Source organism: Trachurus trachurus, assembly GCF_905171665.1.
Source record: "Trachurus trachurus genome assembly, chromosome: 5".
Taxonomy (NCBI): domain Eukaryota; kingdom Metazoa; phylum Chordata; class Actinopteri; order Carangiformes; family Carangidae; genus Trachurus; species Trachurus trachurus.
Window position 1 is genome coordinate 25141525 of NC_139896.1, and position 288358 is coordinate 25429882.

General features: G+C 41.2%; 14 protein-coding genes across 21 annotated transcripts; 8 read left to right on the plus strand and 6 right to left on the minus strand.

Moving 5' to 3' along the window:
* Positions 1-3394: 3394 nt before the first annotated feature.
* Positions 3395-3954, plus strand: LOC310986022 (transcription factor HES-4-like; the record flags this gene model as incomplete). The annotated part of the gene is made up of 2 exons (XM_083971721.1): positions 3395-3517; positions 3622-3954. 2 exons carry the CDS (start codon positions 3395-3397, stop codon positions 3952-3954), a joined length of 456 nt encoding a protein of 151 aa, XP_083827847.1.
* A 3659-nt stretch (positions 3955-7613) lies between these two features.
* Positions 7614-8176, plus strand: LOC310986531 (transcription factor HES-4-like; the record flags this gene model as incomplete). Its single annotated transcript, XM_083972469.1, has 2 exons — positions 7614-7736; positions 7844-8176. 2 exons carry the CDS (start codon positions 7614-7616, stop codon positions 8174-8176), a joined length of 456 nt encoding a protein of 151 aa, XP_083828595.1.
* Positions 8177-12444: 4268 nt separating this feature from the next.
* LOC310986719 (transcription factor HES-4-like) lies at positions 12445-13007 on the minus strand (the record flags this gene model as incomplete). Its single annotated transcript, XM_083972771.1, has 2 exons — positions 12445-12777; positions 12885-13007. The coding sequence occupies 2 exons, from the start codon at positions 13005-13007 to the stop codon at positions 12445-12447; spliced, it is 456 nt and encodes a 151-aa protein (XP_083828897.1).
* Positions 13008-16673: 3666 nt separating this feature from the next.
* On the minus strand, positions 16674-17236 carry LOC310985531 (transcription factor HES-4-like; the record flags this gene model as incomplete). The annotated part of the gene is made up of 2 exons (XM_083971144.1): positions 16674-17006; positions 17114-17236. The coding sequence occupies 2 exons, from the start codon at positions 17234-17236 to the stop codon at positions 16674-16676; spliced, it is 456 nt and encodes a 151-aa protein (XP_083827270.1).
* Positions 17237-21856: 4620 nt separating this feature from the next.
* On the minus strand, positions 21857-22419 carry LOC310985619 (transcription factor HES-4-like; the record flags this gene model as incomplete). The annotated part of the gene is made up of 2 exons (XM_083971238.1): positions 21857-22189; positions 22297-22419. 2 exons carry the CDS (start codon positions 22417-22419, stop codon positions 21857-21859), a joined length of 456 nt encoding a protein of 151 aa, XP_083827364.1.
* Positions 22420-25523: 3104 nt separating this feature from the next.
* LOC310985703 (transcription factor HES-4-like) lies at positions 25524-26086 on the plus strand (the record flags this gene model as incomplete). The annotated part of the gene is made up of 2 exons (XM_083971324.1): positions 25524-25646; positions 25754-26086. 2 exons carry the CDS (start codon positions 25524-25526, stop codon positions 26084-26086), a joined length of 456 nt encoding a protein of 151 aa, XP_083827450.1.
* Positions 26087-31376: 5290 nt separating this feature from the next.
* On the plus strand, positions 31377-31936 carry LOC310985704 (transcription factor HES-4-like; the record flags this gene model as incomplete). Its single annotated transcript, XM_083971325.1, has 2 exons — positions 31377-31499; positions 31604-31936. The coding sequence occupies 2 exons, from the start codon at positions 31377-31379 to the stop codon at positions 31934-31936; spliced, it is 456 nt and encodes a 151-aa protein (XP_083827451.1).
* A 2544-nt stretch (positions 31937-34480) lies between these two features.
* LOC310986046 (uncharacterized protein) lies at positions 34481-36248 on the plus strand (the record flags this gene model as incomplete). The annotated part of the gene is made up of 6 exons (XM_083971768.1): positions 34481-34636; positions 34773-34918; positions 35048-35118; positions 35383-35472; positions 35764-35862; positions 35971-36248. 6 exons carry the CDS (start codon positions 34481-34483, stop codon positions 36153-36155), a joined length of 747 nt encoding a protein of 248 aa, XP_083827894.1. The 3' UTR covers positions 36156-36248.
* A 2778-nt stretch (positions 36249-39026) lies between these two features.
* On the plus strand, positions 39027-206831 carry LOC310986035 (solute carrier family 12 member 5-like). Its single transcript, XM_083971740.1, has 25 exons — positions 39027-39319; positions 163974-164074; positions 164575-164712; positions 178133-178279; positions 187294-187348; positions 188019-188149; positions 191217-191464; positions 191893-192104; positions 193476-193643; positions 194092-194190; positions 195795-195852; positions 195948-196122; positions 196257-196375; positions 196688-196786; positions 196928-197047; positions 198302-198406; positions 198693-198861; positions 198974-199169; positions 199816-199985; positions 200075-200206; positions 200760-200867; positions 201403-201528; positions 202331-202524; positions 202937-203070; positions 206133-206831. Exons 1-25 carry the CDS (start codon positions 39160-39162, stop codon positions 206222-206224), a joined length of 3456 nt encoding a protein of 1151 aa, XP_083827866.1. The 5' UTR covers positions 39027-39159; the 3' UTR covers positions 206225-206831.
* A 6-nt stretch (positions 206832-206837) lies between these two features.
* Positions 206838-221747, minus strand: ncoa5 (nuclear receptor coactivator 5). 8 transcript variants are annotated; one of them, XM_083971741.1, is made up of 12 exons: positions 221635-221747; positions 220881-220932; positions 219122-219400; positions 218718-218825; positions 217745-217808; positions 215621-215917; positions 215414-215535; positions 214883-215015; positions 214537-214739; positions 214244-214448; positions 214002-214093; positions 206838-213435 (listed from the first exon to the last, which is right to left on the minus strand). In XM_083971741.1, exons 3-12 carry the CDS (start codon positions 219288-219290, stop codon positions 212873-212875), a joined length of 1956 nt encoding a protein of 651 aa, XP_083827867.1. In that variant the 5' UTR covers positions 219291-219400; positions 220881-220932; positions 221635-221747; the 3' UTR covers positions 206838-212872. The 8 variants fall into 8 exon arrangements, with proteins under 8 accessions (XP_083827867.1, XP_083827870.1, XP_083827871.1 ...); XM_083971744.1 differs by having other exon boundaries at positions 215414-215532; positions 219122-220932; XM_083971745.1 differs by having other exon boundaries at positions 214537-214736; positions 214883-215012; positions 219122-220932.
* A 3177-nt stretch (positions 221748-224924) lies between these two features.
* Positions 224925-229446, plus strand: LOC310985923 (F-actin-capping protein subunit alpha-1-like). Its single transcript, XM_083971602.1, has 10 exons — positions 224925-225036; positions 226551-226614; positions 226716-226767; positions 226861-226924; positions 227141-227347; positions 227438-227517; positions 227648-227726; positions 227837-227908; positions 228005-228067; positions 228481-229446. The coding sequence occupies exons 1-10, from the start codon at positions 224998-225000 to the stop codon at positions 228619-228621; spliced, it is 861 nt and encodes a 286-aa protein (XP_083827728.1). The 5' UTR covers positions 224925-224997; the 3' UTR covers positions 228622-229446.
* Positions 229447-230208: 762 nt separating this feature from the next.
* On the plus strand, positions 230209-241259 carry mov10a (Mov10 RNA helicase a). Its single transcript, XM_083972696.1, has 22 exons — positions 230209-230858; positions 230987-231092; positions 231239-231420; positions 232991-233232; positions 233324-233570; positions 233874-234014; positions 234120-234282; positions 234923-235074; positions 235173-235343; positions 235839-235986; positions 236818-236979; positions 237401-237504; positions 237601-237698; positions 238370-238468; positions 238562-238670; positions 238752-238869; positions 239408-239599; positions 239690-239761; positions 239857-239982; positions 240062-240150; positions 240368-240486; positions 240729-241259. The coding sequence occupies exons 1-22, from the start codon at positions 230734-230736 to the stop codon at positions 240791-240793; spliced, it is 3030 nt and encodes a 1009-aa protein (XP_083828822.1). The 5' UTR covers positions 230209-230733; the 3' UTR covers positions 240794-241259.
* Positions 241260-241339: 80 nt separating this feature from the next.
* On the minus strand, positions 241340-259403 carry LOC310986206 (rho-related GTP-binding protein RhoA-D). Its single transcript, XM_083972027.1, has 5 exons — positions 259208-259403; positions 249148-249305; positions 246976-247096; positions 246333-246463; positions 241340-244480 (listed from the first exon to the last, which is right to left on the minus strand). Exons 2-5 carry the CDS (start codon positions 249301-249303, stop codon positions 244307-244309), a joined length of 582 nt encoding a protein of 193 aa, XP_083828153.1. The 5' UTR covers positions 249304-249305; positions 259208-259403; the 3' UTR covers positions 241340-244306.
* Positions 259404-261652: 2249 nt separating this feature from the next.
* ppm1j (protein phosphatase, Mg2+/Mn2+ dependent, 1J) lies at positions 261653-278617 on the minus strand. Its single transcript, XM_083972656.1, has 10 exons — positions 278151-278617; positions 272302-272416; positions 269940-270269; positions 269050-269162; positions 268690-268774; positions 268121-268239; positions 267637-267700; positions 267170-267277; positions 264488-264639; positions 261653-263241 (listed from the first exon to the last, which is right to left on the minus strand). The coding sequence occupies exons 1-10, from the start codon at positions 278411-278413 to the stop codon at positions 263094-263096; spliced, it is 1497 nt and encodes a 498-aa protein (XP_083828782.1). The 5' UTR covers positions 278414-278617; the 3' UTR covers positions 261653-263093.
* Between the last annotated feature and the right edge of the window lie 9741 nt (positions 278618-288358).

Here is a 288358-nt window from a genome sequence, read left to right on the forward strand (position 1 = left end):
AGCAGATTTATAGTCAAATACACATTAAAGTAGTTTAATGTGTGTCACTGGATGACTGGTGGTAATATTATACTTCACCTACTTGATGTGTAATATAGCATTATTGATCATTGTGGTGAAATTTATGAATGGAAATGTTGTTTCTTCATTAAGATATTGTACTGTAGCCTAATTGTCAGCTTTCTCTCTGTAATTAGTAATATCTGATCTTTGGTAAGATCCAAAAGCTTTTATCGTTTTACAAAACATTTTAGAGGCAATATCACATTTTTTTTTTTTGCGATACCATGTGCTTCACTTAGGCATCACATGTTGGCACAGTGTAGTTCAATAGTAATACTTGTTATTTCTCAAGTAGTAATCACTTTGAAATAATATATTTACCGTCCTGTTGGGTATTTGACATGAGTCTTGTTTTCACTTCATGTAATTTTTATGAACCAATCTGTTTTAAGATCAACATGATTCATTTTTTCGGTATGAAAAGGTTTCTTTAATGTCACATTGTCACAGTTTTTCAGCAACATTATGAGGTTTTCTGTGTGTGATCATTTTTAAGTTAACCATTTCCCTCTCTGAAGAGCTCACACCCTGTCTAATGAGAGGTACAATAGGACACACTTCTATTGTTCCTCCAGTGAAAGGACAAAGTGTGGGAAACCAGAGGAAACTCTCTCACAGAGCCCTGTGGGACAATAGATCCAGACCTTTGACCTTAGGTGAAGAGGAAAAGGGGCACTGACTTGCAAAATGGGACATAATTTGTCATCATATTTAACATTTTTAACATTTCTTGAAAAAATAAATAAATAAATAAAAAACAGTCACATACATAGGTGACACAAGTTGAGTATACAGTAGGGGAGACTGGGGACAGTTGCAACAAGGGACGGTTGCAACAAGCCTTATTTCTCCAATCAGAAACATGCTAGAGTGATGACACTCACACTGCACATTCACAGTTAGACCCTCTACCCACCAATAATAGAAAAGACATATTCAGCATCTGCTCCTGCTTGTACTGAGACAAAGTTGTTTTAAGGGTATGAAAGTAGCTTTTTTCATGAGCTGTATTTTTGTCATACTGTCCTGACCTTTTGTATGAATTAATCCAAACCTACCTAGTTTGAATCACTGTTTTGTTGACTATCAAATGACATGGTTAGCATGTGCCAGTGTCATTGTGTCTAGCTAGTACATGATGTTTTGTCATGACTGACAGGGTGGGGACGGTTGCAACAACTGCCATTTGAATATGGAAGCACTATGCAAATGCAAATGTATAAAATGAAACATTTTTAGCTTAAAATAGGCACAATATATCTATTTTTTTCCCTCATGATGAACAGAACAGCCAATTATATTAAACCATGAGAGACTAAGATTTCAAAAATAATTCTCCAGATAACTTCCTATAATGAAATATACAATTTGTAGTTGTATCTTATTCTATGGGACAGACATAGCCACATATATTTTCCTTTGAAAATTAGAGAAAAGTAAATTTATTTGATGTCATACAGTGAATAAATCATCCAAAAGTAGAGTACATGTTTATAAAAGTTTCTTGTATTGCAAATAGTTTCATTCTTCTTGTCTCACACTGAGCTATTGAGTTTTATTACCACTGTTAACCTCTGCACATTGACTCTAGGCCTATGTTCTACACAAAACAAAACTCCAACTGTTCTCTGATAAATATTACTAAATAACGAAATAATACTATAGTATTATTGTAAGACAATGCATATTTTAGGAATACTTTGCTTATTGAGACAAAAATCAAAAGTTAATTAGTGAAATTTAATGTATGTTTAATATGTTGCAACCGTCCCTGATCCGTGTTGCAACTGTCCCCACGTTTGGGGTCAGTTGCAACGTCTGGATTTTTCCATTCAAATGAATATTGTGATTGATGTGTCATATGTAACCATCTTTAAATGGTATGACTAATTAGCTGACAAATGTATGTTTAATCTATAAAAGTTTGGTGAGCCTAGTCCAAATAGTCTCTGAGTAACTGAGAAAAATGTAAAAAGTGTTGCAACTGTCCCCAGTCTCCCCTAACTGTTTCCGATAGGAGTGCAGTCACTGAAAAATAAATCTGTCAATTAAGTGTAAAAATAAAATGTGCTGTGTTTCTTTGATTTAATTAATATTTCAGTTTCACACATTTGGCCATGGAAAACAACAACAACAACAACACTGGAAAAATTAATAATAATTGGTAAGGTAACTGTAAAAATACCCTCAAAATATTTAAGGGGGACCCTAAGAAAAGCCTATAGGAATTAGAAACAGTTTCATTCTTTAGATGCACAGAGTGTGGGAAAGCTCTGGAGAGAGGAGTTTGGACTGATTATTCTCCAAAGGGATTTGGCACACTTCAGGAAACAGCTGCCTCACCCTCATTTACAGAACTGATACGAGACCAGAGTTATGATTGGATGATCAATATGTGGCAGTGATTAAAAGTTCACTGAATAATCTGTAATCTGTGAACTATCAAATTTACTTTTAACAATAAAACTGTCTTCACACTTCTGAACTCTGCAAACTGTCAGAGACGACCAATGGTGTTCTTTTCCTCCAGATGGTTGGTGACGTCAGGCTCTGTTTCTACTTCGACACACGTCTATTATCAGTCACACAAGCTCATTTAAAGTCCCTTTGTGCTTCATTGACCACAGCACAGGGAGGCAGTGTCGGAAACTGAGAGAAACTGTCAACTCACACTGAGGACATGACACGAGTCTGAAGAGTGTGCCACATCTGGACATCAGGACGATCATTGGTGTAATATACAATCTAAATACTGCATGGGTGTTAAAGCCCTAATACACAATTACATTGACTTCCAAAATACAATACATACAATAACACTGTTCTTTTTTTTCAGAATGAAAATGTTACTTTGATATAATATTAAGACAGAATAAACAGCATTATTTGGACTTGCCAGATTGAAGTTTGGGTAGATATGTTTTCATGCTAAATTCTGCACTCAACAACATCTTTTATTCCGTCACATATCATTGATATGGTTTTGTAATCACAGATGTGATAAACTGTCCCACGTGTAAGAATGATCAGCATTTGCTCAGTCAAAGTCATTGATCCCAGCATCAGGCAGCAGGTCTGCTCTCTACAGGGTCAACACTTTCCCAGAGTTACACAGAGCTCTGTGAGTCTCTCTCCATCACCCCTCAGTGCTCCACCTGCTCCCCTGAGACCTAACCATTGTCCCCCAGGCAATGCAACACCATTCAGCATGTTGCTGCTCCACATGTCCTATTATCTCACCAAGCCCTCTGATTGGCTGAGAGTGTGAGAAACTCCAGCCAGACCAAGACCCACACATTCATATGGAGATGTGGGACTATAAATAGGAGGGATGAAGCCAGCAGAGATCAGACTCTCTCTACAGAGACCTCTACAGCACAGAGATCCAGCCATGGCTCCTACAATCACTGCAGCATTCACCAACTCTCACGAGCACCTGACTGTGACTCACAAGGTAAATTGTAGATTCAACTTAATCTTCATCCTTGACTTCTTGTCTTTGTTGATGCAACACTTTACTCCAGGACCAGTTTATTAACTTTGTTCTTCTCTCTACAGATCAGAAAGCCTCTGGTGGAGAAGTTACGCAGAGAGCGAATCAACAGCAGCATCGAGCAGCTCAAGTCTCTCCTGGGTCCAGAGTTCTTCAAACAGCAGCCAGACTCCAAGCTGGAGAAAGCAGACATCCTGGAGATGACAGTTTGCTTCCTGACACAGCTGCAGCAGCAGAATCAACAGCAGAGAAGACTGCTGAACCACGTCAACAAGCTGCAGTCTTCCTCTGATAAGAGCCTGATGGAGGCTGACTTCTCTCTCCTGAGCTCCACAGTCCACAGCAGCACCACCAAAGAGAAGAGTCCAGTCAACAGCGCCCTCTGGAGGCCGTGGTAGACACCTACAGACTGGACTTACTCCCTGACAAACTGAGACCACCATGTTGGTCAAAGATCACTACAACTGAATTCTATGAAATTTAAGGACTTGTTCTTCTGTATGAACAGAAACTTTTATTTTCCCTTGATGGATTTTTATTTTCCTATTGGAAACAACTGATACTATATCTTTCAATTTAAGAAGGAGAACAAATTGTCATGCATATTGCATGAATGAAATATGATTGCTTTAGCAATTACTATTATTATGCTTCACTGTACATCATGGTATCAGTGACAAATACTGCTATGGTAACATTTGTTATCTTTTGATTAGTATTGATTAAGGTGATAAATGTCCCTTTTTATGGACATATCGTCTTAATGGACTTTAAATCCATTTAATCTCTTTGATTATTAACAACTGATCTGTTGTAAGATCCTAGTGTTCACTGTTTGTTTTTAAGTTTTACTTAATTTTATTGATCATTTTGATCAAACATTTTAATTGTCCTGTTGATGGACATTTTGTCATAATTGACAATGTGATGAATGAAAATTGATCTGTTTTAAGATCAACATGTTTATCCATTTCTTTTTATAAAAGGTGTTGATGATGTCTCTTTGTCACAGTTTTCCAGTGACAATAAGTTTCTACATGATGAAAATGAACTGAATTTTACAGTTATCAAGAACGTGACCGGTTCTCTGGTCATTTTTTATTGTCACTTTTGTTCAACCACAAATGTTTGAATGAAGTTAGAAACAACTCTCAAAGCAGAGTGACTACAGTGTCAAAATGTTTGTCTTTTGTAAAGACAGTTGTCCCCTTACTCTCTCTGAGTACAGTGTGTCTTGTAGAAATCTACAAGTTGTTGTTGTGATGCATCATCACGTCTCACTGAAACTTTCATACTTGTTGTGTCTTGTTGAATAAACAAACACTGTCAGATCGAAATGTTGTGTTTCTGTGTCATTGTGATCCTCACCACAGTGAAGAAAGTTGGACATCTTGTTTTTCATTTGGACTCAATTGATAGAGGACTTGATCAGTGTTCCCACCATTCAACGACAAATCATAATTGTTTACAGCAAATACAAAATATATTCATGCATAGATAGATAAATAGATAGATACATTTTATCACAGACCATAGGTCCTGTTAAGAACAAATACAAAAAGACAGAGAAGGAAAAAACGAAACAAAAAAACAGTACGGGGTCGTCTAGCAACCCCTTATTAAAAGACATTCAATACCAGTGTTTCCAGAGCAGTGACATGTAACGCGTGGCACGAAATGCAATGTTCATCAGTTTCAAAACTATCTGATTTTCTGAGTTATTCAGATGGCAGATGAACTTAAACATGACGTTTCTTAAGACAGACTGGAGAGTGATGACTCGAGCAGGCACAAACATCTTGGTGGCGCTGGTCCATCTGGGCCTTTTTAACAAAATTCTCAGAGAGTCATTGTATGCCACTTGCAGTCGCTGAAGGCTCACTTTTTTTTATAATTTGACCACAGATGTGCAGTGTGTGCAATAAGCTTTAAACAGAATCAGCTTCACGTCATCAGAGCAACAGCCAAATTTCCGTATCAATACATTTGCTTGCACATATAATATGTGAGACCGATGCAGAATGTCCTCATCATCAGTGTGCATGTTCACTTTACATCTAAAGACACTGAGCCATAATAAATTAAAGTCAATTCAAGTTAGAGTTTTGATGAAAAGGATTAACAGCCCTATGTTATATTTAGAATAAGTCATCAAACCCAAAGATACAATGTGTCTGACACTTTTGCTGCACCATACTGTACATCACAACAACTGTGTATAATGTAAATTAAATAATAAAAAAAAATTCTTCAACTGAACCATTACTCTGTTAAAGAGCTCCCATAGTGTGTCTAATGAGAGGTACAATAGGACACACTTCTATTGTTCCTCCAGTGAAAAGGCAAAGTGTGGGAAACCAGAGGAAACTCACTCACAGAGCCCTACGGGACAATAGATCCAGACCTTTGACCTGAGGAGACAGAGATTTAAAGGGACACCGACTCATAAAATGGGAATTTCTTCTTCTGTTATTAAATCGCATCTCAAAATATAACCCAACATTAAACTAGGACTTTACTGAGAGTTTTAAAAGCATAATGTTTTCAAAGTAACTGTTGGTTCTGTTATATGGTCTTAGAATATTTGCTTATTTAATACAAGAAACTGTAAGAAAATATTTTTGAGTATTAAAATCTGGGAGGTCAGTGTTTTACTCAAAGCAAATGACTGGAACAAAGTATCAGAGGTTGACTTTAGTGTAAATTAGTTGTATTTTCTCAATAGATTTTGAAAACATGTCAGTATTGTAGGTGATGTTACCAGTAGATTCCACTGTGGCAGATAATGACTGCATATATTTTGGAAATTGAGACTTGATGGTTTTTTAATGATTAAATGAAAAAATGGCCTCATCATATAAAAATGATGAGAATTACAAATGCATTTAAGAAATAGGAAGGGCTTCATTCCTCTAAATGCACAGAGTGTGGGAAAGCTCTGGAGAGAGGAGTTTAGACTGATTAGCATCCTTGACTCCACCAGCAGCCGACTATTCTCCAAAGGGATTTGGCACACTTCAGGAAACAGCTGCCTCATCCTCCCACCCTCATGTACAGAACCTTGATCCAGTTGCTGATACAAGACCAGAGTTATGATTAAGTGATCAATATGTGTGACAGTTAAGTTTACTAAATCATCTAATACATCACTTGAACTCTCCTTGAAATAAAACTGTCTTCACACTTCTGAACTCTGCAAACTGTCAGAGACGACCAATGGTGGTCTTTCCCTCCAGATGGTCGGTGACGTCAGGCTCTGTTTCTACTTCGACACACGTCTATTATCAGTCACACAAGCTCATTTAAAGTCCCTTTGTGCTTCATTGACCACAGCACAGGGAGGCAGTGTGGGAAACTGAGAGAAACTGTCTACTCACACTCATGACAGGACACAAGTCTGAAGAGTGTGCCACATCTGGACATCAGGACGATCATTGGTGTAATGTACAGTACAATCTATATACTGCATGGGTGTTAAAGCCCTGTGTAATACACAATTACATTGACTTCCAATATACAGTAATACTGTTTTTGTTTTGCAGAAAAAAGAGGAAAAGTTCAGAATGAAAATGTTACTTTGATATAATATTAAGACAGAATAAACAGCATTAGTTGAACTTCCTAGATTGAACTTTGGGTAGATATGTTTTCATGCTAAATTCTGTACTCAACAACATCTTTTATTCCGTCACATATCATTGATATGGTTTTGTAATCACAGATGTGATAAACTGTCCCACGTGTAAGAATGATCAGCATTCTCTCAGTCAAAGTCATTGATCCCAGCATCAGGCAGCAGGTCTGCTCTCTACAGGGTCAACACTTTCCCAGAGTTACACAGAGCTCTGTGAGTCTCTCTCCATCACCCCTCAGTGCTCCACCTGCTCCCCTGAGACCTAACCATTGTCCCCCAGGCAATGCAACACCATTCAGCATGTTGCTGCTCCACATGTCCTATTATCTCACCAAGCCCTCTGATTGGCTGAGAGTGTGAGAAACTCCAGCCAGACCAAGACCCACACATTCATATGGAGATGTGGGACTATAAATAGGAGGGATGAAGCCAGCAGAGATCAGACTCTCTCTACAGAAACCTCTACAGCACAGAGATCCAGCCATGGCTCCTACAATCACTGCAGCATTCACCAACTCTCACGAGCATCTGACTCTGACTCACAAGGTAAATTGTAGATTCAACTTAATCTTCATCCTTGACTTCTTGTCTTTGTTGATGCAACACTTTACTCCAGGACCAGTTTATTAATGACTTTGTTCTTCTCTCTACAGATCAGAAAGCCTCTGGTGGAGAAGTTACGCAGAGAGCGAATCAACAGCAGCATCGAGCAGCTCAAGTCTCTCCTGGGTCCAGAGTTCTTCAAACAGCAGCCAGACTCCAAGCTGGAGAAAGCAGACATCCTGGAGATGACAGTTTGCTTCCTGACACAGCTGCAGCAGCAGAATCAACAGCAGAGAAGACTGCTGAACCACGTCAACAAGCTGCAGTCTTCCTCTGATAAGAGCCTGATGGAGGCTGACTTCTCTCTCCTGAGCTCCACAGTCCACAGCAGCACCACCAAAGAGAAGAGTCCAGTCAACAGCGCCCTCTGGAGGCCGTGGTAGACACCTACAGACTGGACTTACTCCCTGACAAACTGAGACCACCATGTTGGTCAAAGATCACTACAACTGAATTCTACGAAATTTAAGGACTTGTTCTTCTGTATGAACAGAAACTTTTATTTTCCCTTGATGGATTTTTATTTTCCTATTGGAAACAACTGATACTATATCTTTCAATCTAAGAAGGAGAACAAATTGTCATGCATATTGCATGAATGAAGTATGATTGCTTTAGCAATTACTATTATTATGCTTCACTGTACATCATGGTATCAGTGACAAATACTGCTATGGTAACATTTGTTATCTTTTGATTAGTATTGATTAAGGTGATAAATGTCCCTTTTTATGGACATATCGTCTTAATGGACTTTAAATCAATTTAATCTCTTTGATTATTAACAACTGATCTGTTGTAAGATCCTAGTGTTCACTGTTTGTTTTTAAGTTTTACTTAATTTTATTGATCATTTTGATCAAACATTTTAATCGTCCTGTTGATGGACATTTTGTCATAATTGACCTTTTCTTTATGTGATGAATGAAAATTGATCTGTTTTAAGATCAACATGTTTATCCTTTTCTTTTTATAAAAGGTGTTGATGATGTCTCTTTGTCACAGTTTTCCAGTGACAATAAGTTTCTACATGATGAAAATGAACTGAATTTTACAGTTATCAAGAATGTGACCTGTTGTCTGGTCATTTTTTATTGTCACTTTTGTTCAACCACAAATGTTTGAATGAAGTTAGAAACAACTCTCAAAGCAGAGTGACTACAGTGTCAAAATGTTTGTCTTTTGTAAAGACAGTTGTCCCCTACTCTCTCTGAGTACAGTGTGTCTTGTAGAAATCTACAAGTTGTTGTTGTGATGTATCATCACGTCTCACTGAAACTTTCATGCTTGTTGTGTCTCATTGTGTCTTGTGGAATAAACAAACACTGTCATATTGAAATGTTGTGTTTATGTGTCATTGTGATCCTCACCACAGTGAAGAAAGTTGGACATCTTGTTTTTCATTTGGACTCAATTGATAGAGGACTTGATCAGTGTCCCCACCTTTCAACGACAAAACATAATTAAATACAGCAAATACAAAATATATTCATTCATAATGTGCATTAGTTTAGTTTAAATCTGAGTCAATATAAAGTAAACTAAATTCAAGAGTTTAGATGAAGAAGACTAAGATATATTTAGAATAAGTCATTTAACCAATGTGTCTGACGCTTTAGCTGAAACATTGCAACAACTGTGTTTTATAATGTAAAACAATCTTCAACTGAAACATTACTAAATTAAAGAGCTCCCATAGTGTATCAAATGAGAGGTACAATAGGACACACTTCTTTTGTTCCTCCAGTGAAAAGACAAAGTGTGGGAAACCAGAGGAAACTCTCTCACAGAGCCCTACGGGACAATAGATCCAGACCTTTGACCTGAGGAGACAGAGATTAAAGGGACATAGACTCATAAAATGGGAAAATCTTCTTCTGTTATTAAATCGTATATCAAATTTAACCCTCAAAGTGTAAAATTGGGATTTTACTGAGATTTTCAAAACACAATGTTTTTTAATTAAACTACTCTCGTTCAGTTTAGTCTTATTTTGCTATGAAGCAAGACACTGGGGGAAAAAAAGTAATAAAAGCTGGGAGGTCAGTGTTTTATTCAAAGCAAATGACTGGAGCAAAGTATCAAATTTTGACTTTCGTATAAGTTAGTTGTATTTTCTCAATAGACTTTGAAATTATGTCAGTATTGTAGGTGATAATTATATTCCACAGTGGCAGATAATGACTGCATGTATTTCGAAATTGGGACTTGATGGCTTATTAATTATGACATGAAAACATGACCTCATCATATAAAATTATGAGCATTACAAACGCTTGACCACAATACTAACAACTTTGTTTATTTGTATACATTAATCTCAGTTATATACACGGTTGTGGACACCAATTCCAGCTGTTTTAAGCAGACTTTTGTCAGTGCTGTGAGGTAGTTGTGAACAACAGTGGATATATAGTGGTATTTTTCAGTTTAATTTGAGTCTAGCCAAAGTTTTCCTGGTGTCCAGATGTAGCAGGTGTTTCTTCTGCTTTGTGGCTAGTTGGTGTGAGTAGAAAGTTGGTCTCTGTTTCCCACACTGAGCCTTTGAATCGTGTGGTCAGTTTACTACAAAAGAAGTTTGAAAGGAGCTTTTGTGACGGATGCTGGATGTGTGCTGTAGGAGACACAGCCTGACGTAACCAGCCATCTGGAGGGAAAGAAGCTCATTGGCTGCCTCTGAGCTTTGATGTTTTTTAAAGATATAATTGAAAACGGATCAAATCTCTTCACTCATACTGAATTGGAGGGTTGGGGTAGAAAAACAGAAAAAAGATCCATACATAGAAACTTTTATTTTATTTTATATTTTATCATTAACCAGTTCAGAATGTCATCTTTACGTTAAGTAAGGAGTTGAGACAGCTGTTTTCTGAAGTGTGCTAAATCCATCTGGACAATAGTTGTTGGCTGCTGGCGTGGTTAAGGATGCTAATGGAAGTGCACTGACAGACTGGTTACCATGAGACATGTTCAGGCATGTTTTATCCTTTTTGAAAAAACATTATTTAACATTAAACAGAATATAATCATTTAAATTTTACATGAGCAACAGAAGATAAATTATAGCCTATTGATTAATCTTTCTTATTCTTTAAAAATGCAGTTAGTTGTCAAAAGTAAAGCACAGATTAAACAGTCTTACTGATGTGCAAATGGAGATTCAGTTTCCTTCATAATGTAACTAAGAACCTTCAGCATTTCACTTTCAGCTGTGTGTCAGCATTACGTCTGAAATCCATGACAAGCTCCTTGGTCTTGCTGGTGTTGACCAGCAGGTTATTCTCATCACCACATAGCACCACATGGTGCTGCAGTAAAGAACACACTTCACAAGCTGCAGGTTTTCACTGAGATCCCCCCTTACTCATTGACTTATGTAACTCCATTTTGTTACCAGATAAAGAAAAATGCTGAACAAGAGATTTAAAATTGTTCCCTGACGTTAACAGCATAAGGCACCAGATTAAATGATGGTAAAACAAAAAGTATAAAGATCACTTAGATTTCTTTATTGAAATAAACTCAGTGATGCATTTGATGAAGGCTCCTACTGGAAACATATTTATGTGATGATACATCACAACAATAATCTGGTAACATTTCCAAGGCACAGATCAAGGCCTGGACCTTAAACAAGATGTCCAACTTTCATCACTGTGGTGAGGATCACAATGACACAGAAACACAACATTTTGATCTGACAGTGTTTGTTTATTCAACAAGACACAATGAGACACAACAAGCATGAAAGATTCAGTGAGACGTGATGATACATCACAACAACAACTTGTAGATTTCTACAAGACACACTGTACTCAGAGAGAGTAAGGGGACAACTGTCTTTACAAAAGACAAACATTTTGACACTGTAGTCACTCTGCTTTGAGAGTTGTTTTTAACTTCATTCAAACATTTGTGGTTGAACAAAAGTGACAATAAAAAACGACCAGACAACAGGTCACATTCTTGATAACTGTAAAATTCAGTTCATTTTCATCATGTAGAAACTTATTGTCACTGGAAAACTGTGACAAAGAGACATCATCAACACCTTTTATAAAAAGAAAAGGATAAACATCTTAAAACAGATCAATTTTCATTCATCACATAAAGAAAAGGTCAATTATGACAAAATGTCCATCAACAGGACGATTAAAATGTTTGATCAAAATGATCAATAAAATTAAGTAAAACTTAAAAACAAACAGTGAACACTAGGATCTTACAACAGATCAGTTGTTAATAATCAAAGAGATTAAATGGATTTAAAGTCCATTAAGACGATATGTCCATAAAAAGAGACATTTATCACCTTAATCAATACTATGTATAAAAGATAACAAATGTTACCATAGCAGTATTTGTCACTGATAAATGACGTACAGTGAAGCATAATAATATTAATTGCTAAAGCAATCATCAATCATCAAAGTCATCCATGCAATATGCATGACAATTTGTTCTCCTTCTTAAATTGAAAGATATAGTATCAGTTGTTTCCAGTAGGAAAATAAAAATCCATCAAGGGAAAATAAAAGTTTCTGTTCATACAGAAGAACAAGTCCTTAAATTTCATAGAATTCAGTTGTAGTGATCTTTGACCAACATGGTGGTCTCAGTTTGTCAGGGAGTAAGTCCAGTCTGTAGGTGTCTACCACGGCCTCCAGAGGGCGCTGTTGACTGGACTCTTCTCTTTGGTGGTGCTGCTGTGGACTGTGGAGCTCAGGAGAGAGAAGTCAGCCTCCATCAGGCTCTTATCAGAGGAAGACTGCAGCTTGTTGACGTGGTTCAGCAGTCTTCTCTGCTGTTGATTCTGCTGCTGCAGCTGTGTCAGGAAGCAAACTGTCATCTCCAGGATGTCTGCTTTCTCCAGCTTGGAGTCTGGCTGCTGTTTGAACAACTCTGGACCCAGGAGAGACTTGAGCTGCTCGATGCTGCTGTTGATTCGCTCTCTGCGTAACTTCTCCACCAGAGGCTTTCTGATCTGTAGAGAGAAGAACAAAGTCATTAATAAACTGGTCCTGGAGTAAAGTGTTGCATCAACAAAGACAAGAAGTCAAGGATGAAGATTAAGTTGAATCTACAATTTACCTTGTGAGTCAGAGTCAGGTGCTCGTGAGAGTTGGTGAATGCTGCAGTGATTGTAGGAGCCATGGCTGGATCTCTGTGCTGTAGAGGTCTCTGTAGAGAGAGTCTGATCTCTGCTGGCTTCATCCCTCCTATTTATAGTCCCACATCTCCATATGAATGTGTGGGTCTTGGTCTGGCTGGAGTTTCTCACACTCTCAGCCAATCAGAGGGCTTGGTGAGATAATAGGACATGTGGAGCAGCAACATGCTGAATGGTGTTGCATTGCCTGGGGGACAATGGTTAGGTCTCAGGGGAGCAGGTGGAGCACTGAGGGGTGATGGAGAGAGACTCACAGAGCTCTGTGTAACTCTGGGAAAGTGTTGACCCTGTAGAGAGCAGACCTGCTGCCTGATGCTGGGATCAATGACTTTGACTGAGAGAATGCTGATCATTCTTACACGTGGGACAGTTTATCACATCTGTGATTACAAAACCATATCAATGATATGTGACGGAATAAAAGATGTTGTTGAGTACAGAATTTAGCATGAAAACATATCTACCCAAAGTTCAATCTAGGAAGTTCAACTAATGCTGTTTATTCTGTCTTAATAATATATCAAAGTAACATTTTCATTCTGAAAAAAAAGAACAGTATTATTGTATGTATTGTATTTTGGAAGTCAATGTAATTGTGTATTAGGGCTTTAACACCCATGCAGTATTTAGATTGTATATTACACCAATGATCATCCTGATGTCCAGATGTGGCACACTCTTCAGACTCGTGTCCTGTCCTCAGTGTGAGTAGACAGTTTCTCTCAGTTTCCCACACTGCCTCCCTGTGCTGTGGTCAATGAAGCACAAAGGGACTTTGAATGAGCTTGTGTGACTGATAATAGACGTGTGTCGAAGTAGAAACAGAGCCTGACGTCACCGACCATCTGGAGGGAAAGAACACCATTGGTCGTCTCTGACAGTTTGCAGAGTTCAGAAGTGTGAAGACAGTTTTATTTCAAGGAGAGTTCAAGTGATGTATTAGATGATTTAGTAAACTTAACTGTCACACATATTGATCACTTAATCATAACTCTGGTCTTGTATCAGCAACTGGATCAAGGTTCTGTACATGAGGGTGGGAGGATGAGGCAGCTGTTTCCTGAAGTGTGCCAAATCCCTTTGGAGAATAGTCGGCTGCTGGTGGAGTCAAGGATGCTAATCAGTCTAAACTCCTCTCTCCAGAGCTTTCCCACACTCTGTGCATTTAGAGGAATGAAGCCCTTCCTATTTCTTAAATGCATTTGTAATTCTCATCATTTTTATATGATGAGGCCATTTTTTCATTTAATCATTAAAAAGCCATCAAGTCTCAATTTCCAAAATATATGCAGTCATTATCTGCCACAGTGGAATCTACTGGTAACATCACCTACAATACTGACATGTTTTCAAAATCTATTGAGAAAATAAAACTAATTTACACTAAAGTCAACCTCTGATTCTTTGTTCCAGTCATTTGCTTTGAGTAAAACACTGACCTCCCAGATTTTATTACTCAAAAATATTTTCTTACAGTTTCTTGTATTAAATAAGCAAATATTCTAAGACCATATAACAGAACCAACAGTTACATTGAAAACATTATCCTTTTAAAACTCTCAGTAAAGTCCTAGTTTAATGTTGGGTTATATTTTGAGATGCGATTTAATAACAGAAGAAGAAATTCCCATTTTATGAGTCTATGTCCCTTTAAATCTCAGTCTCCTCAGGTCAAAGGTCTGGATCTATTGTCCCACAGGGCTCTGTGAGTGAGTTTCCTCTGGTTTCCCACACTTTGCCTTTTCACTGGAGGAACAATAGAAGTGTGTCCTATTGTACCTCTCATTAGACACACTATGGGAGCTCTTTAACAGAGTAATGGTTCAGTTGAAGAATTTTTTTTTATTATTTAATTTACATTATACACAGTTGTTGTGATGTACAGTATGGTGCAGCAAAAGTATCAGACACATTGTATCTTTGGGTTTGATGACTTATTCTAAATATAACATAGGGCTGTTAATCCTTTTCATCAAAACTCTAACTTGAACTGACTTTAATTTATTATGGCTCAGTGTCTTTAGATGTAAAGTGAACATGCACACTGATGATGAGGACATTCTGTATCGGTCTCACATATTATATGTGCAAGCAAATGTATTGATACGGAAATTTGGCTGTTGCTCTGATGACGTGAAGCTGATTCTGTTTAAAGCTTATTGCACACCACTGTACACTGCACATCTGTGGTCAAATTATTAAAAAAAAGTGAGCCTTCAGCGACTGCAAGTGGCATACAATGACTCTCTGAGAATTTTGTTAAAAAGGCCCAGATGGACCAGCGCCACCAAGATGTTTGTGCCTGCTCGAGTCATCACTCTCCAGTCTGTCTTAAGAAACGTCATGTTTAAGTTCATCTGCCATCTGAATAACTCAGAAAATCTGATAGTTTTGAAACGGATGAACATTGCATTTCGTGCCACGCGTTACATGTCACTGCTCTGGAAACACTGGTATTAAATGTCTTTTAATAAGGGGTTGCTAGACGACCCCGTACAGTTTTTTTGTTTCGTTTTTTCCTTCTCTGTCTTTTTGTATTTGTTCTTAACAGGACCTATGGTCTGTGATAAAATGTATCTATCTATTTATCTATCTATGCATGAATATATTTTGTATTTGCTGTAATCAATTATGATTTGTCGTTGAAAGGTGGGAACACTGATCAAGTCCTCTATCAATTGAGTCCAAATGAAAAACAAGATGTCCAACTTTCTTCACTGTGGTGAGGATCACAATGACACAGAAACACAACATTTCGATCTGACAGTGTTTGTTTATTCAACAAGACACAATGAGACACAACAAGTATGAAAGTTTCAGTGAGACGTGATGATACATCACAACAACAACTTGTAGATTTCTACAAGACACACTGTACTCAGAGAGAGTAAGGGGACAACTGTCTTTACAAAAGACAAACATTTTGACACTGTAGTCACTCTGCTTTGAGAGTTGTTTCTAACTTCATTCAAACATTTGTGGTTGAACAAAAGTGACAATAAAAAATGACCAGACAACAGGTCACGTTCTTGATAACTGTAAAATTCAGTTAATTTTCATCATGTAGAAACTTATTGTCACTGAAAACTGTGACAAAGAGACATCATCAACATCTTTTATAAAAAGAAAAGGATAAACATGTTGATCTTAAAACAGATCAATTTTCATTCATCACATAAAGAAAAGGTCAATTATGACAAAATGTCCATCAACAGGACAATTAAAATGTTTGATCAAAATGATCAATAAAATTAAGTAAAACTTAAAAACAAACAGTGAACACTAGGATCTTACAACAGATCAGTTGTTAATAATCAAAGAGATTAAATGGATTTAAAGTCCATTAAGATGATATGTCCATAAAAAGGGACATTTATCACCTTAATCAATACTATGTATAAAAGATAACAAATGTTACCATAGCAGTATTTGTCACTGATACATGACGTACAGTGAAGATTAATAATAGTAATTGCTAAAGCAATCATATTTCATTCATGCAATATGCATGACAATTTGTTCTCCTTCTTAAATTGAAAGATATAGTATCAGTTGTTTCCAGTAGGAAAATAAAAATCCATCAAGGGAAAATAAAAGTTTCTGTTCATACAGAAGAACAAGTCCCTAAATTTCATAGAATTCAGTTGTAGTGATCTTTGACCAACATGGTGGTCTCAGTTTGTCAGGGAGTAAGTCCAGTCTGTAGGTGTCTACCACGGCCTCCAGAGGGCGCTGTTGACTGGACTCTTCTCTTTGGTGGTGCTGCTGTGGACTGTGGAGCTCAGGAGAGAGAAGTCAGCCTCCATCAGGCACGTATCAGAGGAAGACTGCAGCTTGTTGACGTGGTTCAGCAGTCTTCTCTGCTGTTGATTCTGCTGCTGCAGCTGTGTCAGGAAGCAAACTGTCATCTCCAGGATGTCTGCTTTCTCCAGCTTGGAGTCTGGCTGCTGTTTGAACAACTCTGGACCCAGGAGAGACTTGAGCTGCTCGATGCTGCTGTTGATTCGCTCTCTGCGTAACTTCTCCACCAGAGGCTTTCTGATCTGTAAAGAGAAGAACAAAGTCATTAATAAACTGGTCCTGGAGTAAAGTGTTGCATCAACAAAGACAAGAAGTCAAGGATGAAGATTAAGTTGAATCTACAATTTACCTTGTGAGTCAGAGTCAGATGCTCGTGAGAGTTGGTGAATGCTGCAGTGATTGTAGGAGCCATGGCTGGATCTCTGTGCTGTAGAGGTCTCTGTAGAGAGAGTCTGATCTCTGCTGGCTTCATCCCTCCTATTTATAGTCCCACATCTCCATATGAATGTGTGGGTCTTGGTCTGGCTGGAGTTTCTCACACTCTCAGCCAATCAGAGGGCTTGGTGAGATAATAGGACATGTGGAGCAGCAACATGCTGAATGGTGTTGCATTGCCTGGGGGACAATGGTTAGGTCTCAGGGGAGCAGGTGGAGCACTGAGGGGTGATGGAGAGAGACTCACAGAGCTCTGTGTAACTCTGGGAAAGTGTTGACCCTGTAGAGAGCAGACCTGCTGCCTGATGCTGGGATCAATGACTTTGACTGAGAGAATGCTGATCATTCTTACACGTGGGACAGTTTATCACATCTGTGATTACAAAACCATATCAATGATATGTGACGGAATAAAAGATGTTGTTGAGTGCAGAATTTAGCATGAAAACATATCTACCCAAAGTTCAATCTGGCAAGTCCAAATAATGCTGTTTATTCTGTCTTAATAATATATCAAAGTAACATTTTCATTCTGAAAAAAAAGAACAGTATTATTGTATGTATTGTATTTTGGAAGTCAATGTAATTGTGTATTAGGGCTTTAACACCCATGCAGTATTTAGATTGTATATTACACCAATGATCGTCCTGATGTCCAGATGTGGCACACTCTTCAGACTTGTGTCCTGTCATCAGTGTGAGTAGACAGTTTCTCTCAGTTTCCCACACTGCCTCCCTGTGCTGTGGTCAATGAAGCACAAAGGGACTTTGAATGAGCTTGTGTGACTGATAATAGACGTGTGTCGAAGTAGAAACACAGCCTGACGTCACCGACCATCTGGAGGGAAAGAACACCATTGGTCGTCTCTGACAGTTTGCAGAGTTCAGAAGTGTGAAGACAGTTTTATTGTTAAAAGTCATTTTGATAGTTCACAGATTACAGATTATTCAGTGAACTTTTAATCACTGTCACATATTGATCATCCAATCACAACTCTGGTCTCGTATCAGTTCTGTAAATGAGGGTGAGGCAGCTGTTTCCTGAAGTGTGCCAAATCCCTTTGGAGAATAATCAGTCCAAACTCCTCTCTCCAGAGCTTTCCCACACTCTGTGCATCTAAAGAATAAAACTGTTTCTAATTCCTAAAGGCTTTTCTTAGGGTCCCCCTTAAATATTTTGAGGGTATTTTTACAGTTACCTTACCAATTATTATTAATTTTTCCAGTGTTGTTGTTGTTGTTGTTTTCCATGGCCAAATGTGTGAAACTGAAATATTAATTAAATCAAAGAAACACAGCACATTTTATTTTTACACTTAATTGACAGATTTATTTTTCAGTGACTGCACTCCTATCGGAAACAGTTACTGTATACTCAACTTGTGTCACCTATGTATGTGACTGTTTTTTATTTTATTTTATTTTATTAAGAAATGTTAAAAATTTAAAATATGATGACAAATTATGCCCCATTTTGCAAGTCAGTGTCCCTTTTCCTCTTCACCTAAGGTCAAAGGTCTGGATCTATTGTCCCACAGGGCTCTGTGAGAGAGTTTCCTCTGGTTTCCCACACCTTGTCCTTTCACTGGAGGAACAATAGAAGTGTGTCCTATTGTACCTCTCATTAGACAGGGTGTGAGCTCTTCAGAGAGGGAAATGGTTAACTTAAAAATGATCACACACAGAAAACCTCATTATGTTGCTGAAAAACTGTGACAATGTGACATTAAAGAAACCTTTTCATACCGAAAAAATGAATTATGTTGATCTTAAAACTGATTGGTTCATAAAAATTACATAAAGTGAAAACAAGACTTATGTCAAATACCCAACAGGACGGTAAATATATTATTTCAAAGTGATTACTACTTGAGAAATAACAAGTATTACTATTGAACTACACTGTGCCAACATGTGATGCCTAAGTGAAGCACATGGTATCGCAAAAAAAAAATGTGATATTGCCTCTAAAATGTTTTGTAAAAAGATAAAAGCTTTTGGATCTTACCAAAGATCAGATATTAATAATTACAGAGAGAAAGCTGACAATTAGGCTACAGTACGATATCTTAATGAAGAAACAACATTTCCATTCATAAATTTCACCACAATGATCAATAATGCTATATTACACATCAAGTACTGTAGGTGAAGTATAATATTACCACCAGTCATCCAGTGACACACATTAAACTACTTTAATGTGTATTTGACTATAAATCTGCTAATTCAACACTGAAATCCAGAAGTCAAAGAAGAATGGTTGACCACAAAACTAATTAACAACTTTAAAAAAAAGTTTTATACATTAATCTCAGTTATACAGTACACGGTTGTGGACACCAATTCTAGCGGTTTTGTTTCTAAGCAGACTTTTGTCAGTGCTGTGAGGTAGTTGTGAGCAACAGTGGATATTGGTATTTTTCAGTTTAATTTGAGTCTAGCCAAAGTTTTCCTGGTGTCCAGATGTAGCAGGTGTTTCTTCTGCTTTGTGGCTAGTTGGTGTGAGTAGAAAGTTGGTCTCTGTTTCCCACACTGAGCCTTTGAATCGTGTGGTCAGTTTACTACAAAAGAAGTTTGAAAGGAGCTTTTGTGACGGATGCTGGATGTGTGCTGTAGGAGACACAGCCTGACGTAACCAGCCATCTGGAGGGAAAGAAGCTCATTGGCTGCCTCTGAGCTTTGATGTTTTTTAAAGATATAATTGAAAACGGATCAAGTCTCTTCACTCATACTGAATTGGAAGTTTGGGGTAGAAAAACAGAAACAAGATCCATACATAGAAACTTTTATTTTATTTTATATTTTATCATTAACCAGTTCAAAATTTCAGCTTTACGTTAAGTAAGGAGTTGAGACAGCTGTTTTCTGAAGTGTGCTCAATCCATCTGGACAATAGTTGTTGGCTGCTGGCGTGGTTAAGGATGCTAATGGAAGTGAACTGACAGACTGGTTACCATGAGACATGTTCAGGCATGTTTTATCCTTTTTGAAAAAACATTATTTAACATTAAACAGAATATAATCATTTAAATTTTACATGAGCAACAGAAGATAAATTATAGCCTATTTGATTAGTCTTTATTATTCTTTAAAAATGCAGTTAGTTGTCAAAAGAAAAGCACAGATTAAACAGTCTTACTGATGTGCAAATGGAGATTCAGTTTCCTTCATAATGTAACTAAGAACCTTCAGCATTTCACTTTCAGCTGTGTGTCAGCATTACGTCTGAAATCCATGACAAGCTCCTTGGTCTTGCTGGTGTTGACCAGCAGGTTATTCTCATCACCACATAGCACCACATGGTGCTGCAGTAAAGAACACACTTCACAAGCTGCAGGTTTTCACTGAGATCCCCCCTTATTCATTGACTTATGTAACTCCATTTTGTTACCAGATAAAGAAAAATGCTAAACAAGAGATTTAAGATTGTTCCCTAACGTTAACAGCATAAGTAGGCACCAGATTAAATGATGGTAAACCAAAAAGTATAAAGATCACTTAGATTTCTTTATTGAAATAAAATCAGTGATGCATTTGATGAATTCTCCTACTGGAAACATATTTATTTATGTGATGATACATCACAACAATAATCTGGTATCATTTCCAAGGCACAGATCAAGGCCTGGACCTTAAACAAGATGTCCAACTTTCATCACTGTGGTGAGGATCACAATGACACGGAAACACAACATTTTGATCTGACAGTGTTTGTTTATTCAACAAGACACAATGAGACACAACAAGCATGAAAGTTTCAGTGAGACGTGATGATACATCACAACAACAACTTGTAGATTTCTACAAGACACACTGTACTCAGAGAGAGTAAGGGGACAACTGTCTTTACAAAAGACAAACATTTTGACACTGTAGTCACTCTGCTTTGAGAGTTGTTTCTAACTTCATTCAAACATTTGTGGTTGAACAAAAGTGACAATAAAAAATGACCAGACAACAGGTCACGTTCTTGATAACTGTAAAATTCAGTTCATTTTCATCATGTAGAAACTTATTGTCACTGGAAAACTGTGACAAAGAGACATCATCAACACCTTTTATAAAAAAGAAAAGGATAAACATGTTGATCTTAAAACAGATCAATTTTCATTCATCACATAAAGAAAAGGTCAATTATGACAAAATGTCCATCAACAGGACAATTAAAATGTTGATCAAAATGATCAATAAAATTAAGTAAAACTTAAAAACAAACAGTGAACACTAGGATCTTGCAACAGATCAGTTCTTAATAATCAAAGAGATTAAATGGATTTAAAGTCCATTAAGACGATATGTCCATAAAAAGGGACATTTATCACCTTAATCAATACTATATATATAAAAGATAACAAATGTTACCATAGCAGTATTTGTCACTGATACATGATGTACAGTGAAGCATAATAATAGTAATTGCTAAAGCAATCATATTTCATTCATGCAATATGCATGACAATTTGTTCTCCTTCTTAAATTGAAAGATATAGTATCAGTTGTTTCCAGTAGGAAAATAAAAATCCATCAAGGGAAAATAAAAGTTTCTGCTCATACAGAAGAACAAGTCCTTAGATTTCATAGAATTCAGTTGTAGTGATCTTTGACCAACATGGTGGTCTCAGTTTGTCAGGGAGTAAGTCCAGTCTGTAGGTGTCTACCACGGCCTCCAGAGGGCGCTGTTGACTGGACTCTTCTCTTTGGTGGTGCTGCTGTGGACTGTGGAGCTCAGGAGAGAGAAGTCAGCCTCCATCAGGCTCTTATCAGAGGAAGACTGCAGCTTGTTGACGTGGTTCAGCAGTCTTCTCTGCTGTTGATTCTGCTGCTGCAGCTGTGTCAGGAAGCAAACTGTCATCTCCAGGATGTCTGCTTTCTCCAGCTTGGAGTCTGGCTGCTGTTTGAACAACTCTGGACCCAGGAGAGACTTGAGCTGCTCGATGCTGCTGTTGATTCGCTCTCTGCGTAACTTCTCCACCAGAAGCTTTCTGATCTGTAGAGAGAAGAACAAAGTCATTAATAAACTGGTCCTGGAATAAAGTGTTGCATCAACAAAGACAAGAAGTCAAGGATGAAGATTAAGTTGAATCTACAATTTACCTTGTGAGTCACAGTCAGATGCTCGTGAGAGTTGGTGAATGCTGCAGTGATTGTAGGAGCCATGGCTGGATCTCTGTGCTGTAGAGGTCTCTGTAGAGAGAGTCTGATCTCTGCTGGCTTCATCCCTCCTATTTATAGTCCCACATCTCCATATGAATGTGTGGGTCTTGGTCTGGCTGGAGTTTCTCACACTCTCGGCCAATCAGAGAGGCTAAAAAAGTAAAAGGACTGCTGGGCTGCCACATGCTCGGTGGTCGTATTGCCTGGGGGACAATGGTTAGGTCTCAGGGGAGCAGGTGGAGCACTGAGGGGTGATGGAGAGAGACTCACAGAGCTCTGTGTAACTCTGGGAAAGTGTTGACCCTGTAGAGAGCAGACCTGCTGCCTGATGCTGGGATCAATGACTTTGACTGAGAGAATGCTGATCATTCTTACACGTGGGACAGTTTATCACATCTGTGATTACAAAACCATATCAATGATATGTGACGGAATAAAATATGTTGTTGAGTACAGAAATTAGCATGAAAACATATCTACCAGAAGTTAACTAATGCTGTTTATTCTGGTTTACAGTGATAATATATCAAAGTAACATTTTCATTCTGAATTCTTCCTCCTTTATCTGAAAAAACAATGACAACAGTGTTATTGTATGTATTGTATATTGGAAGTCAATGTAATTGTGTATTACACAGGGCTTTAACACCCATGCAGTATTTAGATTGTACTGTACATTACACCAATGATCGTCCTGATGTCCAGATGTGGCACACTCTTCAGACTCGTGTCCTGTCATCAGTGTGAGTAGACAGTTTCTCTCAGTTTCCCACACTGCCTCCCTGTGCTGTGGTCAATGAAGCACAAAGGGACTTTAAATGAGCTTGTGTGACTGATAATAGACGTGTGTCGAAGTAGAAACAGAGCCTGACGTCACCAACCATCTGGAGGGAAAGAACACCATTGGTCGTCTCTGACAGTTTGCAGAGTTCAGAAGTGTGAAGACAGTTTTATTGTGAAAAGTAAATTTGATAGTTCACATACTACTGATTATTGAGTGAGCTTTTAGTCACTGTCTTTTTCTTAAATGCATTTGTAATTCTCATCATTTTTATATGATGAGGCCATTTTTTCATTTCATAATTAAAAAACCACCAAGTTTCAATTTCCAAAATATATGCAGTCATTATCTGCCACAGTGGAATCTACTGGTAACATCACCTACAATACTGACATGTTTTCAAAATCTAAAGAGAAAATAAAACTAATTTACACTAAAGTCAACCTCTGATACTTTGCTCCAGTCATTTAATTTGAGAAAAACACTGACCTCCCAGATTTTATTACTCAAAAATATTTTTTCCCAGTTTCTTTCTAAAATAACCAAATATTCTAAAACCATAAAATCTAACCATTAGTTACATTAAACAACATTATGCTTTTAAAATTCTCAGTCAAATCTTAGTTTAATGTTTTGAGGGTTATAATTTGAGATGCAGTTTGTGCCCCTTTAAATTTCTGTCTCCTCAGGGCAAAGGTCTGGATCTATTGTCCCACAGGGCTCTGTGAGTGCGTTTCCTCTGGTTTCCCACACTTTGTCCTTTCACTAGAGGAACAATAGAAGTGTGTCCTATTGCACCTCTCATTAGACAGGGTGTGAGCTCTTCAGAGAGGGAAATGGACAACTTAAAAATGATCACACACAGAAAACCTCATAATGTTGCTGAAAAACTGTGACATTAACGAAACCTTTTCATACCAAAAAGTGAATCATGTTGATCTTAAAACAGATTGGTTCATAAAAATTACATAGAGTGAAAACAAGACTTATGTCAAATACCCAACAGGACGGTAAATATATTATTTCAAAGTGATTACTACTTGAGAAATAACAAGTATTACTATTGAACTACACTGTGCCAACATGTGATGCATAAGTGAAGGACAAAGGTATCACAACAAAATTGTGATATTGCCTCTAAAACATTTTGTAAAAAGATAAAAGCTTTTGGATCTTACCAAAGATCGGATATGAATAATTTCAGGGAGAAAGCTGACAATTAGGCTACAGTACAATATCTTACGAAATACGAAGGGCTTCATTCCTCTAAATGCACAGAGTGTGGGAAAGCTCTGGAGAGAGGAGTTTAGACTGATGAGCATCCTTGACTCCACCAGCAGCCGACTATTCTCCAAAGGGATTTGGCACACTTCAGGAAACAGCTGCCTCATCCTCCCACCCTCATGTACAAAACCTTGATCCAGTTGCTGATACAAGACCAGAGTTATGATTAAGTGATCAATATGTGTGACAAGTTTACTAAATCATCTAATACATCACATGAACTCTCCTTGAAATAAAACTGTCTTCACACTTCTGAACTCTGCAAACTGTCAGAGACGACCAATGGTGTTCTTTCCCTCCAGATGGTTGGTGACGTCAGGCTCTGTTTCTACTTCAACACACGTCTATTATCAGTCACACAAGCTCATTTAAAGTCCCTTTGTGCTTCATTGACCACAGCACAGGGAGGCAGTGTGGGAAACTGAGAGAAACTGTCTACTCACACTGAGGACAGGACACGAGTCTGAAGAGTGTGCCACATCTGGAGCAGGTTGATCATTGGTGTAATATACAGTACAATCTAAATACTGCATGGGTGTTAAAGCCCCATTACATTGACTTTCAATATACAGTAATACTGTTTTTGTTTTGCAGAAAAAGGACAAAAAGTTCAAAATGAAATGTTACTTTGATATATTAAGACAGAATAAACAGCATTTGTTGGACTTGCTAGATTGAACTTTGGGTAGATATGTTTTCATGCTAAATTCTGTACTCACCAACATCTTTTATTCCGTCACATATCATTGATATGGTTTTGTAATCACAGATGTGATAAACTGTCCCACGTGTAAGAATGATCAGCATTCTCTCAGTCAAAGTCATTGATCCCAGCATCAGGCAGCAAGTCTGCTCTCTACAGGGTCAACACTTTCCCAGAGTTACACAGAGCTCTGTGAGTCTCTCTCCATCACCCCTCAGTGCTCCACCTGCTCCCCTGAGACCTAACCATTGTCCCCCAGGCAATATGACCACCGAGCATGTGGCAGCCCAGCAGTCCTTTCACTTTTTTAGCATCTCTGATTGGCTGAGAGTGTGAGAAACTCCAGCCAGACCAAGACCCACACATTCATATGGAGATGTGGGACTATAAATAGGAGGGATGAAGCCAGCAGAGATCAGACTCTCTCTACAGAGACCTCTACAGCACAGAGATCCAGCCATGGCTCCTACAATCACTGCAGCACTCACCAACTCTCACGAGCACCTGACTGTGACTCACAAGGTAAATTGTAGATTCAACTTAATCTTCATCCTTGACTTCTTGTCTTTGTTGATCCAACACTTTACTCCAGGACCAGTTTATCAATGACTTTGTTCTTCTCTCTACAGATCAGAAAGCCTCTGGTGGAGAAGTTACGCAGAGAGCGAATCAACAGCAGCATCGAGCAGCTCAAGTCTCTCCTGGGTCCAGAGTTCTTCAAACAGCAGCCAGACTCCAAGCTGGAGAAAGCAGACATCCTGGAGATGACAGTTTGCTTCCTGACACAGCTGCAGCAGCAGAATCAACAGCAGAGAAGACTGCTGAACCACGTCAACAAGCTGCAGTCTTCCTCTGATAAGAGCCTGATGGAGGCTGACTTCTCTCTCCTGAGCTCCACAGTCCACAGCAGCACCACCAAAGAGAAGAGTCCAGTCAACAGCGCCCTCTGGAGGCCGTGGTAGACACCTACAGACTGGACTTACTCCCTGACAAACTGAGACCACCATGTTGGTCAAAGATCACTACAACTGAATTCTATGAAATTTAAGGACTTGTTCTTCTGTATGAACAGAAACTTTGATTTTCCCTTGATGGATTTTTATTTTCCTACTGGAAACAACTGATACTATATCTTTCAATTTAAGAAGGAGAACAAATTGTCATGCATATTGCATGAATCAAATATGATTGCTTTAGCAATTACTATTATTATACTTCACTGTACATCATGTATCAGTGACAAATACTGCTATGGTAACATTTGTTATCTTTTATATATAGTATTGATTAAGGTGATAAATGTCCCTTTTTATGGACATATCGTCTTAATGGACTTTAAATCCATTTAATCTCTTTGATTATTAACAATTGATCTGTTGTAAGATCCTAGTGTTCACTGTTTGTTTTTAAGTTTTACTTATTTTTATTGATCATTTTGATCAACATTTTAATCATCCTGTTGATGGACATTTTGTCATAATTGACCTTTTCTTTATGTGATGAATGAAAATTGATCTGTTTTAAGATCAACATGTTTATCCATTTCTTTTTATAAAAGGTGTTGATGACGTCTCTTTGTCACAGTTTTCCAGTGACAATAAGTTTCTACATGATGAAAATGAACTGAATTTTACAGTTATCAAGAACGTGACCTGTTGTCTGGTCGTTTTTTATTGTTACTTTTGTTCAACCACAAATGTTTGAATGAAGTTAGAAACAACTCTCAAAGCAGAGTGACTACAGTGTCAAAATGTTTGTCTTTTGTAAAGACAGTTGTCCCCTTACTCTCTCTGAGTACAGTGTGTCTTGTAGAAATCTACAAGTTGTTGTTGTGATGTATCATCACGTCTCACTGAAACTTTCATGCTTGTTGTGTCTCATTGTGTCTTGTTGAATAAACAAACACTGTCAGATCGAAATGTTGTGTTTCTGTGTCATTGTGATCCTCACCACAGTGATGAAAGTTGGACATCTTGTTTAAGGTCCAGGCCTTGATCTGTGCCTTGGAAATGATACCAGATTATTGTTGTGATGTATCATCACATAAATATGTTTCCAGTAGGAGAATTCATCAAATGCATCACTGAGTTTATTTCAGTAAAGAAATCTAAGTGGTCTTTATACTTTTTGTTTTACCATCATTTAATCTGGTGCCTACTTATGCTGTTAACATCAGGGAAGAATTTGTTCAGCATTTTTCTTTATCTGGTAACAAAATTAAGTTACATAACTCAATGAGTAAGGGGGGATCTCAGTGAAAACCTGCAGCTTGTGAAGTGTGTTCTTTACTGCAGCACCATGTGGTGCTATGTGGTGATGAGAATAACCTGCTGGTCAACACCAGCAAGACCAAGGAGCTTGTCATGGATTTCAGACGTAATGTTGACACACAGCTGAAAGTGAAATGCTGAAGGTTCTTAGTTACATTATGAAGGAAACTGAATTTCCGTTTACACATCACCTATTAGAGCAAGACTGTTTAACAGGAGCGAGTACTTTGGAAGATTATCTGAGAATTTCAGACCTGTTTTGCGTTTTTTTTAATCTGTGCTTTTCTTTTGACAACTAACTGCATTTTTAAAGAATAAGAACGATTAATAAAAAAAATGTATCCTCTGTTGCTTATGTAAAATTTAAATGATTATATTCTGTTTAATGTTAAATAATGTTTTTTCAAAAAGGATAAAACATGCCTGAACATGTCTCATAGTAACCAGTCTGTCAGTGCACTTCCATTAGCATCCTTAACCACGCCAGCAGCCAACAACTATTGTCCAGATGGATTTAGCACACTTCAGAAAACAGCTGTCTCAACTCCTTACTTCATGTAAAGCTGAAATTTTGAACTGGTTAATGATAAACAAAAAAAAAATGAAATGAAAGTTTCTATGTATGGATCTTGTTCTGTTTTTCTACCCCAAACTTCCAATTCAGTATGACTGAAGAGATTTGATCCGTTTTCAATTATATCTTTAAAAAACTTCAAAGCTCAGAGGCAGCCAATGAGCTTCTTTCCCTCCAGATGGCTGGTTACGTCAGGCTGTGTCTCCTACAGCACACATCCAGCATCCATCACAAAAGCTCCTTTCAAACTCCTTTTGTAGTAAACTGACCACACGATTCAAAGGCTCAGTGTGGGAAACAGAGACCAACTTTCTACTCACACCAACTAGCCACAAAGCAGAAGAAACACCTGCTACATCTGGACACTAGGAAAACTTTGGCTAGACTCAAATTAAACTGAAAAATACCACTATATATCCACTGTTGCTCACAACTACCTCACAGCACTGACAAAAGTGAAAAAAGTCTGCTTAGAAACAAAACAGCTGGAATTGGTGTTCACAACCGTGTAACTCAGATTAATGTATAAAATAAAAAAATTGTTAGTTAGTTTTGTGTTCAACCATTCTTCTTTCATTTCTGGATTTCAGTGTTGATTTAGCAGATTTTCAGTCAAATACACATTAAAGTAGTTTAATGTGTGTCACTGGATGACTGGTGGTAATATTATACTTCACCTACTTGATCTGTAATATAGCTTTATTGATTATTGTGGTGAAATTTATGAATGGAAACATTTCTCCATTAAAATATCATAATTGTCAGCTTTATCTCTGTAATTATTAATATCTGATCTTTGGTAAGATCCAAAAGCTTTTATCTTTACAAAATGTTTAGGCAATATCACAGTTTTTTACGATACCTTTAATTGTTCTTCGCTCACGCACCACGTGTTGGCACAGTGTACTGTAGTTCAATAGTAATTCCTGTTACTTCTAAAGTGGTAATCACTTTGAAATAATATATTTCCCATCCTGTTTATGGGTATTTGACATACAAGACTTGTTTTCACTCTATGTGATTTTTATAAACCAATCTGTTTTAAATTCAACATGATTAATGTTTTGGTATGAAAAGGTTTCCCTTAATGTTACACTGTCACAGTTTTTCAGCAACATTATGAGGTTTTCTGTGTTATCATTTTTAAGTTAACCATTTCCCTCTCTGAAGAGCTCACACACTGTTTGATGTGACGTATAATAGGACACACTTCTATTGTTCCTCCAGTGAAAGGACAAAGTGTGGGAAACCAGAGGAAACTCACTCACAGAGCCCTGTGGGACAATAGATCCAGACCTTTGACCTGAGGAGACAGAGATTTAAAAGGACACCAACTCATAAAATGGGAAATTCTTCTTCTGTTATTAAAGCGTATATCAAATTTTAACCTTTAAAGTGTAAGACGAAGATTTTACTGATGTTTTGTTTTTCTACTCTGGTCACGTTTATGGTCTTATTTGGCTATTATCTAAAGCAAGACACTGGAAAAAAAAATATTTTTGAGTAATAAAATCTGGGGTTTCAGTGTAGTAAGTATCAAAGGTAGACTTAAAGCAGAAGTGAGTGATATATTTGTGTTAATATAAGTCTTAAATAGTTATATCTTCCGACAGCAATCACTTACATAGAGTGTTTGGACTGAAACACGGGTCTGTCAGTCACTCTGCTCTGCTCTGAGCCGAAGAGAAAACATTTATTGTATCCTACAGTTTTTATCCAATGAGGAGAGAGAACGGCATGCAGGGCTGTGTGTGCAGCCAAGGAACGCCGTGAATGTGGTGACGTAGCGACGAGGACTGTTACGGTGCGTTCAAGGAAACTCGTATTTTTCCGATTGTGAAGTGGTACCAGTTCGATCTGGTACGAGTTCACCGGTCGGAAGTTACGAGTGGCCGTTATAGTGACTTTCACCGGTAAAACAGGTCAGAAAAACACGAGTGGGTTGCCTGGAACGCTACAAAGTCGTAAGTTGTGACTTGAAGCTGTAATTTACGATTTCAAAAGCCTGCCTGAGACGCAGCATTAGCGAAAACGACCGGATCACTCACTTCTGCTTTAAGTGTAAATTAGTTTTATTTTCTCAATAGATTTTGAAAACATGTCAGTATTAGGTGATGTTACCAGTAGATTCCTCTGTGGCAGATAATGACTGCATATATTTCAAAGCAAGACTTGATGTTTTTTTAAATAATGAAATGAAAAATTACCTCATCATATAAAATGATGAGAATTACAAATGCTTTTAAGAAATACGAAGGGCTTCACTCCTCTAAATGCACAGAGTGTGGGAAAGCTCTGGAGAGAGGAGTTTAGACTGATTAGCATCCTTGACTCCACCAGCAGCCGACTATTCTCCAAAGGGATTTGGCACACTTCAGGAAACAGCTGCCTCATCCTCCCACCCTCATGTACAGAACCTTGATCCAGTTGCTGATACAAGACCAGATTTGTGATTACGTGATCAATATGTGACAGTGAATAAAAGCTCACTCAATAGTCTGTAATCTGTGAACTATCAAATTAACTTTTCAGAATAAAACTGTCTTCACACTTCTGAACTCTGCAAACTGTCAGAGACGACCAATGGTGTTCTTTCCCTCCAGATGGTCGGTGACGTCAGGCTCTGTTTCTACTTCAACACACGTCTATTATCAGTCACACAAGCTCATTCAAAGTCCCTTTGTGCTTCATTGACCACAGCACAGGGAGGCAGTGTGGGAAACTGAGAGAAACTGTCTACTCACACTCATGACAGGACACAAGTCTGAACAGTGTGCCACATCTGGAGCAGGATGATCATTGGTGTAATACAATCTAAATACTGCATGGGTGTTAAAGTAATACACAATTACATTGACTTCCAATATACAGTAATACTGTTTTTGTTTTGCAGAAAAAGGAGGAAAAGTTCAGAATGAAAATGTTACTTTGATATAATATTAAGACAGAATAAACAGCATTAGCTGAACTTCCTAGATTGAACTTTGGGTAGATATGTTTTCATGCTAAATTCTGTACTCAACAACATCTTTTATTCCGTCACATATCATTGATATGGTTTTGTAATCACAGATGTGATAAACTGTCCCACGTGTAAGAATGATCAGCATTTGCTCAGTCAAAGTCATTGATCCCAGCATCAGGCAGCAGGTCTGCTCTCTACAGGGTCAACACTTTCCCAGAGTTACACAGAGCTCTGTGAGTCTCTCTCCATCACCCCTCAGTGCTCCACCTGCTCCCCTGGGACCTAACCATTGTCCCCCAGGCAATGCAACACCATTCAGCATGTTGCTGCTCCACATGTCCTATTATCTCACCAAGCCCTCTGATTGGCTGAGAGTGTGAGAAACTCCAGCCAGACCAAGACCCACACATTCATATGGAGATGTGGGACTATAAATAGGAGGGATGAAGCCAGCAGAGATCAGACTCTCTCTACAGAGACCTCTACAGCACAGAGATCCAGCCATGGCTCCTACAATCACTGCAGCATTCACCAACTCTCACGAGCACCTGACTGTGACTCACAAGGTAAATTGTAGATTCAACTTAATCTTCATCCTTGACTTCTTGACTTTGTTGATGCAACACTTTACTCCAGGACCAGTTTATTAACTTTATTCTTCTCTCTACAGATCAGAAAGCCTCTGGTGGAGAAGTTACGCAGAGAGCGAATCAACAGCAGCATCGAGCAGCTCAAGTCTCTCCTGGGTCCAGAGTTGTTCAAACAGCAGCCAGACTCCAAGCTGGAGAAAGCAGACATCCTGGAGATGACAGTTTGCTTCCTGACACAGCTGCAGCAGCAGAATCAACAGCAGAGAAGACTGCTGAACCACGTCAACAAGCTGCAGTCTTCCTCTGATAAGAGCCTGATGGAGGCTGACTTCTCTCTCCTGAGCTCCACAGTCCACAGCAGCACCACCAAAGAGAAGAGTCCAGTCAACAGCGCCCTCTGGAGGCCGTGGTAGACACCTACAGACTGGACTTACTCCCTGACAAACTGAGACCACCATGTTGGTCAAAGATCACTACAACTGAATTCTATGAAATTTAAGGACTTGTTCTTCTGTATGAACAGAAACTTTGATTTTCCCTTGATGGATTTTTATTTTCCTACTGGAAACAACTGATACTACATATATATCAAATATGATTGCTTTAGCAATTACTATTATTATGCTTCACTGTACGTCATGTATCAGTGACAAATACTGCTATGGTAACATTTGTTATCTTTTATACATAGTATTGATTAAGGTGATAAATGTCCCTTTTTATGGACATATCGTCTTAATGGACTTTAAATCCATTTAATCTCTTTGATTATTAACAATTGATCTGTTGTAAGATCCTAGTGTTCACTGTGTGTTTTTAAGTTTTACTTAATTTTATTGATCATTTTGATCAGACATTTTAATTGTCCTGTTGATGGACATTTTGTCATAATTGACCTTTTCTTTATGTGATGAATGAAAATTGATCTGTTTTAAGATCAACATGTTTATCCTTTTCTTTTTAAAAAAGATGTTAATGATGTCTCTTTGTCACAGTTTTCCAGTGACAACAAGTTTCTACATGATGAAAATGAACTGAATTTTACAGTTATCAAGAATGTGACCTGTTGTCTGGTCATTTTTTATTGTCACTTTTGTTCAACCACAAATGTTTGAATGAAGTTAGAAACAACTCTCAAAGCAGAGTGACTACAGTGTCAAAATGTTTGTCTTTTGTAAAGACAGTTGTCCCCTTACTCTCTCTGAGTACAGTGTGTCTTGTAGAAATCTACAAGTTGTTGTTGTGATGTATCATCACTTCTCACTGAAACTTTCATGCTTGTTGTGTCTCATTGTGTCTTGTTGAATAAACAAACACTGTCAGATCGAAATGTTGTGTTTCTGTGTCATTGTGATCCTCACCGTGATGAAAGTTGGACATCAAAACAAATGCACATGGCCATGACCGGACTTGCGTAATTCCTCTTTAAAGGTCGGCTGATTTCAACTCTGGGATTTCAGTGTAATTCTGGAGACATCCAGGATAGGGCCGGGCACCATTATTTATATAGAGGTGATTTTCCATAAAAACAGGTGGAGAATTGACCTGAAACACAGTTCAGTTAAGGTGCTGGCTTGGGGTTCCGAAAAACCATTGACTGCGAGTAAAAAAAAAAAACCAAACAAACAAACAAAAATCCATACAGCATGCTCAAGCTGAGGGTGATGAAATGTTCAAAGTTGCACAAGCTGCAGCAGTCAGGAAAGGTAAAAGTCCAACAGGATGCTGTTTAGCTCAGTGGACAGAGCAAGCGCCCCATGAGCAGAGGCTCGTCCTCCCTGCGGCAGCCCCCGACTCGAATCCCACATCGGTCGGCCCTTTGCTGCATGTAATTTCCCCCCTTCCTGCCTCCCCATTTCCTGTCTCTCACAACTAACCTGTCAATTAAAGGCAGAAAAGCCCCAAAAAGTATACTTACAAAAAAAGTCCACCGGCAGTTGTGCACAAGTTCCTGTGCATCACATTCATCACCATACTGCATTACTCTTTTTAATCAACTTGAAATATTGAGTACAAATGACTAGAAGTCAAAAACTTGCTTTCATCAGTCAGGCTACTGAAGTTATGGAGGGAAAATGAGTAACCTCACTAACCTCATAATCAATAGTGGCTATGTCTGCCCACCAACAGAGCTAATCCAGATTTAAGATTTTTATATTTCATTATCACTATCATGTTTGTGTAATAAATTACTCATTTTCTTTTTTTTTCTTTTGCAGCGAAAGGCATTTAATAGCTATAGCATTTTAGATTGCATTATTTTAAAATGAGTCAGCTGAGCCTGCGTTCGCTTAAACATTAGCCAACTTCAGTTGACAAAACTGATGGTTACTGGCTGACCACACGGTTATCTCATGAAAGGCATATCTGTCTGCACACTATTAATCCATTTGTGCCTTGCAGGAGCAGAAACCTTTGAGGCCAAAGGATTCAGTTACAGTGTAATCTGTTCACAGCACCTCTTTTAAAACCATGCTGGCTTATTCAGATATTACATTGCTGACTTCAGACACTGACTTTTTGAATGTGGTGCACCACCACATTGACTAGATTCTCCTTCACCCCTGTTGCAAGGCAGTTTGGTGAGTATCAGTCAACAAAGCATGTAGTTGGTCTACAACTGTAAATTGGATGAAAGATGCTTGCTTTGCTAAACCCTAAACCAGATGAGCAGTTGAGAATATCAAGAGAAATCTTAGGAGCTTTTAGTTCACTTCTGAGATATTTGTTTGAGTAATTTCTTGAGACAGACACAGGTATTTCAAAGTTGTATCAGGAAACAGACATTGGCTTCTAGATGCCCCTTTACCCCTGTTGCAGGACAGTTTGTTTGGTGAGTAAACACTACAGTAGGTTTTACTGGCATAACGCTCAATATTAGTATTTGGTGTCCTATAATCTGCGTACCATCCCGTCAGAGGGTGGGTCAATCAGGCCCAAAATAATTGGTCAGTGATATGGATATAAAGCCGACCTGTGAGAAACACAGAGGCATCAGAGTCATAATGAGGATCTTGTGTGTTGCTATTGTTGTGCTGAGTCTCACCTCAGTGAGTCAGTCTGCACCACTGACCTGTGAGCATCTCCTCAAGCCACTGGACCAAGGGCCGGATGTAAGTTTATTTCCACATTTATTCTTTTTGCAGCAGCTATCAGAAATAAGTTGAACTTATTCATGCAACACTTACCAAACAAAGAGTCAAAATAAATGAACTGAATAAATTAAATGTCCCTCTTCTATTATTTCAGTTCTCTGGGAGATGGTACTTTATAGCTCTGTCATCAAGTGGCTGTTTTATTCCAACTCTGTTTGATGCTCTTTGGCCAAGTCTTGCATTTGATATTACCTCAACTGGCAAACCAAACATCTATGGAGCCACCACTCACATTAAAACGTAAGAAGTCTTTTCACTGGTAAGAATCTTTAAAAGTTGCATCTGACTTTTAAAGATTCATACCTTGATGATACAGTATCATGACCCAAAGCATTTGTGTGGTACATATCATTATGAAATCCTCAACAGGTACGGATATTGTGACAACAGTACCAAGTCAGAATTCCATGGGAGCAACGTTGTATATGATGTTGATGATGGTGAGAAGTTTTTCAATATACTGAGTGCACTGATGTTTAACTGTGTGTTGCTTTAGATGTTTTGAACAATGCAGAGAATGCTAAAATGAGGAAACATTTAAGATTTAAAATCATTCAGTCTTGTTAAATTCTTATATTAGATGTGGCTAATGATTTTTGTGTTTTTAACAAATGTAGATGAAAGTGTCAATTTCTTTATGATATCGTGCCTGTAATGTCAAACATTTTATGTATCATTTCCATAAACACATTTCTTGTTTCAAGCATCTGACCAACTTCAGCTGCTGCAAAGTGGATGTCCTGATTGCGTTGTTATGAAGGGGGATACCTACATGTCTGCTCTTTTTCTTCTCAGTAAGGACAAGATTAAGATACTTTTTAGAATGATAAAGTGAAACAATGCAATTTTTTTTAATAGGCTTTAATGTTTTACTATTCTGTAAGTCGTATGTCAAATTATATTCTTAATTAATTGAGTTGTCACTGTTTATGTTCCTAAGAGGCCTTTAATATATAATATAAATATACTAAACATGGTGTGCGCGCGCAGTAGTGTGGGTTAAAGTGAATGCAGTGTATTGCAGACATTTCAAGACAGAATATCATTACAAAACCTTCATCTTAAATGTGTCACCTGTTTTATAGGCAGGAGACAGACGATCACTGCTGCTGAGATGAAGGAGTTTGAGACACAGATAAAGTGTCTGGGCTGGTCCAAAGTGGTGATCTTCAACACAGATCATGGTGAGACTTTGACAACAAAAAAATAATTGTTTGTGGACTAGAAAATGTCCTTTGTCCTTCCAGTCAACTGTGATGATGAACTGTGTATGTTTTTTGTTCCCTGCACAGTATATGAAAACTGCCCGTCGGAACCTGGACCCTCTGAAAAAGAGAATTCAGAACTAAATGACCGGATTATGGCAAGATTGGAAAAGGCAAAGTTTGTAGAGTGTGTTGAAGAGGCAGCTCGTTCTTTCTTCCAGGCTGCCGGTGACTGGATTAAGGAAACGTGGAATGACCTTTGGTCATGGTAACTGTAATCAACTGTACAGTACTCTAACCAACTGATAACAAATATACCATTTAATTTTTTATCAATGGAATAAAAGTCATAAGTGAAAATATAATTGGGTCGTTATTAAACATTTATGCGACTACTGTTATCTGGAATTCAGAATTGTTGACATGCAGGAGTAGCAGTGGAGTTGATAGGCCTATTAAGGTTCCTAATGAGGAGCAGTTACACAATACAACAATAATAATATTAACAATAATAATAAGACTGAGACTAAGAATACGAAATAAAAGCTTACAGTCATTTACAGATGTGATCTATTAATTAAGGTTAGATGTAAACAATTTTTTTTTTTTAAGTATATTTTTTGGCCTTTTTGCCTTTATTTGATAGCACAGTGAGATATAGACAGGAAAGGGGGAGGCAGAGAGAGGGGGAATGACATGCAGGAAATGTCTGCCCGACGTGGGATTTGAACCGGGAAGCCTGCGTTGAGGACTGTAGCCTCTACATGGGGCGGCTGCTCTAACCACTGCGCCACGCACCGCCCCGAGATGTAAACAATTGACGTTCAGCTTCAACAGGCTTCCTCTCCGCAACCTGGACCTACTAAAGCTCTGGCTAGTTGCGCTAAAAATGGACCTGAATGCCGAAGTGGAATCATATTATCAGAATGAGCCACACCATGCTCAGAGATGACATCATCCAGGTCAGAGGTTAGTAGGTCAACCTACAGACCCCGGATGTTGATAATAGCTAACCCTGGACTCAGAGGGGAATAGCACTAGCGTATGATAACAAAATACTGGTGATTTTATGCTAGAAATAAGGTCCAGATTATAAAAAACAGCAATTCCCCTTTAAGGTTTGCATCAGGGACTGTATCACTTCAACAATCAACAAAGCATGTAGTTGGTCCACAACTGTAAATTGGATTAAAGGTGCTTGCTTTGCTAAACCCTGAACCAGATGAACAGCTGAGAATATCAAGAGTAAACCTATGAGTTATTAGTTCACTTAACAAAGGACAACAGAGGACTGAGCTGAGACATTATACACTAGTATTTACATATTTAGATATAACTTATAACTATATAGACCTATGTACTTTTTTTTATTTTTTTTTTACAGATTTAAAGTTTTACTTAGGTGACACAGCAGTGCTTTGAACACTGCTACTGGTGTTCAGCAGGCTATTGTGTAATGTTCACCCAGGGTCAGGGTAATGGGTTAACCCTAACCCTAACCCTTAGAATTTACTCTTTACAAGTCTTTAGTATTGCTACATAACTTGATATAGGCCTACTTTATGAACCCCTGTGTCCTCACCATCTGACCTGCATTAACTGAAATATTTTGACCACTTGGGGGCAGTACAGACAAGCTGTGAACACAGCACTCATCAACTTGAAAGTGAGTAGCCTACAGCAAACATGCTATAAGATTAGCTACAGTAGACTCCCTCTTGACTCAGTTTAGGTTTCCACTAACTCCTCTGGGACAAAATCTGCCTCTTTAGCTAACAGCGCTATGAGAATGATCAGTGAATGACCAAGTATAAAAAGTTAGCAGAAAGTCATAAAGCTTGGCATCTTGGGGTTATCATTCATGAAGGACCATCACTGCAAGTGATGTGTTGACTAGCATGACGATGATCAACTACAGACAACATTTCTCCCAAAATTGAAAAAATAAAATATTGTCATTTAGAGCTTTTATTGGCTAATGACTAAACTAGTCTAAATGACAAAAATATCAAGTCTTTTCAGACCTTGAATAATAATAATAATAATAATAATGCAAAGGAAACATGTTCATATTTATTCCTAAACAACGCGGCAAGAATATTTTAACTCAGGAAGAGTTTATAAATCAGTTTTTGTGGGATAATGTCAATGTTTAATCCCAGCAGTGTTTTTTATAGGCTAATCTTCCTATAAAATCAGATGTGGTGGTGATCACCTCATCAGTGTCTCATTAAGTAGAGTGAGTTTACAAACTCATACCAACACTTAAAGAAAGAAAAGAAAAGAAAAGAATGACTGTCATAGGCCTACATGTAGAGATATATTATTCTTTTTTACTCCCAACAAATTCAACACCCCTTAAAATGCCTGCTCAATACCCCTTATCACAATCCCTCCCCCTCTTTGTTTTGTTCTGTCCTAGTTTGTTTGTTTATTCTTCTGCCCCATGGTGTTCTAACTTACTTGTCTAATTGTCCTGTATTGTGCAAAAATGTTCAGTGATCAATAAACCTCATTCCTACATTTTGCAGTTACAAATAGGCCTACGACGATTCATTCATTTATATTAATAATTAATATTAAACATTTATGCCACATTCAATGCACAAAAGGCCTTTAAACTGTTTTTTTTGTTTGTTTTTTTGGTGGTGGTGGTGGTACATTTACTTGGTAATTGAACCTTTTCATAACTTTCAGACATCCATATAATTTGAAAACGGTTACACCAAAAATAGCCACCTTAATTGCTAATAAACTGCAACTGGTTTAGCGACTGCACTGCTGCCAGTTGATGTTCAGCTTTTTCTGTGGTTGCCTAGCAACGCCAACTTGGAAATGTAGAGGGCTGCATTTTTGTAATGCCACAGTTAGATACACGAATGTCTATATAAACCGCTTCAATTCAGTAATTGATGAATTAATGAAGTATTTTTCGTGTGCTTTGAGCATGGTTTGGAGGTAAGCATTATTACGTGTTAACTGAGTGCGTTTACCTGGTTACTACATGCATTACAGCCACAGTGGGCTTTAGGACCCAGGTGCGCAGCAGCCAGCAGACACCGGTTGATGAGATGGTCCACTCGGCGTTACACATCTGATTACCCGCCAAAGAGCAGTTGGGCGCCCGGGTCAGAGTAGTCGGAGGCGAACTCACCAGGCGTCAAAGGTGGACCACCATAAAGAAGAAAAGCGACAGCGTGTTTCACTGCCTTTGTCCGTCCACGTCACCCCGCACCGTGGCAAGAAGACCAGTCGCCTGTCTCACCGGCGACAACCATGAGCCAGAGGTTCACCGTCTCCAAGAGCGACGGCGACCGGCGGCCGTCAGACATCCAGGGGGAGGTGAACCAGCTGTTTGAGGGAGACGAGCCCACGACCAGCGCCGGAGCGGAGGGGGAGGATGCTGTCGGCACCGAGGTCGAGGTGGTGCTGAAAGGTAGGGAGCCACTCATGCCGGTTGCTTTCACCCTAACGCTGTTTGTTAGCTATGGGCTATATGCTAGCAGTGCTGGTGTCTGACTGCTGTTTAGTGACACCACATTGTCTGTGGACAGGTGTGTGACTTGAATTTTGAATAGCCTCACCGAGGACGGTTTGGCCCGTCATTGTCATTGCAAAGCATACACAATTCCCCATTTCTATCTTTTGTACATTATTTGCATCATTACAGGTGCATTGCAACATACATTCACGTATTAAGCAAAATGTCTGTGTTTTGCCTTGTTTTCACATGGTCAGTTAGTGCTGAATGACTCAGACATGTTGCTCCTACTGTTGCATCTATTCAGACATATTGTTACTGCACAAGGGCATCAGTTTATTTCCTTATATGCTCTCAGCTGTCAGACAAGCTATAATCTATATGCTTTTCATCCCTCCATCTGGAAAACCTAACCCTAAACTTAACTTGTGACCTTATTCACAGGTTTCAAACGTTACTGTATTCAAACTGTAAGGATACTGTCTGTGTGCTTGGACATAACAGGGTGATATGTTCGCAGGGAAACTGTTTGGTTTCCTGGTAATAAAATAAGAATAAAAGGAAAAGGAAAATTCAATGTCAAGTATGTTTCAGCCTTGGGCTTGGCTTAGATAAGATTAGGCTAGATCTTATAAAATGATATCTACCGGTAATGATATTTTTGTATAGGTCTATATGAGTAGAGCAAACAACCATTCCAGAGCCTATTATAAGCATAGAATTGGATCAAACATAAACCCCCTTTTCAGCTGCACAGTTATGTTAGACCAATTTCCTCCAGTAGACCCTTTCTCCATCTCCTGGGAACCAGTGCCATTGTCATTCAATCCTTTCGCCAACTTGCCTGATTGAAATAATCAAGGTCCTTGTCAGTCATTGTCTGAGCTGAATGCAGCAGTGCAGACCAAGGGGTGGCTGAAATCCCCATTGGGCCAGGAATGGAAACCTTTACTATTAGCAAAGATTAGCTTTAGGAAAAGTGCTTTCATTCAGTGCCAGTTAAGTGCAAATAAAAATGAATCTGCTATTGAATCAATATTTTTCATTATGTGCTTATGAAGGCAGTATATTAATGACATTTCAGCTTAACTGCCCTACCTACTCCCTCGATCCCCATAAATGACTGCAATGTATTATGAGAATCGCTGCTTTCTTAGTTTATCTGCTTTGCAAAGTTGAATTATTTATTTCGCTGGATAGAGCTGAGACCAGACTTGTTGGATTGATAACAAAACAAGTTGTCATGATGTGTGCAGTTACCATGACAGACATTTTTTATTACCTTTAAATCTGTCTCTGAAGTTACATCACTCCCTTCAGCCCTTACATTTTACGGCAATACCCTTCTCACTGGATATCTTGCGTGTTGTGATGTCCTAATGTTTCTCCTGCTGCACAGAGGTTCAGTAGTGCTGAGTGATTTCTACTAAAGAACTAGCATCTTGGGTAAGGAATGAAAGCTTTTTAATTACCAGTCGAGCTCTCCCTGTCGCTGCCTCATATGACTACAGAACACCTTTGAGATTCCCAACATGCCAGCCTCTCTGTAGGCGATTTAACATATAAATGCTTCCTCAGCGTTTCTCCACTCATATGCCCCAGTGTGTATCAATCATTCATCTGGACAGAGAGATGGATGTGTGGGTCAGTAGGAACAAATCTAACCACATCCTTGTGTTCCCCTGGCGAGATGGGGAACAGCTTTATTGAGGGACTCGTGTGTGTGTGCTATGCTCTTACTAAACTGCAGCCTTGTGGAGACTGGTGTCTCTGCATCCACTCTGCTGGTTGCCATGGCGACGTGGTACATTTTCACCAGAGTTATCTTGTAAATGGTCTTGCAGTGAGGTGAAAACACTTCAGATCAAGCAGGTACTATTATGAAATCAATCTCTTACTGGGATGGTGTTATATTTTCACTCAACTGTTTTTAGTTTTGTGCGGCTTGAAAATGTGGACCACAGATGAACATCAGAATTTTACCGCATGGTGTCTGCGAAGATATTTTTCATTGCTTCTAGATGTGATTAAAATAGCATAAGGACTTCCACTATTAGTTGTTCTTTCATCAAACCACTGATTATGGAAAAAATCTGCACAATTTCATATGGCATATCCTTGTTTTATGGGAGAATAATCCAAATCAAGTGGACACTGACATGTTCTTCAGTTGTGTGTTTGTGTGTGTGAATCGATTAATCGGTAGGCTATAGGTTTGTGTAAATATAGCTTGTACTTGTGTCTGTGGAGAGGTCTGACTCTATCAATGTAATTATTCCTTTGTCTTCGTTTTCCTGCTGTGTAATAACCCTTCCAGTGTCGTACCAAAGTACGCTTCAGAACTGTTTTTATTTTAGCCGTTGGACAAGAGCAGTATCTGAATCCTTCCCCCTTGGCCCAGACTCGTGATTCTGTTTCTATTGATCCAGGGGGAGGTGTGAGCTCAGTCAGCCTAGCCAGCCACTGTACTGTAGTTGATGGCTGGCCACAGAAGATCCTCGTCTGGCTGCCAAGTGCCCTCTCTGCCCTTGACCTTGCAGTGGTAAGAGATCTATCTTCTCAGGGCTGCAGAGGGGCTCATGATTGGCTGGGTGTTGTGTACCCAGCTGTTGGCATAGGAGGGGAAGATTTCAAACTTGCATGGCATTCAGAAAGCTGAATATTGAACTTGACAACAATGATACATTTGGGTTTTTAAATAATGATGTAAAGTTAAGATTTTGTTGGCAAAATAAGGACATTCAGGAGACAATTTACAACAAACGTTAATGTGGAGTATTTTTTCTGTCCACCTGGGTGGAAGTTAGATACTAGCTCCTTTTGGTCTCCAAACCATCAAACAAACAAGGCTGATGATAACCAAAATGAGTTAAGGGAGTTTGAAAGATTCTGAGATGTAATGCAGAGATGAGAAATAATAATCTGTAGATTTATCACTTGGGGTGACATTTTTCATTACATCTGTTTAACATGTCCCTTGTTGGCCTTGTTCATCTTAAAGACAATCAAGGTGAAGGGATCTTCTCATATTCCTTCGCCTTGCTCTGTATAACTTCCTAAATCAAATATATCTAAATATGTCTGAACTATTTTTGGCAAATTTGGATGGTCTCTTTTATAACACAATCTATTATTAATACTCTCCCCGTCCTTGACTCTTGCAGATTTGTTCTCCCACTGAGCCATGATTGCTCAAACTAGTTTTAAATATGTCTTTAAGCCAAATGTTAATAACCATACCCCAATTTGTCGTCATTGTTTTGGTCCATGAGCAGAGAGGCCACTGGGCTGAGGTTTAATCTGTGTCAGGATGTCTTTTCCTTCGAGGCAAATGCAGTGCAGTACACAATGACACAGCACAGTGACAACAACAGCTATGGTCACAACAGCAACCCAAACCAATAACCTCCTGACAGCAGCAAAGATCAGATATTTGTATTTTTTCTCCTTGTCTATCTCCAAACAACACATTCAAGTTTATGTGTGTGTTTTTGCCACCCAGTATGTGTCGATCAATTTTAAAATGTCTTGTGAAGATGTAGAGCTGTCAGTGTGCATCAAGGAACAAATGGATTTGTAGCATGAGAGGAGTGCGCAATTTCCCATCCACTTCCTTTCTAATTTAAGCAGTGTAATACTCTGTGTTCAGCTTTTTGCCGTTTCATCTTGTTTTTGGTGGCCTTTGTCCATCCAACCCAGAGCAGAGCGAGGCATACAGTACGTGCTGTGCATCAGGATGAGGCTGGTGATACTCTCTATTTTTCTTGTTGTCAAACAATGTTTTAGCTCATCTCTAGCTCTTTTATTCCTGCTTGAAATGTAAATTTAAACGGGTCATAGATATATACACTTTTTTTGAGGGGAGGGGGTGTATTTTTGCTTTTAATTGACACTGGAGAGAGACAGGAAAGTGCAGGGAGAGAGACTTAGGGGATGACACACAGTACAGATCAGGTACACATTGGGAAATCAATCTGGCGATCACTGCATTGGGCATTTCCCACACGGGACATGCTCTTTACCACTCAACCACCGAGCACCCCATAAATATACTTTGATTTTTTAAAACAAAGGCTCACTATCACTGTTCTAGCATGGGCACTGTTCTGATGTATGTGTTACTGACTCAAGATAAACTTCAGGAAGACTAGCCATATGTTGTCAGCTAGTGGGGATCCTGAAAATAAACTTAAAAAAACAAACGGACAATAAACATTAAACCACAGTGTCCATTTTCTTACCGAGTTTGAAGCAACATGTTTTCAGTGTAATTGTCTGGCTTGATAAAATGTTGTTTGAATCTATAGTGAGAAGAATCAACTGTATTAGGTATACAGGTGATACTGATACTGTAAATACTCTGAAATTTGGTTTTGACCTTTTTGTGGAATCACTGATAATAACACTAACGTCTTAATAAGTTGCTATTATTACTCAAATTTGACTGCCATCCATTAGCTGCCAGGGATTATGCCTTCATGCTAATGAGCTGCTGTGTGACCAGTTGAAGGATTGTTTGTTTATTTATTCAGGCATCTCTGCCCCTGTACAGCGATGAATACCATGTAAATAATGGACAACCTCTTTGATGTAGCATTGCAGTCTGATTCTGAGCACAGATATTATGTTTCAAAGGCCTATTGTGGATGACTCCTATTGTAGATTAAATATAGCTCGTAGCGTGGCTGTTTGAGTCACTCCTGGGAAGAGAGTGAACTCCTGATTAGAGTTGTTATGGAATATTTATCAACCCTCCGTAAACCAGCTTATGGTGTTATCAAAGAGAAAATATCTCACTTGTGCATATTTAACTACACTTTTATTTAGTTTCTAAAAAAATAAATAGTGTTTGAGATGTGCAATTTTTTTGGACAATGGCTATATACTCTAAATGTATAGGGTAGAGTTGCACCGATCCAGTTTTTTCCGATCCAATCCGATACCGACACCTGGGCTGAGCGTATCGGCCGAAACCCGATACCGATCCGATACTACTGTTGAATGAATGAACTGTATACTTGCCATGTGAGTGAAGGCATCAGGCTTGATATAAACATTTAGCCTTGTTAAAAAAAGGTAACAAATGAACACAGATATAAATGTACTTAATATTATTTATTAACAAATAACAAAGTGTACATTAGCAGCAAAAATAAATTAATAACACTAGATCGCTGTAACTGCATTGCTGTGTATCTGATATTAATAAAAAAGAAATGACTGGATCGGAATGCTGGATCGGCGTCATTCATCCGATATCTGATCCAGCTAATTAGTCAATATCGGAGCCGATATCCGATCTGGATATCGGATCGGTGCATCTCTAGTATGGGGGCTGTAGAAATGATTATTTGATTGAGAAGGGACCTAATCTTCATGTTGCAAATGTCATGTAGCTCAGATGATCTAGCTGCTCTCAAGCTCTGTGAGTTGTACTGTGTTGTTTGAAATTACACATACTGTACCAAAGGCTGGTTTTACACTGACTTGGCAAAACATTAAGTCTAATATGAATCAACTTTGCAACACCAACTGTAGTGATTGTTATTGCAGAGTGAAAGTCATTTTCCAAGAAGTGTTAAAGGTATTTCATCTACCATTTGTTACTGAGAAACAAACACCTCTTGGTACACTAGATTAATTGATTGATTTGTTTATTTATTTAAGGACATTACTGTGCTCAGCCCATGGGCTTACAAGACACTGAACGATATGAATACATACACTCAAAGGTGGCTAACAAATGTACTCAGATGTCGATAGACTCAAGCAACAACATGCGTTAACAGACAGCTTTTCAAACTAACCAAAACAATAATAGTAAGTAGTCTTATGTAGTGTTATGTTGACATAATTATTGTTTAACTGTATGTTACACTGCAAATTATTACTAAAATATGATATAGAATAAGATCAACTGTTATGATTATAGGCTGCTATAAACAAAAAGGTAATCATTCAACATCTCAGGGTTCAAAGCAATGACATGAGTTTTTAATTATATTCATATGAAGATTGCTTTACCTTATGTAAACCACAAGAGTCAAAGGTGCTCTTCGTGCTCAGGAATGCTCTGCTTTAAATTCACCGTACCGTACTCTTGTCTCAAATCTTTCCCAGTGCCATTATCAAAGCTCGCCAGGGAATTTATAAGATAATCTTTTTTTTATGTTTTTGTGTGTGTCTGTGTATTGTTTCCATGTGGGAGTGGATGATATAGAGGCTAATGGTTTGTTTTCATAGCACCTGGTCCCTCTCTTTCATCAGGTATCGCAGCTGTGATATTGTTGTTGACTAACATCTGTGTCCCTTCCACCCATGTATTTACATGGCATTTTACAGTGTAGTGTGCATACTAAATACACACTGGGTTCTGTGGGGTTCTCCGGCTCCCTCCCACAGTCCAAAGACATGCACACTAATTAACTCTAAAGTTATAAGCAGTATAACTAATAGATGGATGGACATACTGGCTTCCAAATATGAAACCCGCTGGAAATCAAAGTTTGATCAACAGAGAAACCTTCCATTTTCCCTTGGTACAAAATGGTTGTTAATTGCCATGGTTTTCTTCTTCAGTAACTACAACAACAAAGAACAACCTATAAAGTCCACATTGTATTGTTTAGTGTGGACCACTGAGGCATTGTAAACCTTCCACTTACCTTACTTTGTCTTCTTGCCCATCTGTCCTGCTGCAACAGTAATGCCATTAAATGGCTGAAATTTTCTCCCTCAGTAGAGCCATTGATTTGTAATCTAGCTAGCCATTAAATGCCATAGCTTCTCTGCCATCATTCACCATTATTCCTTTTTCTGTTAAAGGGCGAACCATCAATACAGCTCAGATCAATACCCATACACCATTACCTATGTATGTCCAGTCCCCATTTAATTTTCAAAAGAGCTATTTAAATTGAATCAAATCATCAGTGGCTTCTTCAGGGGTTGGACACTGTGCTTTGACAGAGAGGTGTGGTGACTCTGAGCAAGCAGCAGAGGGCAGCCAATGTATTGTTTTTATGGTAGATGCAAGACTCAGCTGTGTGTGGTTGCTGAGTGCTTGAGGTATTTTTTGTCGAAGCCTAAACCTCTTTGAAAAAAAGAAATATGAATATGTAAATGTGCGTCAGTTGTCTCATGCATGCACCAAAAGTCTTTGGTAAATATTAGCTGAAAGGTTGAAGGTGAGAAATGAAATGTTCTGCAGTGGCCCAGATTTGTGTGTTTCTCTGCTTTGACAACAGGGGGCAGTTGTGTCCTTTTTCTTAATCAAGTCTGCTAGTACCTACTCTACTCCCTTGAGTCAGGATCATGTGGTCGAAAAACATGACATGAGAGGAGGGATCAAGAACCCAGCGAATTACACAACAGTCTGTGTTGTGTGTGACGGAAGGTGTGCGAGTGTATGGAAGGTGATGGGGAAGTGTGTGTAGATGGGAGAAGACGTAAGAGAGAGGGAGAAGACAGAGAAGGTAGCAGCACCAGAGGGGGAGTAAACCTCCCTTATAGCCTAGAAATCCTTGTGCCATTATGTAACTCTGTCTGCAAACAGGGGGAGGTGTTTGTGTGTGCATGTGTGTCTGTGTGCGCGCGTGCGTTTGTGCGCGTGAAGTGGGGGATTGGGACCAACTGATAGAAAGTGACAAAATCCTCCTCACATGCAGGCAAGCTGCAGGGCAGACCTCAGTGACATTAACACGGGACGAACGGGGGAGAGCAGAGGAGAGGAAACATCAGTGGGGAGAGGTAGAACATTTTCCTCTGCCACGCAACTCTGACTATGACACATCCATCACAGGTCCACAGATCAGGCACCCGCAGCTCATTCTGCGACTCGTGGGCTGCTTTGCAACCTTTACACTTGTTACTTTGCTCTCACAGTCATTTACTAATTCAGCACGTCAGACTTTGTTTGAACATGGCCACAAATGATCATTTGAGATGAATTTGAAAAGTCTGAATTGAAATGGCAAGAGTACAATTAGTGGAATTTGTTTAATTTTTCCCTGTCTACTTCCTGTGAAGGTGGTCTATCTCAGCCATCTCTCTTTACCACTTTTTCTTTGCCTCTCAGTGACTCGTCTTCATTGTATATTTGATTCTGATGTTGCATGTGTCACTGACAGCATATCTTGGTGTTGCAGTTAGTTTCATCATTCTGAATTTATTTATTTGTCCCGTGGGATCCGCCCTTCTCAACTCAACACCATCAGGATCTGTGGGCAGCTAAGTCTAAGTCCTTTTGGACTCCTCTGCTCACATCACAACAACAACAACTGAACACAGAGGTTATATAATAAAGTTTGTCATTCTTTTTTATTTATTATTTGTCGTAGCCTATAAAGATATATATATATATATGTGTGTGTGTGTGTATATATATATATATATATATATATATATATATATATATATATATATATATATATATATATATATATATATATACAGTGTATATATATATACAGTGTATATATATATATATATATATATATATATATATATATATAGAGAGAGAGAGAGAGAGAGAGAGAGAGAGAGAGAGAGAGAGAGAGAGAGAGAGAGGAATAACATAGAACGATAGAGAGATAGATATGCCTATACAATATACAGTATACTGTACACACACACACACACCACTGCGGCCAAAACGTACACACACACACCTACTGTCTCTCTCTCTCTCTGTGTTATTGTGGTCTGATTTGGAGAGCAGTACACACTTGAGCTTCTGAGGTTGTGGAGGCAGAGAGCAGTGGGCCAGAGATGCAGGTCATGGATTCCCATGGGGCAGGGCTGGTATTCGGGAATCATACCAGGCCTTCCTGTCCCCGAGGACTACTGCACTCTGTTCTCTCTCCCTCTCTGTCTTTCCCTGACTGTGAAAGGGTTTGGGGCTGAAGCTGGAATAGGGGCTTTGTTTAGGATCTGAAAAGGTGAACTGTAAATAAGATAGATGATGTAAGGGTTGTGCCACTGGCCAAATGAATTTTAATCATGCGCTCTGAATTTGGATTTTGCCTAGTGAATTTTAATAATGTTTTTTGGCTGGCTGTCTACTGGGCCAGTTGCCACAGTGCTGCAGCAGGCAAGAGGGAGAGAAGCCTCACTGGAGTTGTTCCACAGCCCACTTCTCTCCACAGTCCAAAGACTCTGTCAGCTTGTTGTGCTCGGTTGGAGGTGCATGCTCTCCATCACTATTACCATGCATGCCACTGCCACTGCACAATGTCAAGTGGGTGACTGCAGAGCAGGGCTGGGTCAAGCAGGATCTCAAAACACCTTTCACTGTCCAAGAGCATACAGATTGATTTTGTGACCAAAAGGGCACTAAAAGGACACCTTGGCAATTAAAAGTCTCATATTGCTTTTTTGACCTGTTGTTGCCTGAGAGGAGAGATGCAAAACTACACTAGGATTGTTCTCAGTATAACCACAAATACAGTAGTCTATATCATACGATTAATCAAAACTTTAAATAAAGCATGGGAGAAGTGTAAAATATGGGATAGTTTATGTTAAATGTTTAAAAATCTGTTATATGATTTTCTGATCACACAAATAAAGAAATTATTTAAAAAATGTTTGCTGTCACGCACTCACTTAAAAAAAAAATTAAGTATATTTTTTAGCCTTTAATCGATAGTGTAGTCGTAGAGAGCGGGGGGAATAACATGCAGCAAAGGGCCACCCGAGTCAGGATTCGATACGGAGCCCTGTGCCAAGGACTGTACTGTAGCCTCTGTCTATGGGGCGCCTGCTCTACCAAGTGAGCTAAACAACACCCCGTCACGCACTCACTCTAATATTAAAGAAGTAGGTGGATTGTGTTGTGTGTAGCATGATTTCAATAAGACTAATGAGTTTAGCAGCGCATTTACTGCTAATGTTATGCTTTTTACATTACTTTAATCACTTTAAGGTCTGAGTTTGATTTTTGTTATGTATTCAAGGAAGACATCATTACATTGTTTTTGTTATGATGAGCTTTTATTTATTCATGTATTCATTTTTTTTTTTTTTTCAAATTTTACTTCATGGACTTGCAGCAAGATACACATGGAAAACAGCACCAATGCACAGTCAAAACCCTCACTCAAAGCACTTGCACCAAATTATGCATGCACAAAAGAGGCATGCATAAACAATGGATACAACAAGATGTTTTTTTAAACATGGAACAGTTTGCATAAATTGTACAAGTCCAGTAGAAAATATTTATATAAGTATAGTGGGTGGTTTTCCTCTGATAGTGCAGCAATTGCATGCACTGTATTGTTGCTTTGTTTGTCTGTTGCCGTATTTGTAAAATATCAATGTAATAATAATAATAATGTATTTGGTGATAATGAACGATAATGATCACTTTATGATGGGTGGAAGGGATGGCTACAGTGTGATGTGATGAAACTGTCCACTGTTGCAGGCCGACTCTACCAAGACAAGTTTGCTGTACCCTATGTTCAAGAATTTTTGTCATATTTGACACTATTATTTTGTTTATAGATTTTTTCCGCCCAGTTTATTCACAGACATGTCAGCAAACAGCTGTTCACATCTCCTGTCCAGCCATAGCCTCACTGTGTTGTGCATTGATAAAACCACTGGGCGCTGTCCATGGTGCTGAAGTCACAGTAAAAGTTACACTTCTCGAACTTCTCATCTGGTATTGAATTGTCTTTAAGGAAATGTTAGGCTCTATTAGGACATTTTAAGAGTAATGTTATAACAAGCTCTATAGTAGCACCACATCATGAAGCACCACATTATGTGCTGTAGCAGCTGTTTTAAATAGCGAAAGCAAACATGCTTTAACTTAGGAATAAATCATGGCAGTGAAACAATGTAGCAACAAACTGATCTGAATCTGAAGCAAGAATGCAGTGTATAAATAAAAAAAAGCATCCATAATAATTAATCATATTTAGCTGTTGGTATGGCTTCTGGCCATTTCCAACCTATAAATGTCATACATGTCATATCTCAGCAGCTAAGACGTCTCTGACCTCCCTAACTTTGCTGGGTTGTTCATGTGAGTTCAGCTTGTAATTACGAGTCATAATACTTAAGCCAGTACCTTATCTGGACAAAAACATCTAATTGGATGATGTTAACTTAAATTAAAGACCCAGTGTGTAACTTATTTGGGTTTTTATTAGCAAAAATCAAATATTGCTTTCCGAAATACGTATTTCACTGAAGTCGAATCACACCCGCATACAAATGAAAGCTTTCTCGTACCTTAGAATGAGTTGTTACAAGTCGTTACAAACATAAATGGGCGATGCACCGAGGCTGCCATGTTGCATCGCCATTTTTTACGTTTAGTGGCAGCGTGACCGTAGGTAACCACAGAAACTCACCGGAGCTGTCGGTTCGGGGAGAAGGTTTTCGAGATAGCGCCTGTTAAAACTGTCACCACTGTGTAGTGTGAGGAAGGACGGAGGCACTGATGTTGCATTCAGGTGCAGTCAGGCAGACGGCCGTCGGCAAACCAACCGGATGTAATTTTACTCGACGAGAGAAAGACGGTAAAACGTGGGTCAGGTAAACAATACCACATCACCATGACAACATATTGTCATGCCTGTATTGTTTTGCCTCGTGCTGGCGGACCACTTGTTTACATAGACGCTTGTTTATCCTGTTACATGCAGCGTCTATTGTCTGTCTGACGTCTGCCCGATTTCACGTGAATGCAACATCAAGAATACGTTCCGATATGAAACCGCACCGCTAGATGGGGGTAATTCCTACACATTATACCTTTAATAAATTGTGATGAGACGTTTGCCTGTTTTTTATTTTTTCATTTTGCTGGCCCAAAAATTATTGAATAGATCAAGAAAATAATAGTGAAAATATATGGTTATAGTTCCAATAAACTTCTCAGACATTTTTGTGATGAAACAATTTTGTCATATCTGTGTGAGGACAAATTGTGGCAAACTTTATGAAAGGTCCTCCTTGTCCCCTGCTGTGTCCATTTCTACAAGTGCACCAAGTCTATTTAGACACATGGCCACTATCCATTTTAGGAATCAGCCCTCCGGTCGCTCTAAGGGTGGATTGAGTCATGACAACCCATTAATCCTCTCCCTTTCTTTCCCTCTCTTGGTGTTTGCTGTCTTTCTCACCTTCCCTTTTCATGTTCTTGTGACCTTCCCTTTATCTTCCTGCCAAAAGCCCATTGCTTCTGGAGTTACTTTAATGATGAGTATGTGAGGAATGCACGTTATGATCCTCTCCCTCCGCAGTCATTTGTTTTCCCTCCATGTGCTTGTTGTCAGCCCAGGTAAACTGCAGACATTACATCTCTGCTGCACAGATGATCTGTCTTTACCTAACTCTCGCTCTTCATCTTTTTTAAGTATGATTTCACACGCAGCACTTTTCACCTGCGTCTGTGCTCTCTGTCTTTTCTAACCAGTGACTCTCTCTCTTTTCTCTCTCTCTCTCTCTCTCTCTCTCTCTCTCTCTCTCTCTCTCTCTCTCTCTCTCTCTCTCTCTCTCTCTCTCTCTCTCTCTCTCTCTCTCTCTCTCTCTCTCTCTCTCTCTCTCTCTCTCTCTCTCTCTCTCTCCCTCCCTCCCTGTGTTGTGTTGTGTTCATTCAGCTTGGGGGCCACTTGTCTGGCCCGCTGAATGAATAGGAAAAAACACCAGCATGCGAATAGGTTTTTGGTTGGCTTGCTTTGTTAATGGTGTGTAGAGGATGATGGGTAGGCTGAGGATGAGCCGTCTGTGTTTTGTGTGTGCAGCAGGTAAAGAGCGTGCAGATGGGTTTCGCTTGTAGCAGCAGGGACCAGGAACATGTCTCTGTTAATAAGAAGGTGAATGGAAAAGTGAAATACTGACATCTTGGATTCTACACCAACCCGCCCCTCCCTTCCCAGCCTCTACCCCCCTCCATCCAATTGTCAGCAATGAGAGCTAAAGCTAGATGGATGGCAAATAGGTTTATTGTGCCTCCCTCTCTTTCTCAGTCACACACACATGCCCTGTCACACTGCGTGTTTTCTGGCATCCTCTCCATTCGTCTGTGCGATCCCTATTGCTCCCAGTCTCCATCTTCATAACATCCCTTTTTTGCCACTGCTGTTACCCCCTCTCTGTATTTTTGACTCCCTTTCTCAGTTCTTTGCTTCTCTCTCTCTCTCTCTCTCTCTCTCTCTCTCTCTCTCTCTCTCTCTCTCTCTCTCTCCCTCTCTCTCTCTCTCTCTCCACCCACCCCCTCACTCTTACACCCTCTCCCCTTGGTTTTGGTGCAATGCAGTGGCTCCACCACCACATTGGAGACACAACAGCCTTGGCAAACAAGGTCTCTCTCTCTCTCTCTCTCTCTCTCTCTCTCTCTCTCTCTCTCTCTCTCTCTCTCTCTCTCTCTCTCTCTCTCTCTCTCTCTCTCTCTCTCTCTCTTTCGCTCTCTCTCTTTCGCTCTCTCTCACACACACAGACACACACACACACACACACTTTTTCCCTCTCATTGTCTCTCTCATTCACACAAGCACAAACACACACACATACTTTGTACTTTCCATCCTTTTATTTTAGCCCCAATTTCCCATCTCTTTCACTTTGTTACATTCTCAAGGCTTATCAAGAGCAAGAGACAAAGCCTTGAGAATGAGCTGAGCAGTAACCTCAGCCATTTCCATATCAAAAAGCTGCACAATATTTGAAATAAAAGGCACAAACACAATCCTTTGCCCTCATTCTCGCAAAGAAGTCTTGCAGATTTCCACATGCACACACACCACAGCCTTCTGAAAGCCCTGCACTTTTCAAATGGTTGCAAAGGAACCTCCTCAATTTCCATGATGGATTGCATTTTGATTTCTGGAGAGTAGAGACATTTCATAGATCATGGGAAGGAGACAACTTTTGAGTGAGATTTGCTGTTTGTTTGTGCCATCTATCACACCTGAATAGACTACCAGACGAGTCACTGTAGGAGGTGACTGGCATGCTGTCGTAGCATCAATCCAGCTCAGTCCTCAGTCATTTTGGATCTGCCAGCACTCATTAAAATACATTTGATGAGAGGTTCTTCGCCAGTCTCATGTATTTTCAGCAACACACTAACACCGGGATTTCAGCAATCAACATCTCTGTATTGTTTCGTAACGTTTTAAGGTTTCACTGACCAGAGATTTAAAAGAAAAACAAAAAACTGCATGGTGGGTATATTATACAATGTGTTTTTTTTTAATCAGATAATTGTATATATTTGCACAAAGTTTACACAACACAAACAAAAACATGTGTCTCCACTATTTTAAGACTGACTCTACTGTTATGTAATTGGCAGTAATTTTACCCCATATTCTCTGGGGCTATTTTTCCTCAACCGGCTATGACTAAAGGGATGATTTACATGTCCTTGTTTACACATTTGTCTCTTCTGCTCTTCTGCTAAGTGTCACATGGAAATCCAGTGTCTGTTCCTTTTGCAGGCAGTAACCTAGTGATTAAAGCTGGAAACATTTGGGGGGACATTCAGACTTACGCTGGATCCATGCTAGTTAGATTTATTTCAGGCACGATGATTGACCTGTAATTGGGCCAATATTTAATTATCTATATGAGAAACAGCAAGCACTACTACATCAACTGCTCAGCAATTGTAAGACCACACTCTCAGGGAGTACAGATCCAAAATGGTGGGAGTTGCTCTTTGAACCACAACCCCCTGCAGAAACGATTTTCTGCCTGAAAAAGTTCTGGAAAGTAACAATTCCTTATCTTGAGTTAATTTTCAATATATTTTCAATTTACTTTATATACTTTTTTATCAGCTGTGTTGGGTTGCCATTGTGCGTTTAAGTTGTGGTGTGCTGTGAGATTCAACCAGTTGTTGTTTATTTTATTATTATTATTTTTTTTTTTCTCTCTCTCTCTCTCTGACAATTAGAAACAGTCTATTTAAAGCCCCTGTACAGACTTTTCATTTAGTGTTGATTTTGGCGGCCTCTGTGCACGAAAGCGGCGGAATGAAGACTGCATTTCCCACTGTCATGAAGACTTTTGTCTGGCCGGCGCGTGTAGATTTGTTTTGTAAACGTCGGAAAGAAGACGGGACTGTTTTTTTTTTGTTTTTTTTAGCATTGTAATTTATCTATTCATATCGTTTAGTCAGTGGTCCGACCCGACCATGCCTTCCAGAGGTATCCACCCTTTTCCGAACGTCAAAAACGTAGCCTGTTTTGCCGGTTTTGCTCTTCCGGTGGAATTTTATGTTTACGTTTCCATGGTTTCAGTAGTCGCGGTAAATGCATGGATTTTTTTTTTTTTTTTTTCAATGAAAATCTGTAAAACGCATGGATCATCACACCAGCTTTTAACAGTGGATATCACACAAATTGACATCCGTGTTAAAAGCCAGCGTTAATAGATCCATGCGTTTACCGCAACTATGACAACGACTGAAAACCATGGAAACATAACCGTAAAATTCCACCAAACCGGCAAAACCGGCTTCCGGGTTTGCCCATAGATGACGTTTGGAAACTTGTGGATAGAATTAGACTACTTAGAAATAGCGTATCTTCACACTGATGGGCTCATTTGCTGTTGTAGGTAACGGAGACACATCAGCAGAAACCAGAGACTTTTGCGTATCCAGTTAAAAGCTCCGTACAGGGGCTTTAATGGTATTTATTTCTCAAAAACAACTTAATCACAATAACATTGTGGAACCAACTTAAAAATTATGATGAACTTTTACCACATGTTTTATTTATAATTTCAATTTTTTGCGACAGTGGAGGAGATTGTATACATTGAGGGAGATCTCTGCATAGGCGTCATTATTGTCATCATTGTCATCATTGTCATTGGTTTTGCATCATCAGACAGATGACCTCTAATTGTCATTGCTTGGAAATTGCTTATCATAACAATAGGTCACTCTTTGTTTTGATTTTGTTGAAATGGTGGATGCCTACTTAAGTCAGTCAATTACAAAAAAGATTTGACTAACATGACCCCCTACTTTCAATCGGTCTTGGTTTCAATTACTAACTTAATACAGAGCATTGTTGTTTACTCCTAGACAATTTAACACCTGTCCTTGTTGGTCAGTTTTCTTATCGCATGGATTACCTTTTGCACTGGTCACTGTGTTGCTTGTCAGTTTTGCCAGGCTAGGACTTAACATTTTCGACCTACTGCCCCACCTGAAAATGAGACTTTGATTTGCACTGCAAACTCTCATTTAATTTGGACAAAAGCTTAATGAATGTAGTATCGATCATCACAAAAACAAAAAACACCCTAGGTAAAAAAACATTTGGGAAGAGAGATTCTGAAAGTTACGGCTTTAGTAGCCTACAGTTCAAAATTCATAACAAGCATGCAAGCATATAATAAAAGTGATAAAAAATGTTTCCACTCAAGGAGTACAGAGGGAAGGACAGAAATGAAGTTTGATGCTTTGTTCAACGTTTGCTGTAGTCTGGTACATAAACAGCTGTTAATGCCAATGCTAAAGGCTAGTACTAGACATATCAATAGCTGCGGAGTATTGACAAACCATTCAGGATAGAATGCAAATGTAATGTAAATGATTAAAAGTGCAAGGTGTGTCTGAAATAATTTCTACATAATATACTGTGATAAATGAGACTGAAACTGGATATCAGGAATTCATATCTAAAATTCTGCAGATTTAGCTTGTTTTTAGTTTTTACTACTGCGGCCACCTAATGTTAACTTGATGGAAAAATATAACTTGGAACGCCATTTAACGCCAAAAAGATGCCACTGCAAGGGGTGAAGTGGCATTACTTTGAAGACGTCAGTAATGTCTGCTTTTCTCAGCCATGCCCTGGCCCCTGCCGCCTTGATCATCTGCACAGCATGGTCGTAGAATAAGGAGAATGGCTTTTGAGGGATCAAGAGCAGCCTATTTGAGGATTAAATAGCGCATCCCGTTTTGAACCAGTACAGGACGGGTTTGACCCGTGTTTCTGAGCTGTATCCCACTCGATCGCATTCTGTGAAGAGCTGCCCCACTCTTCCCGTGATCGGATAAAACTCGCTGGAGTTTTATTTAATAGACGAGAGTGGGGAAATCTGACATCGGTGCCAGTGACTATCAGATGAGTTGTTGTAAACTGTGTCCGCGGACAGTGGTGTGTCAGATGTACGGCAGACTCAGGAGGACCAAGTTCTCCATTCACAAAAAGCCTGTGATGAAGGTTGAAGTATAGCATATGGCTAAATTGCATCCTTCAATAGATAGTATTCGATTACATCATTCGAGGGGAGTGTCCGTCATCTTGTACGGATAAACCCTGAAAAACCGTATGAACTTGTGTTGAAAACTGAGGTGGACAGGGGAAAAAGTCATCAACATGACAACAAAAAACAACATGAAATACATCGACACCTTGGACAAGTTAACACGGAGGCACTATGAAGACATAATTAGCCTGGTCTGGAGGTTTTTGCTCAAAAATAAATGCTAGACTTATAAAAAGATAATAAGATATAAGAAATCCATATTAATCATCACCTATGGGCTTCTAGTCCTGTGTGGTGGTGACTGTGTATGCCTTGACTGTTATTGGACCAACTGATTAATCCAGGTGTGTCTGACCATTATTGTGAGGTCAGACACACCTGGATTAATTAGTTGGTCCAATAATGTAAGACAGGAAATAAAGGAGCTGGCTTATTTCAGGAAGTACTTGGAGCTGTGCATAAAGCCCATTAAAGCAGAAGTGAGTGATATATTTGTGTTAATATACGTCTTAAATAGTTATATCTTCCGACAGCAATCACTTACATAGAGTGTTTGGACTGAAACACGGGTCTCTCAGTCCCTCTGCTCTGCTCTGAGCCGAAGAGAAAACATTTATCGTATCCTACAGTTTTTATCCAATGAGGAGAGAGAACGGCATGCAGGGCTGTGTGTGCAGCCAAGGGACGCCGTGAATGTGGTGACGTAGCGACGAGGACTGTTATGGTGCGTTCAAGGAAACTCGTATTTTTCCGACCGTGAAGTGGTACCAGTTCGATCTGGTACAAGTTCACCGGTCGGAAGTTACGAGTGGCCGTTATAGTGACTTTCACCGGTAAAACAGGTCGGAAAAACACGAGTGGGTTGCCTGGAACGCTACAAAGTCGTAAGTTGTGACTTGAAGCTGTAATTTACGATTTCAAAAGCCTGCCTGGAACGCAGCATTAGCGAAAACGACCGGATCACTCACTTCTGCTTTAACTAAATTAGTCGGCCCAAACCAACCCGACTTTTCAGGCTTACTCGGGTCGGGCTCGAGCTTGGGTTGAAATTGAGAACTCTACTGCTGTGTTATAGACAGGCAAAGAGGACTATGGGTAACTCACCCATCTTAAATAGACCGCCAAATTGGGAGGGTGTGTATGATTGCGTGAGATATGTCATGTGAGTGACGCAGCGCAGCTCGAGTTGGCTTCCTGAAATAGCTCGCAGGCTTTGGTTCATTAGTGGCCCCACTTCAAAAAAGCTGAACTATCACTTTAATATTGAAAACAACACACCGTATTAGATTAATTATGTTCATTTTGTCTTCTCAAATATATTAGTTATATTTTTCTTGTGTTCAGACAATGAAATCAAGAGTGATGTTACCTGCTTGACAGTTTCGACTGTGACTCCAGTCTTCCTCAAAAGCGTCATCCGACGAGCTGCTGACGTGTCATTTATCAGCTGGCCGGGTCCGCCGAACCGACCGCGCCCCCTCCACCCTGGGTGGTCTCTGGAGCACGGAATCCCAGGTGTGCGAGACACACCGTATGTCGCCGGAAGTTTAAAAATGCAATAAGCCTGGGGATATTCTCATTTGTCCAGGTCATAGTTATCTTAAAGAAATTTTAAATCGAAAGCAACTGGACTTGGTTATTTGTCTAGGAAGACGTTTCACCTCTCATCCAAGAGGCTTCATCATGTTCGCATCTGACCAGGCTGCGACTGGAGGTGAAACGTCTTCAATAAGTCCAGTTGCTTTTGATTTAAAATTTCTTTGAGAGCGTTTAAAAATGCAGTAAATTTTGAAACGCGACATGTTACCATGTCACTTAGCGGACCACTAGGGGTTGCTCACAGACCACCAGTGGTCCCGGACCCGGACTGGTCTAGTGTAAAGTCAGTTTGTTTCTCACTTTCTGAGGGCAGTTAGCAGCACATTAGCCCACCCCTGCCACTAAAGCATGCAGGACGAGATGAGGCAAACCCAGTGTGAAGCGTCCCTCGTTATAATCTGAGCTATTTAAGGCCAACACTCCCACTTGTTAAAACCCAAAGCCGAGCCTATGATTTAGAATTCCATGTGTTACGTAATGCTTTTGTCTTTCATGCTTGAACTCCTCTCCAGGCACAGGCATAGTTTATTAATGAAAGGGATTGCATGATTGGGGGGTGGTTGTCTGTCTGTGTGTGTGTATTTGCATGAGTGAACATATCGGTGTGTGTGTATCGTGTGTGCAGTGAGTGTACTATATATGTGTGCCTGTATCTGCTAGTGTGTGTTAGTGTGTGGGCGGGGATGGTGGGGATTCCTGTGCACTTGACATGAGGAGCTTGACAACATGGCCACCCAAGACCATGAAAGGTCAGGGCTTGTCTTCCCTGGAGATCTGCACAATGCCCTGTCACAGCTTGCACGTATTACCCACTTATGCCAGATGACATACTGTATGTGACATGTCATGTGCACTGACTGAAAGGCCCACAAATTGTAGCCAAGTAGGCATTGGCAACCACGAGTTGTTATTCACTAGATGACAAAGTAGAGGTTTGCTGGTGTACACTAAGTGTTGCTGTCCTGTGTCCTCCTCTGAATTATTCACACACACACGCACACACTCTCGTTGAAGTTGAAAATTCAGCAAGTAAAATCCAAAAGTAAAATATGACATCACTTGTCTTTCTGGTCTAACAGTAATCTGAGTACATTTTTTGCACGCTTAGATGATGTGCATAATTTACTCGTCTGATTTGTACATGAATTAGTAGCTATAGTATAGGCTTGAATCGGTTATGGCCTCCATCCAATTATGCCGTCTATTCTGCTTAAAATCTACTTCAAAAGAAACTTCAAGTTCAGACTGAGATATGTCAAGAAATGCAGCAATGTGCACTTGTACATAGGGATGGGGGAAATTTCCAATTCTTAGATGCATCGTGATTCGGACGTGGACGATTCTGAATCGATTCACAAACATCCAAATTTTGATTATTTAAATCTGTTAAAGTAATACCAAATACTAATACGCGGAACTATTAAGCACGGTACGTGCGCCATCTCCGGGAGCTGACACGCTGCACAGAGTAAACAAACATGGCTGACCGCAGCTACTCACCTCGCCTTGAGATCCGACTAACTCCTTCTGATTTAAAAGCAGACGTGTGGAAACACTTCAGCTTCTACAGCGTAGACAGCGGAAGCGAACTGCAATCAACAATGTTTTTTTTGTGTTTTTTTTTCTTGACGTTACACATGCACTGCAACAGCTGATCAGCACCACATCCATTGTGCTCTGCCTCAGCTGATCATTCTCAGATGGAGGTTAGATCGTCCAATGTTGAACCAGGCAGATTGAGGCTCTTTCGACAGCTCCTCAGGTGGCGCACATCTTTGTCCGTGTAGGCTACATTATTGTATGACCTTCCTTCACGGGGACTGCGCTACATAACACACCCCCATGAGTTGATGACATAAGGAGCTAATAAATAAAAAAATTAACCGATAGTATTAATCGGTCAAAGTTCTTGTTATCGGTTGAATGGTTAATCACGTGCATCCCTAAAATACACATAAATTGAAGATGCGTCAATAATTGTTTTATTATCGAATCGTGGGGTGCCCAAAGATTCCCATCCCTACTTGTACAACACTTGTCAGCAGACAGTTCTGGGCAGTGGTAGCATATATAAATGTGTGTGTTTTGTGGGCTGCAAATGAAATTAGCAAATTTTGGGCTACACGCTGGAGTCTGACATTTCTATCAGACTACTTGAAGTTGGAATATAATCAGAGAGCGTATGTGGGCATACTGTAGCACCAACTCACAGGGACATGCATGCATGCAGATATTTAGCTGGTAAAATCAGTTTTTTACAACAGTTATTCTATTTATTTTTTGACAAATTTGTTTATTTTTAATTTTTGTTTAGTTGTGAAGTGATGCTGCCTTCTCTTGGACTGTTGAATTGTTTTCTTGAAATATATTTTGTTTGTCTTAAACCAAAGAATTATCTAGAAAAAACTTCCTATGAGATCTGTCATCAGGCAGGCCAACTGGCCAACTGTTTCTCTTTGTGCCCCCCCCCCCCCCCCCCCCCCCCATCCTCGAGACCAAATTTTGGCTAAAAATCTGATCAAGGCAGAAAACAAACAACACATGCATTGTTGTGAACCTCATGTTAGACCTTATGGAATCTAGTGTGCATTTAGTATTTCGAAAAATTATGTGATTAAAAAAATGAATTTATGCAAAACTGAAAAGGGCACCCATGAGGAAATTGATTATGTAAGCTTTGATCAATGGATCGTTGAGGCTTTTATCACATCGAGCAGGTCCAAGTGCTCATCTGCTCCTAACATCTGGGTCAAATTAATACATGCCCCCCGTGCTTGTCAGCAGCTTATGTTGAAGCTGTCACTCGCTATCTCCCCCTGTCTCTCAGAAGTGAGGGCCTGCCTTGGCCGGTGTTGGGTTTTAATTGAAATTGATTTTTGTCTCCAGTGAAGGAAACTGCTGTTAAAGATAGGCAATGTCGCATAGCTGCCTGCAAATCTTCCATTGTTTCCTAATGGTTTTCCGAAGCTGTACGCGTCAAGAATTATACAAAACAATGCATCTGTTGTTAACCTGTTCTCATGGCAGAAGTGTATAGGCTGGGAAATACAGACAGAGGAATGTGAGAGCACCAGATACATTCTTCATGAAGTTTCTACAATTGCATTATTCTTGTTTCCATCATTTGTTCGCCTCACTTGCTGTGCAAACGTCTAATGAAGCCATTACTTTAGATTTGACTGTTCACTCCTCATTTTATTCTCTCTCTTTCTCCACATCCCTCACCCTCTCTTTTTTGTGTGAGTATTTGCCATCTGTGTAGGTGTGTGTCAGTAAAAAAAATTGCTTTTTTTTCCGCTTTAAGTGGGAAAGTAGTGACGAGGCGTTGAAGTGCTTGAAGAAGGCTTGTCCTTCGGTATTAGGCTCACATTGACCAAGTGCAATTGTCCGCGCTGTTTGTGTACACCTCTAATTGAATTGAACCAGACCAATTGAACCCCCCAAACTGCTTTCTATTGAGTCAGATGTGGAGGTGAGTGTATTTATCACTTTTCCAGCCGTGCTGAAAAGAACACTGCTTGGTCTTCCTCATACCCAGAATAATGCCCCTGAGGCTGTTTGACACAGCAAATATCAATGGTATTGGTGCCACCCCTGGAGCCGTGTCCCCATTGATACCTCCCGCCCTGATGCCTCAGCAAGCTCAACACGGAACCGCTCTTTCTTCACGGCTAAAGGTCTTGTCGGCGCTAATCTCCTACACCGTCCTGTGCTATGGATTGGACTGTTGAATCCCTTTAGACGTTATAGTGGTACAGAAAGGCTGACAATTTCTTCCTCTCTGTTTTTCTCTGCCATTATTCAGGGAAGGAAACCGGCATCAACGTCACAGTGTTCTATTAATGGATATGCCTAGGATGCCGTGTAGTCAAGGAAACCATTTAAAATAGATTTTTTTTCTACTGAGGAAGGTTTCTGCACTCTAAGCGGGACTGAGTTTAGTGATGCATGTAAAAGCTCAATCTGATAAATGTTGTCGTTTTGATGTTTAAAACCAGACTTGACAACAGCTCCTGAAGATTTCATTAATGCTTGATGGCTTAAGAGTGTTCAGTGGAGTTCCTTAGCTTTTTGACTTTCACTGGTGTGATTTGGCTTCTCCTTGGCAGCGATTGCGATGTGGGAGAATTACAGAGTGATTCATCTCACTACTGTGGTATCTGGCTCAGTCATAGATCAGCAGTACAAGATCTAGCCTACTCTTATCCTGTGTGTAGGATCCCGGCTCCAAACGTCACACTCTGAGAGGAGCACCTTCAACAGATGAGAGATATTTACCTCTGTGGACTATTACAATTGATAATCCAGTTTCAGTGTTTTTTAATGTATTGATGTGCAATAAGATAATGTATTATCCCTATTTTTTATACAGAATGGTCTTTACTATTTCAAGATTTAAAAAAAACAGCAAAACTGAATCTAATCTAATCCTGCCATGTCTACACGTCTACTGCTGATAATTTCATGCCCGCGGCTACATTTCTAGAATATTGCATTTTGCAATTAAGTGGTGCATACAACTGAGAGCGGGTTGTTTCTGTGCCGCATCTGTACAGTAAATTTCATACCTCAGACCTTATACCGGCTCCTCCACGGGCTGTGTTTATCACCCATGAACAAACACAAGTTAATTATTGAAAGAATAATAAGCCACAGTAATTAGTGAGCTGTTAAAATCTCTTGAAAGTGCATTCGTCTCACTCGGACACTCAGTCTTCACACCTCTTAATAATTTGGTATGTGTTTTTCCCATGTGGATCCATAAGAGGATTATGCGTTCGCCAAACATTGATTTCATATTCTCCACTGACACGTGCACGCTGTGATGGTCATGCTTGTAATCCTGTTGGCTAAATATGCTTAGCTGTGAAAGCAGATTAAGACATGGCTGTGTTTTCTTGGCCAGATATTCCCAGTGGCCGGGGTGATCTAAGCAAGAGCTTTGAAACATCTGTCCAGTGTTGTTATGTGTAAGCATGACCTAAGGCTGATGTTCAATCAGTGTAGCATGCAGGTTCCGACAGTATGAGAAACAGAAGGACTACTTAACTTGAGCAACATTTTCATATTGTGTTATAATGCACAATAATAAGCAGTCTATAATACATTTACTGGAGGAAAATCTTTAACATATCTGCCCTTTTCTGAACGTCAAAAATGTACGCCGGTTTTGCTCTTCCGGTGGAATTTCATGTTTACGTTTCCATGGTTTCAATAAATGGTTTCGGTAAATGCATGGATTTTTTTTTTCAATGAAAATCTGTAAAACACATGGATCATCACACCAGCTTTTAACAATGGATATCACACAAATTGACATCTGTGTTAAAAGACACCGACTGAAACCATGGAAACGTAAACGTACAATTCCACCAGAAGTGCAAAACTGGCTTCCGGTTTAGATGATGTTCGGAAGAAGGTGGATACTATTTGTAGTTACTGTTAACTCATTGAGTGCCAACCACGTAATTTCTCGTTTTTCATTCCCATGCGTTGAGTGCCAAAAACGAGATTTTAAGTTTTTTGCTTTTTTTTTAAATTATGAAAATAGACACTTTAATACACATTATATGTAAATTTGGGGACTCTACGACAAGCATAACTGAAATAGATGACGATCAAAAACTCATGACAGCTCATGATCTGGAAGTTTTTATCATAACTCGGCTTTTGCAAACGGAGTTCTGCATGTGGATGCAGCAGCTGCTCTGCTCTCACCCGCGAGGCTGCAGCAGCTCGGAGCCGAAACAGGAAGCTCTCAGCCGACAGTCCCGCCCGGTCTTCATCAGGAGCAACACCGTGTCCTCCCCAAGGTCCTCCCGCGGTAAAATGTGATGGTCTCTGGGCCAAAGCAGACCGGCATCACCGACCCGTACCACAGACGGACCGCGACCACCGGCGGGACCGGTGTTCCCGAGCCGCTGTGGCCGACAGACCCTCACGTTCCGCGGCGAGAGGCTGTGACACGGCACGGTGCGTCTGTGTTATTGTTGTTTAGTGCCGCCCCCCCCGCCCCCGATGGTGGTTTTGTGAATAGAACAACAATTGTTGTATATATTTATCTTATACGAGCCCTTTGATCCAGAAATGCGAGTGTCAGAAGAGCGACAGGCACAAACAGAGCACCTTTCAGAAAAGACGCTCTATCTCCTTTTCTAGAAAAAAAGGAGGGATTTTGGTGAAACCCAGCCATGTTTAGCTTGACTTTTCTCAGGAACAGAGGCACATAGAAACAAACGGTTTGTGGCCATTTGAAGCATAAAGTTTGACCTTTCAATTGAGCTACAGTATGTGTTGGTGGCAATAATATAGAATACACTATGGCTCTACATAAAAAGTCAAAAATGGTCTAAATTGCCGGTACACTTGACTAAAACTTTGGAAAGGAGCGCGGCACTCAATGAGTTAAAGGCAAAATGCCCCCTCAAAAAACACACAAACAAAAAAATAACAACAAAACCTAACTAAAGTTGAAGTAAGGGATTCTGTGGAGTATGTCAGTGTTACTGTATGCTGCTTCCTGTAGCAGTTTCATTTCATACACTGGCCTTAATTTTGCCTTCAGTATAAATCAATCCCATCCCAAACCCCATACAGTCTGGTTGCAAGGGAAGGGCAGACCGTTTCCTCTCCTTCCCCTGTAATCCTTAAATTGACACTGTCTGTTAGCATTCACCTGATATACCATCACCTTGCTACCAAAGCACAAATGTCCCACTGAATGGCTGGAATAGTGTTGTGTTACTTGATCTGAGCCACAGCAGGGCAGGTCCTTAAAAAAAACAAAAAAACAACGTTAACCTTTAATGCTGAACTTTGTTCTTTGTACTTAATGTTGCTCATGCTTGCATACCATTTATCCATTTATTCTGACCTGTTTGCTTCCGTCTTTGTAAATAATTTGACGCTGTCATCACAGTGGCCTGTAGTTTCTTCATTATAGGACACTGCCAAGTGAAAAGCTTGGAGCCTGGCAAGACACACTGACGACACATTTCATATACATACTGTAAATTATCTGATCTTGCAGCGCAATATCCGCTGGGAGTGACAGCAGCATTATTAAACATTTTGTTGTTTATGTTTAGACACCCACAGCACACATTAAAACATCATGATCTGGTTTGATATACAAAAACAAAGATGTGCTGTGGCTCGAAATGCAGTATGTTAAGTGACATTTAACCAAGACTACAATATTTCCTTAACCACAGACAGGACTGAACCCTGATCACAGGAGTCAGCTCTGAGCTTTGTCTGTATGCCCTCCTTTCTCCTGGTACAGCCTATAAATAAACAAAATCACCATAATCACCACTGTGTCACCACAATGTAATTGTTAAAATGGTGTATTAGATATATTATCTAGGAGACAGGATTATATTCAGGTATGAATAGATAATGAGCTGTGAACAGATGCAAATGGATTTGAACTTTTAAGCTCATACTTCCCAGGGCTCCAACTTTTTTTGACCACTGTCCTAATCGTACCCAAATACAATTTGAACCGTCCCAAAATGAACATAATTATGTCATTCCAAAAAACTGTATGTCACGATTTCTTTATCCGGCTTTATCAGGCCTAATTATTGCCATAAAAACGCCTACTCAGAGGATTAGAAAATTGATAATTGTATTTTTATTACATTTAATACAATTTATTTTGAACAGCATATAAGAAAAAAACTCAAAAACAAACAATCAAAAAAGTGTGTGTGTGTATGAGCAAGAGACAGAGAGAGATCTCAGAAGTCCGGCTGGCCCAAACAAACCGACCAGCGGGTTCGGGTCAAAATCATATTCCAATAGAACAGGAATGAAGCAGCTTAGAAATGTGTGTCATATCCCCCAGCAGTTTTTCTTTTCAAAAACCGAAGCATGTTTATGAAGGGCAGCGCGATGCAGCGCTGTGCTCCTGTGGTAACTTCCATTTCTGTGCATTGTTGATTCCGCGGGTCTATTGTCTGTCTCGTGTAACAGTCTGTGCAGGAGTCTCGTGCTGCACAAAGTTGCGCACCGTTTATGTAAAACAACAACGAAACAAAATTGACTTATTACCTGATGGACACAACTTTCCTCATCGATCAAGCTGTAACACATAGAGGTCACACTTATTTCAGCTGAAGGCATTCCAATCCACACTTAAGAATAAACATGCAAATTGCTACAGACTCAATCATAAATCATCAGCTAAAAGTTAATGCTTGTCCTGGAAATGCCTCTGGATGCCTCTGAAATGCCACATTTGTCCCAGATTTATACAGTAGATATACTTCGGAACTTGCAACCAACAAATGAACAATTGCTGCTAAGCAGTTAAATCATTAAGTTGACCACTAGAGACCTGGGGCCGTATTCCTAAAGATTCTTAGTGCAAAGAGTTGCTCCTAGTGGCCAAATTCTAAGAAAATTCTTAGAATCATGATGTTTTCTTAGAATTTCTCCTAAAAGTTAAGAGTAGATCCTAGTAAAGATAAAAGCTATTCCTAAAGAATCCTAGCTCTTAAGAGAGCTCCTAAGGTGGGATCTGTTAAGAGTAAGGAAGAGGACTTTTAAGTGGCTTAGGAGTTCCCTAAGCAGAGGACAAAATGGTGGAAGGAAGAGGCAGGAGAGATATTCTCCAAACACTGGATGACAGTGAATTAATGAAACGCTACAGATTGTTCCTGTTCCTCTGTCCAGTTGGATTTCCTTGTTCTTTTCTTCTCAATTGCTGTTCACTGGTTTGTGGTAGATTTCAATGCCAACCAACACTGCTTCTTATAGGTCGGTCAGCAATCACAGACACTGATGAAAGCTGAGCCATTTTACCCTCGTTAATACCAAATTGAGTTGAAATGTTGAAAGTGCAAAAATTACCAGCATGGTAATTAATATAAGCAAATAAATCTAAGTTTCACTATGTGAATACTGTGCAAGTTTTCACACATTTTGTAGGATAATTTTAAAGTATAGCTTACTATTCATTTAACAGATATTTTCTTTTATGTGAAATAATTTTTACAATTACACAGTCTTCATAAGATTGGATTTTATGGTTAAATTCATCGATTTGAGGGTCCATCCTTTGCCCATTATCACCAAAAGTATATTTTTTATCTAGCTTTTTTTTAAAGTATATTTTTGGGGCATTTTGGTCTTTAATTGACAGAACAGTTGAGAGAGAGACAGGAAATGGGAGGCAGAAAGACATGCAGGATAGGACTGCTCCACTAGGGATTCGAACTGGGGCCACCTGCGAGGACTACTGTATAGCCTCAACACATGGGGCGGGTGCTCTTTATCTAACTTTTAGGATCAACCAATCACAGCGTTTGAAATGATGACTCATACCTAGCAACGGGGGTCAACCACACCTCCTCACTAAGATAGGAGTTTCTGTCCACTCCTTGCTCAGAGTTCTCTGAGAGTGTTGTGGAATCACTCCTAAGCTAAGACTCCTTGCTAGGAATTTTTAGGTTAAGTTAGGAGCTCTCTGAGAGGATTCTTAGAATCTTTAGGAATACGGGCCCTGATTGTCAGGCAGGCAAGGTGAGAGAAGTGTACCTGGTGTAGGCAGCATGAAGTGGAGGAGGGGCAGCAAACAGTAAGAGGGCAAAGCTCTGGCAGGGGGCAACACAGCCTGGCAGAAGAGCTGCCAGGCAGCCAAGTGGAAAGGGGCAGTCTGGTGAATCTAAGACTGGCCAACGAAGTATGGTGGATTCAAAAAAGGCATTGGCACAGTAGGGGGGGACAAAGAGGAAATGCTGTACTGTAAATGCAGAAAGGATTGCTCTGTGCTACATCATCACACAGTTGTTGTTAACATCGATGTTGCAGTTGGAGCTTGTTTGGTTAATGGTCCATTTAAATTGAATGACTTATCAGTAACCATGTTTTTTTGGTTTTTTTTTTTTTTTTACCAAAAGTGAAATTTCCGCTGAACCCAATAGCTCCTCAGACGAAAAGTGGATCATACTCAGTGTGAGGACTGTCAATAGATATCTGATACTATCAAATGTAACCTCACAAATTGGGATTGAAAGTAAATAGGTCATCTTGTCGGCTCACATCAAACACTGAAAAACAAAACCCTCAACCCCTACTTACAGTGCATTAAAGGCACGCTTCATAATATGGACTATCAGCAGGCTCCAGTCATACCACAGCCACAAGAATGAAAAGAAAACAAACATTGCAGGAAATACATGCTGTGGTGTTTACACATGGTACACAAAGATTAAACAGCGAAGAAGAAGAGAGAGCAAAAGAAGGGAGAAAGAGAGAAACAGTGAGACTGGCAGACCTACTGCTCGCAATATTGGACAGGAGTGCCGTTGCCATGGCAACCAGCAGCCCTCGGTTGGTATTTGGAGCAGCATGTGGAATTACTGCAGAGGATTTGATGTTCAGTACACATCTGGGGTCAGCTAATATGGTGCTACAATCACCTACTCCTTTGCTTGCTCCTCGCTGCTCTCGCAATCTCTTGTTTTTTTGTTTCTTTCTGTTTTGGAAACGGCGGCTGGCACCCGAGCCACTGGCGATAAAAATCTCACTGAGTGACAGATTAACCGACAATTCTGCTCATCCTGACAGATGTTTGTGCTGCTGCGTACCATGTTGGCTTGGCAGATGTGAACGGGAGCATGTGCTCTGCTGGTTAAGATAGGTCCCTTCATTGGCTTTGTGAAAATGTGCGTTTTTCTCACCGTCCAACCCTGTTTAAAGCTGCAGAGTTCAAGGTCAGAGCCAACAATATAAGAGGCACTGTCAAGACAATACATATTTATCAATAAACTGATTTTCCAGAGTTTAAAGATGGGGTATGTAATTTTCTTACCATCTACAAAGACCCCAAATCAACAATGGCTGCTAGGCTCTACGTACCCTTTAATCTCTGCCATATTACTCTATTGATTCAGATGTTCCTTTCATTACCACAAACATGGCCATTAGAGTTTATTTTGACCCAGTCTCACATAAACCATCCAGCTGCTTTAAATACTCACTAGAGCACCAAATCTATATTAATCTGTGGCTGAAAATAGTCCTGAATAATAATGATACTCCTCTTTAAGTAATGTTTATTAAAGCATCAGATTCCAGCTGTCAGTGGAAATGACTTTAAATACGTTTTTGGAGATTATCTTGAAGATTAAAGTAGATAATGACTTGTTTATTATCCTCTGTTTGGGGATACGAACAACAGATTATTGAGAGAGTAACACATTGTTGGTGTTGGTCTTATGGTCATTTTATACATTATTATTATAAAAATATTGTTAGCCTTATTCTTAAACACTTGGAAATATAGAAAAACTCATTTGACGAAACCCTCCTAAATGGGCATCTTTATTCTTTGTGCTGTCTGAGTAGGTCTCCCTTCCCTGCATGCCTCTCTGAATGATTACATATCAGACTGAAAGATCAGATTGAAAACAGCTCTTTCATGGTGAGGGTACAGAATGTCAGTCTAGTCAAGTCGCAAATAAAGCCAAATATCCGTTCTGATGTGTTTTGAAACCACACACTTCCCACTGTGCACTCTGCCCACAAAGGCGACAGCAGGGCGGCTGCTAGCATCATCTTGTAGTTTCTTTTGGTTTGTATAAACAAGCTTCATATATTTGTGTAATGATGTTTTTCTTTGCAGTGCATGCTTCACTAAACAGCTTTTCACATTTCAAAGCAGAAACTCTTCTATCACGCTCTACCCGCCATTCAGTCACCGGTTTAAACTTTTCACTTTGGCTTCCTCTAGTCTTTCTACTTGAGTTGGTAAATCTGCTAAAAGGGTTCAATGTCACACCAGCATTGTCATCTAAATATTTGAATGTTGGTTTCACTTAAAGTCCATTTTTATCCTCTGGTTGTAGACCCGCACACTTTAACATCCACGGCCATACACTTTCCTTCCCCCCTGATACACACACTAACATGTGAATACTACATACACACACACACACACACACACACACACACACACACACACACACACACACACACACACACACACACACACACATACAGAAATGTTTTTTTGAAGTCTATAGAAACTACGAAATGTTCCAGAGTATAATTAAGAATAAGGTTCTTCAGATTTAGCAATGACCCAGCATGGATTAACGCAGTCACCTCAACCATAAGTGAATTCAGTCCATCTTCAAATGCTCCATAATCTCAGTCAAGACGCTGTATTCAAAGCCATTCACTCAAGAACGCCATAAGAGACCCACATGCATTCAGCCTGTTTAATAGACAATGGTTTTATTAAAGATTTACCGTGCACCACTTACAGAGACATCATGGCTGTAAAAGCTCTCCACTACGCAGAACTGAACTGGCAATTAGCAAGGCATTATGGTCAATCTGTGTGATTGTCAGTCAAACAGCGGACAGCGTGATACGTCTACCTTTTTCACTGAGACTGAGACAAAATCATCATTGTTTTGTTGTGTTATCAGGAGACAGGGTGATTAGTTTAGAACTGAGTGGCTGCAACATCTCCCCCATCATTTTTGTAAACTGAACAGGGTAAACAAACTCATTCAGCAACATAATGCTCGTGGCAATCAATTTTCCACAAGTAAAGCTCAAACAATGCGCCGATGCTGCTAGCATTCAGTGAGCAACAGTGGCTGAAACACACTGTCATTGTTGAATTTGACATGGATTAGTTTTCCCATTTTTCTTTTTTTCTGAAGTTATATTTTCTACTGTGCCATGGAAGTAGAGTGTGACCACAGATGTATTAATTGATGACAAGTAATAAGAAGTTAAAACCTGAGTTTGCTGGAGGAAGTGATTAAAAAAAACAAGGAGAAAAATAACATGAAATGTTTTTTGTAAATTAAATATTACATTTATTATTAACCACAATAAAAGTGATAATTTATCAGACATCTTAATATGTGTAGCCCCTATCAGAAAAAGAAGCAAATCCTCTGTCTAGCCTGAACATTTCACCTAATACACACCCATTATACAGCAGTCTCAAAAAATGATCATGGTCATTGAACAGTGTGATCAATCAAAAAAAAAAGATAAGATAAGATAGAAAAATGGGTTAGGGCAATACATCAATAGACAGGCTTGTGTCTACATTTTACAGTTTAAATTGAGTCTCTAGGTGAAAGTATGCCCGAGTAGTAGATGTTTGAAAAAGTCAAAAAATGTGTTTGTTTTTTGACCACCTTTCATTTTTTCTCTGTGGGAATTTTCTTTTGCAGTTTTTCAGAAGAAGCTGTCAACCTGTCTGTGTTATGTGTGATTAGACACACAAACCAACATGCAGAAGCCACACAAGGGTTACAGTATTTGTAACGCTGGTTATTTCATTTTATATTGTTTGTATTTACCACTCATCAAATTATAGATTTTGAAAATAAGGGAGCTAAGGGATCCTTTTTAGCTCAAATTTGTGGCGTACACCAGGCACACACCAGAGTTCAACTGAACCGAGACTGTCCTGAAGGTCTAGGCACAGCGGTTTTGGTGTGACTGTTGTGTTCACACTTATGCTACGTTCACATGGAGTCCGGCAAACGGCAGACGGTAAACGGCAAATGCCACTGGACGGAACGGTAAAAACAAACTGTCGGACGGCATGGTACAACGGCAAGACGCGTCACCATGTTGCTATGGCAACGTCAACATACTCATACTCACACGTCACTTTCGGTTGAGGATACCGTTGCGTCAGATGGCAAGTAAAAATATTTGAACTTGGGACGGCATTGCCGTTTGCCGTTGCTGTCCACGGTATTTTTTGCCGTGCTCACTCAAGTTTTACCGTCGTTCTCTCGTCCACTAACATGGAGTCCGGCATGCCGTTTACCGGACTCCATGTGAACGCAGCATTACCCACCCGCACCGCACTTGGGCCGGAGATTTAACTGGGTCTACCTAAACACTGCCTACACTTCCTTGGCACTAATAATAATAAGAAAAAATTCACAGGATAACAACGATATATCGGGGTCCCGTGGCAATATTAACATAATTTCCCTACCTCAAATGCAGTCTTTATTTACTTGTCTCTCACTGTGCTATTGTTATTTAGCTAATCTCTTACTGTAGCTAGTCCCCTACTCTCTCTTAATTTAAAGTCCATCCTTGTCTGGATTCTAATTGTCTGCTATTATAAGCTAATGCACACAGAAGCGCTGAGAGCTTTTCATTGACAAATAAAATTTATAAGGACGCCGCCTGTTGAATTTATGGAACAAAGTGTACCTGTATTGATGCTTGGTACAGAGTGTCTTAGACAGATCTGTGTTACACAATGCATTTCTCCCCTGTGTGAATATTTGATAGAAGGAAAGAGCTTACTGCACATCCCCGTGTCTCTGTGGATATAGTGGGGATAAAAGCCCCACATTTCTCCTCTCACTTCTCTAAGACCCAAATGGTTTTGTAACGCTCAGTTCTGTGGTCTCACATGAGTTATGGTATGTTTTGACTTATCTGCAACCTTCAAATATTGACATTTTTTTAATATAAACAACGACTTGGCATCATTTGTCATTGTCATCATGGAGACTAGATGTATAATGAGAAGGCAGAATTCCTGTAATTAATTATATTATTATCCAAGAGAACCAGTGCTCCCCCTCTCCACACTCCTTTCCACACGCCTCCTCCTCCTCTTCCCTCCACCCCCTCTGTGTATTATTCATCATAGAGGACTCCTGCCCTGCTTCCCCAGGCTATTTTTACCCAGCATGCCCGTCACATTAACTGAGAGCCCCAATCCCCTGCTGCTCCCAACAGCAAGCCTCACTCCATCTGGATCATGGATTACATCCCTCGTTTTCTACCCTTTCTCCCACTCTTGGTACCTCTGAGGCCCCCCTCCACTACTTTTTTTATCCCCACTTCTGTTTCTTCATCACTCCACTTACCATCCCACCCTCCATTCCTGTCCTCTTCCTCGTGTCTTTCAATCATTCATATTAGTGTTCCCATGCAGTCTCCTGGCGATACTCACTACACATCTCCTCAGAGCCCAGTTGTCACCCGCTGAGCTGGTATAGCAGCGTGGCTGACGTAACCTGCTGCACATCACTCACTATCTGAGCCACACACTTTTGTTATGTTTGCTAAAATCCTGCGACATTGATGTCAAGCTTTAAATTATACACATGGTCTCTTCTCTCTTCATTGCTAAAGTGTAAATCAGCGCACAAACCCGATAGAGATCCAGAGACAGCTGTTCAGCTTAGGGCTACTTTTCTTTTGCAGAGCATCCCATAAAGAGGTAGCTGACTTAATAGACTGTAATTTGGAATGGTAAACAAGCTAAGCTGTTCATTTATCTTCCAGCTGAGTAGGCTACATGTTTTTGACGCAAGTCTATCATCAGTGAAAATAAAAGTTAGTATTTAATGAAAAACTAAATACATCATTGTTGTTGTAATTGTTTTTTACGTTTAAATTTTTTTTTTTTTTTATTAAAACGTATCCAAGGTGATAGACTGTAGCGTGTTGTGTGATAGTGGTGCATGGTTTTATAGTTGTACAGTTTTAGCAGCAACATTACCTTGCAGGAACTGTGTCTCTGTTCAAGGTTGGATTACCAACCTGGCCTAAAAAATGCATACTACTTTACATACTCTGATTAAAGGTACAGTATTCAGCAAAGAAAATTGTTTGTAAAATTTGTGTAATCACTCATCTATCAGACGATGTAGCCCAAACTTTGTGCAAAATTCTATTTTCGAGTAAATCCGTGGTGAAAGTGGGGTAGTTTTTTTTATGCGTCACGTTGCTCACGATTCATCAGCCAGTGATATTGAATCTGTCATCCGTCAATCAAACGTCTGAGAAAAACGAGGGTACGATGGAGGGGACTCGTCCACCACCACCAACACAAACTCTCTTCCGTCCCTACTCCACTCTCCTCCTCCGGATCCCTGCAGTCCATCACTTAGCCTCGCTAGCTATATTAGCAAGCTATAATGTAGCAAGTCTACAAGCTAACAGTTGACTACGTTATCTTAACACACTCGCACACACACACATACACACATACACACACTGAGCTCGGTCCCGCCCCAAACATTGAATATCCCGCCCGCTCAATAATGACCAATCAAATTTGTTTTCCTTACTCGGGTAAACTCGTGTGGCAACTCGTGGAAGGAGGCGCGACAAACAGGACAAATGGCCATTTCTGAACACCTTTAAACACTACCTCTGAGGCATGATCTGTCCTCCATCTTTTTCCCCTCGTTTTATTATAGAAAACTGTGTCAATATATCTATTTTCATGAATGACAATAAGAGGAGTTGGATAAATTGATGCACCATTTGATAAAAGCAAAGATGGTTTTCCATTTTGTAATGGCTATAGAGCCTATATTGATATTGTGTCAACAGAACATGCTGTGCTCCCAGCCAGAACGTCATGTTGATTATTTAACAATACTTTTTAAAACGAATTTTCAAGAGCAAAAATCAGGTTTATAACAGAATTGTAAAACGTCCCTTTTGCACCTGAGTCCTAAAGAAGGAAAATGCCTTTATTTTGGGTAATGGGCTTATTTACAGTGCTGCATCCACAGTCAAATGAGAAGATTAATACCATAACAACAGTAAGGCAGTAAAAGCACCCTGGACTTGTCCAGTTTCAAGAAGGTAGCAAAGTGACTGAAACTAGTGTCACAAGCTTACCTCACCTGTGCATTAAAGCCGCTTCACTGAGCCGCTGCTGTGGCTTACTCATGTGTGTCCACACCACAGGTGCTGTGGCTTGAATAATCAATAGAAATAACCATCCATTGTTTATGATCAGTCTGAAAAGATAAGAGCTGTAACCACAAAGCAGTCGATTTACTTTTGTTTACCCATGAAGAGAGTGAGAAGTAGAGAGAGAGAGAGAGAGAAATGTAATAGTTAATCATCAGTTAATAGCTTTATTATGAACATTCAGTTTAATAGTAGATTAAAGAAAAGCTGCAAAATGTTCATAGTATCGGCCAAAATTTTAATCACTTGCTCGGACTTTTTGGAGTTGACCAAAACAACAGCAATTTGCATTTCACATGACATAACGTAGAAAAAGAATCAGAGTAGCTTTCGTTGCCAAATAGTTTTTATACAATTAGAACAACTTGTACTTGTACTGTAAGTCTTAAATAGTTATATCTTCAGACAGCAGTCACTTATATAGAATGTTTGGTCCGAAAACACGGGTCTGTCAGTCACTCTGCTCTGCTGTAAGCCGAGGAGAAAACTTTCCTTGTATCTTACAACCTTTATCCAATGAGGAGAGAGAACGGCATGAAGGTGCAGTCCTCTCTGTGTGTGCAGCCAAGGGATGCGTGTGAATGTGGTGACATAGGGATGCAGTGTTTCCCCCAGAAAATGTGTTAGTTAAGGTGGTGTCTGTCCTGTTGGCGGGGGGGGGGGGATCGATCGAGCGTCGGGGCGGATCGATCGAGCGTCGGGGGCTGCGCACGGGGGCAGCGCACGCGCGCTGCTGTTATGCATGCGCGCTTCTCTGTCGTGTGTATGTGTGTGAGATGATGCGGAGATGAATGAAGGCGATGGGGGGGGGGGGGGGGCGGCGAATATCGCTACATTTTAATTTTTTTAAGACGTTAGTTTAGGCGGCAGCTCTTTGTTGTTAAGGCGCCCGCCTTAACAGGAAAGCGCTGCGGGAAACCCTGGGATGGGGGCGGGGACTGCTAACTCCATCGGCTGACAGGAAGTTAGCCAAAACGACTGGATCGCTTACTTCTGCTTTAAATCCATTTAACACAACTAATTACCCCTCACGTATTCAACACTGTCACTGTCATCTTGTTACCAACTTTACTACCTCCAACACAGCAGCTCACTGTCTGATCAATGTCTGATCAATGTCTGATCACTGTCCTTGATTTCGTTGTCTTTGTAGTTTGTGTCCCTTGTCAAACAAGACAAGGTGGTGAGACTATGTAAAAAGAGATGGTGAGACGGTGGTGAGAGCAAAGATGCTTCTATTGTTTAAACCGTCTTTGGTGAGAGACACAGGTTGTTTACATTGTTGTCATGGCGTTGTGACATGGGGGCTGTGACGTACCTCCTTTTCTAGCTACATAGTTGTTTAATGTGTTTATTCGCCAGGCAAAAGCTCAGAAAAATCGACCTTGCTGCGGAAAAAATGATGTCGCATTTTTGCGTAACATTTGCGGCCGGTGTGAAAGGACTGTTGATGAAAAATATTGACGCGTGAATTATTCACACGAAAAATCCCCGGTGTGAAAGGACCTGAAGGCATTTAGTTTCCAATCAGTTCTCAAATCAAATAAACAGGATCACCTCCGAGCCAGGGCCCGCTTATTAGGGATGGTTATGTTTCAGTCTCCAAAAACACTTAAAAGAGACAATGAGGTGCTTCTTCTGCAGAGTCCCCGGCTCCACCAACACTTTTGTTTATTTCCCATTCAAACCCATTTCCCCTCAAGGTGGCAAAATTAATATTTTATAAGACCCATGAGGTGACATCATTTCACTGTCCATAGGGCTCAAAATAGCCTCTTGCTATTTCTTAGTCTCCGCAGGAGTTTTTCCCTCCACTTTGTGATTGTACTAAGATACTACGTGCATTGCAGTGCAGTAGCCTACTTAATATTAATTGGTATATGATAATATTGTGTACATGCTGGTGAGTAGCTGTGATAACTAAAAAGAAAATAGGCTTTTATTGAGTGGCGGCATCTCTCAGATGTAAAGGCTTGTCGGTGGAACGTGAACAAATGTTACCTTAATCTTTATTGATCTTGAGATTCAGTGTATAGTCTCATGAGAACAACTGAACCTCAACCTTAACAAGAAGTTGACATGACCCTTAATCTATTGTGCCTCCAACCAAATAACATTGACAAAAATGTCAATCGATTTAAACACCCCAGCCCCGCCCCCCTCCTTCTGTGCTGCCTAGTTTTGTATTATTTACTCTTTACAAGATTCATAACATTTCTAGATGTAACAACACATATCCATGCTGCATCATAGGCTATTGCCACAGTGATGGTTCCTCCCCAGGCTGTGTAAACTCCACTAATCACATGCTTCAGATTGTGGGTTAGCGAGGAATTTAACACGCTCATTTTTCAGTTCAGTTGTGGCGGGTCGCCACGACTAAATGCATACGTAGCGGAAACCCTGTACCAACAACATGACATTTTTTTGAAGAGACTTCAACAGATCCAGCTGTGATGGTATCCTGACCCGTCTCTTCTGTGATATCAATGGAGGGAGGCTCTGTTTTTCCATCTGAACAACAGGTACCTTGAGGGTGGAATTATGTCCAGATGAGGTAGTCTGAAGCACCTGGGCCTGATATTTATGCCCTATAGGAGGTCACCCTTTCAGGCCACTTGTCTCTCACTCACTCCCTCATTCTCTCTCTTTTGAGACTCCTTGGCATATTTTACTTTTGTCTTCATGCAGCCAACAAATCACACTTAATATCCCACTTGTGCACACTTGTGTACTCACACACTTTTGGCATGTTATAAGTTCTCCGTCTCAAAAAGGAATTGAGTTACTCACAAATGAAAAATGATGTATTTTCACAACAAACCTGAAGGGTTCACAATTGTGTGGGCTAGTGGGGTGTCAGTCATAAACTAAATAATCCTTTGAACCCTGTGGTTATTTTCATACAATAATTAGAATTTATCCGAACGAATAATGGGTCATTTGATATTCGTTTGAACATAATTTTTCCAAAAAGTGACAGCCCTAGCATATGGTGGTAGGTGTTTTAACTCAAATCAATATTCAATTCTCATATCATGTATTTCTGATAAAAGTCTGACCAACCATACGGTGGACGAGCAACCTGAGCATGCTTATGTACTGTAACAGCTTGCGCACTCCTCTCAACCCCGACCAGGAAGAACACGTCATTCCCCCTTTTCCTGTCTCTCTCAACTGTCCTATCGATTACAGGCCACTAAACAACAATAACACAGACGCACCGTGCCGTGTCACAGCCTCTAGCCGCGGAACGTGAGGGTCTGTCGGCCACCGCGGCTCGGGAAGACCGGTCCCGCCGGTGGTCGCGGTCCTTCTGTGGTTCGGGTCGGTGATGCCGGTCTGCTTTGGCCCAGAGACCATCAGATTTTACCGCGGGAGGACTTTGGGGAGGACACGGTGTTGCTCCAGATGAAGACCGGGCGGGACAGTCGGCTGAGAGCTTCCTGGTTCAGCTCCGAGCAGCTGCAGCCTCGCGGGTGAGAGCAGAGCAGCAGCGCAGGTGAGAGCAGAGCAGCTGCGCTGCATCTGCGCTGCATCTGCATGCAGAACTCGTTTGCAGAAGCCCAGTTATGATAAAAAACTTCCAGATCATGAGCTGTCATGTGACTTTGATCGTCATCTATTTCAGTTCTCCTCGTCGTAGAGTCCCCAAATTTACATATAATGTGTATTAAAGTGTCTATTTTCATAATTTAAAAAAAAAGCAAAAAACGAAAAATCTCGTTTTTGGCACTCAACGCATGGGAACGAAAAACGAGAAATTACGTGGTTGGCACTCAATGAGTTAAGGTCAGTTACAGGTAGGATCAACTGACCAAGAAAAACACTGCTGCTCAGCCTGTGAGGGTCTGGGAAGGTGAAACTCAGGGGTCATGATGCCTGGAGCTTAATTTGGGCTAAGAAAAATAGCATCAAAGGTGTGAACTTGGTGTGTTTTTAATTACATCTCACCCTCCTAATACGTGACAGACACTAACACAACAAGGTAAAGACTCTTGGGACAGATGTGTTTTTCCTCTTAACACTTATTGCATTACATCATCTTCACTTCTTTCACACTGATTTCTTTTATCCTCTGCACACCTTCTTTCACCCTTTCCTGTCCAACTTACTTGGCAGTTACTTCTGTGTTACATGCCTCATTTAGACGTCCCTCCTCCCCACTGCCTCTCTGATGTCCTTTCTAACACACTTCACATTAGCTTACCTTCTCTTCATTTAGTTCCGTCACTTGTTCTGTCACCTCGGCCCACTCCCTAAACCCACCCCCCCCTCCCCCGCTGACTCAGCAGCCGGTTTCGGAGGTTGTACCAGTCTGTGTGTCAGGTGGGAACAGGTGACGCCGCGGGGTGCAGGCAGGCTGACCTCGCTGTGTCACTTTCACTCCAACTCACATCAGTTTTGTTTGAGATGCCACAGCTCTCCTTGAGGCTCATTTCAAGCTGCATGGAAAATGGAGAGAGCTTGCTAGAGGCAGCAAATACTGGCACTCAGGTTCACACTATTGTAGGGCATGCTTCATAGTTTTCGGTTCAGTCTTTTCGATGGCAGGCAACGTTTAACATCTTCCTAATATTGCAGATTTCTTTATTGTTTAATTTTATCTTAACAACAACCAAGACATATAAGAATAGAAATAACACAATGTCAGAAAAAGCAATAACAAACAAACCTGAACCCAATCAGACAACATTTGGCTGAAAGGTTTCCAAAATGTCTCCAAAGACACCACAATTGTTTGGACTTGCTGTGCTCAGTGCTGCTCAGCATCCTGTTGTTTGATCTGAACAGACATAAATGTAGAGCACTATAACTGACCTTATTCACAGTCTACATGAATGCTGTTGTTTTAAAATCTAAATGTAAGAAGCCAGCAAATGTGTAACGTTATACACTAAGCTGCAGACACAAATAGACTCCGGAGCAGTGATATAGACAAAAATGTTCTTAACAGCTTAGTTCACAATTCCTCACCTGAGAGGATGTGAGACTTCTGGAAGCTGTAGAAATGTCTTTTTTGACTCCTTTGTTCTCTCTGTCTTGACCTCTCCCTTTTACCTGCTCAACAATCTGAGATGTAGCAGCTGATAGTGCTATTCACAGTGCTATTTTGACACACAATGAAAATAGACACAAACACAGATAATGCAGCATGGCAGAGTAAGTGCTAACAAGCAAAGAAAGGCAGGGAGTGTTACATTTTTCCCCAGAGTATCAGAGTCAAGTGTAAAACAGAGTGCCATAACGTCCACATTAGCGTTACACTATATCCACCTCCTCATAAAACATTCACCCTCTCTAAATATTGCATATGTTGTGAAATTTTGTTGATACTTCAACCTCCTATGAATAATGAATCCATCCTTAACACAACCACAAGGTGAGGACTCGATATGCACGAGTCACGACTAAGTCACAGATGAGAGGCAGGGTCTTTGATGCAAAAAGGGTCGCTACACAGGAATCAATCAGGTCAGGCAAACAAAAAGGGATGAGACTGTATACTAAATGAGTGGAAACCCACATCCAACCCCATAACAATCCACTGGCTTAATAATATGTTCAAAGTTCAAATAAAGCAATTGCTGGATCTATGCCTTGAACACTATTTGCAACAGAAACAAATGTATCCAAACATGTCTGAGACCCACTGCTAACAGACGGTAGAAGCTGGAAGTAAAAGCTGCAGTGTAAATGCTAACCTCTTTGGTAGTGCTTACTGATCAACAGTAAAGCGAAGCTTCTGAGTACCTCTTGATATCTTGAAGCCCTGCTTGGATGCAGTGGGGAGCCCATTAGTACACACAGCATCAGGGAATCTGAAGCATCACCATGGGAGCACTGATGAAACCCTCACTTTATTTTCACTAGGCGCTGGCTGTACTTTCACTCTGCCTCATGTCACCGCTCTGAAAAAAAAGTCCCAGCTGAAGAGGGCGGCCAGGTCAAGCTTTTTTGACACACCACTCTATGTAAAGCCTGTAGTTTGTCTGTTTCCTGGGGCTCTGAAACATTCTTGTTCATCATTCATCAAGAATTAACACATTTTCTTTTTATCTGGAAACAAAATAATATATTTTTTTAAACATAATTGTTTTCTGACGTAATCAGTAGGAATATTTTGTCAGCTGCCTACTTCTAAAGTTGTAGATACTTTGGTCCAAGTTATTGATTAATCTGCCAACTTAAACCTACCTCACAGCTACGGTGTTTGTTTTTCTACTTCCATCAGTTTAATGACACTGATCGATTAGTACTCATAGAATTTAGGTGAGAGTGTTCTCCAATGAGAGTTCTCCAATGAATTATCCCAAGGGGCTATCCCTCAATAAATTTCAATAATACTTTATTTTTGAATTCAATACTTGGAAACGCAGCCCCAGTGCTGATTCAAGTCAATTTGTATTTTATTTTACTGTAAATTATATGGGAGATATTGCTGTATGCAATTCGTCATTTTCACTTCAAAGAAAAAATTGATAGATAATTTGAGTTTTGTTGGTCTTGTACCAAAAAAACACGTCCCTCTATGTTTTGCAATATATCACATTTCCCTGAGCTAAAGTGGCTTAATACAACCCTTTTCACCTATTTAGTTATAGTAGTCCCTTCAACTGATCCCCTAAAATTGGATCTTTCTTTTGTCATAGATTACACCCAAGATTAATAAATGGTCATTGTAGAACTAATAGAGATTAATCTCCTTAAATTCCCAGCTCTTATGCCAGCTGCTGTGAAACAAAGATTGAGTGTGAGACATGGTCCAGAAACAATAGGTGTGTGTTAGCCAGCCAGCCAAGCAACCTTTTTAGGCAGATGTTAGCTCCCCAAGATACAGCACTATTTTCCTCTCTGTTTTTTGCCTTGAAATCTTCACTCTAAATTACAAAGTCAGAGGAGTAGAACCAGAGAGATTCTTTCTCCTCAGTTCTGGATGTCCAATAACTCTCAGGCATGTTGGAGGTGGGCTGTGTGTGTGTGTGTGTGTGTGTGTGTGCGCAGTGTGCACGCTCGCGAGGCTCTTCCAAAGATGCCAGAGCCAATCGCCAGAAGGGAATTTAGAGTCTCTCTGCTTCCTGCTCCAGTGGGCAGATAAGATTATAGCATTTAGATTCAGAAGCAGACATTCTCTCACTTGGAGCAGACGAGCTTTACGCTGCGCCTGTGAAAACTTCAGCAGCACTACATCAACAACGTGCTGCTCCCTTTTCACTCTCATTTGTGGATGCAATAAATCAGATTGGCTGTACAACACATATTACCTTGCTGTCTGAGGTCCCAGTTTATTGTGTGTGTGTGTGTTGTACAGTACCTACATGGAAACTGTATTGACTGGTCCCAGGAAAAAGACAAAAAACAAAAGAACCCCACTGTGGATACAGTAGTAGAGGTGAGTTGGAGCCTCATCCCTGCACTGTAAATACATTTACTAGCATTATTTTGTTGGACAGGTTTTAACTCATTTTTACCATTTTTTACTATGATCCAGATGAAGTCAGCAAACTTAGACTTTTAATACAGTGTGCCTATATAGCTCTTTTTACGCATTATAAAATGATAGCAATGAAACATTTGCTTACTATTTCACTCACATCTATTTATTAAGGCTTCACTGTTGATGAATTTGAAAATGATGCTGTGTGGGGCGGTGTTTAGCTCAGGTGGTAGAGCAGCCGCCCCATGTGTTGAGGCTACAGTCCTCACTGTAGGCGGCCCCGGTTTGAATCCTGCATCAAGCGGCCCTTTCCTGCATGTTCAGTGTTTCCCCCAGAAAATGTGTTAGTTAAGGTGGTGTCTCACCTGTCGGGGGGGGGGGGGGGGTAGCGCGGATCTGTTGACGGGGGGGGGATCGATCGTCGCGGGGGCGCACCGCGCAGTGCCGTATTAAGTTTCGCTTTCAACACGCGCTGCTGTTATGCTGCATGCGCGCTTCTCTGTGGTGTGTATGTGTGTGAGAGGATGCGGCCATCGTCCGACGGGGGGAGGGGGGGGACGGCGGCGGCGGCGAATATCGCTACAATTTTTTTTTTTTAAGACGTTAGTTTAGGCGGCAGCTCTTTGTTGTTAAGGCGGCCGCCTTAACAGGAAAGCGCTGCGGGAAACCTGGCCCTCTCCTGCCTCCCCATTTCCTGTCTCTCTCTCGACTGTCCTTTGAGAACCAACCTAAATGTCATAAAACAATCCAGATTAGTAGTTAAATGTTTACTTCAGTCTACTTCCATTCAATAAATTAGATAAACAATAATAAGAAAGATAAATTGTTGTTGTTGACATAATCTTTGCATGTCCCCAAACTTTTTGAAACAACTCTTGATGTAATCCTTCCAAAAGGTATACAAAAATAGTTCCTGTTGCAATTATGCAGTGTGGTACTGATGATTGATTGAAATTCTACAGTGACATTACTAAAACCCTTCATACAATAAACAGATACGTTATCTAAGATCTGTTGAATCATACTGACACAAAGTCGCTACCATGTCCAGTACTTTCAAGGTTAGGTGACACTCAGCTTTGCATTAGTGTCAGTGACTCTTTCTACAGTTGAATCCAGTGGCATGCTCCAACCTGAAATGATCTTCCTTCTTGATATAGTTGTAATTCTATCAGCCACTGGCCGAGCTGTAATCTTATTATCTGTTGTTAACAGAGTTGGGTTTGGGTGGGGGCTCAGCGGCGATGGGGATCTCTACAGGGCAGATTACCTCTGCATTATCCACTCAGAATAGGACATTATCACCTATCACAAGCCAGAGATGTCAATTGATCCAATCCGATTGCCCCCCTAGTGTTGTGGGCCACTCCCATCTCCAGTTAATTATATAGAAGATGAGACACTTTACTTGAGTGGGTAGAGCTGGTTGCAGCCTGTTGGTGGTTGGGGGTACTGCGTGTTGCTCCACAGTGGAATGGCGTGCTTTGACCCCTGTAAAGGTCAGGAGTCATTTCACTGAGCTTGGTCGGACTCGAAAAGAAAATTGCAGCTGCTATTGATAGGACTTTCATGGTCAATTTTAATTAGTGTATTTGAAGCTCAGGCTTGTTCAGAAATCTTATACTTTTTTTTAATGAATTAACCAAAGCTAACCTATTCAAGTCTGTTGGATGTCTGGTTTTGGGTCTGTCTTATCCATTTGAGTAGTGGTTTTCAATGTGGTGGCTCAGCTGCAGTGGGACACTAGCGAGTCCTTAGCAAATTGGAGGAAAATGAGGCTAAATTAGAATTTTAAAAATTCATTATGCATTATATTTTAAATTATATGTGAGTGATATGTAAAAAAACAACAACATAATATTGCAATTATATGAGGAGATATTGATCACCTGCAAACTTGCACTTGCACAACAATGTGATGGCACATTTGAACTTTTATCCCATTACTGTAAATTTGATGTTGCATTTAGCCATAGTGATTTTTTTATTTTGGTGGAACTGGAATCTGAATGTGTTTGATATCATGTGTCTGATATGACTTGTACAGCATTTTAGTCAACAACGGTTGTTTTTAAACGTGCTATATAAATAAACTTGAACTTGAACTAATCTGCTTATTATGGTATCCAATTGTCATTGGATTTGTAAAGAATCAGTTACAGTTAGCAAGAATCATCTGAAATGTTATAGTTTATTGACAGTTATGTCAGCACAAACTGTTCACCTCATCCTCTCTTTCCAGCCACTGTCTGTGCTGTGTGATGATTAAACCATGACGCTGTCTGTGGTGCTGAAGTAACAGGATTTATTTCCAACTCCTCATAGTATTTGATTGTCTCTCAGGACATTTTAAGAGACCTATTGTAGCCATGGGAAGTTGCTGCTGTCTGAGTTAAATGGTGTTGCAGCCATCACTTCACCTGTCGGTGCTTGAAGTCTCTATTAACCCAGATTTTGAGCATCTACTTTTTATACAAAATGTTCTGCGCTCTTGATGCTAACTTTGCACCTCAGTAAATGCAACAATGTTTGCCATGAAAGACAGCACTAGCCTCCTAGTCAAAATATGCTTATATTTTATTGTTTAAAAGGGTTACAATTACCCATCAGTCAAAATTCTATAAATACAATTCAGTTTGAATTATTATATTTATTTATACTTATTTACCGAGGGACTGGTTTGATGGAGAGGCCACCACAGGACAAACAACAGTGAACAGAGCCAACAAAGTGTTGTTGTGTTGTGAGCCCCAAATACTATTTAGGATCCCTTTGTTATTGATCAGCCGTGTCTTGCCCACTTGGCTTCCCATCCCTTTCTGTGACCACAAAAACAAAGTACAATCCATTATTGATTCTCATTTTGCCCACTGATGGAATAAATGACAAAATATCCATGTGAATTTGATGTTGGATTTTCTGTCATGCTGTGATATATTGTCCAAGTGGGAATACGCAGGAAGCACAAACAAAACAGCCATGCTTAGTATCCTTAACTGCTTTGGTTGCTTTTTTTTGCACCAGATTGTACTGTAGTAGCTGAAAACTGTGGAGCAAAACAACCAAAAATAGAAAAAAGCCACAAACAAAGCAGTCATGTACAGACACATTCTTTTTATGCGAGCTTTTGTCAGATAATTTACTTTGGCATCACAAAAAGAAAACAAAAGAAAATGCAAAACAGCAGGAAGTACTCTATGTCCTCAGTGGTCATCTTGAGTACACAAACTTGCTGTTTCTATATGAATCCCTATTAAGAGAGGAATGAATGTTGGATAACAAATAACAGCTCAAAAGACAGGAGTGATAGTTAGATTTGGATTTTCCTAAAAAACTAAATAGAGACTTATACAAAATAAATCCTGCTTAATCATCACCAATAGGCTTCTACTCATGTGTGGTGGTGACTGTGTCTGCAGACCTCCGCCCCCTCCTGCCTGTATTTGGATGTTTTGATGTAGTCGGCTAAACGCCATCAAGCCGGGAGAAATGGCAGATACACAGCGAAGAAAAGGAAATACAGTCCGGGTGAGGCGTGGGTGCACCGTGGCATGGCGGCATGGCGACTTGACTAGCCTCGCTAGCTTGACAGTGTCCAGTCTCTATCTCGGTAGCAGGAGCAAAAAAGGGCATTTCCAGTCGTAATCAATATTTACCTCAGATATCAGGTCACCTATGATCAGTTCATTTATACCATCCATACTCCGCAAGTAACATCCTTTTGACCATCATTTAAATTTAAAAATTTGCTTTACAATTAAATTAAAGCAAAATTTGGACTTACCGCGGCTTCTGCATTCTTTCCAGGTCAGAGAACACACTGCAGCCGCTGAATTTGAGACACAGTGTCTGAGGCATTTGCCCGGAGCCCATTAATGAACTTTGAAAAAATGATAGGTTCTTGAACAAAAACTAATATAAACGTCCACACGCTGCAGTTGGGAGTATGGATGGTATGAAATGAACTGATCATACTGTGTGTGACCTGAGGTAAACACTGATTACGACTGGAAATGCCCTTTAATACAGGGTTCCATGTGAACAACAGTGGAACATGGAAATTTCACATGAAACTGCTTTGAAAGACCATTTATGACCGCCTCATGCCATATGACTTAAGAGTTGTTGGGTGCTTAACTGTTTAACTATTTGCACTCAGACAGTGCTGCTCACAGTGTTGAGCCTTTCACCATCACGTTCAGCAGAACAGTTTTCTGTACAGCTGCTGAGTAGTACGTGTCAAACAATCAGCATCATGCAGCTCCGTGGCCATGCTGTTTTAGGGGGCTATGTGACAAAATGCAAAACGCAGTTCAATCTACTAACAACCAGCTCAATGTCTGAGCGTCCCCCCACCCTAGCCACCACCCCTCCCCCACCACTCAACTGAGGATTCGTATTTATGGTGGAAAAATCAGCGTAGTCCCGGCAAGCACATAGGTTCACTGTAGCAGAGCAGACAGAAATAGAAACAGAGGTTGATGTGGCATAAAATTGACATAAGATTGCATAATGTAGGAACAGTAATGAGGTGACCTTTGGTGAGAATCGTGTATCCTGTGAGCTGAGGTTTTAAGCACAGAGGAAAAAAAAAAATTCCTCAGACATGTCAGAAACAAAGTCAGACATTTTATAACAGGAAGTTGACACCGTTTCACCTTTTAAATTATTTTAGGTGCATACATTTTAGTTTTTCATTGATATTACTCTAACATGTTATTTCTTTTTCTTACTTGTTTCTTTTAGTCATGGTCTCTAAACATTTCTCTCATAATCATTGACCTGTTTGTGCATGGTTCATACTGCTGTACAGCTGCAGAGCAGATAAACCGTGGCCTTTTTAAAGCCCACTAGGTCTGGACCTCATATCCTGTGGCTCTTTATGAGAAATAGTGCGTTACAAAGCAGACTGAGATCACACCTGGCTGCTGAATGTATGCGCTTGGGTACCTTTATACATATATGCTCTGCTTTTAGTGCTATTTTTGAGGTTGTATTCAAAGACCTGTTCGACAACATTCTGCTAATGGTTTGATAGAGACACACCATGTTCAGTGTTCAGTAGTGATAATTACCTCCTCCCATACCAGCCACTCAGCGTTACCTTACCGACCTGCCCCAAAAATTTCCAATCCATGAATTACGTTGGTATCGGAACCCAATACCGATACTGGATCGGATCGGCCCCATCCCTAGTTCCCACTATGTGGTACTGTCTCAACTCGACTCTGCCTTTTTTGCGATTTCATTACATAAAGTACCTGGAATCTGGTACCCGGTACAATCTTTTTAGTACCTGCTCAGCCGAGGTTCCAAAACGGGTGAAGATGTGACATGTAAACACTGCAGACCACTGATTGGTCAGAGAGTCGTCACCAGCGGTTGCACGGGCCATCTCAGAGGCAGCAGTCTCCTGTTTTTTTTTGTGTTTTTTTTAACAGCCGGTCTCCTGAGATGATCAGGGAGAAGGCGATCTGATGAAGTTACCTGCAGCTCTCTGGAGATTTACCGCTGGCTGATATAATTCCTACTATGGGCAGGTAAATGTTAGTTTTCTACAACTGTATCAGCCACATTAGTTTGTAAAGTGAAGCTTCAGATGTGAACAACTTGACAGAAGATCAGCGCTGCCTTGGGGCTCTGTATGTACAGATGTCACCACATTTCAATAAATACATGTTTTAAAAATGAACATATAAGTCTATATTAAATTTAATTTTACTTTAATAAGCACTGTCACCATGACGACCGGCTAAAAAGTGGCACTATCCTGTATTTGAAATGCTCTCCTAGAATAGTACCTGATACCATAGTCGAGTTGAGCCGGTACCACGTAGTGGAAACACGGCTTTAACCGCTTGAACCGCATTACTTTAAACAGATTTAAATAATCTAAATTTGGACGTTTGTGAATCGATCCATGTCCGAATCACGATGCATCTAAGAATCGGAAATTTCCCTCACTCCTACAGTCAAGTGTCTCCTCTCTGATGTAAACAGATGTTTTACATTTCAAAGCAGCTTACAGGAGCAGCCTACAAAAAAACCTTTAATATGTTGCTCCAAGGAAGGAATTGCCCACAGTACCTTGGTATTCTGGACACGATGTACTACTTCATTGATTCACTGTTTGAGTGGTTCTTACTATAAAACTATCATTGGACTGTTTAATTGGGCATACATAGGCGTGTTTGTACATTGGTGTGTTCCAGCTAACATGACGAATCTGGTGTGTAAACAGTTTTCAGAGGAGAGATTATCTCGATGTTCTGGTTTGACCAAACTGGGCCAGTGATCATTGCAGATCGGCCAGAAGATGTAGAGCCATGCATGGAAATGAGCCCTCATTAGCTTCTCTACTCCTCCTCCTCCTCCTCTTTTCTTCTTTTTTCCCTCTCTCCATTTTCTTTCTCTGTTGCTCCATCTCTTTACTTTGGAGGAAAATAAAACTGGGTCACATCCTCTTTCCTACTCTTCCCCCTCCTCCTCCTCCTTCTCCTCAGTGGCTTAAATGGAATAAGTAGAAAAAAGAGGGAGAATTAATGCAGTGCTGGTGGATGTACAGGGACATGGGATGGCAGTATAGACATGGTCTCCACACACACACGCACGCACGCGCGCGCGCGCGCGCGCGCACGCACACACACACACACACACACACACACACACACACACACACACACACACACACACACACACACACACACACACACACACACACAGAGCTGCACACAGAGCTGCTTTGAGTGCATACTCTCCTACATTACAACAGCTGTAACACTCAGCCCAGAAGCATTTGAAACATATCTCTCCTCTCTCAGTGCATCTTATCCACCATTGTGTGCCTTTTTTTCTCCTGTACAAGGTGCATCTCAACGCTTTTCTTCCCCGCTACGTCTTTATCTAACATTTCAGGGGTTTTCGGCATGGACTGCCTGCCGCCACAGCTCAATAGTTCTGTCAGGTTCACCTTTTTAATGTGGGAAGATGTCAGCGTCTCCTTCCCCTCTCTCACACACAGATAAGCTACACACATATGCTACAAAATCTTCAACAGCACAAGGATCACAGGAAAACTGCTCATTCAATACTGTAGCAATTGACAACATAGATGATACTGCACCTTATTGAGAGTCTTTCTTTAAAGAGACCCCGAGCAGTTTGCTTTTGGTTATAAAAGAGTCTAATATTAATGTGGTTGAATCTACGTTACCCACACTTGTTAATGGGTCAATTTTTGATAAATATATCGTTTTGTCTTTAGTTATTATTATTTAGTGGTCAGCTCGACGGTATCTGATCGTCTTCGAACCTCCGACTTTCATTCTTGATCAATGAAAACATTCTTTGCTAATGTTTTCGCTTTCGTCCGTCTTGCACCGGTCTAAGAATTTCACAGTGCGCGGGGAGGCTCATGGAAAATGTAGTGTGAAAACTCTTTGCTTTCCCAAACTCCTCGTAGTCCCTTTCATACTTTTAATTCTTCTAGAAGATGAGCTGCCTGACAAATGAATTTCCCTTTTGGGATGAAAAAAGTTATTCCTGTTCCTATTTGTAACACCAGTTTCAGTACAGTAAACATATTTTTATTGTAAAATAAAAAGATTTTTTAAAATAATCATAAACAATCTTTGCGCCGGTCCAAGAATTTCACCGTGCGCGCAGAGGCTCATGGGAAATGTAGTGTGAGAACACTTCGCTTTCCAAAACTCCTCGTAGTCCCTTTAAGCTGAAAGGAAATTATAACGTGCTCAGTAGAAAAATAAACCTACCTTTATGATCTGACGCACAAACCACATAATAGCGACAGAAAAGAGAAATTGTTTTATTTTAACTCATTGAGTGCCGCGCTCCTTTCCAAAGTTTTAGTCAAGTGTACCGGCAATTTAGACCATTTTTGACGATTTTTGTAGAGCCACAGTGTATTCTATATTATTGCCACCAACACATACTGTGGCTGAATTGAAAGGTTTAACTTAATGCTTCAAGTGGCCACAAACCGTTTGTTTCTACGTGCCTCCGTTCCTGAGAAAAGTCAAGCTAAACATGGCTGGGTTTCACCAAAATCCCTCCTTTTTTTCTAGAAAAGGAGATAGAGCGTCTTTTATGAAAGGTGCGCTGTTTGTGTCTGTCGCTCTTCTCACACTCGCATTTCTGGATCAAAGGGCTCGTATAAGATAAATATATACAACAATTGTTGTTCTATTCACAAAACCACCATCGGGGGCGGGGGGGGGGGGGGCGCCACTAAACAACAATAACACAGACGCACCGTGCCGTGTCACAGCTTCTCCCCGCGGAACGTGAGGGTCAGTCGGCCACCGCGGCTCGGGAAGACCGGTCCCGCCGGTGGTCGCGGTCCTTCTGTGGTTCGGGTCGGTGACGGCGGTCTGCTTTGGCCCAGAGACCATCAGATTTTACCGCGGGAGGACTTTGGGGAGGACACGGTGTTGCTCCAGATGAAGTCCGGGCGGACTGTCGGCTGAGAGCTTCCTGTTTCTGCTCCGAGCAGCTGGAGCAGCTGGAGCAGCAGCGCAGGTGAGAGCAGAGCAGCTGCGCTGCATCTGCATGCAGAACTCGTTTGCAGAAGCCGAGTTATGATAAAAACTTCCAGATCATGAGCTGTCATGTGACTTTGATCGTCATCTATTTCAGTTCTCCTCGTCGTAGAGTCCCCAAATTTACATATAATGTGTATTAAAGTGTCTATTTTCATAATTTTAAAAAAAAAGCAAAAAACGTAAAATTACGTTTTTGGCACTCAACGCATGGGAACGAAAAACGAGAAATTACGTGGTTGGCACTCAATGAGTTAAAATGTAATTTAATTGTATTTTTTTATGAAGTAACACAAATATTGAAGTTAGAACATTCTTGCATGAGAAAAAGATAAATGTGACACAGCTCATTGGAAACAGCCCTGGTAAATTGATTGTTAGATAAGACACGAAAAACAAGAAAAATCTTTCATTTGTGTCATCTTGTTGAGTCCTCTTTTTGGATGGATGGATTAACAGCACACAACTGGAAAATTAGCACCACCAGATATTTTTATTTTACTTCAAAGACAGGTGTGTGGTTTAAAGGAGAGTGATTCATCAAAAAAATTGGCTTTAGCCTAGGGGTTGTGCTAGCCTGGTCGCGCCCACACTAGTGACGTCACGCCTCGCAAAAGCGCTGCTGACTTCTAGTCTGGCCAACCGTGCTATTAACTGGATTTCTGTCTCCCGAATTTTCGGGAACTCCACCCTCTTTTTCGAGAGCCAATCAACGTCGAGCCTCTCCAACGGCTCTGGGTAGAGGCGTGTTGCAGTAGAGCAGCGACCGGAACCTCATTGTAAACAGCAGCATGGAGCAGCGGACAAGAGCGGTGTGATTGGTTTAAGCTTCGACACCGCCTATTCTGGCTTCGACCAATAGCAGACTGAGGCATTTGAGGGGGGCGGGTAAACCAGGTTTGAAGGATGCGCTTTGAGAAATGGATTCTCTTAACGTCTTGGCCAGACCCAATGCTGAGTATCAACATTGGAAAGTCGTGCCAACCAGGCTAGGGTTGTGCTGCATGTCTGTAGATAACTTTTGCACCGCTTCTGTTTATGTTTACACTGCATACAGTACTCTATCTTTAACACACTCAGCATGTAAAAGAGAGTTGATGACCTCAGTATTGAGATCCAGCAGCTGCTGTGGAAGGATTAGACGATTAGAAAGACAGGGCTCTGAGATTGGCCAGCAAGCTTCATCAGATAAAACATGTTTAGAGCAAACAAAAGCCCAGCTCTGCTGTGTCGGAGCATCGCCGGACCACTTTGATCTCCTCACTCTCGGTGTCGAGGCTACAAGAATCTCCCTCACATCTTATGTCTGTCTTGCAGTCAAAGCCCTGTCAGATGTGGGGTCTCGTTTCTTAGGACTTGCCCGGCTACTCTCAGATTAATTACCTGACAACCCCTCAGAGGGCCGAGAGGTTCTGCCAGCCCTGCAGGTTTCAGCATTTAACAAATCTCTGACACTTCACACATGTAGGAGACTCTCCACTTCACTGAACAATATAATAAATAGCCAAGGTATGCAACAATATCTTATTAGCTGAGCTAACAAGAACCCCCGGAACAAATTTAAGATTTCAAAAGTTTTACACATACATACTAAATTTATTTTTTGCTTTACTCTTTCCCTCTGTCGCACCTTCATGTTTCCTAATGACGTAGAGAGAGTAGTGGTTTTCAGTGTGTAAAATCAGCCTTTCACAAGGGACAAAGCAATGATCAGATTTGTTTGTGAAGGACAAATTTCCAAAAAGCATGTTGATTCGATAAGGAGAATTTACACACCGGGTGTAAACCTGTTATTCAATTATGCAGCACCAGGTAAAGTAATGGACAGCAGTAAGATGGAATCCACCCAGCCTCGCCTGAGTAGCATCCATTATCATCCCCAGCCCACTGCGAATTACCCCTCAGGAGACCAAGGCTGAATTCAAACAATCACTGTGTCGTTTTCTTGAGTCCCTCCTATCATAGCTTCATGCAGATTGCACACTGCACACTGATAGCCGCATCCTGTTGTCTCAGTGTGTGTGAGCACTGTCTGTTTGTGTTTGTCGAAGGAGGACATCAGGCAGATCTGATCAGATTTACAGTCGGGTGAGAGAATAAGACACATGGGAAATCTAATCGAGCTGAACTCATCAACACAAGTGCTTGAGCATTGCGCTAACAATCGGCATTCTCAAATTGTTTCACTGCTCTGCAATAACACCGTGCACATCAGCCTCAAATTATGTTTATGGAAGTCATTTTAAGGTTTGCATATTTCATTCCCAAAATGGCTCAGTCAGAAGACCAGAATGCATTATTTATCACAATGCAGCTTCAATTAGAGTTATTCCAGCCATCGCAAAGATTTGATATTTGAAGGCTATTTTCTGCACCAATGCTGCTCGTAAAACCTGATTGTAATGTTGTCAAAATTAACACAAAGCATTGTTTTTTGTAAGGCAAACTCAAACCTGTGGTGGACGTCAGACAGGTGGATCAGACCGATCTAGCACAAATGCTGACTGAGTCTTTTCTGATGAGATCTTTGACACATCAAGAAAGCCTGCATTAAAAGCACAAATGCCTTCCCACACTCTATACCGATTATGTTTCATTTCAAAAGTTATGATGCCTCCTCTAGTTGCACCCTTGCATATTGAGTAGCAAGGAGGCAGCTCAAGCTTCCCCACAATATATGTGTCTTGGGTGTTTTTTTTTTTTTTGTCTTTGTGTCTTTTGTTGCTGTACACTCAGTGGAAGTTAACTCTGTGTCCAGGGTTTTTGTCTTTTTGGCTGCTGGATGCTGTAAAAAGCTGCATGCCCTTGTCAACGTTTGGAGGTGCTCAGACAGACCATAATGATCTGGCAGGAGTCCAAGACAACACCACATGTGAGGAGACGAGGCTCTACTACTGATACTGTAGGTTGGAGGTGGTTCGGCCCTCACTTTATCTCATCTTATAACAACCCAAGTCCCTGGAGGCGCTCACCATTGTGCAGTGAGAATCTGTGCTGCAGTTTCACCTCTGAATGTCCTTAGATGTGTGATATATTGCTATCAGATTGAGAAACATAAAAACCTTTATGGTTTGTCACAAGGCAATTTAAATTTGCCTCTGACGCTGCTTCCTCTGCTGAAATGGTGAAAAAATGTACACATTATGTTTTTTTGTTTTTTTAAAACTCTTGATGAAAAGGTTTGTCACAGGTTTGGACTCTTTTACACTTTTGGTATATAACAATTTGCTGAGCTTTATATCAGAATGACTCTCATGAAAATGTCCAGAGTTTTTCAAAAGGGAGTTATTGGTGATCACAGAGGAAGAGAGAGGCCTTGTTGATCTGTGCACCAGACAAGCTGACTGGTTGATTCAGTTCCTGTTTTCTGATTTGGGATGGAAACAAACATTAAGGTGATACATATATAAGTATAAAAGAAACACGCAATCTACTTGCACACACCTCCACAAGTAAAGCTGTTCCAATACCATTGTTTTCTTCCCAATACTGATTTCAGTACCTGAACTATCGGCCAATATGGAGCACTGATCCAGTACCAGTGCATTTTCAAAGACCTACAGGTATAATGTATTATTGTTATAAAGCCTGGTTCAAGTTAAACTCTTGAATGACATGGAACATCTTTTATAATTTGACAGCCATCCTAACAAAAAAAGCATACAGAAATAAACAATTACTTTCTTTGAATAGCTGTTCAAGTGCAGCCACAGTGTATAAAAATAAAGACCTTTAAAGTTTTAAACAGTAGAGCATTACAGTAATCAACTGTGACAGTAACATCAAGCCTAAATTAATCCAGGAATAAATAAACAATGCCTTTAAAAAATGGTTAAAGTGCGGCCACAGTTTAGAAAGTTTACAAATTTGTGCAACAGCAACTTCCTAATCTGTTATTTCCGGAGTGACTGATTATTTCCGATGCTGTTATCAGAACATGTCTTTCTATCCACAAGTTTCCGAATGTCAAAAACGGAAGCCAGTTTTGCTCTTCCGGTGGAATTGTATGTTTACGTCACATTTACGTCTTATCATAGAATTTGAAATTTCAGGCTTTGGTGTCTCTTCTTGCTGAAGTAACATACTGATAAACAGCCCTAGAATTTGTCAAGAAGCACAATAAGCAAGGTCCTTAGGGCCACGGGGCAAATGCACCGAGGCACTATTGTTACTGTATACTAGTGTTGTCACGATACCAACATTTTGGTACCGGTATCGGTACCAACATGTTTTTCGATACTTTTCGATACTTTTCGGTACTTTTCCACATAAAAAGAGAACACAAAAAATGTCATTATTGGCTTTATTTTAATAGAAAAATTTTGGACCATAAAACAGGAAATCAGTAAACAGTTACTGCTGCTGCAGGATTAACATTCCATCTATATTAATCTGAACTCTTCCTAAATTAAAAAATGTCTGTTTAAAAATGAATATCAACTTGTTTTCTTTGCATTATTTGAGGTCTGAAAACACTGCATCTTTTTTTGTTATTTTGACCAGTTGTAATTTTTGGGAGAAATTGTTATCAGTAGTTTATAGAATGAAACACAAATGTTCATGTTACTCAAACATACACCTATTGTTTCCCATATGTAGACCAAATTGATTCTGTTCCCCCCACCCCCATCAACGCAATATCGTTCCGTTAATTCATCTCTGCGTAGCGCCGCTTCGCCGTGCTCACTCACTCACAGAGAGAGAGAGAGAGAGAGACAGAGAGAGAGAGACAGAGAGAGAGAGAGAGAGACAGAGAGAGAGAGACAGAGAGAGAGAGAGAGAGAGAGAGAGACAGAGAGAGCATGCAGCCAGTGGTGATCCGCGGTAAAAACAAAACTTATTAACGAGGCTGTGGCGGCCGTCTCTCTCTCGCGCGCGGCGCACACACACAGACACACACACAAACACAGGCACATGGACAGGTGGCGCTGTAACGGTAATGATAAAAAGCACCTTGCTTCGTTTGTGACTCGCTCTCTCGCTCCTCGCGGCTCAAATTACAATGCGGCGACTTCACGCGGCGACGTCACCGCTGCTGGCGGCGCAGAATGAAAGTACCGGTCCCATCTAAGCGCAGTATGGTACCGTTTTAAATGCGTTAGTACCCCGGTACCAATCTAGTACCGGTATACCGTGCAACCCTACTGTATACTGTGAATTTCTTTATCCTATTCCTCTTCCGTGCCAAATTTTCGATTTCGATTCAAATTTAGATTGTGAGCCTCTCAGTGCGGCCACGTCTCTGTCTGCTCCTCATTCACTCTAAAATACAGAGATTTTCTGAGAGAAGCAGAAGGGACCCCTGTTTAAAACTCACAAGTGTTTCCAAAATATTTACTGTAGAAACACCAAAATCATATCAAAGTGTTCAGGAAGTCCTTTTGACAACCGTGGTCTGCTTCTTTTTCTGATAGGAGCTACCATTTTGTCAGAATAAGCCCAAAAGTGAGACTAGCGCAGAGGCAGGAAATCGCCCTTTATCTTGACGTTTCTGTCTGCCTCAGCCTAGGGTGCCTCTATTGTCGTGGCAACCACCTCAAGTTGCTGTGCCAACCTCTGAGCCTCAGGCCAGAGCACAGCTGAGACCAATTCATTAATCAGGGACTCCTCTGATATCTTTGCTGTTCATCTACTGCTGACCCCTGTCTCCCATACCTTTATATCAAATCTCTGTCAAACACAACCACACACACCAACACACATGCACGCACGTATGCGTGCAATGTGTGCTGTGCTTGCTTCCATGGTATGGTAATGTGTTGAATGGTACAGGCTAGTTTATCTCTGATGCACTGGGGCCATGCACCATCACTCACTAATTGCCTGACTGAAGTTGATTAGAGAACTAACTGTTTTTGCCAAAAAATGTACGTGAGGCCTTTCTTCCTCTTTTTAAGAGTCAGCTCATATCCATTTACGGCTTTTATCTCTTAGAGGCCATCACCCTCCTCCTTACCTCCCTCTCTCTCCCGCTCCTTTTGATGACACAAGGTCAGCAGAGGTCAGTAAGCCCTGCTCAGCTACATAATTGAATTTTTTTTGACCATGGTCTGTCATCATTAGAGATATTCAGAGTGTGAGTTCCCCTTCTTCATTAGTAGCCACTTGTGTAGTGTACCAAGTCAATATCACCAAGGCTTCATGCAGTAAAACATTACTCAGCAAAGGTTGTTCAGTCCCAGCTTCTGTTGGAGGTGGAGCCGGAGGCCGGCAGCCCAAAGTTCATGATATTTCAATGTGCTTGTAATTGAACCCTCGAAAATATAAATTTAGCCTCTTTGAAAACAAGTTCTCTCCAAAGTGATTAATAGAAGTGAGCACTCACGCAGAAAACGAGATGAGGCAAGTATGTTCACACATGAATGCTGGCATGTAACACACACATGTAATCAGGCACAAATAACAAGGAAAATATACCGACTTCTCTTGGTATATTTTTCCACACACGCCACTGCCAAACACACAATCTTGTAGTAGACAGATTTTTTTCTCCCAATACTCTCTGCCTGTTGACTACAAGGCCCCAAGGCTTGTGTGCATGTATTTTTACACTCTCGCACATACAAACAACACTCGGAGGAAGGGTCCCATTTTTAGTATCGCTGCAGCGTTCAATGCATGTAACCATTGGCTTTGTTTTTTTCACTGCTCTCTACCTCCCGTACTGTAGCCAAGGAGTTGCTTTTGGCAGTGTCTGATTGTTGTAAGGGTTTTGGGCTAATCCAATAACGGGCCCCTGTTTGTAGACAAGACACTGTTAAGTTGTCAGCAAGCCATGCAGCTTAAGAAATAAGAAAGCCTTCAGATGCCTGAATGAGTCAGCAGTACATGCACAGAATAGTGTCCACAGAAAATTGAATTGCATTAATTAGATTTACTGATAGCCTGAATGGAAAATAATTAAGGAAAAAATAAAGAGGTGAAGTGAATTGCAAAATTTGAATGATCTCTAGAGACACTAGCTATACAAATCGGAAGAGAAATGAAGCGCCGTTCCTGCATTGTATGAGTAGAAGACAGGAGAAGAGCGCCCTTTTACCACTCACTTGACCAATGAACCTCCTTTTTTTGATAATGAAGTTAAATTTGATTTGGCTTTATTTGAAACATTATTTAAACCAATTATGTTCACTTCACATCCACTTGATTCAATCTGTGCTGTCTGAAAATCCCTGGATGGAAAACGTGGTGTTAAAGAAACCTTTCAACAACTTTGTGACATTATTCTGTTTTCAGCTTTCATAACAGGTTTCCCTGTCCTGACTTGATCTGGTGTTATCAGGAATAATATGTGGCGTTTAAATGAAGCTGTAAGACATAGAATTGATAATACAATTTTGTTTAGACACCACATAAGGACATAGCTCATTTTATAGCTTAGGCATTGTGACGACCCCTCCCGACTCCTCCTATTGTGTCTCACTCTGCTCTTTTCGGGGGCCTGTTGTTCGAAAGTAGAATAAACATATCCAGGATAAGTGGGAAAGCCAGGTTGGACAAAGTCTCATAAGTCCATCCTGGTTTAGTTGGTTGTTGGAACGCCGAGCCAGGCTGAGGAGGAGCGGCTTTGTCAAGCCAGGTGTAACTAATTCTCTCGTCAGTAGACCACAGACATTGATCACAGATTCACTGATGAGAGGACAGGTGTGGCCACTTTCCTCCAATCAACAGCGGATCTTAATGCTGATGTCAGGTGACACACCTCTTTCAAAAAAAAAAAAAAAAAAAGCACCGTCGCTGTCGTAAAGCTCAGAGAGAGCGCAGCGGACAACTGCGGACTAATTTAATAATCCAAATTCCTTTCACAAATTAACAGTTGGTGCACTTTGCCTTAATGATGAGCAGTGGAGGTTGATTCATTGCACAAATCTAAAGTACAGTTTACAGCACATGGCCAAAAGTGCAAAAGGTGAAAATTAATTAAATATTAGAACATTATGCTGTTTGGTGCTTCAATAAATTGCCGATAACAAAGATGAGGCCTATAAATTATTTGGAAGGTGCTCACACTCACTCAATTTTATTCTTATTTTCTTACCTCAACCAATATTTAGACATATCTATTTTGTAACATATTTTATGAAAATAATTTTGAAGGCCTAATTATGAAAAAAGAGCCTAATAAATATTGTAAATGTTTCGTGTTTTTTGAATATTGTAAATGTATTTTATTTATTTATATATCAGGCCAATATGTACATAAGAACATGGAATAACTGTATGAAACACGTTGATTTCTGATCAGAGTGACTGCTGACTTCACAGATAAAGACAACAGAATCAACTAAGCCTGGCTGTTAGCCTGGTCTGGAGCAGGCTAGCTGCAGAGAATAAATCACCATAGTAACTTGACCAGGATAAAGGTATCCAGCTTTCAAACAACTGACTTGAGGCTAAATTAGGCCAGGATAACCAACATATCCCGGCTTAATCCCTTATCTAGGTTTCGAACAACAGGCCCCTGCACTCACCACTATAGCCTTTGTCTTTTGTTTGGTTTGCTGCTCACCATCCAACACATACCACACACACGTCCAAGCATCCATGCTCTGCATACACTACTGATCCTCCTCTTACTTCCACACTACATACATTCACAAGTATTTCAGTTGCTTTTTGTTAAATAATTGGTCATGTCAGGGCCTAAAGTTGTGTGTTGCTTCCCTTCGCGTTGTCTGCCTTGAGCCGGGTCGAAACACATATATTTCTTTGTGATGGTGACTGGCAGATTAATGCAATGGTTCACTCCCTCAAACACACTTCCTCAGGTAAACACTTTTCTCTTCCATCATCTGCCGGACATGTACATGCTCTCACCTGTCCCTTGTTTCATTAGATGCTTTATCGACCCTCCCAACCCCCTTCCTCTTCTCTTCCCTCCTCTTCCTACTCAAACCTCAGCATTCCCTTCCTCAGTCAGTAACTATCTACTTTCTTTTTTTGTCTGGCTGAAAACAAAACACAACCACCCCAGGAAAGTGATGCAGACAACAGAGAAACTGAAGTTTTCAGAGTGAGGCAACTGTTTCGAAAACAGCCATGTAGCCTATAGAGATTTTACGCTGTTATTGCACTAAATATAAATAAATTGTACTTGCATTACTTGATGACACAAGACATGAGTCAGCAGTGAAAATATTGAGTTACATGGGTGACATGCACAGATTTGTTTTGTGTTTAATTTTGATCTGCTAATTTGGAACATGCATATCATTGACAAAGCACCACTTCAAGGTCTGGGTTGTCAAACAAGACGCTACATTGCTCAACAATGTAAAACAACAAATGACTCGAATTTACAGTTGGCTCTCTGCCTGCCTGGATTCTGTCTTAATCAAAAATATTGCAGAGATTTGGCAGTCTGTTAGCTTGTATCAGCTGCTTTAGTTAATATATCAATATGTGAGTTCAAACTGCAGTTGATATTTGGTCTGTGCTGCACAAAGAGAATTTACAGTTACGCCACACACCACCTCTCTTTGGTGGGAAATTTGAGTCTGCAGGAGAATGTGGGACAATGAAATGCACATGTAGCTGCAGTGATGATACCGTGCTGTGGTTCACCTCAGGCAGATCAGTGATCAGTGCACTGAGTGTTGTGAGCTTGAATAGATCACTAGATTTACAAGGATGTTTTCTGTTAATGTTTAAGTGTGTGACATCATGTGAGAGTGGCAGCCGCACTTGTGCTCGCTGTCTGGACAGTGGACAGGCTTGTTGGTTTTGCTGAGTTTCCAGTCGGGCTGCCCCGAAACAGTCCACCAGGTTGTTCATCATGTATGCATCAGGTCAGTGGCACCATGTTTTCTGGAATATGGATGATTCTGCTTTAAACAACACAACATTGCTTTTTAAATTGATATAGCAATGTGTTGGGTGCGTTGATTTCAACAGGCAACCAACTGTATTTTGGTAAACAGTACAGTGATTATTGTGCATAAATAAATTTGCAAGCCTGAATAATTTTATTTGTCACAGCGGCCAACCATGTGGGACAGTTCATACCACCAGTGGAAAACAGGGTCCATACTTAATTGTGAAGAAACAGCAGTGTGCATATCAATCCATTGTCCCTCATTTGTTAAATCTCTATTTTATATAAATATCACAGCTGACATAATACATTCATTAAATAATTGATCAATAGAAAAACAATCATTACATCGAGAAACATTACCAAATATTTAGATTTCAGATTTTTGGTAGATCATTTGTATTGGCAGACTATATTATGCATAATCGTTAGTTTCGGCCCTATCGCATAACATTGACAATATATCCCACAAATTATAGCTATAGTCATTGATTCTACAGTATAATTACAAAATATCTGATTAGATTTGCCCTTGTTGTAGCTTCATGGAGGTTTGGTATCAACAGGCAACAAAATTAGATTAACTGTTTACTAGTCTTTCATGCAAATGACGGCAGTAATGGCCAGTCAGTGACTCTTGGTCATTGACAGTAGATGTTTACTATGGATCAGGATACATTTATACAGGAAGGATTTAGACGAGTTAGTGTTACTGGTGTTTGCTTACATTTTAAATGAATAGAACTGAATTGTTTAAGTTAACCCATTTGTTACCTATTAGAACAGTGAATCTTTTTTTTTTTTTGCAAATTCAATAACAATTTTAAATTGAAAATGTAACATTTACAAAAGTGTTATTGACCCTTTAGTTGTTGTCAGACTCTGATGCATCTTGTAGATGTGTCTAGAGTCCACCAATAGCAAAATAAATTGAATGGACAAAGAAACACACAACTGTGCTTATAAGGTCACACAATTCATATTGCACATGGTCCAAGGAACTCTCTGCAGACCTGTGATAAAAAAATTGTGGCCAGGCACTCAGTCTAGAGTATAAAACTTGTGCATCTGAAGAACAGACAAAGCTCACACCATCCCTGTGGTAACCATGGTGGTAGCAGCATTGTGCTGTTGGGGTGCCTCCAGATGGCAAAGGCAAGGAGACTGGAGTGGGTTGTCTTTAACGATTTGGCTGCATTCATGTTTGCCTTAATTTTGACCAGAGTGCATGTGACCTGAGACTGGGGCATTGTGTCACATTTCATCACAACAATGACCTGAAGCATACAGCCAAGATGACGCAGGAGTGGCGGTGGCAGTGAAGGGCTGAAGGCCAGACTTTAACGTTGTAGACCAACTATGGGGAAACCTGAAGATAAAGCTTCTCAGAGGTGTCCCATCCAATCTGACACAGCCTGAGAGGATCTGGCGAGAAGAATGGGATAAACTGGCCAAATCCAGGTGTGCAAAGCTTGTAGAGACTTATCCAAGAAGACTCAGAGCTGTAATTGCCACCAGAGGGGCTTCGACAAAGTATTGAATCAAGGGCCTGACAGCTTTTATAAATTAGATTTCAATTCATTTTGTTTGCAATATTTTGCAAACATTTGTAAAATATGTTTTTTATTGTGTGTAGATTGTTGGCAAAAAATATATTATCCAATTTATGTGTTGTTTCCTCACACATAGACTCGTGTTGGAATAGCCATCCAAATGTATTTGCTCATTATATTATGTTGCTTAATGTTTATTTTATTTTAATCATTCTGTGCTTGCTCTGTTAAAGCAGAAGTAAGCGATCCGGTCGTTTTCCCTAACTTCCTGTCAGCGGATGGAGTTAGCAGTCCCCTCCCTCGTCCATACGTCACCACATTCAGAGTCACTGACAGACCCGTGTTTCGGACCAAACACTCTATATAAGTGATTGCTGTCGGAAGATATAACTATTTAAGACTTATATTAACACAAACATTCCGCTTACTTCTGCTTTAACATTTGCAAGAGAGATCTGTCTCTATCTTAGAAAAGTCTCTGCCTTTCTGTTGGTTGCAAGAGCTGTTGTTGGCATGTCATGATGTTGCTATGTTAGCCTCAACAGGATACTGTTAGCCTGTGTAAAAGTTGTTGGCAGAGCACTGCTACTACTAGGGCTGCATAATAGGTAAAACATGACTCATGATTTTTATATAGTTTTTCTTTTTGATAGGTCACAACTGATTCTTGACATCCTCCTCTTCTTTATTAGTATAACTGCATTATACGTTTTATAAGAAGATGGGAAAACAAATGATCATTTCTGAATTATGAGACTCATGGAAGCATAGCCAGGGTATGCATTTCTCACAATGAGGCACAAAAGTAAACAAAACATTATATACAATATATTATGCTGTATGATTTAACTTGGCAATGCAGACCAAGGACATTGTAAGCATCGATCACAGTCTTTTTTCAGTGACCAGCTGTCTAATAACTCAACCCTTAGAAACTTCAGACAGGAGCAGAGGCATTTTTATTTCTTCCTCCCTCAAACTACATACTGTGCTGTAACCGACGACATGCAGGTGACAGTAACTCACAAGACAAACTGTTTATAAGTTAAATGAGGCAGCAGCAGAAGATGATCATAATTCATGACTCTTTTTGCTTTTTACCATGACACACTGTTTTCAAGTCTTGTATGTCTTCCTGTGCACAGAAACGTGGTGCCAAACAGTTCTGTCATTCGTTGTGAAGACTTAGGGAGGAAAGGAAGTGTTTGGTTTGACGCAAAGCTTCTCCCTGCAAACATGGCAGAATAGTTGTCATATAAAAAATGAGATTGAAGAGGAGAGTGACTTGCAGTCAGCTGTTGACAACAAGCGCAACATTTCAGCACATTAAAGGGATAGTAGCATTTTTTTAAGGTGGGGTTGTATGATCTACAAATAGCCCCAAAGTACTTTAATTGCAGTAGAAGACTCTCTGCACTCCTCCCGTTAGCAACGCCAGCCCATAGCTCTGCCCAGAGATTTACAACATACAGTGTTGTGAACAGACCCAAAGAAACGGCCTATTTTCGCGGCCTAAAAGAGGTTTTACCTGAAAAAAAAACCACAGTTCCATTGTTCGCTATAATAGAATTTTTTCCAGGTCCAGGTGTTTTTCCTGCACTTTGAAGGGCTGGAAAAAATTATATTATAGCGAAGAATGGAACTGTGTATTTTTTTTTCAGGTAAAACCTCTTTTAGGCCGCGAAAATAGGCCGTTTCTTTGGGTCTGTTCACAACACTTGTTGTAAATCTCTGGGCAGGGCTATGGGCTGGCGTTGCTAACGGGAGGAGTGCAGAGAGTCTTCTACTGCAATTAAAGTAGCTACTTAGGGGCTACAGTATTTGGAGATCATACAACCCCACTTTTAAAAAAAATGCTACTATCCCTTTAACATTGTAACATGGCGTCCAGATATTTGCATTCATCTTTACGTTCAAATTATGTCTTGGATGCATCAACTGTTAATTAATTCCTGAAATAAGCTTTGTTATATTACATAGCTTTTTAATGCCTTGTTTTAAAGTTTTTAATGCGTTGTTTTAAAGTTTTTAATGCGTTGTTTTAAAGTAAGTGTGGAGTCTAAGTAAGGCTGGGCGGTATGACCTAAAATTCATATCACGGTATAAATCAAATCCCTTCACGGTAACGATATCACGGTATACATTTTAGTGTAAAAAATTATAATGGACGTGTTTCTGAATGGGTTTTGTAGTCCCTTAGCAAAGCTAAATTGATTTTCTTTTTTAAGAAAAAAGCAATAATGTAATTTTTAGAGTATTTATTGTGCAGAAAGCAGATCTCAAAACTCGGCTCTTTATGGTGCAAATAGTGCAAACGAACACAAATAACAATGCCATAAATGGTAAAATAAATTGCTTATGTTGCCTTTGTTTGCTGTCACTGTCACTCAACACATCTTGCAAATTATCTTTTTCTACTCAACATCCGACACACACACACACACACACACACACACACACACACACACACACACACACACACACACACACACACACACACACACACACACACACACACAAGAAGAGTGTGTTTCATGATGAGAAGTGAGATCGTTTTGGAGTCTCCGGTTGCTATGGATATGGACCGTCTTCTCTCTCCGTCGCGGACTTTACTTTCACTTTCGTCAACTTACCAACTGTAGTTTTACAGCCGTTTTTTTTAACAAGCTCTCCTGCTCCGCTGTCTCTGAGGCAGGTGCGATGGCGTCATCTCTACCGTGGGCCAAATTTTCTACCGTCTACCGCGTATACCACTCTTTAAACTCATCAACATTTTGTTCTTTTTTGTGTTTATTCACAAAGAACATGGCTACTGTTTTTTGTTTGTGTATTAAAAGTAAGACATGGGTTGCTTAACCACATGTTAACTCTTTGCGTTGTTAATGTCAGTTGGTAGCAACCTGTTCAGGATCATTACTGTGTATGTGATAAGACCGTATCATCAGCATACATCAAGATTTCCACACTGCTACACACAGATGGGAGATAATTTATGTAGGTGCTAAATAAGAGTGGTCCCAAGATAAAACCTTGTGGAACCCCCATGGAACACGCTCTTAAGGATGATGTTTTGTCTTGTATGCTAACATAGGGTTGGGGTTGACTGACGAAATTTAGCCAGCTTTGAGAGGAGTCCTGGGTGGTTGACTTGTGTCAAATGGCTTTCGCAGGTCTAAAAATACAGCATCCACTACCCCTCCCTTGTCAAGATTAGCCTTGATGTGTTTAAGGAAGTAGCAACATGCTGTATCAGTTGAGTGGTTTACTCTAAAACCGAATTGCATAGGATGCAGTATAGGTTTTCTCACTGTTTTTTCAATCAGTTTGGATGCCCTTGTCAATCCCAGGAGAATCAAATTTACAGTACCAATAACGTCTATGTTAAATGTGTCGCATACGACTTGTAGATAATCAAGTACTGGATACATTTTCAGAGTTTTAGTACCGAAATATTGGCTTTGTTCACAGTACTGTAGTAGTACCCAGTGAAATTTGATTTGATGCCAGGCTCTGCACATCAAAGCAACAGATTGCTTGCTTGAACCTACGCCTATTATCTCTGTATAACAATGTTGAGTAGGTCATTCAGGACAAACCACCTGAATGTTTTAGCTCTGTAATTGCAAAAGCTCTTCTCCAATGGATGTTATAATTTTTGTTGTTTTGCTGGTTATGGTGTGAGTGCTAATGAACATATCTGTACACACAGCTCAGTGAAGACATTTATCGCCAGGCTTCAAGGTATTGGTTCTTTGTCAAGGTAATTGTACCTTGACAAAACCAGTTTTGTTTGAGACATTGGTAATAAATGTATCCACTGGAGCTGAGCATGTAGTTATATTTTGCTCCTTCTCTTTTTGTTAAAATCTATTCTGTGCATCAGCACTACCATGACTAAAACCAAGATTAATTGCTTTCATATCTCTGGTGTGGGTTCACAACCGCTGGGACACACACACACATCCACACCGGCAGAGTGTCTTCATGCTACGCACATTTTTGCTCACGGTACACAGTGTACCAGATCAAAACAAATCTGCATGGATCAAAATGAGACCGATCTAATTGACAGTGAGGCTTTAACCCTATGCTGCCACCATCCAGCATGCCGGTCCTCTCAGCTGGAACCAAACACCGCATGTTAAAGGGTGGATTAAAAGAGACGATGTCAAAGATGAAGAAGAATATGCACAGAGCAGAGAGAGGCAATTGTTCATCTACAAAACCAAACACTTACTGTTGCACCCTAGTGCACTGCTGAGACGGAGCATTGTTCCATGTGCTTGTGAATCTGAGTACATGGCTGTCCATGTTTATCATAACTGCATGCAGATGATGCTGATAGGGCTTGTTCACCCCTTGAAGGAAACAGCGGCTCTATTTGCATCTGACATTAAAGTAGGGAGTGAGCGGCGCAGCGGCGTATTACAAAGCCGACAGGAGGAGAAGCCGATGCATAATGCACCTCTGTGGACAGAACACATCAGAGCGGTGAGGCTACTGCCCGCTCACTCCTCCAACAGCATCAATTCTGCTTCCCCAATCACCTCTCTGTCTGACAGCTGCGATGAGAGGAGAGAAGCAGGGAGGGAGGGAGAGAGGGAGTGGATAGATACAGAAGAAATCACACTACTGTTTGAATGTGCAATCAGTTTGGCAGCTACAATGACTGAGCATCATCATCTGAGCAGCAGAGAGTGTGTTTTTTCTCAGTGAGTGGGTGAGATCAAGATCAGGTGTGAGAAAGGCATAAAAAGAGACGGAAAGAGGGAAGGAGGGAGAGAGCAAGTGTGCCGCTTTGAGGCATTCCATCATCCACCAAACTCCTGCAGCTTCCCTCTTCCCTCCTCCTCCTCCTCCTCCTCCCCTCCCCTCCCTGAGAGAGAGAGAGAGAGCAACAGAAAGAGCAAGTACAAGGAAGAGAGAGAGAGAGAGAGTCACGCTTACAAGCCAGCGGAGAAGAGACGTCAAGAGGAGGATCTACAAAGGGAAAAAAAAAATCCTTCTCTCTCTTCTGCTGCCTCTCTTCGTGCGTCCTACGGGCAGCGAGGAGTGAGGAGGATCCGGCTGGCTGGCAATTTTTTTTTTTCCTCTACGCCGCTTCCCCTGCGATTTCTGTGGCTGTATCACAGTGCGTGGAGCGCAGGGAGAGCTGCCGTGAGCTCGATCGGTGACATCGCTCCGCAGCAGCAGAAGAGGAGGACCGTAGAAGAGCCGGGATGCTTAACAACCTGACCGACACGGAGGAGGGGGACGGGGGAGCGCAGAGCCAGGGTGAGTGATGGGTTGTGTCATGCAGTCACACACATACGAACACACACACACACACACATACAGGCAAATAAACATGAACATAAACGTTCACATGGCAATGCAAGAGACACAGATACTGTACATCTGCCCACACATGAACATACTTGGGGGGGGCGAAGGGGGGTGGGGGACAGTAAATACATGCATCAGAGAAATAGCTCGTAAAGCACAGCATGCATAACTAAGGTTTGCACACACATAACCTGATGACAGTGAGCGGTCATTGGAAGAGTTAGTGTGCGCGGGGGTGTGTCGGTGTGTGTGTGTGTGTGAGTGTTACAGCATCGTACGGTGGTCGGCCTGCTTGCCTCCTCTGCTGCTGCTCTTACTGCAAGGCTGTTGTGACAGGAATAGTAATGGGCTCACTCCATACGATGGATGGTGAGCATAAGGGCATTACAGCTTTGTCTATGCACACGCTTGCAGTAATACACACTCACACACACATCTTTACATTCACACACTCACATGCACACAACAATTTGGAACATTTTTTCTGGTGCAGCCGTCCTGTGGTTCATCTATTCTTCATGGCAACGTAAATACTCCCCCACATATGGCACTCTGTGGCCGGGCGGTATGGGTATGTGTACACATGAATGCAGTAATACACACACATACACACACACAGCCACTCATAATTACAGATACCAACCCAGTATTGCTGCTAATCCCATCGCCCCCAGCTGGCAAAATCAGCCCTCCATCCAATCCCCAGCGCTCGCCCCAGTCCTCAGTCTCTGCAGGCTTTCTGGAGAGAACCTGTAGGTCGCTGGTTTGTGCAGAGCTGCGATGCGAGCGCTCTTATACCAGCTGTTCAGCAGGGAGCATGTACCCTCTCTGGCAATGGTGGAAATTTAACCTCTACCTCTAAGAACCAGTGACAAGTGATGCATATTTTAGAGCCGTATTAAGTCATGATAATGCAGTTAAAGTCCTGGTAACTTTAATTTCCGTCAACCGTTTCATACCATTTGAACTGAGGATTCTTCACTTTCGCTTGTGCAGAAGCAGCACACTGGCGGCGTTTCGTTTTCCTCTCCGCCATATGTTATGGATTGTTGTAGCTCTGCACACATCTCTCTCTATCTCAAGACCCAGCTCTTTCCATCACTGCCCTCTTTATTGTGACAATTTCCTCTATACAGCTGTGTTTCCTACTTTTTCACATCTCACATTCTGTGTTATGCTCAAACCCCCCACCCCCCCACCCATTGTCGTCAGCTCTGGGCTCTCAGGGATGCATTGGAGAGACAGGTTGCGGATGAGAGAACAGTCACTATGCTGCTTCTCCTACCTGTGAGGGCTTAATGATAAAAATAGACCAGCGCTGGGAACATGAATATTTAACTTAATGCGGGCATCTCTTTTTTTGTGTGTGAGTGAGTTTTTTTTTTTTTTTTTTTTAAGGGGGGGTTGGGCGGGGGGATTACAATGGTGCACTAAGAGCATGGACAGCAGTTGTAAGAGGTTAGCGGCAGGTTTGAAGCCTGACCCCATTTATAAGTGCGACGAATTGGAGCCATCAAGGGCAGGTTACCAAGCGTGACATAAAGCCACAAAACTGCGCATGCAGAAGTGTCAGGCTAATATGATTACTTGAGCGTTGCTGTCTCCGTGAGTGCTCCCACCTTTTAGCACGATCAAATTCACTGTCTGATGTACATGTGTGCGTACGCATCCGTGTGTGCAGAACAGCGTTTTAAAGTTCGCTCACATGTTCACACTGAGCTCATGTTAACGCGCTGTAAACTGTACGTAGCTGTAACTCACTACCTCTACAGCTATATATAGATGTCAGACCGTTTCGTTTGCCAGGTCGTCCCTTTTTTCCGTTCTGGGGTAATGCATACAGATAACCTATGCATGTAATGTGCACAGAGCCATGTTGGGACCCTCAGAGGGGTTGATAACTAGCACCCCCACCCACCCCACCAACTCATCCCTCTCATAGGCTCTCAGTGTTTCTCTCCCTGTGTCACTCTCTCCTATCTCTGTCTTTTTGTCACTCTGCAGTAGCAGCATATATCAGGATAGGACCTCACTTAGGCACACACACACATACACACACAGCCCTTTTCATCTGAATCACAGCTCTGCTAAGCTAGCTGTGCAACAACCTGAATAACTCTGTTTAGTCATCAGTACTATGCAGGGCAGCTCCAGATAGCAGGGAGGGGGGCTGGGGCTTTTCACCTCTTTACAGTAGGAATGTCAGAGGCTGTCACTGTCCACTCACCCCTGGTGCTGAAAGCCCAGGCCCCCCCCCCTACCCTGCCTGACTCCAGTAGTATGTATATCCAGGAGCTTAGTGCTGCCTAGTGCTGTCCAAGGTGCTGATTTATAGCCTTCATTACACGGCTGGGTTACAGCCCAGGAGAGGACAGCACAGCGAGTTGCATACAGCATCAGGGTGGAGGGGCAGGTGTGTGTTTGTTTGTTTGTTTTTTGTAGGGGTGTATGTATTATTACACTGCGCACTTTATGAGCATGCAAAGATGAAAGCCATTATTCTCAAGGAAATTAAAAAAAAAAAAAAAAGGGTTGTAAGGCAACTAAAAGGAGCGGATGCGATGCATGTTGAATCACGGTCAGATTTGCATATTCATAAGTTGTCATGCTGCTCTTCCACCATATTGTTAATTATCTGCAGTGGAGAGGTGGAGTGTCAGTGGCATGAAGAGGATGCAATCATCAGAAGTTGAAGGGAAGGTGAAGCTTTAGTGATGCCTCTGCAGCACTGAGAGGGTTTAAAGACAGAGCATGTCTTGTTTTTGAAGCACAAGAGGGGATATGCTACTGTCTGAAAGATGAAGTGATGCAGAGAGATGGATGGCAAAGGGAGTAGGAGAGGGTTGAAGAGTTGTTCATTTCCTTCCTGGCAGGTGTAGACTGATGCTATGCTGTGCTGAGTTCTTAAAGCTCACATTGAGGTTAGAGTCGTGGTTTGTTTCCTGCTCTCTGGGGTTTAAATGTATAGAGCACCATTTCAGCCCCCTCTCAGTATTGTTACAAACATGCTGCATCAACTGAATCGTGTAAAGCTTAGATGCTGTCATCATTATGACAAGCTGCGATGAAAATGATGTTTGCTCGGACAGTCGGAGTGCTCATTGTTTATGGAGCGCTATTAGGAGGAGCTGCCAGCGTTTGGCAGCCTGGCTTCTTGTTAGCAAGCAAAAGCAATTTCATGCTACATCTCCAAATGTTTGTTACTGTCTGCAATTTTTCATTTATGTTTTCAGTCGCTCATTAATGCGTCTGCTCAGTTTATTCGCTCCAGTTAATGAGTGAGTGGTTTTCGTTACATGTCCATAATTGAATGTTGCTCATAAGTTCTGCCTGGACATAGTGTTAGAGCTGCAGTTCACACATCCTAAACAGATGCATGGTATCGGTACAGCCTGTTGGCTAACTTCCTCAGATTGACAATATACATTTGTTTGGCTGCAAAGTAAACAAATGCGCCAGGAAGATTCTAGTAATAATCCAAGTACATTTATAGGTGTGAGTGTTGTTAAATCGGACTAGATATGGAAATAGCAAGCAAAAGGGTTTTGAGACCAGTGCAATCACAAATAATTGTGGAGACTAGGGCTGCAACGAGTGGCATACAGTATTTTACTATCCGAATGTATTTTCAAAAACTCAGATGTCGCCCAAACAAAGTGAGTAGCTGGATATCGGCTACAGCCCTAGTGGACACTGGACAGGCATTGAAGTTGTGATAAAAACTGTTGTAATCCCGGATTTTGTTTGAGCACCTGTTTACACTGCAGCCTAACAAATGTATTTCATCATAATAAGGAGGTTAGCCAACAATAGTTGTGCCTGATTTCATATGACTCAAGTAGGAAATATTGGGTTTGCATCAGCAGTAACTTAACTTAGATCTGATGAGTCAAAAACTATGCGCCTGATGCGATAAAAATGAAATTACAACAGTAACAATGGATTCCATACACGCATCGTTTTCTGTGTGATGGATGCTGACTGGGGCTCTGCTACTAGCAGCAATAGTAATAGCTCGTATAGAGAAGTTAAAACAGAATGCAAATGGATTGGATGGATAATCAAGAAAGAAAATCCTAACCCAAAGAAAATTGAAGATCATAAAGAAAATCAAAAACATGCATGATACACAACCTAATTGAATTTGAATGTATTGATGTGTGTTCTATGAAACCATGGTAATAGCAACATCTTCAATGATTACTCCATGAATTGATTAGTCAGTTGACAGAAAATTAATCTGCAACTATGTCAGCAATCAATCAGTTCTTTCAGCCATTTTTCAAGTCAAAATGCCAAACTGGTTGTGAAGAATTTGTGCTCTCGTTGAACATCTTTGGACTGTTGGTCAGATTAGCAAAAAACCAGATTGAACAAGTCAGGGATATTATGACTGAGATTTTTAATCAATTTGTTATAATATATTAATATAAAAATAACTTATTACTTATCAGCCCTCCATCCAGCCATCCCTCCATCTATCCCCTCTCTGCGTCCACTCCGTGCTCTTGGTCAGCGCTTTGAATAGGGTTGTAATGATGTTTTAGTTATGGCTGACTGCATAATACTGCAAAATGCTCCCCAGGGCCCTCTCTCCTAGGGAGGCAGTTGTTGTGCATGCTCAACGTCGTTATTCTCTGTCTTACTCGCTTCGCAACTTATCTACTGTGAATGGAGAGAGAGAGAGGGAGCGAGGGCAGAAATGCACAGTAAGTGAGAGAGATTGCTGGCTAATACAGAACCAGAGGCACTTGTTACTTGGAAAGGTAGCTCTCTGGCTGCACACATGAAATGCATTTTCAGAAGCTTAGCCCTTAAGTGTATCATCTCCACTTGAGTAGACGGACACATAGGCCTATTGTGATGTGTGTTATGGAGGTTAAATTCAGTATAATTGCCATGCCACCCTGGTAAATTTTGTAGCATGACGGTAATGTACAATGTCATCTTCATCAGAGCATGGTTTGAGAAAAGGTAAAAACTCCATATTGTACATCACGCTGTCCCACTTCAGCACTGCAGTGAGTTGGAGCCTTATCTCTCTCCAGACGCTCTTTACATTTATTTTACTCCTCACCTACAACCACACTCATTACCTGCTCAATAGTCTATGTGCTATTTTTCAGCAGTGTAGCCATCGCCATACAAGTCCAAATATAGATTGTAATTATGTATCACTTAATTGAATTTAATAAAGGTTGGTGTTAATGAAACATAGATTCAATGACTTACACAAGGATGGGGCAGATGAATGGAGTTTCTCACTAATTAGAGTATCAGTTGTGGGTGTCCAGAAATAATGGATGGGCATTCATTCATTGGTTTGTCGAGCGATGAAGGGCTCTGCCTCCCCAAAGCTTCCTGTTGACTCATACTGCTCTGATGAAAAGCTTAGTCAAAAGCAAATACACACACACATGCGTCACACACGCGCGCGCACACACATACACATACCTTTAAGGGTGCGGTATTTTACTTCACATGTACAACTGGAAAAAAAAAAAAAAACATGACTTATAATCACTAAATGAACAAAATGTTTGCGTTAGAGCAGCACAGTAGAGGAAAATAACAGACACCAAGGTTTCCTGAGGTGACAGATTTGAAATGGATGAATGGTCTTAAAGAAAAAGATGGACGGTTTTATGGAGGGAAAGAGAAGGTCAGTGGAAGTGAAGGAAAAAGATGAATCATGTCAAAAGAAGCTCAACCAAGCAGGAACACACACAGGAACCTTCGCCCTCTTTCTCTCCAACCGGCTTTCATAAAAGACCTACAGAAAATTGTTTCATTTGTGGTTGTCAACAAAACATGCAAGCCCAGTCTTTACAATACTGTTTTTATTGTAGCAAATTATGATTATGAAGACGGCTAATAGCACAAAGACATGGCATTCGTACATGCTTCAGGTTTAATTGATAATATTACTGGTTAGTTTCAGCCTCAGGTTTGGTTCAGTATAATCCTGCAGTGGGCTTCTGTAGGGTATCTGTTGAGAAGAAAGAAAGAAAGAAAGAAAGAAAGAAAATCAGCATTTAGAAGCTGTTTGTTTGGGAGTGGTTTACTGTCTCTTTGTGGTGATACATTTAAGGTTCAATGCTCTTGCCTGTCACATCTTTGTTGAATGTTTTTTCCTTGAATGATGTGAGGGTAATAGAACTGTGTGTGTTGTGTACTGTGCAAATTAAGGTGAATTATTGATTTGTGAGTTTGGCTGTTCAAGTCAAAGTTGTACAGTAAATGATCTTCTTGTATTACCAACATGCTTCACACTAATTAATTTGCAATTTACAATGGACTAGCTCTATTACAGTATAGTCAATCTTGATTGTTTCTCATTGCAGGAAAAGAAATAAGGCAATGTTATCTTTAAAACATTATTTTCCCTGCCTATTTAAATGATAGGTGCAGGTTTCTTAATCTTCTTTTCTATCTTTATACATTACTCTCAAGCCCAAATGTAAGTTGAACGTTCACCAAGTTTAAAGTCCTATTAATACAAAGACTAAAAGACATCTGCAGTGTTCATGATCATGGTTTAACTGCCAGATGTACAATTGATGATCGTTCAAGTCTGGATTGTTATTTGGCAATTTACCCTTCAGTTTTCCAATCTCTTTTTTTGTCAGCTGGTGGCGTGTCGCTCCCCCTCCCCTTTATTGAATAAGTGTCCAACAACACATGAGTAATCATGTTGTGCTATAGTGGGGTGTAGCTATAATAGTGTTAAACAGTGGACTTTTGGCACCAAGCTTTGCCAAAGGTTTTTTTCCCCCCAATGTCATTAATTTGACTTTTGCCTGTGTTATCATTGGAAATTAATCAAAGATTGAAACATTGAACGAGGGGCGTTCGTTTTTCTTGGGTGGAACAACTGCTTATCACGATCACACTATATCACTATCTCGCCAGCTATACTTAATGAAGGTGCTATATTTAGACACACTGTGATGGGTCTGAGAAAAAGGCATGCTGGGAAATGTAGGAAATTATTGGAAGAAGATGAAATGGGACAGATTGAGGCTAGGGGTGGGAGAAAAAATCAATTCACATAAATATCGCAATATCTTTTTTGACGATTTTTAAATCGATTTTTTTTTTTCAGAAATCAATTTTTTTTTTCTAATTTTTTTTTTTTTTTTTTATATTGTACAATGTGCATTTGTTAGCCTTTTTTACATACAGAGAGTCCAGGTTTTGAAAAGGCTTTACGTTCACTTTATAATGGAGTATGTTAATTTATAGGCTCCTACAATATTTGTGTGCAGATAAATGTTAAAAATGCAGACTAAAAATCGAGAGAATTGGCAATATCGTAGAATCGCAATTTGAATCGAATCGCCATCCAAAAAATTGTAGAAGAATCGAATCGGGAGAAAAGCAAATTGTCCCAGCCCTAATTGAGGCGGACCAAAACAAAACAACTCTTCGTTCCATATAATCATTCGATGACTTGTAATGCTTTACCTGCAGAAGCGCGGTTTCTTCTAGTGGTCTTCAAGATGGGAGGTTTTCCGTTTTCTCATCAAAAGGAATCTGGTTGGTTCAGGTGCACCACCACTGTGTGCAAATCTGCACACAGGAGATAAAGTAAATCAAAAGCTGACAGCGCACGTTCCACATCGGTGGGGTAGTGACATATCCTCGCCTTCCTCCGGCTCGTTATTGAAGAGACCCTAGTCCTTGATGAGTCTCTCAATTTCCACCCTATCTGACATTACTGTGAACTGACCTGTGCCAGGAGATGGAACCGTAATGAAAAGCCATGTATTGATTTGCTCTCACTCGTATATCTATTTGCAGTGATTTAGTTGCGATGTGGTTGTGACTGGCCTCGGAACCATGATACCCGCTTGGCCCGAAAGCACAACAATCAGTCGGTGCATCGACTCTGTACACAAAGACTTCTGTCTGTTCTGTCACTTGAGACAAAACAAAGGCCAGATAAACCCCTGTTACTACATCTCTCTCTCTCTCTCTCTCTCTCTCTCTCTCTCTCTGTGTGTGTGTGCGTGTAAGTCAGAGCCTGGCCTCATCCCATTTCATCAAGCTGTTTTCATTGGCTCCAGAGAGAAAAATAACCAAGTAGGTAATGTGGATTGCCATGGTTACAGTCTGGGCTGTTGGAAATGATCCATATATTTGCTAAATATGAAACCTTTACACTGAGGTTAAACATGACAAACACAATACAGTACAAATTGCCTCACTCCCTAACATTCATAGGTTTCTACCAGTAAGCTGCAACTGTGGTACGTTCATATAAGTACATAGAGAACATACAGTGTTCCTGTTGAGGAATTTCCCTGGTGGTTAAATCATTAGCATTTCACAAAGCACAGAGAGAAGTCACGTTTCTCTCTTTTCAAGCTTGCACGTTACCCCCGCGTCACGGCACACTCGTCTTTCTTTCTCTCTTCATCTCGGAGGAAGGCCAAGCAATTCTCTAAGCTTCATCTTTAATTGTCTCTAGGTAACCACCAGCCAGCTGAAAAACTGTTTTTGTTTCTTTTATCTTCAAGAGAAGCTGTTGTATACTGTATGGTCCTGCCATCATGTGTGTACTTTGCTCCAAGCACATGTTTCTATAGTGATATAGTTCTATAGTGCACATATGTGTGTGTTAGGTCTTTTAATGTATATGTGCATGTTCATATTGGCAAAACAAATAAACCAGCATCTGGGATGAAACTAACCACTGAAACCAAGGCAGAAAGATGTGCATATGTTATATTTTTCAGGTTTATGCATCTCTGATCTCGTTCCATAAATATCAGCCTCGAGCCTGTTGCACATTTAGGACTACCGTTTGACATAAATGGGCGTAGAAATACCTTTTTAACATCCCTGTTGATGCTTATGATTCCATCATTTAGATCACATAACCCATACCAGTAATTTATTGCATGTCTTTCAGGTATAGGGTGATCACGTATTCATTTCTAGCACTCATTTTGAAGCTGACTTCATAAAGGCTACTTGAGAGATCAGGAAAAAGTTCAAAGAACACTCTCAGAGGAAGAAGACAATCAAGGAAAAAAAAAACGCAAAACAAATTAATGTTTTGCCATATACACGTGATTTTATGTTTACTCTATGTATTTAGTTTCACTTGCAGCTGCAAAGTCTGCGGTGCACACATTTGGTCTCACTCAGGAACAGTTCTTGAGATGAAAATGGCTTCTTAAAACCCGCTTACAAAGTTTTAAGAAGATTTTGACATGGGATTTTTTCTGAAGTAAGAACAAAATTTGTATTTGAATTAGAGCAATTTTCTTATCATTTATTATATATGTACAGTATATATATATATATATTTTTTTTTTACAAAGCATTGCAGTCTCACCATAGACACTTAATTCACTTCTTTGGGAACCAAGCCATCCAATAGCCATTAAGTGGCTGATGATGTTTATGACAGCACATCTGAGAGTGTGGTCTCTTATAATGATCCTGAGGCACTGGTCCAGCTCAGATAAGTCTGGACAAGCCTGTCCCCTCCCAGTGCTCTGCTTCTTAAGAACAACTTGAGAAAGAATTCAGGAAAATACTTAAGAAGACGTTGGTAAATGAGGCCCATTGTTTTTATAAGCACCATTTACTGTATATGTGTGAATAGTATACTATACATAAAGGCTTTGTACATGCCCAGCCTTTACACTGGTAAAGTCAACCGGCAGCAGTGGACAAACTCATTATTGTGTGTGTGAGGAGTGACGGGTGGAGCGATGTGGATGTACAGTTTCAGTTGTGGAAACCCCTCTGTATGCATGTGTGCGTGCGTGGGAGGATCTGTTGTACAGCATTGCATTGTGGGATAGCTGTATCTTTTAACTACAAAGCAGCTTAATTGGTGGGTATGAGCAGAGGGACTGCGAGGCGACTGCATGAGGCCAGCGGTGGACGCTTCTGTAAAACCAAGAAACAGTGGCTGACTGCCTTGGACAAAAATCAAACACACAGCCTTGTAATTGGACAGGGGAGGGAGGGGGGGGGGGGGGGAGGGAGGGGCACAGAGGGGGATCAGTCCCTCACAGTCTGCTTCATTGCCAGGGCTCTCGCTTTGGCCAGCAGTAAACCAGTGGACTCTCTAAACACACACACACACACACACACAGCACATAATGTTGGGGCTAACTGGAATTGCTAATGAGGCAGATGGGCTCGGCTCCACCATCATGTGTTTGCATAAGAACTTCAATGCACAGATTGAAGTTCAGATCATGCAAATGATAAAGCTTAGATGATGAGAAAAGTTCTCAATGATTAATTACTGATACAGTGCAGTGAACAAGTAAGTAATGAGCTGACTTCAAGAGGCAGAGGGAGACCCTGGAGGAGAAATAAAAACTAATTCAAATAATTCTGTCTTCACTTCCTCAGATTCAACTCCATTTCAAACTCCCCAGCAGCCATTCATTTTCTCCACTTCAAAATAGATAGTAATGTGTTTCTTTGTTTGACACCAACAGACTCAGGTACCAAACAGGAGCAGGAGGTATACCATCTAATAGTATCAGCAAAAATAAAATCAAATAAATAAAATTGTCTTCAGATGTCCTGTTTTATCTAATCAACCACCATAGCTAAAAAATGAGAGTAAACACAAATATATTATGACCACAATATACTGTATATCAGTATTATTTTATTTCACTGAACTGTATAATCTCATGTGAACAGTGTATAACTGTATAAGTGAAACAGGGACATTGTCACTTGTTGGGATACAATCAATGGATTACATCATATTAAGGGTTATCTTTAAAAAAAAAATCATTGCTATGACAAAATGTAGTTGGTTGTATTGGTGGCACATGTGCAGCTTATTACTAAAAGCCTGCTAATGGACTATGACTCTGTTTCAGGTTTCTGTCCGTAAATCACTGCTATCCGCTTGCTGTCCAGATGCCACTGTCCTATAAAGACCAGCAATAATTATAGATCTCCCCCATTTGTGTGATTGACCACACTGAAGCCCAATGGTCTGTTTGTAATTTTACCTTTAACGGTGAAATTGCACACAACTGGTGAGGGAGTGTGAGCTTTTGCTGTCTCTCCGATTCACCTGTTAGTTCATGGCCATTAGAATGCCCACAACTTCAGAGGATATTATGGGTGTTTTTTTTTTTGTTTTGTTTTTTTGTGAAAATGGTTTGGCAGAGGTTTGGGGTAAAATGTGGGTGGAAGCATAATGAAATGTTTTTTCCTCGGCTTATAATGCAGAGAGCAGCAGGGAGTCTCAGCAGCACTTTTATCATCAGCCTCACTTGCATTGTTTTTTTTTGTGTGTGTGTGTGTGTTTTAATTTTAAACATCCATGGAGTGATTCAAGGCTCACTTTTTGAATGCTTTATTCCCGTTTCAAGTTGCATATGTTTATGAACAGGTATACCATCCCCATATTAATCAATATTTAGACTCAGATAAACTGTTGTGGTAGTTAATAACACACCGCTTTATGCTGTCTCCCCTTTACACGTTGCTTGAAGTGACGGATAAATGTACATGGACATTACTGGATTAGGGCCATTATGACCGGGACACAAAGAGCAACACTGTAATTTGAACATTTTCAGTGGCAGGGCTATCAGGGAAGCTGTTTGGGAAAATAGTCATTCATTGAAGAAAGAAGGCCCCCTTTCTCCCTTTGACCAGAACAAACTGTAGCCGACTAATTCCATGAATACACACGAACACAGACACACAAAACAGCCCAATTACTTGTCATCAACTAAATGGACCAATTTGCTAGGTGCGGTATATGTCCATAAGGCTGTTTGATGTCTTCACAGCTGTAGCATGTTGCCACCGAGTCTTTCATGCCACGGTGTCATTTGATGACAGTGTCTTTTGTATCAAACAGACGCGACAGAGAAGAAAGAGAAGGACGGAGACACATGCAGAGGTAGACAGATTGTGACTGAAACCTGTGTTATTGGCTAATAGCCTCTGTGATTGTTGCCTAAACTTCACACACACGCACTCACACACACATACTGTATTGCTCTCCTGTATGTCTTTTCATTGGGATGGTTGCACAGATAATGAAGTGTGGTGCATATGATTTAACTTCACTTAATAATTGACGATTCCTATAACCACTTACATTCATATTTTAGGTGCATTTCTGAACATTTTTACATAGCTGTAACTCACGGTCTCACAGGAGGCCATCAGTTGCCCTCACCACTCACCCACCCTGAAGCAGCCACCTTACTCACTCATTGCCTTTCAGGCCACCAGCTAAGTGGACATATAGATGTAAAGTATAATCTCACAATCAAATATTTATGTCTCTGGGTATGAATTTCATGCGCTATTCCCCAGAGTATAGTGTTGCCTTTGGCTAGGCCGACCACTTAGCTTGCAGTGCTACAACACCTCTATATGACACACTGTCTCTCTCTTCCTCTCCGTCTCCCTCTCTATCTGTCTCTGTTTCTCTTCGATGGCGGCTTGGTTGACATGTCTGCATAACTCAGTCAGACGAGTGTCTGGTGCTGATATGAGTGTATGAATAGTATTTCCCGTTTTGCCATGGCGCAGAGAGCCTATCAGCGTCCTCAGCAAATGGAAATAAACCATCTGTCAGTCCGGCTCTTCCACAAGCATAGGAGACGTGGCACTTGCCCCGTGTCCCATCTCGGCACTCAATAGGAGCCTATTTAGCTATTGTCACATAGGAAATGGAGCAACTTAAGTGGAGAGCTCTGGGATTGGTGTTGTGTGTGTGTGCTGCAGCGTAAATACAGAGGATTTCTCCAGGGTTTGATCTGTTGTGTTTACGAGATACTGTTCTGGCGGATTCACAATTTACAGAAGTTTTATTAATTTACGGTTCTATGACAAAATTACATTTTACCATTTGACTGTTTTACCCCTTTGAACCTTTTTATTTGTTTGTATTTTAAAGATGCACTAATGGATGTTTAAGTCAAATAGCTCAGTATAAAATATATTAACCCCTTCATTATCTTTTAGCTCATTGTAGGTGTTAAGTTGATTTCATATTTCCTTCTGATGTTGGTGGAGACCAAACCTGAGGAAAAAGAAGGTAAATGTTGGAGTTCTGATAGGTGGACATACATGGGAATCTAAATGAGCATTAACATTGCTCCATATCTGCTGGTCGTGTACCTTTAAATCAGAGCAGCTTTAGAAACTGATAAAATGTTAAAGTTTACAGCTTGTTCTTTTTGCATGCTGCCCCCCAAAGTTGCCAGAGAAAATTGAGTGTGAGAAACTGATTGTGGATGTTGTCTCTGTGAAGTTTGTTAATCCAAACAAATAACAACCCTGAGTGCAGGAATTTATTGAAACATTTGTTTGAGATGTTACCAGCAGTAGGAACCGTAGACACAATCAGATGTTTATTGGATAATTGTGCTGTCAGTTAGATGTTTGATGAAATTTAGAGCTAAATAGATTTGGTGAGAATAACAATGTAACACAATTTGCCTCTCTGCACAAAGAAGTTTTGAAATGTTAGAAATAAAACTTGTATTCTGTCAGACTGATAAAGATTTGCAGCTTATTTTAACTCCAGTGAAATATTACCATAGATCTGTCAGTTGAAAGTGTTGCAGTGCTATTCTCATCTGTTCACCAAGACTGATTTGAATAAATGCTGTCTCTCCTTGCTGCACTATTCATATGACAGTAGTGACACTTTCCACCATCTTAACTCCCTGAATAAATGCATTTATTCTGGTCTTATGGCCTTTATGTTCTTTATTAGTCAATAATGCATCTCAAGACTTCTGTTAAGGGACATAAAAGCTCCCAGGTTCTTAAAATAGAAGCCCTTATGTTCTCATATTTTGCCTTATAATTCATGATCCATCAGCCAAAGTTTTTCACATATAATGCTGTGAATGCTTAAAACAGAAAGCCCTCACTGGTGGAGCTTCACAGTTGAGTTTTTTTTTTTTTTTTTTTTCATTTTTTAAAGGCTGTCAAGTCGAGTCTTTGTGCACAGAGATCAGTCCATGTGCACATTGGGTTCTAAGTGAGAGATTTCTACATGTATGCTTGAATCTGTGAGAGTGAGAGCTCTCCGTGACCTCCATCCAGTAATCCCTGGACCTCTACTTACACACTGCTGATCCCTCCCCATTTGCTATCTTTCGTTTCCTTCCTTTCCCACCGTGTCATCTTCGTCCACGATGTCTAGATTATTAAACCCAACACGTCCTAATCCCCTCATCCTCCTATTCTGCAGCTGCCTCCCAGATTGGTCATCAGACCGCTAGTTTTTTAGCTTAGCGCAGCTCAGGACCTTGGCTCAGCAGCTCTTTATAACAGCTGGGCCTAGCCTCAAGACCTGTGTGCTGCCCACTCAACTAAGAATAATCGTAGTTTCAGTTTTGAGTTGCTAATTATTATGCTGTGGTAACATGCTCAGCCTTGTGAGATTGGATTGTGCTTCATTTACGCTAAAGCAATGAACAAAGTCTTTGATTTTGAAATAATGCTCCCCTCGTCCCTTTGTAATGCTTGCTCTGATCATCTTCTCTCTTTCTCCACCTTCTCTTCCCCGTGTCACAGCCGTGGTTCGGACTCCTCTTGGACGTGATCGCTGGAGTTTGTCACACATTCACATAATTTCATTATAGTTAGTGGTGCAGGGGGAGAGAGTGAAGGAGCCTTTGATATTTGGGAAGCACAATGTGCAGGGAGGAAGAAACAGAGGGGCTCATGGGATGGGGGGGGGCTGCCATCACTGCTCAGGCACATCAAAGGATTCCTCAGCAGATGTCTCTAAACAAGATGGCTGCCAGGCCAGCTTAGTCAATTACCTGAGTAATAAGGCCAGGTTGGTGTTCATGCGGCATGTTCACTCTGTGGGTTTTTATTCAGCGGGCACTTATTTTTTCCAATCTTTGAAATGGTCCTGAGCTATTTTAAATCAGAGTGAGGCATTTTATTTGCATGGGTCGAAGTATCTTTTGATTACACGGAGAGACATGAAGAGATGAGTATTTGATGTGATGGGCCAGTGAATTAGTGACTGCCCCCTGCTTCTACTAGTCAGACAGACAGAGAGAAAAGGAGAGTTAAAAACATGCGTATGTCTTTGTTGTTCTGCCTCGATGGAAGTTGTCATCCTCTGTTCCAGAGGAGGAAGCAACAGGGAATAATAATCTGTGTTTGGTATGTTTGGGGCCTGAAGGCCTGACAGGCCTAATGGTACATGGGTGGCCAAACCGTGTCTGACTGAATGAGGCCATCAGATTCATATTTGGGTTTTAGTGCAGGAGGCTATACATTAACACTTTCATGTTGAGGTGACAATGAGGACTCTGTGGACATGTATTTGTTCATTAAGGAGCCCACTGCCTCGGTCATTACTGCAGCCTCACTGCTGCTTATGCGGCTGCTTCCCTTTCAACTCATAAATACGGACACAGATGGCATCAAACAAAATGTTACGCAAACATCTCTGCAGCCTCCAGGGTTACTAAATCTACATGTTTGACTTCTTGCAGGCTCCCAAATCCATCAGTAATAATAGTTTATTCTGGAAATAAAACAAACACTGAGTATATCTATTGGTTTTAGTGTAAGTAGGTATCATCTGTGCTACAGGTCTATCTTGCCGCAGTGAGAATTTTTTTTTTCTGAGCTTCACTGCTGCTCTAGCAACCAGCACTCTTCCTGGCTCCATTATTCAATAACACAGGCAGTTGCCTCTAGACACGATATAGGCAGCAACGTTGTGTCATGCATACAAATGGGACGGTTAGCATGTGATCTATCCTGGAATTGACCGCGCTCTCTTGCTCCGACAACAAGGGGGAAAAAAAAACATTGTTGCAGGATTAAAGTGCTCCCCCGCGCCGTCATGAGTAAATGTGAGGTGACACAGTTAGATGGACAATATATTTGATGTGTTATCTGTTCACCCAGAGCATAAGGAAGCTGCTCAGATGGTCAAGCAGCGGCTCTGCCCATATTTCTGGAAGGAGAGCGGGAGGGAGAGATAGAGAAAGGGACTGCATGCAACTACAGCCTTTATCCTCGGCTGCATGGCTAGTTGCTATAGCAACATGACTTCGCATTCCTTTTCACCTGCCGTTTTTGATCAATTCTCACTCTCTCCGCTCCCTCGCCAACCTTCCTTTGTCCCGAAATGCCTCGCCACTGCGGCTGGCTTGTTTGGAAGGACTGCCATCACATTTGCTCCAATAAAACCTCTAATATGAGTTTCACTAATGGCAATTAATGCAGAGGTCTGTTCTCCCTTCTCATGCTCACACATCCCAGTGTCGGCTGTTAAGGTGCACCACAGTGTGGGAGTGTCCCAACTCCAAACCCCTTTGGTAAAATAAGACCCACATTGCGCTACACCGTAATTATCTCTCCACTAATGCTGACTAAAACGCTTCTTTTAATTTAGAGAGTGCTCTGTGTGTGGTAACACAAGTCTTAGTACAGAGCCAATCACACCCCAAGCTAATGATTCACCAGCAGCCAAGAGACTCCATGTGTCTACGGACTACCTCAGATACATTATGGTTCAGTCCCTACAGATATATTACAGAGGTGTTTGACCAGACCTTTATCAGAATCTTAGGGCGTCCTTAGTCTCCGTTAGAGATTGAGAAAGCATAAAGAAATTGTGCAGAGGTTAGATGCAGCCAATTATGTACCACATGCACGCCCTTTGTCATGTATTTGAACTATGCGTATGTGTCACAGCTTCCATCAACCGAGCGCTGTTTTCCTGGAATGGTATCGTGCTAATTAGCCTGTTTTAATCAGGCAAGTGAAAAGAAGAGCTCTGTGCGAACTCCTGCATAATGGCTGTATAGATGGATAGTGACAGTCAGTCCTGCGTGAGGAAACCAGGCATGCACAGAGTAAAGCCTGAGCTGGAGGCACTGAGGCACGATAACTCTGCTCTCACTTAAAAAGTGCATTTCTACGTAGTGATATCTGCTTATAGTTCAGTTCAGATACAGCCTACTGTATATAGGGAATATATGCACAGTGACTAAGGTTCAGTCACTGGCACCTATAGGCATAGTGGAGCAGTGTGCTCTCATTTGATAAAGAATAATATACATAAAACTGACTGTAGTCTTCTCTCTTTCTCCTTCACTGGCACAGACACACATGCAAATTTGTGAGATGAAATATGTCTCTTCCCATCTTCCTCCACCCTGCTCCTTGCGTGCAGTGCAATCATGTGAGTGCCTCTAATGCACATATGAATTTCCGCAGAACGCATCATTAGGATGAGGCATTATGAAGGAATGATCTGCAGTTGTTTTCATAAAATGTCTCTGATCACTTGGCTCTTTTGACGGATAGTTGGATCCCCTTGCTGAACATGTTGTTTTGTTCTACTAAATTGCACTGCACAGAACTGTGCATGGAGGTGGGTGATTTCACTAGGCAGTTGTAGAGGTACAGAATGCAGGCGTCAGGAAATGAGTGAATGTCATCCCTAAAGTTTCAAAGACGGTTGAAATAAACATTTGATGTGATTACAGGGAGTACACAAATACAAAAAAGAGCTATGCTGCTCTAAGTTAATGAACATGGTTTGACAAGGTGGAACTATTGTCCCAAATCATTAACACAACGTCTAGAGTAGGTTGCACAATGCTCCCAGAAAGCAAACAGAGGAAGTGACAGGAAAATGCACTCCAGCCTATCACAAGGGAGTCGTATTTGTCACCACGCATATAAGTATGCATGCACAGTCTTACACAATCATGTAGACTCACACATGCATGAGTACAAACGGTAGTGTGTTTGCACACGACAGTGCAAACACACTACCCTGTGAAATTACACTCTCTGCAGTTTCCTTTGAAACAAATGGGACTGAGCCTCGGTTGCTATTGCATGTACGACTATGGAGTACAGCTCAGCAGCTTCTTATGTGTCATTCCCACAGCTCCTAGGTTTCCCCACAATATGTTAGGTAAGGATGCAGTGTGTTTGTGTTTATAGTCAAGGGTTATTCATTATTCCCCCTGTGGCTTTAAGTGGTGTTTTTGTAGAGGCAGCTTTTGTTCAGCTCCTCGGACCGAGACATTTGGAAAGAAATGGATAAATACAAGGAAAAACAAAAGAGTGGAGTATTATTTATTTCCTTTCACTGATGAGCCTTCAGTGTGACCAGATAGTTTTTGGTTTTAACAATTTGGTGTCTCTAGGGACAAAAGGATAAATGAAGGAGAAAGTTCCTGGAGAGTTTCAAAAAGTCTTTTCTAAATACTGGGCCACTGTGGTGAACAACTTGCTCAGTTCTGACTGGACTGTCATTATTGACCTGGTTCTTCAAGTTGACCAGAGGAATAATGAAGGGTCTCACCATAGTCATAAATCTATGATAAAATCTTAATTTTTTCCCCACAAACTGGACTGAACAACCACCAAAATTGCCAACACAAATTGTCATCACTTGTGGGCAGTCTTGAACCCAGTGTTTCCACTATATTCATTAATTACTGCCACCTCTGCAATGCCATTAAATTGAAATAAAATGACTGCAGAGAGTGTTTAATTTGAAGAAAAAAGGAAAGGAGAAGAAAAAAGGCTACTGACAGGGAAGATGAGCACTTGAACACATGAACCAGGCAAGGTGGGAATGAGAGAGAGATTAAGTGGCTTACGTTGAAATTTATATTCACTGTGACCAACAGCATATGTGTGCACCTCCAGGTACAAAACCCCTTGCAGGCAGACTGCTTCTCAGATAATACTCGGTTAAATCCCAGCATCCATGTGGAAAACGGAAGCAGAAGTTTTCTACAGGGATGTACTATGTCTTCAGTAGCAAAGGCAAAAGTTTGTCTGCACCATAGGTTTATTTGGTATAAAGAAAGGACATTCAATAAGAATGAATAGTTACTATCATAGTCATAGTCAGTGGGATGGAACAGATGATGAGGATATCTACAGATGAACGTAGAAGTGGGTCTGCCATTTTCAATCCAAAGCATCTGACAAAATGCAGACCTAAATGAAACGATCTGATTTCAGTAAATTACTTGGATTATTAGGAAACTGAGGAACAAGTAATGACTGCAACTCATTTCCACAATAGTCTAAAAGATTCAAATGCAGCTTTGATAAATCATCAGTGTTACAGACCATTTATTGCGTCATTTGTCACATATTAACATCCAAAATGGTGGATGCATCATATTTTCTGCCAGAGATTTTTCACCGGGTCAGGAAACACACAGATGCAGGGTGAGCGCCTTCCTGTGTTTCTCAGTGCTCGACGAGTTTCTGTTGGCAGTGGCCAACATGGGAACCTCCCTGGTGCCTACATCACTATGCCAACTCTCAACCATGCCAGTCAGCAGCAGCAGCAGCAGCAGCAGCAGCAGCAGTACTGCTAAGTAGGTCACACTGCAGTCACACTAGCTCGTGAGCAAGAGAAAGATGGGAGGGATAGACAGGGAGAGAAAGATGAAAGATACAAAAGAGAGATGGAGAGGAAGGCAAAATTGAGTTTAAGAGAGAGGACGATACAGAAGATAAAGGAACGAGATGAGCAGAGAAAGATGAGGGAGGAGCCAGGAGATCGGGAGCGAGAACTGATAGCACTGACTGAGGAGAGATGGCAGCTAACCGGAAACGAGGCGGGAGAGCGACAAAAGGAGAGAGGCTGATTAATAGATGAGGATTTTTAGAAGAGAAATGATAATTCAAGATTGCTGCACAAATTGCCGTACGGGGGGAAGGAAAGCTGGGAGGAAATAAGCCAGCGCACCTAGAGGGTGATGGCAAGGCAGATGAAATGCACACCCAATCTGCATCGACACATCGCGCTCATGCCCCCCCCCCAATCCAAATAAAGGCTGTATTGTTATGCCGCTTCGATTTATTCAGCAAAACAGTGTGCAATCTTACGATCGTGTTCTATGTGCAATTGAGCCACTGAATGAGAACAGACAGCCAATATACCATGCTGGGAAAAAAAATCCAAAAAACATCAACATCACCAAGGCTCCAAAGTGAAAACATATAATATGGGACTGTGCACTAATGTTCACAAACCAAGTGATGCCGACTTTTTTCTTGTTCACGTTGGTTTATTTCAGTGTCACTCACAAATAAGCTTCATAAAGTAATTGTGGGCACAAGGATTACAGTGATTTCCTCATGTCAGCTCAGACTGTGTCAAAAGCACACAGCACAAGGCACACTCATCTGTGCTAATTCTGTGGCTTCACTTAGTGACGCACGCTGTCATTCGCCACAACCTGTGCACTCATTTCCTGGCACTAATGATTTACAAAATTAACACCATTTTAAGTTTGGAATTTAACTGCCAATACATTACATTGTAAATTATTTTCAGTGCCATGATTACTAGATTAATGGTTTGTGCTAAAACTTTGCTCTGTTCGACCAACAGTCAGAAACCCCAGTGATGCTCATTTTATTATTAAAGGAGGCAAAGAAAACCAGGAAGAAGCTGTCTGTTTTTTTTTTCTTGTTGTTTTTTCGCCTAACAAGCTTGAACCTGAAGATAATACACCCAAAACAAAATGGCTACTGTTCTGTCAACATTTCTGACCCAGATTCTTCAGTTTTGTTTAGTTTGAACTGTTGCAGCACCGGTATGATGCTGTTATGTTATCATTTGCGGATATTTTCTGAAGCTAAATACAATGAGGCCTTTGAAGCTTTCTTTACTTGTCATAAAGCAACATGTTTGTCGATTATTAAACACAAAATATCCCTTTGAAGTACATTTTGAAAAAATAAAAAAAAATCTTGATTAATCGTGATTGTCAGCTCTAGTTTACTAACTTTTTTAAATTTAATTTGAACTTTTTAACGTTTACTGTCAGTACAGTACAGGTAGGATTGTGAGGATGTGGGCTGTCAAACTTGTCAATCAACCAGATGCATCCAAAAACAGTAACAAACACACTTCTCTGCCTACAGTATACAGGCTGTTTGTCAATTGATTGTCAAAATTGTTGTTTATTGGTGTTCATGTCAATCGACTCACCATCTTATCTCTCGCAGTGATGTTGCTATGCAGTAAAAATGTCACTGAATATGTGATTATCAGCTGAAGTGATGTCAAATGACTGACATTGTTGAATAAACCTGTTTCTCTTATCCTACACAGACACTGAAATATATATAATTAAAATATTTCAACTCAAAAACTAATATTCAGCTTGGCATTTACGTATGTGCAACCTCTGGGTGGTGGCACATCAGAAAGCGTGTTATGTGCGCTTTGATACACTGTGCTGCAGTGTTGCTTTATATTTCAATGTGTTTGGGGCTTTTGATAGATGAAGAACATCATGTGGCTTAAACGAAAGAATACAAAAATGTGAGTTTTTTAAGAGGCTGTTGAAAGTGAAAATGAATGAGGGAGGTATAGACATGTCAGCTGAGATAACAAATGATGTACTTTTCTGACTCTGGATAAGCGTTGCCTTGCCAAGGGCACCAAAGAGGAGAAAATGGTGTGGAGATTGATTGTCAGACTACCGGCTTTCGGCCGTCGGCACAACACACATATATCAGTAACAGTGACCTTACTGTAGCTCCACTAACACAGCTCTAAGATGTTTCTCTTTTTTGGTGGATGTCGTCTACCCTCCATTAAAACCAACATCAGTTCTCTCTCTTTACTTTGTCTATGATACATATGACCAGTCTTCCACAGAGAAGACCTTTCAACACACACACACACAGTGTTAACCAAGCACACTGTGACAGTTTAACACCCTCATTATGTCATTAATACCTGTGGCCGTGTCAATAGCCTGTAATGCCAGTGTCAACGCCCTCTAATGGAATCACTTACATCAGAGCTACGTGTCCCCTCCTCCTTCTCCTTGAACTGTTTGCCATGCAGAGGCCGTGCGGCCCTGCAGCCCCCCCACCCCCGCCCCCGCTCAGCTGACAGCAGGGGCAGGATGAGGCGGGAACGCCGAGGGCAGAGGGAGAGTAGAGAGGCAAACATGCATTAGAGACGTGATACGGGCTGCATAGATTTTTGTCCTTTTCAAAGATGCTGTCCAACCAAGGGGGAAGTTGTGGGTTCTACAAGTGAAGACCACTTCCGCGTTCAAAAAGCTGCAGTTCCCGTCCGGCCTCTGGGGGCTGGTACCGGAAGTGAGCAACTCTCCATTGACCGCCATGTTAAAATAGCCGACTTTACAGCTTAAAAAAACATGGTATTTACAGCCTGGTACCTTTTATCTTTTTGGTCTCTACCGATAGTTTCCACCTCTGTGAACACTGGGGGGGGGGGGGGGGGGGGATTTTGTAAAACAACCGTTTTAGTGTTGTTTAGGCTTCGTAATTGGGGGGGTGGTTACGTTGAGTGACAGGTTCGCAGACAGTTACTGGCCGTTAATTGGTTGCTTCGAGTTCAGTGGGCGGGTTGTCGGACAGCAAACCGCCGCACTTCTCCAAATATGGAAAGTAGACTCCAAGTAGAATCTAGGGGCGTTTTCACACCTGCAGTTGTTCCGATTCAGCAACTAAACCGATACAACTGTTGCGTTCTTTTTTCTGGGCCGTTTGTGTTCACATTGCATGATTCTAAAGCGGTACAGCGCTTTGCGCTGTGGAACAGCGCCGTAGCAACGGCCCTAACAACACCCCATCAGCTGATCAGCAACAATGGCAACAATGAACCGCGGGCTGACTTGCAGTAGTGAGGAGGTTCAATTTCTTATTAATATTTGGGCAGACGAGTATTTAGTTGAAGTTCAATTAAAAAAAATGCCCAAGCTGATTGGTTTATGGCTGGGGCGAGACCTTGAAGTGTGCCTATAACGTGCTATAGCTACAAATGTAGTCTAATAGGCTACATTATTATTTATTATTATTATTATTATTATTAGCCTATGTGTGACCAAGCGTGCTGTCCGCTGTCTCAGTGCTGACACGTGAATGAATGACAGAGCGTGTTACTGCCCGTGAGAGAGAGACAGAGAGAGAGAGAGACAGGGGGGTGGTCAGGTTGTGTTGGTCAAGCTGTGTTTTCAGTTTCAGGTGTCATAGTTATGTCAGATGAATTGTCCTCTATCACAGCCATTCTCAACCTTGGGGTCCCTCCCGACCCCAGTTGATGTGGCTGGAGGGGACGAATGAACGACATGTTTCTTGGCATGCATTGCTGACCTGGGCATTGTTTCTTAATAAATTAGAAAAACTTTTCTTGTCATTCCCCTTTTCCGTGCATGGTTGAAGGAGATTGGCTTGCATCCACGCTCCACTCGCTCCTGCGCCGACAGGTCCTCGCATGTCACATAAACCAGCCCGGGTGTGTGGACACCGCATCAACTCGCCACCCGCATCTATTTAAACTCCGTCACTTTGTTTTGTTCTTTTGCCCTGATGAAAACCTCCAGGTCGGAATATTGGCCATGGAGACAAAACTACAGCAGCCAATTATTTTTTTCAGTGCAGGGATCAAGAACTAAAAAGGCAAAAAAAAAAACCACCGCGGACAGCGCTGCGCTTTATTCATCATGCGTTCACACCGGCGTGTGTGTGTTTGTGTGTTGGGGCGGGGGGTCGCGGACAGCAGTGCATGTGAAATTGGGGGTCGCGACTCAAAAAGGTTGAGAACCACTGCTCTAACACACCCTACAGTTTGACTCTTTTTTTCTTCTAGTAAACGGGCACCGTAGCATGACTAGTTATAGGGGTTGTTTGCGGAGCTCTGCCCGGTGCTGATCGCCGCGGGTCAGCTTGGAAAGGCTGGTGGACTCATGGCTTGAGTTTGCGTCTTTCTTTTCTTTTGGCCACCGGCTTTCCTGTTTTGTGTACATTATGAAAAGGCCAAGACGACACGCTGCTGATGCTCCATTATGTTTTTGGGGCAGTTGCCCGTGGTCCTCCTCCTCCGGTTGCCAGGTAACCAGTCAATTTGTTCCGATACATGTGTCGGTTGCGTTCTCACTACAAACGAACCGCTCCAGGGCTCGGATGGAAACGAGCCGAGACCGCCTCTCCCAAGCGATCTCGGCCCGCTTGTTTTGTTCCGCATCGAGCGCGATTGCTGTGTTCACATCTGACCAAACGAACCGATATATGACGTAAACGCTCCCTGTTTCGGAACAAATGGTCAGGTGTGAAAGCCCCCTAGGATGGCGCAGTTCAAATGCCACAAAACAGACTCCCCCAAACCAATGGGTGACATCACGGGTGCTACGTCCATTCTTTTTACAGTCTATGTGTCCAACACTAAGGAATCTCTTATCCTGCGTCTCACCAGCTCCTCCCCTCTGCAAGTACTGTATCAGCTACTGCAGCAGAAGTAAGAGGGCGCACAGGTAAACTCTCCTAATCAGTGATCTATCAATGGATTGAGAATGTCATGGCAACAGCTGCTCCGTTCTCCGCACTTCCCCTTCCTCTTCTGTCCGTCGTTGATTTGATTAATCTCTGGCCTTGAGCCTGTTGAATCTCTGCCAAAGATGATGACGAGTGAAGGACTATCGATGGAGCAGTGTAACACCTTTTCTCTTCAGGACACTTATTAACACCATCTCTGTGAAACCACAGAGATCAGCAGCCACACAGATGTTTTCTTGTTTTTTGGCCTTTTCATGGGATTTAAGAAGTTGACTTGGCTTAGTCCAGACCTTTAAGATGAGGATCAGGATTCTACCCCGTGCCCTATCCATCTGGATTACTGGCCACCTGATAAGGCCTGAGTAGTCCAGAAGTCAGAGGTCAGCTAAGACCATCCTTAGTTTCCTGTCTCATCATCTCATGTACAGTACCGGCTTCACTGTGTGTTAGAAATTCAGGCAACTATGTAACCTCTTGTGGACCACATGGCCTCGCCAACTGGCCACTATATTCTTTTCTTATCACATTAAATAAATAAAGAAGTTACGTGTTGAGCTGTTCTCCATGTTTGCTCTGACTGACAGAGTGAAACTGAGGGACAGAGAGAAGGAATTTGCTCTGCTTGAACTGGCTCTGGCTCTGTCCTGGTCAGAGGCAGCAGACTGTGAAGGAGCTTGTAGACCCGGATGAGCAGCACATTGTGAAAATAAATACAATGCTCCAAGTTTCTTAACATAGCAGGCCAGGCCTCCTGCTGGTGTTGCCCCCCTGCCTGCAGCCTGTTCTCACACAAGAAACTTTTGGAGTCACCTTTTCCAGTTTGGAGATGTAAGTAGAGAAGACATGTTGATGCATTTCTTTTTAATTAGAGAGCGTTCATTGACTCAGGTATTAAAAAATGTAAAATGATTAAAGATTCATTCAGGCCTCTGTTAAGGACAGAGTGTCTCTGCTGGATGGGACCAAGCTTAGAGATGAAACTAGAAATGATGTCTCATCATCTCAGCATCGCTTATTGCTTCAGTCACAGACAACAAACCAGGACAAGACTCAGCCAAAAATAGCAGTAGTCACAGCTACTTCACTTTTTAAAATCACAGCAATCTTGTGTCTTTTTTTGGTGATGGACATGTCATTTGTGCAGCCACTGTGTGTGCGTCTGTGATCACACCGACATGTGTTTTCTGGCTTTTTCTTAAACGATTACAGACAATAAACTGTCAGAAGCCAACTGGAGCAATTATTCTTTCTTCGGCACTGATTGATGAAACGGCGAGCTCGATCTAATGTTGAGAGTCTCCTGTACCACTTGCCCTCTTGCTATGCGGTCGACACACATACACACACACATGCACACATACACACACCTTTTTGTCAAGAGCAATGAAAATGCATTCAGCAGAAACTTGTTGGAACTGGGCATACAAGGGTGATACATCAAAATCTCCCTCAAATGCAAACACTTGCAAAGCCGACACCTTTCATAAATCACCTGCAGAGGCAGAGTAGGTGTGTGTGTGTGTGTGTGTGTGTGTGTGTGTGTGTGTGTGTATGTTGGTTTCCTGCCCGTGAATCTTCCTGTTATCCTCCTTCAGGAAGTGACCTCTATTTACCTGTCATACATCGTTACCTCCCCCAACACACACACACAAACACATGGTTGCTGCAGTGTGATGCAGCATCAACTTATGGCTATTCATTCCACTTGTACAAACATCACCAGCCGAGAAGCAGAGGGATTGGTCCAACACTGCAACTAAGACAATGTTCTTGAACCAGATTGACGAGGGAACAAGAAAAGACCTTAAAGAAGGCAAAACAATACAGCAGGAATTTTTTCAAAGTGCAGTGGATGAGGCATTGCTTTGAAAAGGACACTACGTACAGACGGGCAGAGAGAGGGAGAGTGTGGAGAGAGTGTGGCTTTCAAATCTGCAGCATCATGGACACTAAAGTGTCTTCCAATATACGGCCACTGAGGACAAGAGCCACTCATTTTACGAGGCTAACAAAAGCATATGTGCACAAGGCCCCGAACACAGACACACTGACACCCACACACTCTAGAAGAGAGAGAGGGGGGGGGTTGTGTAACGCATGTACTGAAAGCGGGCAAAGAGGGTGTCTCCGCTGAGGCATTGGCCTTCGGTAGTTGAAGAGACTCGGAGCGGAACAGATTCAGCTCCGCACTTTGAGGCTCGGCTGCGCCTAGACCAGCCTTTGAACTGTGCACGCGGCCTCGTGGCCCGGGGTAATTAGCATTTCACCGGCATCCTTCTTCAAAGGCGGCAGGGAAAGCAAGGGGCATCACACACATTCGCATTCACACATTCGAATTAAAAGGGGCCCCTATGCTCCGCGGTGAGGTCTAATGTCACAGTTTAGAAAGCTGCTGCAGTTAAACGTTGAACGTACTCAGGTTGATTCACAGGCCCCTGAAAACAACACATAGCAAGGACAATGTGACCAAGCAAGATAACACTTCATTCATTAATTATACATAATACAACTGGAACAACCAATCAGTCAATAGTGGAGTAAATAGTAAAATATTTACTTTTCAACTTGGCTTTTACAGGCAAAATACAGACATTTAATTACTGGTTTGTAATCTAATTGTGAAACTGTTTTAAGGATGTTTAAGTGTTTATTAATGTGCATTAGCAGCTGTAACCTCTCATATGATCACAACTGTGTTTTTCTATATTGCGGCAGGAGAAGGCAAGGTAGTTACAGTTGTAAAACAAATAGGCTACATTAATAGATGCTTATATCTCCTAAAACTTTATTACAACACCAACCACGACATATGTCATGTCTACATATTGCTAGTACTAAACATTCATAAAATATACAAATATTAAGAACAACTGTATATTTTGCTGGGTTTGGGCTGTCAGCAAAACCATTTGAAGGCGGATCGTTGAGATTTAAGAAGTCTCATTACTGCTACATTTTAAAGACCAAACAATTGATCTTTTACTTGACAGCATAATCAGACGAATAATCAATATTGCCAATAGTCTTTAGTCACAGTGCTAATATATACAGTAGGGTCACTATATCATTTTGCTCTATATAAAGATTAATGAATCCATCCAGTCCAATTAGTAATCATTAGTGTGCTTTATGAAACAAAGCTGCTTTCCTCCCACAGTATACAGTAGGCTACGAGGAACACGTTCCTTGTTCCACACACCTCTGAGTGCTTCACCAAATGTGTGTATTAATCCACTGCGGAAAATAGTCACCAGCAATTGCACCAATTGCCTCAGCTTGATTGCAATTTACTGAAAACAGCAGTGTCCATTTGTTTCAGGAAAATGTATTTGAACGAAACAGTTGTTTCATTGCAGGATTTTTTACACTGTGGTCTCAGGAGAAACGATTATCAGTCATTTGTGAAGTGACGAGGACCTTGAGCAGCAGTGTTTACTGTGACCTTTCTCTGACAGAAACACCATGACTTTGTTAAAGAAGCTGTTTTAGAGTCCAGACAGGGAGAAGAAAGCGACTTTGACATGCAAGACTCTCCTGGACGTTTGCTACCGACAGTCAACGCTTGTTTCTTTTACCCATGAGCTAAGAATCAGAAGGTTGGATGTGTCTCTCACCTTACCAAGGTGTCCTTAAACCCAGCCTAACCTTACAGTAAGTGTTTTGGAGTATTTGTTGGAAAAAAAAAAGCATCCATGTGGGATTTGTTGACAATAAAAAAATATGGAAAATGCGAAATTTCATTGAGCTAATATGAAATAATCCCCCACCCTCAAGTCTTTTAAATAATCTGATAACAAGTCGTTTAATTATACTCATCGGCTTTTTAATTCAAAGGGAAAGGGCTTGATTGCTTGATTAAAGTTTTCACTATACTGCTCATTTTAGTGAAGAAGCCAGACTGATCTGGTGTCAGTGCCCCTGCAGTAATCAGTTGGCCCGGTCAATGTGCACTTTCAAGGCTTCTGTCAGATGTGTACTTGAGTGAAGCCGAAGCATACTTAGGAGGAGTGTACTTATCTGAGCCTCGGCAGATGTGCCGCCGGTGTTAAGAGCCAGCGTCTCATCAGTGGGAATCCACCGACGGAAGGGGCCAACAGGAGACCACCAGCTGCTTATGAAAGGCGGGGAATGAGGGAAGGGCGATGATGGGAAGGGAACGTGAGAAAACATTGCATAGGAAAATAGGCCAGGGGGGCGATGACACGAGGAGGCGGCAGGAGAATTAAAGAAGAGGATTGGGTCAGAGGGAAGGAGGAGATTAGACTCAGAAAACATATTGGCGAGATGATGTCTCATGGATGTGGCAAGGTTAAGCTGAGTGAGGCAGACAGACAGAACACTGCGTACCATACGTTAGTCATAAATAACTCAGCTGTGCGTGATGTTTACCAATGTGCCACATGGAGGAGATTGTCCATGTCTATTAAAGGGTTTACTCTTTTTTTTTTGTTTTTTTCGTTTAGCTGCATATGTATTTCTCCTCCCTGAGGCAATGTGGCTGCAGAAAGAATTGAATTAAATGAGGTTTGATGTTCTGCACAAACCTATAGGCCTATACAGTTCTCTGTGATTCACCATTGCTTTCTCTTTGAGGATATACACGTGTAATTACATATGTTCAGGCTGTCACAAACTAATGATTGAATCATAGTTGTCTGTATTGTTATTATTGAAGTAATGTCACAACCTAACGTTGAAAAAAGGCTGCCTCTTATAAAATGAAAACCAAAACCATCTGAGTAAAACAAATACAACCATTAACTATGTAACACGTACTGTATAACTAACTTGCACTGGGTAATTTTGTGACATGCAAATACAGTATGATGTTACAGTATATTAAAGCCCCTATACGGAGCTTTTAACTGGATACGCAAAAGTCTCTGGTTTCTGCTGATGTGTCTCCGTTACCTACAACAGCAAATGAGCCCATCACTGTGAAGATACGCTTTTTCTAAGTAGTCTAATTCTATACCTCTGGAAGGCATGGTCGGGTCGGACCACTGACGAAACAATTCGAATAGATACATTACGCTGCTAAAAAAAAGAAGAAGCAAGTCCCGTCTTCTTTCCGACGTTTCCAAAACAAATCTACACACGCCGGCCAGACAAACGTCTTCATGACAGTGGGAAATGCAGTCTTCATTCCGCCGCTTTCATCCACAGGGGCCGCCAAAATCAACACTAAATGAAAAGTCTGTACAGGGGCTTTAAGTGGTGACTGAACGGAAAATAAGAATAACTGTGAAATAACACTGAAGACACACCATCAGCTCTGCGAGACAGTAACTTCAACATCGCTCATAGTTTCTACGCTATTGTTTAGCAAGTACAATATTTACCACACTTTTTTTGTTGTTGCAGAAATTAACATGAATGATTTTGATTAATTTTTCAATATAAACTTCTAGAGGAGGAGTAATTTTCTCATGCACATCTGTCATGTCATCCAGCGGAGGCTTGTGTCTGCTGACAGTGTGTCTGAACTCATGTTTTATTCAGCTGCAGAGTGTCTCCGTCCCGTCACTCACACAGCCCACAGCCAAGATAGCCAAGCATGGACATGCCATCAGTCACCACCTAACTTAATCCGCATGCATGCGCATGCACACCAATTTAAACCCAAGGACACACACAAAGTCTCTCTCAACACACACACTGACATAAAGTGCAACACTAAGTATTCAGTAGAGGAACAGACGCCAGCACACACACACAGTTGGATGCTCAGTATTCATAAGGCACACAGCAGAGGGACGTGAAAGAACTCAGCAGTTACGACAAACCACTGACAAGGTAGATTCATCACAGCCCCTCCACTCCACACATGGGAAAGAATGAGGCGAAATGGGAAGATGACTGACACCAAAACACAATTATCACATCTAAGGTTACCTCATTAAACACCATGATTGTTCAGAGTGTTTGACACAGTTCAACCTCTCTGTCAGCCCCGTAGCAGGAGAGCCTCAATTTCTCACCTACAGCTGCTCGGCATTTCAAACAGAGAAGCATGCAGGGATACTTCGCACCGTGCTCTAAACTCCCACTGTGAGTATAGAGGACAAAACATTCCCAACTCTGTCCCTTACGACGGGCATCGGCAAATCAAACATTCAAAGAAGCAGAAGCTAACTCCAGTAAAACAGGTCTGTGTTTTTACCACTGTGGTCCCACCAGCGGTAAAGTGGTTACGAAACAAAAACAAGCACACAACACAGAGACAACAAGGACTACCCAAAATGGCGGCTTGGTTAACTGCCTCTTGGTTGGAGTCCATTAAATCTCGCCGAGGGAGGCTCATAGGTGGCTCTGCCAGTCCTGTGGCTGCAGGCTAGAGACTGGCAGAGGTGACTTGTCAAACATTCAACAATACACACAAGCAGGGAGGACAGGGAGAGATCTGCAGCCCGCTGGCTGGATTGTATTGAATGGAGGAACATCACACAGATTTGCAGCCAACAAGGAAGGACTCTGACCATCGTCTGGTTTTCAATTTATAAGAGAGGAGCAAATTCTGTGAGGTTTCCTCTTGTGAAAACACGTGAGGTGTCGCAGTCGATAGTCCTTTTACTTTACTTACCTTACCAGGGGTCGACAATATAAATGGCCCGGTGGCCCGGACGTACTTTTCAAACCGTCAGGGCCACCAGAATGCTCCAAACACTGGCCCGGTGGGGCCAGTGAAAATAATGCCTTGAAAAAAATATAACAAGTAAATAAATAGATCTAATTTCACATTAAATCCCTGTGGTTTGAAATGATAACTAACTGTCAAATCGTCTCGGTAATTAGTGCTAAGAGATCCCGACCCGATCAACGACAGAGACATCTACTTTCTGTGCGCAGCCAGCGCTGTGCCCTGGCACGTCAGCACCACCTGCAAGCAGCTGCAGTTGCAGCTCCAGCTCACTCACTGCTGCTGATAGAAGGTCGTCACAAGAACCGATAAAAACCTTTTTCTTAACCATGAAACTTCCCTCCTCCTCAGCGCGTCGGGTCGAGTCCTGTCGGGACCGACGCGAACGTTACACACGGGCCAGAGCTCGCGCTGGGGCGCCAGCTGTTCGGTGTGCGCCACAGCGGTGGCACGTCACGTGACATTTAGACCATAATAACAACAACAAAAAAACGTGTGTAAACGCAAAACTGAGCTGAAAATGAAACAATGAGTCAGTTTTGCACCAATCTGTGGAAACAGCCTAAACGTGAATGAATGAGAACAACAGTTATATCACTGAACTACTTGGAGGATAAAAGTAATGACTACATAACTTCATGTTTGTGTTGAGGCATATTTACCATTTTAACTCTGTTTTTACTTCATTGTTAAACCACAGTGGAGGCTAAATATGTGAAACAGTTATTTATTTATTAAATAAAGTAGCCTGATGAATTTAAAAGCACTTTTTTTGACCTTCTTTAATGAAATTGAATGAAAAATATCTGATACAGGATATAAATCCTTTACATCAGACTCAAATAAATAACAACATACAAAAATTAAACACAAATATACCAACTCATACATAATCACTAAAATACATATAACAAAATAATCCCCCAAAATCTCAAGAAACTACAAGATCGTGGTATTGAATAAGTATCAAGAATGTTGGAAATTGACTAGTAATGGTATCAGAAAGTTCCAGCCTCGATGGCGAGACCGCAGGAATTGGCTGGGATATGTTGTTTTTCGTTAATATGGGGATCGATACCTATTGTCCTGGGCCAGTGCTAGAATGGTGGGGCCAGTGATCCGGGCCAGTGGCAAATTTCCCTTATTGTCTACCCCTGCTTACCTCTTGTGTTGTAGGAGGGGAGATTAGGCCTACCTCTTTTTATCAAGCAGTCATGTGCAAAGTTTCTTTCATTATTTCAAGCTGAGCTCATTCAGAGTGTTTTTTAAAAGGGACAAGCTCAGAATTCATGTCTTTTGACATTAAGAAGTTATGTTTGATACATGAGTGTGGATTGCAATGCTGGACTTCTAGAGGTACAGTGTACATGGGCCCAATCCGACAGGTAGCAGGAAGGCAAATGGGGCATCAATTCAATTCAAGGTCAACTTCCTCTCCTTTCCTACTGCAACCAAGCCAACCAATCAGATAAAACTAGAGATTGTTTTGTTTATGTAGTATTTACAAGATCAGGACTGAACTTTTTATGTTCCATAGTTGATGTGAACACCAGAGTATCCACAGGAGGAGATTCTGCCTTTACTCGCTGTTTCATCACTCGGGGGGTTAGACCTTGTGGAGGATGTGTAAGAGCAACCAAAGGAGAGTTGAAGAGACAATGTGATGAGTAAAAAAGACAAGAAAACAGACAGCACGACTCAAATGATGTGAGAAAGTGAGTAAATGTACAAATACAGATATATAAAGGCTCATCACACACTTATCGAACTGTCAAGCTGTGCAGTTTTTAAGTAGAGAGATGGTGCAGCTAACCCATAAACCTTCGGTATCTGTTAAATCGCATTTGCAATAGCATTTACAATCGCATTTACAATCGCATTCACACCACAAACTGTCTTTACAAGAGACAGTGCTGCAGCTACAGATGGTCTGCCTCTGTGAGCTAGGAAGGTTCAAACAAAGGACAAACAAAAGTTACGTAACGTTTCACCCTCACAGGATGCATCTTGTCTTGTCTCCATGCTCAGGCCACATTTCTGGTTTCTGCAACAGTGCAAAGTTTGCGTTGTTCCAGCGGGGAGTGTTGACTCTGCAGAGGGACAGCATTTTAATGCCGCATGCTCTCTGAGCTCATTGAATGTCTTCTGCCTCACTGCTAATGAGAACCACATATGTGGCCCCCGCTTGTGCTTCATATATTTCAGTCTGCGTGTTTGTAAATACCGAGAAATACTGTTTTTTTTTTAATGGTTTCTTTATTTTGTTTCCCCTGCCATATGGTAAGTTGAGCTTAACGACCAATTTTACGTCGTCTCCAAGGAACATTTAAGTTTGATAGAGAACAAAGAACATAAATCGAGGGTGGTTTTTTACAATGTGAGCAGAAGTTGTGCCAAAACAAAGTTGCTTATCTTACCTTGTTCTGTCTCCTGTCGAGAATAGAAAAACTGAACCATGGGGGCCGAGGAGAGGGAGAACAGGTGTGGGGAGGATGTAACCTATAAGAGTGGAGGAGGCTTGACATTGTGCGTGCTGTCTGTCCCCCCCGCTGGGCTGCAGGGAGACATCGCAGCTCTGTATCTTAAAGACTGTATCATTCATCCGGTGTAAATGTGGCGTGTGCTGGAGAGGCTGCTGCATTGTGTCTGAGATGGATGGATCTCGATAGCAGCACAATGTCAGAGTGAAACCAGCGTCTGGTCTGAATGGATTCCCTTTGTTGATCTCTTCTTCAATTTCTATCTCTGTTCAGCCTTTCCTCATATCCCACCCCACATCTCTCTCTCTCTCTCTCTCTCTCTCTCTCTCTCTCTCTCTCTCTCTCTCTTTCTACTGCAGCCATTTTTCTTCCACAGCTGAAACAACACCGCAGTCACCCTTTCAACCTTTCCCTCTCTCTTTTTTTCTTTTACTCGATTATTCTCTCCCCCCTTTTTCGTATTTCTTTCTGAATATCCCGCCATCGGCCGGAGATGCTGCAGAAAAGGAAGAGAGAGGGGGGAAAAAAAGAGAGAGAGAGAGAAAAGACAGCTGCCTTGATGCATCACCTGGTAGCCTGTCAGTAAGAGCTATGGCTGTGCTGCGTCTCAGCAGCTACAGTACAAACCACTGCATATTTCAAAACACCCAACCGTCCCCCATTTGTCTATATGCACCGCAGACACACTGTCTTGAGGGATTTCCTCAGCCGTGAATGAGGGGATGCTCCTCCACTCTCCCTGACGTCCTGTTCAGCAGCAGAGGCCTGACGCAGGAGAGAGGACACAGGCGTGATGGATGGATGTGCTGATATAACTGCAACAGCAGAAGGTCACTTTATGAAAAGTTACGATCAGCACAGTGCTGTGCCCAAATGTTGCATTTGGGCCAAAGTTACAAGTTTACACTTGGATGGTCGTACAGTAGCTCTCGTGATCCAAGAGAAACAGGGGTTAAACAAACTCTGAAAAAAGCAACAGTCTGTCAGTCTCACACCAAGTTGGTGCTGTGGTCGACCAGCCGAGCAGAGAGAAGAGCAATGGATCAAATGTTTCTCTCTAGCTCTCTTTTTTTTGTTACCAAGCTATGACTGCACTGAGGAGGTTGATCATTGAGTGGTGGACTGACAAGCTCTGTGTGCTGTGTTAAAACCCAGCAGGCAGCAGTATTTTTTAATTTTTTTTATTTAACCTTTATTTAACCAGGTAAAACCTGTTGAGATCGTGGTCTCATTTTTGAGGGTGACCTGGCCAAGAAAGCGGCAGCACACAAATATTCATAAAATACAAATACATTACAATACAGTACCTACAGTAGTGGTTCAACTGGTGGACTGGGTTTGAGTCCGACCCGTTGCATTTTTGCATCTGTGGAGGACATAAAAGGTGACAACCCTCCCTGCAGCTTATGTTGGCTATTATTAGCACTAGGGCTGTAGCCAATATCTGAGTACTCGCTCGGCTTCCGAGTGCCATTTCACTACTCGGTCAGGGCATCTCGGTCTCGGTCTTTTAGGTGTTCTAACACGCCACCTCTCTTCGACTCACAGCATGAAGGCTAAAGTTAGTACTCGAGGACTCCTCAATAGTCAGGGGGCTTAGCAGAATTACCGTTACGGAGCGGATAAAAGCGTAAAAATGTGTATGATGTTTCTTTATAGTCTAACAAATAATTTTAGCCTAGGAGCCCTGAAAGATTTTTCTGTAAAATATCATATTACAAAATCATCATTATCAATGAAATATTTCCAAAACACCTGCTATTTTTAAGCCTCTAAGCATCATAAAATGATTTTAAAAAAATCTAAGAATACTCACACAAAATGTGGGTACATTACATATGTGTGTGTGTGCTGCATATGTGTGTTTATTACATACAGTATATGTGTGTATATTGCATAGTTTTAGCTTTATATTAAAAGCGAGAAAGAAAATAAAATCTTTTTTTCCCCCTCATCAATCTACACCCAGTACCACTTAATGACAGCACAAACCCAGAATTTTAGAAATGTTTGCAATTTAATAAAAATAGAAAAAATTAAAAATATCACCTGAACATATAGACCCTTTGCTGCGATGCTCGTGTATGCCATTCAGGAGCTGTCAACTTATTTTATTCATCTTTGAGCCTAACTGTGTTGAAATAAATAGTTTGGACATGATTTGAAAGACACACCTCAATAAGATACAGCTAATACAGCTCATCTGCATATCTGAGCAAAGTGAGATCCATGAGGTCAAAGGAACTGCCCCAAGAGCTCAATTGTAGCAAGACATAGATCTGGACAAGGCTACAAAAAGAAATTTGATAATCCTTCAATTTTCAGGCTGCTAATTATGGGTGGCATGGTGGTGCAGTGGTTAGCACTGTCGCCTCACAGCAAGGGGGTTCTGGGTTGGAACCCACCGGCTGGGGCCCTCCTCTCGTTAGTGAAGTGAGAGGCTCCAGCTCACCCCTGACCCTAGTGCAGGATAAGCAGTGGTCAGTGAATGACATATGAAAGGTTTGAATTTGCAAACAACCACCTAAAGGTTGTGAGTAACTCTACACAGCCTTTCATGTGTGTAACACTGTAGAGTGAGCTTTCATTGGTCCACTCTGCTGTATAGCCCAGATTGGTGGAGGCTGCAGCAATGGCTCATCTTCTGAGCCATCTTCTGTAACTTTCTCCCCTCACCCAAAAGGATCTCTGGAGCTCAGCTTTTTTGTTTGTTTTTGGGGTTCTTTGTTACCTTTCTAACCAACTCTAACCAACTCCGCCAACTGCTCAGTTTGGCTGGATGGCCAGCTCTACGAAGAGTCCTGGTTGACCCAAACCTTTGATGGAGGCCACTGTGCTCTTAGAAACAATAAGTGCAGCAGGTCTTCTTTTGTAGCCTTGTCCAGATCTGTGTCCTGCTACAATTATGTTTCTGTTTTTACCGCAGTTTCATCTGTGCAGTTGCAACTGTCAAGAGTTACAAGATCTTTGAAATCATCCAACAAAGGATTGCCCATTCTACTAATAGATTATCAATTTACGACATTCATTAACTTAATTTAATTTATAATAATTTATAATAACTTTGGAATGATACAGTAAGTCTCCAGTGCTTCTCTACCCCTTCCAGATGCTTTTGCATCTTTGCACAATTAATCCATAATGATACTGTAATGCATGTTTTATACACATCATTTGAAAGGTTACTGGTCAGTGCACAAATTAAAAGCAGATTCAGGTTATACAACAATGGCCTATAATTAGCAAATTAGCTACCATCAATTTCTTCTTAAGACTTCAGAAAAATGACATTTTTCATCATATAATTTGATCAAGAGAATATGGTTCTTTTTATGGATATTTCAAAAAAAATTCTGGTGGGCTCCTAGGCTAAAATCATATAGTAGGTACTGACGTAGCCTCGTGCCAAATTTCACGCTTTTATCTGCTCCGTATCGGTAAGCCCAAAAAAGGGTGCTAAGCCCCCTGACTACAAGTAGTGACCCCAAACATTTGGATAATAACATGTATGCCACTCGTTGCAGCCCTAATTAACACACCTTTGCTCATGTAGTTTACTTTTTATATGTTTTATACCTGTGCTACTGTTGTGCTGCATCTTTGCGTTTTCCATCATCCTCTAGTTACCACCAGTCACCATGGTGACCAATGTCCAGCAACAAAAATGACATAATATTTCTTTATAGCTCAGGTTTTTCCAAGACTGTGCGTTGTCATGAGCTGCAGATACTGCACACCTTAAACCTTAAACCTGCCAGTGTCAGAAAAAGAACATAGCATCTCTCTGTCTCATGAAGCCATTTTGTTCAAAAACAGTGTAGGATATGAATTGTTTCATATGATATCCTACACTGTTTATGGGTTTTGTTGACAATATGTTGTCAGTTTACCTTGTTAAAGTGAAGGTTGATTCAACAGTGCTGCAATACACCACGATTTTCAAAATAATCAACACCTCAATTTTAGTAAAACTGTAAAAAAAAAAAAAAAAAAAAAGCAGATGCTGTGACTGTTTGAATTTGTTAGGTGTTCCTAATGAATGGGTAACTGTATAGTGTGTATGTTTTTTTCTATTTTAGGTATAGGAGTCTCTGAGAGAGTCTGCGAAGGGCGAAGCAGTATCAGTCACTGTCACTAAACACTGCAGTGTCTGGCTTGGTTCCACACACACACACACACACACACACACACACACACACACACACACACAGAGACATGCTCAAAGACACATGGACACAAACAGTGAGGTGCAGGATGCATAATTCATAGGCGTAATCAAAGGCAGACAAAAGCCACAGTCTTTGAGTCTGTGGGCCCACCAGGACTCAGTCTGACACGCACACACACAAAGCAACTCTCTTTCTATTGGAGTGAGCAGTGGGTCCTAGCAGTCTGCCGAGCCTAACGGAGAGAGAAGAGGAGGTGAATAAGAGGAGTAGATGTGGAGAGAGAACAGATAATTTTTCAAACAGCCCCTTCACTTCCCTCCTCTGCCTAGAGGCCCTCTCTTACAACTTCCTCTTCCTTCGTATTTAAAAAGAGAGTTCTGTCTAGACCAAAAGAGACAGAGGAGTGGAGATAAACTCCCCGTGCTTGCTGGCTATAACTTCCTGTTTCATTAGCCCCTCTCTTTCCTCCGTATGTTTTTCTCTAGAGTGCATCCACAGAGAGGAGGGCTTTTGTGGGAGCTTGTGTTAAAGATCTAAAGTTGAAAAAAAAAAAATGTTTTTGGGCTGCATAATGCATGAATGTTTTATGAAATGCAGATGACTAGCACCCATAAGAATTTAATAGGCCATATTTGGTGTAGACATTATACAATGATGATGTAACAATGATCCAAGGTGTGCTGCAACATGCACTTTAAAGAGATGGACATGGTTGTGTATGTTTGCATGGTGCCACTTAGTCCATGAGCCAAGACCCCAAAATTGGCCTCCCGCAATCGAACGGGTGGGCAATTTCTAGTTTGTTTTTTTGACTTGGTAGACATCTCTAGTGAACAGTTTGGCATGATAACCATTGCAAACAGGTAGCTTAGTGGTGGTTATCATGTGTTGAATAGGTGGACTGGTAGAGTGGAAACTTGAAAACTGTGTATAGCGCTTGTTCGGTATTATGCTGTTTGTTGACCACTCAGTGCCTAAATCACTTCAAGGATGTTTTTCCCTTTTATCAAGACCCTACTGTAATAATAATAGACTCAGCTCAGGAATATGTGAATGAAAATGTGATAAAAAAAATTAGAACATACACATGAAATAGCCAACGTCTTTAGAGTGTTTTACTTTTCATGCAATAACAAGAACAAACAAATATTTTTTTACACAATTAAAATCAACTAAAGAGCTTGCTCCTTCTGTCACAAATAATGTGGAGCATACTGCCAGTACAGTATTTCAAGTGTCCCTCTGTCAACGACCTATGCCTGGCCAACAGCCTGAACGAGTTCTACTGCTGCTTTGAAAGACAATGGGACAGACCTGATATCCCCCACACCTCCGACCACCAGCCATCGATCAGCAACAGCTCCTCCACACCTGGATCACCTACACAGCCCCACACCCAAGTGCCACCCTCCCCCACACCTCTCACACCTCTCTCCATCATAGAAATCAAATCAAATCAAAGAAGGAGAGGTGAAGAGACTGTTTAAACGACTGAACCCGTGCAAAGCTGCAGGCCCAAACTCTAGCCGTTTTCAGCGGGTCGACACAGGTTTTTTAAATGCAGGTCGACCCGCAAACAATCGGCATTTGGCTCCTTTCCCATTAACCAAAATGAGCCGGGTCTGTCTGTCTAACCCCCGCATAAACCAGTCGCCCCGCTTTCATTCGCAGTGCGAGAAACACCGTGTCATGCCCCAGCCACCCGCCACGGAGGACAGCGAGTCTGCCGCGGCCGCCTTATGATGGACGTCCGCGGCACAACATGTCAGTTAAACAGACTGTCGCTTCTTTTCTTTCAATCTTTTTTGGTCAGTCTTTGATCTTCAAATCCCAGTCTTGAATGCAAGCAGAGCTTTGTTTTGGTAGCCTACGTGAGACACGACTTGATTTGATGATTTGGCATCACGTAAATTAGCGGGTTGAGCCGGGTCTGGTGGTCCCACTGCAAGCCAATCATAGCCGAGTCGATTGAAGGCGATTTTAACCCGCGTCGCTTGCCGAGTCATTTGACGCGGGTCGACAGGGGGGCATACATCAGTCCGACTGAAAAGTCCGACGGCTCATTTCTCCGACTACCCATTCTACAGTGTTAAGGTTAGGTTTAGGGTAAGGTTGAGGGTTAGGGCTACTTAAGTCGGAGAAATGGGAGGTCGGACTAATGGACGCAAAAATAAAGAAATGTATGGTCGGAGAAATGGATAGTCAGACAGACGTCCCGGGTTGACGCGGGTCGGTGCGTTTGTGGGTTTAAACAGGTTTTTTGGCCAGTGGGAAAGGGGTATAAGCCCCCCCTCCACCCTGAAGCACTGAGCCAATCAGCTGTCTCCGGTGTTCACACACATTTTTAACACCTCACTGGCGACCTGTCATGTGCCAGCTTGCTTCAAGGCCTCAGCCATTGTTCCAGTTCCCAAAAAGACAAGGCTCACAGGCCTTAATGACTACAGACCCGTTGCTCTGACTTCTGTGGTCATGAAGACTTTTGAGTGCCTCGTCTTGACCCACCTTAAGGACATTACAGTTCACCTACAGAGCCAACAGATCTGTAGATGATGCTGTAAACATGGCCCTCCACTAGCACCTGGACTCCCCAGGATCCTACGCCAGGATACAGTTTGTGGACTTCAGCTCTGCCTTCAATACGATCATCCCAGCTCTGCTCCGTGACAAGCTCTCCCAGCTTAATGTGCCTGACTCCATGTGCAGGTGGATTACGGACTTCCTGACTGACAGACGGTAGTTCGTGAGGCTGGGGAAGCATGTCCCTGACACCCGGACCATCAGCACTGGATCCCCCCAAGGTTGCGTCCTTTCTCCTCTGCTGTTCTCCCTGTACACCATCAGCTGCACATCTGGACACCAGTCTGTCAAGCTCCTGAAATTTGCTGACACCACCCTCATCGGCCTACAGCAGCGAGACGGACCTTCTGGTGTCATGGTGCAGCATGAACAATCTGGAGCTGAACGCTCTGAAGACAGTGGAGATGATAGTGGACTTCAGAAAGGACCCACCTGCCCTCCCCCCTGTTATCCTCTGTGACTCTACAGCGACCCTGGTTGAGTCCTTCTTCTTCCTGGGCACCACCATCTCCCAGGAGCTCAAATGGGAGCAGAACATCAGCTCCCTCACCAAGAAGCCTCAGCAGAGGATAGGCTATACTTCCTGCTGCAGCTGAAGAAGTTTCACCTCCCTGTGAAGATGCTGGTGAACTTATACACTGCCACCACTGAATCCATCCTCACATCCTCCATGTCAGTCTGGTGTGCTGCAGCTACAGCCAGAGACAAGGCCAAACTGCAGCGTGTCATTCACTCTGCCCAGAGGGTGATCGGCTGCAGCCTCCCATCTCTTCAAGAGCTGTACATCTCCAGGACCCGGAGACCAGAGCCAGAATAGCTGCTGACCCCTCTTACCCTGGACACAAACTCTTCCAGCCCCTCCCCTCTGGCAAAAGGCTCCGGTCCATCCGGACCAGGACCTCACGCCACAAGAACAGTTTCTTCCTCTCTGCAGTCAGCCTAATGAACAATGCCCCAGTTCCCCCTAAATACCCCTAAACCTATGGATGTAATATGCTATAATGTTAATGTCATCTTTACTCACTACATCTTAGCCTTCTTAACCTTGGATGTATATATAAACCATTAAAAATGTTCCCTGTATAATGTGATTTCACAAAAGTCCTCTGCTACTTCCTGCTAACAGCAGTATTAAAGCCGATTTTCCCCCTCGCTCCCTCATGCACCCAGTGGAATTAGCGCCAACTAGTGGTGCAAACAAATATTATCTGCAGGGCCTTTCTGCAACTGCAAAGGCGCTCTAAATCATCAGTAGTGGCACACAAACTATGAAATGTGCAACATCGGAGAATGGCCATAATTGGTGTATATGGCATTTTTATGGTCAAAATAGTGAATGCATGATAAATATTGTTAAGCTACTCTTGTGCGAAGGTTATCATACCAATTAATAATCTGGACATATATAGGAATAATAAAATAGCAACAAGAATTTGCCCACCCTTTCGATTGCGATTGGTGGTCTGGCTCATGGACTAACTCTCTCTTTCTCTCCCTCTCCGTCTCTGTCTCCCAGGACACAGCTGTAAAAAGCTCAGCTCTTAAAGCTTTCATCTCTGTCTAAATCAAACCAGTGTTCCATTATTTATTTATCTGCCAGAGACTAGAAATATCCGCTAACATCTGCCCGTCTTTGACAAGATGAGCCTCGGCCTTGCGGTGGGTCTCTGGGCAGAGCGGTCACACACAAATAAACACACACACACACACACACACACACACACACACACACACACACACACACACACACACACACACACACACACACACACACACACACACACACACACACACACACACACACACACACACACACACACACACTCCCAAATAAATGGGTAGATGCAGCACACGAGTGTTAGAAACTGAGATTAATACACAAACACACACTGAGGCACATATACTGTACGCACGCTATCAGTAAATGACTGTGACTGCGCTCAGTCGTCCAGGTAATGCACCTGTACTGAGGCACCTGATAAATCCCTGAATGCTGTGGTCTTATCTGCCTGGGCCAGATTGAAGAACAAGGCTCCAGTCTTTTTGTGTGCGGCTCCGTCTGTCTGTCTGTCTGTCCGTCCGTCCGTCCCTGGCTGTTTGTCAGTCTCTCTGTCTGCTTGCTGCAGTGCTCAAGTCTGCAGTCTGTCTCCCCCCGACCCCATTACTTCTCCCATTGAAGTTGATAGGCTATAAAATCTCCTCATTATGTATGATCTCTCACTCCCTCTTGCTCCCTCGCCTGCTTTTTTATTTCCCTGGAAATGTCAGGTCTCCGAGTTGGTGCAGGACGACTCGCCTCTCCAGTTATAGCTGAACTTAAAGATGCACTAGTGAGTATTTTTTTTTTATATTAATAATAGGTCAGATGATGATGACAGGGGTCACTTGACTCTAAAGTTCCCCTTAGCTTTAACGCCTCTCAGCTCATTGTCTTGATTTTATATCCACCTCCTTAACTGCCTCAGATGACTCTCACCACTCGTGTCAACTGTTTTCCAGCTGTTTTCCATTAAAGGCCTGGAACACACCTGGCTCCTGGCGCTGTGTGTACATCAGTTTTCATTTTGGCATGCATGTTTTTGGACATCGCTGGCTGCGTGACACACACATCTCTCGCCCCACGATTATTCAATTCAATTCAATTCAATTGATTTTATTTGATGGAGAGGGACAATGTACATTGATACACATTTTAAAATAAAATGTAAATGTACCCAATTCTAGCTACCAAGCTAATTTCCATTGCCAGTCCCCCTATACTAAAATAGAAACAAGCTGGTTAAGAAAAGGAAACCATAAGTACAAGTACACCCACATGATTTAGAGATTTTTCACCTTTGATGCACTTCCAACAAATCATATATAACTTCATCATGTTGAGATCATACCAGCAATAACATTACATAAAACTGACACACTAGAGTGGTTAGTGTATAGGCTTAATGATTATGGCATATATATGAGATATATTTTTACTGTTTTAGCAGCTGCATGGCAAATCAGAAACTGATTCATAATATCAATAAATCAACATTCAATTAAACTGAAACCTCAACAAAAACATGTGGAGACTAGAGTTTAAAGGAACGTCAATATGTGACTCGATATTCAAAATGTTGCAGAATGTGTAAACAAGTAACTGTTTACTAGTATGTTAGTCATTGATTTGATAAGCGATACTATAATAACCCTTTAAATCTTGTTGCGCTGCCGACCACCACCAGCCAAAAGCTTCAATCATTGATTAATGCTGTTGAAATGATTTATTTTAGGACCATATATGCTACATAGTATGGTGGTCCTGCAACCTGGACTTTCCAGTGATGTTGTTTGGGAAACTCACTCGATGGCAGGCAAATCATCTCAGTGACTAAGTGAATGTAAAACACTTTAAGACATCTGCTTAACAACCAGGACGGTGACACCTCGCGTGCCAGTCGTGGAGCAGGACATGATGAAGCTGCTGTTCATCTCCAACCTGGACAGCCTAGTGGTTTTGGTCGCAGGACTTTTATGACCCTCTCTGCTCGTTGCTTTGCAAATCAGCTGAATTTATGCTGTTAGTTCTTTGCAAATTAGTTTGATGTAGATTTATCCCCCTCAGCCTGACGCCCCACCACGGCAGCAGCTAGCCTTGACTTTCAGAGAGGATGGTGGAGAGCTTCACTGATGCTATTTTAGGCCACGTTACATAATAAGTCTATCTATCTGTCTCTTCTCATGAAGTGGTATGATACTGCACAGTTGGCAGGCCAGTCAGCACTGAAATGCTTTTGTATCACAGAAATATTTTAGGATGTTGCAGCTCCAACCAGCAGCTGTCAGTCAGCCAGTCGTAAGAAAACTAGAATAGTTTTGCTGTAGCAATTTGCTATTGAGCAGCTGGAACATGTCATACACTGTAAATAAAGGTGGACGTAGCCTCAGTGATGTCACACACAGGTACCTATAGAGCGGGCTACTTTGCTGTCACCATCTTGGCGGCGTCGGACTCTGCTGAACTCTCAGCTAATACAAACATGGGCAAAGAGACGAGGCACATGTGGAGCTGAGACTTTGTTGTATATTGGCTATCGGTGAACATATGCTTATCCACCTGTTGCTCAATGTGGCCACGTCATCAGTTCATACACATTTAGCCGTAATTTGAATGAGTGTGTTCTATAAAATCTCACCCCCTTGTACAGTTGCCATGAAGGAGGAAATGACCCATATAGACCAACAACGTTTTTGAACCAGGCTGTCGGCATGTTTACTGTAGAAGAAGTGCAGTTTTTGTTTCCTTCGGCTTGACTTCATTTTCCGGCCTTGGAGGTTACTGCTTGGACAGTCTGAGCTTCTCTGGGCAGACAGACCATCTGCTGTTGTGGAAGTTTTCCCAGTTGTCAAGTCGACCTGTGAACCAGGACCAGGAGTGGGTTCAGTAAACACATAAAGCCTAAAGCTGTTTGGTGGACTTACAATTAGATCAGCTTGACCTCACCTAATAAATATGATATAAAACAGATAGTCTGGGACTCCTTCAACCCCCCCAAGTTGTATTATTGATTGATCTGCCAGTCATTATCTTAATCAAGAGAAACTGGCAAAAAGCCAAAAGCACAAGGTGACATCCTTATGTTGATTGTTTTGTCCAAACGATACTCATGTTACTATTGCATCATGAGCTCACAGAGAATCAAGGGCATCAATAGTTATTCTGTCACTCATCTAATTGATTAATTCGTCAGTCATTTTAGTTTTAAATGAAATTGATATTGTTGTTACATTTTTAATGGCTTTGCATCACTCATATTTACAGTAAACTCCCTGCTCCAACTAGTGTGGCTCTAATTATAATCTTTTTAGTTTATTAGTCACCTCCAGAAAGTCAGATATGCCAGAATCTAATCACATTTGAGTCACAATGCCTGCAGATTAACATTAACCTGATTGTTTATTCATCTGTCACTATCTAAGTCCCTTTTTCTTCCATTAATCTCCTTTTAGCTCTCACCACTCGTTTCATTTTTTTGTTTTCATGTCCACACAGCCCTGCTTCTTGACTTTGTTATTATTCCAGGAGGAGTTTACAGTAGGAAGAGAGGATCTGAGAGGTGGGAAAAGAAAAGGGCAGAAAGGGAGGAGGTGAGAAAGACAAAGTGAGGAGAAGTGTGGGAGGAGAGAGACCACCACACCTCCTGAGAGTGAGGTGAGCAGAGATTGAAATAAATGAGGAAAGATGCTGCAGAGTGGGGAGAGGAGGACGTGCTCTCCTCCTCCCAGCCGTCCTCTGGGCTCTGGCTAGATTGCTTTCTCTCTGAATTGGAAGTAGAGGTGGGGAAGGAAGGAGAACATGGTCACAGCTGGGTGGGTTGTTGGTCAGCAGAGAAGACGCTCGGGTGTTAATTTGCACCTCCATTCACACCTCCAGCATTCCTTCAGAGCCAGAGAGCTGCAGACCTGGCACCTGAGATGATGGCCCTGTCGCCTTTGATCAGACCCAGGGATCGCATAAACCATCTTCCATCTATAAGACTCTGCTGCTGGCAATTGGATCCCCTCCTCCCCTCTCCTTCTCTCTCTCTCTCTCTCTCTCTCTCTCTCTCATGTTCTGACTCAGCCAAGATACCTCTCTCATCCTGTCACAGGCTACTGAACCCTCTTATAGGAGCCCCTTGTCCCAAAATGTGCCAAATGTAATAAAAGTGTGATAGCGCTTGGCTCCACGTCTGGACCTGGCACCGGAGCACCAAGAAGGAAATTATGTTTCCGAGTTAAATTGGTTTCCTGGCATGTGATAAGTTGGGGTGAATTTTTAATCCATGACCTCATGAAAAAATGTCAGTCTCCCAGCTGCTATCATTTCTCCCATCCTGTCCCCATTGCCCCCCTCCCCTCCCTGTCTTCCTTGTGTTGACGCTGTTCCTAAAAAAAAAAGGAAAAGATGGCAGGTGTGGGACACCTTTGCTATCATTATCTGTTATGTTGATAATAGTTTGACATTTTGCTTGAGAAATCACTCAAATTCTTAAACATGTACCTGTTGCATCATTCCAATGTAAGGATTTGCTACTTTTTTCTGATTTACACCATTTTTATGTTGAAAATCTTTTGGACTGTGGCTCAGACTAAACAGCACCATATGCCACTCAGCTGAGCATATTAACGTTTAACCATTGGAGTTTTCCTCTAATGGCAGCAGGACGGTGACAGAATAGACACATTTTAGACAATGACATAAACTGAACTCTCTGCAGTGTAGATTACAGCCTCGATGCAACAGACTGCGTTTATCTAAAGGGCAACTTTTAAGGGCAGAAATCTGCTCTATCCTGATCCAACATCCTTTTTTTTTTTTTTTTTTTTTTTTTACAAACGCAGCAGCCATTGCCTACATGGCTGCCAGCTCTCTATTTCTTCTTATCTGATGTATAGAAATCCAAGACACTTTAGCAAGGCTACGGAAACATTTTGTAATCTGTGTTTTCATGTCAATTGGAAGAAGATTGTTATCGTCCAAATATTAGCTCTAGAGATTATTGAACAGCACACTGTGATAATGTGAAAACAGAAGCAAAGGAATAAATTGAATTCTGCCATAAAACGATAAGAGTTTTATGAATAAAAGTATTGTGAAAATCAGTAAATAAAATTCTCAATCGGCCTTTCCTCTGCATCCTTTCAAGGTTGTGTCTGGCAGTTGTCACCTTCAAGCAACATCTGCGTATCTTCCTCTCTCAAGATATTCCTCCATGCAGCCGGTTGTCGCAGAGATTAACAAATAAAGGGGGATGGCTTAGTTTTATTTGCCTGTCAGTCTCCTCCTGTGTACAATCACCTTCTATGCCTGATGTCAGATAGAGAGGGTGCTGCTGGGAAGCCGTTGCAGGGGCCTGCCATTAAACAAAAATGAATCCTGACGTGCACAGCTAGAGGCAAGGCAGTGGCAGCGAGGGGAAATTGGACCAAACCTTCCCGTCCATTATCAGGCAGCCATCACACATTGACAACTGTGGAAGCCCGGTCAACATGCTAAGAACTGCTATACCTTCTCATTTACAAGCACGGGCATCCTCCTGTGTCCCCGCCGCTCTCAGCCAATCAGCTGCAGTCAGCTCTCTAGCCAATCAGGAGCAAGGACCTGTGTCGGAGGGACAGTGTCAAAGTCGTACCCTGTGAGACAGCGCTGCATTAAAATTCATACCGAAGCTGAAGCTCCAGTCTGAATACAGATCAGGGCGCAGGTTCCATCCTCCAGCACAGTGAGGGAAAGGGCATTTTTGCACAAAATAATTAACCACACTTGTTTACTCTATGTAAACATATCTATTAAAAAACACACAATGGATGAGCAGCAGCAGCAGCAGGCTGAGAGGAAGGGAAGAAAGAGAGCTAGAGGAGAGTAGGAGCGTGAGATCCCGTTATACAAGGCTGTTGTGTCTCTGATGTGGAGCTGGAGCCGTGATAGGAGGGAAGAAAGTGAGAGAGGATCTATTTATGACAGTATGTGTGGGCAGATGTGGGCATGTAACTACATGCTGTTGCTATTTTTTCCCCTCTGCACATGATGTGTGTGAAAACGTGTGGATCTCCTTTAAATTTAGAATAAAATAAAAAAAATACCATAGTTACATTCTCACGAGAACACTCAATATTATCCCATAACTTGGCACACATGATATTTGCAAATAGATGTTTGATGGCAGACTTTGTGTTGGAGAAGGCAGAACATCTCATTCAAATCTATTTGAAAGGTTAAGCCAATTTATAGGCCAATGGCTGGTTATTGGAAAACATGGCTGGTATATTATTATTTATCTTCTTTTGAATCAAATTAGGATGACAGGATCACATCTCGTCATCATTTCAAATTAGTTATTCAATGAACTTTTAATTAATAACTCACAAAATTAGGTTATTTATATATTTTATATGTTGGATTTAGTTTAAGAAAAACGTGGGGAATAATCTGCATCTGTATTTTAACAGTTGAGTCATTCATATTTGCTGTTTTTAGCTTCACATATTTGAACTTTTGCTTTTTTGTCATTCTGTAGAAAATTGTGTTTGGACAAAAAAAAGACATTTAAAGATGTGGCCATGGGTGAGAAAGGAGTACAGTAATTTTTCACTGTATTCTGACATTTTTGAAATATTAGCTAAAAAAAATTTGGGGAAAAAATCAAATAAGGAAAATATTGGTCAAACATCATTGAGCCTATGCAACGGAAATCGAATCACAGCAGAAATCGGTTATCTAAAGAAAAGAAAACAACTGGAATATGGTGAACACTTGCATCACTTTATACAAATGCAGCATAAACAAGTCAAAAAATACGAAAAAGATTCAACAACAGAGTTCATGTACAGTAAATGAATAAAAGCGTGAGCGGATGAGGAGGGTTTATCATATTTGGTATTTTGTGGCTGGAAGAATTTTCTTGTTAACGGATCTCAGCCAACCAGCTCTACACAGGATTTAGGTCTGATGTTTATTTTAATGCTCTGATCTCAAGTTGAACTCTGTGCCCTGCTGCTGTGATTTGTGTAATATTATGCTGCTGGGACCTGGAAGCTCTCAGATTTAGGCCAGTTTCAGGCAAACTCTTCATTTCCTGAACATGGATATGTTTGGGTACATGTTAATACACTGTCAGTCCAGATTTGAATGGAATTTAGATTAAAGTGACCTTAATCCTTCACCTGACTCCACCCAATATTCCCCTGCCATGTCAGCGAGTCAAGAGCGAGAGAGGGAGAGCAAGATGGACAATGAGAGAGGGAGAGAGAGAGAGAGCCACCTATACAGTAGCACTGATTGAAGATTATGAGTCACTGTGTGTGGCGATGCTCAGGAGAGACAGAGTCAGCGACTGCACTCGTGACCTGCTCGGATTCGGCGAAGCACCAAGGAACAGTGGTGGAGGAACACAGCCAGAAAATCCAACTTTGTCTCTTTTTAATTGTTTGTTTCCATCCCACTGACTCCATTTAAAGTTCTCACTCTTCCAACAAGTCAGGCATTTCACTACGGATGAATATTAAATGTGTCAGCACAGCACATGTATTTATACTGCAGTTTGAGTCTGACTAACAGCTAAAAGGCCTGTCTATACATATATGTATATAATTTTAATGAGGTAGCTGTGAATACATTTTGGGCATGTGTCACAGCAGCGCAGGTGTGTAGTTATCATATTTGCTGTTTTAAATAAAATGGTTGGAATCCAGCCATCTCTGCCCAGACTAAGATTAAATGGCTGCAGATGTTTTTTTCCGCTGGTCTACAACACGATTAGAGAACTCTGAAACTCTGAACCAAACATATGCATGATAATTATACATACATATATGTGTGTGTGTGTGCGTCTACACAACTTTGCAGTCACACACCAAATCAACAAGTGGTCTCTTCTGAGCCTCCGTTGAGTCAGCTCATCAAGAATCAACATGTAGCACGGCTTGAAGTCAGTCCTCAGAGAGAAAGAGCAGTATGGCAGCATGACACAGAGCAGGGGAGGGAGGGAGAGAGCGAGCACCACAGGCAATAAGGGTAAAAAGAGAGAGAGAGAGGGGGAGAGAGAGAGAGAGCAGTAACTGTGACTGTCGCCACCTCAACACCGCACAAGGAGGATCAATAAAACAAAGTCAAATATTTCTCAACAAGTAATCCTCCGTGGCTTCTCTGTTCAAAGATCTGTTGGAAAACTGTGAATTGCCCGAGTTAGAGCAGTGGACCGGCCTCCAGTCCTTTATAGTAAAAGCTATATTTACACTTAAACAGGGGAAGTGTCCTGGCTGCCGGTGCAGCTCGCAGCTCATACTCAGAGACACCCAGTTTATAAAGTGAGACTCAGTGACGGTGCAGCAGGTCTGGATCGTTTCAGGTTGATCACGTACAGTAAACTCTCTGAATTTTGTCTGACTCTTAACATAAACTTTACAATTTGAAGATTTTACTGACATTTTACACTGTAGCCTAAACCATCAATCGATATTATTAATAATAATCTGCAATTAAATCCATTATGAAAATGAATCATCAGCCTGACTAATTCTTAAAATATTGTATTGAACAACAGTTAAAAGTTATACAGTTAAAAAAAATAAAAAAAAATCAGGATTATCTTTTAGAGACCATGTGACATTTTCAAATATTTTATTTTATTTTTCGGTACAGAAGCTGGAGTAGAAAAAAATTTGTCTTGATAAATAACATACCTGGTTATGAAAATTGTTTGCGATTTCTGTAGGCCAAATAATTGTTTCAGCTCTGGTGTAATTATCATGAGCAGGTTACCGTGGTAGCTGATACATTTGGCGTAAAGACCCATTCACTTGAAACTTTTGCAGCTCAGAGTGACAGTCGTGCTTTACAGTACATTGAATGTCCTTGCTCTGCCCCATGAGGCTGTGCTAATGCAATAATGTATGTGTACCATGCTACAGAAAAGACACAATCATTCAATGATCAATAGTTTAATTATAGTTAAACACCAAGTCATTGTCGTGCATGGCCAGTAACTAGGCTGAAAACTAGAGGGTACTTAATAAGTATGTTGCCAGTGAACCGCTGCTTCTGTAAAATGTCAACTACATGAAAATGAGAGATGAGTGTGGATTCAGTGTTTTTGTTTTGTAGAGGATTTAGAAGATGATCACATGCTCAGTGAGCAGTAAAGCTCTGGATTTTGACCATAGATAGCGAGAGGCTTTGATAGTGAGAGCCATTGTTGGCGGGATCCCACCAGATTGAAGGAGGATAAGCTGCTTGGGGGACGCATGCGGTTGGAGCGAAAACTCTTATGGGCACTGTCATTTCTCCAGAAAGCGGGGTATCCATCATTGCTTTGATGATGGAGTTTTAATTATCAGACGATGAGGAGAAATGGACTGTGGAAAGATCCGTGATGGGGAAGGGAGAAGTCGTCTCTGGGGCGTTAGACGTGCGGCTGCCGTGACGTGTGATCCTGAGATTTAGCCTTGCGCCATTTTTCATGCATGGAGCCTACAGGTCCCAGCAGAAATAGACCTGTTGATAACACATTCACATCATAGAAGCAACTTTAGTTGTCTATGTCCAGGCTGAATATCTGAAAGATACCCAAAAAATTTTGGCAGCTGTGTGCGAAGACAGTGCAATATTTATTTCTAATGACAAAAAAATCCAACAGTGGAGAAACCTGAAAATGTGAACACAGGTGCTTCTCTGCTGCAGCTCAGCAACGTCAGCCGCCATCTATACAGTACGCAATGCATTGTGTGCGTCTATTTGTGTGCATTATAGATAACCTGTCCCTTTGATGCTCTGATTGAGTGCACATGTGCATACTGTACAGTAGTGCGTCTGCAGTGAGAGGTAACATAAGCCTCGTCACCGACAGGTGCAGCGTTGCATAATGCAAACTGTTAGTTCAGGTCGAGAACTTAAGTCACACATGCATTAGCTGATTGTCATCAGTTTCATTCATGCTTCAGCACCACAGGCTCATTCATTTCATGTTTGGCAACCAGCTGACTAGCAGCACCCTGTTGTACTCTGTTGTATTACAGCAAAGTTATTAGAGCCTGAATAACACAGTTTCTTCACATCCTCAGCCTCCATTTACTGTTGAGAATTAGTTTCCCTTCTTAATCCTCATTGCTGCTTGAATTCTTTAAGAGGCTGTAACTCTCTAACTGTATTTTACTCATTTATGGTTTATGCAATCAGGAAGTGAGTGAGATCAAAGCGTACTTCACAGAACAGACTTAAAACATGCCCGAAATAAACAAATAAATAAAACAAAATTACACATACAAGATCACATCAAGCTGATTCAGTCATTCAAAAAAGATCACCACACACAACAAATGTATATAAATACATACTGTATATCAGTAAGTAACCTTAACATTCTTCACAGGGATTCATGTAACTGATTCCTGTTGAGGTATGTTCGCAATATTATAAGTATTCGTATAAGTTTTACAGGGGGGGGGGGACTTCCGACGTGTGCTTGCAATTTTTTTTTTTTTTTTTTGTCATTTTATGTAGTTCTGTGTACGTTTTGACAAAGCAAAAAAAATCACGCATCTCATCCGCCATCAACATCATCAACAACTCACTATGAAGTCTTTTCCATTTACTCCAAAGAAAACAAGAACCCGTCCATGACAAATAATATTTGTATCCTTCCAACATGGCGACGCGATGTTAACAAAGCGTGACGTCACTTCTCGATCTCTATTCTCCCGCTAGTCTGGTTTCACAGAGGCGTACTGTATCATCCTCACATGGTCTGAAGAGGCAACTAAATAATCCACGTGTTTTGAAAACCCTCTGTAGCCCGCTCTCGCCTCGCTTTTAAACCGCCGTGTGTTTTAACCTGCAGGTCAAAGTGAGCTCAACCTTAAGTGCAGCTGAAGCTTTTTACATTTTGCAGCCGGAGAGACGTGAGTGTGTCTCTCTCTCTTCCCTCTCTCTCTCTCTCTCTCCCTCTGCAGGTTCCCATTTCAGATCTGGCTGCCTCATCTTGGTCTGTCTGATCCTATACCTCACCTGCTGTCACTACTCACTCTCGCCTCATCTCTCTCTGCGGCTCCCTCCATCTTCTCGTCCGCACCCTCATTCCCTCGCTCTCCATCTCTTTCCATTCACCTCCCCTCTGCCTGTTTCTCCTCTCTCTCTCCCTCCGTGCTCTTTTTCTTCTTTCCTGTGCCGAATCTTCATGCTCGGCCTCTTTTCTCAGTGTCCCTGTCTGAGTGGCCCCTATTGCTCTGTCTCTGTAGAAGAGTGTGCCGGCTGTTAGCGGTGCCCCGACGTCATGGCACATGGCTGCAGCATCCTGGCTATAAATAACTCGGTCTCACGGTGCTCAGTCCAAGACAGGACCGAGAGCCAGAGGGAGAGCAATCTGCTGTCTCCCCTCAAGAGATGCTCGAAGGAGGAGGCGCAAATAAGACGGCGTCGCCCTCACCGCCAAGACCTTCACTGCACTTGGCAGAATAAAGTGAATCTGAATAATTGTTACCACTTTTTGACAAGGGTAAACGTCTGGCCAGGAATCAGCACATACACTAAGGCGAAGGTTAAAGCTCTAAATGGTGAGATGTAAAATAAATAATTATAGATAACATTCTTCCCCAAGTGGCTTCAACCTCTGTGATCCGCTGCGGCAAATCAAGTTAGGCTCGTATGTTTTTGGTTTATTACTGCTTTCATCCTTTCGGTTTGTCCTTTATTTATATTCTAGACGACGTGTGTCAGAATGTGAGCGGCTGTTTATTGACTCGTCTCGCAGTGTTGGTCACTTTCGAAGGCTTGATCGATTGGCACTGATCCGATCTCTTCAGTGTTGCATTGTTGACGGTCCTGTATTGGATACAGGTCACTTTCACACCGGCACATCGGTTCATGTCTGCAGGTGCACAATAAAATAAAAAAAATACACATTCTTTTTCTAGTTGTGATCCATTTGTAGATGACGTGGGCTCACAACACGTCATCACTCTGATAGTCTGATACTAGTCTACTTGCCAACAATGAGTACCCGGAAATGTTGAGTACCCCAAAGTTTTATGTTAGAAATAGATAGTATGGGTCCCCAGTATTCAGAAACTGCCGGATGCTAACTTATTGGGCAATTAGCATAATTGACATAATTAGCACAAATTAGCATAATTGCCTATATGGGCAATATTTCAACAAAATTGACTTGGCTGATCTGGGCAATATTAGTGTGGTTCAAAATGGCTGTCTAAACCGGAAGTGACCAGATTTTAACCGCCAGTGGGCCGATTTTGATGGATTTCAAAATCTGGTCATCGGTTTAGACAGCCATTTTGAATTTTGAAAATGTCAGAAATGGATTCAGCATCATCAATAACCCCTAAAACCACTCCAATATTGCCCAGATCAACCAAGTCAATTTTGTTGAAATATTGCCCATATAGGCAATTATGCTAATGTATGCTAATTATGTCAATTATGCTAATTGTCCAATATATATAAGTTAGCATCCGGCAGTTTCTGAATACTGGGGACCCATACTATCTATTTCTAACATAAAACTTTGGGGTACTCAACATTTCCGGGTTCACAATGGGGCCCTATGGGCTGGCAAGTAGACTATACTGTAATTTGGATGTTTTAAAAATACACATTTGTTATTTCTTTTAACATGAATACATGAAGAAGGGGACATTTTGCTGTTGAATTATCAACCTCTTAGATGAGGACTGGAGTATGCTGTTCATACCCAGTGAGCTACTGTACCTCAAACCTAATGCAGCATTTCTATACTGCAGTTTCTTGCCACTCATTGGCTGCCATATACTCTGATAGAAGCACATATAAATAAGATAACCTTGGCCGTTATATCAGAAGATGTCTCTTTTAAGATCACAATATCTTGTGGTTGGTCTGTTTTAACCTTTACACTAGAAATTGCACTAGAGTTCACTGGTACGCAGGCTAAGCCCCTCCTTCTCTCCGTATTTCATTGACAGCTTGAACTCCCTAAACAATCCAAAAATAATGGATGTGAAAGATGATTTGTGTTGTGCTTTTCTGTTGTTTGTTTATTTTTTTTTAGATAATTCTGCTAAAGGTAATCATGTTTACATTCTTTCATTCCATTCACAGTGCGGATTAGATTTGCTCTGGCAAGTGTTTTGCTGGATTACACTATGAAAAGTCAAAGTCATTCACACAGGAGAAACAAGAATGAAGAACAACATCGCTGAGCCTTTCTTCAATCTGCTCCCTATGAGATTCCTGCCCGTAAACAAACATACAGTATCGACAGTAGTGATATAAGTGGGAACAGATGACGCAGCCCAATGTGACCCAGTGCACTTTTTCTTCTTATCTTCCATGTCATGTGCAGTCGCAGCTCTCCCATTTGTGATAACATTGCTGAAGGGTACGATCTATTATAACTTCTTGATTCTCCACATACCCTCAGAGCTTTCTCAAGTATCTATTTTAGGAGCACAATTCAGCTTTACAGGCATAGGTATGTCTTACACCAATCATGTGTTTTTCAGTGGTTTTAATCTTACCAGAGGCAAAATCTTGTTAAAAATGTGTTTAGAAGTCCAAGACTGCTTTTTAATCTCAACTAAGGAAACTGGTTCAACTTGTGACAACTGCTCAAGACTTCTTGCATCTACTTCACAGGAAACAAGTCTGCTTGCTGGGGGGCTTTAACTTAAAAAACAAAAACACAAAAGTGCATCAAAAAGCTTTTCATTATAAGCTTGTTAACATCCAAGGTCGCTCATTTTCTCTTTTCTCTCTCTTGTCTCCCAGTGTCTCTTTTGTTTTGTTAACCCTTTGGGCTCTAAGTGATTTTAAAGTTAAAAACAAAAACAACCCCCCCAAAAAAACACAAAAACTGTATCGATGATCTTGACGATGATCTTGTAGAACGTCTGATCAGTTACTCTCGCAACAGTTGAATGCCGTTCTCCAGGACTAGTTTGTTTTGGAGATTTGCCCTGTGTCTTCGACTGTGAAGTTGTGGGCAGATGCTCCTTGACGGAGGCGTGCCGCCTACAGCGAGCTGTCACCTAAATAACATCACGTTGTTTCCACTGTTGTGTGTTTGAAACATTTATTATTTGTCTGTGTTGTGGCTCAAACTTGTGATGTGGTCTGTCAGTGCAACGACCGACTGATTGAGATGTTCCAGTTCTGCTATCTTCCTGTGGCCATATGGAATATATAGCACTGCACATATTGTGAATGCACACTCCATTAGCTATGGTTCTGTTCCTCTGTATTTTGACTCTGGGCGCTTTATGGAGATTACAAGCCTCCCCCTCCTTTTCTGGCACTCGTCCTCTTGTTCAGCCACTGTGTGTGTGTGTGTGTGTGTGTGTGTGTGTGTGTGTGTGTGTGTGTGTGTGTGTGTGTGTGTGTGTGTGTGTGTGTGTGTGTGTGTGTGTGTGTGTGTGTGTGTGTGTGTGTGTGTGTGTGTGTGTGTGTGTGTCTCTACTTAAACAATAAATAAAGAAACATTCATTCCAAAAGTTGCTCCGTTCTTTAAATTGGTTGTTAGCCCATTCAAGGCTTCGTCTGACACAAAGAAGCTCTTGTCTGGCTCATGCATTTTCCTTCCCGCTGCGTGCTCTTTGTTTCAGTGCAGTCTAAAAATGAAGTTGTCTGTGTGTGTGTGTGTTTCTTCCAGGTGACAGTAACCCCAAGGAGAGCAGCCCTTTCATCAACAGCAGTGATGCTGCCGCAGAAAAGAGCCAGCAGTATGACGGCAAGAACATGGCCTTGTTTGAGGTACAGCCCGATATCCTGCACACACATACACACACACACACTCACGTGGTGATTGGATATGATAGTAAGAAACTGGATACACACATTCTCACATTTCAGTGATTGAATTGGGGCTCCGACACTGATTAATGAGGATAATTACTGTGTGAAGGGCATGTGGGGAGCACAGGTTAATGCAAGCAAATCTCACACTGCTACAGGAGAGAACTTCAAGCAATCTGCCACAGACCTGCACTAGTGTGTTTACATTCTGTCCTCAGTGGGATTTTCCAGAACAAACAAGAAAAAAATACACAAAATCAGTCAGTGAGCGTTTGATTGTACAGTTACTTTGTTTTTGCTCTCATCTAGGTGGGTTGGAATTGAGTCAAACAGCACCTGATACATTTACTGAACCCAAGTGATCTAATGAAACACTCCTCAAGTACATTAACAACGTGAAACGACACTGATGGAATACACTGACTCCGGCCTTCCTGTCTGTAATTGTCTCTGTGCAGGAGGAGATGGACACCAGCCCCATGGTGTCGTCTCTTCTCAGCAGCCTGGCCAACTACTCCAACCTGCCCCAGGGCAGCAAGGAGCATGAGGAGGCCGAGAACAACGAGGCCGAGTCGTCGCGCAAGAAACCCGTCAAGGTATTTCAAACGTCACAGCACATACATCTCTGCATTCATTGCTGCATTTTAGGAATACCTTACAAAGATGACACAATTGAACTTGCAGAATTTAGATTTAAGTGAATCACTCTCATACTGTATGTTGATTTTTGGATTATGTTGATAGCTGAGATTTCTGAGAATCTATTTGTGGCGGAAATAATTTATTCATGGTGCACCGTCACAGATAAATGAATGTATGGGAAACACCGAGGAGCAAGTTGGTGAAATAAAAACAGTACAAGTAAAGTACAAGTGCAATTTCATCATGTCGAGGAAAGCGCAGCTTGGAGCCAAAAACTGAGGCAATTAATCTTCTCAACATAAAAGCAAAAGCTTCTAATTATACGTAACAGTGTACCTGCAGCATAAACACTTAGTTTGCTGTTTGCGCCCACTGTGACACATGATTAGCGACATATTAATGCTGTCTCCCATGTCACAGTGATCCGTCTCTTCTATAGCAGTAAACACAACAAATCCTTGTAACATGAGGATGTAGGCTACTGTACAGTCAGGGTCAAAATCATACAACGCTGACCAAGTTTAGATTTCAACTGAAAACCTGTTAATGTGTGTCACTGAGTAAACACACAAAAGCATTAACACAGGGTGTCTGGAGTCACTGTGTATACAGTAATAAGCTAAAAAAGGGAAGTGTTCTCCATGATGCATTGTAATGTGTGCAGCTGTGTAAGTTGTTAATCGCATATTTGTAAAAACATTTGAATAATCTTAACAGTAAGCTGCTTTTAAGCAGGTTTAATCGGATGTGTGCGATGCTGCAGTTTCCATGTTGCCGCAGTCCCACTTTGACACCGTTCGGAGTAATGACGTTAGTGGCTACAGCATAAAAGATAATGATGAAATGATAGTTTAAGCCATTTACAGGATAAAAGAGGAGGTTTTTGGTTATAAAAAACGATTCCTTCTTATATAAATTATTAAAAATTGACGCTGTTGCATGGATGAATCACTACCGCTGCTGTAATCGTGTTTATGGTGTGCTCTGGACAACTTATTCACCTGAGGAAGGTTATGTTTGTTGCCAAGCGATGATCATTAAGTGTTACCAAATATAGATTTGTAGATTTCCATTAGATTACATCACAAATCCCTCCCCTGCATTTTTTTTTATTTTATTGTCTTTAACGCACTCACTGGAGAGACAGAAAAACTCCAGCGGTTTAGAACTTGTCAGTCATTCTTTGTTGATATTATAAATCCCCTGCTCGTGTTGCTGGATTGCATCTTAAATGCCACTCACTAATGACTTCCTTCCACATCATCCCCTGGTATTTTCTGCTGTTCGGTGTTGAGATGCCAGCAGGAAGGAGTTTACTGTTCAGCCGTTCAGCACTTGATCGACAGAGAGGCAGCGACATTATTAATCCTGTGGGAAATGGCAGTTTTAGCTGCACGGCGAGATGTGATATCGCAAAGCAGAAATGAGTATTGACGCTGATGATGATGCAAATAATGAATGACGTTATGTCTTTCATTATTTGTATCATTTTGGGGCACATTGTCATATTTCACCCTCACTTTTCCACTTCTTTTTTTTCTTCTTGTGCAGTTTTACTTTCACTTAGGTTTTCCTCTACACTCACCTTGAAGCAAATCACTGATGATGACCTTGGATTTCAGTGTATCTACTGTATCTGATATACTGTCCCCTTTATCCACTGTGAATCCAGATGAGTCCTGTAGATAAACTGTGGATCCCCCAGGAAAAAAAAAATGTAACTGACAGTGGCGATAAGGTTTATAGGTATAATTGACCTCATGACCGTAGTGGTTTCTGCGTTTGTACTTCTCCTACGCAAAACGTGAATACAATTAGAAGACTCTCTTTTTGTTTTTTCTGTAGGTTTCAGCTACTGTACGTCTTGTACTCACTAAAAGCTGCGTGCAGAAGTAAAAAGCAACGCTAATGTTGCCTCTTTTCTCCATCACGTCTTTTAGATTTCTGAAACTAAAAAGACGTGCAAACCAGCTAGCCCATGTCTGTCGACTCATTGTAGCCTCCACTCTGCCCTGAAGACCCAACGCTGCTCAGAGGGCGTGTGTAATCTTTTGTATTGACAGCAATGGCTCAAGCTGTTATCACCACAACCTGCTCCTGGCAAGAAACCACATTCAGCAGCAGAGAAAATGTATAAATATGCCCTACATACACATTACAGTAAAATTTTGATTACAATGTTAGCTTTTCCAAATTACCATTGTAATGTGTATTTTTTAATGTTTCTGTCTGAGATCTGGACATGCAGAGAGAAACCTCTACTAGAGATAACCCACAGACCTCAGTATGAACAGTTTTCACTGGGACTATGAAAACCCCCCATGACAACATGGATCAAATGTAATTTGGTGACTTAACCTTTCAAAGTGTTTTTTAAAGCTTCTTTCTAATGTGGCCTGGTCGTACAACAAATGCAGGTTGCAGCTGGAGCCACAGCTGTGTCTGTGGGAATTAATCAGATCAACTGTTCACTATAGTTGCACAGTCCCACATAATCCCAGTACTCCCAGTCGCCCCAGACACCAGGTGTATTTGTCTGGTTGGGTCCCCAGCTCAGCTAACCCTGGGAGCAGGTCTAATCTCCTCCCGTCACCTCAACCCCTTCGATACGTTAATTAGTCTGCACGCTACACCAAGCTGCTGCTTCTCCAATCAGCAGCACATTCCACAGGCAATCTCTCCATCGCCATGAGAGGCTTTTCATTAAGGCAGCCTGTGGCGTTTTATCGCTCACACAACGACCCCCTCTCCCTCTTCCCTATCGCCCTCCTTCTATTTCTCACTCCGCTCCCTCCACCTCACTCTCCATCTCCTTCATCATCGCTCCCCTGGGTGAGGGAGTAAGTGAGTTGTGAGAGAGGGAGAGCAAAGCACCAGGCTTTCTTTGTCGCAGTGTGAAAGCCAAGATTAGAGATTTGGTTGGCGAGTGACATGAGGGAGCAGTCTGGAGGTTGCACAGGTCAAGATAGAAACCAGTCGCAGCTAATCTGCCGGCGATTTTCTCTTCTTTGACTGTATTTCTTTAACACAAGAAGGCGAGGCACCTCTTAAACTCAGAGGTGATTCCAAGTTCTTACAAAGTAAATGCATAAGAACCACATCTTAATATGTAACTTTTCCACATTAAATGTCTAAATATGAACCCATTTTACAGATTCTGTCAATTTGTGCAGTCATTTTCAAATTCATAGAAATCCCTTATTTTATTATGGTTACACATTGGGTCTTGGGTTGCCTGTCAACCCATTACATCTTCTGTGAACATTGTTTCAGTCAAGTGAGATTTATTTCCAGCAGCTGTGATGGTGAAGACACCAACTCCCATGATCCCACATTGTTTCACAACGTCATCAAAACATGTGTTTTCCTGTTGTTAGGATGCGTCACTTTTTTTTTAGTTGGCAACTAACTGGTGAGCATAGTGGAGCATTTATCAACTAAAAAAAAACAGGTGTTTCCATCAGGAGAGTAATATTAAATTGAACATTTGTAAAGCAGACAGACAACATAACTCCAAATGAATGATTCTGTTGCTTTGTAGTCGATTTCAAAATAAAAGGAAAGAGGTTTGAAGTACAAAAAAGTGAGGCACAAGAAATAGAGTTTTAGTGCAGTAATTAATTGTCTCAAATGTAATAGAAAGAATAAAATTGCAACAGAGAAATTACAGGGTTTTCAATTTAAGATTGGAAAGTGGCTCACACGTAAGATAATCAAAAACTGTGTTGTTATTCCATCTGTTTGAGCCATTGTAGCTCAATGCACCCACTCCATGTCTGGAGTTGAGGGCTCTGCCATGTTTATAGTCCTCATTATCAGAAATGTGTTTTGGCCCTGTGTCTTCTTGTTTTTAAAAAAAATTGTTACATAACTTAATTAAAGCCAATGTAAAGGTTTGAAAACAGGACTCGTGTTGTCCTTGCTGAAGTTGGCAGGATGAACTCCTTTGGATCTCTAACTCTAACTGCCATTTGTTTAAGATGAAAAGTTGACTTGGTTTTTGGCTTCAGACGGCTGCCAAACCTAAAATCTGTGTCTGTGCAAATGCCAAGATGTCGAATTCTTACTACAGAAATCAAGCTTCTTGTTGCCAAATGCAGTAATTAATGTCTTAATCTGCTGAATTCATTATGTAACTGCATCTAATGGTGCAAAATGCAGTCAGTTAGTTTGTCTAATAAAATTCAGCATAACATATGGTGTATATGCTCTTGAATGCTCTGTGAATCAACCAAACAAACAAAATGCAAACTATGAATCTCTTTACTTTTTATTCAAGTAATTTTCTAGATGACTGCTCTTGAACATGATTCCATACGCTCGCTGCCTCTGCTTTTCGGAGGGCAATGTTCCCTCACATAAACGCTGTTTCCTTTCTGGGTGTTTTATGATCCCTGCTCTCAGCGCTGCCCTCGGCCCTCATCTCTCCCTTTCCCTCCCCCTCTCATTAAACCTGAGCATGGGATCAGTGTTCTCATCAGCGGCCGTCTGAAGGATGTATCCTGATTAACGTCAGTTTGCGTTATATATCACAGCAGCATGCATGTGAGTTCATTGTGGTGCTAAGCAGAAATTTCACAGCTTATAGTCACTTAGCAAAGACACTAGGCTAACAGGCTTAGTGGGGAGTGGGGGGCTCCATTTGACTGCACGGTGATGCATGATGATTTTCTTTAAATGTTCGGCTAAACATTAAAAGAAAAACATTAAATTTGAGACACTTGAGCAAGCAATTGTTTGGCATTTCCATTTGAAAAATGACTATTCAGAAAAAATCCTGATTCCTTTTCTGTCAATCAACTAATCATTAGTCAATAAATCATTAGTTTCGGCTTCACTCTGAAAATGAACAGTTCAGGAAAGTCATATCTTAACTCTTATATAATTGATATCATTATAATTATCCTAAGTATCAATGGTACAGTTTATTATTGTATATCATATCACCTTACCTTACATGCACACTTATGTCATTCAGATAGTGTTTTGTTGAGGCCATATTATATAAGGAAATTGAATCATTTTTCTTGATTCTCTTTCTGCTCAAATTCCTAATCAGATAAAACACTGTTGCTCTTGTGCATTGTGGGCGAGTTTGTGCAGCAGGAACGTTTTCAGCTCACCTGTCCTCCACTGCTGACCTGGATTCAGGTATAGCAGCGATTCAGCGCAGCTACTGTTCATCAGAACATGTCCATTAGTGGATAAGGGGAATTTTAGCCTTGAATCTGCGGCTAAATCAAGGTCTAACAACTGGTGGTAACACACGAGGCCTTGCGGAGTCTTTTAACCTAGAATATTCTAGTAACACATGTAGACGCTATTTGGAGGTGGTGAGCCTTCAGCACCACAGAGCAGTCAGTGTTTTACAGATTACCAGTGAATAACGCTTTTACACACACATGTACACACATAGGTGTGCACACACAGGGTGTTGACCGCTGAGTGACTGGTTCATCCACAGCTGGTCAGGGAGGCTGATGTTTGCTGGCCTCTCCTCTCCCTGTCTGTTTAATAATTCAGCACACCTGAGTAGAAACACATTTCCCCTATCAGCTCCTGTTTGGCCAGCGGAGCGTGGAGATGGCGCTACAAGCTCCCAGTCTACCTCCCCCGCTGTCGTTAGCCTCCCCCCTCCCTCCTCCGCCTCACCCACTCTTCCCACTTTACGTCTCTCTCTGTCTCCACAGTGATGAAATAGCAGAGGTCCATCCTCCTCTCCTCTCCTCTCCTCTCCTCTCCTCTCCTCTCCTTTCCTCTCCTCTCCTCTCCTCTCCTCTCCTCTCCTCTCCTCTCCTCTCCTCTCCTCTCCTCTCCTCTCCTCTCCTCTCCTCTCCTCTCCTCTCCTCTCGTGTTCCTTTGATGTGTTAACTTATTGATGAATTAATCATCATATCCGCTGATTGATGGCAGCCCTCTGATCTCATGGTCGTGATGTTGGATTCGACTGTGTGATCTGTGTCCGTGTGACTATCAGCTGAGGCATTTGAAGGCAGGTGAGGCTACAACAGGGGATTAATAGAAAATTTGACTCCACATGAACTGGGGATGTCACTGTGCAGGATGCTGGTCGTGCTGCTGAACATAAAGCCTGGAAGAAGTAATTTAAAGATGACACTGGTTTTGTCAGCCTAAGCAGGATGACGGGGTGTCCCAGAGCTTGGGGGCCTGGACATTTCCTTTCCTCTCTCCCGTAATGTTAGATGTACACGTATATGTAGTTTCCCCACATTCCTCCCCCTGCTCCTCTGCCCTCTTTCCCTTTCATTGTCCTCCCCCTCCAGCTAGCCAAGGATATGGAGTTCCTTTCACTTCCCTTTTTTAATTCCCCTCATCTTAATAAAGCTCTAATGTCTAACAGAGAGAGAAAACCACCTCTGCTAACCTCAGCAGTTCAGGAGATTTCCCTAGCACCGTTGAGATAAGACTGTGGGGGTGGAGGAGAAAGAAAAGGAAAGTGCAAATCGATTCTCTCTATGGTGAATAAGATGATGTATGAAATTACAGTTTTATGAAGAAGGTATGAAGGGATCAATGAACGAGGTTATCATATTTAAAAGACAGCAACGCTCCAAAGTGAGTATTTTCTGATCTGGTCTTATTCAGACTTTGACTGTGGCTTTGATAATTAATTAATTGATTAATTCATTCATTCATTTTATCAGTATCTGGAAATGAAGAATCCAGCAGCTACAAGAAAGTGTGAAGACTGTATCAATGGGGAAACTTTTTTGTTGTCGAGTGCTACTGCTCACAGCAGGTTTCATTGATTGTTAGTTACCATGGTAACATTGGACTTAGGCCAGAGTTAGCTTGGGATCAGAGTGTCTAATGCTTTTGGCTATCGTCTTTATTTTAGTGGAGCAATCTTGCTTGTGACTAATATAATATAAAGTGACGACCTAAGTTAACTCTACAAACCACTCTAAAATACCACCCACCACTTGAGCTCCATCCCATCCCGTAATTAGTAGGTCCATTTGGACAAAATTACCACTACACAATACAGTACTTCCCTAATTTTACTGAAGTCACCACATACCCCACCAAAATGGTCTCATCCCACAGTCGGCCCTTTCTGTGCTGTCTGAACCTACTAATGTGCTGTATTTCTGATTAAATAAATGGCCCATAATTTGTTACTGGTATAGTAGTAGCAACTACTGGGTCTATGACAGGGTTCTGGTTTCCCATGTCACAGTTTGTTGACTGAGTTGTCCACCTGAACCTTTTTCCTAAAAGGTTTTTGCACTTCAACAAGTTCCCACCACTTCTGCATCTAAATAATGGAACAAATACCTCAGTGCAGTTATTTTTACAGTGAAGACAGTCTGGGGACTAACAAAGAAATGGAGGAAATACTGATTTTTTTTTTTTAATGCATCGCCATGTTTGGATGTCGCCTCAGTGAGCTTTGGAGCTCAGTGGATCGTGTGAATGAAGTGCACCTGATGGAAATAGAAGGTGGGAGAGAGAGAGACAGAGAGAGAGACAGAGTGAGAGAGGTTCAGTGTGGTGAGCAGCTTGTGGTAAGTGGTAGGGCAGCAGGAGGCAGTGAATGTGAAGTAGGTGCTGGGACAGATGCACTGAATGCTCCTGTTGAGTGTCTAGCACACCTGAGCCATCCATCCAGTGGGGTGACTGCAGCTCCCAGGGGGTCGGCGGGCAGCTGTTCCATCCAAGTCCAGTGGTGCTATAGTCGGCCCTACCTGTGGCTCTGCAGCAGTCAGCCTTCCCTCTCCTCACGGTGGCTCGCTCTCCAGGGAAATCATCATCACACCACTGGCTCCCAGCCCATTAACCAGACACTTGCTGTATGTGTGGGTGTGCGTGTGTGTGAGAGAGAGAGAGAGAGAGAGAGAGAGAGAGAGAGAGAGAGACTATGTGCATCTGTCAGAGCGGACACTGGTCGGGACTGCAATCTCTGTTTACAAATGAAACGCCAATTGAATGAAAATAGAAAAGCAGCATTTTCAATAAACGTTAGCCCCCCCCCCAGCAGGGTCACTGATTCGATGCAAACACAGGCGCTCTATCACTCTCAGGCAGTTCCTCAGTGTAAAGTCATTAGAAGCCTCCATTAGTTCACCAGATGTTTTTTGTTTTTGAGGCTGTTTGAAGCTACAGAGGTGTTTCATTGCATTTAGGTCCTCAGACTCGATGTAAACGCTCTTAGTATCTATTATCTATGTTTGTACATCTTATGTAACACGCAGGATTTCTAGCAGACAAACAGTTTTTTTTTTGTTTTCAAAGCCTGTTATTGAATGTGGATTATAATTTATCACTCAGCTGTGAGCTGCCGCAGACACTCGTACAGCGGGCCAACATACAAGGTCTGCCTGATTGTGGTTCTCCATTGTGTTGGGGAGCAGGCGAGGAAAATGACATTTTGTTGTCTGGAGAGGGTTGTTGCCTACTTTGCTGACGTTACTCTCCTGTGGAGTGTTGTGTGGCATAAACACCTTTTTGTTATGACACTGAATCGTATTATTTACACACCTTTTAGCGCAGATTTGTATAATCTGTAATTATTACTTTCAGCCCCGCTGTGCTTTAAAACCTGCCTTCACTGAGTCTACAGTATGAAAACAGGGTTTGAAAAAAAAACAACCTTTGCACACTCTGTGTTTTACAGTTGCAACTTTCAGCTTTTCTGACAAAGTATTCTGCTGAGATGTTATCTGCTTCGGATCCCACAGTCTAACCTTAATGTGCCGTTTGAATTTATGAAGCCATACTTTATTCTTATCTATTTTTGATAAAAATCAACAATCTGGGGAGTTTTTTTTTTTCCTTTTAACTACTTTGATGTGTTTGAAGTGGAAAGTGCAAAAAAGATTTGTCCAAATGAAAGAGGCTGTGAAATGTGTGTGTGTGTGTGTGTGTGTGTGTGTGTGTGTGTGTGTGTGTGTGTGTGTGTGTGTGTGTGTGTGTGTGTGTGTGTGTGTGTGTGTGTGTTCACCTTTCTGACTTCAAAAGCCACAAAACAAAGCCAGTGAAGTTTTAGAAATGCTTCTAATTAGACTGACTCTCCTTGAAAGGACTGACAAAAGTGTTCATCCTGTTGAAGGTGTGAGGTCTGTTGTTGTACACTTAAGTATGTAAATGCACACAGGTTTTCCTTTAATAACTTGCCTGTTACAAACTGACCTCAGTCCACTTTGTGCAGCGGCAGCAGTTTTGGGTCGAACAACAAAGTGCTGATGGCAGAGGAACCTTTCTGCCTGCAACACCTGACTGCTAATGTATATTACACACAAGCCCCTGCAGGGCCTGCCAATGGAAACTCAGTCTTTTTAATTACAGCATTGCTACTGGGGGAAAAGGTGGGAAAAGCAACTGTAGGTAAAGAGTAAAAGGAACTGAATGTGTCATGTGTCTTTTCATTTTAACAGCTTGATTTTTTTATTCCTTTAATTATTCACTGTAACTGTCAGTTAACTTTAGACTCACCTATCTAAATTAATGTGATAATAATACATGAATGCAGAATAATTTTAACACCACAATTTTTTTTAAATGTTTGACACAAGATTGAGATTGATGCATGTTCTATTATTCGCCTTTGACACAACCCGTAGTTTGAATCAGTCACCAGAAATGAATCAGCTGCAGTTGCAGGCTAACCTGTCTCTGCTAACAGTTACCACTCAGATGGCACCGTCATGTTGTTATTTGAGCACATTATTTGATGCCAGATGCAGTGAGGCCTTTGAGGGTTTCTGTCATTTTTGTTTAATGTATGATACTGTCACAGTTGCATGAAGCAGCACCACCATTCACTCCAAAGTATGATTCATTTGTGATTAATGGTCATTAACTTTGGACATTCATGTGACGTATCGCAATTAAATATTTTAATGGATTGACAGTGGAATAAGGAAATACAACCAGGCAGTGACACTGAACCACCTGTCTAACACTGAATAGGTATTCTACTAAATGTAAACTTTGCTTAGATAATACTACCGTGGTTTTATAGGTGAGTTTTAATATTTATAACAACAAACATTGTTAAGACCTTTGACAAGCAGTTGATGAAAAATCCTCTCTGCTACACACTAAAGGGCACAGTCACACTGAGTCACAATCTGGTTTGCATAGCTTAGACGACATCAGAAACTCTACAAGTGTGTGTCATATAGTGGAGAGGAGGGGGTTGGAGGGTGTGTTCAGTGCTGCTCCATCCAGCAACCTGTGGATCTCTGATTAAAGCTCAGTGAGGCTGAAGGTTCAGAGACTCCCCCCTGTGAAGATTAAGTTGTAAAAGTGGGAAAATTGTGGGTTACATTACATGTCAGCTCAGTGGACGACCAACTGTGCACACAAAGACACGCAAATAATGACAAATGCATTGTGACAAAAAGAGAAAAGGATGGTTGTGAATGTCACAATGATATGATATGATATGATATGATATGATATGATATGATATGATATGATATGATATATGTATGGGCGATTTGCTGCTGTTCTCAGCTGGATCAGTGACAACCTCACTAATTACAGTTTGGAGTGTGAGCTCTTGCACTGTTGTTTATCCAAAGGAAATTAGATGATAATTATGTTTGTGAGACCTGTTTGGACTCGCTCTGTCTCCTTTCCTCTCCTCCTCCTCTGCGCAAACCCTACATTATTAACGCTGGAAAGTAAGCCTCTTCAAACAAATCACATACTGTAGTTTCAGAGCCGATGTTATTCATTTGATGTCAGCCACTTGTCAGGATGATGTGATTATAAGTCTGGTTTATGAATTCAGCATCTGCTGTCAGTTCATGCGGCAGAGCTGCTTTTTTTAAATCCTCCATCTTGTGCACTGTCCGTCCTGTTACAATTAATAACACAGTCACTGGTGGAGGAGATGTGCAGTGCAGTGATAACCAGGACGTGCGTTCAAGGTTCCCTCAGAAGCACATCGTTGTTCCTCGATGCAGATACCAGCAGCTCCACTGAAACTGATATTCATGTATTGCAGCCTGTTTATTAAAGAAAAGCGAGGGGCATGTCGCAGCTGCTAGAATAAACTTAGCATTTTTCTCTGCAATGTTTTCAATGGACTGACACGTATTTTGGCATCTCTGTTGTGCTTTGATTATCTGCCAACATGGATATTAGGAATACAGTGTCAAATAAAATGTGTCATATTTAAACGTTTATTAATGGCTGCTGTGATAAGTGTTTCTTATCACATTAGCCATCACCGAATTGCCTCAATGAGCGAAACTCTGACATTGTGCAGGTTTTAAATGCAAAACAGCAGAAAATAAAAAAAAAATCTTATCTTAAAGACAACAGCAGCCTCACGTCTGAATGGTAAAACTGAAAAAAGACAGAAAAAGCTAGCCTCACTACGCACCAGCACCTCTGAAGCTAACTGATTATTAACATCTAGTTTGTTTAATCTGAGCAAAAAGCAGAACAGCTGCTTCAAGTCTTTATGCCATGATATAAACTAAGCTAAAATACTACAGACAGCTGTAGACTGTTAAGACATTCGGGTTGCATCAGTTTCTTCATTTAACTCAAGTTAGGTATATTATCCAAAATGTCAAGCTATTCCTTAACTTGCTGACCATGCAGTGCTTCTTGAGGATGATATCAGCTTGTCTTTTTTCTGGATGTTCTGCATCAATAATTGGTTCTTTGATTGGGTGTCTGAGTTTCTGACTTGTTCTATTTTTCGATGCAACAACAACAAAAATCTCAACATGCTGCTTCACTAGTTTAACAATATATTTAATACCATCCATAAAAAGATTAGTATTTGGTTGACAGAACTAAAGTCATCCAACAAGCAGCTCCAATAAACAACATTGATTTCGTAAGCTCTCAAGTGTGCAGAGCCTGGTGGAGCTTGTAATCCCCATTTTACTGAAATTACTCATGTGAGAAGGTTTCTTATCGCATAGCTACATTTAGTTTTTGATTAGTGAACTATAAACCTTTTTAGGACAAATCCTCATGCTTAATAATGTCTTCACTGACATAAACCACGGGTAATCAGCCCTCTATTCATCCTGTTTGTTAAAGCTGCAGCAGAGAGGCTTCTTCCTGCGTTCCCCATGAACGGTGACAGTTGAGGTCTGTGCTCGCACTTGGTAAAATGGGTCATGGCTGGATATCGACATAATTACCCTTCATTGGCCCAAGCCGTCCTTGAGCGGGAAATGAATATTTCTCTATTATGTACAGGGTCAGCTGATGTGTCCTTCAGATTTAATACATGCCATCACGATGGTGCACGCACACACACATTAAGAACATCCCAAAACCCATCAGGAGAAGAAACTTCCTATACGTCTTCCTCAGTCAGTAATTGCCTTGAAAGTGATTTGGTTCTGTGAGAGGATGTAGTGCAGCTTTCTCTTTCTCTTTTTCCACTGACCCACACCAGGGACAGACAGCACTGCAGTAAAACCAACTAGAACAAATCCACCACACAAAAAAACTGAGCCTGTGAAGAAATAAAATAATAATCCATCCATCCATAGAACAGGCCGATCCCCTGGCTCCCTCCTGATCTCAAAGTTTTCTTTGTTTCTGGACTGGACTCTAAGTAATTATTGTTCTGGAAATCAACAGAGGATTTTGCAGAAAGCAACGTGGGTAACCCTTAAATTAGGAAGAAAAAAAAAGGTTATAATAAAGTACAGTTGGCCGTATGATGGAGAGAGAGGGACTGAAATCCTTTTAATCAATTGAATCAGTTAAATTAGTGGGTTTCTTCCTGCTCTGCTCAAATACTGTTACAGCTTAATGCAGATATGAAGCTGTAAAAGAGAGAAGAAACAAAGATGTTTACAATTAGTAAAATTAAACAAATCTACATCTATTTCAACCCTAAGCACCGTTTTACACTTTCAAACTGATTTGTAAAGTCCTACAAGTAAATGTCTGTGTTGCCTCGATGGCAGTGTGACCATCTGCAGTGTGTTTTCCCTCCAATTGTTCTGTTTTCTTCACAGGCTATAACAAATCTTCTCCACACTGTGCTTCCCACCATGCACGGCTGCTGTGTTGACTTTCACAGTTTCACACAGACACCCGAATGGAGCAGGAGTCATTCAGTTAATGCGTCACATCTGGTGTGTCGGGGGTTATGCCAACAGATGAATGACACTAAGCTTTTTTAGCATTTCACTGTTTATATAGTCTGATCTCTGCCCGACACACAAAATTATACTTGAACTTCTACAATCAAATGATCAATAAATTTGTTTCTTGCTGCTCATGTCTGGGAATGCACAACAAATGATGATCCCTTATCGCTCATGTTGCAAATGTAGTTGATAAATTAACCTTTTCTGGTCCATGAATTCTCCATGTCTTTGAATGTTTATGACTCTAACCTCTCTCCTTGTCCTCGTCCAGGCCCCCCAGCTGGGTACCCTGATGGGCGTCTATCTGCCGTGCATCCAGAACATCTTCGGAGTGATCCTCTTCCTCAGGATGACCTGGTTGGTGGGAATCGGAGGCGTCATTGGGACTTTCATCATCGTCTTCATGTGCTGTTCCACAGTGAGTGTGTTACCTACTTTTACCTCCGCCTGTCTGTTGAAAACACACTGGGGAGGTGCTTTGGCCTGGTTTATTCTGAAAACTGGAGTTCACACGTTTTTATAAGGCACAACAGAGCGTGGGGGCCAGCAATGTTATAGCATCCTGGACAAATGCAGTGGTAATGACCTGCGCAGCACAGTAGTAAAAGATACCAGATGTTCATTGTTATTACCTTTGCTAATCACAGAGGAGATTAAAGAGTCCAAGGAGCTGCATTGGACCATCAGACAATAAACACCATCAGACAATAGGGACTTATCCATGATGAGAATTGTTTTTTGTACAGCATGAATGGAATGATGTTCATTTACCTGTGAAATGTCGAATAAACTGGCTTAAAAACAATTATGATATTCATAAATACCCAGATATATGATCTAAATCATATGCATCGCTAGGGTTCAGGTATACAGCCTTCATCTGTTTCTATCATGAAGATAAGTGATATTTTGGTCATGATTAATTTTCTCCTCTGTAGAAAAAAGAACAAAAGCCCAGCACTGAGCCTTCCCAATTATTTTGTCCAGTCTCTCTCCATCTGAAGCTGAGATGTAACTTCAGCGCAGAGCTCTGGACAGACTCATCTATTGTCTGCCAGAGTCTTTGAATTCAGACTCAAAATGATATTTCAAGTCAGCTCTTAAACAAGGTATCGTTAAAATAAACTACAGCGTCCATCTTAATGAACGACCATGTCAGCCAGTGCAACAGTGATGTGCAATCATGTGATTTAATGTACCACAAAACTTTTTCACTGTCTTAAAACTCAAACCTCACAGCCACTTGCTTGTGCTTTATATTAACATCCATGCTGTAAATGGTGAAAAAGAAAAGAAAAGGAAAAAAAGTTAAGACAAAAAGGACCATAAGGATCACACCTGACTAAACTCTTGCAGCAGGCACCATGTCTGTTAGTGCTGTAACGTGTGCAGCTTTAATTAGACTTTGCTAAGACACTTATTTTCTGTTGCCTGTTATTCTGCACGTAGATTTGTTCATAAGGCTCCTTATCACTGCCTGACAGTGACGGTAAGTGGACCAGCACCTGACTAAAGTGGCAGCCTCTTGCCTTACTCAAAGACATACTCATAGTTAAGAGTTTTAACCTCTGAGATCTAACGTCTATTTTTACTCAACTGTGTTGAACCTGCATTAACACCAGTGTTTTACAGGAGGTTTTCACATTTAATTTTAGTCTTTTAATTAGATAGTATAATGTTGTTGTAACAGTCACGGGACGAAACGGTTCCTCATGAGATTTACACAAAGTTGTGATCTACAGTATAGACACCACACATTCAGCCTGGTGAAAGAACAAAATGGATGCTGCCAGTCTCTGATGTGCCCTGGTTCCCTTTAATGTTCCCATTAATGCTACAGAGCTGTGGCGGTGCGTCAGTGTGACTTTGGTGTGAGGCTGACACCCCGTCGCGGCCCTGAGACTCGAATTACAGCAGACACTGTCCCACAGGATCGACAGCGCTGCTGACAGCGATCTGACTGGCTGTTACAAATTGATTGTGTTTGACTTGTTTGATGCATTTGATTGTCAGGGAACATATACTGTGCCTCTTCCCCGAACGCCTAACATGTTATCTTGTTGAGCAGAGGGTGAGGTGGAAGCATTTTTACCTGAAGTGCTTTTTTTTTGTTGAAAACACGACAACGTCCCGTCAGCCAAAGAGCTTTCAGTCAGGCGTTGAGAATTATTCTCAGTGTACAGTATAATGGAGCCATTATTATTGTGCAGTGCAGTTTAATTCACACTTTGTGGTCTATCAGCTGTCATGGTTGTGTGTCTCCTCTCTGGTTCGCACTGTGCGTTGTTGTTGCAGGACTGTATGTTGGCATGTCTGTGTGTTGTGCAGCCTAGATTCTCCTCGAGCACAGAGTGTATTTATAGAACAACCCCCTCAAATCCCAACCATAGCAAAGTTGCCTGCACAGACACACAGGCAATATGCTTCCCAATCATGTTTCTGTGTGACAGAGCAAAGAGGGCTCTGGAACGACACTCTGAGGGAAAGCAATATGTTTTTTTTTTACTATTTTGTAAGGACTGATATAACATCTCATATGAATACCGATATATTTGTCAACATTCCTGATCTCCAAAATATAGATTCAATGGGGAAATGGCTGGCAACTCTTTGAAAGCCACCTGATTTGATATAATCATATTATTTTCCTAAAATGGAAACTATTGTATTGACGGCTCCGAATATATAGACAGACCAGATCTGTTTAGCTACAGATAAGTCCCTGTTGGAAAAAAAAATGCATTTGAGGATTGAGACAAATCAGTCGATTCTCAAAAAAAAAAACATAGACACAAATGCAGTGAACCTCACAAACCACAAGCAGTTCGTGAATGCAGATTCAGATACCATTTGTGTATAATGTTACAATATACAACATGCATACATTTTTATGAACATTGCATATTAAATATAGTATTTGTAGATTTCCATAATACTAAACTAATACTAAAATAAATGTGTGTGTGCATCAGAGATGTGATCCTTTTTAGATTATTTGTGGATTCTTTTCACATTTATACAGAGTAACAAATATTTTTGTGGAGAGGCCCATTTATATAGTAAATACACTACATTCATGAATCCTTCTGTGTGCATTTAGTCATGTTGAGTGTTTCCATACATGCAAGATTCTTAAAATATTCTGTTCCTTACTGCTTTTCACTCTCACTCTTTCTCACCATTTCTGTCTTTCTCTCCGTCTCTCTCTCTCTCACGCGCGCGCACACACACACACACACACACACACACACACACACACACACACACACACACACACACACACACACACACACACACACACACACACACACACACACACACACACACACACACACATTTCTTATCAGTCACACTGAGCTCATTGCAGGGCCCCGGGGCGATAAGCCTGAGCGTGAACGGTGGGTGAGAAACCCCCACCTCTTTCCTCCTGAGCTCCTTACATAACACATAACCACCCAGCCCTCCAGGGGTTGTCAGCATCACACCGCAGGAGTGTGTGCATGTGTGTGTACATACATGTGTGCAGCAATCCCCCCACCTTAGTGCGATCCACAGGACTTGAAGAGCCGAGGAATTACATGTGCTGTAAAGCTCCATATTATCCAGCATGACCCCATGTTTTATTCACACGATGGGATATCAATGACAGAACACTCTTCATGTAGATGCTCTGTCACAGCAGCACATATCCCAACCTGTCCAACGCACATCCACTCCCTTCATTTCCCGTCACGCAGCGTTTTGACAGAACATTAACGAGCCACTGAGGCCTCACTCATTCTGTGAATCAGGATTATATGAAGAATGTTCCTTCGTGTGGAACAAGCTGACACATTATACCATTAAACGTAGAGTCTGTTTGGTTTGTTTGTTGCAGTTTGTGAACACAGCATTCAATTTGGGCCCCTCGTCTCGGCCTCAACGGCTGGAACCCTTCTCCAGTTTGGCTTCAAAGTTCAAAGTCCCCACCACACGAGTAGAAGCTCATAGGTGACAATTTACCAGGATTTCTTTCGTATAAGTCTTAGTTGTTGTTCTTTTTAAGGAAAATCCTACAGACTCTACCTTTAACCACGACAAACACACACAAGCACCCATTCTAAAAGTCATTATATTTCTGCAAACAGCAGTTCTCGTAGCTGCTCTATTCAAATGTGCTTCGTTATGTGTGTGAGAGTCGTCTTAGCACGGATAATGAATGCAGGCTTGTCACTGAGATGAAATGAGGTTTAATATTCTAGATGGAAAGTCATCTGTTGTTTGGCCTTCCTCATTACTTCCAGGTCTTGAATCCGAATGGTGTGAGAGGAAGGGTGTTCTGCCCTCTGTCGTGACTCATTTAAATGCTAAGGATGCTTCTCTCCCTCCATCTCTTTAATTTTTTACTCTCATCTCTGCCGCTTCCCCAATTTATCCAAACCCTTTTTTCATTTTACTGTCTCATTTCCACCCTCTCCTCTTTTCTTTTGTTTCTCCTCTCCCTGCCTCTCGTTCTCTCTCAATTCATGTCTACCTACCATCCAATTTTCTGTCCTGCTTTACCACCGCTCTCCTCCTGCATCTTATCGTCTTGTTCACAGCCTCAATCCATAATGTTGGTCAGAAAGTAAAAAATCACCTCCAAGTTCACCTGACACATCTGCCCTCCACAGCACGCCGTCCACCGGGGATTTCAAGTGATAAACAGTACACTGAAAATAGATTTGCACTGTTCCATTGAACATGAATTGATGAAGTTGTACTTGACGAAACTACTCTGCATTTGTGTAATGAAGCATGCTAATGAAGCACGCTCTCAAGGCAGCATGAAAGCTCCGTTCCTGTCGAAACCATTTTCGGCTCAACTCCCGAGGTCAACTAAAGGCCAAATCAGAGTTTGTCTGTAGCTTTGGGAGGAAACAGACCTAAAGTGTCCTTTGCAGTCAGTGTCGGGGGGATAGCCTCTATCAGCTAGCAGACTTAAAATTAGCTTCTTCAACAAATACACTCCTCGGGCTCAGCCATAATCGCCGCGGCTTAGCAATGATTCAAGTTTTGCTAGCATTCAGACTCCCTGAGCCCTTTTTGTCTGATATATAAGCCGTCTGCTGTTACACCTCATATGGAGGAGACAGATGGCAGTCGGCATGATCTGAGGTGGGCTGCTGGCATGCTTGGAGGCCAGATAGTGTGTAGGTACATGTAAGTTTGGAGGTACATGCACTGACTCCGAGCTTGACAGAACAAGACAGCGTTAGCAAACCAGAGAACTGTACAAAATGCTTTCACACTAACGCTCTATCCATCATAGTTTTAGGTTACCTGCATTGGCTGAAAGTGGGACGATTAAACGGGCCACAGGCTCTGGGTCAGTGGGAAAAAAAGATGCTGCTTATCCTGCCCACTACAGCAGATCACTGCTGCCTCCAGTGCCAGTCACCACTCATCTGCTACATGAGGTGATCAGGTGAAGTTGTTGGGATTTTTTTTTTGCTGAAAACGGAAAACATATGAGACTCAACAGTAAGAATGTGAGTCTCACGTTTAGTGTTTGGGTACATTTGCAGCAAAAGTCAAAGTGTGACCTTCTGAGATCTGTGCAGGGTCTGCAGGAACGGCCAGCACGATCCACTGAGTCTGTGACAGCAGCTGATGTCGTTTCTTAATGCCCCTGTCCACTGTGGCACCCAGAGGGTCAAGTGGAATAAAAGTAGGACACTGCTAAAAGTAGGTACAGGTAAAAGTGCCACCAAAAACCTCAGTCCTGACAACCTGACAGACAGGCCATTAGAAACTAGCAAGAGGACAGAGGTAACACTTAGGATGGTGGCAGATTTACCACTATGGGCCCTTATTTTGACACAGGTGGAGAATAAAACAGGCTTAATATGTCTAGCTGACCACTGTTGACATTGTTGTTATTTATGGGCTGTTATCATCATTATTAGCTCTGTGAATACTAGGTAAAAATCCCCATGTCCAACTGCTTAGTTTGTGATGAGAAGCCTGTGAAAAAGTCTTAAAATATGCACTAAATTGCTACATAAATGATATTGTACTAAAAGACTGAGGCTAAAGCTAAAGTCAGAGAGAAAAGGTAGTTTTCCCCTCCTGTTGATGATCAATGTGAATAATGACGGTGGAGATTATTAGCCAAAGTATTGTACATGGTGCAATATAAGGAAAAATCAAAGATCTGATCATTTTATTCTAACAGAACCTCATTTAAATGCTAACTTGCTGTTAAAGAATCATGTGCTTGGGCAGAACGTTAGCATAACTACTGAAAAAAAAGGGATTATCTCTGTAAACAAGTTAGCTGGATGGACTAATTTTTGCAGTTCCCATTAGAGCAGGTATGGACACTATTTAATCCATTTACCACTATTTCCCTCATGATTTGCCTTCAAAAAAAGCCAAACAAAAAAAAAATATCTCATACATTTAACAATTCAGAGAACGCTTTGGAATATATGTGTTTTAAAGGAACATCAAGCTTTGGAGGGGAAAAAATCCTTTCTAATAACATTGCAGCTTTGCCCTACCATTACTCAAATGTATTAATCCACACTCATGTATATTCCCTCTAATACATTATTTGATACTCGTCTGTACTGCAGGTGTAGGTCAGATGAGTCCACTGGTGGCTGCTCTGTGCAGTTGCGTGGTGATGCGGTGATTCAGTATGCGACTGACTACCTCTGCGTGGCTGCTGCCCACATCAGATAAAACACTTAAACAATTACTGTCTTATCTGCTGTGGTGGGAGAAGAGCTTGTGGCCTCATTAGGACCAGATTAGAGAGAGGAACAGAGCCCAGTCCCACTCACTGTTGACTCCGGATCGTCAGTCCACCAGGCCCTCAGGTGACACTAACCACATTACAGTCTTCACAGAGACAGATGTAACGATAGTCAGACAGAACCAGCATGTCGTCCTGTGGCAGGGGACGGTTAAAAGTCCCACTGGCTCTCTTCTCTTCTTTGTCTTTACTGGTCTAAGGTACCTGAATAAAAATAATTCTACCCATGTAGAAAATTGTCATATAGATGTTTCGTTATCACAGTGAAGCCTAAGTGTTAATTAGTATATTTGTCAACCACTTTAACTACTCCTCCTCACTCAAAACCAGAGGCTGCTTTAATGATTGACACCACAGTGAAACTGAGCTGTAATAATATAGAATTATGAGTAGACAGATACTGAACATTAATAAAACACAACAAAGATGCTCTTAAACTGTGTATAACCTGTGTATAATATAGTGTCTATCTATTATCATCCATATGATATTGGAATATTGATGTTCTAGGTTTCTCTATGAAGTAGAAGGAAGAGATGTGATATATGTCAATATACAACAACAACAACACAACATTTCAGACATGACTTGTTATTCCAAGAAAATCCAAGAATTTATCTTTATCTTCGACATGCATAAGCTAGAAATCAGTAGATGTATCTCTCAGGCTTTGATTCACATACGATTGGGATAATTTTACCTTTTTTCCCATTAAATGTACAGTTGTTTACTGTTACATGTGTGTAAAAAGGTAGAGAAAAGTGTTATTGGTTAACAGAGGTGCCAGGTTATCTATCTCATTATCAAATTCACTGAGAAAGGAAGGTGCTGCAGTGTGAATTGACAAGCAGCTAACTGTTATTCATAACATGAAACAACAGTCACATAACATCTAAAAAAAAGTAACAACGCTATTATTATTTTTAATTATTTTTTGTCAGGACACAGATTAAAGATCACATAAAACACTCAACTCTTCACTGAGTCCATGTGGCTCAAGAAGCTCCTTCTCTGCGAGGAGAAGGAGCTTCCTGAGGAGGAAGGAGAAATTCCTCCAGTACTCTAGACATTGAGCGATGAGGCAGCGTCGTGATTTGCTTAAACACAGTGGCTACTGCATAGTCCACGTTCAGATACACTGCCATATTCTACAGGTACTGTTATAATGTGACATCTCTTCTCTGGGATCTTTCATAGCCAAGGTTTCTGTGGACCCACAGTAGCTGCCTGTCGAGGTTGACATGTTAATTACTCCGCTTGTCTTCTGTTGCTGCTGCTGTAAATGTGAAATACAGTATGTAACCACACTGAACACATACATCACCGGTTTGAAAGCTTTCAGACATTGACCAGGGTGGACAGCTGTCGGCAATAAAAAGTTGTATTTTTAATATGGAAACAGTGAGTAAAGCAGTAAATGTGATAGGAATTAATGTCAGCAGTGACTGCAACAGTGCAACTGAGAAAAGGAAACAAGTAAAAGCAGTAGAGACTTTTAGAAGAATGCTCTGATTTCTACCAGCCTGCTCTCACGTCTCCTCCTCGTGCTTGTCTTTTTGTCTCCATCGCTCTCTTTCATGTGAGGACAATGTAAAAAGACACTCAGAAATTCAACAATAGCGTTTGAAGGAATGATGAAATTTTAATGCCGTCTTTGTACTGTCACATGCACTATCTCTCCCTCTCTTTCTCACTCACCCTCTCTGGTTCTCACTTTGTCATTTTTTTTATTTTTATGGTCTGTTCTTCCGCTCTCTGCTTCCTGCATCCTGCCTCTCTCCCTCTGCAGGGCAATGACGGCTGGCTGTTTGTGTTGCAGGCAACCAGTGATCTCCACTCTAGCATGCCCTCACATTTCTTCTGGTGTTTTTATTTTATTTTATTTTATTTTATCTCCTGCTCAGATATGGAGTTATATGAGAGTTGTCATTGGTGTTCTGAATGTGGTCTGACAGCTGTTGACAGGCCCTGTAGCATTATTATTTATCTAATCATCAACCAGGCAGCTTTTAGCATTTAGCATTGCTGTAAATCGCCGCTGTCCCCATGTAAACTCTAGTAGAGGGTGTTTTGATGTTACGCACCACGGGCCTGTTGCTGATGTGTGGACATCACTGGAAGGACATTTAAATACGGAGAGATTACTTTTGAAAGTTAACGACTTTGGTGGAAAACATAAAATTCATGAATTCAGAAATTCAAGTGCTGGTCGATGGGTTCATCACTTTTGTCCAGACTCAAACATCAACAACTATTTGCAGTCAACTTTGACACAAACATTCATAAGGCTCGCAGGAAGAATCCTCAAATGATAACTTTGGTGGTTTACTGCCGTCATCCAAATTTTGTCATATAATTTTTGTCATATAGACTTGTTTGGTTTGGTTAGTGGTCAAATACCTGCAAGGCTGACTGGCAAATTGGCCAATGTGAGCATGCTAACATGCTGCGATCAAGGTAAATGTGATACCTGCTAACCTGTTAGCATTGTCATTTTGTGAGTCTGTTAGCATACCGACATTATACTTTTCAAACAATTAAATTATGAGAAGCTCTGCAGCCAACTCTTCATATTCACAGTACATGTGGAATCTGATAAATATGATCTAATTTTCCTGCTCCTCTGTCTTTTCCACCCGCTCTCTGTGTAGACTATGCTGACTGCCATCTCAATGAGTGCCATCGCTACCAATGGAGTAGTGCCAGGTGGGTGAGCAGACGCTGGCACCACACAGCCATCACTGTTTGAAGCTGTCCGCTTCTAAATTTCTCTTTTCACTGACTGCTTTTGGCACATTACACCCATCGCAGCTTGATATCCCCAGAAACATTAAAAGCTTTAGTCTGGGATCTTGTGCACTTTAACTTGTTGTCACACAACATTATTTACACAAAATAAAGCATGAGCCAAATGCCTGGGATGTAAAACCCAGTGTATGTGCTTCTATCTGTCTGCAGTCACATTAATGTACACATTGAACAGTGTAGCTGTATTTTATAATGTGGGTTTACACAGTGATGCTGGCCTGCATCAGTTGGTTGTTACAACTGTCTTTCCTATTACTTTTTCCAGCCTTAATGCTGCAGCAAAGTACTGATTAAAGTCTATTTATTTATGTTAAGTTTATTCATTTGCACAGTATTAGCATTAGTATTAGTATTAGGAACACTGTGGTGAAACAGAATAAGTGAAGATTAGTAGTAAAAAATACTAATACAAGGTGTATTTGTTACATTTACATCTTGGTTTTTTGGAGGACAGATGCACAGCAGATCCAAACTGGTGACACACACATATTAATCTTAAATAGTCACAAGTGTCTATTATTTAACAGCATTTCTGATTGTTTGTCACTTTTCTTGTGTCTGTGTGTAGCTGGAGGCTCCTATTACATGATATCCCGTTCTCTGGGCCCCGAGTTTGGTGGAGCAGTGGGGATCTGTTTCTACCTGGGGACCACCTTCGCAGGAGCCATGTACATCCTGGGGGCCATCGAGCTCCTACTGGTGAGAAACTTCCTCTGCTCTCCTCTCCTCAGTCTCTCTGTCACTGCCTCGGTTTCACAGGGATTTATTCATGTGTTGCTGTGCGGAGGCGAGATGTGACAAAGATGAGTGTGTGGTGAAGAATGAAGATCAAAGGTCCCAATATAACCTGACCAACTCCAACATTTATGAGCATTTCATAGTAACTACATCACTTCGATGGAGATTTAAATCATACAAATTATATAGACATATACTGTATGATCCTTCAGGATTTTTTCAAACCATATCAACACATGTTGTCACTGATTCACATCATACATATACACATATACATGCACTTCAACATAATCTAAAATATAGCATAAACATATAGAATAGGAAATTAAACAACATATTTCGGAATATCATCTAAACTTGAGACACAGCTCAGTTTGTCATAAATCTGCATTTTGAGGTGGATGGATTGATATGATGAAAAATTACTTTTACTTTTTATCTATTATCTATCTATTATTATTATTATCACCACAGATTTCATTTTTTTATACAGAAGTTTGACTCTGGTGTTATCATGTTTGGCATTTCCAGAACCGCTGTCATGCTGTTGTTGTTGTTTTTTTTCTCAGATTGGAAATTAAAAGCAAAGACAGATCACAGCCCAGTGAGTGGGTTCATGTTGATGCGAGTAAAGTAGAGAACTGTCAGCGCTCTATTGTACAGCCTACACAAAATGACATCCATTTCAAGCTAATTCATCCTCAATGAGCTAAAGGGAAAATGATGGCACAGCATTGCCAGGTTAGTGGAGGATGACCGCTCAAATCACAGCTTTTCCTTCCCTGCGGTGAACTCCTCAACATCAAACTCTGACAATTTTGTCATGGTGATACCGCTGTCACAAAGGATGCTCTAAAGAGGAAGCTGGTGTCATTGTGCAGCGATTGCACAATTACCACGGGCAAATCGACCTCTCAGATTAAATTATGTTGGGAATACATAAAAGATTTGGTACCAGGTAGCTCAGGTCCAAAGAAATCCAGTGCCAGTGTTGGAAATGGTTCAAAGACAAGAGGCAAGGAGCCAAAACAAGCCGGCACACACAGAGACACTTAAACGGCAGGTACTGATCTCTACTGAGAACACAGCTGCATCACTTTATCTGCATGCTTTATGTGCATTCATTTATTACACAATTGTATTCAACCAGGTAAAAGAGATTTAAATCTGTTGATGTGGCCTGATGCTCGGACTCATTTGCCATTCTACTGCCGCTTTATTATTCAGGGTGACGATGTGTTCATGTCAGCAGCTGTCTGTTCAGCTTTGTCGATATCACTCTCACGGATGTCAAAGCTTCAGTAGTAAGAAGATTATATAACCCAAATGAACAGTCAGACATTTTTGGAAATACTCTTTTCTTGCCAAATGTTAAATGAGTTTAATCATATGAATATGTAGTCTTATCCATGTTTATCATATATTTTTATTGCTAAGATTCAGAAAACATTTGTTGTGCTTCTAGTTGGTTTAAATATAATCCATCTAGCTATCTGTGCCACTTAATAGCTGACACTTCAGTGTAGTAAAATGAGTGGTGGATTTGCAATTGTGATAAAAAACGCAATGTGCTCTGAGAAAAAATTTAGACTTGATGGCGCACAGCTCCGCTGTGAGCCGCATCTTAAAGTAGAGTTCCTCTCATTGGGTTTATTTTCCTCCTCACTGTCCTTTGAAGCTATTTTTTCTCCAGCTGTGTGTTCTTCAACGTGGATTCTGATAAGTTGATGAAATGCAGGGATCTTTCATCTCGATCTCCATCCCTCTCTTCCTCCTCCTCCTTCTCCTCCACCTCCTCTGCCTTTTATTACACACTTCTCCCACTGCAGCCCCTGCTGCATGGAGTGCTGGGTAATTATGCAAATACTGCATTAGTGGGAGATCAAGACACTGGCGGAGTAACAAGACCATTCTTTGAAACAGCTCTTATCAATTTGGTCCACTGTTATCAACATACCAGAGTATGTTTTTAAAAATATATATTATTATTCTTTAGTTACTCTCTTTCTGGATGCCTCTAATGGATATGCAGAGTTTGATCATGCCTGGAGGTTAATTTTGTCTTCTGGGTCAAAGCTGGCTTAGTTTCCATTGTAAAATAACAATCCCTGCAGAATTGTAAGGAGCGGATCTGGAGAAGGCTGATTTGAATATGTTTCATCCTTCCACCCAAGCCAAGAACACAAACTGATGCTGCTATTTTAGGAAGCAGCAGTTCACGGTGAAGCAGGAGATTTGTTTGCCTAGTGATATGCTGTTCTTAGCATCAGACCACTTGCTCCAGCCAAATGACCGAACAGAGCCACACCGCCGCGCTTGTTCTCCTCACTAGTCTTTGCTCTGTGTGATGATTAAACAGTTTGTGTGGAGACCAAATGATTATCTGAAATAAAGAGAGAGAAATTCCCGTGATTATGTAACAGCCTCGTCATGAATCATGTGGAGCTGGTGGCAGATCCTGACAGGCTAATTAAGGGTTTACCGTTTTATATATGATGGGACTATTCTTAGATTGACCCGTAGTAACAGTGTAATAATGGCAGTTAATTTTGAATATTAATACCATGCTTTAGTTCTTTAATTAAGCTGGATTAAAATAGCAGTCAGTATTATGTGTGCTGCTTCAAGCTCCAGTAGAGGACTGTTAATGCGAGCTTCACATGTTTTCACACTCCACAGAGTTGTCCCCTTCACTCACCTCATCCCTCGCCGCCTTTCTCACCTCCCTTTTATTATATTTTGTCTTTTCGTTCCTTTACTCCGGGTGAAATTTATTAAATTTAGCAGTAAACAATGAGTTGGAGGACCAGGCTTGTGACCTGAAATCTGCCAGTTTATATCCCCAGACAGACCGGGGAAAAGTGAGGAGGGAAAGTGGATGAGTAACACCTGCACTCTCTAAACAACTACCACCAAGATGCCCTTAAGCAACAATGAGATTGTATGGAGCTTTTATGATACAAATACAGGTGTGCTGTCCCTGGATACAGAAAGGTAAAGAAACACTAATGTAATTTCTCTTCTTCAGATATACATATTTCCCAAAGCGGCCATCTTTCCCCTGGAGGGACTGGAAGGCGCCGAGGCGGAGGCTGCCCTGCTTAACAACATGCGCGTGTACGGAACCATCCTCTTGATCTCCATGGCCACGGTGGTGTTTGTTGGCGTGAAGTATGTCAACAAGTTGGCCCTGGTGTTTCTCGCCTGCGTCATTCTCTCCATCTTGGCTGTGTACGCCGGGGTCATCAAGACCGCGGTCGACGCTCCGGACTTCCCGTAAGCAGCCAGCAAAGTCTAACAGATCACACCTGGGAAATAACACACACCAGTTGTAGGACCACATGCTCACACAGATACACTTGTTAAACGTTATACAGCCATCTGCTTTAATTTAAAGGCTTAAGTTGGGAATGAATAAAAGTGCACCTTATTTGTTTTTGTTTTATTGAAGTTATTCAGTTATTGGCCTATGTGTAAATCAGGAATCACATTACATTAATTTATAATTTTTTAACAGAGTATTTTGGGGTTTATTTTTGTTCAATCAAATTAATTTGATCTGAAGAGCCGAATTGAATCAAATGAAATCATGGGCAGAACGTGACATATTGTGCTGTTTAATATTTTGAATCAGGACTGGAAGAGTCAAAGCAAATCGCTGACAACCAGACTCACCAGACATTTTGTTCCTTTCTTCTCTCCAGCGTGTGTATCTTGGGGAACCGCACTTTGGTGTGGAAGACCTTTGATGTGTGTGCCAAGACCATTGAGACCGCTAATGGGACAGTCACCACCCAGCTGTGGCGCATGTTCTGTGATTCGCCTTATCTCAACGCAACCTGCGACAAGTACTTTGTTGACAACAACGTGACGCGGGCCCAGGGCATCCCAGGAGTTACCAGCGGCATCCTGGCAGGTTGGTTCATGTACACCATCCACACACATGTACAGTAAGCAAATATTTATCTCATCTCTCTGATTCACCAGGAGGATGGATGGATGAATTTTTATCGTCATGAAGTACAGTGTTTATACTTCAGCCACATTCACGCATAAACAGGAATGGGACGCCTCCGTGGCTGTCCTGGTAGTGGGTGTACCATATGGACCTGGAACCCCATGTCAAACTTGTCTTAACAAGTGTTCAAAGAAAAAGAGAAAATAAGAAAAAATACAGCACAAACTGCATTTGTAACAGAAAGTAGTCACTCACTTGATTATCTGCTAAATTGAAGTCCTCAACATAATTAATGAAAGGCCTCCATGTATTCTCAGATAATTGCTGCTTGACATCTGTGGTGGTTGGTCCAATTATTATTATTTTTTTTATCACTGTGCAATGCATTTTTGGCATAAAGTAAGCTGATGACTATAAATACACAGATAATTAACTGCTATTGTTTGCATCTCAATGAATGCATTGTTGTTTATGTACAAGAATAAACATGCAAAGGATCTGTGCCACTGATAATATGGGAGATTGGGACATTGATTGGTTGACCCAGCAGCTGAGAGCTTGTAGATAAAACGCTTCTGCAGGTGAAGGTTATTTGGTGTTTGATTCCAGAGTCAGGTGAGACATGTGGGCTAAAGGGCAAAATACTTTTGACCTTGTTGGCATACTGACTTTCTTTCACTGGAAAAACACAAAGGACGTTAGCCTATTATCTATTATGTGCATTGAGGCAACAAGAAGCTAATTCTTTGGTGGAAACCTTTGTAGGAAAAATAAAAAATGATGAAGGATCTCAAAGACAAAGCAGGAGAAGGTGAAACCAGCACATGTGTGTTTCTCAGCTCTGGGCAGACAAAGCTAGAGGAAGTCCAGAGCTGGGTTGACCTTGCTCCTATTAAGTATTAGTTGCTGGGGTGACAGGAAAGCCTATGTCAAAGATTCACATTTGTCGATTAGAGCCTGTGGTTAATACAGTGCCACCAAAAAGTGTTCATGCCCCCCCTCAAGGAAGTTTTCATGTTGATGCTAATTAAGAGAAAAAATGCCCTTCAATGTCAAAGTAAATACAGATCTGTTCTGATTACCATTAGAGAGAACAAAAGACATGTTTGCACAAGCACTCTCCTCCTCCAAGAGGACACAACTGTCAGTGCTTTTACAATCTCTCACTAACTGTGCCACTGAAATAGAACAGTGTAAAACACACAAACCACATCACATCCACTCCAGTGCTATAAAATGTGAAGCCTTCAGTGGAGTTCATGCAAGTGATTGTAACGCTGTGTTTTAAACTGAAACACTCGTCTCTTCTGTCCCTCCCTCTCCTCTAAGAGAACCTGTTTGGAACCTATTACGAGAAGGGGGACCTGATCGCCAGGATTGGCATGGACTCAGTGGAGGATCCAGAGGATCCTCTGACGAACGCTAACCGCTACGTGTTGGCCGACATAACCAGCTTCTTCACGCTGCTGGTTGGCATTTACTTCCCCTCGGTGACAGGTGATCTGTTTTTCACTTCCCAACTACCGTAATTCTTTTTTTTTTTTTTTTAAGTATATTTTTTGGCATTTTTGCCTTTATTTGATAGGACATAGTGAGATAGACAGGAAAGGGGGAGGCAGAGAGAGGGGGAATGACATGCAGGAAAGGTCTGCCCGACGCGGTATTCGAACCGGGGACACCTGGGTTGAGGACTGTAGCCTCTACATGGGGCGGCCGCCTTAACCACTGCGCCACGCACCGCCCCCCAACTACCGTAATTCTTGTGTGTTTGACTTTACTTCCAGGAACTAGATGCTGACATTTTCATATCTGAGTAAAAAAGTAAATCACAACGCTTTTGTCCTCAATACCAGACTCCTCTGAATCCACATGTTCAAACTGATCCCTTTGCTTTTATGTGAATAAACCTCTGATCTCATTGTTTGCTTCTTGGCTGTCTGCTCAGGGATCATGGCTGGCTCCAACCGCTCCGGAGACCTGCGTGATGCCCAGAAGTCAATCCCCATTGGAACCATTGCAGCCATCACCACCACCTCCATAGTCTGTATCCTCTCACTACTGCCCCCTGCAGGATAACAGGAATAAGTGCACAGACCAAATAAAAAAAACTGATCTGAAATAATGTCACTTTTTGAGGTAAGCGTATGTATTTTAATCTCCCGTTCATCAGCCCAGGAAGGAAACTGTACTAATATCTGCATGTCCAACAAATCAACAAACTCCAGTCTGTTAATGCTCCTCAAAAACCTAATTCTGACCTTGTTGATACAAGACATTTAAAATGACTGTATCGGCTCCAGCCAGATATCCACTCAAATGGTATTTTAGGCTCAGTGAAGATATGTCAGGCAGCACTGCATTTTGGTTGGACCCAAGGCGACGATGCACTGTGGTGTTCTGCTCTGCCGCAACAAAAACACACTGATTGGCCTGCAGGGAGCAGCCTAATTAAAGGTCAACGTTTTAAACAGTGACAGACCAGAACTGCTACAATACCAGTCTGATTTTGACAAGCTGTGATGCATTGTTTTTCTGTACTGTATGTCTCTGTCTCACATGGAAGTTTTCTAAAGTCCTGATGATGCCACTTCTCAATCTGTTTGGTGCCTCAGTTTCATATGAAGCACATTTTTCCCACTTAGGGTTAAGGCACAAATGCAGGATGTGTAGTGTAGGATAAACTTTCCATACATGTTCTTAAAGGTGTACAGAAAAGAAAAATTAATTTGATTCCACTCTGGGTATATAAAATAACTCATCTATCAGACAATGTAGGCCAAACTTTGTGCGAAATTCCATTTTCGAGTAAATCCGGGATGAAAGTGGGGTAGTTTTTTTTCCACATTGGATAATGCAGGCACACAAATTATGTGTCACGTTGCTCACGATTCATCAGCCACTGATACTGGATCCGTCATCCATCTGAGACACACACACACACACACACACACACACACCGAGCTCGGACTCGCCCCAAACATTGAATATCCCGCCCGCTCGATAACGACCAATCAAATTTGTTTTCCTTACTCGGGTAAACTCGTGCGGCAACTTGTGGAAACTCGTAGAAGGAGGCGCGACAAACAGGACAAACGGCCATTTCTGAACACCTTTAAACTGGTGGGATAATGACAGTGTTTCAGAGAGTTTTAAATTGACCTAACCCTTTATTACCATCTGAATAATTATTTAGCTGCAGCACATCTACTCCAACATAGGAGTCATTGGTGATTACAATGATCTCCCTCTGAAGCAGCCATGCTGAATGTCTTCGATGTATCTTACAGTAATCAGCTTGAGGGTCTGGCCAAATTTGATTAGCACTTCTAATCGCATCATTGAGCTGCCTGTGCATTCAGAAGTTAATAAAGCAGAAGGATATTAGTTACCATGTCACTGATCTATCAGATATTATCCTAAACAAAATCGATTGATGTCTGTTCCCAGCTAACACAGTTAATTGATTTATTAGACCATTAAGTCTCTTCAAAGCAACGGTTTATAATTGTTATCATAAAGTCCCATTAATCACTACTCAGGTTTTATTGTAGAATATTAAAGCTGCCTAAACAAACATCAAATATCCACCATTATGAAAACACAGCACTGGCCTTTATGAGAAAACTTTCCTGATGTGTAATTGTTCAGACATGTCCAGTGTGATTCTGTTTGGTGCCTGCATCGAGGGCGTGGTCCTCAGAGACAAGTAAGTCTACTCTTGTTTAGCTCAGACAAACTACACAACGAAATCCACTTTGCATGCATTGGAAACGGCAAGCAACATTTTGCATGCTCCTTTAGGTTCGGGGAGGGAGTGCACGGGAACCTGGTGATTGGCACGTTAGCTTGGCCGTCACCGTGGGTGATCGTGATTGGCTCCTTTTTCTCGACCTGCGGCGCCGGGCTGCAGAGTCTGACGGGAGCCCCTCGTCTCATGCAGGCCATCGCCAAGGATAGCATCGTGCCCGCCCTTCGGGTGAGTCTGTCTGCCCATCTGTATGTCATATACATGGTGTTGCCCTCCTTTCTGATGACAGCAGAAATCACTTCACACACACTTGTTTTAAAATAGCAGTGGAGTCAGTGTGTTTGTCTGTGTCGTCCCTGCAGATCTTCGGCCACGGGAAGGCCAACGGAGAGCCCACATGGTCGCTGCTGCTGACGGCTTGTATCTGCGAGATCGGCATCCTCATCGCCTCCCTTGATGCAGTGGCGCCCATCCTCTCCATGTGAGAACTGAAACAAACTCTCATTCGCTGCCATTTTTCAGAGGCACCGGCAGGAGATTTTAGAGCAGCTACTCCCCCACGATTCCTTAAACGATGCAAATGCCAGATTTTATGGGCTCAGGATTTAGCTCATCACACAAAAGGGCAGACCACTTTTCTGCTTTGGTAATACACATAAATACCAGGAAATGTGACAGATATTGAGACAGCAAACCTCTTGGACCGCGTTAAGTGAAATAACTCTTTCACGTCACAGGACACGAGAAGAGCTTTGTTTAAGGATGAGTATCTATGCTTGTGTGCGTCCTGCAGGTTTTTCCTGATGTGCTACATGTTTGTGAACCTGGCCTGCGCCCTGCAGACGCTGCTGAGGACTCCAAACTGGAGACCTCGCTTCAAGTTCTACCACTGGTCAGTTCAGCAGCTACTAAGACAAAAACAAGGCCGCATTTACATTTTCTGCATTTAAATCAGTTTTCAGCTCAACTGTGTTTGTCTCTCTCTCTCTCTCCCTCTCACTGCCTGTGTCTCTCTGTCTCTCCATACATACAGGGCTCTGTCCTTTCTGGGGATGAGCTTGTGTCTAACTCTCATGTTCATCTGCTCCTGGTACTACGCCATTGTCGCCATGGTGATTGCCGGCTCTATCTACAAGTATATCGAGTTCTCAGGGTGAGTGGAGTGCAACCTTAAGAGAGGGTGGCTGCCATAGTTTTAGTTGACGTGTGCGTGCGTGTGAATTCGGTATTGATGTTTCAAAATCCACACCATCAATCATTTTTGTTCAGGGGGTTTGAGAGGAAGATTGTTTTATTTTTTGGCTCCACTGTTTGTCTCTCGTCATGTGAAACCCTAGACATAATTTGTTATACAGAACATCCTCCTAATGACAGTAACACTGTTGTCATTTTCCTTTTTTTTTGCATCTCTTTATGTATATTGTTTTAATGTTTGCTATTTGTCTTTTTGTAGCTGCTTTGTTTCTGTTTCCATCTTTTTTGCATCTCTTTGCTGTTGTGTTGCTTTTCTTCAGTGAGATTTAGCAGGTTCTGGACTCTGAGGTTCAAAAACTGCCAAAGAAATTGAGTATTAGTTCACAATAAATCTGAAGAGTGAGACGTAACATGTTACTGTAACAAACAAACAAATGTATATTTTAATACAAATTTATATTAATATTATATATATTATATATTATTTAAATAAAATACTCAGATTGGCATTAGGAGCAAAGAAAAGGTTAACCGGAACTCATCAAACTGTTAGGAACTTTCTTGAGCTATATAACATGCCAGACTAAGAAATTCAATCTCCTTTGTAGGAAAAATGAATATCTGGATGAATCTTGGATGTTCCATCTGTATTTTTTTTTTTTACTTTAGAGAAATTAACATTGGAAAAACATAACAGCGAGTGTATTTTCAGCACCTGTAGTTCCCACTTTTTTCTCCTAGGAAATTATTCTAGAAATAATCTGATAATGAATTAGCAGTTAGTTCATCATGAATTGCTGATAATTGTGAAATACGTATTGCAAGAAAATAACTGAGCTCAGTAACTTTCTAATAGTAAATGTTGGTACTAGCTCGGGGAGGCCTGAACCCCCGGTCCCTCGTCACTTAGAGGCCCTTCAGTCATCCATCCATGCTTATAATGGAGTAGTAGCCTACGTTCTGTATTTCTTCATGCACACTAGTGTGTTTAAGCGCTGCGATTCCCTGTGCTGAGAGACTTCATGTTAACTTGACATTTACCAGCGATGTCCAATCCTCTATCACTCTGCATTATGTCAAACCGTCCTCTGAAAGTAGATCTGCTTCAGTGTGCTGATTGTATCACTGTCCCTTTTTAAATCCTGAGCGAAGCTGCAGAACTGTTGTTCATGTTTTGAGTGACGACTGCTGATCGATGCTGTCTGTGTTTCAGTGCCGAGAAGGAGTGGGGCGATGGGATACGAGGTCTTTCTCTGAGCGCTGCACGTTTCGCTCTCATGCGGCTGGAGGAAGGTCCCCCGCACACCAAGAACTGGAGGTATGACGCACCAAATCACAAGTTGTGTTGTTGTATCGTGATTCTGATTAACACAGATATGAACATGTTCAGCTGTTTTCTCATTTGTGATTCTGTGTTTGTTAATTCATAGTAACACGTGAACTTCTCTCGTCATCTCTCTGTCTCTCTTTCCCTACCAGGACTTATACTGGGCCACTTCTTTCTTCAAACCTTTATTTCAGTCTTCACTGTCCTTCTTGTCCCTCTACTTTTTTCCTGCACGATATTTTCACTTTTTCTTCCCTCTGCTCTTATCTCTCATTAGGCCTCAGTTGCTCGTGCTGGTCAGCACAGACGGCGAGCAGAACGTGGAGCAGCCTCGTCTGCTTTCTCTGACCAACCAGCTGAAGGCAGGAAAAGGTCTCACCATCGTTGGGACAGCTCTGGAGGGCACGTACCTTGAGAACTACGACCAGGTCCAGCGTGCAGAGCAGGTAGGGAGCCTTTAACTGTTAATGACAAAACTATCATTCATATAATTTCTACTGTATGTCCACTTGTCATCTGCATCTTGGTTCAGTTACCGTTTCTGTCGTTCCTTTGTAGGCGCTGCATAAACTGATGGAGACAGAGAAGGTGAAAGGCTTCTGTCAAGTGACCGTGTCCTCAAACCTGCGTGATGCTACGTCCCACCTTGTCCAGGCCAGTGGACTGGGAGGCCTGAAACACAACGCTGTGCTGGTGTCCTGGCCGCGCAACTGGAAGCAGGGAGACGAGCACCAGACCTGGAGAAACTTCATCGGTGAGTCACTGGGGAACAAGAAGAAACTGATAACTTCATACAAAAAGACTGAAATCTGTTTTAAGGAGGGTTTTGAGGTTGGACTGGTGCTCACCTGCAGATTTCAAACTCTTTTTTTTTTGGCTGTTATCTTTGCCTCTGTAGAATCAGAAAGACAAAATCCCAACCAGCTCTGGCTTTGACTAGCTCATCCTGGTATTTAATGTCTTGCTTGAGGGAAACTGTCAAAAGATCATTCTTGATCAAACTGTACAATGTTAAAAAAAGAAAAGAAAGAAGAATATATTTAATCAGAAGAGGATTTACTCCTGCATCGGGCAGCCCTTTCCTGCATGTCATTCCCCCTCTCTGCCTCCCCATTTCCTGTCTCTCTCTCTCTACTGTGCTGTCAATTAAAGGCAATAAAAGCCCCCAAAATATACTTTAAAAAAAAGAAGAGGATTTACTAATGCACAGCAGAATTATTCATCAGTGACACAAAATCTGAAAAGAGAAACTTCCCGGTAATGAAATTTAACCTAATCAGTGTCAGCTGTATCAAAACAACTTAGTATGGAAGTTACAGTTTGAGTAATGGAGAAAGTTCGTAGATGCAGCACAGCTCACGCTCCTCCTGTCTCGCTGCGTCTGTCTTTTTGTACGACAGAGTTGGTCCGAGAAACCACAGCCGCTCACCTGGCTCTGCTCGTCCCGAAGAACATCACAGCCTTCCCGTCCAACGGCGAACGCTTCACTGAGGGTCACATCGACGTGTGGTGGATCGTCCATGATGGAGGCATGCTGATGCTGCTGCCCTTCCTTCTCCGCCAGCACAAGGTACCAACAAAAGACAAAGCGACAGGAGTCAGAATCGATCGAATTGTAAAGATACATGTTCCTCAGGCATGATGTGTTTTGCTTCTCAGGTTTGGAGGAAGTGCAAGATGCGCATCTTCACCGTGGCCCAGTTGGACGACAACAGCATCCAGATGAAAAAGGACCTGACCACATTCCTGTATCACCTCCGTATTGACGCTATGGTGGAAGTTGTAGAAATGGTGAGTTGTCTCAGGATCAGATTGAATTTTTTCTTTTCAATATCTGACAGTAACAACAATTATACCGTAGTCTCTATCCATATTGTAGCTGGCAAAAAATGTATAGAAAGATACATTTATAAAGCATTTTACTGTCAGTTTGTCTCAAACCCACTTCCACAGCACCTGTCCAAGGTTAAAATTCTGGCCTTCTGTGTTTTGTAACTCTCCAAAATCAACAATTCAGCCTGCGCGTCCATTTAAGGCAACGAGTGGCCAGATGTGCGCAGCTGGAAAACTGAGCAGGAAATGAATTGGATCTCTCAAGCTGTTTATTATTCCCAGAATTACTTTTGTCACTTTCCAAGGGCAAAAGCCTCAGAGCAAAGACCGAAAGTACGCTCCATTATCTCAGGCTTTTCTTACCCCTCTCTGTGACAGCAGGTTATTGATCCCTCATCCAATGTGGCCATTTAGAAGAGAAATAAACAAATTGGTCAGACAGTATGTCGTATAAAGGACTGCGTATGCGTGAAGTGTATGAAACAGAATTGTCTTTTAAATGTCATCACAGCACGACAGCGACATCTCGGCCTACACTTACGAGAAGACCCTGGTGATGGAGCAGCGGTCACAGATGCTTAAACAGATCAACCTGACCAAGACTGAGCGTGAGAGAGAGGTAAAAAAAAAAAAAAAAAAAAGAGTCTCTGTCAAAGTTTTGCTGTTTGTTGTTGTTGAACTCCAAAATGTGCTCAGGAACGTCTCGACTTGACGGGCCAACTTGCTGTGACTCAACTTGATTTGACTCGACATGACACATGAAACCCTCCAGACAAAAGCATATCTCTGCTCAAATCGGAACAGTGGGACACCATATTTACCCTCTCTATCACTGCTGACGACACTGCTTTGCTCTTGTGCGTAGCAACGTGATGGTGACAGACATGGAAAATAAAGGATATTGATCTCAGTCTTACATCACTACCTCCCTCATGTTCTTTGTTGAACTGTAAAATTGCTTGGTCCTCAAAGTCACTAGAATCTAATTATTCTCACGTTTACTTTATCTAAATCAGTTGTTGCTAATGTGCAGTAAAATATCAAATATCTTTTAAAAATATGCTACCGACTTGTTTTGCTTTTCATAAACACTGAATGAAAACATCTTGGCTGATATCGCCTCTCTTTCTTTTCTCTTATCTGTGTCATGACAGATCCAGAGCATCACTGATTCGTCTCGCGGGTCTATCCGCCGTAAGAACCCGGCCGCTGTGACCACCCAGCTGAGCGTGACAGAGGATCCGCCGGCCGCCAGCAAGGAGGAGAAGCCTGAGGAAGAGGTAGGAGCAGCTCTTCCAGGAGGGGAAGCACTGACCTGTTTGTGTTAAGTTTCTGTGCATCCATGTGAGTAAACACATGATGACAGGAAGGGAAAAAATGTCCAAATTGAGTGAGGCGCTATAGAACAGAGTCAGACAAAACACCCCCAATGATTTAAAGGAGTAATTTAACATTTTGGGACATGTGTTACTCACTGATATAGGTACAGGAAACAAATACTTGTTGGCTTAGCGTAGCATGAAGATTGGAAACAGGGGTAATGATAGTGATTGTATTGGTCTTTTCAGCTAAAATGCCTTTTTTCCCAAAATGTTGCCCTTTTGCAATCTACATCCTAACACTCTGAGCTTAAAGAGTGAGGTTGAGACAGTATCGTCCCCTCTCTGGTATTTTCTGTTTTCTGTTGATGTGATGTCGTCCTCGTCCTCTTATAGATTCACTGCTTTAACAGCTCTTGTTACTAACAAAGGCTTTTTTTCTCTTAGTCTTTTGTTTATTTTGTTTCTGGTTTCTGTAGCACTTTGAGATTACTTTATGAAAAGTGCTTTACAAATAAAATGTATTATTATTAAGACACCAGGTAATGTACAGAAGCACCACGCTCTTAACAACACTTCTCTCTTCCTCTCCCTCTCTCAAACGCTGTCGCTCTTTGTGACTTAACCTACATTCCTACATTTCCACCTCAACTGTTACTCTTTCAACCTTCCATGTAATGTACATGTAAATCCACATCCGTCCTCTTTTCCTCTCGTCTCATAGTCAAAGTCGGCCTCTCCCCCTGTTTCCGCCCCTACTCAGGTCCAGCTCATCCACGACAACACCACCCCGACCAGCCCTGCGACCCCGGCCGCCCCGCTGACCCCCGCAGAGGGGGCTAAGAGCCCCGGGGATCAGATCCAGATGACCTGGACTGAGAAGTGTGACGGGGAGCCCACCAAGCCGCCGGGTGCAGCCACACCAGAGGGCATCAAAGACATCTTCAACATGAAGCCGTGAGTGCTTTGAATTGTTCAGTCACCCTTAACATGTTGGAAAGGTGAACTACTACCTTCTTGTTCCTGACAAAGAACCGCAAGTCTCCAAAGTCTGTTGAAGGTTTTGAAAGTTGCTTGTTGAAATTATAGTTTAGCACTGATACTCATGTGTTTCTCTTCTTACCACGCTGCAGTGAGTGGGAGAACCTGTAAGTATTGAAGTTCCTATAAACCACATTCAGTTCATTCACATCTCATATTGACCAAGTTGGTCTCATAACCAGATAAGGATGGAAAAGTTATGTGTGAATGAGCATCTGTCACCTCTAACCAGCTTGGTATCATGCACCACTGTCATATATCTGAGCCTAACCAGTGTGATTCAGCTTGACCATGAGCTCTTTTCTTTTTGGATTTGTTTTTTTCTCAGGAACCAGTTCAATGTGCGACGTATGCACACAGCGCTCCGGCTGAATGAAGTTATCATCAAAAAGTCCTCAGAGGCCAAGCTAGTCCTCCTCAACATGCCTGGGCCGCCCAAGAACCGGACAGGTGACGAAAACTGTATCCTTCACCTTGGGAGACGTAGGTTCATAGAGGGGAGTCTCAAACACACTAGACACAGGTAATGAGCAGCAGCACCACTAGGTCACATGCCAGGGTTGTTCACAATTACCTCCTTAAACATTAGCAAAGACTTTATTAAAGAGTTAAACTATCCTGGGACATCAATGAAATCTGAGCAGGTGTTCTCAGGACCAGTCAGTCTCATAGCAGTAGCCTGGCTGTTCATACGGTCAAGAGGAATTTCACATAGCTCATCTCTATTATATTCCCATGAATTTATAACAGCTTTTCCCTTATGTTCCTTGTCCTAATCTTTGACATAGATGACAGTATTGATAACTGTCATAATTCTGGTTATGCTATTCATATCTTTGTCAAGACCCTGATTTATTTACTTATTGACAGACATGTAATAGTGCATTTTAATTTGGTCAGTTAACGGGCAGCAGAGACAAACCTCAATTCCTGCTGCACTCTGATCCTGACTATATGAAGATAATAGCACAACACTAAACAGAAAAGTACCAATACCAATACGGTGGCTCAGAATGGGGGATCTACTGACCCACATAGGTATAAATACGGTTAATAGAGTTAGTAAACTGACATGTAGGTGGTGTGAAGAACAGCTTTAGTGATGCTTAGGTAGAATAGACTTCAATTTAAGACTCCAGGCTCTTTCTAACTCCAGGAATAGAAGTTGTATTTCGCGTTTAAGCAATAAATGATAAGGTAATTGACTTAGTTACAGGAAAGAAATTGCAAAACCAGTGATTTGCTATCAGGAGACATGCAGTTCGTTTTCATTATTCTTTCACACACTGAATTTTAATTCAAATAGACTCAGGGAGTCAGAGTTTAGTACGTAAATCAAAGGATGAGATATGCATCTGAGACTGTCCAGATATTGTAGTAGCCTACTCCATGTCCTGTCAGGTAGAGTGTTTACCTTCTATTGATAGCATTTTAAAGGTACACTAATCAGTATTTTAATATTAACAATGTGTCATTGATGTTTCAAGTGTGACAGGTGTCACTTGTAGTGATGAGCCCATTGGGAATTGTCACAAAACATGTGTCTTCATTGATTGGTTCATTCTCTGCTCTGATGAGCCTTGTTACCAGCAGTCACTGTTGGACTGTCCCAAACTAAACGCCAGCTCAACACTGACAATGATTCACATTGCTTTCACCTTTGCCAGTGGAAAAAAACACAACTCCAGGTGAATATTAATGTTGGCCTGTGTGTCAGATGTAAACAGGCGACTTTAAACAGCAGTATGTCTATGGTGTTTACGGTGTGTTTCTGCTGCCTCTGTGTAGCTGTGCAGCCGCAAATTAGTTGTAAAATTGTTCTGCAAATGCTGTTTACTGCAACTCTAGACCACAAGAATCCAAATTACCACTGAATAATAATATCTGATAAAGAAGGAATACTGTTACCACTAATGCAGAATAAACACTGAAGAGACAGAAAACAGTAGCCTTTTTCAAAGCAGCACAAAAAGGTGAGTTTGAAAAATGCTGAATAAAACCCTGAATGTGGACTGCAGAGAGAGAGACAAAGAAAGAGAAGACACACTACAACAAAAAGCCATGAATAAAAAGAAAAAAAACATACAAAATAGGATGAAGATGAAAAAAAGATGTAATATATAGATGTAAACCTTCCAATAATAGTAATAAAACTGAAAATTAAAAAAAAAAATGGGATGACTAAACAAAACTTAATGGGTAAACCAAACCGAACTGTATAATACTGTATTATTACCAGCTTTAATGTTTAAATGATGAACTTTTTTACACACAGTTGTGTATTATCCATTTGGAGTCAGTGGTTTTGACCAAACATTGAATGTTAGACCAATATTCAATCTCCTATTAGTTTGTTTCCTTACACCTGGGGGAAATGTGTGATTCTTAAGCTGTTTAAGCAGATAACACATAATCAGTTTTTATATTTGTTTTGTTGTTGTCTAACGTAAAGCTGAAAATCCCCAAACTGAACCAAAACCAAGTGAAGTTATTCTGTGAAAACCAAAACTCTCTCTTTCGTTTCTCATAACAACATAAAAGTGGAGTCATACGATTAATACAAAATACAATACAAAAATGTTGATTCTCGTTTAAAGTTATTACCGTATTTCATGAACCGAGAGTCACATGCTGTGTGATTTATTTATTTATTTATTTGGAGAGGACAGTGCACATTAATAAACATGTCTGTAAAAGTGCCAGTGTTAGCCAGAGGCTAATTTTCAACTGTAGTCCTCCAGCAAGATGTTGAAAGCCATTCAAATATACAACAAGGACACAAGGAACATAATACATAAAAACAGGGACACAGGAAACACAAAAATCAGCGCAAGAATAGAACGTATCCAAACAGAAACCAGCAGACAATGACACTAAATAAGAGACAATTAACATGACACTACTATAAACAAAAACAACAGATAGACAGTAATACACACAAAAAAAACAGGATGTATGGTGCAATTACATAAATTTGGGTGACATGAACTGTCAGGGATGGATAAATGAGATGGAGGTGCAGCAATGCAAAGACCAGAGCAGGGTTTCTTGATGGAGTTGTGCTAAGATGGATTGAGAAACAAAATGAAACCAAAGACAATACAGCGTGATAAAGTGCTACAGTGCTCATGTAAATTGGGCGAGAAAAAACTGTCAGGGATGGATAGATGAGATGGGGGTGCAGCAATGCAAGAACCAGAGCAGGGTTTCTTGTTGGAGTTGTGCTAAGATGGATTGAGAAACACAACGAAACCAAAAACATACAGTGTAATAAAGTGCTACAGTGCTCAAGTCAAGTGTTGCAGTGCTCATAAGTGTTGTTGGGGTTTGAATCAGCTGTCAGAGGTGAGTAAATGGGATGGAGTGCAACAATGCAGAGACCAGAACACGATTTCTTGTTGGGAGTTGTGCTAAAATGAAATGAGAGGTAATACATTTGTAAAGTGCTGCAGTGCTCCTTATGGATTACCCATGTCACTGTGTTGCATTTGTCTCTTCTAGTTTCTTTAACACATCTCTCTCAGACATGGAGTTCCTCGAGGTTCTCACTGATGGTCTCAACCGGGTCCTCCTGGTTCGCGGAGGCGGCCGCGAGGTCATCACCATCTACTCCTGAAAGAGCAGCCCCCCTCCTCCCCCACTCCCGCCCCCTCTGCCCTTCCTTCAGCCCCGTTCCTGCGTCACCCACACTCCCGCCCTCTCATCAACGCTGCTTCATCATCACGTCGCCCCTTACCGTTTCTTTCTGTAAGGTCGTCCTCTCACACTCAACCAATAGCTCAGCTCAGCTTCAGCACCTCTCCTCCTGCTCCATCCCCAGCAGACCAACGGGCAGCATCACATGCTCGGCTACTAAACCTTTCATTTTAGTCTCATAAGCTACTATATCTATCGTAGGCTCTAGACTGACTTAGACGCTGTTTAGATTTGTTCTTAAAGAGACATTTCTTTTTCGTTTGCTAGTCTGTATTCTACTGTAGTAACTCGCACTGAGTCGGAGTAACTCAGTACAGAGGAGGAGGAGGTGGTGGTGGTGGGTGTGGGTTGTTAGCTGAGGTGTAGGCACACATGCATGTATGTATGTCCGTCTTTGTTTTAGTCTCCACAGATTCTTCTGGCTCTGTTTTTCTTTTTGAATACAAATGTGGCATAGACGCGGCTTCTGCTCAGAAAGAACGAGAGCCTGCTGAAATGAGCTCAGTGTAGGTTTGTCTGTTTAGTTCCCTGCAGCGTTCCAGCCTGTCGTCTTTGACGCGATTTATCTTTCAAGGCAAAAGACACTGCTGTCCACAGTCAGGACCACCAGCTGAAAGACGAAAGAGAAGAAAGAGTTGAGTATGAACTGTGAAACTCACATCCACCTCGGAAGACGACTGAAAACAGCACGTGGATCAAACCTGCAGTATTATCTTTAACCTGATCACTCCTGAGCATGAGATCCTTATAGCTGTGTGTATGTGTGTGTGTGTGTGTGTGTGTGTGTGTTTTTACTGCACTCGTTCTGTTCCTGCCATCAGTGTCTCTCTTTCCGTCCTCCCTTAAACTCATCTCTTAGTGGCTGTCCATCCCCGTGGCCACTGTTAGTGCCAAAAAAAAAAAAACACACAACAAGGCTAGCTTAGTTTTTAGAGATTGACACGTAATTAAACTGTGAATAGTGCGTTTCCTACCAGAAGGCTGGTGTGACAGTGGAGTGGGGAGACAGTACAACAACAACAACAACCCCCCCCCCCCCCCTCGAGGAGATTATCATTGCCAGCACCCCTCGACCCTCGTGTGGATCACTGTAAATAATGTACAAGCTCTGGCGCGTTGTTCAGTATGAGTGTAGTATTTTTGTGACATACTAAAAAGCTTCTAGTGGAGAGAAAAACATTTTGTTTTTTTAAAAATGTATTTATTTATCGGATTTATTTATTGGATGACATAGGCTCCTGTCACTATGATAACCGTCATTGTAATCTCGACAAGCACTGCACCTGCACTGTCCACCACTGTGCAAAAAGTGAAATTTTGATGAATTCATCAAGATCATTGAATTAAGAAAAAAAAATACTAAATGTTATTTTTTCATCTAGATAACAAATATGTATTTATGTTTATAGATAGAAGTTATACATATTGATGAAATAGTTGTATATCATTTTGATTGTCACTCAAAGATATATTGTTGCTTTGCCAAATTTAGATACATTAAATGTGCCATATTAAAAGTATTTTTCAAATACATACTGAACAAAATTCTATTGATTAAATCAGAGAGAACAAAGTGTGTTAAAGAAACAAAACAAGAGAGGCGTCTACATAAAAGGTGATGACACTGTAGTTGGAAAGTTGGTCCCCCTATAGACCATGGAACACACAGATGTTCAGACTCCTGTTAAACTACCCAAACCCCAGCTGTGCAGGTAGGCATATCAGCTCTTACAGAGGTGGGGGTGTGAACATCTGTCTAGTGGTTGTTTAGGGGTCTAAGTCTAAATAAACAGAGAGGACAACGGCTTCTGTAGCTAGGAAACTCACTTTGTCCACAAGACTGAACTCTATGCAGTAGACTCTCCAGTGAGATTTTATATCCTCTAGATTGGCTACGATTTGAGCCACACACGTCCCTGACTGAATGACTTGTGAGCAAAATCATATTTACGTTTAAAAAAAAAAAAAAAAAGTGCATCTTGGAAGGAATGTGCAATAGCTGAAATCCGGACTCATGTGATTCATGTTATTTATTTTTTTACACATATATTTTGTATATGTAGATTTCGTAAGTCTTATAAAATCCAGAATCATCTCACTCTGACCAAGGACAGCTGTCACTTTACTTTGATTGTTTCTGTTTCATTTCTTGAAGAAAACAGTTTTTGGTCAGTTGCACTTGTAGTAGAAATATGAATATAAACAAAAGCGTATATATATACAGTATATACAATATAGGAAAGCAAAACAAATTAGTTTCTAGAACTATTTAAAAGCAGTATTAAATGTTTTTAGTGTTGCTTGAATGTTGGACCATATGTTGTGAATGCTGCTAGTATCTATAGTTTTATTTGTACTGTAAATAGAGATGACTAAAGCAACATTAAAGATCCAGTTAAAAAGGGTATAGACATACATATCAGTGGTTGTGGTTGTCTAACAAGACGAGGCTGTACCGGTAAACGTTTGGCCTGTGATCTCTGGACAGGGTTAGCTTTCTGTTTTATTAGAAAACTATACTGAATACCTTGATGCAATATTACGACTGAGAGCAAATCCTTCACCCTTTTATTCTCTTTTTAAAAACAAATGCTCTCGCGATTATTATCATATTTAATCCCATGAGTAAAGTGAACCAATTTTAAGGTAACAGATGATTCATTTAACATTGTTTACTTCAAGAAAAATACCAAAATATGTTTCAAGATTAATATTTCTGGATTCTCTGCTAAAAACTTTACTGTTTGCAAATTTTTAACACCTAGCTACCTTTGACACCTGTGATACTTAAGAAGCCGCCACTCCTAGTTTTCAAAGATTTTGGGGTGCCAAGTGAAGATTTTCTTTATCAAGCTTGTCACACTTAACTCTGACGAAGGGGGTTGTTTAGTGCTCACATACGTTTTTGAAGAACATGGCTATTTTGGGATTGTCTCCACAACATTGCCTGCATCAACTGAGCCTTTTAAATTTATTCAAAAGAAAAGATATCTGATGTTTATTGGAGAAGTTTATTGGAAATGAATTTATTTATTGAATTATAAATGTTTTATAATTGCTGTTTGCATGGTACTATGTGGCGTAGTGATGACTTACACGTTCAAGGTGCAGAGCAGGGAAGAGGGTCGTCAAATGTTCTCGCCGAGCGTTTGTCAGACAGTGGCCGACGTGGCTAGACCTTGAAAACAAGTCTCTTGCAAAAAATAAGAAAAAGTATGAGTTCACTATATTGTTACTTGTTATATTTCAATCTTGCTCAAGTAGTCTTATGTAACGTAATAGGAGATTTTGAGTTTGCGTATGAATGGGCCTTGAGAATGGTCATTTCACCTTTGTAAATATTGGGTCACTTAAGTCAGAGACACTGTAACCTACTAGTGTTGTCTTTGGTTGTACACTGTTCTATCACTGTGGACAAAGTCTTAGAGTTTTGTATGATTATGTGCAATATTGTTCTCACACTTTTCATTTGTGTCACGGCTTTGTTTTGATTTTCTACTAACAACCGGAGGTGTCGGCAGTCACTTATTTCATCAGAATGTCTGTCACCAGGTCTCATGGACCATAATGATCTAGTGTTCATCCCAAACGTGGCTGAGACAGCAAAGCACTTTACACTGAGGGGGGGCACTCTGTGACGGGATCAGTCTGCAGCGAGTCTGTTCGGACTCTGTCCTGCAGCGATCTCTGGTGGCACGTTGAGTGTATTACAACCCGAAAACATAAACTGTATCCCACTATGTGCTGTGGTTTTGAACTGCAGCCACCCAGAGATCTACCTGCTGCTTTTTGTTTACATCTCATCATTTGAGCAGTTTCTTGACATTTTCGCATGCGTCACCTTCTTTCCTTTCTCTTGCCAAACTTCTTTAAAAGAATAATAGTAACTGTTCAATTTATAGTGCTTGTCACTCAATCTGTGAGGTGAGCCTTCCCAAAAAATCAACCCCCTCGCCCCAATGCCACCGCCCCCCATCCCACCCCCCATCTGCCCCCAGGTTGCGCTGGCCTCTCCCACCCCAGCCACTAAATCCACCCCAGCTCTGTATTTTAAATGTGATTGCAGTATAATTCTGAAAAATGAGAATCAAAGAATATAAAACTCGCGCTTCCAAATCTGGCACCGGCTCCGCTTGGACGTCACGAGATAGTCGACTCAGAAAAACCAGCATGTCCCTCTCCCCCCCAGCTGATCCATGATTTAGATCAGATCCTTCGCCTGCACAACTGTAGCATGAGACAAACCTGCCGGTGATCATTACTCAGTCTCCATCCTTAAATGGATATTAAGGGCTCTGAAACACATCTGTTACCGGGGTGAGGAGGCTGTCCTTTAAGACACCAACAGAGGAAATACTAAACAAATCCCAGATGATTGCAGAGAGGGCTCACAGTCTGCAGCTGAAGTTAAGATCGTGCCCTGCAGTGTCGTCACAGAGGTGCCTGATGCTGGAGAGAAACACAGCAGCTGCACTTAGATTTCACACGGTCTATCTCTCTCTGGGAGTCAGATGAGAAAAAACTCAAGTGGCTATCCATGCAGTGCAAGCAGAGCCCTTTTCCAGCTATGTTGTGTAACTCAGTGCATGCATGCAATTACCCTGAACAAGGTGTATTGAAAATATATTGGGTGTTTGTGGTATAAAAGTATTTTGTTTAAATCAATTACAAACCTTTCTTTCTAGCACTATGGTTTATTTTTTCCCTTTCCTTCGACCTGGCCAATCATTGTATCCAAGATGAATATTATTATAGTACAATATTCTATTTTTTATGGTAGATTTGTTGACAAGGTCCTCTCATTGTGTCAAATATTATCTGATTACCAAAGTATATTTCAGTTAACGACATAAATGATCGTGTGAAAATGTGTGAGCTCCAGTGAATTAGACGGACACGTAAATACTCGCCCTTTACAAAAATTTGTAGCAATTATAAGTTAGTAGATGAAAATATTTATTCAGATGGATAAAACTAACTGGAAGCGCCAAAATACCTTAAGAGATGCCTGGAAATCTAAAATTTAAATGAAAAGGCAGCACTAATTTCTTCTATAACTGTGTATAAATATAAATATTTTCAATCCTGTGGGGGGTTTTTTCACAGGCATCAGAGAGCCTTTAGAAAGAGGTTCTGCATTTTGGGAAATATTCTGCTCATTCTGTCACCTTTGGAGACAAGAGTTAACACAAAGATTGGAAACCACTGTAGGGGAAACAGCTGAATTAGCGTAGTGTTTGCAAAAGTAGAAAATCCAACCTGTCCCATCAGGTTGTCTGAAAGTAATGAACTAGTTTTATCTGGTTTAATTTGTATAATAAGTACATGTTACAAAATTGTGGACTTTATCTTGTTGGTGGTTGGTTGGTGGCCTCTGCCAGGCAGTTATAGTGGAGGCTCGAGAGGTGGTCTGCTACACATCCCCTCACTGAAATTAGTTCACTGTTAATAGGGCTGAATTTGGAGCTTCATCTTTGAAACTCTTGGAAATTGGAGAATTTCCCAAAATGTCTTTTTCTTAAACACTCGATGGCCTTTGAAAATCCATTATTTTGTTTGATATCCAGTTCCTTCACCCAGAGGAACCTCGTCACTGTGCGTGTTTGTTTTTAATTCACTGGAGTTGTGGGAAACATTTTGTATGGATGCTTTAAAACTGTAATGGATGTAGATATAGATGATTTACACAGAGACATGTATCTATACTTCACGAATACTTAATTTTTCCATTCTTATCAGTTCATTGATACTGTACCTAGTCTTATGGTAAAGCCGTAGTGTGTTCCTTTCAGTTCTGTGGGAGTGTGTATGTGTGTACATGTGCACTTGTAACTGCTGGGGGCAGGGGTGGTTGTGGGCGAGGGTGGGAGGGAGCTACATGTAAATAAATCAAGTATAGTTAGTGTGGAGGTGTTTATTTTTTGTGTCAGTGTAAGTTAAATATTATAAAATAAAAAAACGTATTATTCTCTATTGTGTTTCATGGTACATTAAAAAAGAGGAAAAAGTAGTTTTATCTTACATTTCAAATGCTTATATCTCTATGGCTTCTGGCGATACCCGTTCCATTTTATAGATTTGTCAGCACAAAATGCAATAAACCAATACCATTTTATTACAGCAATTGTGTCTTGAGTTTTTAATCACATTTTTGTATTGACAATGAAAACTAATGTTTTGACAGTGCAAAACTATAAAACACACAACAGAGCACGGTTTGAAAACAACTAAGGTGTCCATCATCAAGAACCAAAACAAACTTCAGTCATGCACCGTATCTTCATTGTTGAACTCACACTGTAGGAGACTAACTCATCATCTGGTTACACAGTTGAAAATTCAGACATTTTATCAGTCTGAACATGTCATCAAATTTCACCGAGGACAATGCCCAGAATAAAAATATTTAATAATAAAAAAAAATCAAAATTAAAAGCGTTTACAAAACCATCCCTACAGTTTCCCTACAGTATACACAGCTGGTAAACACAGAATCAAATGTTGTGTCCTCTCGTGTCAGAGGGAGGGGTGGAGCTCACATCAGAACCAATTAATTTTGTACACCCCGTCAGTAGTGTCGCGGGTACATGGGCATGGGCGGAGCCTGGCCCATGCTGGGCGCTGGTCTCGGGGGCGGCGGGGGCCCCCCGGAGCCCACCAGGTGATTCAGAGATGGTCCACTCTGAATGAGCGTGTCAAGAGCTTTCTGGACACTCGGGTTGTCAAAGTTGATCCCTGAAGCAGAGCTGGGGGGTCTCTGCCCACCTGGTGCCACCGGCATGCGGCCTGGCGGGGCGCCGTATCCCTGGGGCACAGCTGGGTGAGGGCCTGGCATGGCTGGCCGCGGTGGATTTTGGGAGGGGGGCGGTCCGAGGGAACTATAGGCCTGCGACGGAGGGGGGGCAGCGGACGACAGACCACTGGCTCCTACTGAAGCTCCGGTGCCGCTGTTGAACAGGCTGAGGATTTTAGCCTGCAGCTCCTGCTGGTGGCTGGGGTTGGCCGCAGCGCTCGGACTGGCAGACAGGCTGAGGTGGCTGGACGGTGGGGCTGGGATGGTGGAGTGGGATGACGGGGGCAGTCCTGCGGCTGAGGGTGGGATGTCTGCGGGAGGTGCAGCGTGGACTGCAGCTGTGGGGTGAAAGGCTCAGTTAGAACATGCTGCTCCGCAAACAACAACAACAACAACAACAACGCTGCAGTATGAGACAACACACAAAGACGTTGTCAATGCTCATCCTCACTGAGGGAATTTCTGGCTGCTCAGACTGTTGCTGCTCGTCATTTTGCCCACGAAAAACACAGTGTAACAGAGCGCCACTGTTTCACATGTGGCTCATGTATAAAAATGCTTTGAGTCTGACTCACTTTACAGTTCATGAGGACTGAGAAATATGAGAAGTCACACATCTGCCCAAGTTACAGTTTCAGACCAGAAAGGAAACAATTCCTGAAGGAAAACTGCACTAAAACAAAAATAAATGTAGAGGAGCAGCTCAACCTTCTTTCTAATTTCTTGCTATCACTTTGCACTGCCCAAGCAAGTCGCCTACACAGGACCAGCATGGACAAAATAAACGATAACAGACACCAGCTGTTCTTTCAATACACCTATTAGCATGTAAGAATTGTTTTAAGAGCAACCTTTTAACAAATACTAACTGTACTTTAATATGACCCTGAAATTACAGACTGACCTGAGAGAGGGTCTGCAGCACTTCGTACCAGCCGTGTCCTTTTGTCCTTCAGATACGCCATCAGGCCGTCCAGCTCATCGGGGGTTACAAATCTACCGAAGAACCACGGAGAAAAAAACATAAGTGCAAAAAAAATCCTGTGAAGTGTCAGAACTTTACAGCACGTTTCATATTAAATTATACACAGTTCCAGTTTAATAATATGTTACTTGGATAGGTCATGAAGACACTAAAAGCAGTACCTGTTTTCAGACAGCAGCGTGATGGCAGTGAGCACAGAGATGGGATGGCTCTCTCTGTCAGGCTCCCTGAGTAAAACATCGTCTGCCATCTTGGCAGCCTTTCTGGCAATCTCCTCACGTTCTTTTTCTCGGTTTTCAACTTTGTAGGTGTCATAGTTGTGGGCAACCAGCATCATGGCGTCCTGCATTGGCATGTTTCGATGTTCTATGGCGACAAGGACATGAAAAATATCATGTAAAACAAAAGAAACACTTTGGGAAGTGGTTAGCGTTGGAGTGACCAGCCGTTTTACCTTGCGGCGTGCCGAACAAGATGTTGACAGTGCAGGAGCGGTGGACCTGGTGCTGCTGGGTAATGATGATGGCAAATGGAGTGCGGGCTCGACCTACGTCCTCCAGAGCCTGGGTTAGTGACACTTCTGTGTTGAGGAAGATCAGGTCCACCACCATACCCAGATCACGGACCTTCCGCCCGACCGTCTCCGCATACTCCCTACAGTTGTTTTTGAAGCAGACGTACAGACAAACACACGCACACACAGGAGCCATATGAAATAAAAACATGCCACACGCTGGCTGAATCTTTACAGAGACATTTCAAGAGCAGTGTTCCCTGCGAAGGACGGAAAGCGGACATACTTTTGCGCCTTGTTGACAACAATCACAGAGCAGTCAACGGGACGGTCGGAGTCATAGCGCCGCTGGAGTTCTTCATAGTACTGCCGATACAGCTCATTACGCCGGCGCTCCTCTGGTCGAGTACGATCATCTGCTGTGGGCGCAGTTAAGTGGATTGGAAAGTTAATGTTGGAATAATCATCTTAAACTGACCTAACAACCTGCTTACAAAGCCAGTATGGTAATGATTTTGGGTGTAATATGGTTCATCAACCCCAAAAACTTTTAATGTGGTTGCCATTTGTAAAGTTGCATCTGGTAATAATGCTGTGCCTTCATTTCTGTGCTAACTATGCTAATGTCAAAATGTTACTGGCAGTAAAAATGAGGCCCAGAGCTACAGAAATATCTTGTGAGACATTTAAAAAATGGAAACTGGATAATCTGTATTGTGGGTTAACTAATTAAAATATATTCAAGAGGAAATAATAATAATTTTGGCTCAGACCAACAGAGTAAACAGTGAAGTTTAGTTTACACACACACACATACCCTCTGGTTCACGGCGTCCGTTCCAGGGATCTCTGAAAGGGTCCCTGAAGGGTTCATCTTTCCTCCGGAAGAAGTCCTCCGTACCACTGCCGCTGCGATAATATCTGTCATAATCATCTCTGCTGTGAGGAGACAGTTCAGGTTCAGGCCAAAATGTGTCCATTGAGCTCTGGACTCTGGGGTGGTGGGGTGGGCGTCGGTGGTTACCTGTATGCTGGATCCCGTGGGTCAGGTCTGGGATCCTTGTCTCTGCTCTCCGAGCCACGGTACCGGTAATCGTGGTCCCGAGAGTGGCCACCAGGCCTCGGTTCTCTGGCTGAGTCCCTCCCATCACGGGTGTCCCGGGGCTCACGTGTATCCCGAGGCTCACGGGCATCACGGGCATCACGGGCATCGCGCCCTTCACGCCCGTCACGTCCGTCTCGCCCATCCCGCCCATAAACGGGTGGTGAACGGGACCGACCACGAGGTTCCTTGCTGTCCCCATAACTGCCATATGGGGCCCTGAGAGAAAAGTGGTCATTTAGTACCAGAACAGCTACAGTTCAGACCAGTGCTTAGTATTTAATAGAGGAGAATAGGAAAAGCTATCCTCAATTTATGAGGACAGGCCTACAAACTGTTACTGTAAGTTTACTGAAATCAATCTGTTGAAAGAACAGATTTAATGAACGTGGTCATTTCACGAAGGCAGGGCAACAGGAAGCAGCTACCGTGTTCGCAAAGGGAAATGGCGCATATTCAGTCCAGGTGGCGATTCGGGTAAGCGTCTTTCCAAAATGTCCAGTGCTCCGTGTTCGCAAGAATCGCAACAATATCGGGTTGTCAAACATTTGAGGTTCATTTATTTGTTTGTGAATTTCACTCAAATTTGCGTTTTGTTCTTCAGTAGGAGACAGTTTCATACTGCAAATATGTCACAAAGACAAAAAACAAATTGTACTTTTGCTTGAAATTTCTCTGCATGGGAGATTAAAGCATTTCAACATATGAAGCAATCCAAAAGGCAAAACTGTAGAAATGAAAAACGTCCTTCGCACCGAGGCTTCCTAAAGACAACAACCAACCAATGTGTTTCCAAATGGAAGGAGAAGCCGAGATAAGAACTGCATTTTTCTTGGTTTTATTTTATCGTCTGTTGGCTGGACCGCAGAAATTGTTTCACAGAAATTGTTTCACTACCGTAAAAAAGGACCGGTGATAGGATTTGTTTTTAAGATTATTCCGTCTGAAGAAAGATGTTTGAACGCATACTTACTGTGACTCAAGTTGAAAAGAAATAACCAATTCTTTGTACAATAAATCCTCAGAACATTGTGTAATTATTCGCTTCACAGTGACAATAACCATCCCCCGCATCGTTTGCAGTGTTATGTGATCGGATACATGTGAATGTTGCATCCGAAAATCCCACATCTTTGAGTGATGTATGTAAATCTTTGTGACAATTACTGAATCACCCACTGTGATAACACCTTGTGTTATGTCAACTCTGAGCTGGTTACAGTCAACAGGACTTATAATTATTGGCCAACAAATTGTGAAGATTGGTTGCATCTTGATCACGCAGTCCTACTGATGGTTTTACATTATTCCACCCAACGACAGTTGTTGGGGCTAGCATGACAAGAAGTATCGCAATAACCAGTCCAAGCTAGTAAATGTGGATGTAAACGCAAGTTTCAAAATACGTCAAAAAAGTATCCTTGTTTTGGGGGAGAAAACACGTTCAACACAGCTTTAAGGCAACAAGCAAACACACACACACACAATCTGGTTTAGTGAGCTACTGTAAATACAGACTTTGTTTACCAAAAGGTTTACATTTATTTACTGAAGGTTTCCTACATTTAGACATGTTTGGCTCTTGAGAGAGCTTTTCCTCAGACTAAATGTGGTTTTATGTACGTACTAATTAGTAAGTGGTCATGTTATAGTACATAAACCTGGTTAATGGATATGGGGCAGGGCATTTTCTTTAGCTGGAAAATTGCACAAAGTAGTTGTAAAATGAAAGGCAATACACAAGTCACAAAAGAAATATGAGCATTTAAAAGCCGTAAGGCAAGAATCTTTGAGACAAAGACACTTAAATTACATTCATATGTCTCTTTTCTTTATTTCAACACATCTTGAATTTTTAGTTTAGCGAGAAATGTCATCTGTCCCATAGACCATCACAAACCCTCCTAGTGAAATGGTTGGTTCCATCAATCAGACATCACCACTCGTGGAAATAGTTGAGGACAAGTTAAATACGCTTTGGTTTTGTTTTTTACCGACACCTCAGAGGCGATGGTAGTTCTTCACACCCATTTCACGTTACTTTACCTTCGTGGAGGGCTCTGCTGGGATTGAGGTTTAGCTTGCCGTCTCTCCACTGCCATATTTACATCTGAAAATAAATCAATCCAAACGTTGAACATAGCAGTGACATGTAAATCATCGTATTTGTTTACGCAGATTGGAGGTCGCGCCAACATTTCCACGATCCAAATGAAACTGAGCTCCAATATCCAAGTTTGCAGCATATCGTGTTGCCAAATCTTTGAAATTGAGTATAAAATGAAGCAATGAAGGAATCCTTCTCTCCCCTTCAAAACCGCTAAATACTAGTAACGCTTGAACGTGTAAATTCGACTTTCAACTTGAAATTTGGACTTCAGGGACTCAGAAAACGACAGGAGCCCCACATCAGGGACACATTTAAATCCATGTTGAAGAAAATCCCAAAACAGCTTTGCAAGTGAAAATGAGAGATTTCAGAGATTAAGCCTTTACCAGAATTTTGTGATGCACTTGTTTTTTTTATTGCTTTATTTGCCAATAATTTAACATGTCAACAAAAGGACAGGTTAAAGTAGAAAAACCACAGAGTCCAATCCTCATTTTGACAAGTAGATGGTCATACAACCTTGTGGTTAGTTGTGGGCAACAATTTAACTACATTTTCCCTAATCACTGATGCTGGATTTGCCCTTGACTGGATGCAGTATTTTACATCAACAGTACGCCATTTAAAAGCCCATATTGTTGTGGACCTACTACTGGTAAAGTGTTAATCCTTAAAATAGCGAATTACCTTTTTTCATGCAGTGTGGCATTCTCAATAAACAAATCCACAAAAAGCAGATTATTTTCAGGATTAACACTCAGTCATTACACCCCAATCAAAGATTTGTCATCAAGACAAAGTCCCCCAAAAATCTGAGCTTTCACAAGCTTGGTTTTGTTGCTGCATGTGCACCATTAAAAGCCTCTCCTCTTTAGCCAGACAATCACACCTACTGCAGTTCAGGCTTACCTAGTTTATAACTTTTATATATTCGACCCTTTTGGGCCGCCTTTGCAGCTTCGGCTTCCTCAATGCGTTCAAATTGTACAAATCCAAACCCGCGAAACATGGATACGCCTGGAAGAGGAACATTTTAAAAATGGTACAAACTTAGTTTTTTGTTGAACAACATTTTCGATACCTACCCAGTTATCCACTTCACAAAGAAACCTAACAGTATGAACATCATTACAAATTGTACATGCTTATATTTCATGAGGTGAAAAAAAGGAAAAACACGACCAATGATAACCAAGTTGATGTTACTATACAACTAAAATATTTCAACTGTGACATTAAGGGACAGTCTAATTCAAATTACTGTCAGGAATTCAAATTGACCACTTAGCGCTTAAATCATGTGGATTACTGACCGACTATTTTCCCGTACGGGCTGAACAGCTCTTCCAAATCCTTCTTTTCCATGTCAGAGGTTGGTAAATTCCCAACAAAAATTCTTCTCTCCAAATCTCTAGGATCATTGCTACTGCAGGAGCGTGAATAGCGCCCTGGTGATGCGCTGTGGCTTCTTCGGCGAGACATGACTTGATCCTGGTCTTCACTGGTTTCTTTTTTTCTTCGTGCGTCTCAAATGGTTGAAAAAGTTTGTTTTTCGTTTGCTACTATGCGTCTTTAAATTGTCGTCCACGATCCTGAAACATGTCAGTGAGTTAAAAGGAGAAATCAAATTCCTTGGAAGGACAAAGAGTTTTAGTGGAGCAAATTGCAGGTGAAAATCACATCAACGTTCAGTCAATGAAAATGAAAAATGCTGCGGCAAATTCAAAACAAGCAAACAGACCATTTTGAAACAAAGGTGGTGCTCAAATCGCAAAATCTGCAGAGTAAACATTGATATATTATATTGTATTCCTTGCCACGCCCCCTGCCCCCCCCCCTGCCCCCCCCCCCCACGGTTACTGCATGGCAGGTTACTATTCAACTTTTCTCTGCACATCATCTTCGCATAGGAGATAGTTTGCTTCGAATAAGGCATGAGGAGAGCAGCGGGACGTGGGATCAACGGTTTATTGACGACGAAAGCGAACGCAAAGCGATGACGCAATCAACGTCCAATTTTCCCTCCTGCAAGGATGTGAAGAAGTCCTATGACCAGCCCAAAATTTTATGTCACTTGTGGATTTGAAGGGCACTGCTGACGAAACGATCCTAGAAGTGAACCCGAAAAAAACTGCAGCCTTGCGGAGATGTCACTAAACGTTCTTTCAGCAGGATGGCCACTCTAGAAATGACTGACTGGCCAGAAATATCATGTCAAATTTCATTTGACCAAGTTGTTCACTGTGTGCAGAAGTTTCGACGGATGACGAACCTGCTCCTATGAAAAGACGTGGTGCCTGTGAAATCTTTGACAGTAGCGAAAAATCTGTTTCAGAGTACCGTACGCAACTCGAAGCCACACAAAACAAAACTGCTAAGTTGAACCGTAGTTGTGAGGAAGTAGAGCAAGTCACGGTAAAACCAACAGAGATGCACACAGTGTTATCTATTCATGATGCTCCGTGATAAGCTGTTATCAAATTGTCAACGTAACGTTAAAAGTGGTCTCTCGGTAATAAGTAGTTATAATCCCAGAGTCAAATATTCAAAAAGTTTCATGGTATAAGTTTCACGTAACATTATATCCATTCAAAACATTTTGTGATATTAGGTTTGTAGGATTTCATTTTTTAAAAACTCTACAAACAACTGCAAACAGTGTTTTTTTTTTTTACAAATGTAGATTTTGTTCATCCTCTTCTCTTTAAGTGGTTTAAGTGTCTTGAGGAAAATCGCACTGACGAAATTAAAATCATGGGCTTGTGGTCACACATGTGCGAGCGCGTGTTCCTTTTGGTCCCTCAAAGCAATATTTCTTCAGGGAAAACGGATGTTTTTACGCAGAACAAAATAAATGCTTCCAGAAAAAGACTCAGTTCCAACACACATCCCCCACACACTGACATTTGAAAGGGAACTATTAATTCAACTATCATATCACAAGAGTTTTACAACGGGTCTAAAAGGGAGACTACTTTCCCATGAATGGGGACATGGTCTCAGACGTTTGGACCCCACTGTAGCTGGAGGTTATCTGCATTATGCTTTTGAGGGAGCAAACCCTTTACATACCTTAACTTTAAACAAGATGCCCTGGATTCTGTTTCCACATAGTTTAACGAGCCTGAAAGGAAGAAAATGAATATTTACACATCATTTCCAAAAGCAAAAACTAAAAAGGGGAGTAAGACGTGTTCACAGTGAAGTCAGGTCATTACAATAACAGATCATCTTCAGCATTGGATGAGACACTGAGAAGCCATAATATAAATCAAGCATTGTGGTGCGTGTTTGGTTCCAGACAAAAATGATCACATCGACCTCTTTCATACATTTTTTAATGGTGCATTTTTTTTATGTGCAATAATCTACACATGGTGGACTGAACTGGACCTGCTATGACGCGGTGCAAAAAGGGCGGTTAAATCGTCTCGGTTGTTCACTGTAAGCCATAATATATATCTATGACTGTAAGCTAACATCCTCCTCGGTGAATAGCGTAAGGACTGTGGTAGCCACCACACCGGTCACACAGGTCGTGTTGCCGATGGCTGATCACATGCTACAGCACTGACTTCAATCAATTTACAATCACGTAGTCGTCTAAAGACGACATATTACTCTCGCTGCTCCTTCTTGGTGCGGGACCGTCTGTGTGGTTACGGTGTGGGACAGCTAATCCTCTGTTAGCAGTTAGCTGCTACACGCTAGCATGCACGCTAGCCACTCTGCTAGCTGCACACGTAGCATTAACAACACTAGGGTTTAACGCCTTCACTCCGTGTGTCGGTTGGTATATTAAAGAACAAGGGGCCCATTTACTCACTTTAAACGTAGATATATGTTCCGTTTACAGTCAGTCGGGTACTACTTCATGGACAAAGCTTCAACGTTATCATCCAACGACGAGGCGACAAGGCGACGTCCTGTTCTTCGTCTTCTTCTGCTTCCTCCTCCGGCGCCACAGTGTGTTGTTTACCGCCACCGCCCCCAGTGGTGAACTGTAAAACCACAGCACACACTCTGCTGCCACTACTTGGGTCTTCATGATAGGGGGAAACCTGGTACAATCCTCTCTAATAAACCTTATAAGGTACCGTTTTTATTCCTGTTTTAGAGAAGTGTTCATCTATTTTGGAGGCAGTGATATGTTCTGTTGCTGTTGAATATTATAGCCAGTTAGTTTGGTCATCTAAACCACTTTGATATGAAAAGGAGTGGACAGAAAATTGAACATTTTTGGGTTTTGATTTGTCTGTTTAATAAAACAAACAAGCATTACATTCTCTTCGGATTTGGGGCATTGTAGTCGGCACCTGTCACTGTGTTCATCAACATTTTACAGAAAAAAAATTTAGGGAAAAACATGACAGTCAGATTACAGTAATCCAGATTATTTAGACCTTGAATACTACAGATGAATTAGTGATAGAGCCATTGAAATAATATCAGATCCTGCGTCTTGCCTCATATAGCTACTCTTGCTGAGTATGTACTGATGTAGCTCCTGTTACTAACTAACCAGTGACCAGTGACTGTCACAACAACAGACTGCAATGCTCCATAGCACAACATGACATGTACGTAGTTATCAGTGGGCATGTTTCGCTGCATGAGGAAACTGTCAGACTCACTGTAAATTGACATAAGCAAAGAAACACTGCTCAGCAAGGCAAGAAACTGCCAAGAGGCCTCAAGTTTCATTCAATATGACATCTGTGAGTGCATTTTCCCCATAATTTATCTCCCTTGCACCTTAGCAACGATTTTTTTTTATTATTATTATTAATTTAGCACAAACAATATCATATAAAACAACAACAACAACAACAACATGAACAATCAACATGACTGGGATGTTGTGTGTGTGTGCAGCCAAGGGATGCGCGTGAATGTGGTGACGTAGGGACGAGGGCGGGGACTGCTAACTCCATCTGCTGACAGGAAGTTAGCCAAAACAACCAGATCGCTTACTTCTGCTTTAATTTTTTTTTTTTTTTTTCAGATAGTCAGGTAGCTAATTCCAGAGACGTGGACCTTGATAACGAATTGAAAATTGCCCAAGAGCAGTTCTAAAGAAGGCAGTGTGGAAGTTGGAAGAGTTTCGTGTCTGGGAGCTATGGACTTGGTTGTTGTACATAAATATATGAGAGAAACTATGAGGTAAAATATTCATTCTATGCTGAAACACAAATAAACAGATATGATACACATTGATATCATAAACATTCAAGAAATTAAGTTTTTGAAACAGAGGACCTGAACTTGCAAGTGGCTCAGAGTATGTAACCATTCTAACAAATCATTTCTGTAAAGTAACAAGGTGTTTTGAGGTTTGTTTTGTAAGTGCTTGCCCACAAGATTGCAGTAAGTGAGAAAAGGATATATTAAAGTATAATAAAGTGATATAAGGATTTTTCTGGGTAAAACACATCTTATCCTGCAGATGACACCAATGTTCTTGGCAACTTTGTTACAGATGAATGATATATTTTTTCCAATTTAATTTTTCATCAATATAAATACCCCAAAACTTGGCATGTTGCACTCTAACAAGAGAATGATTGGATATATAGACATCTTTATCATAAGGAATCTTTTTCTTATTTTTTGGTACGACTAACATGTATGAAGTTTTTTTTATATATTTAGAGATAATTTATTTTTTTGGAACCAGAGATTAATTTTTGTAAGTTCAGCATTTGTTTGAGTAATTAGGTCTTCATAACTTCGATTCAAAATAAACATATTCGCATCATCAGCAAAATTGACAAAAAACATGCTTTTTGAAACCAGATATAAATCATTTACATAAATAATAAAAAGCAAAGGACCGAGAATAGATCCTTGCGGCAAACCACATGTTAACTTCCTATAGCTATCAGAACCATTCCAAGAAACAAACTGTTTACGGTTGTTCAAGTCACAGAACCATTGGAGCTTGATTCCCCCGATACCATGCATCTGCAATTTTTTAACCAGAAGACTACAGTATGATCAACAGTATCGAAGGCTTTGGATAGGTCTATAAAAACCCCAATAGTAAATTAATTATTATCCAATGCCATTGAAAATCTATCAATTAGTTGAACCAGAGCCATCGCAGTAGAGTGTTTTTCTCTAAATCCATATTGATGAGAATAGAGGAGATTGAATTCATTTAAATACTCTGTTAGTCTAGTGTACACAATTCTTTCAAGTAGCCTAGTACTTTGGCCAGACAAGGCAGAATGGATATTGGTCTATAATTTGAGTAGCTACTTACACATTTCATCAGATTTATGTAGGCCTACTGGGATGACTCTGGCCCATTTGAACTGGTCAGGACAACGACCTGTAACAAGTGAGCAATTCAATAGCCTATGTGAAGAAGAGGTTTCATAATGGCAGGCAAGCATTTCTTGAGAAGACTAGGCTTCAGTCCATCATGACCAGCTCCTTTAGGTTTGAGTTTGGTCACAATGTCCTCAAGCTCAGCTTGCTCAATCATCCTGAACCTGAAATGTTTAGGAGGAGCCTACAATGACATACCTACTGGCAGCAAGTGAGGGTAACGATAATCAAACATCTAAAAAGAAATTAAGTCTTTCCATGCAGTTGAACAGAAAATAATTTATATGATGCAGTAGGTTATTGATGTAGCTGAATTGTTGCCCTCACACACCAAACTCATACCCACAGCCGTCTCGAGATGTCCATGTAAACACATCTTGCAACATGAAAATCCCATTGGTCCGGAACTCCTCAGGTTGCCAGGTTTGAATGCTGTCACGGTTCAATTCACATGTGAAAGCAATTTGTGATATTACACAAAATTATACAAAGTGTTTGATACGGATTATTTTTAAAGGTATGGTGATTCATTCATAAAAAACATAGATATGTAAACATTTGCATTTTTACACTGAACGCAGATTAACCTAAAATGACGGGTTTTGCCTGAAAATAATATAAGGCAGACTTTATAGCTCATGTATACAAGAGGCTATAAATATTTTAACAAAACTTACTACTATCATTAATATATATGCCTAAATATTGTAAGCTGTTCAGCAGGTCACCTCCTTGTGTAGCTCGATCGTCTCTGATGGACGACGGACAGCCCACCCACTGCACGCTCTGCTAGGAGGAGTCAACAGCAAACCTGGCAACACCAGCAGTCGCTTTGTTAACACTTCATTGAGCCAAGATGGCAGATTACGACGAGCCGCTCAGCGATGCTGATAAGGTATTTCTTTATACATTTCACACTCAGATCATTCATTCACCTAAAACCTTTGGTGTTGGACGTGGCAGTGCTGCACTGAGCCGTCACCGTGTCGCTGTGCTCGTCCCCCGGGCCGCTGAGCCTCAGCAGGGGCTGTTTGACAGCTCAGAGTTGTAGCACTGTTTTACATGATGTTCCTGGGCACAAATACCTGCTGTGAGTTAGATAACTTGTTATTCTGTCTCTGTCTAATCAATAATCGCATATAGGTGTGTCTGAGGGCGATGTCTGTGTGCTTTTGGATTGAATTTAAAAATGCTGAGCTAATGCTAAATCGTAGGAAGTCGAGCTACTTCCTGCATTTACTGTACGGATCATGACAGAGCATCGGCTGCATACCACCACCACCCACACCCAGGCTGCTGTGACTTCATGTCGCTGGCCACATAAACCGGCCTCCAGCCAAACTCTACTTGAAGTCAGTCACACGTATCACTCTCCAGTTTGCGGCTCCTAACTTTTAGCACCACGGTCGCAGACGTGGTGTCCCTGCGGTGCTGTCGGGGCTTGAACCCGGCTGCTGCTGCTGCTGCCGCCGCCTGCGTCAAGCTGCTACATGTTGGGAAAACACCGCTCTGCATTCCTGTAGTAGTACTACAGGAATGACCGGTCCACAGGGCTAAACACACACAGGGAAGCTCTGAGATAAACGCCAACAAGTCTGAGCAGTGGAAGAGTTAAAACCCCTTCATTTTGACTTATTGTCAGATATCTATTCCTTTCTTTATCTGATGATCTCCTGATGTTCATGGTGGAGGATCAGAGTCTGAGCCCGGGTGAGCTCTCAATGCACTATTGCACTATTCAGGAGCACGGTTTAATAAACTAGGTTACTCATTGTGATGATGCCGCCTTCGGCCGGACAGCCCCGTTTGTAGGTCACTTCCAGCTGCAGCCTGGAGGCTCAGTGACCCGGTCTGCCTGACAGATGGCACTACACTGTAATGTGGACGGGACATCAGGGTGCAGGACTGTGTAAAGCTGTGAAGGTCACTGTACAAAGACAGAGGGATTATTGCAACTCCCTCCACAGAATACTGATCTAATTGTCTAAATATTAGGGTACAGTTCACATTATAGCAGCATTTAAAGCTCCTTCCCTCTGTGTCAGTACATGCATACACATGCATACTGGCTACTAAGAAAAGCCTCTGGGCTACATACCCTGCCTGCCATGTAAGGAGTGGCCAAAATAGAGCTAACAAGCCAGCAAAAGTTAGCAGGCTGCTCTCTGCTTCACTCTAGTGGTTGTTTGCAGGGCTCCCATGCATCTCAAAAGAGAAGAAATGGACTCTAATCCCCATAAAACAAAGCAACAGAATCGGCTTGTGATTGAAGCAGACTATTTCTATTCTGTTTTTTGTTTTTTTTTCAAGCAAAAACAAAACAAAACAAGTTACACTCAATCTTCAGTGATAATGTGATACCTCTCTCTATTTTTAAGTTTTATGAGAAGTCTTATGATTTATCTACAGGTCCGTATTGCAGCCAATTTTGTGATGCACGCTCCTCCAGGGGAGTTCAATGACGTCTTCAATGGTGAGCCTTGTTTGTGATTGACATATTCAGTCATACCTGTGGTTCATTGTGTATGGGAACTAATTTGTTCATGCTTGTGTCTTGTTAATTCTTATTTTCAGATGTGCGCGTGCTGCTTAACGATGATAACCTTCTCAGAGAGGGCTCGGCTCAGTGAGTGTTTTTTCTGTTTTATAATATGACTAAATATTGATGTTATGGATGTGCATGCAACAAACAGAGTTGTTGTTTTCTCTTTGGACACAGTGCCTTTGCCCAGCACAACATGGATCAGTTCACTCCTGCTAGAATTGAAGGATACGATGATCAGGCAAGTTTTTTTTTTTTTTTTTGTATTTCGTCTACTTGGTCTTTTTTCATGTATTTATGGATATTTATATATTTTTCATATAGCTTTATTGCTCTCTGTTTTTATCAGTGTCTTTGTCTTTGTGGTTCCTTACTGAACCACAGAGGTTATCATAGTGTTAATTATTTAGACAATACTTGAATAAACAGCAATTTTCTCTGTGTGTTTTCCATGTAGGTCCTGATAACAGAGCATGGAGACCTGGGTAATGGTCGCTTCTTTGACCCTCACAATAAAATCTCCTTCAAGTTTGACCACCTGAAGAAAGAGGCCAGCGACCCCCAGCCCCACGAGGGCGAGGCAGCCCTCAGGTCTTGGAGAGACGCCTGTGATTCTGCCCTGAGGGCCTACGTCAAAGACCACTACCCCAGTGGCGTCTGCACTGTAAGACCGCTCTCCCAGCCTGCACAGTAGCTGCCATGTGCAACAATACACATAATCAATCACCCTCTCGTCGTGTTCTATCTGCTGCAGGTTTATGGGAAGACAATCGATGGCCAGCAGACCATTATTGCTTGCATCGAGGGGCATAAGTTTGAGCCTATAAACTTCTGGTAAATTGATAGAGGATCTAATTGAAAACTTCCTAATCAAATTCACTCAGACACTTATTCCTGAGCAGTGTAGAGGTGGTGAGGTATTACTGCTTTCAGTTTTCAAATGTGCTCCATTTTCTGTTCCCAGGAACGGTCGCTGCCGGTCTGAATGGAAGTTCAGTATCTCGCAACCCACAGCAGAGCTGGTTGGGGTCTTGAAAATACAGGTATGTTGATTGATTATTTTAAATTGTATGAGTTTTGCTGGGAAGTTAGTTTTATTTCACTGTTGGCAGCTATGCAGCTCTTCAGTCTGTATTCATTCTGCTTATCCCAGGTACATTATTATGAGGATGGAAATGTGCAACTGGTCAGCCACAAAGACATACAGGAAACATTTACTGTGTCTGTGAGTATTTTATTTTTTAAACGTTGAAGAGTTGTTGATTTATGTTCATATGTGTTGAAAATTGTTGGAATAACGCAAGAGTGTGTGTTTTGTCAGGATGAGAGCAAGACTGCAAAGAATTTGATGAAAATTATTGAGAAAGCAGAGTATGACTACCAGGTATGTGGGCTTTAAGAATCAAGAGTGACTGAAAATGAGTGTGTCATTATGTGCTTTACTGAACACCACACCACACATTTGCATGAAAACACATTCTGTTTACTACTGGAAGAATGAGAATGTGTTAATAATAGTTGAATTGCCGTATTTTCCAGGTTTTTCTGGGAAAATTAGCAAACACACAAATATGAATTGGCCATTGCAGTTTTTATTCAGTATTTTTAGGACTTGTCAAACCATTTAAAGTTGAAAAATAAGACTCGAAAAATAATCATTGTATGTACAACACAAAAGAAAACTGGACTCACCTGCCGCTCTCACACATTTCAACTTATTATATATACTGTATATATTTCCCCTTGATGGACATGACAGATTAGGATGCAACTCGCTTGTTTATGTTTGTGTGACAGGTGGCCATCAGTGAGAACTATCAGACCATGTCAGACACCACCTTCAAAGCCTTACGCAGACAGCTGCCGGTCACCCGCACCAAGATCGACTGGAGCAAGATCCTCAGCTACAAGATCGGCAAAGAGATGCAGAACGCTTAGAGGACAGAGGCTGTCGGGGTTTACAACAAACTGATATGGGAGAGGATGAAGCTCGCGCAAATTGTGTGATGCAACAAAACGTCCTGTATGTCCCTCTAAAAGAGACATCACAGCTTCTGTTGAGCACTAAGAAGGGATGCCTTCACTTAAAAAGACATTGAGTGGTGTAACTGTCACTCATTTGCAAACATATATTATTATTATTTTTCAACAAACAATGCCTTTTAGTGACACTGTGAAAGTTTGGGTCATTTCCTGCCATTCAAACTCTCTCTCTCTCTCTCACACTCACACACACACACACACACAAACACAGTTACTGATCCCTCAGTGCTTCAAATGGACGCACATCCTCCCAAAGCCCCACTGACTTTCATGTAGCAACTAATTTACACTTTCTATAAAACGTAACTGATGAGCTTACCAATACCTCTATAGTTTTTTATGAACAGAGGGCAAATGCTGTATGCAATTTGATATGTTATCTGACTGGAAAGAGACTTGACAGCGCCAAATAACTAAGTTTCTATAGTAGCTGAGAAAAATCCTGTCTGTACGTGTTTATGCATTCCTGCATTCCTATTTCTGTGTGCATGGAAAAGCATAAATGTCTTTTTCTTTTCCCATTCACTGACCAGGTTTTGTCTTCCCTTTTGAAGCTTCTTTCTTTTATTTCTCTCTGTTATAGGGAGATGTTTTCATTACACCCCCACTCCTCAGATTGATAAAGTATTGGTGTCCTCTTGCCAGCTGTTTGCCTTTAGCTTTTGCTATATTTTTTTATACAAACTGTAAGTACATTTATTATTCATGAAATAAAAATGTTGCACCAAATACAATCATACAATCTCAAGCATGGATGATTATTTGCGTTTGACATGACTCGACATGTTTCTTTTTCTAAGACAACCTGGGTGCCACATCCAGATTTAAGGTACATAAGTACATAAAATGAAATGATTTGTACAAAATGTAGAGTACATTCTCTGGAATCTGTGAGTGAAATGCTAACTGAATAAATATGAAACTAAGCTATGCACAATATGTCACTTAAAATTACATTCGCTATATTAAGTAGGCTATATGTTGGCTGTTTGTCTATAAGTCCATTACAAAATATTTAAATTAATATTATACTGCTGTTTCTGTGACTTTTCTTTTTTCGTTTGTGGACTGATTGGGGAAATTTGGGAAACAAACAAAAAGTTATTAGTTATTTTTGTCCTTAGTTATTAGTGAAGTTAAATAAATAAAAAAAATTCTTAGGTGAACATGATGATAGGCTACATGACATGAGTTTTTGTTCAGGGCAAAAATAACTATTATAACTATATATTGTAAACAAATGAATCAACAGCTATTATGAAACCGTAATTAGTCCAATCAGCAAGGAATTCCCTGATTTTAATTTACATTATAAAAAGCTGTTATAAGCGTTTCAGGCAACTAGGTGTGATTTTTATTTTTTATTTTTATTTTTTTATAAAACCCTACGTGGTGTTCAAACAGACGGAAGTGACCCATTTTCGGGGGAAGAGCTCTACCTGCTCCGTCGGCGGTTATGTAATAACGGCCAGGGGCTGTCAACAAAAAACAGGTCTGAGAGATTTCTGTAATAATTGTCACATGTGATCAGAAGAAAAACGTTAACACAGCTTTTTTTGCGAAGCAGATTACGAGGGGTGAAAAATGAGAGCATCAGTTTGTGGTTTCCCTCTGGTGTCTTGAGTTGTTTCTGGTGTTTGTGGTTTTAACTTTTCTTCTGGTAAAATAAAATGGCGACGCTCCCTCCTGGGGCTCGTTGGGGAGCGTTCACCAGCCAGAGGTTTGCGCGAAACTGTGGCAAATAATTGATCTACAAATCATTATTTGGTTGTTTCACCACTAAAAAACGAATGACAAATCCACGCTTTGCGTAAACGTTGCACTCCCATACACTACGAATATGCGTACACGTCGCGCAAAAATGCGTAAATATGGGGACGCTCCCACTGTCCCTGACACCAAACAGACAAATTAATACTTGAGGATACTGAGGGGTCATAAATAGTTAGTCAGCAGATGAACTTCCTCTTCTCGGGCAGCCACAGCAGCGGCCTGTAGCGCGACAACATGCCGTCGTCCCTGAAGGACTCGCTTGAATCCGGGCTGGACTTCATTGAATTCCTGGGAGACAGAGCCTCAGCGAGCAGCAAGAAGGAGCTGCAGGAGATCTACAACTCTGAGTTTAAGGGCAGGTGAGACCGCCACATGTGTCAACGTCTCAGCTGCATTTGTTAGACTGGACTGTGTGTGACCCCCCTCTCCTCTCCTCTCCTCTCCTCTCTTCTCTCTCTCTGTCTGTCTTGTGTTGCCATGTTTCCAGAGAAGGGATAAAAGACGCCAACTTTTACAATGTGTTTTATGCTCTGAAGAAATTCAACAAAGTCCACGTCAAAAATGGGAAAATCTACATCAATGGCAGACCACAGGTACAGTTACCTCTGTCTAGTTGCTGAATGTGGAGATGAGTCTGAATATGTTCTGTTGTTTTTTATGTGTGCTGCAACTATGGAAAGAAAAAGAAAAAGGAACTATGATGAGGAAGTGTCATGTTTTTTTCCTATCTCTGCTGCAGGTGCGAGTGTACTGTGACCAGTGGAGGAGGCCCCGGGCCCCTCAACCTCAGTCTCCCAGCTCTGACCCTCAGAAATCAGAGACGCCTACATCCTCGCCATCCCACTCCGCCCCGGTGACACCTGTGCTGACCCCCAAGAAGAAGCTGGCCACAGAGGTACTTCGCAAGTTAAAGGTGGACAGGTGAGTACAGCACTGTGGGCCCTGTGGGGGACACTGATAGAGCCACAACAATATAATGGATTAACTGATTAGCTGATATAATCAATTTTGCATTTGCTGTTTCCACTTTGGCAATTCCAAGGGTGTTTTTATTTTGATTATTGAATATCTTTGGGTTTAGGTTGGGTTCAATATTTTCATACATTTAACAAACATAAGGAAAAAATGATTAATGCAGACAATAATGGGAAGCTTAATTATAAGCTGTATTTTGCAGCCCCTCAAACATGTACCGCTTCGCTCTTAACGACAACAAGGTCAAGTCAGGTAGATTTTTACAACCTATTCATAAAAAAATGTGATTACATTTGACTCCTCTGGGGCAATTGTGCAACAGTGACAAAGCCGGAGCTCTGTAACATGTGAAACATGGAGCTTTGTGAGATGTTGCGTCAGACTGCACTGTAGAAACAACAGCTGTTCCCAGAGGTGTTACGGCAGAGGGGTGAAGAGGCTACGAGAGGAGTGGGAGGGGCTGTTTTATCATGCTGGTGGCTTTTGAAGATGCACTTGGGTTAGTTTGGTTTGCACTTTTACAAGAAGGTTCAAACCTGGCTCGGGCCTTTCTAGTGTGTATGTTCATGTGTCTGTGAAGGCTTCAGGCTAAAAGGAGTGAAAGTAATTGTGTATCAGGTTCTTTTATGTAGCCTTAGGTAGATTTGGTGTGCAGTTTGAAAGAACAAGACATTGGCACAATTTAATTTCAGGGGACTGGCAACCCTTCCAGTGTGCACCCTACACCTTGTCCAATGACAGGTGGGGCAGGTACCAGCCCCTCTGCAAAGGATAAATGGGTATAAACTATGGTGGCAGTGTGATTCATCAATTACTTATTTGGTCCATATAACAGCAAAAAATGAAATTCACAATTTCCCGAAGCCTTGCATGATGTATTCAGATAGCCAACCTTGTGTGAGCAACTGTCCAAAACCCAAAGATGATGCAACAAGACAATTATTTAAATTTTCAAAAATGTTGATAATCTAATCTATTAAATGATTAATTGTTGCTACTCTGGTAAAGCACAGCAGATGAATGAATGGATAAGAGTTCCCTGTGGGGACGCATCAAACTCTGATGAGTCATTCTGCGGCTGAGATCCTATAAAGTCATCTGAGATAATTATTTCTCCTAATTTTCCTTATCACAAAGTATTCTTTTTAAAGAAATAGTTGATGTCATCAGTTGTCATCTCTGTCCTCGAGCAAGGAAGAATAATTCAGATCACTCTGTAACATTAAAAAATAATTGATTGAAACCCTTGAGGAAAAGTAGTTTGTGTGTGATCCAAATTGAATTCTTACCCAAACAGTAGATATTGTCACATATTTTGGCTTTAATTTCACAGTCGACAGTCTAGAGATGGAAGGGCTTGGAAGTGATGGCATACAAGTTCAGAGTTAATCTAGAAAAGCTATAGATACGTGATATGTGCCATATATCAACCACCAGGATTCACCATTAATTGATAATAGCATAATACCGTCCTGCAGCTTGATCCTCTGTCTCTCTCTCTCTCGCCCTCTCACAGGAAGATGCTGATAGCTGACAAGGGCGGCATCGAGATCACCTCGGACCCCGTGGCGAGCGGTGGAAAGGTCCAGTTCACTGTGGAGCGCCTGAGGGAGTTGTTTGTGGTCAAGTTCCACATCGAAAACAAGGGCACCAACTGCATCTACTTCACCTTCTACACTGCCCTGCACAGGATTCGCTGCTTCACTCTGGAGGATGAGAGGAGAGTGACCAGAGCCTGTCCTCTCTTCCTCTGTCCTGGTGAGAAGTCTTTTTCTCTCTCTGAGTTGACTGAAAACATACTGAAGTGGTGCTTACAGCCCCCTCCTGCTTCTTCCCTTTCTGTCTGCAGGGGAAAGCTATGAAGTCATGGTTCGGTACACACTGAGTCATTATGGATATTTCCCTGCCACAATGTACTTTGAGTTCTGCCCAGATCTTCCTGGATCTGCGCCCTTCTGCATTGTGAGGGAAATGGAGGCTAATGCCAGAACCCCACTGGCTGTGGAGCTGGGGCCCGTGGCTCCTTACAAACCATTTCAGTTGGTCACATACAAGCCAGTGGAAACAGTGATAGTGGAGGGAGTGCCTCCAGAGAAGTAAGTTAAAGTTAAAAATGAATTGTAAAACACTCTAAATCTCACGATACAAATTAATCTAAATGAATTTGTATGGCCAATTATTTAAAATGATGCCTTCTTACAGCCTTAATGAACCTCAGCAACAGGAAATCTTCTATCACAGACCCCTGTTCAAGTGCCTGGGAGTTGTTTGAAACGATTTTATTCACTTTTAATTGAAATTGATCAACAAACTGACCCAGACCAGCCACTGGTATTGTGCTCTATTCTTGCTGAATACAATAATAATGAGTATTGTGTTGTGTTTTTTTCCATCTGCAGCTCTGTTGTGCAGCATCTAAGGACAGCAGTGAAATTAGGAGACTACAGGTACCCTCCTTACCTGAAGGAACTGGCTAAACAGAGGATGGAGGACTCGGAGTACCTCTCGCCAAATGCCAGGCAGAAACTTCCCTCAGTGAAGTGAGAGAACTGACGACAGATAACCATGCCTTTGACGAGTTGGGTATCGTAATATGAATGATCTGCTCTTGAACACGATGTCTGCTCTGCCGTCTGTGTGTCCAGAAACCTCCTCCACTCTTCTCTGAAGATGAAGAACTACTCCCACCGATTTCACCTCCTGCTGCACCTGGAGGAGATCCAGATGGAGGTGGACGTCAGGAAGTACGACCTCCGCAATCAAACCATGACTCAGGACCAAAGCAACAGAAAACTGCTCACGCTCAGAGTGAGGAAATCTCAATCAGAGTACATTTAAATCAGCAACAACAACTAAGTCACTAGAGTCAGAAAGTTATATTAGACTAGTACCAGTCACCAGTGCAGCAGCAACTGATTACAAAGATATCTTTCTGAAGCAAAGTGGCCAATGTCACACAGATGACAATACTACAGTCTGCAGTAGACCTGCATAAAGATCCTACTGAAGTACCTACTGTATGTACTACAGTTGTGAAATATCCACAAAAAATCTTTAAAAATTAAATAATTCAGCTTCAAATTCATTTAGATTGAGCCTCTGTATATGTCTGTGGAGACAGATTGTCCATGTGTTCATCAGTCATATGACAGGTCTGAAACATTCATGAACATCAGTCATATCTGAGTGAAAACTGATATAAACATAAAAGAGTCCTGGTGAATGCTGCCCAAGAACAAAACTTTGCATGACTGGTTTTCACACGAGGCTTGTTGTCTTGTTTCTTTGCTTCCTTTCAATTACTTTTTTATTCTTGTTGCTTATGATAATAATAATGATAATAATAATAGTATGTAGTTGGCGTCTCAGTGCTTGCTGATCTACTGTGAACTCAAAAATGATCTGTGATTGAAACTTAACACAGACCAATGTTGATACTCTGCAACAGGTTCCTGGCGTTGCTGAGAATCGGCCATCTGTACTTCGAGGCGACTGTCTCAGGGTGTCCAAATCTGAGGACACAGTTGAGCCCATCACTGTGTACAACGGATACGTTCACAGAGTGGAGCTGGATAGTGTGAAGCTGGGCTTCTCCAAGAGGTAAAAGCTGGACTAAGGATTTTTGTTTAGTTGAAAACCCCAATGAAAAAAAAAGGACCAAATCCACATGTTCCTCTGTTTTTCTGTTCCTCTGTCAGGTTGCTGCAGATATTCATCAGCAATATGAAGTTTAATGTGGAGTTTACTCTCAACCGGTTCCCCTTGAAGCTGCAGCATCGGGCGGTGGACCTGGCAACAAAGCATCAGCTTGAAGAGGTGCTGTTCCCATCTGGAGCAGCGGTGGCCAATCTCACCATGCCTAAACTCAGGTCTGGTCCCCACAGACACACAGAAACCATGCACACATGAAATGAAAGACACAGTCATCCTAAAATAGTGTATCCCCAGCACTTGCAGCACAGAGAAGCTGAAACTATCTGGCATCAGTGATATAAGACGATACAAACTCTAAGTGAGGAGTGTGTGAGGTCTCCCTGGGTGCCCATCCATCCTGCTCACTGGAGTGGATCCTCTCTTTGGTTAAACTGACCTCAAGTAGATGTGGTGAAATGTTGTGTCGGCTGAGGTTCAGCAATACAAAGCCTTGTTTTGTGGAACAGTCAAAGTTCAGCGTTATCTGCTCAGACCTGATAGTAACAGACTTATGTCCTCTTATCTGTTCACAGGCTACAGAGACTCAATTTAAACATGACACAACATCATTTAAACATATCCCAAAAAACATCTCAGTCTCTATTCAACATCCCTGTTTAAGTGTTAAATATATCACCAGTGTGCAATCTGCCTGTCACATCACTCTACAGGATGTTTAACGGTCAGCTGGAAAACAACCCAGAGCAACATGCTGCAGTCCAGCGCATTGTCGCTGGGTCGTCCAAACCAGCTCCTCATCTTGTGTTTGGGCCTCCAGGAACTGGAAAGACAATCACTCTGGTTGAGGCTATGAAGCAGGTATTAAACACAACGTGGATAGTTCTTACAAGGCACTGAATTCTTTTTTCAACACCTCAGGGAATGTATTGTAAATACATATTTATAATGGTAAAGTTGAATTTAAGTCAGAGCTAAAATATCTTTCCTTGCCTTCTGCTTCAAGCAAACATCTGGTTTTGGTTTCTTCTGTGTGATGATAGAATATTAAATATTTTCAAGGTTTTCTCAGACAGAAGAAGAAAATGTATGACATCACCTTTTGTTGTTATGATTTTCTTGTTAACAGTTTTCCAGTTTCCAGTTTTTTTTTCTAAGCAGTTAACCAAGAAATAATAAGCAGATGGATCTGTTATGAAAATAATCTTTATTTGCAACCAGGTTCTCTCTTTTTTTTCTCTTAATGCGTGCGACCTACCAATTTGTTTTTGTTTTTAACCAGATTTTAAAATGGTTATCACAGTCATCTGTCACCAGCCATTGTGTTGTTGTTTGCTTTTGTTGCTATGGAGACACCAATGTGAGTCATATCAGGTCAGATCAGACCCCACCCAGAAGAGAGAGGTGTATTTAGTCATACGATGAAAGAAGGGGCAGCTACAAGAGGGACATTTATTTATATTATGTCATGTTAAAACATGCAAATGAGGGAAATGAATAATAGGCTGTAATGGGTGTCTAAGATCAACCAAGTGGTCATTCCAGTTCCCAAACAATTTCAGTAATGCTCAAATGTGTTTTTAACATGCATGATTATACAGTAGTTTCCTAGACTTGACTACTTAAAACAACACAATTGTTCTTATGTCAGTAAGTCCTGAGTAATGAAATCCACTCTGCTCGCGTTGCCAGGTCAGCAAGGCAGATCCGTCAGCTCACATCCTGGCCTGTGCACCTTCAAACAGCGCATGTGACTTGCTCTGCGAGAGACTGATGGCTCACATGGATCCTCATCAGGTTTACCGCATGTACGCCAGCAGCCGAGCCCCCAACAGCGTCCCAGCAAACCTGCTGGTGAGCATCAGCTGCCTTTCCCTTTATTTGCACAGGATAATCCATTTACAGGCTACAAGCCAACCGAGGTATCATTGTTTGTAAATTGTCCTCGAGCAGATATGAACCGTCCTGTGGCAACGAGTAATTTTATCTTATCAACATAATCTTTATCCGTGTGTAGGATCTGTGATGTTTTAGAGTTTTGGCAAAAAACTGAAACCGAAAGTAAAGATGTTTACATGTCACAGTAACTCAAGCAGGTACTCTATCTCCCCACATCTTTAGCAGCTTCCACATAATCACAGTGTTTATCAGTGAGTTTACTGGCTTGAACTGAATGGGTGACTGATTACATCTGTTTTTACAAACAGGAGGTTGACCTTGAATGTAGATGAAGTTTGTTTTTTTCACTTGCTGTCGAATCTTCTGGTTCATCTAGAAACATAGCAACTGGGATGAGAAACAAGACGGCTTTGTGTATCCAGAGAAAGAAGTTCTGATGAAATACACAATCATAGTTACAACTATGATCACAGCTGGACGGTAAGAGCCAGTTTCTTTATGATTATCCTCAGAAATAAAAGATGCTTTGATTCTTTCTATTGTAAAATTGTGTTTTTGTTGTGTTTCTGTTTTCAGACTTGTGTCTGGAGGAATCCCAGTTGGTCATTTCACTCATGTGTTTGTGGATGAGGGAGGCCAGGCAGTGGAGCCGGAGTGCGTCATTGCTATTGCAGGTAAATCTGAATATCTGAGTCATCATTGTGCCAGTGTAAGTTTTTGTTTTCAGTGGAATCTTAAATCTTCAAAATCCCACATCCTTTTCAGTCAAATTAGGAACAGGTGTATTTTAAAGATGCATCTGAACAAGCCGATCTGACATCAGACAGGATTTCTTTCTGAGATATTTCTTTGAGTTAAAAGAAAAAATCTTAACCAAAATAAAAAAAATAACATTAAATGTAAAGTTTTCACACACAAATTATATTTCAGACTGTGCCAAAGTTAATCAATTACAACAACAACCACAATAGAAACAATTCCTCTGTTTATGGACAGTTCTGTCTCAGACCAAGAGCTTGTGAGAGAGTGGTAGAGCGGACTGGGTCACAGCCTCTCTGCTGGTGCAGTTCAAAAGGTCAGGGACAAAACTAGGAATGTGAGGAATGTGGGGGACAACGCTTTGGGTTTGTAAATATGTCCATTTTTGCAGTTGCAGTCGCAATCTTGCTGATGGCTGTGGGAAGTCTGCATAGCTGTTAGACTGGTGATTTATAGACCTTGAACCTGGCTAGCTGCAGATTTGTCTCTGTGGACGTGCCACACAGGTCAAGATTTCAACTGACACTGTTAATGAAACAGATTTTTCTTGCTTCTCACTGGGGGACTTGCTCCTTCGGTGCCGCAGGTCTGCTCAACCCAGAGCAGGGTCAGCTGGTCCTGGCAGGAGACCCCAAGCAGCTGGGACCGATCATTCGATCTCCTCATGCTCTGCAGCACGGACTCGGTGAGACATCATTCTGTCTTGATGTACACCGTTGTACTTGGCGACCGTGTTAATGTGTACAATGTGCTGTTTGTTTGTTGGAATGATCCTCAGGGCTTTCTCTGCTGGAGAGGCTGACGACAAGCAACAGTTTATATCAGAAAAGTTCAGAGTCCGGACACTTTGACACCCGCTTTGTCACCAAACTGCTGCGAAACTACAGGTACGTCTGTGACTTGTCACATCCATCATCCACAGATTTAAATGAAACTCTTGAGCTTTTTGTTTTCTCCTTCTTACTTAGGTCTCATCCTGCCATTCTGAAAATCCCCAACCAGCTTTTCTATGAGAATGAGCTGCAGGTGTTCGCCGACCAGTGGGACCGTGAGGCTTACTGCGACTGGGAGTACCTTCCCAAAAAGGTCTGGTGGCAAGGACATTTTTAATTTTACAGAAAATCAGACATTATCTCAAGATCTAACTCATCCTGATTTACAGCTAAGAACTCTGACAAGTACATCAGTGGCTCCACATTCAATATCTGTACTTGTCATATTTTATGACCGACTAGTAGTCTCTCTGTAGTCCCTGAACTTTATGGAAGTGCAATAGTAAATCGCATGAGTGTCCCTGTAATTGTAATTAGTGTCATAAAGCATCAAGACTCATTATCTAAATGAACTGGAGACAGTAACCAGCTTTAGAAAGGCACAGGGAACAAGACAAATATTATTAGGACAAATTAGATCTCATTAGGGAAAAGAAACCTAGTTTGGAAACAAACAAAAAAAAGGCAAAAATTAAATTATATGAAAAAAAAAAATCAAAAGTCTCAGTCCTGGGAGAGCTGTTCTGATCTTTTAGGATGAGACGTAAACAAAACGCACAAATCACCAAACTGCATGTAAACCACATGGCTAACAGTAACATGGCAGCTGCCTCACCCTCACACCACTACAGGGTTTCCCAGTGATCTTCCACGGAGTGATTGGGAAAGATGAGAGAGAGGCCAATAGCCCGTCTTTCTTCAACGTTTCCGAGATCGAAGTTCTGGTCGACTACCTCACCAAGCTGATGGAGACACAAGGAAAGAAAGGCATCCCCAAACTCTCTGCAAAAGACATCGGCATCATCGCCCCCTACAGGAAACAGGTGAGTGCGCATCCCGTGTGTGTATGCATGTCGTAGATGAGGAGTAAAAATTTAAACCGGTCATTGTCGATATGATTGCTTCTCTAACAGGTTGAGAAAATCCAGAAAGCCTTGAAATCTGTCCCAGCCCTGCGCCCACTGAGTGATCTCAAAGAGCTCAAAGCAAGTAAAATGGATGGTCCTCATTTTCTTATTTTAAAAAATTGAGGAACCCCTCTTTCCTAAACTGGCCTAACAAGGTTTTTTGACCCTTCCAGGTCGGGTCTGTGGAAGAGTTTCAGGGACAAGAGAGAAAGATCATCATGATTTCCACTGTCCGCAGCAGCATCAACTATGTGAAGATGGACAAAGACTTCAACATTGGATTCTTGTCGAGTGAAAAGGTTTGCTGCGGCCAGTTGGATCATTACATTTGTTTTGTCATCCAGATTTTAATTTCTTTTCTTTCCATGCTCTCTGCAGAGGTTCAATGTGGCTGTGACAAGAGCCAGGTCTCTGCTGATCGTTGTGGGAAACCCTGTGATCCTCAACAAGAACCCCACCTGGGAGAAGTGAGTCAAAGCTGGACACAGGAGATGTTTTTTAGCAGCGTTAGGAGACAGAACAATGTCAGGAAATACAGCAACAACAGCATTTTCTCAGCCGCAGACACAGAGTCAAGAGACATTTGTTCAAATGTGATGTGATTTATTAAAAATGTTTTACATTTTTTCCCCAAATTCAACACTGAGCTCTTGTTGTACTTAATTTGTGGCATTTCATTTGCAGGTTCATCAACTACTGCATCGAAAGCAAGGGTTACACAGGATTTGACTTAAAAGATGCAGACGATGAAGATGAAGTTGTGTCGAGACTTGCAACTCTGAAGATAAACGTGGATTCTGAAAGTTAGTGCATAATATACATATACACATATAATATACATATACAGTATATATGTTAGTATATAAGCACAGTGTGACTGACACAAATTACCTCAAGAAATGTAATAACTAGCTACAGTTGGAAAAAGTGCTGAGTTAGTTAATTGCATATGGAGAAAACAGGTCTGGAATTGCAGCTATGATCATATCCACTTGAGGGAAACATGACTTTTGTGACTTTGTGTGTTATTTGTTGTGTGTCTCAGGTCCCGTAGCAGAGGAAAGCCCCCTGCAGCAGTACGTGGACCCAGGATGGAAAAACAAGCACTAAAATCTCCTTTAAAACAACACACACTAAACAGTTAGCAGTGAAATCCTTAAAAGACTTTAGATTTGAGTACAGGGTACATAACCTATTTCATTTTTCCCCTCTTTGTGCAAATTGGCATTTATTCTTTCAGAATATATCATTTTCATAAACTTTCTAAGAGCAACTTGCATATTCTGGTGCAATAAACGCTGCTCTGTTTTGATGACAACGCTTAAGTGAATCAGTGAATCTTTGGTCTTTGACATTTTGCTTTCTCTCTTCAGTGTCTTATAGTTAATAAAGCTGCAGCTTAAAGCAGGTTGAGTCATTTTTAACACTGCTGCACACAAGCATTTCACTTAGAAATGATAGTAAAATCTCTCAGGAATTTATCACTGATTGTCCTACTGGTTATGCACTGAACTAGTTGGTCTCCATTGCTTTTTTCCATTTCTGATTGGAGTGAATAAATAAAAGGATTTGCACACTGTCATAACTGACCATGAAACCACGTGATGTTTTCTGCTAGAATTGACCGATGATGACACGTCAGTCTCGTCTCAAAAATAGTTTATTAACAATGTCCATGTTCACTTCAGATCAAACATTCACCACAACACCTTTCCGTTTACAAAGCATTATTACAATGAGCTTTTATAGAAATCTGGATACTGCAGGATTTCAAATACATCCAGAGAAAGAGAAAATGTACACGACACTGCGCAGAAGCTGTTCCCAAAGACGTGTGCTGCTTTCGTGTGTGTTTCTGTGTGTGTGCGCGCATGTGTGCACACACTGTAAAGACCCATGGTTCGCTCATGCATGCATCGACATAAGGACAAGTTTTGATATAGCGCAACATTATCTGCATACACATTAACAGCTGTATTGTACATGCTCTTTGTAATAAGTTCTACACTCAGCCCTCTGCGTTCATCACTACACTGTGCTTCCAGCTGTGAAAATTATTAGACTACGATCTTTGCCGACCTCTAATTCCCAGGAATTTGATGGCATTGAGCTTGTTGGGACCCGTGAACACCATGCCGCAACTATGAAGTCTTAAGGATCTGAATCTGTTAAATCTTGCCTCATCAGTGTGTGTGTGTGTGTGTGTGCTATTAGTTGTCCACAATAATGCATAAGTTAAAACGTAGTATCTGCCCTACAAAAATCTGAGGTAACAACATTTATATGGTGCTTTTGTGTGATTGTAATCAATGCCCCCTCTTCTCCTTAAAATAAAAACAACTAAATTCACATCTATACCTCAGCTGAGCGGTGGAAAATACGAGTTCCTCCACTGGATCGCTCACTTAAAGCATATGTGCTTGGCCAATAGAGAGTATAAATGCGTTATATTATAATACACAGAGACCTTGCCAGCTCGTAGGTTTGGTTACCATCCTGGCATTGTCTGTAGGTTTCATGCAACATCAAAGATATTGTTTCGCCACACGCATATCAACATCCACCCCCCTCTTTACCAACACCAACATGCAACCGAGGGAATGTGCAGAACATGGAAGAACAACAGAGGTGGAGAAAAGGAATGCAGTGAAGAGTCTGTGCCTGAGGACAGTCGCCGGGGCCTTTCAATCACTCTATATCAAAGCCATTTAACGTTCAGGTCAAGTTTACAATCGAGCGTTCAGAGAGGACACGTGAGCAGAAGCTGGGACCAGTGAGTGGTCTCTGATGAGTCTGTAAAAGCTTCAGCAAGAGTAATTAAGAGTAAACCTTCTTTGAATTTATTTTCTTTTTTTACTTTTACTGGGCATAAAATATTCATTTACAGTGAGACAAAGATCAAGACAAACACTGATTAAGATGAAGATGGACCAATAAGCCTGATTTCCATCTTGTTGAATTCTGGAAATACATTTCTTGGCAGCTCTAAAACACCAAAGAGCATCTCTCTGACTGCAGACAGATGAAATGTATAATGTTCTTAGTTTGTAATCTTTCCATGACTCTTTCTCAATGCAAAGCTGCATGATGCAAATTGGTGCAATCAAGCTCCTCTACCCAGATAATGAAGATGACAAATCATCCTACTTATGCTGCGAGGGAAAACACTTAAGTGAACTAATGACACCTTCTGCTATTTTTTCAAGCCATCCAAAGATATGCACTTCATGACCACATGTCAGAAAGGTCGCAAAAAAAGGGTCAGTCAGTATCAGGTTGGCATAGTGCAGCTGGTCTATCTGGTCTGGGAGAGAAACAACCAAAGGCACACCAGACCAGAAGAAGGCACCAGGGGGAAAAACAAACTCCTCACACACACACACACACAACTCAGCTCGGCTAAAACACGCAAAGAATGTTGTCCGACTGGAAACGTCCACACACGACAGGCTAACAGCTCTAACAAGAAGACATCATTTCCATGACTGGGCCAACCCGTCCGACGCACACGACAGATTGGGGCTCCTTTGCATTGCAGCAGATGAAGAGCTTGAACTGGGTCACCTGCAATAAACAAACAAGGGAGGTTCCAACAGACCTTTGCCTCCATGTCATTAGTGTTTCAGCTGTGTCATCTCCCTGTTGGTCCTAACAGCTATTGTGCATAGTTGAGTCATATTGGCTTGTGTCTCGACTGGCCAGTTGTCAACCCCTACATCTAGGTCCACTGCACAGATAAGCAACACTTAACAGCATGAGGGATGCCCGGTGAAGAATCGGATGTTAATTCTCATACAGACGCACTACTTTGCTGACCGTTATCACATTACATTAGACAGCCACATTCTTTATCCTCGATGTGAGTGGACTGGAAACAGAGAATGTCGAGGGAACACTGAAAAAAAAAAAATGACACAAGCAACCATTTGTTGTGCTTGACAAGTTGTCAACAGCACTGAAAGCCTTGGTTATGGCTTTGCTCGGGTTTCACAATGACAACACTGTGTAAAATGAGCTACAGTACAATGGAGAGGCCCTCAGCTGAAATGTTAGCTCGCTGACAAACATGAGAAGTAGATGGTGGTGTACAAACTTTAAAAAAAAAAAGAGAAAAAAAAGGCACTAGCGCTTATGGTCAGAAGATATCAACTTTCATTCTCTGTCACGATGACTTCTACCATGATAAACAGAACTGATATAATATGACAGATAATACTTATTCATGAAGACTTTATACAAGCTAAGAAGGTTGCTGCTCGCCCGAGCTTGTTGAAGGACAATATTGCATACAAATATGTGCATCTATCACTGCCTCATTACATTACAAATATAAAGAAAAAACAAGTAGGAAAACATTCTATGTGTAAAGACAGCTTTCGGGGGGAAAAAAATGCAAATCAACAAGGAATTTTAAACATCAATTTCTAACCACAGTTGTAATAGAGACAACGTCCATATCCTGTATTAGCTGTGTTTGCATTCAATTCATCTGCTTGCCTGTTATCGTGAAATGAGAGATACAGTACAAAGATGACATTTGGTAAAAGGTCAGTCCTTTTTCATGTATTATGTGTTTTTTTTCTCTCTCCTGTTGGTCAGCTGACTTTGCGGTGTTTGAACCGCTCACAGCAGCGCGCAGCCGCTTCTCTTCTTGCGTTTGCGGACCTGCAGGGCAGCTCTAGTGGCCATCTCGAACACTTCCCGCACGCCGTCCTTGGTCTTGGCGGAGCACTCCAGGTAGCCGAAAGCACTGATCCTGCCGGCCATGTCCCGGCCTTCCTCTGTCTTCACCGGCTCCTGCACAGTTAGAGATGGACTTTTGTTAGGGACTAAAATTTTTATTTTATACTTCATAATGTTTTGTCCATTATTCCCTCAAAATAATAAAAGTGATAAAATAACCTGGTTTATTATACCATAGCATATTTTGCCGTATAGTTCAGTGGGTTGAGCAGGTGCCCCATATGCAGAAGCTACAGTCCCAGTTTGAATCCCAAATCTGGTGGCCCTTTGCTGCATGCCATTCCCCCTCTCTCTGCCTCCCCATTTCCTGTCACTCTCAACTATCCTATCAAGAGATCATCTTGTAAAAAGATGATTATTAAGATATTTTTCTATTTATTTAGACTTATCTTATATATTAAATTACACAACATCATATTATATTATATTATCTTATCTCAAGCTCTTTTATGTGAGTCTGTCATTTGACTCGGCACTTTCTGCTACCAAACAGTTCTTTATTTTGTGCTTCATTTGGATTTTAATTCTTTTTGACCTTTGATGTGGAATTACTCAATTATACTCAACCTTCCAAAGTATTACCATTTTACATGTTTCCATCCCCACCATAATCATTTTTGAACAGTCCCCTAAAAATGCAAATAAGATTAATTTGATGTACCTGTGTTTTAAGTTTTTAAATCTGCACCCTAAACCTCATCACACAGACAATCAACCAGCATCGTCACAGCTTTAACATGTTGCGCCCTCAGTGTCTGCGTGACCATGTACATCTAAAACACTTGAACTGATGACTTAGTGCTACTCTTTGTCAGAACAGTTCCTGATTTCTACAAAAAGGAAAAGCTGACAGTGGTGTCTGAAAGAGCTGGAGAGCTTTGTCAACATGTTCCTATTATCAGCTGGACCTGGAGACAGACAGAAAAAGGCCCACAGTGGCACGACATGCTGTTCTGTGATACAGAAAAACCAATATGTTGTTGTCATTGTACTATGACTGAAAAAGCCAGTGGAGGCTTTTTCAAAGTGTGGTAGGATTTTTTTTTTTTTTTTTAATTTTCAGGAATGGCACAAAGATGTCATTGTTCAAATCATCTTCCATTTGTGTTCTATTAAAACAAATTAGAGTTTCCTTTCGACCCTGTTTCATAACTTTTTTAGTAAAAAAGCTTCAAATCTTCACTGATTCATAATTGTATGTGATTTTTCATGTTTGCACTTTATTTGTCAATCCTTTTTTTACTTTAACACCCTTTCACCCCAGGTTTTTGTGTCATTTTCTTCCACATTGAAAGTCTAAGTCTAAAATCTAAAATCTGCAGTAACTGTAACATGTCTAAACATCGTGCAGTTCAGACAGACAGACAATGGCACTGCATGGACCAGACAAAGACACTGTTCTCTCATTCACTTCAATGAAACCACAGCATTAACACAGTGGGGGTGCCACTGCAAGGGACGCCAACAACAACAACAACAACAAAAAAGCCTGGCTGATCCTGGGTCAGCTTCTGCCACAACAAAGAGCAATGCATCGTCAATTTAAATACATGCAAGCCCACAGTCTTGGTAGATGACTGTGCAGTTCTTCTGTTGTAGTGTTTGCAAATGACTTTGGTGATCTATGATTTTTTTTTTTTTTTTTAATTTGTACTTGTAACCCAAGGCAACACACCTTCACGGCCAGCTCTGCATTAACACACGGCTGTTTCTAGTCTGAACACTTACCAAAGTAAGATTTAAAGGTCATGAATAAGGGGGCATTACTGTAATAATTCACATGGGACCTCACACATCAAATCTCATGAAATGTACATTTTCTCAGGCCTTTGAAGGATTGAGGAGGTGCCTACTTGCTCCTGACTACCCCGATCTAGAGTTTATTGACCTCCAGAGGCTTCGGTACCTGCTTCATCTTGGCCAGCTCCCTCCGTGTGTGCTCATCGTTCCTCAGGTCCTTCTTGTTCCCCACCAGGATGATGGGAACATTGGGACAGAAGTGCTTCACCTCGGGCGTCCACTTCTCAGGGATGTTTTCTGTCCCGGGAGAGATGAGAAGTAAGCTGAAATGCTCAAGAGGGAGGGAGGAGGGGGGGGGGGCGGGGGGGCTGCTTTAAAAAAGGGGACAGGCGGTGCAGAGCCACCCTCCGCGGAACACTTCTCATGATGGATGGCTCTGCAGGCCGCTCCAGGCAAAGATGTTTTTAGCTGCACTAATCCTACTTCCCATCAAGTCCATTAAGGCATTTAACAAACAGCTTGCTTGGCTAATATGAGCTGCCTTGATTCTGTGTTTAAAAAAAAAAGCTATGGCAACAAAATTGCAGTTTTTTAAATCTGTCATACTGTCTGATTATCACATATCCACTGTCTGCACTGTTGCCATCTTAGCCAGGTTCATCTAATTTAACTGTTTAGATAAAGGTTTTACAAATAAAATAAAAAAAATATAAATGTTCTTTATGAAAAGCGCTTTACAAATTAATTAGTATTAATTAATTAGTATTGTTATTATTAAAATAGGCTACTGTATGCCAGCAGTCTCCTACCTAAACTGTCGGGGCTGTCGATGGAGAAGCACATAAGGATGACATCTGTGTCAGGGTAGGAGAGAGGCCTCAACCTGTCGTAGTCCTCTTGGCCTGCAGTATCCCACAGGGCCAGCTCCACCTGGGACACAACAACAGAGACACGTCATAAAAGATGGGAAATACGCAAATACATGCATACCCAGGCACATACACACATATATATATACTGTAGACTCTGCACATGAAGGTGGATTCATTTGGGTTATTGTTCTGTGATTCATGCGTAAGTAGCTATCATATTGTTGACAGTTTTGTAACAGGACGCTGCCTTTAGGGCTAATATAAGAATCAGCTGTTTACCCAGAGCTGATGTAATGTTGCTCCTTGTTCCAGATGAATAAACCAACATTTAACCAGTCACGACATCATTAGCTGATGACATTTCTTTTCTTATCCACTGAGAGCTGTGACTGTTTTGGAAGATGGCGTATGAACCTCGAGGCAGTCATTTTCCCAACGGGCAACGCTTTAAACACACACAGGAAGTAAATAATGTTCAGCTCAATTAACCTGGGGACATTGTACTCTTCCACTTTGATCATAACATATGATTTGTATGTTTTACCTGAGCTGCTTTTTGTGTGTGTGTGTGTGTGTGTGTGTGTGTGTGTGTGTGTGTGTGTGTGTGTGTGTGTGTGTGTGTGTGTGTGTGTGTGTGTGTGTGTGTGTTTCACTATTTGCTTCTCATCAGCTAATCAGAGCTTCATGGGTCTGTTGTGTTGCCAGTTTTGTGGAAATGAACTTGGGGACTGGCCTCATCCCATCACACCACTGATTAATTCAATTAGGGAGTGGGAGATTACCGAGCATCAAACTAGATACCTTCTGTCCCTGCACGGGCATTAGCAGCCAGCTTTCACTCGACTCCGTACCTAAGCTGACCCACACTGCATTGTGTTCAGTGGTAGAAAAAACCCTTTTTTGTACCAAAGTTTTGACTCCCGGAACCACAGCATGACAATAGATCATGGTGTGCCCACAGCAGGCACATGCATCAGTCAACTATACCCAAAATAGAAGTTTGCAGAGGCAGAGGGTGGGAGGTGGCTGCACACTGTTGATGCTGTATGAGCAATCGGAGCAGTTACGTTCCCACTGGAGTTGTGTAAAGCTGCAAACTTTGAGAAGGTAAAAAAAAAAAAAAAGAGGGGGAAAAGTGCTATTTTTAGAATCTGCTCAATTCACAGAGGGTGAGAGAAGGAGAACGTCTTTTACCTTCAAGGGGGGTACAAACCCAATTTAGAGGGCTGGGATCACAAATCTAATCCAGCTGGTTGTATAATAGTCTGATTCTTGTGGGACAGCCGTCCTCTAGAGAGTTGGAGAGAGGATATCTAAAGAAGCCGCCTGTCAGATCTTTGCCAAAATTATCCCCTTCCCCTGGAACGATGTCCAGCTTTATATTTCCTGTCCAGAACACAACAGTTAACCCCTCTTTTGTGACCAAGACAGGAAATGAGAGACGTTTTATCGGGCAGGAGGAGGGTCCTGAGGGAAGCAGAGGGGGACTGCCAGGAGACGTCCCTGTTCCCTGTCTGAACAGGAAGCTGGGAAGTAAAGTCATTTCCTGTTTTGCCAAGCAGTGATCCTGCAGCGGTGGTCAGCTCAAGAGAACAAAACCCTTTGACATAACAAGCCATCTGCAGCTCAGACTCAACCCTCGTTGGCAACACCCTGTGACTCAAATTCAAGACGTCACGCACCCTCGGGAGCAGGGCTTACATGTAGTTAGTTTAATAACAGTGGCTCTGTCCGAAACAACTCCCTGTTTTTGTTTTTTGTATCATACTGTTTAACCTTTATTTACCCTCTACCAGATACAGTATGTTAATGATGAGAAAATGCATTTGTGATTAGTGTGATTTTAAATGATGTACTTTTATCTTCTGCCTGAAATCAAGGACCAGTTATTACTAAGAAATTCCAGCATTAAATCTGCCTTTGTCATAATAATAAACTCTTAAACAGTGCAGGAATAGAAGGCTTCACAGTAGTAGTGACAGTGCATAAGGGGAGCAAGGATTAGTGAGAGGTAATTGAGGCTACTAATACTATAACTATCAGTACGGTGTTGGATTAGTCAGAGAAACTGAAGGATTTCCTCTCTACCAGATTAACAGAAGTACAAACCTGCTTTCCATCAACTTCAATATCAGCGATGTAGTTCTCAAACACTGTCGGGACGTAGACTTCAGGAAACTGATCTTTACTGAAAACAATGAGAAGACAGGTTTTTCCGCAAGCTCCATCTCCGACAATCACCAGCTTCTTCCGTATGGCTGCCATCTCTGTCGGAAAAAAAGAAGAGTGTCTGAACAAGAATTCAACATATGCTCAAAGGCTGTGTAAGTGCCAAAATTATCAGCAGACCCACAAAAGGGAAAAGAAACTCTTTTTTTTTTGCCGTTGAGGGAAATTTAATCTGTCATGTTGAACAAATGGGCCAAGCAACAGACTCACACTTTGTCATCTGTTTGTGTATTTGGCACAACGGATATTTCATTTATTTGTTGAGATCTCAGGAACATGAGGCAAATCAAAAACCCAAGACCGAACAAAAACTTTCTCTGCTCGTCGCGTGTGGCTCCAAAGCGACCGCTATGACATCTCTGACTGACGCCTCTGCATCACATTACACCTGAGGCCATGTGCTCTGTGATGTGCACCTTGTCACAGACAACCGCAGTAACAGGCCTTGAATCCCTAGTGCCAAGTCTAGACTACAGAGCTAAAGGAAAGACGGAGGAGAAGGAGGAGGAGAGAGGAGAAAGAGAGGAGGGGTGTTGAGACAGGCTGGGGCATGAAGTAATGTGCTATCAGGCTCCTGCTCCATCCTGTTTGTTTCCCAAAAGAAAGTGTCCAGGAAATCAGAGCAGCTGCTGAAGTACTCAGGACTGTCCTATGACACTTCTCCACCTCGACATATGATTCACTTCTTTTTAGGATTATTTTGATCGTAGTGTAATATAATTTCCCCCATATTCATCATTTCCATGAAAGGAAACAGAGTTAAAGCTCGTCATAAGTCTTTGCCGGTGCTAAGGTGAAATTTCTAACACAAGGTTTAGAGAGTTGCATGTTGTTGCTGGGTAAAAAAAAAACATGCAAGCATTTCCCTGCACAAGAAATATCTCTGCAATAACCCTAGAGTAGTGGTCTAGTTAAGCTGGAGCAGGCTGAGTGGGGATGAGCCAGCAGTGGTGCTGATGGATGAGCTGGAGCCCCCTCTGCCTGGGAGCAGCTGTGCATATAGTCATTTGGCTCCTCACCTCATCTACTTTCTGCCAGACAGTCTTGACAGCCATCCTCTTCACGAGGGCACCCACTTATCGGGGGAAATTCATCTTTTAGAGCCGCGGGCGAAACACAGAGTTGAGTCTGTCTGTCCTAATGCCCATTTTTAATCTCTGCTTGGATGCAAAGCAATGCTGGTCCTTTCACTGAGTAGCATGAAGAAAAGTAAAACAAATAAAATAAAAAATGGAATCATCCTGGATAAAGCCTAAAGTCATTAGTCAAACAATAAGCGACTTGGTACCATAACAGATCAGTGGATTATCGTGGCCAGTTTCATCTAGATGGCTCATTAATAACAATTACTTGCACTCAGGGCTGGGGGATATGTGCTAAATTATTATCTTAGTCTCACATTTTGAAGCTGATACCTTATCAAATCACCGGAAAACTTGTTCAGTAAGATGTTTACAACTTTTAATACCAATTTTAGATTTTTGCAGAACTAAAGCTGCAAATTGTCCAAAGATGGAACTCTCAAACCTAGTGCATTATTAAAAATATTAACGGTTACAAATAAAAACTGACCCAAAAGCAGTTACATTAATGTACATGTATTTAACATGACCCACTCCGCAAGTCAACAGTGCAACTCTTGAGGTACAGTCATGGTTGATAATACAAGTACTACAATCAATGTGTACATTTCAGCAGTGAATCAATGGTCACATCAAAATGTAAACAGCAGCGTGAGATCTGTGATTGCGCTGCTCTGTGATCTCATCCGGTTACTCTCGCACAATCGCACAGATCTTGGTGAGACTAACAAACAGGAAATGGCATACGTACATTAAGAAAATTAATCTAAGTTTCTTTGGAGTCGATATCGGATCTTTCAAATGAAGATTGATATGAATCAGCAAAATCAATTTTTTAAACCCAGCCCTATTAAAAAGCTGAACATTGAATTTTGTATAGAAATATTCTCATTGCCTTCCTTGTGTAGAGGAAGATAAGAAGAACAATCTCTCATTAATGACTCCATCCATTCATCGCAATTGAAATGTGATCCAAACTGTGAATGGTATATGAATAAATGGGTTGTGCAAAGAAACCCTGGAAAGTAGAGAGAAAAAGAAGTAGGCAAGAGAGGAAATTATTACCCAGCCGAGTTTCCATGGGTATTGAGACAGACCAAACTGGAAATCTTTGCTGTGTTTGCTTGTTTGGCAGTTTTATTAACATCCTGGTTGCTGTCTCCTTGCAGAAATTGTGATTATGGTTCAATTACATGTTCTGCCTTTTGCTCAGAAGCCCACTCCCTCTGGTGCCATGAACTGTGTCACAGCTGCAGGGAGGCTTTGACAAAAGGTGCCAAAGGCTCTGACTTTGAATTTAGGACACTGTGCCCAACACAGGTACTGGTAGCATGCTCACTCCTTTTATTTCTATATAAAATGAAATGAAAGACAAGTGGGTAAGTGGGGTGAATATGCTGCGCTGCAGAGTATCAGCTGAGAACAAAGCCTGCCTTCACTGTCCTGCTTCAAATGGGTTTGATCCTGGGATGAATTCTGACTCCACAGACACTGCACAGCATCTTGTGCTTTGACCAGAGATGGCTTGAACTAGATGATGGGTTCAAAGCCAACAAGTGGGAGACAGCAGCGCCGCGGCCTCAGAGGCTCACCCTGTGAAACAAAACAATCCACTTCCTGTTCTGTGAGGCTTGGGAGGAGCTTTTGGCCGCAGCTCTGTTTGGACAGGCCTCAGCAGAGCCTGGACACAGTGAGGGCTGCCAGAGGCAACGAAACACATGCACGCATGCTTACTCACACAATGCACACACACACACAGCCCCTTCTCTTTGCACAACACAATCATAGATTGTCCTTGGTGGCAGTGATATTGGGAACCGATGAAGGAACATCTTGACACATTGGCAAAAGGAAATTATGCATGAAAATGTCCCATACCATCTCACAAACTGGGTCAAATACCCCGGTCCCCGGCTACCCATGACTGATACCCTCCATTTTGGCACTAATGGAAACTAATGACTCTGACGTACCGAGGGGGTAAAGTTTAGGTGATCACCAGCAGCACAAGATTTTCAAAATCAAACCTGTTCATCGTAACTACCATTCATTCTCTACACTCATATCAAAGTCTGATTCAATAATAACACGTGAACTGAACAGGAACCACCTACATAAAAGCAGCTAGTACACGCTGGCCCACCTTTGACCCCACACACTATTAAACGAAGGCAAAGGTGTCACTGAGAGATTAAAGCAAACCCATGGAGACCGTGACAAAAGCAGAAATAGCTCAACATCATCATTCTGTCAGCTCCACGCAAACATCAGTCTGGCTTTTATTTATCCATCACTGTGATTTTACACAACACAACGCAGATGTGGCCGCTGGTGCAGAGAGATATACTTGAACATATTCATAAAACCTTCAGTCGTGCCGAGTCTGATGGAAGACCAACTGTAGCTGTGAGACGGGATCACTGCGTTACACACAGATTGATACATCAAAGAGATGCACACTAAGCATTAAGCACTAAGAGTTAACAAAACAACACCGAATGATACTGGACTGACTGAACTGGCGCTGACTTAGGTCATATATTTTTGTGATGAAAGCTGACATTTTATCTTCTGAGACACTAATGCTTCATACAGCAAAAGGACCCCATTTCTATTGCTGATATTAGAATTTATTTCCTCACTCACTTCTTGCAGTTTCAACTTTCTTGGCACATAACCTGAAATAAAATGTGTTTAAGGTATACAGACTGAGTCTTTCTGCAGCTCCTTCATTCATTTGAATGTGGCCAGTTGTAATGCTTTGTTCTGGTTTATGTAATCACAAATTTAATAATCAAGGATTTTAAATTTAAGATGTCAAACTTGTGAAGGAAGCAGCCTCTTTGACAACCTTTCTGTGTTTTATTAACTAAATGATTATTCAGGAAAGTAATTCAGATTAATCTATGATAAAAAAAAAAAAAAATGGCACCAATAATAGATACAGACCACCAACACATGAAGAAAGTAGAGAAGCCCCAGGGATACGTTCAAGTGAGAAAAGGGTAAGGTAAATATCCCAGGCACTTACTAACTTGATCCAAAAACAACACTGGAGCAATTAAAATGAGTAGTAAAGCAAAGCACCATTTCTTCCTGCAACTATTTGAGCAATGCCCCAGGTTAATGAACACACAACCTCTCTCGCTCCCCCTCTCTCTAAGGAGGTTTCCTGAGGCTTAGGGGCCAATGGGAGTTATGCAACAAGCTGAGCAGAGTCAGCTCTGAGCAGAGCCCGGGCCATCGAGGTAGAGCTGCCTTTCAATCCTCATGAGTTTATTATCAACAACAATGCTCAACATACATCAGGCATCCAACCAACAACAGACCTGTTGTTTTCATTTTTTTTTATTTTTTGGGTCTGAAGGTTTTGCAAACATATAACAGGAAATGTGTCCAAGTAGGATGTCTGTGCTTGTCGGACAGGCCACATAGGGCTGCACCTCTTACTTCGACCAACAGCACTAGACTAGTTAGTTACAGATCAGCTGATGCCAATACTGGAAAGTTATTTCCTGGTTTGTTTGGTTGTTGTTATTGTTGCTGCTACTACACAGGAGTTGCAAACTCTGGGTGTACTTAAAGGCTTTATAACAGGTTTCGAGTCTCGCCTGAATCCCTGACGAACAACGAAAAACCTATTTTACATGAGAATTAAAAATTGACTTTTGATGTCCTCCAGCATCTTTGGCACTGCAACCACAACTCATTGCTGAGAGTCCATGTTTTTTCCCCCTATTCTTTTCTCCAAGATGCACAAACTAACAATAACACAAAAAAAAACCCTTAGTGAGAGCATGAGCGTCCGCCTCACCTCTGCTGCAAGTCAGTCTGAGAAATGGGCCAAAGTTCATAAACTGGCAGAGGCTGTGGCTGAGACAGAGCAGACAGCCTGCGACACCAGCTGTCTGCACCACCTTAACCCCAATGTAAAAACAACTTATCTGACTAAATCTGACAGCAGGAGACAGACAACAGATCACATGCAGAATAAAGGCAGTTGGTCACTGCCCCCACACCCCCCACATCTCCAAAATATAAAACAATCTGACAAGCAGGCTTCATAACTGCTCATATAAAATGTGTAGACATTCCTTGGTAGCCTATATAGTAAGCTGTGGACTCAAATGCATAAAACTGAAATGTGAGTGCTGAGCTCTCTTACACAACAGCAGGAATATACACAGCAGATCAGGTCGGCTTCTCACATTCTTTGGGCGTATATTACAAACACTGCAGCTCCTTAGCCTCACTGAGTCATGACTTTATGGTCCACCCACTGGAAATGATCAAATGTCCCAACACTGAACCAGCCCATGAAATAAAACCATCTATGATCTCTCAATTAAGGACAATGACCTATTAATCCACACAAAGAGTTTTACACAGACTAAACTGAACAGAAAAGTAACTTGATGAGATTTTTTGCATAATATAAACTCTTTGTGTTAAAGGAATAGACAACATTTTTTCCAAAATACAACAATTTAATAATGCTTGCTGTATGATACTGTAAAAGCTGCAGTCAGTCAGTTAGCTTAGCTTAGCATCTAGAAGACTGCTGACTTCATGGCAACCTGACAACAACATGACTCCAGGAAGTCACTGTTCCCTGACCACAAGGAAGTTCAACACATACTGTGATTACTCATACAACCACAATTTGATATTTTCACAATCACACTTTGGTTTTTGTTTGGAATTAAGAACGAGCTTTTTCTCCCCTGGGTCCACTTTATGCTAAGCAAACACTAATCTCTCCGGATGGTAGGCTACTGATAGCTGGACCTACCAGACAAATTTCACAACTATACAGATTGACCCATGATGGTGTCGGCTGGATGGACCCAAGGGGGCATTTGTCGGTCTGAGAAGTGAAGCTCACTTCCGCATTCAAAAAACTGCAATCCTCTCGGCTACCACTGGGGGCTGGTGTCAGAAAGCAGCAAATCTCCATAGACCCCCATGTTAAAATCGCCGATTTTACATCCTCAATAAACATGATCAAAGCCTGGTGTCATCACGTTTTTTGGTCTCAACCGATAGTTTCTACCCCCGCACACACTCTGAGATGGATGAATTTTTTTTTAACTCTACTGTTTTACTATTATTAGGTTTAAAATTCTCGCCAATTAGGGTGCGGAAACGTTGAGTGACAGGTCCGGAGCGGTCCGGAGACCGCTGCTTCGAGGCCAGTGGGCGGGTTCTAGGCCGGTAAATCCAACATGGCGCTGTTCAGGCCGCCATATTTGAGTGACAAAAACGACTCCCCAAAACCAATGAGTGACGTCACGGATGCTACGTCCATATTTTTTACAGTCTATGGATGGACCTGTCCTGCAGCCTGGTCACCTTCACGTCTTCTGTCCAGCAGCCATGAGCTTTGGCACGAAGACACTCACTGATATTCCTGTTTTTACAGTTTGTTGAGAGGAAGCAAAGCAAGACGAGAGGCTTGAACTGTGCGGTGACTAAACTCATAGGCAGAGGCAAGAGGACTCAGTCCGTGGCTCAGAGAGAACTGACACCTCATGGCTCACTTTTGGGCAAATAATCCAGGTCATGAGCAGAGAATAAACAGGACTGACTGAGTGGTCAAGTGAGTGGCTCAACAGATTAACTGAGCCTGGGCAGGAGAAAGCACCGGGTCTGTGCACTCCACAGCTGCAACTAATGGTTATTTTCTGATTAACTGATAATGCTAAATGCCAAAATTTATTGGTCATTTGTTTGGTTTGCAATGTCAGCAGATAGAAACCATTCTCCGGAGAACCAGCTGACGTGTTCACAATGATCATCTCTTCAGATCATCAGGACAAACCCAAAAATTCACTTAGTAGCCTATCTCATTTTGACTCACTAAACAACTAACCCTTACCAAGGCAATGTGCACAAGGAGATACACACTCATTAACATCCTTTGGTGAAAATAGGCTACTGGAAGGATAAATGTGTAATATTTCACATTTGGGTGGCACAGTGGAAAGACGGTTCTGGGTTCGATCTCCATGGGTTCTCTCTGGGTTCTCCAGCTTCCTCCCACAGTCTAAAGACATGCAAGTTCGGTTGATTGGAAGCTTTAAGTCAGCTGTAGGTGTGAACAGTTGTGTGAGGTTGTTCATCTCTACATGTAAGCCCTGTGATAGACTGGCAACCTGTCCAGGTGTATCCGCCCTCACCCTATGTCAACTGGGATTAGCTTTTTCCAATCAAAACGTGGGTGGGCGATTCTTCAACTAGGTGCACTTTTAGCCATGTGAACTTGAAAAAAAAAAAGTTATTCAAAACTGACCTAACACAGTCTCATAAGTTAAAATAGTTTGTCTAGTTTTAAGATCTGTAAGAGGACAAACTTAGATTACAAGGCAAATTGTTAATTTTGTACATTTTTTCTGATCTGCGATGAACAAATGTCATTTCCACCACATCTCAATATACAACTGTTATTCAATTATAAATAACTTATACCACTCTAAAACTATCTGAGACCCTTTTTGTAACTATGTTTTACCATTTTTTCCATAATACACAATAATCATACATTTATGAATTAAATAAATTCAATCTCTTAAGGACCAACTGCTGAATTGTACACCTGCTACATCTGGAATTTAATATTGCTTGGGTAGGGGCTTTTTAGAAAATAAATAACTTGAATTATTATGTAAAGTGGATCATGACCTTTTAAATTGTGGAGATTTCTTTTATGTGTGTTGAGAACTTTTACAATCATTTTTAAAAATGTCTTTGGTGGTGGAAATGACAGGGTGTTGTGGAAATGACAACAAATTAATGTGAATGTATAGAAACAGTAGACATTTATTTGAACATTTCTTAAACTGTCATTAAACAAAACCATCCCTGGTTGTAGTGTAGTCTAAAAGCCAATATCTAAGTTCCATCAAATAATAGATGACAAAAATGTATTTAGTCCCTATAGGCCTGTGACCTTTCTGCTGCTGTCTTACGTGGCATCTTAAAAAAATATAAATAAATGGAATATAACATATAATTATATTATTAATGTTGATTAATGTTAATTTAATATGTAATATTAAAAAATAACTACTCTCACAATCCATATCACTTGGACTTTAAGCATAAATGTCATTTCCACCACACTACTTTCTTTTCCACCACAGAGGATAATGTGGTGGAAATGATGGTGGTGGAAATGACATTTCTACAGTATTTTGTGAAAAAATGCAGACTAGCTTAACTGATTAGCTTTGAATTGATACTTAGGATTTCATGTATGCAAAATACACTTACTCAACTAAAAAAAAAAAACTTTAAAAAAACACCTATGAAGGTATAACATGTTTGGAAATGACGTGCAATAAATATATATACTGATCGAGCAACATTTATCTTAATTTTTCTTCAATAGTTGTTGATGAAATTGAAAATTCCCTCCATGTCCAACATGTGCTCTGATGTCAGTGTACATTGCCATAGAAACCATCCATACAATCTCTCAGAGAATTTTTTTAAGGGGACATTACAGTGCTGTGGTGGAAATGACCATGATACTGTGCGACAGCTATATTTTGGATAAAAAATAATATTGATGGCTGTCTTACATTAAACACTATAATGTGTTTTAGTTATTTTACTGATACTTAATTCAGGCACATTAGTAGTTTTCAAATAAATCACATTTTTAAACATTATTTGCATTGTTGAAGTTTAAAAGTCTGGGTGCGCGACAAGGGTAAAACAGTGATTTTGACACTTGTAAGAATGTTGAAAAGTATGAAAAAATTATAATAGAAAGGTGGTACATTTTTTCTAAGGTGGTTTTATTGTTAGTTTGACAAAGAAAGTGGAATTTATACAAAATGATGTGTATTTTTTTAAATATGACCAAAGAACATAAAAGTGCCCGTAGTCTAAGAATCACCCGGGTATGACTGGGTCCATTTGGTCACAATTCCTGATGTTCTCCATTTTCTATTGTTGACTTGAGGATCTTTGAATTTTACAGCTGGATGTTTGGATCCATTGTGCAAAAATATCAGAAAATAAATCAATCAGCTGACATCTTCACATTTCTTGTTTTGTCCAACCAAAATATTACTCAGAGAAAATCAGGAAACACTCTCATATAAAAGGCTGAGACCTGAGAATAAGTGGCTTTTTTCTATAAGATTGTTGAAAGACCTATGTGTTAAAAGCTGTTCTGCCTGTGAACCACCATACACAACTACTGACAACAACACTGGATCAAGAACACATCCTGCACCGATGCTTTCCAATAAATCTGAACACATTCAGGAGGATAATCACACTATGATCATTTTGTGAATCTTAAATTATGAAGGACACCAAAATTACCACTCAATTTACATCTTTCTATAACATAATTAAGTCCAAATAACTCTGTGTTTTCAGATCATGCTCCACATGTTTTGTTGTGCTTGTAAAAATCATTTGGCAGTGGAAGCAACGCCTTATATGAGAAATTGGAGTCTTAATAATGAGGAAATTAAATGTTCCCAGGAATAGAAATGGCTCATTAAGAGATTTGCCATGCGGAGTTGCTTATTGAGGTCGCAGCACTTGGACAGACTGTACATACCAACAGGATCTGATCTGCTGCTGTGACTTTCAAACTACAAGCAACGAAGCTATCAACAGTTGTACAGAAACACACCTGGACACACAGCACAAGCACACTGGACACACTTCATTACAAGCACCACACCGTCACACACTCAACTATTAGAAACACAAGCGGGAAAAAAGGCGAGTGTTAGTGCGAGGACAAGCCACCACCTTGTTCCCTCAGCCAACTAAGTGAGCTATAATTAGTGTCAAATAAGAGCAGAGTCAAACTGCAGCCTCTTTCTGTTTACCTGTCTCCTGCAAGATGAGATGTGTTTTTTTTTATCTATAAATATTAATCCCCGCTCGCTCTTCCCTCCGGATCGTAGCACGCACACACGCACACACACACAAACACACGCTCACTTCTTGCTGCAGTATTCGCTAATTTTACTGAGAGGCTGCTGGAAACCGGGGCAGGCGAGTAAAGATCCTCCCACCGACACCAGCGACAACCGCAGCTCGGCCCGCAGCCCAGCGCTTCCGCCACAGACCTTCACAATAAAAGAGGGTAAATGTGCAAATCAATTTTTTCTTTTTTTTTTATTCTGTCTAACCACGTTTAATCTTGGCTGTTATTTGTAAATTTTATTGGCTGTCTTTGCATTGTCTCTCATGGGGTGTAGGCTATTGAATTGTTACAATTTGTAAATTTCAAAAATCTAAGAAAGTTTTAAAACAAACAGATGTAGGCTATCAGTCAGTTATCAATATCTCTATGAATTGCATAGACCCAGTCTGTAGCTTTCGAAATGTCTTGCAAACATATAGATTAATTTGAAACTCTTTTTTTTAAATTTTTTGTTAGATATTTTTGTTTTCGATAAACATCCCTCAGATATGTTTGTAAATTACAGCAGCAGATGTGTGTATGTCAAATGACTAATGGTTACCATGTTCAATTCACTGGCTATGGCAAAGAAACATGATAAATCAGACTCTAATTACCCAGACAATACTAATACTGTTTAGTACAATACATACGGTAATGTAGGACTGAGAACTAGTCAGTAAATCCTTTCCCACACCATGTCATGGTCATGGTGTGTCACTGGTGGCCATCAGTGTGGCCAATGAATCAGCTGTTACTCACAGTAGGTAGGACACTGGCCTCTTCTTTCCAGCTAAACCATCTAATATTTAATTTCTGGCTAAAACCAAACCAGTGATGTCACAAGAGGTGATGTTTTTCAATACAGATCAATAGAAAATAACGACTGTGACAACATTGATTATCTAAAAGTGAAATCTGCTCAAAGCATTAAGTGTTGCAGTGCAACGATGTTGATTTATTGACGTGAAATCAGCAGTAATTGACATGATTTGTCAAATAAGGTCCTCACGGCAGATAATCTCAAGAGTATTGAAGATCGCTGTTATTTTGAAGGCTAATGTCTGTATTTCCGGTGCTGTTGTGGTTACCTCTATCGGACTTGATGGAGCTGCTGCAGGCGCTGGAGTCACTCAGGTCCCTCCTCCCCTCCCCTGTCAAAGATGACATCATCTGTAGTACAAGAAGACTCGTGCAACAGGAGGGATGGGTGTGGATCTCACCAGTGTGCCCCTCTGAAAAACAAACAAACACAAAAAAAATTAAATAAAAATCCTACACCACCAATTTCATCTCTGAACAGTCACCTCCTGAAAACTGCTGTGCTGTTTGATGTGTGTTTTATCAGGAGAAACAGAAATGATCCTGCAAAAAGAATAATGCTGCAAAACAATAATGAAGAATGCACATGACCTTACTTCAGCTCACATGAAAATATGAAGAGCAACCATGTGCACACATACATGTGGACAAGCACATATGTCACAAAAGGAGAAAATACATGAATACCAGGAGGAGAAAAGCTGCTCAGGCACTGTTCTTCTTCTTAAACCACATTTGTCTGGATCAAATTACCTATTACCTATCAAATTGATATTTTACAGACAAAACATGGGGTCATTTGAAATATAACGCATATATTTATCATAATTTGATCCGTTTTATCCAAGATAACAGTCCGATATGGCTGCATCTGATCTTTTGTTAGCCTGTCACTCTTTGCTGAGCATGATACACTGTAAATATGATTGAAACCATAAATAAAATATAGTATTGAATAACAAATAACAACTTTGGGTAAGATAAAGAAAGTATAGTTTATGTACCTGAAAACTAGAGGAGAATGAAGATGTCATTCCTCCCACAGTCTAGGTCTAATTGGGCAATTGTGAAAATGTGTAGGTGAACAGTACAGCTGCAATAAATCTGTGACATGATATGACTGTAAGGGAAATTCCTCTGTACTTCTTCCATTGATGTCAGGATTACACCATATGTCCATGAAACATGTCCATGTCCATATTCTGTTGTCTTGGAGGTCTGTTGGTTGGTGGTTTACTGAATCCATTTGGATTTTTGTTTGATTTTTAATTGTTTGTTAGACACCGGTGAGTCACCATGTTGGATAACATAGCCCACATAAACAAAATGTATTTATTTTTTTTATTTTAGATAACTCTCTGTATCAATACTAGGTCATAGTTACCATAACCGACAAATGAGGAATGAGTAAAGTGGGAAGTGTTTTTTTTTGTCAAACTAATATGTTCTGACTCATTCGTTCTGCCTCGCTCATTTCCTTTTGAGAGTTGTCATTTAGTGACACAGGAGCGTAAATGAACACATTCAAAGCAAATGGGAAAAATCTGATTTATTTCTAAACTGGTACATATTATTCCTCTACCTCACATTTTGGTAGCTCAAACTCTAGCACACACCGTCTTTCTAAACAAACAAGTATGGATAGAAACATAAAAAATAAAACTTCTGATACTGTTTACAACCAAAGTTGTCTTTAAAAATATATGGATAATCTAAATAACAATATGACATAACAAAAATGGTACAAAAGAGGTATACGGTACATTTTAAGGGCATATAATGTTTTTGTCACCTCTACAAGGATCAGATTTAGTGCAACTCAAGAAAAACAATTCTGGAGTCCCTCTTGGCTCTTAATAAGGCATATGTGTGAAGTTTATCACATCTTACTATACCAACACAACTATGGAGAACGATTGACTTTCTCCTCCGAGGGTTAAATGAAGAAAACATGTAGTACAATGAAACAAATCATCCAAATGTCGCTTCATGTGTTTTCTTACTTAACATATGTATAACCCTCTGATCTCCTCACTGTGATGAAAAAAACATAAAATAAATCAAAAAGTGCACATTCAATGAGAAGATACCACACATGAACAGGCTACCAAAGAGCATGTGCAACAGTCTTCAAGTGCCTCAGGCATCTCCGTCATTCACTGTTAAACATAAACACAGGAAACAGGGACTCAGTGATTCTGAGTCCAGTGCTGTGAAAGGTCCATCCTTCTGTTTTTTTTTTTTTTTTTTTTTATTTACGTCCTCCATGCTTCTTTAATGTACATACATGAATATTTTTTTTGTTTCATTGTTTTACGCATTTACTCTTTTTGTTTTTACAGATTTCCATCCTCATGCCATTGTGGCATCTCTTTGGTTTCCTCACATTCTGTACTGCAGTCCCTTTTGCAAATTATGATTGTTTTTTTGTTTTTGTTTTGTTTGTTTGTTTTTTTACAAAAGAGACTGACATTTAGGTCATGACATGAAAATGAACAAAGGAGAAGTGGCTTGGCCTTGAACATAAACAGGGAACAAAAACACTACAAGGATTTAATTCTCACTGGCAACTGTCACAACAGCAGGTCTGAGACACAGATTGTGACTTCTCTTATAATGTCACTGGAAATCTTTTGTTACATGACTGAGACCACGGGAGGCGGGGTCCTGGGGTGGGTTGAGGTGAAGCAGCTGGGTCAGGTTCTGATCTAGTGGCTGATGATGGTGCTGCTCAGACCCGAGTCTCCCCTATGACGAAGGTCCAGTTCGGTTCCGCTCACTTTTGTTTTTATTAGCCACATAGGTTTACAGAGTCAACAGTACAATGAGATGCATTGAATGAGAAAACGGGTCAGCTCAGCAAAGATGTTTTTTTTTTTTATATCTCCTGCTGCCCCATCGGTCCAGGGATGAGGGAGCTTGGATTGACTGTGGGACGGACCCTAAAGAGTCGGCTCTGTCACGGTGGTCACTGCAGAATGGCATCATGTCTCTGACTCCTTCCCTGCCAGCGGGACGACAAACACAGTTATGTCGTCACCTGAGCCCAGTTTTTCATTAGGTAGCCGCCAACCACGCTCTTTCAGCACCCCGCGGGACCTCATCAGCAGGTCCTGGGCGGCCAGTGTATACCTGTGTGACACATAAAGACAGTCACAGATCCATAACCAAGTAGGTACACAAAATAGATCCTGTTTTTAGTCCATAGTTGTTGAAACAACTAATTTCACATTGTTCAATTTTTAAAAAGTAACAATACTAGAATATCTATCTAGGGGAACTGATGACAATCATAATAATAATACACTTTATTTGTATAGCACCTTTCAAAACACAGTTACAAAGTGCTTTACAGATCAAGTAAAAATAACACCGTCATCACAAACATTTAGAAAAACATAAAACCTGATCTGCTTTACAGAGTGAGATAAAACACTCAGGATAAAGGCATAAAACCATAATCAGCAGTATTGATCATCAAACATCAAACATCTGAACACTGACAGTCAGCCCAATTAGATGCTACTTGTTGTAAGAATCACAAGCCAATAACTTCATTTCATTTTGGATTTGTTAAGATTTCCATGTTTTCCAATGGAAAAATCCAAATATGAAAAGTAAATGATGCTGTAAAATAATTGTAGTGAAGAAGAAATTTAAAGTACAATATTTCCAGATGAAATATAGTAAAATAAATGTATAAAGCGGAATAAAATGGTGAAGTACCTAAAGATTGCACTTAATCACAGGTAAAAGTTATGTTGAGTGTTAAAAGTAAAGCTGTACTTTAAGCACTACATGAAGGTTTAGTTTTGTAACCCAACCCCTAACCCATACCTTAATCCCACACCTTTAACCCTGATGTTGATGTGTAGGTATAAACCAATACAAATTATTGTAATGTGTGTTAATTGATGCATCAACTAGCATCCATATATATAATCTAATCAATAAATAGCAATATAGCACCTAATAAAACTATTCTATTGCAGAACAGCTGGATTCCCTTAGATTATACAGGTGTACCTACATAGTAAAGTGGTCACTTCTGTTCTGTAGTTACTGGAAAAAAATGTACATTTCTACATTTGAAAATGTTCTTATATCTGCTCATGTTATAAATAATTGATTTTATGTTTATTAACTGCTAAAGGATGGTCCACATTTCATGATCAACAATTTAGCAGGAGACCTAAATATTTGCCACCACCTAGTGGACAGAGTGAGTACAGCAGTCGGCCGACACCTCTGATGTCACAGTGGATTTGACAAACTGCAGCTTTCATGTAACTTTCCTGAATAGGGCCACACAGCACATGACAAAGGGTATAGCCAGAGCTAAAGCCTAATGTAAAGGATTATTTGGCAGACTGCATACCTCATGGGATCAGAGGGGTCACAGCAGGATAAGTAGGTTGACACAGCATCTGCCACTTCGCTGTCAGTCGTTACGTCCCACAGTCCATCTGTACCCATGACCAGGACGTCGTCTGGGCCGTGTTTGTTCTCGTCCAGGTTGTAAACTTTCACCTGTGATCCACAAAGACATTTCAGATAATTTACTCATAATCCTTTATTCATTCATCATGGTTGAAAGGTTTTATAAAACTATTTTGCATGAAGATTTTTTGTTTGGAAGATTAGGAAAGTATACTGGCGTGCCAGGGACATAACCTCCATTTGTTACAGAAAAGCTGCTCATGGTCACTCACATTTTTTACATTAAGCTGAAATGCTTATTACACATGCTTGATGTAGCCAGATAATTCAAGAAGTAAAGGCCTTATATTAATCCTGTAATACTGAGCTTGAACAGGAAATGTCAGCTTAAATCCAACAGGAGTAGTTGGTGTTATTTTCATCACCACAAACTATCTATCTTCCTTATAAAAAACAGACTTGTAATACATTGAACACTTTAACCAATGGGACATCCTGTCCAATGCACACCAATCTCACACAACTCTATCAGGTCTTACAAATCCATAAAGATGATAGTCAATATGTAAAAAGATAAATGGGAATAAAAACTACAGTGTACAGCAAAACTGAGCACATCCAGCAGTTCAACTAGGATTCAACTGCAATGAAATTAACCAAATTAGTCATTAGTGAGAATAAATTCATCTTTTAATTTCATGCCATGTTTTTGATGACAGACTTGATCCATGTGTGATGCCATGTATTGTGGAGAAATATTTTGCCACTCTTCACCAGTGATTCATTTTTGATTCTTTCCTATTGGATTCAACTCTTTGGGCACTCTTTGCAAGATCACAGTTCTCATTTGTGCAGCATGTTTGGGGGTAATTGAAATTCATCCACTGTTTCTTAAGACCAGGGGTTCAGTTTTCATTCAATATTTGGAAAACCAACTTGCATTCCATCCACAAATCATCATCCCTCCAGCACCTTTTTAATTCTCACCCACCATCAGCACCGAGCACTCAGTCGTGTTGTCCTATCAGGTCATCATGTGCTCAACTGAAAAAACTTGCTCTCAGTTTTCATCAGGCTACTCTTTCTAATATTTTCTGCCAAAGACCAATGGTTTTCTTATGGGATGTACTCTGCAGGCAGACGTCATACTGTACAATGACCTTTGCATTATCTGATCAGTCACACAAACACTTCTGTACACAGGTACGACTTCTGCCGAGTCAGAAGCTCTTCCCCATCTGCAGTGCAGTACTGTGTAAATAGTGACTTATAGTGAATTGATAGTCTGGTTCTTCCTCTATGTCCCAACCACTGCTACTACTGTGTTCAAGTTTACTTCAGTAGCCTCTTGATGCATCATATTTTCTCAGGCAGTTTCTTAACATATGGGACAATGCTGCATTAGACTTGACTCTGCTAAAATGAACCAGTGCCCATTTGCTATTTCATCACTTTTCATGCAATTTTGCCCATAATGCCGCATGCTGCTGCAGTATAAAGAGTGGTCAACCCGCCACTCTCTGCCAGATTGCTCAGTCAACCACAGTGCTGTTGTGTGGTGGCCCTCTCTGTGTTTGGATCTCAGTCTCGCTATTTCTTTGGTTAATTGTGATTTTTCCTGTGCCCTAGATTCAGTTTCCTGCTTCTACTTGGTTTGGTTTGTCACGTCCAGCCCTGTTTTTGTCTCCCTGTTCAGTCCTTGTCTAATTTGTTGGAATGCAGTCACCTGTGGCTTCTCCATCCACCCCCTCTCTGCCTGCAGCCAACCTGATCCTTTTTCCTTTTTCCACTTCATCCTCTAAATCATTCTGCTCTAACATCCAAGCCTTCTTTTCCTTCTCCACCCTTTTTTAGGAGGCAATAAAGCACTTATTTCATCAGACTGTGTCTTGCATAAATCTTAACATTGTACTTTGCATTCTGTACTTTCAATGTAGTCAATCACTGACATGTTAGTGATTAACCCAGCTTTTATTGTACACTTAATGTAGAAATATCACTTTGGTTGCAAGAGTTAATTAAATACATGTTTTTTCATCACACCTCACATTAAAAATAAACTTCACACTCAGCTGCAGCCTTGTGAGATTGTGTGACATGAGTGCTAATCATTTCCACAGCTTGGAAAGTATTATGTGAAGATGTATCATATCTTGGTAGAATATACTGTAATTTTCAGAAGATTTTTCATCTTAAAGTTATTTGCCAGCAAAAACGCAACCTTTAAAAACAGCCATCCAACAAAATGCATGACCTTTAGTAAAAACAAGGACACCAATAACAAAATGTGCATAAAGGCTATTCAGTAGAAAGATATGTATTAACGTCTTTTTTTCCCCTTCTATTGTGAAAAACCTTTAAAAATGTCAAAAATAAAAAGTAGGGGGGGAGCGAAACTGAATAAACATGTTTCTGCGCACCACATCAGAAAAACATGTTATGAGCCTGAGCTTTGCGCAGTGCACAAGTTGCATTACGAGCAGCAGGCAATGAAGTAAAAGCCTGGGGCCTGACAGCTTTTCACATCTGTCCCACTGGCTCTGAGGATGAAAACTCGACAGAGCTGACGTGAGTCCTGAAGCAGCGATGACAAGCAGAGTGTCTCACTTCTGACACTCACCTCAGGGACGCAGGACAGGAAGGGCTTGATGTAAATGTTGGAGTTATACACCTTCAGGTCATGATCTCCCAGCCCACGGGTCACTCCGATTGTCGCCATGACACGAGCCTGAGAATACAAACACACATTACACATTGCCAGAAGTACACGCACACACACAGTAATGTAGGTTATTGTTACAGGATACGCTTTAGTTCCAGGAAAATCCACTTGTGAGGGATTACGAAGTAAAGACCTTCTTCACACAGACAATATTGCAAATATTGAGCAGGTCTCATTTCTACAGACAGACTCCGCAGGATTAAGCAAACCAGTTGATGATGAAAATTCTTTACAATTACAGTTTCAGTTGAAAATAATTGACATAAGTAAAACAGACAGTGTTACTTCACACTTCATTATAAGGTGAATTTGGTACCTCATTGTTTAGAAAACTTCATAATTGACCATGAACCAATGTTTCTTACCTTTTTGCCCTCTCCATATATCAGGGGAAATTTCAGGTCATCTTCAACGATTGTCTTATAAGCCCTACAACAAAACCACAAACAGATAGAGATGGAGCTTCAGCCACTGAAACTTGACTTGAAATAAAGGTGACACAGTTCGTCAGTTAATCATTTTGTCAGTCTACAGGAAATCAGTAAACATTGTTGGCGGATGACTTTTTGTTTTTGCTTTCCATTTATAAAGCAAGGAATATTGTTTTTTCAGTGTTGTTAAAATATTCCTACAGTATATTCATATTTAGGAGCTGTAACCAGTTGTTTCCTGAAAAACAAAAATAATCTTCATTCAAAAATTGCAAAAGAAAAAAAAAATCAACTACAGAAATGAATTCATTTCATGTCATTTGACAATGAATTGCTCCAGGCCTGATTGAAGTGTGCAAAGTGTCACCTAAGTGTGTAAGTGTGTCATAAATGTGATTAAAAAGATGCCCAGGTTTACCAGCCGGTCATGGTGTGGTCTCTGTACAGCATCTTTTTGCCCAGCTCACTGTGCTGGATCCGACGGGGGAATTCAATATGAGTGAACTCATTACCCAGAAGCTCTGGCCTCAAGAAGCCCTGGAGTGACACACAAAAATGGAGCAGGTCACATTAAACTACAGAGTGAAAAGCTTTACTTAAGTCCCAATATCTGTCACGGCTCAGCAGTTCTTCCCATAAGAAGGCATGTAGTGCTGTGTGCTGTGTGCTGTGTACTGAAAGGCACAAAACATCCCCTCGTTTTAGCAACAAGCATCATCCACCCACGCTGTGACTCACAACTACAACCTGCTCCTAAAACAGGCAGCCCGTGGACGTCAGTTTATTTCACTGTGATGCAGGATTTCCTCCCCCTCTACAGGTTGCTTACTTATCATCTTCAGCTCTACTGTACTGTCACTAAAACCCCTGTTCTTCTTGTTACAGCTCACAAAATTAAACAAATCTACCCTGGACTGTTAATGTGTGTGTCTGTTGGCACAGAAATACAATTAAAATGACATTTGTAACACAGAAGATAAAGAATACCAGATACTGTAGACGCTGCCTCTCTGACTCTGGTGTGAACTCATTAGTCATGGGTATAACTTCATTATTTCGGATGATTATGGCCCTGCATAGAAAAAGAGGGAGGAGACACAGGAGTGAGGTGACAGATTATTTCACACAAACAGCTCAGATGAGTGGGCTGGCCAGCGGGAGAGTTGGCAGGAGAGGGTGACATGATGCTGCAGTGTGCAAAATGAACCCCAGGGGGCACAAGAAGCTACTTAGTGGAAAACGACTCCTCAGGAGTATAAAGCTCTGCATCATGCACAGTATATTCTGCAGTGGAGAGGTAAAGAGAACATCATCATTTTTTACTCACTATTTTGCTGTTTCACTCACCTGCTATCTCCAGAATTGGCTACATAGAGTTTCCCCATCAAATGAATGGCAGCTAAGGCACAACACCCACCCGAGATGGCGTAAGACGTTTTTTCCTTCTCAATTAGGTCATCCTGGAATAAATCAAGGTAAAAGCTCATTATCTTCTCCATAAATATCCATATTCAAAACAAAACAGCAGTGCTAATGGAGAGGAACGACAGAATACATCACCCAGAGTGTGGGTTTTTATCAGTAACCAGGAAGTGAGTTTGCAACAGAGATGTGCTCTTTAACTGAGAGCAGGGATATTTGGCCTGTTTGCTCTAGTTTAATCCTCTGGTTTGGATACCTATCCACCCACAGAAAAGCACTGAATAGAGTGCAATACTCTGCCAAGGCCAAACAATCCTATACATGCCTGTCAGCTGTGAATTATTATCTGGATCTGCTTCAAACTGTACAAAGACACAGAGCTCAGCACCACAGACATGCTTGATTTTTCTATTTTACTGATGAAAGTGTCGAGTCTCTACCTGCACAAGCAGCTCTGGGGCTGTATGTGTTCGTCCGTGCCAAAGACATGTATGCATACCTCTGGATAATTAAAATTTCATGACAATTCATTAAACACAGCAATGGACCAATCTACCAATCGACCAACTTAATGACGGACTGAAAGTGGCTTAACATGAGAAAGAAATCTTTCTTATGCGTCCATCTGGTTACATCTCAGACTGGACAAGGCGGTAACGGCAGAGTTAAAGGTCTCTCAGCCTGAGTTCTGGCAGCTGAAGTGTTTGTGAAGTTTAGAGTCTGCTGCTTGAAGATACAAATGACTAATGTTTAAAATATGCAAAATGCTGTTTCCTTGATTTTTTAACATGCTTTGTTGGTTATCATCTGCTCACCATCTGTTTGAAGGCGGTCTCTATGACTCCCATCACCAGACTCTCCAAACTGACAATCTTCTCCATGTGAAAGCGCACCGAGGAGTCGTTGACAGCGTCTGGATCCTCCGGTTCCTGTGCGGCTCCTTTCTTTGTCTCCGCTTGGTACGGACTGCCGTTCTTGGCCAAGCAGATCGGAGGTGTGCTGCTGGGATTTTCTAGCAGGTGACAGATTTCTCCCAGACGGTCTCTGATCAGGCGGTGAAGGAGTTTGGAGGCCATGATGGCGGCTCCAGAACCTGCGTGTCCATCAAACACCCCCCAGAAGTGCATAGGGATCCCAGTGCCATCCTACAAAGTTACATGGACATAGAAAACACATTAAACAAGAGACGCAGTTGTACTTACAGTAGATATAGAATAACTAAGCAACAATGATGCCCATGGTTAAGTGTGTGGTTTAAAAATCTCTCATGAGATTACAACTCTGAGCAGAAGGCAGATTTGTGAGGGTTTACAGGCTCTGGATTTGTGCAGCTGGTAACATTTTTAATACTAGTAAGCAATATGTTTCCTCTATTTCAGGTCTTACTGAGTCACAGCTGCAGTAAATCTAGATTACAATATTATGGGTAAGTTGATAAGATATAAAAAATCTTATTGTGAACTCTCACACAAAACAGCATAGAGCAGCAGTGTTTGAGTACTACAGCAATTATCCTTATTATTCTTATTCATCTACAATATCAAGTATGATATCTATACTGACAGATGTCATTACTACAGGCAATGTTTCCTCACTTAGGCTGTTGCTGCTCGACCATGGTGCAGTGAGGGAGAGGTGTTGCCACCTTTGTGTTTTCAGGCATGTTTACAAGTGGAGTTGGCCTCGCTGACTGACTAGCAGATGAACAGGCACAAGACATCTGCTAACCCCTCTGATGCTACACTTAAGAGGGGGATGGGTGCAACAAGGGATGATGTAATTCATTTACACCACATGGCAGACAGATATGTTTGGGTGTGAGGGTGTGTGTGTGTGTCCTGGTGGATCAGCATATGAATATGTCAAGGGTAAATGTCTTTGGAAAAATTGAAGATGTACAAATTTGGCCTGTGCTCCGGGAGATCAGTCACAGATTTAATGAAACAGCAGTTTCTCTCTCTCTCTCTCTCTCTCTCTGTCTCTCTCTCTCTCTCTCTCTTTATGGTATTTTATGGTGATGAATCACTGACAAAGTTCCTGCACTGCAGAAGGAAAAAAAAACTATGGTCAACTAAATTTTTATCTTTAAACTTGGAATAACCGTTGTTTTTTGGGCCATTTCAGGGACAGCAGTGACATATTATTTTCCTCTAAGCTGACATGACAAACATTTGCTGATTTATATGGAACATTGACAGGATTCATTTGAAGTTATGCAACTGAGTCACCCTCTTGTAGCCCTGTTTTTGGTCCCCACCATCTCCTAGGGAAAATACATGGCACTTAAGCTGTTAAAGCTGTGTCCAAACAAGTAATCACTTACTTTACATGTCTGATATTTGGTGCTGAGCAGGTAGTGTAATTGTAATTTTGTTATATCATATATATATAGCCTATATATATATATATATATATATATATATATATAGCCTATATATATATATATTTTTTTTTATTGATGAGAAATGTGACAGTGAACTAAAGCAGCTGAGTTGCTGAAAAACCAAAACAATGAACCAAAAGGGAACTACAGAGCTGGGTGATAACTGTTTTCCATTATGTGTGACCCCTTACACATACAGTCAGTCATGTGATCCACCTTTAACATAAAAATACTGACTGTAGCAGCTTCAAAAATGTTATCTTTGTGACAAAGTAATGCTGAGCCTGATGTGACAATTTGAAACAGGACACAAGTTGAACCAAAAAAAAACATTTATTACATATTTGAAAGACAGCTGGAACTTGAACTCTGAAGACAAGGTGGAGGGATATACCAAAGAGATTTGAATGATTTGAATGAGTGTAGAAAGTGAAAAATGATAGCTCCCACAGGGACTTGAAGGGAATTACAAGTAACAAGGTGAATCCATCAATAGCAAATGGGTTTCAATAACCCCACTAATGGGTATCAGATAACTGCAATGCATTCACAGATTGTCTGAGGAAGTTTCAGTGCACTGCTGCTTAGGCTACTTTGTTTTTTTAGCTGCAAAAACTTTTTTTTCCCCCTTCACCGATGTTCACCTCAGACACCGTCAGGACTTACAGGATGCTGACATCAGATTCAAAAGCATTATCAATGACTATTCACTGAAACCATTGGCCTTTAGCTTGAAATCCCATTCCTCAGTCCCGAAACCTGTGTTGATGTGCAAGAGTCTTTGTGTCACTCACCCCGTTGTCTTCCAGCAGAGTGGAGTTCCTGTGTTTGCCAGTCGGCTTCTTCACAAACAGTTTCTCACAAGAGGCCTGGTCCTCGTTCAGCATGCTCTTCCCCGCATTGATCACCCTGTTGGGGGGAAGAGGCGAGGAGGAAAGGTAAGTCTGATGTCAGATGATTTATAGTGTTTGCTCTCATTCCAGTAACCACACGAAAAAGAAACAGCAGCCAGAAAAGATGGAGAGAGGGTGGAAGAGTGAGGTAAATAGTGGAGCAGGATGCAGTCATGTCCCAGAGGGAACTTGCAGGCAGAATTAAGTGTTTTTATTATGAGCTGATGCCTGTGGAGGATAATGGCTTTAGAGTAATGCACGGTTTCATACTTGAGCAGCATCATCTGACTTATGTATGCTGCAGCAGAGTTCACTGTGGGCACCAATGGAGAGCAGCAATGCAAGGTGTGGTGAGGCTGTGACAAACTGTGCTGGATGGTAAATGTGAAATGATAACAAAACAGTAAAAAAGAAAATCACCCAGTTACACCCCGAAGTCTGCAGGAAGGAGCAAGCTTCCTTCTCTTATTAGAATGAAAAGTTTGCAATTCCCTACAATTTGAAGCAGCCATTGGTTTCCGCTCCATGTTCACTCTGAAAAATCAATTAGTAAGTTCTTGAAACTTGTTGAAGCTATAATGTATTCCATCGTGGATTAAAGTGATGGATCACATCACTGCATGGTTATTTAGTGCAGGCTTTTCAGATCATTCTGCATATTAAACCTCCATTAATTGATTATATTTGGCCACTTGGGAGCACTGGAAAAAGCCCAACACAACAGTGACGTATTATCACCTGCAAAGTGCAAACTGTTGCTTATTAACACATCCATCAGGGGCAAAGTACCATTAGCATTCATTTCGACTTGAGTCCCTGGCCAATCGGTGATTTTAAGCCCAATATTCAATCTCCCTTTGCCTCAGCGTTGCTCTCCACCCACCTATCCCTTGAGGGGAGAAACCGATTCTTTTGTCTTTTAAATAAAAGTTAAAGCAGCTTTAAATTTGTTACCAAGCAATGATGATTCTTTAAAAACTAATTTAATGCACTTCATATTCACTTTGACTGATGACACAACTCGTATAAATTGCTAAATGATTATATGCTAAATGATAAATGAAGGGTAGATATGTTCTCAGTGTAGCAAACAATGTGTGGTACTGTAAGTGGGCTGCAGTATACAAACCTCCACTGGCATGGTCCGTTCAGCTGCAACATGAGACAGACTTGGATCGGCTGCAGTTTGGACCTCATGCTGGTACATTACATAACATTTTCAGTTTTAATTATAGATTAATGCCACATTAGCCAAGTAATACGGCATAATACCTATTGCACAATTCCAGTAATTCAACTATTGTCATTAAGATTCCCACTGAAACTTCTGCAGAGAAGGGATTAGTAATTTATCTGTTTCTGCTGCGATGATGAGAGGAAGGGAAAAGGATTTGAAAAATGAACGGAGGGCTGGCAATACAAGGGATAGAGAGAAGAGAAACTATACACTAAAACAACAGAGATGAGAGAAATCTCATCAAAATATGACCTTTGACCTCCCATTCTCGCAAATAGTTCAGCTGATTACAATCATTACAGAAAATGGCTGCTTTGATAACTGATATCAGGGAGAGCTGAATACGAGGCACAGGATGCAACTGCTGCCCAAATCTGGATTATAAAAAGCCCTTTCACTTTCTAATCAGTTGAAAGCAGCGGACAGGCACCACAGTGTCCTGCACCGCACTCCCTGCATTAGAACTAATGACAGGGAAGAATTTAAAGTCGCCTGATTGTTGTCTACTTTCTGCCAAAGCCAGGACATTTTCAGATATCTGGTCACAGAGAAACAAAACTCCATCTATACTGGAGTATGATCACAGAAAAATCCACAATGTTCTGCCAGGCCTCTTTTTGGCTGAGTCCTGCGTATTGCTTGGTTTACTATAGCATTGCTATTACTTCACCGAGTCCTTGGCCCTTTTTGTTGAGTTCGTGTTTGGCTGCTGGCAGAAAATTGCGCTGAAGCTCTAAGGATTATATAAAAGCTGGCGACAAATACAAAGTACTGTATAGGCTTTTTATTTTCTGTTATTGCGTGTATCTGTTCTGTAAGCCACTGGAGGCCTACAGCATGTTTGACTGACTGACAATTAAAATGTCTAACCAAATATTATCTTATTATGTTCTTCTTGAGATGATCTTTTGGATAAACATGTTTTATAATGTAAAATAATTACAAACTATCATACACTCACTAGCTTGTTCTGCCTTTTTGCTGACATTTGAGAAAGAGGAATTCCTGCTTACTTGAACTGAAACAAACTAGAATCTGTATATTTTATATTTGTTTTGAGGAAAACTAGTTTAACTATGGAAGTGAATCCTTTGTCTATATTTTTGCAGCGTATTAAACTTTCACCACTCCCACGGTAAAGATACAGCAATTACTCTGTGTTTTGAAAGCAGTCACATGTGCCCAATGAGCTATAATTGAACTTAATGTTGACTGTGTGGGAGGATGTGATTCTAAACCAGGCCCGCAAGCCTTCCTACAATGTGACTTTATGCTCTCACATTACCTGTGTTTCAGTCTTATGTTTTCACAACATGTGACTGAAAACTACATTGGTCAGATTTGGTGAAGCAGTGTTTCTCTGTTTCAACTGTGCTGTACATGGTGCAAGGAAAGTTCAAAAGCAGAAGTTGAGAGTTCCAGTTGAGAGTTCGAGAACAGTAGCGTTTTCACGCCATGTACGTAATATGATGAACATGTCTGTTTGTGTAAGTTTGGTGTTTTTAACATAATTCTTGCAGAGAAAAGGAGCCTTTGTCTATATAGCAAGCAAATCCTCTGCATGTCTCGTCATATCCTGATACCAAGGAACGTCTATTTTAGTGAAGTGAAAGAAGTTTTGTGGTTCAGTCAAAGGCAGATCAGTGGTGCATTCAGCGAAAGGAAATCCCTCTGCAGTAATCCTTTTAGATGTTTTTAGTTGTTGATCATTTTTGATGCCACACTATTTGAATTTTATGAAAGTATGGATGCAGCTGCTTGTATTGGTCCCTCAATAGAGTTTCAAATAAAAACTATGTACCTGTTTCAGCAGTCTGGCCTGTTCTGGGTGTGTATCTAATCCCTCCGCTCATAATATAAACAGATTTCAGAGTGAAACAGTGGACTGTTTGAGAGGAGTCTTACAAATTCAACATGACAAAGTTAAAACCCCCAGATAAACCCACACTACAGTTTATTTAAGACTCCTCGGTCTATAGGTAAAACCCTTATCTGTAGCACCAGGAACTACTCTAGTCTCGAACTGAATTCTTTTTCAGTCAGAGGAAGTTGTTTGCTTGTTGTGGTGCAAGGTGCCTGGTGCAATGAAGACTGATAGGTGCGGCCTTTCAAAAACAAGACAGTGACAGAACAATAGGTGTGACAGCTCTGACTCAAATGTTGATCGGAGCATACTTCAGGTTGTACATGCTAAACCTCCTCAGGATCTGAACATGGCGCAATTAAATCTGACCTATGAGCATTTGAATCAAATTAAGTAGTTACCCTCACTGCATTCAAATGCACGCTAATAAACAGTCCATGCGGAACATATCAGGGATGTTTTTATGCAATGTTGCTAATGCACATCTGTTGTAAATAATCTGCCTTTACAGAGGATGTTCCAGATCTTTTAGTTCATATAACCTAAACAAAAATTGTTTCTCCCTATAGAAGTCATTTTGTTTAAATGAAGCCACTTCATTCCCATCACGCAGGGTTTTGAATGCTCCTCTGTCGTTACTGTTGTGTTGTCCTGACATCTGTTTTGTCCTGTATTATTAATAGGATCACATGGAGTTGTTACATCATACAACAGTGCATTATGTATGATACAATATACTGTATATACACAGCAGCAGTCACACTCAGACATGGATACTCATTAGTCTTTGCTCCCTCACACTCATGATAAGTACACAAACCTGGATCTGTGCCTCCATATCAAATGGTATTAAATAGCCATTTGACAAAAGCACTCTGAGTGGCTTACCATAGGCACACTCTGGGTGTTTATGCTGACACAATGTCGTACACCGCCATCAACTGACTCATTATCTTGAGTATCCTGAACCTGGGTGGTGCCAAAGCTTCCGACCGATTTCAGGTTCTCCATTCAAACGGCCTTTGAAATCAGACCCTGTGTCCACGTGCGGAATGACAAACTGCTCGATCAGTGTGATGCCCAATGGCCACGATTCCTCATTAGCACAACAATGACAGGCAGGCACTAATTAAGCTGTATCACACTGAAGAAGCTCCACAGTCTGGAAGCCATCCACCTACGCTGTTAGGGTATCGTTGTACCAGACAAAAGGGACGGAGCAGATGGACGGATGCTCCAATGGATAAACTTCGCTCTGGTAAGAGATTATAATTTCAGCCAGATTGATTTTAAATGATGAGATGTTCACGTTTTGAACCGTTTACAACACAGTTGATCTAACAGCTTATGACAGATAGCTCTTATCAGCTGAGTGAGTCTCAAATAAACAAAAAACACTGCCATACTTTCAACCACGTGTACAACCTTTGACCTTTTACAAACTGACTGACTTCACTGCAACAATAAATTGGCTTCTATGCTGCATTTCCAAGGGCGTCCAGAGTTTTCACTGTTTGCACTAACATTAAATGTGATAACTAACACAGATGGGCGTGGGCCGTTTAGGTTTTTCGAATGAGCGCTGACCACTGATTCGTGAACAGATCAGCTGATTATGTTGTGTTGTAAACAGCACTGCTAATGCTGCGATTATCATTTCAGTGACTGACATCAGAGTGGTTTGCTGCAGAATCCAGATGACGGCGCTGATGACGGTGCACATTCCCACACAATAACCTCATGCACAGCATCCTCAGCTGACCTCCCCCATTCACTCTTCTGAGACAGTTGTCGTCACAAATCTCATCTCTGTCCCCTTGAGACCCTCTGCATGAGTCAGCCTCTCTCACTGTCTGCATACAGGCAGGGGTGGTATAGCCTGCATACTGTAAGCTATTCAGTCCTTCCCCCCTGTGGGAGAGAGGAATGTCTCAAAGTGTTTATCCTCAGCGGGAATCGCCTGGACAGCACATTCTGGCCCAGCTGTGTGAATGAACTGGTGCTGCATTGCTCCTACCTGTGAGAGTGCTGCAGGTGTAATAAAGCTGCATGTGTACAAAAGCACCTGCAGTAAAACCAAGGACAGGAGGAGATGAGTTCTGCTCTATTGCTCACAAACTGAAGGGCCAGCGCTTTGTGTGGTCACAGAACCTTTTTTATGAAAGACGATGATTAAATCCCTGAAAGCTCTTAGAGAGAGGAGGAAGGACACAAAGGCAGATTGAACTTCTTTAACAAAACTGATTAGGGAACAGAACAGCCTGATTGCATGAGGAAGAGAGAGAAATTTCCTGCTTTCATGTTTGTGTGGCCTTGCATCTTCTGCATTAAATTGTCTTGAGGAGGAGCCTGTATGCAAAGATCTTTAACATTAACACCTTGACAGGAAGCGTTTTGTCTAATTACAGCACAGACACACTGATTAAATTCATTAGGAGCAGCTGCAGGGAGGAACACTGCTGGAAAGTACAATAGCAAAAGGCCATATTGGCCATCATCTGGCTGCTGCAGTGCACTCGGAGCTGCTGAGGCTGCAGCAACAGCAGCAGCAGCAGCAGCACGGAGCTGACACTCACCAGCACAATGACAAAATCATAATGTATCAGTAATGTGGTGGTTTTGGACAGGGTGTGCTTCGACCTCACTCACTCTGCGTATCCCGTCGTCCAGGTGAGCCTGCTGCCTCTCTTCAGCGTAAGGACCGGCCGTGACGCGTGCTCGGTGGAGTACTGCAGGAGCTCCGGGGTGAGGTCCAAGAAATCCGGCCGACCGTAAGGGAAGCGCGGCGGCAGGCTGTCCGGTCCGCAGGTCTGGCCCCCACCTGAGTGATGGTTGTGGTGGTGGTGGTGTCCGTGCGGCATCATCCCTCCCACCAGAGTGGACATCGCGTTTTTAACTTTGCTGATCATCATCAGTAACGACCAAAAAAAAAAGAAGAAGAGGAGAGGGAGAAAAAAAAAGATCCGGACGCTAAACGCGATGCGCGATTACATGAGAGAAAAAAACAAAACACAGCAGCACTCAGTCAGTGACGAGGATCATTTCAGGAAGCGATTTTTTTCTTCTTGCTGGCCCCATGTGACAGTTTTCTGACACGATGTTTTCCTCATGCAAACTGAATAAAAGCTCCACTGGCTGCGTATAGGCTGTAATCCGGCAGGAGGCTACCTCTCAGCTCAGAAGGCAGGGCTTCCCGGGGATGTGCTGCCAGAGCCAGTGTCACACAACCACACAGAGCAGAGAATACATGTATTTACAGGCTGCATCAGCCACAGTAAGCAGAATCGGGAATAATAAACACTTAAGGACATAAAAAAAATCCCTAAATCTTACATCCACTCAGTTGATAAACAATTTCTTAAATTGTTTACGAATTTTCTATTGATTATTTGCTATAGATTTTATTTTTTCTGATCACAGGTCCATACAGTAAAAGGTAGGCTAATAAGTGACTTTCTTTTGCAATGAAACCTGAAGATGGCTTGGCTTGAAAACTTATTCACATGGAGATAATGATAACTGCACTGATGCGTTAAATTCCTGGGTGATGATTTTCCAGTGTAACCAGCATTTTCACTTCCTTGAACATTTCACTTCACTTTATTTATTTGAAAGTATCTGTGGCCACCCCACATATAGGTCTGTTTAGGCCTGATTACAAAAGGCCTTTTTGTTGCAACAATCAATACTGGCCTTTCCACAGGGCCAGAGGTCAAAAGACCCACTTGAGCTGAGTAAACACTTGTCTTTTAAATTTTGGGTAGGAGGTGATCAATGGCAATATTCATGAAAAACCGATAAAGCTTTCAATTAGACATTATTAACCATTTTAAAATGTCTGTATCATACTGAAACTAACAACCAATGACATATCATTTTTACATGACACAGGGAAGTGACACACACATATCACTATGTTTAATCTAATTTCCACCCAAGAGCTTGAGCAATTAGTTGTTGTGCAGTTGCGTCTGCATGACATCCTGCTGAAGTGGTTTTACTGTCTCAGTGGAAATACAGAAACCAAAAACATCACAGTCACCGTGAAGCAGGGGTTTGAGTTTCAGTCGACAGCCCTTGTCTTGGTGAACTTTTCAGGGAATAGCAGCAGTAATGGTTCAATAGAAGCAACCTGTTACATAATATTTTTATTTTTTTTATCTGAGGTCAACGTCCATCTCTCAGCTGACAGTGTGCCCAACCATAGATGATATTCAAACACTTACAAATCACTACCACCAGGTAAACAAACCACAAGCCAACGGTCTGCTCTCAGTTCCTGCTTATTCAAGTCACTCAAAACTGAAGACGTCAACTGTGCCTTTGTTTGTGGGGCTGTTGTTTTTGTTACTTCTTTTTTTTTTGTACTAACCCTTATTTTGAAAGAGGCAGTTCTGTACACAGTGTCTGTTCCTCCTCACTTCTCCTTCACAACGTGATGCTCAGTTTGAATAATTTACATGTTTATTTATCAAGCTGTAATTTTAGAAGAAACAGAAGTGAAAGCACATGGTAGACCTTTGTAGTTATGTGGTTTATTGCTGTATGTTTATTTACTTATGTAATTAATTCAATCAATGGAACAACAAAACTGAGCATGTTTACTTGAGTGGGCCATTTCTGCTACAACTACAGTTCAGTGTTTTTCCATTTCCATTTTACTCAGCTTTATATGTTTACCACGCTACATTCAGAGGAACATGCAATGCATGTTCCATCTTTAAGCTCAACAGATTTTTTATGACAGATACTTTACTGTAAAATGCAGAACTCAAATGTGGTACTGCAGTAACTCTGATACATTTCACACTGAGATGTTCTACTTTTGCCAGCTGCAGTTATTTATTACATAACCTGTTAAACTTTTAGTTCATGTTGCCAACATTAAATAAAAGTACATCAGAATTCAGTTTTCTATTGTGATGCTTCTGTACTGATTGTACAAAATTATCACTCCTATTACTTTAAGTACATTTACCTTACTTGCAAACTTTTACTTGTGAATTTAGGAGTGTTATTATTTTCACTGTGAGACACAGCTGCCCTCATTTACCTGCAAAATATATTGCATTGTTATTCAGTTATCTAAAAAGTTGTAATAATTCTCCTTCCAATTGATCTTTTCTAACATTATTTTGGAGTTGGCATTAACTACTTTCATGATCACATTATGACAATGGAACAAATTTCACATGAGGTGTGTGAAACAGTGAAGTAGCTGTGAACAGCTTTTATACCATCACAGAAAAATGGCTGCACCTGTGAATGTTCTCCAATAGATGGAGCCAAAGTTCTATCAGATGCCATCACAAATAAGTGGCGCTATTACAAAATATTATAGGAGTGGCTCAAATGCACGACCATATTTGGCGACTGTGTAAAAAACAGAGGTTTTGTCTGTCTGCATGTGGAAGCAGAATCAATATACATCTCAATAGGAGAAACACACAGATATCTGTATGTTGACATATCTTTTTATTATCCCCTATTTGTGACTGTTGTTGTAAGTACAGCTGTTTTATTGCTCCAGTCTCAGCCTCACTTGCTGGGAAGTGATAAAAGGAAATGAAATGATTTTCTCTGCCTCAAAGGATGGAAAAAACTTTTATTTCCTCTCCCAGAGATGAAGCACTCTCAGCATCCAGTGGCAGCGGATGAAGATTTAATCTCTCTCCTGATGAATGACCCACTACTTCTCTGTCAGAGGCGTCGAGGCAGCCTGCTCTGAATCCAAAAGAAACAGCAAAATGACAGGAGAATTTGTTTCTACAATTTCTCCTTTGCGAGGTGTGTGCATGTGTGCGTTATGGGGGCAGATGTGGGTCCCAGTTTAGATGATCTCTGATGAGAAGTCACAAGTTCATCTGTTATTCAGGGGAGAAAACAAGAGAAAAGAAACAGAATGTCTTGAGTTCATTTTTCACTGCACGGCAGAGCAAAATAAATGCTTCATATTCAGATATGCACTGCTAAAATGTTCTTTTCGAAAAGGTTTTCATCTTGTCTCATGTTTTGTTTTGAATCTGAACTGAACTTGTGTTGTAGTGAAGCGCTGGTTCACACAAAGGCCAATATTGTACTTTTTGTTGAACTACAGTAGTTTCACAGTCGTGTAAACCAGATGTGAATTCATCAGATTTCATCTAAAGAAGCAATTAACTTTTATATCGTACCACACTAAAGCAGTGGTTCCTAACGTCCTTGTTTTACAAAAAGCAGAGTCTGTTTTTTTTGTTTGTTTTTACAACTGTTACTCACTCAATAATCAGTATTTTCCATTGTTGCTTTAGTTGTTTTGCTTTTGAATATTTAAAATGCACAGCGAGCGTAACATGGCAAAAGGCAAATGGCTTTGCTTTTAGTTTGATCTCTTTCACATGTTTTAAAATTATTTTTAATTCCATTTATTATTGATACGATTGAAATTGGGGGACACATTTTCAATATACATATATAATATACATATATAATAATAATAATAATAATAATATATATTTCCTCCATGATTATATACAGTAGGTCATATGATTAGTTCTGCATCTGACACAGTCACGTTCTCTGTTTTTGTGTGTGTCAGACCCATCAGTACTCTCACTGCTCACACTCATCCAAGCTCTTATTCACTGATATTTCACTCTGCGGTTACAGCTGGTATCTGAAAGTTGGAAACTCCATCAGGGTGGGCCCCTGATGAAAACCCATTAATGACTCTGCAATTGGGATTGAGGTTGGGGGAAAAACCTGGCAGCGGAACTGCAAACAAAGCCATAAAGCCTGATGTAGCTGCCTCTCATCGAGCATCTGCAGCTGAGGAGGAAAAACTGTCCCAGGGTCTGCAGACCTGTTGAATTAAGGGGGGCATTAACTGCTGCTTCCGCTGCATTATTGATGGCTGGCTCCATTCCTGAGGCCATTATGCCTCCGATTTTTCCACTTACAATTTTCTGGTAGATGTCCCACTGTCTTCAAACACACTTCAGCGATGAAGGCGAGTGAGGGTTCAGGCAGAGGGCTCACACTGCTCCCTGCAGGGTGCTGTTATTTTAAGCTGAACCACTGCAATCAATGTCGGGCCACAGAGCACCCACAACTCTTGTTCCCTGTGTGAAGTGAAAGTAATCACAGGATGACAAGCATGGGAGGACGACTGTTATGCAAGGTGCCACCTACAGTAACAAGACTTAAAATGGAGGTTTTCCCCCACGAACTGAGAAATCGCATGACGCCTCAAACACAGCCAGCACAAGCTTCTCACTCAAAGAGACAAAAAGCAGAGACAATTATTAGATTCTGATGCCAAAAGCTCAGCAGCCATGCAGGATTACCTCATGACTCACCTCAGCTGCCACCTACAGTACATTTGTTGTTGAGCTCTGTTACACAGCCACATGCTGCTGGCTTTATCTGCTCTCGCACAGCTTGAGGAACCTTACCTCACGGCTGACCTCATCCTGTCATATGATTAAATGAGCAGAGCTGTCTCACAAACCACAGTGTCAGGGGTATGACAGGAGAGGTCCATACAATGCACTAAAGATTAATGAGGTCATCTCCTCTCCCCTCTCTCTGCCTGTGTGTATGTGTGTGTGCAGGAAGAAGAAAGAAACTTGATGACTTTGGGAATCATATAATAAACGACGTAAATAGAATCAAAATAACAGCTTCTCTATTCATAGGCAATTACCGAGTGATGTGAAGCCCCGCTCTGGTCTTCGTATCTGCTTTGAAAGTTATAGCCCAGCCCGGTCAGTGATAATGGGCTGACATTTTTTATATTGAGTCCCCTGGGATTTGTGTATTCTGCCCTTTGATTCTGCTTGCGTGTATCTGTGTGTGTGTGTGTGTGTGTGTGTGTGTGTATGCTTACAGAGCTGTCTGTGAGGTAGTAGATGGCTTTGGCTTTATGATGATAACACTCTCTAAGGGTGTCCAAAATCAATCAAATCCAAATCCAAATGCTTGCCTCCGATCTCCACAGGCTATTTCAAAGGTTGGTATTGATTATTCCACCCATTCCTGCCTTGCGGGGGGACAGACGAAAGAGTCTGCTTGAGAAATGGAGAGATGATAATGCAATTATGGGGGGGGGGGGGGGGGGGGGGGGGTTGAATGTCAAAGACAAACAGATATATTATCATAACCTTAGTGAGTAGGCTAATTCATGTCATGCTTTTCATGACATGTTTTTCCGACTAAGAGACTGTACACAAGTCATTATCTATAGTCATTTTATTTCGGGATAGGGACTATCTTTCATTTTATTTATTTACTTTTTTATTTCCATTATGTTCTTTGCTCACTCAAATCTTTCTTCTACTGGACATATTATTGACTGAACATATTCCAAACCCATTTTTTTTCATACAGATCACAAATGTGTTTGTGCACAACTACTGAGGAGTTTTCTATAAAACCATACCACATCCTCAACTGACCTCTTTGGTTTGGTTGCAACACCTTTTTAGAAGAGCTGAAAATGGATCAAATCATTTATCAATCAACTCCAATCATTATATAATGCTGGAAATGACATGATAGGCCTGATCATCACTTATGGTCTCACACAGCTGTTATCTTGCCGCCATAGATAGTGTCGTGCTGTCTTCACCATCATCCGGTAATCATCACCTGAAGCTGGCTGAGATAAATGTGCCTTCCTCCCAGTCAGCTCTGCAGCCCGGGGTCGCCGCCCTCCACTGGGTGGTGCTATAGCACCAGCGCTTTACTACCACCACCACCACCTGGCTCCACTCACACACACACACACACACACACACACACACACTGAATCCGGCTGCTCTCACATCCCTCGGACACCTCAAATCCATATCTGTAACTGCACGAAGACGCTGCCAAAACCCAGTAGCAAGCAGCATGTGGAAGGAGGACTGTCAAAAATCAGCCCATGCTTGAATCCAGAAACTATGAGTGACTGCCCGGCGTCTGGTCCAGCTGCTGTGTCGCTCTGGCGGATGGCAAGTTGTGAGTCAGAGCCGGAGGACCAGCAACTTTTATAGACTTTTAAGTCCACCGCCTGCAAGTAGGCAGCAGCCCCCAGATCAGACTCCTTTGACTCAGGGATTGTGCGCGCGGAGAGCTCTGACATTAGACCAGTGTGTTCAGGTGATGAGATGTCGGAGGCGTCTTGAAGCGACAAGGAAATGGCATTTCTCTAAAGAAGAGCTCTCTGGTATTTTTTTTTTTTTTTTGTATGTGTGTGCTTGACAATGGAGAATAAATGAAAGGGACGTTTCCCGGGATTAATTGACTGCACAACGACAGGTAAGATTTGAAAAATTTAATCTTCCTACATTGTGTATATCAAACAAACAAACTGTTGCAAAAAAAAAAAAAAAATGTTGTCAATTTGAACAGAAATCCCTAAATCCCAACATTTGGTATCGGTGAATTTCTATTTCTAAAACACAATTTACAGTACGCGTGGCTGTGGAGAAAGAGCCAAGCAGAAAAACCTATGAATAAACTACGGTTATCGATTTAGACTATCGATTGTTTTCACTGTGATAAATAGTTATTAACTTATGGGAAGCAGCAGCAGCAGCAGTGTGAGCAGGAGGAGCAAGCGGCTGGGAGCTAATGACTTGAAGGTGGCGCACAGGTGCAGCAGCTGTATGTTTGGCTTCATAGGTGTCCAGATTCAGTGGGGGAACGTCGGATCAATGCTGCAACATTGGAATCAGCTTCGATTTGATTAGATCAGACACAAATCAAGTTTCCTCCTCTCAGAGACTCAGACACGTCTGCCTAATCATGTAGAGTGAACAAAGACACAGAAGGAACCCAGCTGTGCTCAGATGCATAACCAAACTTCATTTTTGCTATAGGCAGCTGTGTGTTGCATCCTCATTATCTATCTATCTATCTATCTATCTATCTATCTATCTATCTATCTATCTATCTATCTATCTATCTATCTATCTATCTATAATCTAAGCCAGTATTTTGGCACAGGTAACCCACCCACCACCACCTCAACCCCCCAAACGTAAACACATCTCCCTCCCCACATTAGAGCTCCATATAGCCTACAGTCTGCTGAAATGGGACCTGGAGGTGAATTGACAGTGTGGGCCGTGTCCTCCGTAAGAGTGATTTCCCCCTCAACTCCCAATTTAAGAAGAAAGCACGGGTTTGGGGCTCTAAGCGGCTTGTATGTGACTTAAGAAAAGTACAATGCTGTTATCTTGTTGGATTATGCTGAGAGGACACGGATGGAGTCCCTAATGAAAACGGGCTCTTGTATTTGCTGTCAGCTGCTACACACACACACACACACACACACACACACACACACACACACACACACACACACACACACACACACACACACACACACACACACACACACACACACACACACATACATTCACATATGCAAGCAAACACGCACACTTCAGATATTTATGATTATGCTTACACACCCCTGTGAATATTTTTCTTTTTCCAACACCCCTCCCTTCTTTGCTCACCCCCTCCCACTTCCTCTATTCTTCTTTTCTCCATATCAGTCTATCTCCTTGTTCTTTTATCTGCCCTTCATCCCCTTGACAAGTGTTGTGCGGTCAGCTGTTTTTTTTTTCTCCACTTCCCCTCAATTAGTGCTATCATCGCATTTCATCCTGAGGAATACAAGGATGGTAATAACCTTACACTGCTATTGCAGGGTGATACAATTCTGCTGTGATTAATTGAAGTCCCCTCAGAGAGTCAGAGGAGGCGTAGATCTTCCGTTTCACACTCACTGACAGGCAAGCCATTATATTGTTTTATAGATCGCCGTCAGAAGCCCTTGAAGCTGCCTGCAGCCCACTGTTGTTCTGGAGGGTTTTATTGTGCAGTGTTATTGGTTGGTGTTGCTGACAGGCAGAGCAAAGGCCACCCTGGGATTACTGGAGATGGGATTCCTGTGACAGTTCCACTGTATTTGACAATAACGCTGCAAACTTGGAAAAAGATTTTTGCCCTCTTCAAGTGTGAATTTGTTACGGAGCCAAAGGCTTAGAATAAAGTTGTGTTTGTACCTGTAAATAACCTGCCACCATAACCTCCCTATACTGATACAGTGTGGCACGCACGCGTATATCCCCAAACAGGTGGTGGGGGGAAACAAAAATGGTTCCTCCTGCTCTTTTTTGTTTTATTTTTGGAGACGACAAACGCACTGCGTCTCTGAGAAATAACCAGAACGCAGGGGTTAGACAGATTAGCTTGCAATTTCAGTTTTCTGTGCGCATGCTTTTTTTTCGTTTCTTTTCAAAGCCACCATCACACAGACATTGCAAAAAAAAGAAGAAGAAAGAAAAAAAAACAGCAGAGCCTAAAGAAGGCAGATCGCAGGCTGACGCTTGGAGAGAGTACTTGATATGCATGAGCCACCAGGTGATTTCCAGAGGAAGAGAACACCATGGATAAGAGGCTTGTCTCTAGTTTTAAGGAGTCACCCCAGGCAGTATTTGTGTTCTCCGCCAGCTTCCTGCTCACTCTGTCAGATCAATAGGGCATAATATGAGAGTCTGGCTTGTGTTTGGAGGCACGATACAAAACAATACACGCGCTTGCAGTTTTCACATTCTATACATGCATGCACAAAACCTGTGGTAGTTGCTTTCTTGGGATTGCCTGCTGAGATGTCTCCATGCGAGGGTGACATTTTTGCATTTCCTGGAGTGTGGGCATGTTACTTTATGCAGGATACACACACATGTGATAGCTCAGTGTCTTGTCACAGAGAACACAGAACTGCAGCACCATGAGTTAACCATGAAATCCTGGGTATTGCATCATTTCAGAAACTCTGTATTCACCACCAGCCCTTGCAGATTTGGCTTAGCGGAACAATAAAAAGTCATCCATCTATCTACATGATTACACCCGATTTCAGCAGCCCAAGATTTGCTGCTCAGCGGTGTTCATAGGCTAATGTGTTTAGAAAGCACAGTTTGTTCCACCTCTCAAAGCGCCAACTCGAGCTGCTCGGGTGAATCCGTCGGGTGTTTAAAGGGGAATTCAAAGCCCCACCGTAGTGAACGAGATGCAGCAGTGTGACACTCGTGCAGCGCCGTCATGTACAGGGGAGTGGGAGGAGGAGGAGGACGACGACATGGGGAGAGCACATCCCATGTTTTATAGATGCCATTTAAAGGAGCATGCCCAAGATGGGCTGGCTGCAATGAACTGTAACCACTGACAAAACACCAAGACAATAAACAAACAAATTGGTTTCCTGGAAGCCAGCAGTGTCCCACTCACTCGCCCGGCCTGATCCTTGCCGATGCGGCAAGCTGTTTTTTCCTCAGAGATTAGGCTGTGAAGCACAACTCCATCTCTTATTTATTCATGCTGATTTGCTGTGTGCATGTTTGGTCGTGGGTGTGTATGAGTGTGTGAGAGAGAAATGTGTCTATACAGCTGAAGTGTTTGGGAAAGTGGGTGTTTTCCTGAGTGTATGTGGGCCCTTCATGCTTGTGTGAACAGGCCTCTGTATCTTGTATTAGTCTGTTAATACTGTGTGTGCGTATTGTGATGTCATTGTATTATATCAGTTCCTCCTGTTGTCTGCTCCGTGTACCTGACTGGAGTACAGACTGTGATCCTGCAGGGCTCGCTCATGACTCGGTCGTATGACTCTGCTCATGTCATGAATTCAAAGGCGTTGTTCTACACTATAAGGGGAACAAACAGCTGTAGTGGTGGAGGGTGTTGCTTTAATTCCTGCCTTTTTTGATGTATATTTGTTTGAAACCTAGTTTAAAGTGACAAGAGGTATATCAGGCCTTTGTGGGTCAGTATGGGACAGTGTGAGGTGATGGCTGGTTGAATGTCTGCGTCTATGTCTG

Excerpts from the sequence above, each read along its gene's own strand:
- ncoa5 (XM_083971741.1), bottom strand. The coding sequence starts at position 219,290 with ATGTCTCGCCGAAGAAGCCACAGCGCATCACCAGGGCGCTATTCACGC. Across the intron at positions 218,826-219,121 it reads CCCGTACGGGAAAATAGTCG|GCGTATCCATGTTTCGCGGG; the intron begins GTCAGTAATCCA and ends TTCCTCTTCCAG. Across the intron at positions 215,918-217,744 it reads CAGCAGAGCCCTCCACGAAG|GGCCCCATATGGCAGTTATG; the intron begins GTAAAGTAACGT and ends CTTTTCTCTCAG.
- mov10a (XM_083972696.1), top strand. The coding sequence starts at position 230,734 with ATGCCGTCGTCCCTGAAGGACTCGCTTGAATCCGGGCTGGACTTCATT. Across the intron at positions 239,600-239,689 it reads TCGCCCCCTACAGGAAACAG|GTTGAGAAAATCCAGAAAGC; the intron begins GTGAGTGCGCAT and ends CTTCTCTAACAG. Across the intron at positions 240,151-240,367 it reads AAGAACCCCACCTGGGAGAA|GTTCATCAACTACTGCATCG; the intron begins GTGAGTCAAAGC and ends TTTCATTTGCAG.
- LOC310986035 (XM_083971740.1), top strand. The coding sequence starts at position 39,160 with ATGAGCCAGAGGTTCACCGTCTCCAAGAGCGACGGCGACCGGCGGCCG. Across the intron at positions 178,280-187,293 it reads TCTTCATGTGCTGTTCCACA|ACTATGCTGACTGCCATCTC; the intron begins GTGAGTGTGTTA and ends CTCTCTGTGTAG. Across the intron at positions 191,465-191,892 it reads GTCGACGCTCCGGACTTCCC|CGTGTGTATCTTGGGGAACC; the intron begins GTAAGCAGCCAG and ends TCTTCTCTCCAG.
- LOC310986206 (XM_083972027.1), bottom strand. The coding sequence starts at position 249,303 with ATGGCAGCCATACGGAAGAAGCTGGTGATTGTCGGAGATGGAGCTTGC. Across the intron at positions 247,097-249,147 it reads TTGAAGTTGATGGAAAGCAG|GTGGAGCTGGCCCTGTGGGA; the intron begins GTTTGTACTTCT and ends GTTGTGTCCCAG. Across the intron at positions 244,481-246,332 it reads AGCTGGCCAAGATGAAGCAG|GAGCCGGTGAAGACAGAGGA; the intron begins GTACCGAAGCCT and ends CTAACTGTGCAG.
- LOC310985923 (XM_083971602.1), top strand. The coding sequence starts at position 224,998 with ATGGCAGATTACGACGAGCCGCTCAGCGATGCTGATAAG. Across the intron at positions 225,037-226,550 it reads CGCTCAGCGATGCTGATAAG|GTCCGTATTGCAGCCAATTT; the intron begins GTATTTCTTTAT and ends ATTTATCTACAG. Across the intron at positions 226,615-226,715 it reads GTTCAATGACGTCTTCAATG|ATGTGCGCGTGCTGCTTAAC; the intron begins GTGAGCCTTGTT and ends TCTTATTTTCAG.
- ppm1j (XM_083972656.1), bottom strand. The coding sequence starts at position 278,413 with ATGATGATCAGCAAAGTTAAAAACGCGATGTCCACTCTGGTGGGAGGG. Across the intron at positions 267,278-267,636 it reads TATATGGAGAGGGCAAAAAG|GCTCGTGTCATGGCGACAAT; the intron begins GTAAGAAACATT and ends TTGTATTCTCAG. Across the intron at positions 263,242-264,487 it reads GACCCCTCTGATCCCATGAG|GTATACACTGGCCGCCCAGG; the intron begins GTATGCAGTCTG and ends TGTGTCACACAG.